General features: G+C 47.2%; 1 protein-coding gene and 1 long non-coding RNA gene across 3 annotated transcripts; one reads left to right on the top strand and one right to left on the bottom strand.

Moving 5' to 3' along the window:
* Positions 1-90,561: 90,561 nt before the first annotated feature.
* MDGA1 (MAM domain containing glycosylphosphatidylinositol anchor 1) lies at positions 90,562-233,845 on the bottom strand. 2 transcript variants are annotated; one of them, XM_082048129.1, is made up of 18 exons: positions 233,336-233,845; positions 232,377-232,621; positions 186,026-186,165; positions 183,049-183,223; positions 178,360-178,556; positions 175,392-175,524; positions 169,603-169,872; positions 168,873-169,202; positions 165,363-165,656; positions 140,549-140,818; positions 136,787-136,938; positions 119,429-119,606; positions 118,359-118,382; positions 111,148-111,300; positions 109,807-109,941; positions 92,732-92,862; positions 91,641-91,749; positions 90,562-91,124 (listed from the first exon to the last, which is right to left on the bottom strand). In XM_082048129.1, exons 2-18 carry the CDS (start codon positions 232,501-232,503, stop codon positions 91,033-91,035), a joined length of 2,910 nt encoding a protein of 969 aa, XP_081904255.1. In that variant the 5' UTR covers positions 232,504-232,621; positions 233,336-233,845; the 3' UTR covers positions 90,562-91,032. The 2 variants fall into 2 exon arrangements, with proteins under 2 accessions (XP_081904255.1, XP_081904254.1); XM_082048128.1 differs by lacking the exon at positions 233,336-233,845 and having other exon boundaries at positions 232,377-233,255.
* Positions 233,846-233,940: 95 nt separating this feature from the next.
* On the top strand, positions 233,941-238,097 carry LOC309437923. Its single transcript, XR_014183681.1, has 3 exons — positions 233,941-234,100; positions 237,038-237,265; positions 237,976-238,097. It is a non-coding gene; the product is annotated as an uncharacterized lncRNA (long non-coding RNA).
* Positions 238,098-279,804: the final 41,707 nt, after the last annotated feature.

The following is a 279,804-nucleotide window of genomic DNA, read 5'->3' as shown; positions in this document are numbered from 1 at the left end:
CCTGGTTAGGTGGTCTGCAGCAGCCCCCTCTATAATGTCATCTGTCACATATACTCTGTCCTTCTGGCACAAGATAAGCTGTGGTGGCTGATCACACATCTAAAGCACACTGTGATCATCAGCAGTGTCACAGCTACCTACTTCTGTGCCCAAACCTATCTGGAGATGGGGAAAACATAGTTTAATACTATCATCTGCAGTGCTCCATAGGAGACAAACAGCTCATCCAGCTTGGTTAGGAGTGGAACGGAGAAGGCACTGAATGTTTGGTGCCAAACAAGGGCTCAGTGCTCCCACTTCATTCAGTAGAGATGGGGTCAAGGCAGCCAGCACAGTCTGGAGGGCAATGCAGCTCCCCGGAGGGAAATACCACAGAGTGAGCCATGAAGCTCTGCAGGCTGCATTGCCAAAGGTGGGATCTAGTTGCTGAAATACAGATGTCTCATGTTGTTTGAGACACCTTGGGGCATCCAGGAGGTTCTCACTGTACCCACAGCCCCCAAGGAGCAGTCCAGGGAGGCTGGAAGTCCACAGAGCCTTCATATTAGAGTGGTGAATGGCTTATCTATGTGGGAAACATGTTACCTTGAACTCTCCTGCTGAGTTCAGTCTGATTTTGAGATGGGAAAATGATTATTAACATCAAGTATTAAGTAAGTGTTAAGTGGTCATAGTCATTGATATAATGACAGAAAACATTGATATAATCTCAGGCTTTGAACTCAGACAACAGTATCTGAGCATCTTCACCCTGCTGCATGATGTTAAATTGGTTTGGATGTGGAGGGGAAAAGATTCAAAAGAATTGTAGAGAGATGTCAAACTCAAAAATGAGAATCCTTATGAATGGCATTAGAAATGCCCATTTTTGTAGGCATGGAACAAGCATTAGAATCTGCTTCTTTGCTCAACAGGATTTCTAGTACAGAGCAAGGAAAAAGGCATAAAATAAAGGCATCTTCTGATGATATCCCTAACAGAGTGCCAGATACCTCTTTTATACCCATCCACCTAGTGCCTGCACACAGTGTCCTGAGGAAATATGCTGATGGCACAGCTTCTGGAGAGCTGCATTATTGCAGATACTTTCTGGACTCTCTATGTGTGCATAGAAAATAACCTGGCAGCAACATGTAAGAAACCTGCCTGGATGGCTAAGGGACAAATGAGAATAGTGTGTTTAATTTTAACTGTCAGTGCTACATGCTGTCCTCATTTGTTGCATAGCCAAGCTACTAGCACGTTTTTCTCTTAATTTGATCTGCTTCTCCTAACCTACTTTATTTCTAGCACAACCTTTCACCACAACAGTTACCCATCTGCCAGCTGAACAACTTTTCTTAATGCAAGGAATAAAATAAAACATATCTTTCTGTGCTTGAGTTCCTGAAAGCCCTAGACCAAAGCAGTGGGTGATGCCTGTAGGAAAAGCAGTCCTGGTGCCACCTGGGAATGTCCCTGAGCATCCCTCACCCACCAGACATGAGCCACTGATGGCTGCTGCCTTCTCGTTCCCACCCTGGCCCTTCTCAGTTTGCTTTCCGACTAGAGGCAGCTGTATTAAACTGTCAGCACATTCTCTGTCTTTTGATAGCTAGCTGACAGCACCAGAACCAGACAGCCGAGCAATCACATCAGAATGGAAGCTGACTTCAAATGCTGGATGTGGTCAGTTTGGGAAGCATGGGTAATTTGCATTTCCAAATTCTGAAAGACTTGCATGCAAATGACAAGCAGCTGGCATGGAGCTTTGATAAATCCTTCAAACTGTGAATAACACCTGATTAGAGATTAACAAAGGTAGTATCTCTAGTTAATAAGGGCAATAAATGTGCTCTGGGCATGTACATGGCCATGTCTAACCTCAGCAATATTTAAAGCTTTTGAGCAACTTGTAAAGGATGGACAAATTAGCAGAGGTAAATGGAAAAGGTCATACAATGAAACATGAGTTTTGCCCTGGGCAGATCATGGCAGAGCAATCTGATATCTTTCTTTGAGAAGGCAGCTGATTGTCTAGACAAAAGAGATGTGGGAGATCTATTTGTGCTTCAAATACATTTTTGATAGGGGTGCCACTGAGAAACCAGTGGAGGTCAAGTATTTGGGGACCAGTGGAGCTGACAATTAGGGTAAAAAACTGGCTCAGGAAGAGATGACAACAGTGTATTTCACAGGAGTGTACATACCAGGCTTAAGGGCCTAGCGGTACTTAGGAATGAATCTTAGGATTGAGCTAATGTTTTCGTTAATGGAAACATAGGTGTCCTTCGGTAGAATTTTATATTCCCACAAAGACAGAAGACATCAGCAGGACAAAAGAGGATCAGAATATCATGTAGCAGAAATTGAGTCACTCTGACGACTGGACTGAAACACAGGAGGTTCTTGAACATCAGGGAACACTTTTTCACTGTGAGGGTGACCAAGCTGTGGCACAGGTTGCCCAAACAGGTGGTCGTCTCCATCCTTGGAGATATTCAGAAGCCATCTGGACACAGTGCAGGGCCACTGGCTCTGGATGGGCCTGCTTGAGTAAGGGGGTTGGACAAGATGACCTCCAGAAGTCCCTTCCAACCTCAGTCTTTCTGTGATTGTGTGAATGATAGAGAAGGCACATGCTAGCCCTCTCAAATGAGGTATTTCTGGCAAAGACCGGGAATGACTACTGCCGTAAGAAGGGCTGCTTACAAATGAAAGTAGGCTGGAAAAAGGCTTTGTAAGCATTAGAAAGCAGCAAGGTTCTGCAATAGTTTCTCAGCAGATGTAATGGGGAGAAAGAGCTCCACTGGGATTTAAGAAGGAGCTTGTCAACATATAAGAGGAATACGGTCATTTGGTTGCCAGAGGGAGCAGGGGATTGGGCTCAGGTATTTCAATTGTAAGCCTGTATTTCTAAACTGCCAAGAACGACAAATCAACCTTTTAGGGTATTTCTCCAGACCTGAAGCTTCAGAGAGGGCTCCTTGGCATCAGCAGGTCAGTGTTATGTTTTATATTCTTTCCTTTTCTAGATAATCATTTTTAAGCCCTTGCTGAAAGTTCACATCTTCCTGATTGCTTCCTAAATTGGGAAAAATTACAGACATAGCAGACTTATAATGTGATCTCCTGTGCTTTTCTAGGTTGTTTTAAGTCTAGGTTTCGGAAAATCAAAGCTGTCAAGATAATTGGCCAGGGCTGCCTCCCTGATACTCCCTGCCAGAGATTTGTGCAGTGTTTCCTGTTACTGGAGGGTTATCTTTTCCCATAATATACCAAAGATCTTTAAGGGTCATCTCTGGAAAAATGTCTCCATTCAGCAGTTTCATGCCTCTGGGCAACCTACCTGCTACAATGAAATGTAGCACTCTGATGTCATGAGCAGCGAGCTAAAGCCCCCCATTCTGCACATCATGGCAGAAAATGTTTGTATTCCCACTTTGAATTTTCCTGCTCATGGACAGTGGCTCACACTCTTTGTGGGTTGCTCTGCTTTGACCGTTGTTCTCCTAGAGCTGTCACTAGCCTGCATGGGTGCATGGGGGTGTGCTGACAGGGAGAGAGGAAGAGGTGTGCAGCACCTGTGTCACTTGGAAGTGACAGGAGCTGGGGGAGAGGAGGGTCAGGGACATCTCTGCTGACTCCCAGGTGTGGGCTCTGTTGTCCCTCCCTCTGCTTGCTGTGCCTCTGTGTACACCTGGCATGGACCTCGGCATGTGCCTTGCAGTGCAAAGCTGCCTGAGCACCAGCCCGCTCGCTGCAGGACTCAAAGCATTACGGAGTGAGGTTTCCAAGAGAGAAGCTGATTCCAGGCGGGTCTGGACATACCCACCTCAGCCTCTGCCATGAGCCCTAAGTCAGCCACTGCAGCCGAGCTCTTGTTGCTGGAAGCTCATAAACACAGGAGGGAGAGACGGGAAATTCAGGTACCTTCACCCAGGCAAGGATGTCATCAGTGTGTCCTAGTGTCCAGACCTGCACTCCAGTGCTGGTCAGTGTTACATCTTATTTTGGGCTAATGGAGGAGCTGTGGGGTAAAATTAACTGCAAGCCAGAGGGAACAAACAGTGATGTATCTGCCAGCTGAGAAGGGTAGTTTTTTTTTTTTTTTTTTCTGTACAGAGGTGTGTATTTTACTGACAGCTGAAGCTGTACAAGAACAACAGAAAGATGTTTGTGCTGTGAGACAATAATCCGTGACACGTTGGGGACCTGTGCTATTCTGCTCTCTGCGTCATAGTTAATGACAGTATCACAGTGCATCTCCCTATACGAACAAAAAAACCACCACAGCAGCAACCCAAATGCTGCAACTCAGAGTAATGATGTCATAGAATGCACAGCTATTACTAAGAGATATTCTCCTTTATGTGAATATGCTGCATGCATTCAGCTTTCCCAGCTGTGGTACACGGTCTGGTCAGCTGGTGAGGCAGGCTTCGAGAGGCTGAGGTGGCAGCTTTTTGTTCAGTTTTCTGGTGCTGCTGGGAACACTCAGAATCTGAAAAACCAGAAAGGATCCTGTTCACACCCCTGCTGCCACTAATGGCATTTTGTGGCTATGGCCAGAGTTCCATCTGGCCAGGCTCACACTGGGGAGCTGGGGAGCGCCCCCTGTAGCCAGTGCTCAGAGCCTTCTCCAGCCTCGCCTTTCCTGGGATCCCAATCGAAACTGGGGGAGGAGGCAGAGGGGGTCTCAGAGCTGCCAGCCCTCCTTGTGCACCACACTAGTGAAGAGGGAGCAACCCATGAGCCTGGCAGTGTCTGCTGTCTGGAAAAGCCTGGAGGAACTTCTGACGTCTTGTGTTCCTGGGCTAACTTCTTTTCCTTGACCAAGGACTGACAGCCACACTTGTGCCAGTCCTCCAGTCACTAAAAAGGGGAAAATGAGTCCACTAGCAAATATTTTATTCACCTCCTGTTTCCCCCTGCTGTTTGAAATTTGCAGAGCTCACTCCTGGCTGTGTTGCTGGCTGACTTGTTCAAAATGCTAGCCTAATGCAAGCGACAGTGACAGGTAAAGGGTCAGCCAGCAGATCCATCCAGTAATCTGCAGAATTCTCAATGGGCTGTAACTTGAACACCCCTGGCTGGATTTCATCCACCCAAGAAGGCTATGAAGGCAGCATGGCATCCAGCTTGGAGGTGACAGGGGTATTACTCTGGTGGGGTGCTCCTGATGCCTCCTCAGAAGACAGGTGCTCAGCAGGGTCCTGGCCACGAACCCAGCACTTCTCTGCAAGCTGACTGAATGCTTGGTTGCCTAGGAGTGCACAAACACTTTCCAGGTGAGGAGGACCGTGGGATCAGCTTGGGATGCTGCTGCATCTTCTACCTTAGCCCAAAAGGGACTTAACTGGAGAACAAAGGTTCACCCATGTGCCCTGAGGCTCAATGGTGTCTGCTAGAGCAACACCAACAGCAGTGCCTGAGCTTCTCTTGTGCAAGTAAATAATGTTTAAATGGTCCAAGTCTGGTGCTTGTCTCTGCCCTCACTTAGATGTAGCTCAAACCCTGACTGAAGTGGGAGAAACATCCTCAGGAATAGGTTATACCTTCAGGTTTATATCTGTTGCCCTTGGAAGAGTCCAGCACTGACAAATGCCAAAGACTGGTGACATTAAGCCCATTGGTTTCTCTTTTCTCTTGTAAGCAGGCTAAGCTGCTGCTTCTTAAGACTCATGAGATTATAAAGAATATTTCTATACTCATTGCACCAAAACCTCCCTCGCTTCAGAGCTCTGATATGCAAAATATGGAAACAAATCCGAGTTTCGTCTTTTCTAATTACTGCTCAGTGCTTGAGATGTGTCTCTCACATTTCTGGCTGTCATGGGAAGGTGATGATGTGGAAAGCTGATGTATATTAAAAGAGCGTGGATTTGGCTCCCTGTTGCTGCTGGCTCTGGTTCTCTCTGTAGAGCCTGCAGTACACCCTGAGTTTCTGTAGATGTTGCTGCATGCCTGCAGTCTCCTAGCAAGGCTTTTCACAGAGGGGAAGCCCACAAGGCCCGATCATCTGGAGGAGTTTGCACTCTCAGAGGGACTTTTCTTTCCTGCTAGAGCACCACAAAGCAAAGATGCAGGCACGGAGGCTGACCTCTGCTGTCTGGCAGCGAGTCTTGTGGAACCAGCTATCTAAGATGGATTGGGATGGGTGCTGAAAGGTCACAGTGACTAAACCTGGTGGAGTTAAGAGTTTGTTGAAAATCATCGCTGACCTTGCATGCCAGCAGTGTGTCCATGTTGCATTGCCTGTGCCACTGTGTTCCTCAGCACTGGCCCCGCATTGTTGGGTGGTGCCTGGTCTGAAAACATGACCATTCTTAAAGTCACACTTTCGTCTTGGAGAATCAAAGGGTTTGCAGGTATTGCAGTCCCCAGTGTGTCACAGAGCATCACCCAAGTCTGAGTGTGCCCTCCCTCCTCATTGCATATACGCACCCTCTTGGGTCCCAGGAGCCCACTAGCTCTGAAGCACAAGGTCTGGGGGCAGAGGCGACACCTTTCATGACCTTAGACTACTGTGGCCTCTGCAAAATAATCTGCAGAGTTACCAGCTGAAACTCCTGGTGTGCAAGCCCACGTGTTCCCTGTGACAGGTCCTGCCCTGGGGATGTAAGTTGAAGCCAGGTTGGAGATTGATGTGACTGCTCTTGATTGAGGGAGGGCAGACAGGAATCAGCTGGGTCCAGGGAACCTGGTATAAATCCCAGCAGATGGAAAATACTCCTTGTGACAGATGCAAGACCTTAGAAGCAAGGAACCTTCAGAGATGATTACCCTGAGATGTGCTCTGTACCAGGCACACACAGAGTGACTGGAAAGACTCTTGCATCAGTGCTCTCAGTGCCATGTATCATTGGGCTTCTCAGCCCCATGGGAGGGACAGAGTTGGAGGTGGGGAGAGGGTAGAGAGAGGGGCAGCAGGCTGCAGCCAGGGAGGGAGTTTGGCTGCTGCACAGCTGTTCTCCCCCAATACCACCTGCAGCAAGCAAATTACAGGGTAATGGTGATGGCAGGGCTCTTTCCTTCTCCGTGCCCCTCCCAAGTAAGTCCACCTTGTTTAATTAATACAAGTCTCTGATGTGCAAACACACAAGAAATTTCTCATTGGAGAAATTACTTACTCTGGCTTAAGAAACCAGACAAAGAAAGAAGGTGATGGCTTTGAAGAAACATCCCTGACTGAAAAGCACACAGCAAAAGCTGGAACAGAGGACTAATGTTCTCACATCAGACCTGACCAGGATCTTCTGGGGCTGATCAACAATGTATGGTAGGCTCAGCAAGAGTGTTTGGCCTCTTTGTTTAGAGGTATTTTTCTTTTCAATGCTTATGTCCTGAAATGAAGGGTACAGTGTTTTGGAGAAGCTGCAAGTCATGGATTGTCACTGTCCTGGGGCAGAGACAGAGCTGTGAGCCCTGAACTGAGGCTGATAGTGCAAGAGCAATGATGATGCTGTTATAAAACTATGGCCCTGTCCTAAAATGATGGTACCCAAAGGTCTTAGCACTAAATGAAGTATCTGACAAAGGTCAGGATGGAGGGGTTATGACTCCTCACCCTTACCTCTATGTGTCAAAGCAGCTGAGCCTGACTGCAGGGCGGAGAATATCAATATGCTGAAGGGAGTGCAAATAGTTACAAAGCCAGAAGAGCTGACGGTGCCACCCGCAGCAAGCAGGGTACAGAAGTGCACTCTTCTGCCTGCCTCCATGCAGCTGTCTCAGCCCTCTGCTCCCTGCTCATGGTGTAAGTCATGGATGTCCTGAAGAGTACAGTGGGCACCACAGGGCTGTCAGACCAGGCTGCCCAACAAAACCTGTCTGGTTTGATAAACTTGCCTATTCTTCCTCAACTCAAATCCTGGAGCCAAGGGATCTTTTTTCATCCTGCCCACCCCAGGCTTGTGAGGATGTATGTCTCCCATGGAGACTGAAGTGCAGGAGCAACCAGCAGAGCAGACCTGATGGTGTGCACTCAACCAGCAGCTGCTGGGGAGGAGGCAAAACAGGGTGTTCAGGCCGTGCAAGTTCATCAGTTCACATCACTTGCAGGGGTATGGGATCCAGCCAAATGCCTGTCAGGCTCAGCATCCCAGCAGCTCGTAGTGTGTGCTTGGGAGGAGCATGAGAGGAGGCTGCAGTGCAGCCTCTCCAAAGGACTCTCCCAGCAATCTGCAGCTCAGGGGCTCCTTGACCAGAGCTGCTTGGTTAAACCATCAGTGCATTTGTCTTCCTTGAGTTTGGTCCACCATCTTCTGAACCCATGTTAATGTTGAGCATGCCCAACACACTGTGGCCAGGAGTCCTACAGCTTAACAAAGCATTGTATGAAGAATGACCATTTCTTGTTTGGTTTGGACCAGTCACTTCCTACGTTCATTTCATGCTCCTACACCTAGTTCTGATATCAGAAGAGGCAGCAAATATCTCTGGCTTTGGCAAACACACTGGAACCTGCCCAGTCCAATCTAGAGCCTGGCAAATCTAAGGGCAGGCTTAGGCTACATTCAGCTCGCTGGCTGTGGATTGCCCTTTACTTTTAGGATTTGCAGCGAGCTGAGACCTCACCAGATACATCTCATCTCCTGAAATGCCAGGCCAGTGTCAAGTCACAAGGTGCTCAGGAGGTCCTTGCTCTGCAGGCAGAGCTTGAAGTGGGGCTGGGCGAGACCCTGGTTGTGCTGAGTTCCTGGGATCACAGCCCCCCACGTCACCATGGGCTCCCTCTCCAGCTAGCACCTGGAGAGCAGATAGGATCCCTGTCTGGCCGTGCCACTCATGGGGCTTCAATACCTTGTCCCAGACTGGGTTTGAGGCAGAAATAAGCCTGTTCTTCCTTGCATGTGCATCAGGGGAGAGATAAGTTGGTCAGCCAACAGGACTGATCCACTTTCTGAAGGGCTGCAGTGGGTGGAAAGCACGGTCACCCCGTTCACCAAGCAGCAGTGGCAGAAGCTCATCTCCCCAGGGTCTCCTGTCCTTTCAGGGTTAGCCCTGAGCACAAAGGGAGGCAGCTTTGCATGCCAGCAGGAGCTAGCCTGGCCTTCAAGAAGCTCAGTCACCCCTTTCACTCCTTTCAGCTGCCTTGTTCCCCTCTGCACCCCCGCTGGGGGCTGGGAGCAGAGCCTGGGGTGCCAGAAGCCCAGGGATGGGGATCCTTTGGCTGGGACATCTACCGCCTTGGTTATTTGAAGTGGCTGCTTGGCTCCTTTTGCATCAGCACTTCTCCTTCCCACCAAGAGCTGCAGCACTGAAATGGTGACACAGCTACCATAGCAGCTGGGGGATAAACCTTGGTCCCATGCAAGGGTGTGTTTTCAGGTGGCTTATCGCATGTCCTTGCCAGCACCTCCCTGTGGCGGGACCCAGAAGGTACTCAGCAGCATGTGCTTGGCGGCCCTGCCAAGCCGGGTACTTGGACCTGGCTACCCCTGTGTCAGTTTGGGTGCCCAGGTCTTGCACCCCTCGTTGGGACTGGTGCTCTGGTGTGCCCATTCACCCCTCAGGGACACGGAAAGGTGACCCAGGCCCTCTCCCTGCCCAGTCTGTGAGGTGGCAGCTCCTCTCAGGGACCACTGCTGCTCAGGACACTGGGTCATTCACCTCCTTCTTTCCTCTTCCCTGTCTCATATTTTGAGGCCTCCATTCACTACCTATGGTCATTCATCCCCCTGCCCTGACATGTTGTTTTAGAAGTTGCCCCTTATTTTGGATAGTCCCCTGAATCACTTCTGCTTCAGAGGGGTGCACCAGGGAGTAAAAGCAGTGGGGGAGCAGCTGTGGAAGGCAGGGGTATCAGCATCAGTCAGGCTGCAGGGTAAGCGGGTCTTGGGAGGAAAAATGTTGGAATTTGACTTCTTTTTTTTTTTTCCTTTTTTAAAGAATACCTTAGGACCTCTAAATCCTGCTCAGAAATCTGCTTTTTCAAAGGCCAGCCCTGCCTCCCAGAGACTGCTCCCTTTTATTTTTCTTGTGCTTCTGAGCAATCTGCTCCTACACATGTTAAGAAGCACTTAGTGAGTGACTAAAACAAAGCCTCGGAAAAGGAATAACCTAAGGATTTAATAAACTGCAAACAAAATTATAAAAAAAAAAAATTCCCAGGCAGTTGAGTTTTCAGTGATTAAGAAAATACAATTTCCTGTAATTAAATCTTAACAAGAAATGATATTAAAAACACTCTGTCCCAGCTTTTGTAATAATTGCCCGTTCCCCCAGAACAGTAAACAGAATTAGAGTCTGCAACACACACTGTAATCCATGTGTCATTTTGATCAAATTTGCCTTAATAACTTTATCCGGAGAGAAAAGTTGAATCACAGTGTCTGAAATGGAAACCTCCCCATGGCAAATGTGACATGTGGCTGCTGCTGGGGCAGGGGACAGTCAAGGGTGGAGGGGGTGCTGGCACCGGCTGGAGGTGGGTGACCCTGACAGGGCTGCCCTGTCCTTGCATGGGCTCCCTCCACAGCTGCTGCTGCACTCTCAGCACTGGGGATTAACACGCTTGGTGCTCATCTCCATGTCGTGGGGCATGTACACCACCTGTGGCTCTGCTGCTCAGTATCTCCATCCCAAACTCCTCCGACACCCCAGCTTCCCCTGTGGTGCCATAATCCTCCCTCCTGGGAAGTCCTGCTTCACAAGGGTCATTTGCTCACATCTGTGGTTTCAGTCCCTTCCCATATGCTCATTTGTGCCAGGTGAAGCCCTCTTGGTGCTCCTTTCCACATGGTGTTTGATGGCACCAGGGCTGGTGCTGGGCTTTGTGCCCACAAGTCTCTGTTGCCTGCTCCCGAGGTGCGGCTGCCAGGGGGCTCTGGCTGTGTGGGTGCTGCAGCCTTGCCTGTGCTGCTCTGCCCTCCTTCCATCTGTCTGCCTGTGCCTGCAGCCCGCTGTGCCATTTCTGCCATGCCCCCTTCCAGCAGCAGCTCCCTTTTGCCAGCCCTTGCCTCCTCTCCCCCTTCCAGACTCTACATCACTCGCCCAGCACCGGCTGGCCCTGGCTGCATGCAGAAGGGAGGTTTTTCTCCCTGCCCAGTTGCTCTCTCTGGTGTGGTGCAGGCTCCCCACCTCTCCCCAGTGCGGCTTGAAAGGCATTGTGTATTTTTCCTCCAATCCCCCCTCCCCCAAAACCTCCTCCTGAACACCAGAGCTGGGAATAAAAGTTGAGCAGAGCACAGCGTGGGGAGCACTGGCACATCCTTCCCAGGGCAGCAGAGACTAACCAGGGACAACCGGTTGACAATTTCCAGCTTAACCTGAAATCAGTCTGACAGCAGCTGGGCAGCCCACTCACCTGGGGGGTAATTTTTAAAGATGGTAATTGGCTGTCATTGCTATTGTGTCAAGCTACGCCACTTGCCTTCTGGCAAAGCCTGGGAAACGGATGGGGAGCCTGCTTGTACAGAAGATGAAGGTTTCTCATGTGTGCCAGAATGGCCACAGGTAGAAATGGGGCAGTGGCTGCACACACTGGGCAGGGCTGTCTTGGATGCTCCTGCTCTTCATCTTGCAGCACTGGGGAAAAATAAAGCCCCTGCTATGAACAGAAGCTGTTTGCAGCCAATGTGAAAGAGGAAGGGATCCTGTGAGCAGAGAGCAGCAGAGAGCTGGTGGCAGATGTTTCTAGGAAAGGCAGAGATACTTGGAAAGCAATGGTCTGGTACCAAAAGGAGGGGTGTGGGCTTGGAATCAGGATGGTCTTGTTTCAGATGCTGTTCCCACCCACAGGAAGGGGCTGGTTTCTCTTGGAAATGTTGTCCATATGTGCTACAAGGCTGCAGAGTCTCTGTCAGCAGTGGCAGGGAGTGGCACTGAGGAAAACCTGCATCTACTATCTGCAGGTGGAAATTGTGACATTTCAGTGGTTGCTTTCATTCCCAGGTGGAGGTAACTGGGAAGATTTGAGGGGAGCAGAGAAGAAGCTTTTGAACTAGTATGCCATTTTTCATCAAAGGGCAGATACCTGGACATGCTGTACAATTCTGTTCAGCATGACATTGCATCTTCCCACCCAGCTTTGTTGCCCTTTTGAGCTATCATTTAAGAATCTCCTGTTCTTGTTCTCCTCTAGCGATCCAGCTGCCCAGCTAAATGTACCCCAACTCTTGTGCCTCCCATGAGACCCTATAACCCATGGAGGCTGTCTTCATTGCATTGCAGGAGATAAAGGTGATGTAGGTAGAGGGGACTCAGCTTCTCAAGGAGAATCTGAAGCCCGAACTATGAACCCCACAAAGCTCTGTACTTATAAGGAAGCATGAGTTCACGACAGAAAGCCCTAATGAACAAGTTGCACTCCGTCTCCTGGCCCTGTTGGTAGGTATCTGGCTATGAGAAGACAAATGCTGTCAAGATGATGCTGGCCAGCCAGCATGGCAAATAGGAAAAAAATAGATGGGGGAACACCTCTGTCTCTCTGTCTCTTTGTCTCTCTGTCCTCTCATTCCAACCTTCCTTTTTCTACTGTTATACCAATCCACCCATTTCTCTCTAGCAGAGGAATGCCCCATTACACTGTTTGATGGTAGCACCTCCCTCTGTGAGTAGTGTTTCTGTAGGGCCAATTGTCACAGTATCAAGGCATCACCTGCCTACACAAGAAAAGGCTCAGAAAGTGCTCTCTACCTGTGAAATACAGTGATGAACAGTTTTCTAGCTCTGAAAATCCCCAGACAAACATACAGCAGATGCTGTCTCTCTAAACAATGGCTTCTTGCAGAAACTCAGTTATTTGCTGTACAGGATCCAGCGATCCTGCTACCCTGCAAAACTGCACATTCCCTCTGGACTCAGTCCTGCATTATTTCAGGGAGGTGGCAGGGCAGACTCCGCAGCCCACATACTCCATCAATGCATTTTGCTGGCCGATTTCTTATCTGTCGGAGTCTAAAATGCCTGCTGCTGTCAGAGTGTTTGAACAAACTGCCAAATCCTCGCTCCATGTCACACTGCTGGCATCTGTTGCTTGTTCTGGCAATAAACCAGTTTATACTGTCACGATCCAACCCAACGGTTCTCCTGAGCCTGTGCGGGATGGCTGGTGAAGGCAGTTTCCTTTTTTGTAGAGTTTTTATTAAAAACAACATTGGAGAGAGGAATTTCTGTGCTGAGATGATGGAAGCAGTTGGGGGATTGTTTTTTTATAGCACATCATGCAGCCAGTATTTTATGTGCGTTCTTCCTGCAGGGGATGGCCTTGATTCTTCTCTTCCTTCCGCAGGTGTAAATTAGGAGTCTTTTTAGCAGAGTTACCCTGCTGTGAAGCAGGTGTAAGCGAGAGGAAAATCAAGCCCCATCTAAAAAGAATTGGCAAAGATAAGGTCTTGGGAGCATGTCGGAGATTGCTGCTTCAGTAGATACTTGAGGAATATTCTCTGTCAAATCAGACAGCAGGGCCATTGGCAATAGAACCCAAGTTTAAATAAAAACTTCCTCAGCTATTCAGTGGAAAGCAAAGTTATGGCAGGGCTGGGCTTCAAATGCCAAGGCAGCCTCCATGGGAATCTGCTTACCTCTCAGGGGAGGGCTTGGTGTGACCAAGCAACTCTGATGAGAAACCAGGGGATCCCGAGTCTGGTTTGAGTACCAAATGGCATTTGAAAACAGGCAGCTCCAGCAAAGGGGAAATTATGTTGAAAGAAATAGTGTCATGAGTGAATCAGACATGCTGCTTTGAAACTGAGCTTCTTGTGACATCTCAGCAGCTGAAATCTGCTAGGGGTTGAGTTGTTTTGTGTTTGTTGTGTCCGCAGCAGCGTTTTCAGCTGTAAACCCTCAAGTGTATGGAGGGGTGTTGCAGACCCTTGTCTGGAATTTGGGGCCCGGGGGTCTGGCAAAAGCTTGTTAGGGTCAAAGTCAGTGTGGGGTCCTCCCAACTATTGCCTGCTGCAAGTCCAGCTCAGGGGGACGAGGTGCTCCTGGTATTTCATGTTGTGCTTCTGTCTTTTGGAAGTCTGGCCTTATTGCCCACTGGGAAGAGAAGTGATTGGAAGCCCATCTAGCTCCAGCCACTGGAGTAGAGGGGTTTATCTGAGCAAAGGGAGGAGAAGGCATACAGCTGGGCCACACAGGCAGTGCTCCAGGAAAACCCTGGATGGGTTATGAAAGCTTGAAGGGTAACACTGAGACAGGAAGGCAGCTACTACACCTTGTGCACCCTCTGCCTTTGCTGGAGAACCCTAATGCTCATCTGAGCCCTGGGCTACCAACCGCAGCACCCCTGCTATTATTAAATAGGACAGTGACCAACTAGAGACTGATCCTAAAATCTTGCTCATCTAGTGAACCTACTCTTGGAGATACACCACTAGGAGACCAGAGCTATGCTGATACCAAGCTGTAGCATCAGAGGTGCTTATTCGCCGGAAGCCTGTCATGCTGATTTCTGCACTCAGGGTGTTTAACAGCACTGCTGTGGTCCTGCCCAGCAGTGTGCAGGCTTCCCACCTCACCTCTTCCCCTGGTCCCCCAAACAACCAGTGCCTCAGCCAACTTGGCTTCTGCCTCACCTCCAAACTTCAGCATCCTTGGCTTCTCGTTCTTCTAAGAGGCACAATCCCCCCTCTCCTCCACCTCCTCTAGGGAGGCAGTAGGATGACCTGATTAAAAGTAGAAGTCTGGAAGGAAAGGTAGCTTTTCTGTAGCAGCGGATACAAACAAGAAAACCTAAAGAGATCGTGTGCCTGGCTCAGCTTCATTAAAGTTTTTAGCTTTCAGCTGATGACAGGTGTTGAGTTAAATCACTCAGATCATTTTTTATAGTCATAAAAAAAAAAAAAGGAAAAGTGAGAAATCATAAGCCTCTTTCAGGAATTCCCCTCCCTTTGTGTTACTGCAAAATTTTAATTATCTCACTCTGCACTTTGCACTGATCTCTGGACATTAAATCTGAGACCTTAAGCTAAGGATCATGCTCTAATTTGGCATCGCTGTTGCATAGTATTACAGCTCCCTTGGCACTTTTGCAATCCTTGAGTTCTCCTTCTAATCCTGCACTGGCTCTAGGGGCAGCAGAGCTCTTTGCTTTGGATGTGGCTCTTTTGAACACCATCCACTGGATCCTTCCCTGTCCTAGGAGGCTGTGCAATCAAAGTGACATTCTTCAAAGTCAGCGTACCCTGCGTATGTATGCATGCAATTAGTAACCTTCCTACCGTCCTGAATTTTTGGTATAAACCTTTCCTTCCCTTTGAAAATGACTCAAGAATGATCCCCCTGTGGTCTTTATCATCCATCAGAGGCACGGAGATCCTATAGAATCAGAAAGAATGTGAAAATATCTGTTTTCTGTTTTTCTCTAAGTGGACCCAAATCAGTGAAGATCTGTGGGACTTTGAAGGTGAGGAACTCCTCGCCAGAGGATTTTAAGCTGACGAAGTTTATATGGATCCTAAAAGAGACAGACTCAGGGGCAGCTCCCAGCACGTATCTGTGCTTGTCCTTGTCACTGACACCCCTTATTTCTGGGTGAGCTGGGCTGATGTACAGGCCTGCAAACACACAAAGTCCTTGTGTGCTCCCGTGTCCTGCTTCTTTACCCAGCTGGGTGGCAGGTACGTTCCTGCAGAGGGATGGGGAGAACAGGCAGTCACACAAATATATAAAGTTTCTGCAGGTCAATGTTGCAGCACACATTTTCTGGAAGCCACAGACAGCCTTTAAAGCACAAATGTGCCTGTCTGTTTCTGTTCATTTGGATTTTGCCAGGCTGTTTTTTGAAGGCTTTGAAAGGGCTCTAAGTTTGTACTGCGTTATGCATGTTCAATAATGCATTTCCTGCTCACAATGTTTAAATTGTTATCTTCATTGTTATTTATTAAAACATCTCTGAGAATGTCTGGACATTCATGGTTCTGCATCTCAAGTGATTCATTAAAACACCCACTTTCCCTGCCAGAAACTCCACTTTTGCATTATATTCTGATCTCCACCACTGAGTGGGTGAGAGGCCCCATGTAAGGTGGGATAAAATCTTTATCCCACTGCACATCCACAGGACAGAGGTGTCTGCACAGTCTCTTGCGGAAGGGTGTGAGCATTTACTTTCAGTTCTCCCCTTTTGGTGACCCATGAGTGAGCCCTCCCCTGGCATTAATCCCTGCTAGCAGGATGCTGAGCTTCAGCTGTCCTGACCCTGTCCCCTCAGTGTGTCTTAGGAATTCTTCAGATATCAAAATTGCAAATAGGATGGAGCCAAGTTGTTCTCAGAGATGCACAGGTTGAGGGGCACAAATTGCTCTAAGGGAAATTCTGATCAGGCATAAAGGAAAAAATAGTCCCCATGGGAGTGGTCAAGCATTGGAACAGGTTCCTGAAGAGTGTAGGGTGGTCTCCATTCTGGAGATGTCCACAGGAGTCTGGACTGGGTGACTTCCAGAGGTCTCCATCCTGAATGCTTACCTGGTTGTAGCTGTCTTAAGATTGCTGCTTATTGGAGGTAACATTTCATAACCAGCCTTTCAGCCCCAACAGTCCCCCTCTTGATCTCCAGAGAGAGCTTGCTCCTCAAGCTCTACCTTTTGCCTCCTGCTGTCCTTACACAAAACACGAATGGCCAAGGGAGACATTTCTTCCTTCCTAGTGCCCAGCCTTGCTGGCAGGCTTGCCTGCCTAAATTTTGGTCTCCTGAATGCACAGTCCACCTTGCTCTGTTGCAGGTAAGACCTCCCTCACCCCAGACAGGTGTCCCAGAAGGAGCTTTGAAGGTCTGGGAATCGGGTCGCAGAGTTTCCCCCAAATCCCTGAAGGAATGGCAGCACTACTAGATTTTGGCTTGTTCCCTCTGTCCTCCAATTAGAGAGTGAGGAGCATCAAATAAAACCAGTGGGAGCTGCGCTTGAAAGAAGCAGAAAGAGGCATCTCTTCCTTCTTCCCAAAAGAGGTAATTACTCTGCCTCACTCTTAGCTGCAGGATGTTATGCTAAAGTTTCCATTAAGTCCAAAAGAAGAAAACCCATGGGTAGTTACTATGCACAAGGAAACTGCCTCTGTTTCAGAAAGTCCCTGTAATGAAAATGAGTGGAGAGGAAAGGGATTGAGAGCAAGTTTTGTATATGCCTGCCCCATTCTGCCATGGCCACTGTCAGGGGCAGAACCCTGGTATCCTGTACAGATGTTCTTACAGAGGGACTGGCATCGTCCTCACCACAAAACTCACCTCATTGCAAAACTGCTGACAAAAAGCCAACTGACCATCTTCTGTCAGGCAATTAACTAAAACAAAGAGCAGCCTGGGTTTCTGTGGTTCTTGGGAGAGCTTGAAACTGAGGCTGTGCAGCCTCTTGCTCTTAGGTGGTCAATAGAGATTTTTGAGGAAAGTGAGATTTGACGATAGCCGTGCAAATAAGCACTGCTTTGGTTTGCTACAGGAAGGGAAGCATTAAAAAAAAAACAACCCACAAGCGGAGGTCATTGTGAAATTCATTATTTTTCAGCGTCCTGCTGTAATGAAAAGCAGAAAAATCATATTGTGTTGAGTAAATGACTCAGTTTGAAAGCAAATGTTCTGCTTAGAGATCCAAAAAAAAAGGTCTAATGGGCTATTAGAAATCTGTAAAAATAAATGGTTATTTCAACAAAAAACCTGAAACAGCTAATTCAGAAAATATTGAAACGGAGTCCTTGAACTTCTCAGTTTTCTTACTTTTGGTTGAAAAAATTCACTGATTTTTGCAGTGATGTATGACTTCTCTTGATCAACCCAACAATATATCTTGGTGAGAAACAGTGACCCTGAAAACTGATTCCTTCTCCTCCTCAGGACCACTCTTAAAATGCACCCCTGCTCCTGCCACACTCATTTCCAATTGCTGCAGCTGCACTGCTGTCTTTGCCACTAATCAGCTCTCTGGCTCATCCCTGAGACACTGCTTCCCTGGTGAAGGTCTTCTAAAAAAAGCTCATGCAGGGTTGTTTGCCTCATTTCAGCCTCCTCAAGGGTCTCTCTCACTTTGCTTCTGAATCTGACTGGGTGGCTCTTGATATGTTCTCAGCTGTCTGGCACACGGCGCTCAACACAGTCCCTGCCTTGCTGCCTGGCGTGTAAAGTGGCACTGCAAAAAAGCAAGAGCAGCAAGGACTGGAAAACTCTTGTGAAGGCCTGTGTTGCTTAGGAGGGATTTTGGCACGTGCCTCGCCTGGCAGGTGGTCCTTGGACCCCATGGTGCTCACACAGACCACCAGAACAGCTCCACATAGGTGGTATCAGCTGCTTTAAGAGAGGACAGGGTGGATGCTGAGCATTTGTTTTTAGTCTTGCACTGCGGGATGGCTACTAAGTTGGGACCAGTGGGGTGCTGTGGATTTGCAGGTTGTGGCAGTTGCATACTCCCCATGAGATCTGGAGCTATCAATGGGGCAGGCTGATGGCTCTTTAGCACCTTTTGTGCCCCACTGTGCCTGTCCCCAGGTATGGTGCCAAGGTGCAGACAGTCACATCCCCCTGCCCCAGGGCATGGTGACTCTTCATGTTCACCTGCCCACAGCTGGGGGAGCAGGAGGCATGGGACCCTCTGTCAACAGACAGGTTCTCAGCTAAGGAGGTACCCAGGCCCAGAGAAGCATCCGGACCATGCTCATAATGACCACAGCCAGATCTGCCCAGGCTATAAAACAAGGCCCTGCTGAATACCACCTGGGAGTGGTTTTCTGGGAGCAGTGGATCTGTGATTGGAGCCCTCCCATTAGATCAGGGGCACCATCTAGGAGACTTCCTGGGACACAGTGCCCACACCTTCTCCTTGGTGAGTGATTTTCTTCTGGATATATCCTTGAGTGAGCCCTTGCCCACCTCAGGCAAGTGATTATTTCTTCTGTGTACCCTTGAGTGAAAGAGGCTTCTTGTTTTTGTAAGTACCTGCATGCTGTGGATCCTTATTATTCTTATATGGTCACACAGTAATAACATTCTCAACTGGTATCCGAACTTGTGTATTATAATGTCGTCGGAGTGCTGAATAATTTTGGATAAACCCCATTTCTTGCTGGTTTTCTAGCTAGAATAAAGTCTGTTCGGAGCTTCTTGCTGGCCTAAATTGACTTTTGGGGTGCCTTGGTGACAGAGGGTCACTCAACAGCGGCACATTTCAAACACAGGCAAGTATGCTGAGTATGTCCATCCTGTCCTGGTAGCTTAGGGCTTAACTCCACACGCCAACTCAAGCTCCCTTGTACATGCACTGTGTGTTCTGCACCTTTCAGCTTGGACCCTGCCTGTGGGCAGCATGGGCACAGCCAGCTCAAGCCTGTGACAAGGTGAAGGTGAGTCCCACTCGGTGAGCATGGGGAGATGAGCCAGGGCAGAGCAAGATTCTGTGTGCTCTGCTGTGCATGGATAGCATATCCTTGGGAGAATAATTTCCTCCATCTGTGTTTTGGCTCCATCTCCTGCAAAGAATGCCTGGGGAGGAAATCCCACTTCCCTGGGGGCTGCAAGGCTGAATTAATTAGTGTCCCTGTTGGTGTCTGCAGGGAAGGCTCTGGGGAGGGCAGGGTGGTGATTAGTCACTTGTAAACACTTCCCCCATGCTCACAGGGATCCGGGCACTCACTAAACCAGGTTCCAGGCAAACAAAAAGAGTCGCTTCTCTCAGCTGCACTTCCTCTCAGCCCCCTCTCGCCTCTCAGAGCTGAATAGAAAATTAACACATTTATCACACGCTGTCTGAAAAAAAAAGGAGAGAGATCAATTTAGAACAGGCTGTATTTGCAAACATCTGAGCTCAAAATAATGCAAACAAACAGTTGCATGATATCGCCATTGCTTTTCATCTGCAGCCCTTCGCTTGGATGGAGCATGCTGCCCCACTGCCTTGCTTTTCACTGTCCTTTGGCAGGTGATGCAAAACACTTTCACACTGGAGTCTCCAGTTTTTCCAGCAAAAGCTTTTTAAGGGGCACCAAATAGGATGTCAGCCAATGACCCATAGACATCACCAACTGCCCCAGTGCCCTTGCCTGCTGCATGGTGCTTCCTATGATGGGTTTCTCTGCATAGCATGGCTGGAGTGTCTTTGGTGCTCTGGTCCTCAGGAGAAGACAGTATCTTCCACAGCAGACTCCCAGTTCCAAACAGCTGGAAGAAGATGTGAGTGGATGCATTACCAGGCTGGGAGAAACACTTTCTCTCCTGTAGGAAAAAGCAGCGCCTAATTTGACCCATATTTCCTAATAACAGTCAGAAAAATTGGTGGCTCTGGAGATGAATGCCCCACCTCTGTGAAGCACATACAGTGCAACAAGAACAAGCTCCTCTTCCAAAGTGGCACTGCCAGTGCATCTAGCTGTACCCTCTGGAGGTCCTGGGGGGGATGAGGAGCAACCTGAGCTGCCATGGCCCTCAGAGCTCTCAGCTGACGTGATCAAGAGGCTTTGCTTCTCAGGGCATGTTGTGGCAGGGTTTGTTTTGCTGTGGTGTGGGTCTGCCCCACAGGACTGAGTGCTGGTGTGAAGATCTCAGGGGATCTGAGCCTGTGCGAGGGAAAGCGATACCTTAGGATGGGAGAAGACCCATGAGGTGACTCGGTGGACGGTCTGTTAGACCCATTCCCCTCCTGTAACTCACCCACATAGAGACATGACACTGGAAGGGTCACTCTCAGCCAGGTTATTTGTACAGCCAGGAGTGGATGTTAATGTTCAGAGGCAAGCGGGAAGAGCTGTTTATTTTTAATCTATGCCAAGCCTTCAGAGCCAACTCCCTTCACCATGCTTCTTTCTCAGTTCTCTCTCCGTGCCACCCTCCCTCTTGTTGTCACTGTCACAGGCTCACAAGGATGATGGATGAAAGGCCTTAAAAGCAACTGGTTTCACATTTCATCATTGTCACATAACTCGCTTTCCTCTTTGCCTGAAACTGCTCCTGCTGCCAGAAATGCCCTTGCCATCCCAAGGTGTGCTCTTCCCTTGCCGTCACCCAGCCAGGGACAGCCCATTGGAGTCAGGTGCCTCTGTAGTTTTGCAGAGGCCCCAAGACACCTTGAGAGGAGGGATCCATCACAGCCCTGTGCTTCTGACAGCTGGAGATGACAGTATTGACTTTCATCATGGGACAAAGGGGTGATCTGAATGTGGCAGGGACATCTGTGTGGAGGTGACTGAACAGCTCTGGTGTGAGAGGGAAGAGAGCCAGGCTGGGAGACCTTGGTGGCCTAGGGACATGTGGGAACGCCTTTCAGAGCTCTGTGTGCTTGCGCAGCTCAGCCTCCTGCTAGCTGGGTGGCTCTGCTCTGCTCATGCGGAGGGGTGGCAGCTCTGCTGCTGATGCAGGAGGCAGGAAGGTGACGCCTCTGGGGGTTGGAAATGGGTGTCTTGGGTCCCCTGTGGTACCAGGGAACGTTCCTGTCATGGGCAGTGGCTCCCTTGATGTGGGGGGCAGAGGAAAGCACATCCCAGAGGGACTGCAGCGCTGGCAGCCCTAATGACCATGGATAACCACACCTCACCTCTTTGTCACCTCTGTGTGCCCAGGCATGGTCAGATCTCATCCTGTGTCCCCCTGTGCTGGCAGGCTCAGGTCCAAACCATGCCTCCGAGACAAGTCCTGATCCTCAGGAGGGATCTGGGCAGGGACTATCTAGAAAATATTTCTGCTGTTGCTTCTTAGGTTTCCTCTGCTTGCAGTGCAAGCAGGTGAAGAGCTGGATTGCAACCCCCCTCGCAGGCAGCTGTGATTGAGTGCCTAACGAGGGGAAGGGGGAGAAAGGAGGAGAAGAAAAGAAATGATTGAATAAAAAAAAAAACCCTAAAGTAAAATAAGAATCAGTGTGAAGCAAGAGAAGACATTGTAAATCAAATCCTGCAAAAGGAGGCAGAGACTGAACACTTCAGCCAGGTCTGAGCCACCATCAGTTATTTATTCAGATAACATATTATTAGTGAGGAGAGACACTCACATCTGATATATATCTCCCAGTCCCAGAGAGATATGAAAAGGCAGCTGGCTCTGCTCCTATCAGAACCATTCCAGATGTTTTCATCTGGTGTCAGGCGTGCTGCTTGGCATGACAAAGCAAAGGAAAAAAAAAAAAGAGAGAATGAAGGGAAGAGAAATGTCATCATCTTATTTTTAAAACACAAAAGGAAAAAAAATCATGGCTTCCTATATTAAATGTTTCCCCTGGCAGCCCATGGTGTAGCTGTCATTAATAGCTGAAACAGCAAGAGAGATAGCAGAACACAAGGCTCCTATTTACCATTGTTAATCAAGCACTAATTGGTAGTTTAGACATTCTTAAATTATTGTGGGGAACATTTCAAAAGTGTCAAGAGCCCAAGATCCATTCTCAGAAGTGCCTCCCAAATCCGATTTCAACGACTGAGTCATTTAGATGCTTTTGAAAATTTTTACCTGAATGGTCACAGCTGAGATTGGAGCATAAATTTTGGTGCCAGGCACTGCAACGTGGAGCAGTCATGCCCCGAAGGTTTGATGAATGTGATGGAAGGTGCAGGAGGAAGCTGTTCTACAGCTGGGGGATGAAATTATGCAGGTATTAAGGGTGGCACCTATCTATTAGATAATTCTGGGAACAGCCTAGGCTGGTGTGTGTCCAGACACTAGCTGCCAGTGTGCCGCCCCACCATCTCTTGCAGCGTGCCTCTCTACTGGTGCTTCCTGATGTCTGCTGGCTCCAGCCAGGCCACAGCTGCTCATTTTGTGCTTTGGAGAGCCCCATGGGGGCTCCCAGGTGATGGGTGATGAGAGGTGAGCAGGGCCGGTGTTTAGACAGGCAGTGCCTTACCAGCGGAGATCAGCTAGGCTGTGGTTAACTCTGTCTGCAGGGAGGGGAGGCTGGAAGTTGTTGCAACACTGCACTTTCTGCCTTTCATTGGGAGAAAGAAGGAGTAAGCTGCAAAGGCGCATCGAAGATAAACACAAGCAGTATTGAGGAGAGGCAAACATGGAGCTGGGATAGAGCCGGAGACAGTTACCATAGTTACTCCCCATCCCTGCAAGGAGGGAAGCTCAGGCAGCTGCCCACTGCTTTGGCAGAGCAGAGGTGTCTCCTAGAGCCTGGGGGTGCTGCTGGCAGTGGGAGACAACTGGGCTTAACTCCTTAGCTGTGTTGGCCCAGCCAAGGAAATGTCCCTGCCACCCTAAAGCTAGCAGCCTTGAGTGTAATGGGATGCAGTCAGGCATACTGGACCAAGGGGTTTTGCTAAGGGATAGGCAAAGCTGCAGGAGTACAAAGAGCATCCAGAGGCTGGTTGCAGATGTAACTGGGCTGCTTGTGCTGTGGATGTGGGTCTGGGAAGCTCAGGGGAAGAGAGAACTTCCCTCAAGATTCCTGGTTTGGCATCAGGTCAAGATTTTAAGGATACCTGGAATCCCTAGTTGAGGATTTGATTTCAGATCTCTTTAGGGCCTCTGAAGGAGGTGCATGGAGGATCACATAAACAGTTCACCCATCTTGATTAGGAAGATTTTTCTCTCTGCTTTTGGGGTCCCTTGTCCTAAAGAAAACAGCCAAATTCAGGCTATGCTTTGAGCGCAGAGCTAAGCCATCACTGGGATGACACAGAGCACACCTTACCTGCACTCAGTATGAGCCTGAGCCCCTAAAAAGCCAGCTGGATACTTGAGCCATGCTATGGGATGACTATGAAGAAAAGGCAGTAACTTTTCCTGGCAAGTAAAGGCTTTCAGTTCATGTTCGGCCACTGAATGGCTTTTCCTCTCAGGATTAAGGAGAGAGACATTTACATACCAGCAAGAGATAAGCAGGTTACAAAATGAACCACAAGGCCCTGGAAGTTGCCTGTTGAGCTTCAGCCCACCAAGGACCACCTGCAGCACGCCAGCTTGGGGCTTGTGTCCTGATGGGCAACTCCAGCATCAACCAGACCCGCTGATGCTGGCTGCCCACAGTGCCACTGCTGCTTCCCTTGAGTGCCTCAGTGCAACAGGGCTGTGTTGAGCTCAAAGCCAGAAAGTTTGCAGATACAGAGATCCAACACAGGGGTGGCTAGAGAAGCTGTTGGCTGGGGACAGTGCCATGCAGCCCTGTCCCCCAGGAAGGGGTCAACGTGGCACACAGGCTCCCAGGGCTCAGCGCCTTCCACAGGCTGTAGCTGAGAGCCAGGTATTGGCTGGCTGGGATCGTAACCATGGCAGCAACAGCTTCTGCATTGCAACATGGCTTGGGGACACACACACACACACACACATACACAAAAGACCGAAAAAAAAAAAAAAAGACAAAAAAAAATAAATTAGAAATTCTAATGATTATATATGCTTGCTGGAAGATTGGGTTTGCTGAATGCCTTTCACCTAGGTAGGGCCTACCCCTAGGCACCAGCTGAAGATGTGATTTCTAGAGGAAGCCAAGCGTGTGCTATGGGAAATCAGGTCGTGAGCGTTCAGCTGGATCCGTGGAAGGGGCTCCGCCGGCTCCTGCGCTCCGGCACTCCTGTAAGCTCTCATTACACTAATAGGGAGCATGGGGCAGAGACATGGGTGCCAGCACCCTTGCTGTGCACTTAATAAAGTGCCTGAAGCTCCTCTACGTATTTTTATTAAAAAAGTGTCAGTGCCTCAGTGAAAGGCAGGGGGGGATGACTAAATTGCTGTTAAGCAACATGTTGAGACATGAAATCAAGCAGAGCGCTACATTTTTAAATTAGTTTTTGACAGTCCTTTCCCCAGTGCCTCACCAGGCTGCAGCTCCTGGGAGGACGCAGCTCCCTCGCCTGTCCCCACCGCAGCCCCTGCAGCTGGGATCTGCTGTGCCAGTGTCTCCTGCTGTGGAGGTGGGATGTCCATGCTGCCTGATGGGTCCTGTGATTCTGGAAGATTTGGTAGCTGGTGAGACTTGGGAAAAGCATGGCAAGTGCACAAATGCATGTGGAGGCTTCTCTCATCCTTGCCAGCTCACATGGGTACAGAAGCTGCTGTGTGAGTGACCCATGCCTCTGCACCCTGGGCAATGGGCTCTCTCTGGGACTGTCTCCTAGGGTCTGGGTGTGATGATGATGCCGATCTCCTGCTTGACCTGAGTAAATGGCTTGATGACAATCCCAGGTTTCACGGCTCTCCAGGATGCAGTGGTCCCTTTGCCAAAATCAACTCTCAGACCACAGTTACAGACCAGACCTGTTCCCAGATGCCCATCCCTTGCCCCATCCACACTTTGGCATGCCCCTGCTCGCCCTCAGCAGAGGCTGGGGCAAGGGATGGGGTGTAGCTGGTGGGGTAGTGTAGGTGTGTGGGACTCTTTCAGTAGAGCTGTAAGCAGAGTGAAGCTGTATGTCTGGAGAGGTGAACTTGTTCTTCTTGCCTAGTACTTGCTTGAGGACACCCCCTTACCACTCACCCCCTGGCAGAGATGAAGTGAGGAGTGAGGGATTCAGCCCAGAATCCCAGGACTTTATTTGCTTCAGCTTGTCTGGGATTTTCAAGTAGGGGGTTTATTGTGGAAAAAGTGGCTTCACAGGTTGAATCAGGGCTAGGGGCCTCATTAGCTATTGGGGGAAGACAGCAACAATGGAGTGCGGAAGAGTAGGGGAACAATGAGAAGTTCAGAGAGAAGCTGGGAACCTGCGCAAAGCACTGGACATCTTCAGGGTCACTCTGTCCCTCCTTCCCCAGCTTGACACACTGCAAGTGGCTCTGGCGATGTCTCTGCAGGGCTTGCATGTGAGGGGTACAGGTTGTCAGCACAGGGCTGTGCTGCTCTAATGCTATAAATGCTTGCAGGGTGATGTGCTGGTGCTCAGGGTGCAGGACAGCGTCTGCCAGCAGAGCTGCTAGCTCATGGAGGGGCAGAATGGGGCAAGGCCAGCAAAAGGAGGGAGCCATTTGCAGAGAGGTCTCAGAAGTGCACAAAGGCCCTGGGACAGAGCGGGAAGCCTGCATGGCTGTCCCTCGCTGCCGTATAATCCTGACGGCAGCGAGCTGTATGTGCACAGGTGTGCTTGGGGGATGAAGTGGGCAGCGGCTCCCCAAGGGGCAGGTGTGCAGCAAAGGTGGTTGTCAGTGCAGCAGCACCCTGGGCTCTTGCTAATCCGTCCAAGTGATGTTAACACATCCCGCCCTGCTTGCACTGTCAGGGCTGATCTCTGCTGGTGTTTCTACTAGCTGCAAACACAGGCAAGACCGTTTCCATCACAGAGTGACCGCACATCCCTTTCCCCATCCGTTTGGCCTTGATGCCCTATTTGCCCTCCTTCATCCTGTGTTTCTGTATTGGCAAGACAGTATTCTTGATTTTCACATGGTCACAGAGGGCAGGGGGAAGAAAGACTGGAGGCTACCTGAAAATATCTGATGTGAACTAAGGGATATGCACCTCCATGACCAGCTAGGAGACAGGGTGCACACTGCTGGCTTTGTTACCTCAGCACAGACATGACTATGGTACTTTTCCTGCAGGGAGGCAGCTGGGCAAGGGGCCCAAGTAAGCTCCATGGCATGCACACCTTCATCCCTGGCCAAACAGCAATGTCTTTGAGCTTAAACTTGTTGAAAGCATGATGAGCTGAGATCCTCCTGCTCTCTGCCAGACTTTCTTAGGGCTCTTGTGCTGCACTTCTGGGTGCAGGGAGCTCATACATGGAACTTAAAACCCCATCTGCATTGCATCCCTTGGAAGCTGCTTGAGTCAGAGACAGTCTTCGGTGGGAAGGGAGGGGGCAGGCTGTCATCTCCGATGAGGAGGGTGCCGCAAAGAAAGGGTGTCCTGCCTGACACCCACTTGCTTCTCCCATCCATCGCTTCTGTTATGGACTATTAAAAATTAACCAAACCATGTTCGTCATTAACACGCATTGCCTTTGTTCTTCAGGCTCCCAGTACCCATTTGCAGGGCTTTTGCTATGTATTTTTTAGCACTCTGTCTGTTTAATTGCTCACTTGTCTCTGATGTGCCGGGCTGTGGTTTGCAAGTCAGCTGCAGGGAACAGAGGAGAATTTTTGTTGCTCCGGACTGGAAGTCAGTGAAAGAAAAGGCTCTGCAAGTCCCAGCTACTGCAGCCAAGCACACCCTGCAGTCTCTGGTGCCTGTGATCGATGCTCTTTTCCCACTGGCAGGCAGACAGCTCTGGAGTCTTTAATCCATTGGGCAGGGGAGGGAAGGTGTCTTTCCTGAAATTTTGGCTGCCTTTGTTTCTTTTTACCCCTTCCCTCCCACACACGATCCTGCTGCTTTTCTCACTCTTGAGCAATGTAGCTGTTTTTGGCACCCTGATGTGCAGCATGGGGCTTGGCTGTAGGTGCTGCTGTGCGGGGGGCCCTGGCTTCGCTGCTGGTGTTGCATGGGAAAAAGCAGCAGGAACCGGCTGGAGGTGTCCCCACAGCCCTTTCCTGGTATTAGTCCCTTCCGTGAAACCTAAGTGCTGCCTTTGCTGGAGTTTAGCTGGGTCAGGCAGGCCTCCTAAACAGCTTGTGAGGTCTGGTTCCCCATAAAAAATGGATGCAGCATGGTAGTGCCAGCAGGTGGGCTGGGACTGAGCAAATGCCAACAGCTGTGAGCAGCTGCCCCACATTTGAGGTTGTGATGTAGGTGTTGCTGTTGCTAAGTGGAGGTGGGCATGCAGGACTGTGGTGGTTGTAGGCCCTGAGATGCTTCCTCCTGCTGAGTGCTCCAGAGGGACAAGGTGAAACTGGAGAGCAGGCTTAGCAGGAGACACATAGGCTGCTCCTGTGGCCAGGAAATATTTTTCTCTCGCTGACCCTGAAGGATGCCAGGAAAAGAGATTGTAGGACGGGGTACCATTGCTGAGTCTCCTGGGGCAGCCTGTCACTTGAAGGTACCAGTCACTCTGGCAGTCAGCTGGCGAGCGTGCAGAGGTGGGTCAGCTGTTCTGGTGCTGATGCATAGTGACTCAGGCCTCTGCCCACAGCTCCCCAGCAGGATGCTGAGCAGAGGTGACAGGCAAAAGCAAAACATCTGCTTCAAATCCTCGTTCTTTGCAAGCTCAGCAAGTCACCAGCCAAGAGCTCACTTCTTGGAAAAGAGGTACCCAAGGGAGGGGTACCAGGAGCTGGGGTGTCTGTTTTGGGACTGAATCCTTCCCTTTGGCAGCTCCAGCAAAGAATATTTCCCTTTGGGTATGGACAATTAGTAGAACTAAGCTTGGGACTCGGCTCCTCAATCAATAAAGAAAGCCTAGACATCAGTTTCTGGGCTTAATTCAAGAGCTGCTGACTGCAGTTCAACAAGCTGGGATATTAGGAAGGGCAAAGATCAACAGCTGTTTCTTCTGCACTGAACCTCTGTGAACCAGCCTGGTGGAGGAGGATCTTTGGTCTCAACTACTCTGGTTAGTCTCCTAGTATTTCTTATCAGAAAGGTGGTAGGTTCCCAATCACCCATGTCTTAACAGCACATCAGTCTTTGGGAAAAACTCAAGTCCCTCTGAAGATGGTGTAAATATTCTCCCTGACTTCAGCTGGCTTTGGATCAGGGCTAGATTCATCACGGTCTGCTCCTGTCAAGGTGTGGTGCCACCATGAGTAAAACAGCCAGGCAGGGACCCAGCAGCGATGGTGATGGGAGGAAGTTTTAGGAGGGGAAAAGCTGGTGTCAGCGTTCCCTCTAAGAGATTTAATGCCCAACATGTTGAAATTTAATAATTAAGGAGGTGCTTTCACATGTTTGTGTGTGTGTGTTTTTTTTTTTTTTAATAGTCTAACAGCGTGAAATAAGCCATTCAATAATTAATTGACAAAGTCAAACCACACATGCTAGCACCCGAGCTGAGGGTGTGGGCTCAGCCTTTGCAGACAAATGAAGTGAAAAGTAATTGCTTGATGAAGAGAAGGAAGATATTAACATAAGATTTGTCAGGTCCCTCATAGGAATTCATCGCAGTGGGTCTGGGGCTTCATATGGGATTTGTGCTGCTAATTCATCACTAATTAACACTCTAAACTGGCCCAGGCACGAGAGGAGGGAGGGAGCTGGGGCAATTCTGTACTTCAATGAGAGCAAGAGGACTGTGAGAGAGAAAAATGTTTGTAGGGTATGATTCAGAGGGAGGAAGGAAGAGACAGAAATGGACTGCTCATGCTGGACAGCATCTACACATGCGTGTGTGTCACTGGGGAAGCCTCTAGCAACATTGGCACCCATAGAGATCATCCCAGTGATTCTGAATGGGGACTTGGTTCCACTGAAAGGAGTCCCAGCTCTGCTCACGGCTGTCTCCAGTCCCCTTCCTTCTCATCGTTCTCAGGATGTCTCTGCTGCTGTAGATGTTATGACTGCTCTGGCTGTGTGAGATTAGCAATTCAGCTAATTCACTCTGGTCCTCTGCTGCCTGAGCCGCCCTTCACATACAGTCTGTAGAAAGGAATACATGCCATGGCGAGGGTGGGTGCCTCTCATACACAGGCTGGATATGGCTCTGAAGTGCTGCTGTAATAAGTTAAATAACAAATCCTCCCAGCTGCCACCTAGAAGTGGCAGCTCTATGTACAATAAGAGGAGGGACATTGAAGTTGCACCAATAATTAAAGTCTGTCTCGCCAGGTTATTTGTTTTTCTGTCTCTATATGTGTGTTACATGACTTAAATCTCTCTCAATTACTTGTTACCATGTGGGACATCTCCATCGGGACAGCTAGTGAGGGCTAAGTCAGTGTGCCCTAGCCTGGCAGTTAGAGTGCTAACTAAACCTGGAGTGTGCTGTTCCCCTCCACAGACTCTGATTTCCTGGGTATTAGAGGAATGTCACCTTTTCTGCAATTTTTTTCTTTTTTTTTTTAAAAAAAAATATTTTATGAGAAAGCTCAGAAGCCTATTTCAGTGTGATAAAAACACTAAAACCTTGAAAAATGTTCCTGAGAGGGCAACTTATTCCTTCCCAGCTCCAACTTTATTCCCAGGGCAACAGATTAGTACTGTTTAGAGCTGGAAAGGATCACTAGTTTAATCAATAGATTAAAAAAGATCACAGCCATTAGTGCCAGACTTTGATTTTTACACTGCCACTACATTTTATGTGGCTGCCTCCCCATCTGTGGCATTTTATAGCACTCAGGTTACATCTGTGTTTATGCTTTAATCTTATACTATTCACCTTACTCTTTGCTATCCCTTATCTCCTCGATTGTTCCTGGATCTGTGTCTTGCCATGTTTCCATAATTTGCAGGATGTACCAGATGGAAAGCAGTCCCATGGGAGGCTGGCGGTGTTTGTGTGACACCTCCAAGGCAATGTAAGGGCAGCCTGTGTGCTGTGTGCTCTTTACTTCAGGACCAGCTACTCCTAATTTTGGCTGGAGGTTGATCAGGAGGGGATGATTTGTCTCCCTAGACACTACAGCAGGATTCAGCGTGGAATCCTGAGCTAAGCCTCTCCACCTTGAACATGTGGACAGAGCATGGGCCAGGCTCAAAGCACCTGAGCCGGCTGCCAGAGTCTTTCTGAATGGGACTGCTGGGAAAGGGGTCATTGCTGGTGAAGAAAAGGTGTTTCTCTGCTTTCTCCCTTTCCCTGTCTTAGAGCAGCTGAGCTGCTTCTCTCTCCCCACCCAACCTATTTTTGATCTTTGGCTTGCCCAATGGTGACACCTCTTAAGCACTCGGACAAAGGACAAAGTCGCCGACATCAGGTGAAACGTGCTGCTGTCAGCTGCTGCTCAGAGGAAGGGAGCCCTGCAGAAAGGATAGTGGCAAGAAGGATCTCTGTGTCTCTTGTTTGCAAAGAAAAACAAATGGATGTAAAGAACAAAGTCATTTTCTCAGAAAGTCAGCTCCAAAGGTCCACTGGACTTGTGTAATCTTTTTGCTGCCTCGATGTGACTACATATCTGGGTGGATGGATTGGGATGCTGCAGCAGGACTGGCTACAGACACAAATGAAGGCACTGATGAATTACAGTGTTTCTTTGATGGAGTTTATTCCAGAGACCTTGCTGCAGCTTCTGGGAAAGGTGTTGCCCTTAAGGGAACGGAGTGAGTTTTTAAAGCCTCAGGAGGCAAAAACCTTCCATAAAAATGCAATTGGCTTCAAGCCAGGACTCCTCTAAAGAGCATCTCGGTATGCTCTGGGCTTTGGGTTATCTGTGGATTGTATGCACAAACATACTCCTTCCTCATGTCTCATGCACTGAAAAGGAAAATTTAGGTGGCAGCTGTTTTTGCGACTTATGTATTGTTTGAGAGATAGCAAAGTACAGGCAAACTTCACTTGAGAGAGCTACAAGTCTGTTCTCTGTCTTGCTCTGGGTGACTTTTCTCTAGTTGTGCTACAGATGGCTGGCAATTTCTGTCCCAGCTTCAAATTAATTGGCATTGAGGACCTCTAATATTTTGTTGTGTTTCCAGATGGGAAAATGAAAAATCCCCAAATGAGGTCTCCAGCTCCATATTTCTGTCTCTGGAGAATCAGTCTTCATGAGGTTCCCTCGGGCATTGCTGATCTAGCAGGAAGCCTTCACAAGACTTTGTTTTCTGCTGATCAACAAAGCTTCTTCCTGTTAGTTTTTCTCTTTGGGTGTCATGGTGAGTTGGGAGTCTTAATAGGCTTTGGGTATCATCTGTAAGCCCAGAGCCATTGTGCCATCTGATAGGTAACTTTTTATAAATCTTCTGCCTTAGCTACAGTGTGATTTCTGTGTCGGCTTGCGTTTGCTCTTCTAGTGATATAATTGATACCCCATTTCACATGAATGAATAATCATACACTGATTTGAGGGGGGATTCCAGAAAACACTGCACCATGAGGTCAACAGCCACATGCAGCTTGATGAGAGCACTGAAGCTCTTCTTCCAGAAAGCGCCAGGACATCCTGGATGGTTATCAATGATCAGTGCTATAACTTCACAATAGTGCAAAAGAGGGCTCTCTCTAAAGCTGATGTGTGTTGCACAAATCAGTGCTGATCCAGAGAGGAGCCTCACAGCATGCTAGAAATACCTGCTACTGAATCCTGAAGGCTACGTCTTGCTGATCCTGGGTTCTCCTAGCAGGTTTCCTGTTCCGGAGCCAACTGAGAACCCAGCCAAGGATGTGGGCACAGATAACCCAGAGGATAGTGCAAGCTTCCTTCTTCAGTGGGAACAACAGGTAGATGCAGCCTGGAGAAAAAAAAACAAAAACAAAACCAAAAATATCTCCAGCTACTCTGCAGTGGGATTTTTAAGACAGCAGAGCCAGAGAACAGGCTCTGCTCTGTGAAACTCCTTGGGAGCTGCACCTTGCCAAAGTAATGAAGGTGGTTGCAATCTGGGAAGAAATAACTGAATAAAATGTCTATGCTTTTGGTGTGTGCTGGGTACATGGCAACTGGTGGGGAAGAGAGTGTCATGACTGCAGATATTCCTGTCTGTCTGGGATTTCTGCTGTTTGTGACGTGCTGTGTCCTGCAGTGTTTGGGTAAGATGTATGAAGGTGAAGGTCCCCGGAAGGCAGAAGATGTCCAGTGAATACCCAGATCAAACTAGACTGAGACAAACTGTGGCCCATTGCACTAGAGGAGACTCCAGATTAGGAGGTGGGACTCTGCTGGCTGACAGGGATGTTACCATGTCTGTCACGCCCCACAAATGCTTCCCTGGTCTCACAGACAAGAGCCCAAAGATATATCTCAGAGTGCTAAAAGTTCTGAATCTCACCCATTTTAAATGATATAAGTCAGATTCCCACTTTCCTAGCAACATGGAGGCTGGAAAGTCTTGGTTTTATTATTGCTTTACTGCGCCAACAACTCTGCATCGAGCCTATTTCATTTACATTCCTAGTTTCTGAATAAGGGAAGCGAGAAACAGTACAGTGTACCTGGAAAATGCATTTGCAACAGTAGTTTAGGCTTGTGGCTCCCTGGAAAGACCTAGTGAACTGCAAGCAAAAGCAATATATTGGAGTATTGCAAGAAAAAGCAATACATTAGCTTAGTACAAGCGATAATGTTTCCCTGCAATAGCCAGCTCAAACAGCTCTAACAGCTTTCTACTGACTTTCTGCTGAAAGAATGACTTGTAGCTTGAAAAACAGATGTATTTTTGGGTAGGGGAGGTTCCCTCCTACCAGAGGCTGCTGTGAGCTCCGTCAGGGACACTCCAACACTTCCAAACTGGAAAATCTGCAATCAAAATGGTCTTGAAATATCCACTTTGGTGACGTTGAAAGGAAACCTTACACTTTGATTAATACATCAAACTGTGATGAGGAAAGGAAGGTTGTGAAGCCTGAAACTGGAGGGTTTATCCAATGGAAGGAGCACCTTGGGCCATAATGCTCAGAGTCAGCTTCATCAGACTTTTAGGAGTAAGCGATGGAGTCCTCGCTGTGTCTGATAGTAAGAGGATGGATGGTCTAGTGAAATCCGGGGCAGGCAGATCTACAGCTGAGCAAATATGACTGAACGTGTAATACATATCAGGCAATTCAGCCTCTTTTTCTCCTTGGAGGGAATGCCAACCATCTGCTGTTTCACTGAATTCAGTTAGCTTTCAAAATAATGGGAGTGACTTGCAGACCAGGGAGATAAATGTATTTTTTATAATTGACAGCAAAAGGATCAACTGCAAGGATCTGATCTACCGTGGCTTGTGGAAAGGCTCTGGCATTACCCACCAAATTTCTCATGCCGTGCCCAGGATGTGGCATTGAAGGGAGCCCTCCCTTAGACACATATGGTACTGGCTTTGCTTCTGTCAGCTGATTAGAAAACTGCCTGTCATGAATAACCTGTCCAGGAGCGCTCCCAATCTATGCCCCTGAAGGACTAGTGCCTTCTCCTTCCTCCTAGTGATGGGGATGGGGCAGGGACGCTGCTGGTACCTCACAGAGAGAAATGGCAGGAAGGGGTGGAGGAACATCCCATGGGTGGCACCACAGAGCTGACACTGATGGGCAGAGTCAACAGAGCAAGACCAGCGGGGAGAGCAGAAAGGTGTCACCCATGCTCAGGTTGAAAGCTGTTGTGCACCCCCGTCCCTTCTGCAGCCTCTTCTGGGCCACAGCTCGGGAGGACCATGGTGTGCAGTAAGACACAAAGGGCAGGAGCCACCTGAATCTCTTTGGTCCCATCCCCTCGTCTCCATCAGCAAACCATGCCCTGGCCAAGGTGTAGTGGGATGGGGGTGTGGGCTGGGGAAGGGATGACCCCACACTCAGACGTCAGTGAAGTTTGCTGGCGGTGGCAGCAGGGCTGTAACTCTCCCCCTTGTAAACACTTAGTGGTTCCTTCGTTCAGGCAGATTTTAAAGGAAATCCAATGCACGTTTACAGGCTCCCAGCCCATTAACGAACGGATTCATAAAGCAGCGAACAAAGGCTGATCAATATGCTGAGTGCAGGGGAGAGGGAGCCTGAAAGCATTCGCTAATCAGGGGGATGCTGCTGGCCTTATAAATAAGAAGGGTCTCTCTCTGATGAGGGGTGGGCCCAGGGAGCAATTCAGCACCTTTCATCTCCAGTCGCCCCTAAAAGCCTCTCTCCAGTAATGAGCCCTCTGCTCCCCATCCTCCCAGCACAGAGAGGAGCGAGGAGGAGGTGGAGGCAGGCGGAGCTGCCGCTAATGGTGACTTGCCACAGGGATCAATAGACGGGAAGCAAATTAACTGGGCTCCCATGGGAAGGGATTTGTTGATATGCAGGGTGGTGGGGAGTGACACCGGATCGGATGGCTGTGCCGCTTTGCAAATACCAGCCTGTAATGAACCCCCGAGGGAGCGGGAGGAAGGGGACCCTCCTGCCTGCCTGGGATGCTGCCTTCCTTCACCTCCTCCTCCTCCCATTAGCATACACACCACTTTGATTTTTCCCCCTAACAAGTTCTCTCACTGCCTCCCTTGCTCTGTGAGGTGCTACTCCCTCCCTCCAACAAAACCTCTTCTGTAGATGCCCCTGGGAAGAGGAGATTGATCCCAGCCAACTGCTCCACAGAGCAACCTCACAGACACGGGGCTGCCACGAGGCTGGGCTTACAGAGCAAGGATCTTCAGCAGAAACTGATGCAGGAGTCTGGACTGTTGCTTGATCCCAAGCTGCTCCAGCTACAAAATTAGGGGAACTACCTTAGTATTAGGGGGACTCTCCTGCCTTCACTCCTCATCTGCACATGGGGAGCCCGTCACTGCAAGTGTTAGTCCTGGGGTTCTGCACCTTAACTGGAGCCAGCAGAGCAGGCAGGAGAGAGGTAAGGACCCTGGTGGACCAAGCCTGGCTGGGAAAGGGCAGGAGCTGCAAGTTGTGGTACCTGCTGGAGGTCTTTCAAACAGCAAATTTGTGCACAAGCAGTATTTTTAACAACTGGAACAGGTTTCATTATCTTCATGGTCATTTTAAGCAGCCCTGGCAGGAGGGTGGGTGGATAGGAAAGACAGAAGCAGGGGAAATCTGTGGGCTAAGAAAAACAAGTCCTAAGCATATACAGAGAGCTGGATGACCCTACCGGATTGTGAGTCATGTCTGCAGAGCAGATCCATATTTAGCACCTCTCCTTTGCTGCAGACTTCAGGGTGCAGTGTAGCAAGGCACCAGTCGGCTGCTGAGACAGCCAGGGACTGAATTTCCCATGGCAGTCGGCCAAGAGGAGGGAGCCTGGGACTCCTGGAAGCCACCACCAGCCTCTTTGCAAAGCGAATCTTGTGTTTGGACAAACCCAAGAATTTCTCCTGGATCTGAGCGAGGAGTCCCTCATGGTCCTGAAGCTAGCCCAAAGCAGGCGTCATGAGAGAGTCCTGAGTCCAACAAGTTTCATGGGGGATGCCCAAGTTCCCTTGGGAGGCTGGGCAGCGGGTGGGCGCGTGTGTGCTGGAGGTGCATCCCTGAGCACGCAGAGGTGAGTATCCTGTGGTGGAAGAGGAAGCGGGACGGAGGCCACCAGCCTTTTCTGTGGCAGGCAGCCCAGGCAGCCTTCTGGCAGCAAGCAATCTGAAGAAGCAGGGGTGATCTCCGAGCTGTGCTGCCTGTGCTGCTCCATCGGGGAAAGTTCTCACTGTGCTGGGGAGGGCTGCACCTCCTTGACTGCCTGACAGCTCATGCCCTGGGGGACTCATTTGGTGCAGATCGAGCTGCGAGTTCAAATCACACTTAATTTTGCCCACATGCACAAAGGAGAAAATCCCATTGTTCCTGCTGTTAGCTGCTTGACTGGCTGCCCAAACAAACAGGCAAGATAAAGTGACCCTGGGCATCTCTGCTGAGCCGTGGACAAGGCTTTATTGAGCAAATGAACCTGCAGACAGAGAACAGAAAAGGCCAGAGATTTGCACTGCTATGGGCATCCTCCCCCCAAATGCTGCTGGCACCCGAAGGAGCAGGGTCTCCTAGACACCGTTATTGCCAGGGGATGGAGGGGCAGTAACAGGACCAGCTTTGTGGTGTGGGGAGAACGGAAGGAAGTCCTGATTTCACAGAATCACAGAATTTGGGAGACCAAAGCACCAAGTGGTCAGCATCTTGCTTGCAGGAATGAGAACAGCATTTCTTTGGGAGGCACCCTTTGTCCAGCTGCAGGGACTACAGGTTTTCAGTCTGCCTCCCTTCTCTGCTTCCCCTTCTGCTCATGGTCAAAGATCCTGGCATCTGTGGGCATGCGTAGGAAGGTATGCTCAGGACCATGCTGTTAACATCTGGAAAATGATCCTTCCTGCCCTCCTCCTGTCTGTCCCTCACTGCCTTCTGCTGCACTCTGCCTTCTCATCCCTCCATATCTCCTTCCCATCTCATTGCTGGTCCCTGCCTGCTTTCCTCATCCTCCCTTCTGTCTCTCCCTCCCATTTAATCTCATCCTACCCCTGCCGTGGAGCTGTGTCTTTCAAGCAGCCTATTGAAGGGACTTGCCAAAGGAGCCGTTAGTTGGAAGCAAAGCGGAGGCCTGTGATGCTGAAAACAAAAGGTGTGGTGGTGGAGAGCCGGTCTGTATTATGCAGCTCTTCTCTGCTGCCAGGTTCAGACTGACCCCCTCGCTATGCATCCATCAGCCACACTGTGACAGCCATTTGTGAAATGAGTTCAAGCAGTCACATTTGCATTCCCTAATGAAGACAGTGACTCACAGAGCCCTAGCTGAGTTTCTCCACCCCCTTCAGCCCCAGCAGGAGAAGCAGGAGCATCTGCTGAGGTTTCTGCTCCTTTAGAGGAAAGCAGCTCTCACGGGGAGCGAGGAGAGAGAGAGGAAGGTGTGTGAACATGAGGAGAAGGGACTCAAGAGAAATGTAAAGGTGACATCAGAGGCTAGCGAGCTCCTGACTCTTTCAGGCTGTTAGGAAAGAGATGAGAATGTGCATATTGTCCCAGCAAAAAACACATTGCATTGTTGCCATAGCAGAAACTGAGTGTGAGGCCATCTCAACTCTTGGTCACTGTTAGGAGTGAGGAAAAAGTCTGTGTACAAGAATGGAAAATAAGATTAGATTGGACTCCCTGCCTCTCTGTGCCAAAGCACTTTGAGGTTAAAATTATGTCAGGATTTTGAGACAAATTCTACTGGGACAGTTTGGCAGGATGATCAGGACATTATTGCTTTTGGTCTGGTAGCAGTGAAGCCTGGCTCCTTCCTCAGCACCATCAGAGCAGTTTCCCTGCACAAAACTCTGCCTAGCAAAGAGCCAGCGTGTGCCCTCAGGTCTGCTTGCTCTTTCTGTGGCATTTGTGGCCATGATGTGCCTTTGCTTGTGCAGAAGGAGGGTGCCTGCTGGATAGCTGGAGTTCTGTATTCAGGGCCTATCTACTGCAGCTAGTAAAATACTGTCATGCTATAGGTATAAGACCATATAAGCAAGTGCTTAAGATTAAAAAAGGGCAGCATTGTATCACTCTTCACCTGTTAAGTGCTTTGAGATCCCTGAATATAACATTTGATATAAATGCAAAATAATAATTATTTCGCAAAAAATTATTAATTTTCTTCCTGCACTCACATGCATCAAGGAGTACATTCCCATTACCAAGCATCTGTGCATAATCTCCAGAGAGGGGCTTGTCTGATGTGTTTATTCAGTGTAAATAAGTTAAATGCTGGGGAAGGAATGGTTCTACTAATTGAATTTATTCTTGTAAATTTAATGCCATTCTAGCCAAATGTGCCATCAAAAATGTGCATTATTTTGTTCATCTGCATGGTTACCATTGAAATTCAGAGAACACATCTGAAATCCTAGTGCATGGTTGGAGGAAACGGTCTTTCCAGCAATCCAGGGAAATACTGTGTGGAATTTCAATATTTGTATATCCAGAATGACTATTTGTATTCTTATAGCAGAAGGATCAGTGATTGCAGTTGTAATGCTGAAATGTGCCCACTGTGAGACAAAGTACAGTTTCTTAGTTTTTCTTACTTCTTGCATATGGATTCCTTTGAGGTTTAGAGTCCCCATGCTTCTTCTCTGCCCAGAGAGGATTTTAAAGTGAAGAGGAAAGGCCCAAGCAAAATCTATAGTTTTTTCTATAACTCTGCTTTATGTACATTGTAAGAATTATATCCGGGCATAACTCACCACCAGTCAGGCTTATTTCGCTCTAATTCAAGCTGTTTTATAGCTCTTACAGAGAACTGACAGCAACGACTGAACTGTTTGTGAGGACACTATTAATTGATTTGAAAACCTTCAGAGCAGGAGTTTCTTTTTATATCTGAGCGCTGGGAGGGTCTGTTATGTTTCTTGAAGCTCTTCCTCCACATCTTACACCACGGTGGGTCATACATCTGCTGCAAACCCAGTGTGATCCTTCTGAGCCTGTTGCGTGGCAGTTCAATGAGATGGTTCGGGGGTGGAGGAAGCTCCTGCTAGTCCTGCCATAGGAGGGAAAATAAAAGAAAGCAGAGAGCAGCATCATGCCATTGCCTACACGTTCGGTAGGGTATACAGCTCTGGCTTCTCCAGCTCAAATGTGTTTTATGTAGTAGAGCTAAAAAAGGCTCAGAGAATGGCAGCGGCAAAGGTAGGGAATGTGAAAAATAATTAACTGGGCTAGGACTCTCCTGCCTGCAAGAGACAGGTGAGGAGCTAAAGTTTATGAAATCGTGAGTACCATGGAGAAGGAGAACTAGGGACAGTTGTGTCAGGACTTGGGGGGTCAGAGGGACCTGGCAGGTGTCAGTTTCGGAAGAAAACAGAAGAGGCGGCTTTGTGGCAGGGGCATTGCTGAGCTGTGAAGCATCTGGAGCATCCCGAGTGGGACTGGACAACTTTGTGGAGGAAAAATCCATCGTGAAGTATTAAACACAGGAATGCTACGTGTGACCCAGGACATCCCTAAGGCAGAGGTGGCTGGGAGAGTAATCTGGGGAGATCCTGAAGTGTTGTTTGCCCTTTTCTCATCTGCTACAGGTTGGAGACAGGCTGTTGAGTGAGATGGGTCTCTGGTCTCACGTGATATGACCGTTATTGCTCTTTCATGTCCATTGCTCAAAAAATACCCCATGGCCATCAGCTGAGCTTTAAGAACACTAAACATTACAGAGGTATGTAACTATTAACCACTTTATCTTCATGCCCTTAAGTATCATTAGGTCCCTACTACAGGTTTAGTAAAACCTTGATGAGCCAGGAGGGAGAAATAATTGCAGCCCGTATGCCTGAAATCATCCATCCCACTAAGGGCTGCAATTCAGCTCATGAGCCATAATCACATCAATTAACCTTTGTTCCATTTAGCATCAGGAGTGCCATAGAATTACAGTTTTCATAATTAAACTCCTAAATAGGGATGCATCCAAAACAAAGAGAGATCCTTCTGTCTCCCAGGCCCATGCAAAGTCAGGGAGAGAGAGAGGTGTGGGTTATTAAACAAAAGGAAAGAGGGATTAATGTCCACAGAGCTCAGTTGTTGCTTTGCAAGGGGAAGGGTTGGTCTGAGCCTCCTGGTCTCAGGAACCTCTAGCATGGGCAGCAGTGCTGCACCGAGGGTGTTGGGTTCAATGCCAGGGAAAGGAGGGACCTGAGATTGAGAATGGGGAAAAGGGGGAGCTCCCAGGGCCTAAGTAAGGGTGAATAAAGGCAGCTCCCTCCCCAGAAAGGTGGCCTGTGCTGTACCCCAGCCCCTCCTGGAGTAAGTGCCTAGCTGAAGACCCCATGGACTGCTTAGGACCTGGTGTCTGCTGCTCTGTCAGAGGGTCAGACCACGGAGCTGGCCTTGGGGAGGAAAACATGGAGCAGCTGTTTAAAGGGAAAAAATAAAGAAGATTCACTGAGCAGCAATGGGAAAGTAATTGAGCTAAACTGAAATGTAATTGGAAAATAATCATGGTGAGCAGCAGTTTAACACATTTTATTGTAATTTGAACAGAAGTTGCTGTATGAGTTTGTGTTCAGCACCATCTCGGGGCTTGTGGTGTGCTGTCTATAGTGTAGACAAAAGGCTTTTTCTGTGGCTTGGGACTGAAGCCAGAAAAAGACTCTGCTCTCTCATCCTCACTGCCACCTCTGTATCCATGTGCAGTGCCAGGGCAGAGCGGGAAGAGGAACCTGGTGTCTCCAGCAGTGTGGGAGGAGGATGGTCGTACCACCCACAGCAGGAGGTGGTGGCTTCTGGCTAGGAAGATGATGCCAGGAGACCCCACTTGCTTGCTCTGGGGTTAGTCAAGAGCATTTTCTGTCCATGCTTTCTGTGTGCTGTTCTGCTCCAGAGCTGCTTATGCAAAGCGTTCAATAAATACCCCCTGAAACGTGGAGGAGATGAACAAGGTAATAGAAGAATAATGAAATGTCCCTCAGCCTCCGGGGAAGCAGTATTGACCAGCCATGGAGAGAGCTTGTAATGAGGCCCACTTTACCCAGAGAGAACAGTAATAGCCTTCCCTTCCGCAGCCCCCCCTCACCATCCCCGTAAATTGTGTTTGCTCAAGAAAATTATTTGTGCAGGAAAGGAGCCAGGCAGCAAGTGCGGACTGGAGGAGCTGGTGTGGGGGGCAGGAGAAAGGTTGGAGGGAGAGTCATGGGCCAGATGCAGCTCCCCAAGGTCAGTCACTGTTGCAGAAAATGTCTGCTGTGTAAAATGCCCCTCTGGACCCTGCCAGCCCAGGATCCCAGGGACAGGAAACTTTGGGAGTGTGTCAGCCAGAGCTGGAAGCAGGGGCTGGATCCTGTGTTCAGGGAGCACAACCCTTGTCCAAATAGTGTTTTCCCCTTTTCTCTCTGTTTCTCTGTTCTCTGCGCAGGTGCCATGATCTCTGCAGCAGTCCCGCTCCGACCCAACGACTACCCCACCTCCTGTGCGATGCCCCTGTCCCAGCCCCTGCTCTGCTGCAGGAGGCTCGCAGGGTGCCGCTGGCTTCAGCCCACTTGTGCTTGGTGGCTTCACTGGCCACTCTCTGCTGGCCCATTGGCCCACCACTGCTGTGGAGGTCCCCTGAGCTGTTGCAGTGCATCCAGCAGAGACTGCGCTCCTGAGCAAATGATCAGCCCCAGTTGGAGTGTAACCCAGATAAACTGCGTGCTCAGTGACAGAGCTGCAGTTTCCCACCTGCAGAGGCTCTTCTTTCCCAGTCCATGACCCAGGGGTCCCAACAGCTTCTCCTGCACCACAGTGTCTCTCATTTCAGCAGTCGTAGAGATTTCTAGAGTGCACCAGATGCTTGCCTGGTTTTAATTGTGCTATCTGTTCAGGGCAGCATCCTGTCTACACCAGCCTTTATTGGATTATCCCTGTGCCTCTACTCCTCATTTCCATTCCTTGCTCCCTTGTTATCTGGGAAGGCAACAGGTGTCTGTCACTTTGCCTTGCTCTTCTCCCTATTCATTTCTCGGCCTCCTACTGTCAGAGCTTCCTTTGTCTGCTCCCTCCTTCAGCAGCATCCCAGTTGGGACCGGCATCTCATTAGACTGCAATTCCCTTTGCCTTGGTCCAGCGTACAAAATGCCAAAACATTTCAAATCAAGCTGGGACTCTTTTCTCACAGGCATCAAGGTCCCTGCAATCCAAGGAGCTCCTAAGCCTTTGTATATATGATGTGGCCCGCATTCACACAGTGAAAAAGTTAGCTCTGCAAATTTTAGAGCTATCTCATTCCTTAAGTTGGTGCATGTGAGCACCCACATGTTTGTTTGGCAGATGGAGGGGCTGTAAGGGTTAATTTTTGTTGTAATTATTATTACATCATTTATTTCCTCAGTGATGTCTAGAGGAGAGAACACTTAATTCCTGCTTCCACAGCAGGGGTTAGGAAGCTCTATGCCTATGCCATAGGATCACAGTCAGTAGCAGCGATTTGTGCGAGGTATTCAACAGCATTCCCAAACAGTAACAGTGAGTGTTAAACTCAGCTCTTTGGAGACCAGGTATTTACCAGACTGCCATTATCCATTTAAGTCCCCTATGTTTGTTTGTTTGTTTTCCAGCAAAAAAACAAGGAAACAAACAAACAACCCATCAGAAGTAATTTTCTGCAGTCTCAACAGTTAGGATAAAATCTTTGGTTTTAAACCTCCTTCCCCATGCTTCAAATTGAACTTGTTACTTTCCCCAGCTAATTAGCATGCAGCCTGCAGGTTCCACAGCATCAGCTAAATATAAACCATCCTTTTATTTTTGCCTTTTGTTTGAGGGCTGTTGACAGAGCTTTTTGTTCACTTGAAAGGTAGAGGATTAGTCATGTGAGGTTCATTCCTCATGCCTGTCTCCTGTCATCAGAGGACGGTGGGCCCCATCCGTTATCCAGGCATACATTCAAGGAAATGTGTTGGGCAAGGCTTCAGAGAGGACAATGTCACAGCCAAGCTCAAAGGAGTGAGATCCTGGGCTCTGACTTGGCCACAGTCTAGTGCTGAGGACAGGAGCTCAGGTCTTGTCAGTCCTGGCTATTCTTCCTTGCCTCTTCACTGTACAGAGAAGTTACCTCCCTTCAATGTGCTCTGTGCTCTCCACGGGGTGTTTTGGGAATAATCCTGCTTGGGAAGAAGAGTGGCTGAGGTCTATGAATAGGACAGTTGCAGGAGAGTTGATCCCTGTCATCAACTGTTATGTTTAACCAGCTGGTACCTGTAAAATGTTATGAGATTTCCTGAGAAATGAGCTTCTAGCAGACATGGGGCAATGATACGTGTCCTCTCCATGTGTTTTGCAGGCTTCTAGTAACAGAGTTGGCCCCTGTATCTAGCTTGTCTGCCAGTTTGTAATGCTTTAGGAGCAATGACATTCCAGACCGAGGAAAGATGAACACAGCCTCTGATGTTAATTTCTCATCATTTGGTGCCTCCTGTGTCCTTTTTATACCCATTAGGAGGACAGGGTGACATTAAGGAAGCCACAGACTGTATTTCAAAGCCTAAGGGATCCCATCTTGGCTGAACTGTAGCTGACATTTCACCCACCCTGGGCTTTAATGTGCAGCAAAGACCCTCTGGGCATGATACACAACTGTTTTATAGAGCAGTGAAACAGAGCATTCTCCAGCTGGGATAATAAAGGAGTTTTTTTTTTTAATGGCTCCTGTTGGAACATGTTATGAAACCCTTTGTGGGAGCCTTTAAAGAGTGCCTTTAAAATTAATTCAAATGGGGTGAGACTTGGCAGAGATTGATGTGGAAGAAGAAGGTGGGGAATGGAGAACCTCCAAATCAAGGGAAATAATTTGTGGAACATGAAGAAAGCTGTCTGCAGCTTTAGACCTCTTTCCTCCTCCCAACCCACAAAGCAGGCAGCGAGACTCAAATTTCTCTCCCTGAAGCTGGCATGCAGTTGGCCAGTTTAGCACTGAGTCATTGGCCTGGCTCGGTCAGGCTGTGGTCATCACACACTCACTGCTCTCCAGCCACAAAAAGCTTGGTGTGGACCCTCAGGGTGACCAGGTGATTTGTCTCTAATGCGATCCCAAATGGATGTCTCCCTTTGGGCTTATACTGTCTTTGCAGCCAAAGGGTTCTCACTCACAGACATCCCACTCCAATGACGAAGCTCCTACTTATTTCTTTGCTTCCTCTGGGAGGTAGAAGCAAACACTGCTCACCCTTATAACATCTGTCCTCCTCCTCCCTAGGGTTGTCTTTGTGACATCTCTCCTTTTCTACCCAGTTCCACTTATCTTCTGTCTGTGTCCAGCATCACCGGTGATTTCAGTATGGAGAAGGAAGTTAAATAATTGAAAAGACCCCCCTTCCCAGTGCATACTCTTTTGTAGGAATTTATAAAACCAGGAATTCTGAATTTGTTGATTCAAGAGGAAAGACCTTTACCCTGTTGAGCCTACCTCACCTTGCCTGCTTGCTGGTGCTTCATCCCGGCAAGGCCAGAAAGCTGGGCTTTCCACTTTGCATGCCAGTCCCTGCTGCTGACCCAGGGCTGTGCTGCTCTCTCGTGAGGACAGCAAGGGATGACGGACAAGCCATCTGCTGAGGGGACAGCATCAACAGCAAGCTCGAGACAGGGACTTCTGTCCCAGATGTTCATCTGACTAGCAACCAGGGCTGTCCAGAAATTGGTAGGTCATTCCTCAAATTGTTAAGACTGGGAGAGCCAGGGCTGATGTGTTAGAGGGTTTCTGGTGCCTTGTAGTTCTGCTGAGGAGCCTGGTGAGAGAAAGCAGGTGATTTCTGACAAAGGCTTGTTTTCTGAGTCAGATTAAAGGGTTAGTATAAGGAGTGAGGTGATGAAATTTGGAGATAGGGATGAGCATGGGAGTCTGGTAAAGTCTCTCCTACATGTTGAAATCTTCTTCAGAGGGAAGAAATGAAAATGAGTCTAGAACTGAAGCTCAGGAGAGCTGGAGCCTGCTTGGGAGAGAGGGGGAGCAAGGGAATAGTGTTTGAGGATCTCCATGCTCTGCTAACGAAGTCTTCTGATGCTCTTGTGTCATCTCTGGACTTTCCAATAGCAGCACAATGGCACATCCATAGCACTTAAAACAAAAAGAGAAGCTAGGAATTCTATAGCTTGATCGTTTGCCTGGCTGCCATCGTTTCCTTAAATCCAGCCTCATTGCTACACTGGAGCCACTATTTTCAAAACCTCAGTTCCTCTGTGCCTGCTCCAAAGTTGATCCATATGTTAACTGTGCAAGATAGGGTTTTCAAAGCTGGAAATATGCCTTGGGCTGTTTTAATGTTTCATCTAAAGTGGGTCATTTATTTCTGAGGAGAAGATTAGGAGAAAAACAAACACTGCTGCTTTGACCACACTGAACAAAACTCTGACAGATGGGTGGTTGGAAAGTGCAAGCTTATATGTTGGGGAAGGGAATCAATGTTTGTAAAATACCACTCAGCCTAACTAGAGCTGCCCCAGTGAAAAGCCATGTATCTTTGAAATCTCCCCGGCACATCTATTTTCTGTAGAGACCGGTTGCAGCTGGACCTCTCTGTCCTGTGAAGCAGCTCTGTATGCTGAGCTTGCTCTGCCTTCCCATGGCTCCTGCAGTCCTGTTTGACAGCGCTTACAACATCTACCAGCTGATTTTTTTTTTCTTGGTGCAGCTGTTACTCTGTTGTATTGTGGTGAATTTTTCAGTCCCCAAAGCATCCTATAGCACCACAGCTAAAAGATGTCTCACCACCTCCTGGTGCTCAGGAGGAGTCTCCCTTGGGAGTGTGAGTGGGTGAGGAAAGGCAGGAGGCAGCTCCCTCCCTGAGAGGGGAATGTCAGGAAGGAGTAAATCAGAGGAACGCAAAATGCAGAAGGGTGATCTCACACTGCCCAGCCCAAGGGACCGGCTTTCTTTCTTCCTCTGTCAATGAGTTCGTTGCTGCCAGGGGAGAGGTTGCATAAGGTGAGATGTTCATTGGGAGCAACTTGGTCCTTCTTTTCTGAGTAATGAGCCCGATTTGTGCTGTTCATTACAACCAGATGGACTCATGCTTCGGACACATCCCATGTAAACCCTGAAAAATCAGACTGTAAGATCTTTGCAAATCTAGCATCCCAAATTAATGACAATTTTGAATGAGTTTGGTTTTGTTTCTGTCCCTCAGTTCATCAAGTATGAAGATAATAGAACCACTTGATGCAACAGGGAAACTGCTGTTGCATGCAAACACTACAACAAGTAGAGATTAGAAAAGGCTTTGAGGAAGGGCTTTGTCCACAACGAAGGCTGTGAATGAGCCAGAGCTAGAGAGGCTGAGGCAAAACTGGGGGGATTGGAGCCAATGTGAGCAGAGGGAAAAGACTACCTGCCATTGTGGTCCCTCAGTCTGGAAACCTTCTCCCTGCACCCTCTGAGGAGAGAAGACATGGGGGTACTCATCTTGGGGTGCTTGGTGATAGGACTGGGAGGAGTCTGAGGAACAACCATGCCCTGGTACCCAGGAGTAGACCAGACAAGGCTAAATAATTCATCTCCATCACACCCCGACCAGAAAGCAGCACAGGCCTGGAGAGAAGAGAAGAGAAAAATCCTGGGAGGGAATGTGGTGTTAAAAAAGGAACTCCACCGAGCCCTGGCTCTGCTCTGTGTGCTGAGGTGCAAGGCAGCACAGGGTCAGGTAAGTCACCCATTGCCATGCTGCTGCCCTCCTTCCATCCTCCTGCTCCCTGCCCATCCCACCCCCAGGCGTTAGACTGTGAGCAGTCTACTCGTACTGTCAGCCCAAAGGCAACTAGCCTGTGAGGGAAATAAGAGCATGTGGTAAGTATTAAGTAGTGTATAGCCATTAAGCGCTTTTGAGAAATTTCAGCTTGGGTGTGAAAACTTAGTGAACCGCTAATCAGTGGATTATCTGACAAATGGTAGTTTACATCAACAGAGTGGATTATACGCTTGTGCGCAGTGTGAGGCAAAATCATCCTCAGAGCTCTGTTCCTCAGATAAGCTCCCTCCCTCTGTTTCTGATCCCCCTATTGACAGTTTTTTCAACTCCCAACACTCTCTGTTTATTCCTTTGGTGCCTTGAGATGGTAAGTTATTGAAGGCTTTAATTTCAAATACTGACACTGCAAAAGGGTGGGAATTTTCTGAGAGGTGGCTCACGTACAGAAAAAAAGAAGTTGTTGGTGGTTTGGTTATAATGGGGACAGAAGCCCACTACTTATCAAAGACATTGAAGTGATAAAAATGATTGGAATAACCCATCTGGAGTGTTGGATGGAGGTAACGCACATCCTCAGGTGATCCAAATGTCTGAACCCAGGTGATTCTGACTGCTTCCGCGATGTATCACCAGAAAAATCAGGATGTGGATCTGCAAGTGTCTCTTGACTGTGTCAGCTCTTGGTGGGCAGCCTTGATCAGGTCAGGCTGTGACCTAATTCTTTGCAGCAGGTCAGAATGTACCTGCTTGGGAAAGAAATGTGCTTTGCAATAACCTGAGCAGTTTGAGCTAAAATTTCATCAAGCAAGTGCCACAGTGATGGGGTTTTCCACCAGAAAGCTCCAATTTATTGAAACTCAGAGTGTGTAGCAATAAGAGCTGACTTCAGTGAATGGGAAAAAATATATATGTGCAAGAGTATACATTTACAGGGAAAGAAAAGTTCCCAGAATGTCAAAAACACAATGAAATATTCGGGGCTTTTGGTTTACCACAGCTTTCCATTCTTGAAATGTTAGTTAATTCATACATAGAAGAAGAAGAAAAAATGCCACGAAAGCTCTAGAGGTTGAAGAGGCTGTATGAATAAAGGTCTGCAGCCTCAGAGCTGTTGGAGAGGCACGCTTGCTGCACAAGAGCCAGGCTGTCTGGTGTCTCCCATCTCCTCGGAGGAGCACCGGACTGGGGTCTCAGCCCTGGAACAGCAGCCAGCTGCTGGCCGAGGGCTTCTCCTGGACCCCTCCTTCCAAAGGGCCATTTGGCAGGGAAGGGACGTGTTACCCTTGGACAAAGAGTAAGATGCTGCGGCTTCTGTCCCTGCTGCTTCCCCTCCTGGGTCACAGCTGGATCTGTCCCTCTCAGGCTGAGGAGAGAGGGGCAGACGTGTGAGCGGGGAGAGCCAGGCGACAACAGTCTGTTTGTAACCCTCGATAAATGCCATGGTGCAGCCAGCGTGAAATGAAGAAATATTGCTTCTGGTAAATATTTATTTTATATCAGAAATTAGCATACCAAATGTAATTAAAAACAGCTTTATGTTCACATCTCCCCCCCCCCGCCATGTCTGTCAAATGACATCTTAGAATAACTAGTCATAAAGAATGTGGCCTAATTAGCAAGCATCCCAGCCTACTGTTCCTGTTTGATAATTACCCTACAATGAGTTTCTGAAATGAGGATTTCGTTCCCCCTCCCTGCCCTCTTCCAGCCGAAGCCAGTGCTGGCTGATTTTCCTCCTCTCCACTCTTATTTTACCTTTCTTCTGGTGAACACCTGAGTGCTTACGTGACAGAGCCAGCCTCAGTATTCCTTGCTTTGCTGAGCTGGGAATCTGTGAGTGACATCCGTCAGCAGAGGCACCCCTGGTGCATGGGGTGGTTTTTGGAAGGAAGGTGCTGGGGTTTCACCTGTACTCCTCATCCAGGTGCCTAGAAGCTTGGCTGAGGCAAGAAGAGTGAGGAGATGGGGGCACTAGGATGGGGGAGAGGCAGGAGGGAGGCTCAGGGAGGAGCAATTAGAAAGGTTTTAAGACGAACGGGAGATTGGTTAATCCTGATCTGGTGTGCAGCTGCTTAATTGCTCATCCTGGGGCTGCTCCGGGAGCGCTGGTATGCAGTGAGCCCGCTGCCTCTGTACACCAGAGCGTGTGTGAGATAAAAACTGGTTTTAAAGAGGGCTTACAAGTCTTAAATCCATCAGGAATGACCCATCAGTGGCAGGAAAAAAAAAAAAAAAAGAAAAAGAACCAGATGGTGTCTTGTGAAAACCTTTCTCCTTTTGTTGCTAGAACAAAACCAAGGCTGCTTTCCCCAGGCTGCACAGGCTCTCACTGAGCCCAGGCAGAGGGACTGCTGGCTGTCAGGAGCCTGCGGTTCAGGGCATGAGTGACTTATTTTCTCTTCCTAATATTGTGAACTGTTCCCTTGTGATCCCTGTTGCTCGTGCTCACGTGCAGCCGTGTCTCACCTTGGCCCTTTCCTTGCAGATACATCTTCCCCCCAGGAAGCATCCATGGGTTCACAGGGGCAGGGTGGGTGAAGGACAGTCCCTGGGGCAGGTCCTCAGAAGACATAGTGGGGACCCACCGCCTGCCTCAGACATCTCCAGTCTGCCTGTCTCTGCCCAAATGAGCCCCTTGCCCCCCTTCTCCCTAGGGGAGAGGACAAGGTGCTTTTAGGACCTGATTCATATGACTTATTTTAGACATTGACTTTAGCATGAGGCAAATTACGTCATGGAAGAGTCTATTTTCTTCACTGACTAAGCAGAGACCTCAGGGTGACTTGCTCAGATTAAAAAAAAAAAAAAAAAAAGTGAAATGAATACTGTTCCGAGATCTTGTTTTCCCACAAATAGAGGCTAACTAAGACAAAGCAGAGGACAGGGGCAGCCAGTATTAAAGAACAACAGAATTAACTATAATGGGAAGCATTTCCCAAGAGGCTTTTCAAAAGAGGCTTTTCATCAGCACACGAGAGAGGCATTTGCTTTGTCTGGCTTTGTCTGGGATGCTTTAGCAAGAGGAATGAGGGCACAAAGAGACAAGATTTTGGAGAAAGAAGCAGCTGAAAGGGGCATGCTGGAGCTGAGTTCCCTGGAAATTCAGAAATGATGCTGAGGCACCCTCAGGTCCATTGTCACAGTGCTTGTTTTGATAGCGCTTGGTCAGGAGGGAGAGGTGTAAGAGAACCAGGGATTTTGGGGAGTAACCTTCACTGAATCACAGAATGTTAGGGATTGGAAGGGACCTGGAAAGATCACCTCGTCCAATCCCCCTGCCGGAGCAGGAACACCCAGATGAGGTTACACAGGAATGTGTCCAGGCGGGTTTTGAATGTCTCCAGAGAAGGGGATTCCACAACCCCCCTGGGCAGCCTGTTCCAGTGCTCTGTCACCCTCACTGAGAAGAAGTTTCTTCTCAAATTTAAGTGGAACCTCTTGTGTTCCAGTTTGAACCCATTACCCCTTGTCCTACCATTGGTTGTCACCAAGAAGAGCCTGGCTCCATGCTCGTGACACTCACCCTTTATATACTTACAAACATTAATAAGGTCACCCCTTAGTCTCCTCTTCTCCAAGCTAAAGAGCCCCAGCTCCCTCAGCTTTTCCTCACACGGGAGATGCTCCACTCCCTTCAGCATCTTTGTTGCCCTGCGCTGGACTCTCTCCAGCAGTTCCCTGTCCTTCCTGAACTGGGAGGCCCAGAACTGGACACAATATTCCAGGTGCGGTCTCACCAGGGCAGAGTAGAGGGGAAGGAGAACCTCTCTCGACCTACTAACCACCCCCCTTCTAATACACCCCAGGATGCCATAGGCCTTCCTGGCCACAAGGGCACAGTGCTGGCTCATGGTCATCCTGCTGTCCACCAGGACTCCCAGGTCCCTTTCCCCTACACTGCTCTCTAACAGGTTGTTCCCCAACTTATACTGGAACCTGGGGTTGTTCCTGTGTGTGTTTGTGCGTGTCTGGAAAGACCAGGTCTATCCAAGCGATCCTGCTGTCTCTAAGGGCTGAATAAAAGCTTTGTCCTACCCACGCCTTCCATCCCACATGGAACCAGAGACCTCAGATCCTAGCATTGGTCACTTGCCAGTGGTGAGCCTTGGGTGCTGTGATTGGCACACTGGGAGGGCAGCCCTGTGAGAGCTGGGGTGAGGGAGGCTGTGATGAGTTTGCTGACTCTGCAGCTGAGGAGGGGCTTTGCGCAGATACGCTGCAGCAGGGGCTGTGACCCTCCTCATCGCCTGCCAGTGCTGAGGCTCATTTTGTATGAAGTTTGAAACCAGGTTGGGTGTGCACAGAGATGGTTCTCCAGCCGGACCTTGCCCTGCCTGGGGCACACTGAGGCTGTTGTATATTTCTAGCCCTGGGGCTGGCTCTGAGACTGGGCTCTGGTGGGCTGTAGGTGCCATGAAAAACATGAAAAGCATCATGCTGCTGGGGAGCTGGGATGTGCTGGCAGCCAGAAGGAGGGTGGAGAGCAGGAAGAGAGGGGAAGGGACCTGGTTGGCTTAGAAAAGCCTTCCTGAGATTCTGCAGTAACCTCTGACCCTGTGTTGGTGGTGCTCGTAACTTTACAGAGACCTCCTCCTCTTTTGGAGACGGCAGAGAAAATCTCCATGCTGACATTGCAAATGCAGCAGCCCCAGGCACTCGTTTCCTAATTGCTGTGTGTGGCTGGGTCCTCTTGGGGATCCAGCAAGGAGGGCTACTGATGATAAAGAAGGCTGGTGTTTCATTTAAATCATTAGAGAGCTCCTCAGGGAGTTGGGAGACAAAGTGAGAGGGATGGAGGTGGAGAGGGAGGAAGAAGCAGCAGCAGGAGAGGAGGGGATCCAGGAGAAAAGGAGGGAGTGAAGGAAGGTGTGGGTGAAACAGGATGGAAACATGGTGAAAGTATTTGGAAGAAAAAGGGAAATGGAGAGGAAAGAGAAAGGGAGATGGTAGGGGGTGATGAAAGAGGGATGTCCCCATGTCAGAGAATGAGAAGAAAAGACCTGGTGCTTGTCAAAAGCAAGTAGCAGGAGCACTGCAAGCCCCTTTCCTGGGGTGTGCTGTGCTGGGGCTCTGCAGCCTCCTGCTTCATCTACTCCCTTTCCCCCCTTTCACCCTGCTCTTGGTGCCACCTCCCCAGTTGTTCTTCTCCCCACACTTCTTCCCTCTGCAGCCATCTGCCTCCTCTGGCTTGGGCAACATCAGGTAGATTTTTAATCTGGAAGATTCTTATTTCAATTTCTTACAGCAGTGAGAGCAGCACTTATTCTCCTTCACTCACTCTTTATTTTCATTTTTTCCTTTTTTTTTTTTTAATTTTAAAATTTTTCCTTTGTTTTTCTTTCTTTCTCTTCCTTCCTTTCTGCCTTCTTTCCTTCTCTCTCTGTGTCTGTCCCTGCCTTTGGACTACTAAGCCCTTCTCCATCACCTGCCTCCCCCTCCCTGATGGAGAGAAGCAGGCAGCTGCTTGCTGACCAGCAGTGGGGTGAGCTCAGCAATGCAGGCTTTACTCTCAGGAACTTCTAATTGGAAATGGTTGGCTTGTTTTCTTTGGAAATATTTTCTGCTTTAAAAAAAAATGACCCTTTTCTATAGACATGTTTTGTTTTGTTTTTTTTTTTTTTTTTTTTTTTTTGGTAGCAGATTGTTGTTTCTGTCAAACATTATGTTTTGTAGATGGAAAAAAAATAACAAATATGTATAACAAATATGTACTCGCTGTTCTTCCCCTTTTGCCACATGGGGAAAAAGAGAGAAAGCTCAACAAAATGACACATCTGAAAAAGTGAAATATTTTCATGGATTATTTTGAAGAAAGTGATTTTTTTGTGGTGGTTGCAGAGCAAAATCATAATAAAACTACAGTTTTGATTAATTCTGCTGGCATTCAGAGTAGACAAAGAAAAATATCTTTGCTATAGCTATTTCACTGCTGTCTTGCAGCAGGGGAAACTGAGGCACGGATGGCTTCATGGGTTGGCACAAAGGCAAGCCGAGTCTGTAGGAGAGCGAGGCATTGATCCTGGCTGCAGGTAGTGCTGTACCTGAACGTGCTTCCCTGCTGGCCACGAATCCCACCAGCTCTGCAAGGGCTGGCCCAGCGGGCAGAGGGGAACATGGTTCTTGCTTCCCCCAAGGAAGGGGAACAGGAGAGGGGCTTTATTAACCCTGGCAGCTGTGGCCAGTTGCCTTACAGACAACTATCTCCTTCCAGTATAAATTGCACCGTGCTTTTTCCCTGCTACGCACAGTGTATTTGCATGTCGCCACTCTGGCTGTGTTCCACCCTGGTGCCGGCTGCACCCTTGTGCCCAGGGCAGGGACCACACTGGGTAAGAGCTGTGCACCAAGGACGTTTTCAAATGAGGAGGCTGGGGAAGAATGAGAAGATTTAATTGCCGGTGCTCAGGATGTTTTCCAGAACCTGCGACACAGACTTTCTCAAACACGGATGCATCAAACCTAATTGCTCTCCAGGCTGGCCGGCTCCTTAATTAGAAAGTGCTTTAAAGCGCCGTGTCAACTCCCTGCTGATAAAACTGCCTGGCGGTATGAAACGAGACCCAGCTGCCCCAGCACCTTGCAGCACTGCCCGGACTGAGGCAGCAGTGCGAGATGCTTTGTCTTCTGCCTGCAGAGAAACCTCACAGGGCTGTAGCATTGTGGAGTTCAAAGGTGTCCTCTGCTTCTGGCCACCCCACCTTCCCTCAGCCTGTTTCTAAACAGTACTGTCCCTCGGGATGTGTTTGCTTCCCCAGGAACAAAACCTCCTGAATAGAGATCCTAGTTCAGTGAGGACATAAGGGTTTATCGTGGTTTCAGTCCTGAGGCGGGACAAAATGAGAGCAGCAAGGGGCAAGCAGGGGAGATGCTCCCTGGCAGGGAGATTGCTGCTGCATCAGTCCTCCTGTCTGAGCTGCTCCATCCATGGGAGCGAGAGGAAGCAAATAGTCCCCAGCACAGCCTCCTGGCTCTGAATGTGTCCCCCTGCCCTGCTTTTCCCAGCTCTCCTGTTGTCATTTCCCACTTGGCCGGCTCCACAAACATCTTAATTTCACGCCTGCTTGTCAGTGCTGCTTTGTGAAACATCTGAATGACATTAGCACAGTTTAAGAGTGTGACAGACTGAGGAGCAGCAGCCTCCTGTGATAGCCTATTCCAGATGGTTAAGTGACAAATTTCACTCCTGACATCTTAACTAGAGAGGTGCGGGAGGAAAACGTCCCCAGGGAATGCTGAACCCACCTCCACCCTTCTGCCACTCTGGGACCAGGCAGTGGTTAATCCAGACGGAGGGAGAGAAGCAGCAGATGCCATGTTCCTCGGGGACCCTGGGAAGATCTTTCCATCCCTCTGACTTGTTGTCTTCTCATCTCAATTATGTGCACAGCCATAAACAGCTCAAGCAGACCCAGTGCCTTGTTCCTGCAAGCATCTTTTGCCCAGCAACTCTTCTCATTAGGGTGACACTTGGTCACATTACCTTCAAATGGTATTTGCAGGTATCTTGCAGGCATGCTTCAAGCCCCAAACCATCGCAGGACCTCTTGGGGAATAAACTCTGCATTGACACCAATGGTGAGAGACAAGCATTGCTGGGGGAAAGTTTAAAGTCAAAATTTGATGTGTGTGTATGTTTATGGATTGCTATTCTACCTCTTGAAATGCAGCTGACTCCAGCTTGGAGCACAGCAGCTGGTTGGAAGGACAGGAGAGGAGGTGGTAGGGCTGGAAATGAAGTGAAATACTGTAAACCTGGGGAGGGTTATTTAATGATCCCCTACCGCTGGAGTTTTGTGCTTCCTTTGCAGTATAGCAGGGTTACAAGTATTTGGTATAAACTGCTATACAAAATGCTTGCTTTTGTCCATGCAATTTTATGTGAGTTTCCCATCCTAGCTTGGGATCTGGATCCTGAGATGATGGTGTCCTTCCTCATGCTGTGGTGGCAAATGTGTTCTGTGTATGAGGACCACAGAAAATACGTTGTGGAAGGTAATTATCAACAGGCTATGTCCTTCTATGCTCCCAGTGCTGTTCCCATTGTTATAGCTACAGCCGTGTGGGTGTTTGGTAAATGCCCTCTCCTCCCCTAACCCTCCCCTACCTAGCATTTGTTCTCAAGCTCAGACACCCCAGGGGCAGAGGTTCACAGAGCCTTTGCTGCCTGCTCACCTGGCTTGCTTGTGCCTGTGACCCGGACAGGGAGTAGAGCAGCTTTACTAGTGCTCAAACAGGGACAATTGTTCATCCTTCCTGACGCAGCCTCACAGCCCTGAAGCAAGGGCTCCTTGCCTCCCAGAGCAAGAAGCTGAAGGCATTGGCAATAGCTCTGGGAGGTGGGAATGAAAGACAACAGAAGATCAGAAAAGGAAACCAGAGAGTCTGGGAAGAGAAAGTAAATCCAGCTTTTGCTCATCGTACGTAAAATAGGAGCAGCCTGGTAGTTAGATAATTGTTTTTGTGAAATGCTTGGATTTCAGTGTAATGGTTGGAGGTTTCCTGGTGATGCAACATGAATAAATTTGGAGTCTGTGCAGATACTGCTTTCCTCTCAGTGAGACATCTGCTTTTGGTGGCAGGTGACTCACAGTTGCAAACAATGCTCTGGTCTACACTTGTACTCAGCTACTGCAGTCTGGGGTTAAGTCTGACTTGCTGACTCCTGAGAAATGTTCACAGGAGGCATCCATCAGCGTCTTGGTCCCTACCTGCCTTCCCCCTGTTGTGTTGGAATGCATCTGTTACTTCAGAAATATTCCTTGAGCCTCCTTGAAATAGAAATATATGGGAATTAGTGCATGCTGTTGAAAACCTATCTTCTGCCCTCTGTAAATGGGAGGCAGAAATGGGGTTGGATCCAGCTAGGATTACTCTGGATGGCTAAACTGATTCCCAGGCTGGTCCCAGAAGAATGATAGGCAGAATGATTGCAGGGGGAATAGACCTCTAAAACCAACCTTGCCAGTGGAGAAATGTTTAAAGTTACAGCCTACAAAGAAGAAATGAGATGTTCAAGGGCCCAAGGAAGGTGACCTGTCCTGGTCTAGTTCCTCTGAGAGACTCTGTGTATGAGGAATCACCTGCCCCAGCCTCTTCTGGGCACAGTGTTGCCCATCACCCCCTCCCACTGTCTCCCTTGCCAGGGATCCTGGAGGAAAGTGCCAGGCAGAGCAAAGTGGAACCAGCAGGACTCGGGAAGACAGCATCAAAGTCCCCAGCCATGAGTAAACTGTGCATTTCTCAGCGCTTTTAATCTCCTTATTATGGTAATGAGCTGATAACTGATTGTGTAGTTAAAATGGAATTTGACACCAGGGCTGCAGTTTCTCTGACTTCAGAGAGATGCTGCAGTAAACAACCTGGTAAAGAGCTATAAGAGCTGATGTTCTGCTTCAAACCTTGGCTAATGGGAATCTGGAGAAGTGCAGGAGAATAAAGGGGAGCTGAATTTATGTGGATAGATGCACCAAAAGGCTCTGAATAAATAAAGCATTTTTGGCCTAGAAAGGGGATGGTAAGAGAGGTCACCCTGTGTGTGGAGGAGGCACAGAAGATACAGGTGCAATGTGAATAGAAGACTCTGGGGCCATTGTCTGCAATGTACAGCATCTGCACAGTCCTGCTGCAGTGGCTGCACATGGAGCCTGGACAGGCGGCCGGCCTGGCTGGCACTGGTGGTCCCATCGTCGGCTCACCCCTACAACAGCACGTCACCTTCTCCTGGCATGGTTCCTCTCTGCTGGGCCCAGCTCATCAGCCAGTGTTTTAGCTGCACTTCAGCCTTTTCCTTCTGCTGCTTTGTTAATTCCTGGCTGCTGGTTTTGTTTTGTCTGCTGTATTGCCTGCTATGGAGCCCAGAGTGGCCTGGTGTGTTGGCTGAGCATTTGCCCTTCATGGATTTCCTTTGAATTTTCCAAATGTTTAGGAACTTGGCTCTATTGCTTCACCTGATCTGACAGCCCCTCTCCTTGCTCCTCTTGCATCCCATTGCAGATGCCCCTGTTTAGTGTCAGGCTTTTTGGCAAAGCACAGTGTAACAACTGATGTCCGTGGCCTGTGATTCATTCTTATATTTTCACTCTTGCCAGTGGTTTGGCATCAAGGAGAAAAGGGATCCCTATCAGGTTGCTAGTAATTAAGTTGCAGAGGTTAAGAAACATGAAGGTGACAGGGCTGTGAATCTATCTTCTCCCTCCCTGTAAGCACATTTCTCCCACACTATAGAAAAAGAAGGGGAAGAACCTCTTTCCTTCACCCTTCTGAGACAAGTAACAACAAATGAGGCAACTTGCAAACCCTTCCAAACTTCTGAGCTCCCAGTATTTTTCCAGGATCCTGAAATCTGAGAGATTGAAGGTTGGTTGCCTGAGGGATTCAGGGAAAATCCTTGTGTGGTCTTGCTGGATTTGGCCTGATGAAGATCCCTATTCATACTCTACCAGCCACTTAGATCACTCCGTTCTGCATTTGGAAAACAAAAAGATAGTCATTGTGAGGCACTTTTTTTTTTTTTTTTTAATTCACGGTCAAGTACATTTGCATGGGGGAAAAAAGACTCATTGAATTTCAAGGTCTTGTGCAGCAGATATTTCCTCCATTAAGCAGATGGACACGGTGAAATGATTTTACCAAGGTCCATTAAAAGTCGCGTGGATATTGAAATATGAATCTGGCTTTGACATTAGGTGGAGAGGAAGCTGGACTCCGGAGAGGGTGCTATAATGAAAAGGCGCAGGCTCAGTTTGTTGGTGGGCTCAGCAAGGGGGGGATGAGCAGCATCCTCAGGTGGTGCCACATTTGAAGGGACATTCAGATGCTGCAGACAGTCCCTGAGTTGCTCATGATCAGCGTCTTGGCCCATCCTTCTCCTTCTGAGGACTACAGGCTCTGATGTGGTGCAGGTATCTGTGAAGCCTTGGACCCCATGGTGAGCAGCTACAGATGGGGTTGCTCTCACTCCCCAGGGACCTTCCACCCATGTGCAGCACTGGGAATGATGTTAATACAGCCCCTTTGCAGGACAAGATCGGACACTGTGCTCAGCCTGTCCCTAAGTACTGGATGGCTCAGGTGCTTGATGAAAAAGCAGTATTTATAGAGGAATCTGCTGGAATCTAAAGCTTGAATGGTGCTTTTTAGGGGAAATACTGGCTGTCTGGTGTGATTAGTCAAGAATATTATATTTAATGTGGAGGCTTTAATCTATCTGCACGTAGCACCCTCAGGTAACGAGAGATGAATCTGCAGGCCTGCAGAAACCCCTTGCTGGTTGTTCTCCGCAAGAGCTGGGAAGCAAGCAGCTCCAAGGGGATTAAACTATAATGCCCAACAAGGTTTGTGGACTAATGGATGTCTCACACCCACCTTTATTCTCAGCATGTTGAGAGCAAGGAGAATTCACCGTGCAAATAGGAGCAAGTTCAGCTCCTTTAGGCAAAGTCAAACTGCAAATCAAGCCGTGCTGATGCACACAGCATGTGCTAAGCTGTGGAACTCCTTGCCACCAGAAATTGTCCTGATAATGGTGAGAATAACTTAACAAAGCTTGATGACACACGTAACTAGGCAAGCCAACATGTCTAGTAATGCAATCTTGTGATCCATAGCACAAAAAGGAGTTTCTTTTCTAGCTGTGACGTCTGAGGGGCTTTCCCAGCTTTTTTCTTCAGCCTGCCGAACAAATACATCTTTGCTGTAGGCATATTTGTGTTTGCACCCTTTTCTTTTAGAAGGGGATTAGAGAGAGGTGACAAGTGTTTTTCGTCTGTGGGATGCTGGTTGACTGATGTACCTTGAGTCAGAGAAGTGTCTTTATGTAAATGTAGCTAACAGGAGTCTATGCACTTCTCTGCCCTCCCCAGAGGTATCAGTAAATCCAACAACACCATCTTACAGTTCAAGCCCCTTAACTAGCCTGGCTGTTGTTTGGGAGAACTTGTGACTTTCTTCAGTCCTGACCGTCAAGAGCATGTCCTTTTCTGTCTACATCCCAGCTCCCTCATCCCAAACTTTGCACTTGTCAGACACTGCCCATCAACTCTGAACAAACGGACGCTGTTTGCTGCCCGCTCGGCTGCTTCCTTCATATCCCTGTCACTGTGGTTGCACACCAGATTCAAGGCAGTGTTCCCTGCTGTGAGCTGGGCTCTTTTCCTCCCCCTCCAATGCACATCATTTGTGTCCTTGTCACCTCTCTGGTGCCACGGCGCCTTTTCTCCTTGCCTTCTCCCTGGCCTCTCCTTATTAGATGCCACTTCCAGAGGTTGCATTGGTCCCTCTCCCTTTACACAGTCCCAGGAGCACCCATTAGCATTAGACTTCCCCTCCTTGCAAGGCACTGCCAGCCCCAATCCTTTTGGACTTAGCCTCTAATTTTAGCATCATTTTTTCCTATAGCTACTCTTCCTATAAGGTCAGAAGAGTCCTTGCCCTGTCAGAGACGTATTTTTCTTGGCAGCAAGCAGATATTTTGCAGTCATGCAAGCCAGCCTTCTCAGAACAAAACAATCTTTGTTGGGCAATGGGGATGTAGTGATTCAGGCAAGGCTGGCATGGAAAATCTCACATGCACCTCTGTGTCACCAGCACAGGTGACAGCTACACCAGGGAGTGTAGCTCCAGCCCTGCACTGGGCAGCAGAAGGGTGTCCTGTCCCTGGCTGGCACTGCTCTATGGCCGTGCTGCCAGAGTAACTCCCTGCGTGCACAGACCTGCATCGTGTCTCTGGGGAGCAAACCCCTTTTTCTCCTCCCAGTTCCCACAGTGTATGGAATCCTTGCAGACCCTGCAAGGGTCTGTGCCTGGGGATGGCCCTAATCTTGGTCCTTACCCAAAGATTATTGCTCTGGTTTTGCATTTCAGAAAGCTACTGAATTGCTTGGGAGAACAGAGGTACAGCAGAGCCCTCCTCCAGTTCTTCTGGCACAAAGATGTGCTTCCCTAAGCAGGAATTCCTTGTGTCGCTCCACACCTCCTTGGGTATGGCTTTTCATAGAAATGGTTTCTGTCGTCTCGGAGTTGACTGACACCCGCTCTGAAGTGAACTGCCTTTCGGTAGCACAGCATTGGTGGTATGACAGGGCTGTGTATTCAGGTTCTTTGGGAAGAAAGGCAGCCTATGAATTATTTAAGCACCTCTGTTTCTGATTAGCTTATGACTAACGTTCATTGCACTCACCCCTGAGAGGCTGAATGATAAAACTACTGGAGAAAGTCTAATGGGTTGAATTGCTTTCTAGGTAGCAAGGCACACACAGAGCTTTTGTAAACTTTTGTGTGTTTGTTTTGCTTTTAGTTTTAAATAGCCACACTGAAAGAGAACTCAGAAAGTCTGCTCAGGGACAGGGAGTCCACAATGGGCCTGAATCATTTTTCAAGGGCAATAGGGAACAGTGGGGAGTGAATACCACAGAAGACAAGGGAATTAAAAAGAAATCTTCTTTCTGATGTTGCATTAAGGTTTAAAAACCTTAAGACTGGGAGATTAAGCAGGGAGTAGAGATCGCCTTGAGATAGCTTGTGGGATGAAAGGTCCATAAGCAACACCAGCAAATTTAACATCATGTTGAAAAGAACCACAAAAAGTAGTGTTGGTGGATCAGAGAAGCCAGAGGCCAATGTTAGAGTGAGTTAATAAATGTCTGGTGTATACTGACCTCTTTGTGGTCTATGGCTGCAGTTGGAAACCCTTTCTTGCTGGAGTAGATCTATGACAATCCCAACCACCTGTCTCTTAACAGGGAATGCATCTTATGTAAGAGTTCAGCTACTGAACTGCTTTTATATTGAAGAGATCAGCCCAGAATCTGACAATGCAGTGATCTAATTAGTGGTTTGATGTAGGATTTGGATACTCAACATTACAGTTTCCCAAATGATTTCTGTACTTATTAGCAGCTCCCCTTGCCAGGTGGCAGGTCTGTCTTTGGGTCACTGGGGACTACAGATATCTTTTTGTCTTCTTCCCTTCTTGCTGTGGGTCAAATGAGTTGGAAACTCTCAGCTTGTGCCTCTTTATTCACATGCACTATTAGCTACATGACCCTCCGGATATCTGCGTGCTGGCTTATTAATCACCTGAGTTATATTTGCTAAATAAGAATGTGGTTCTTGATCACAAAACCCAAGCAGTGACAAAAAAGGAAACTTCACTACTCGTTGCATTATTCCACAATATCAGAGCCAGCTGCACACTGTTCCCAACAGTGCGAGTTTCCTGCAGACTTTTTCATCCGCTGAGCTCCTTTCGGGTAAGACTGCTAGAACAAAAGCCACTTAGGACAAAAGTTGGAGGTCCAGAAGAAACACAAGGATATTCCCTCCTTAGGATCCCATACCAACTCCTGCAGCCTCCTTCAAAACTTGCATCCAGTTCCCAGACTTCTTTTTCTCTGCATGTATGTCTTTGTATAGGTTCCTTCCCTCTGAAGGAACAGAATGTCTTGGTCCTGTCAGGATTGTCTGAGATTCCACTAAGCATCAGGAAAAAAATTAAGAAGAAAAGAAATGTATAACAACAAAGCCAAGGGTTAAGGTCTCAGTAACAGACTGTGCAATTCATTGCACTGATAAGCATTCTAAGAGGGTACTTCATCTGCTATGTTCATCTGGAATAGATGAGATTTCTTTTGTCCTTAAAATGGTTATTCTGCTGTAAGAGGAGTCTGGGTGATTATTTCACATGGAGGCATTTGCACAGCAGACATCTAAAGGATGGGCAGGAGGGGGCAGGTTTTGCCCCTGGTTACAGAAGCAAATCATAAAGATGAGAGCTCTCATCCAACACTTCTCCTTGCTCCCTTGTAAACTTTTAAGGAGGAATATTTTTGCTGTGGGAACCAAAATGCTGTTTTCTAGAAGAGACCCAAACAGGGGGTTTCTGATTTCCATTTAGACTTGGGAGCTTCCAGCTTCTACTGGAAGCAAAGAGAGCTTCAAAGCATCTCCCAAGAGTTCCTCAATGGCCTTACTCATTTGAGGGATCCTACTGCACAGTAGCTGTGCCTGTCTGTTGGTGGGGGTGAGGAAGCCAAGGGAACATCTGGTGCACAGCTGGTTTTCCTACCACGTGCACAGAGGGCGCTGGAGCACAGGCTCTCCCCTCCTGCTTCACTCGCCTCTGAGGAAGCCAGCTGAACCACACCTCTGGATTTACGTGGGTGTCTGTTGCCAATCCCAGCTTATCAAGGCATCTCCTCACCGTGCGGTGAGCCCCGGGCTTCCCAGCAGTTTACAGAGACTACATGTCTCAGATTAATGCAATAGGTGTGGGATTCACTTCTGCCTGCTCCCTTCATTAGGTTTGAGGGGCTAACTAGGTCTTTTAAAACATTTGAAGTCTCCAGATGGTCTCCCCATAGAAATTATTGTACCCAGTCTCCTAAAATATGAGAAGTGCTAAAGCAAACAGCAGTGGCTTTCTGTGTCACTGGCATGGTCTGATACAAAGAGAATCTTTGCCATGGGACTAGCAATCTTGTAGTTAAATCCTGAAACACAGACTTCAGTGATGCCTTGACAATTTTTAGCCCTGCTTTTGTGACAATACCACAAAGCCTGTCACCCTGCTTTGTGTGCCAGGTTTCCGTTTGGGGCTGATATTCTCCATCCCCTGCCCAATTTCTGCAAATGCTACAAATGCTGCAAGTCAGCTGCCTTGGCTTACCCCAGGGGCAGCTGCACGGAGGGACTCCATGCATTACCTGTGGGAATCGCTTGTGGGGAAGGTGCCATAGAAGTGCCTCGATGGAGGCCCTTGCTGGGGACCAGCTGCTCTCCCTCCCTGCCATACGTCTGTTTCTGTATGCGGCCTGAGTGCAAATGCACTTTATTAAATAAAAACATATTTAATTGAATGAAACTCACAAAGCTGGTTGGACTCCAAAAGCAACGTCAGCTCCAGGCACTGCTTTCCTTCTCTCTTTCTACTTCTGGCTTCGATAACCCAAACGTCCCTCAGATATTATCTCTTCTGCATTTTTAATTGGCAGGGCTCACCGGGTTAAAACACTTCTGCGCTCAGTTCAAGGAACAGCATGGCCTCAGGACTGTTGCCAGCAGGATGTACGGGTGAGGCCATCCTGCTTCAGGAGGAGAGTTTAGCTGCCTGGATGTCAGCACCACACCATGCTGCTTACTTTGCTCGCCAGAGAACACCCCTGGCCTCTGAGACCAGGAGAAAGGGTGTCTTGCCCTAGTCCAGCACTTCTGCACTCCGAATGCTCCCTGTCACTGCTCCAGAGTGTTGAGGCCAGGCTGGCTGTGGAGAAAGATCCTTCATCTCCACAGCTGCCCCAGGAAAACCATGGACAGAGCAATTTTTCTGTAGTCCTGGAGCTTTTCTACTTGCACATATCCCTCCCCAGCCACCATACCTAGGCTTGACTTGAGAAAGGTAAATGTGCTGGACTGGTACAGTACTTTCTTGCTCTTGGTTTTCTCTCTAAGAACTTTTTTTCTCAGGCCAGCCAGCATTTTCCATCCTGCCTCATGTCAGACAGCCCTTCCTCAGAGCTGGGCTAGCCCTGGGGGTTGTAAAATGGAGCCCCCCAAGGGAGAGACCAGTTCTGCCCTGGGCAGTCAGGTGTTTTTCTGTGATAATAACATTGCCTGATGTGTCTGTCACTCTCTGGGGCAAACCACCAGCTATGCTAAGTAATCTCTGACTCAACCACAGCCCCATAGCTCCTCGTCTAGCAGGGACGATCATTGCCCACCCTGTGAGCAGCCTGCACTGTGCTTGCAGCCCCTCTGTCCTCACAAGGTGCTGAGGGCAGGAGGTGGTAGGACCGAGAAAGGGCTGTGAGCTGATGAAAGTGTGCAGCAAGCTAAAGCACCCTGCATAACATCTTGAGGCACGGCATCAGAGTGTGAAAGAAAGTCTCCTTCTCCCAGTATAGCTACAGGCACTGTTTTCTACTCCGTTTTGTTATGGCAACTTGTAGCAAGGTCTTTCTTAAGTCTTGGTGTTGCTGTGAGGTTCTTTTCCATAGTGACTCTGCTATAAAACATGCTACTGAACTTGTCCTCTTCTTGATACTGTCAGTGTCACCTGCTAAGAGAGGGGACCTGTCTCTTTGTCACTTACAGCCTACTAAGAAATTTCTCTCCCTGGAGATCCTTGTCCCCACACTGCCCATTCTCTGCTGAACTAGCTGAAGCATGGTGAGCTGCCTACTGCCCCAGCAGCTGCAAGGGACACCAGGAGGGCTGGTACAGACCTGAGCCATGCACAGGGTGCAGTGCAGAGCAGCCTGTGTGCAGTCTTTAGCAGGTAACCAGCCTCTGGAAGGACATTTTCTCCATTCATGTATCAGTCTAAGGCCGCCACACAAAACTCCTGGCACTTCCCACAGACATGCAGGGTTGGAGGGCTACAGAGCGATATGCTCTGGCACTGTGCATTAGGCATCCTTGATGTACAATTAACTGTGTTTTTTTAAACAAAGAAAGACAAAGGCAGTCATTAGTGCACAGACATTATCTCATCCGTCCTAGCAGTATCCACTCCAGCATCCTCAGCATTTCTGGTGGCTCCCCCTCAGCAGTGCACAAGAGGATGGCTTGACTGCCTGATTCCTCTTCATTGCACTTAACTGCTGCTGCCTGCAGTCAGCACCAGAAGCAACCTGTTTTCTCCCAACAGCACTTTCCGGCTTGGGATTAAAGCAGTGAGAAGCCAGAAATAGATCCCTTGTCTGCAGTCAGGCTGTTGCTGTTATGAGCCTTCATTTGCCTGGGTTGAAACTTGAAAGCGGAGCGCAGGGATCTGCAATCAGAACCAATCGCTTCTATCACCTGATGCTTTCAGCACTCACCTGGATACAGTTCCCAGACATTCCTGCTAGAACTGGCAACACTTTCATAGTGGCATCCTTTCTTGCAGTGAAAGCACTTTACTTTTGACAGTTGTCCACACTATGCTTTTTTGCAAGTCTCTTGGTTAACGTGTTGCACAGATCATATGATGCTGGCATCTCTAGGAGTTCTTTCTGGTGATACTCCAATTTTTTCAGCGGGTTTGGGGTCAAATCAGCCACACTATAATCACTGGTTTGGGCTTGTTTTATTTCCCTGAGCACAGAGTACCCAGTTCTTTCATGCATCATTTATATTCCCTGCACCCTGGCAAAGCTCTGGCCATTTCTCTATTCCAGCCACGTTTTCAGAAATGTTCATTTTCTTTCAGATTCTGTTTATAAAAACAGAAATGATCTATCATCTCCAGTGACTCTGGGAATAGGTGATTTTGTAGATTTTCCACAATTTCACCAAATGCTTTATCTGCAGATTTAATAGACACTGCTAGGCTATGCAGCAGATTATAAATGTTAGCCCCTATTATGATCAGTAAACTGCCAGGCTTTTTTTTAGATGTTATACATTGTTCATGCTCATAACATAGGGGGAGCAGTTTTCTCCCAAGAGAGTGGAAAAGCCCGTTTTCCCCAGACAGCCAGACATGTTCAATCCTTTTGTCTTTCCCACTGCATGAGTAGATTACTCACGGCCCCACGCCTGCACCGCACAGCTCCCCATGCCATGCGAGCAGGTCTCATGTCTCTCCTCATTCACCAGCAGCCCAGGAACAGAGCACAGCTGAGCCACAAAAACTGGTGGGGAAGAAGTGGCTGCTGAGTCCTTGGGGCTGATCTGTGCTGACAGCTTTGCAAAGGGATGTTTTTGTGCACCCTTACTGGTGGAAGAGCTGTACTGTCACCTCGTGTGATGCTACCTAGGCCTCCCCCCACCTTTTCTGTCTTGTAAGGTCATAGCAGGAGCTCTGCTCTTTCCTGCTGCTGGTTTGCACGGCATGGACCAACACCCTCATCTTGGCTGGGACCCCAGTTACTGCCATGCCTAAAACACCATTAAGCTGCCTGCAGGTTGCTAGGAAGCTGCTGCCACTTCCATGATGGAAAAGTGACAGCCATGTGGGCTCTGTGCAGGTTTTTGCTGTAGCTGGAGCATCTTCAAGAGGAGGGTGGCTGCAAACTGAGCAGGCAGGGCACTACATGTATTTTCTTACTCCTTCCCCATGCCTAGGTTTCTTACTGATGGCTGGGTGCTGCCCAGCTGTTCTGTGTGCCCAGACATCTCTAGCCAGGAGGAAGCTTCCCACCTCTTTACATCATGCAGGCTGACTGCTGAGGACCTGCAAATACTCAGCCAAGTAGTACAACTCCAGGAAAGCTGTTAAGTCCTTTCACCACCTCTCCACCTCAAACCTTCTGGCCCCATTGTGTTCACCTTACATTTCCTCTGACATCTGATTTCACTCCTGGTCAGCTCTCCTCCTTCTTCTGCCTTCCACAGCTTGCAGTCATTTCACTGGATGGAGACATGGGGAGATGAGCAGGAGCTGGATGGACAAAGCAGGCTGTGGATGTGAGATGCATAGCCCTCAACATCTTGCTTTTGCAGATTGTGAGACCTATGTGTTACGGCATTGCTTGGTATCAAGAAGCTTGGCAGAAAATGCCTTCATTCCTGTGTTGTAAGATGGAGGCACTGAGCTGGCCAAGTGATCTCCAAGGCAGAAGCAACTGAAGCAGGAGGAAGGACTTTTCCGAGGTCCTTCAGACTCTGGTCTCTGAGTGGAGGAGATGAGGGAGGTCACACTGCACAGCCCAGGCCAGTGTCCCTCTGGAGAGCTCTCTGCTCTGGGTTGATGTGCTCTCTGCTGAGCCATCCTGACCTTCAGAGGCCTGGGAGAGATCAGTTAAGGCAGAGCCCTGAGGCCCTGAGGCTGGGATGCAGCTGAGCAGAAAAGCAGCTATTGAGTCTGCTGAATGTTTTATAGTGCATTCAAGTACTGAGACCACTATCAAAGCTGGGCATTATCCATTTAGAGCCTTGTCTTTAAAATAAATGATGACTCTTCGACGATGAGTTGCTGCCAAGTGAAGGAGAGGGGTTGTGTGTTTGATATGGGAAGAGAAACTGTACCAAGAAGGCTGAATACTCTCACCTGAAGGGCAACAGATATAGGAAGTCAGCTTACAGAGCCTAGGTATCTCTCCTGATCATGGCATCATCCAAAGCAAACTTCTCAACCAATGATACTTTTGCATTAAATTGGAGGCTTTTGAAGACAACATTCTCCCCAGAAAGAGAGGGTTTGCTCATTTTTTTTTTAAACTGCAGAGGCAGGTGAAGCCTGAGTCAGTACAAATGGCTGGAGGAGGAAAGGGGAAATAAAAGGACTGTGCTGGGTGGGGAATGAGGTGCCACAGATGCTGGCATGTAAGGGGAGGGAGCGTGGGTCTGGGGAGGGAGCTGTGTTGTCAGGGAATTAACTCTGAGATTAAGATGTTGTGGGTAAAAAGGAGCTGTAGTTATTTACAGATGTGAGGGACAGGTGAGCAGTAGGGATATAGGAAGGCTTGCACAGATGTGCAGGGAGCTGTGGGGATTGTGAACCTCAGGGTGGGCAACGGTGGGTGGGAGTTGTGTTTCTTAAGGAAAGAGGTGCACAGAGCAGGTGACCGGCATTTATATGACAATAATACCCACTGTGTGCCCAGCTTTGACCAGATATACAGAAAGACACAACTGCTGCCTGGAAAAACACGACACATGAAGCCAAGTGGTAAACAAAAGGCGTGAGGGAAGGGAGAAAAGGCGGCCACTGTGAACACGGGAGATGCCACACCAAACAAGACGAATGTCCCTTCAGGCCCTTATCTCAACCCTGACAGTGGCTGATATCAGATGCTCTAGAGAAAACTGCAAAACTAATCTTCACAATGCATCTGGGCATCAGTGTGATAGTATCCCCACGAGGCCTCTTCCTGCCAGACCTTATCATCCTACACATGGAAATCAGGAGGCTGAGAGCTCTTGTCAGCTTTGCTCTGGCTGATCTTGCAGCCAGAAGGACTTTCACTCATGTAACCTGCTAGCCCAGCTGATTTCACTCCCCAGTTGCTCTATTCTGGGTATGCTATGGGCTCCTCAACCTTTCTGGCAAGCGTAGACCCATGAGCTAAGTCCCTACCCCCATGCTCCTGCAGTCAAGCACAGCCCAAGGTGGGGCTGAACTATACCCTTTCTAGCTACATCTAATTGCCAGGAATTCAGGGCTCATCCATTCTTTATCCCACAGTTTTGAGCACTTACTTTCAAGTGTGGGTAGACAGTTGGAGCAATGTGCCACAACTCTTTTCCTCTGTGAGGGACCATTCCCAGAAGATGGGCTAGCGGGAGTGTGAAGAACAAACCAGGCAATCCACATACCACTGTCATGAATAGTCATGGAAGGTCCAACAATCCTACCTGGCCCAGCTGGAGGGTCTAGACCAGCATTTGCAGGTGCTCTAGACATTCGAACACACTGTCTTCATTCTGTGAGCAGTAGGATTAACGAACTGGAGAAATAAATCTGAGGAAGGATCCCAGGAGTAGATGACAAGCATCTAGGATTGACTGACAATGGCTGAGAAAGTTGCGGTGTTATCCCGAAGAGACCTTTGATAGTCCCTAAGATGACAGTCTGTAAGATACTAGAGTGTAATGTACAGAGCAATTGTGCATATAACTCTTCATGGAAAACCCACACTATCTGTTCATACTCAAAGCACAAGGAAACCAGAGAAAAATGAAAAGGAATAAAAGAACTTTCAAAGTTTTATTTGGCTGTAAATGAGAGTTGCTCTGGGCTCTCTGCATGGAATGCTCTTCAGGAAGATTTCTCAGCAGCTTACGTGGCCACCTACAAAAAAAGAGGTGGTGAAATTCTGATCTGATAGGTTTTCTGGGCAAAGTCCCCGTGGGTCTAATTAGATGTGAGCTTGGGACTGCCCTGAGAAAGACCTTCCGTCTCCTCAGCGCTGCATGGGAAGTGGCAGCATAAACCACGGGGGACCTCCTGGCTCATGGCTAGTTCAGTTCCTCTCATAGACACTGCTGAACACACTGAGGGGTGTGGGGCTTTGTTTTGGGACCTCCTGTCCCCTTGCATGCACACATGCACTTTCATGTGCACAAGAACCAGGGGTTTCCAAGTGTCGCTTCTGTGATTTCCCCAGCTGCAGGATTACACATCCAACAAGCAGGAGTGCTTTTGTTCTGTCCCTCTGTGGAGTCCCTCAAAGAAATTATTTTGGTGAACACACCATGCCAGTTCATTGCTATTCTTTTATGTCCCTACCGTAAAAGCACTGACTGTGGATCACAGCTCCACTGGCCTGTTTAATGTGCTGGGTTTGCAGCACTACCATCCCCAGGCAGCAGCTAGAGCCTGCCCACCTCGTTGTCCCCTCGATGGAGGTGCCCCAGGGAGGTGAGCACTTGGTTGCTCAGCTACTGTCAGCCTTCCGGATGCCTGTTTATGTCTTCCTGCTGCTAGTGCTGGGGCTGTACCCCACGTGGCACATCATGAGAGGCAGAGGGCCATGGGGCTAGGTTGGGACACATGTGAGGTCTGTTCCAATCTGTCTACCCTCTGTGCCCTGCTGTAGTCCCCAGAGGAGGTGACTTTCACTCCTTGACCGCCTGCATCATGGGGTCAGTGCCACATTGGCTTTGGATTGTCCCCACGTGGCGTGTGAGCTCTGTGGAGGAGAGCAGGTCATTCATAGGACTCTTAATCCATGAGACTTGGCTGGGTACTCCAGCTGCACTAAAATCCCTGGGAAGATAAATCACTGGCTCTCCAGGGATGAATTCTCCTTGCACCAGCCCTTTCCCTCTTCTTTCTTCTGGCCTTTGGTGTGAACCTTCTGGCTCCCAGGGACGTAAGCAGGGACACTTGAAAGCTATAATTCACAGGTTTAAGTTTATGCCTGATTTTTCAGGGCTCAGAATTATTTGTTGCTGGGACACCACACTCATGCTCCAGCAGCCGCTTCAGTTCCATTATGTGCAACAGTGCTCATGCAAGAGACAGCGCCCAAAGCAATGCCTCAGCAAGAGCCCAGCTCTCTGTTGGTTATCACAGCCCTTCCCTGGGAAAATGGGGCAGTGGCAGGTTGGCACACTGCTGTTGTACGTGCAAAGTGAGGGCAATGGGTTGTATTCCTCCTTGGCTGCTGGTGCGTTCTGGCTTGGTTTCTGTGAGCTTTGTGGTTTCTGGTACTTGGTTTGGAGTGACTGGCTCAGAATGCCTAATACAGAGCAGTGAGCAAAGCCTTTTCACAGACCACATGAATGCTTGCACTGTCTTTCCCTTTAAATTAACAGTTTCAGGTTGTCAGCGTGGAGATTAGCAGCCTGCAGACATCTTTTTTTTTTTTTTTTTTTTTTCTTTTTTATCCCAAATTTAGTGTAATTGTTCTTCAATAAACCTTGCTTGTTGGTTGTGGTTTCGTTTGTTTGTTTGTTTTTTACCAGGCTGGGAAAACCTACAAATAGTGCAAAGGCAGCTATGTCCAGACCCAGGTCATTGAAGAACGCTATACTTCACTGCCCCCACTTGCAAGAGCAAAGTCTATAGTTAATCACAGAATCACAGAATGTTAGGGATTGGAAGGGACCTCAAAAGATCATCTAGTCCAATCCCCCTGCCGGAGCAGGAACACCCAGATGAGGCTACACAGGAATGTGTCCAGGCGGGTTTTGAATGTCTCCAGAGAAGGAGACTCCACAACCCCCCTGGGCAGCCTGGTCCAGCGGCTGTCACCCTCACCATGAAGAAGTTTCTTCTCAAATTTAAGTGGAACCTCCTGTGTTCCAGTTTGAACCCATTACCCCTTATCATTGGTTGTCAGTGAGAAGAGCCTGGCTCCATCCTCGTGACACTCACCCTTTATATATCTGTAAACATTAATGAGGTCACCCCTCAGTCTCCTCTTCTCCAAGCTAAAGAGACCCAGCTCCCTCAGCCTTTCCTCATATGGGAGATGCTCCACTCCCTTAATAATTTTTGTTGCCCTGCACTGGACTCTCTCCAGCAGTTCCCTGTCCTTCTTGAACCTACAAAACCAGCCGCCTGGGGCTAGGGCAGTCCCACTATCAATGGAGTATGGATACACAGTGCAAGGACTACACAAGCCACCTCTACACCGCTGCTCTCCCAGGCTTGCCACAGGGCAGGGGTGCCAGAGGAGTGAAGGTTGTTTCTGTGCAAAGAGTTTGAAACAAAGCTCAGGTCTCAGGAAGCTGAGATTAAGTGTTCTATTAGCTTTTTGAGGCCATCTGAGGATTTTGAGCTCAGTTGCTCTGGAAGTCAGAAAATGCATTTGGGAGGGATGGGAGAAAGGTAGGATCATGCCTCTGGCAATAAAACAGTGTAGAAATGTGTTTAACTGGATAAATTGAATAAGATCATCTCAGCCTCACAGAACAAGTGTCCATGTTGTAAAAACTTGCCTTTGCTGTTGGTGACGCACATGCTGAGACGGAGGACTGAGTGGTGGATTCGTAGCTCCTCAATTGCTCCTAACAAAGATCCCAGTACTGACCCATGCAGCGCCTGTTATCTGTTCTGTGCATAAACAAGGGAATTCATCCTCCAGGGACTCTCAGTCTAGTTTCTTTCATTAAGAATAAATTAAACATGAAAAAAAAATGTAGGAGGAAATTAAAAAAAGTGGTTTCTTTGATTGGAACACATTTCTATAAAGCTCTGACTGGAATAAGCAACACGTAGTGCAACATATTTCAAATAGATAGAAATAATGCCCTAAATATACCAGGCTAATTAGATGTACTTTCTCTACAAAACCACAATTCTAATGTTCCTGTCTTACAGTAATTGAAGAAGCATTTACCATGCATTGGAACTTTTAATTAGGTCTAACATCTAATAAGCTTGGAGTAAACTAGCAAATATTTTCTCTGTCAATGGGTAGTTTTTAATCAGTGTTTAGAGGTTTAAAATTTCAGATAGTAGACATCAGGCAGTGCCTAAAGAGCTTGAAGAGACATCTGAGCATAACCTGGCAATTGTTATGCTTACCCTCATAAGGATGTGTTGAGGAAACCAATTCCCAGCCTTTCCTCTTTGGTATTTTAATTCTTCTGGAGGGAAATTACTTTGCAGGCTGTATTTGCACAAGGTTTGCTGGGCTGTGGAGTGAGCTGTGGCCCTTGAAGGGTGCTGAGTGTGGGCTGCACCCGCTTTGTCATCCAGAAGCCAGACTGGCTCCTTGCACTCCTGATGTAGTCAATGGAGGAAAAGGGGGTTAATTCCCCCTCCAATAGGTGCTTACAAGAGGTGAGGCCAACCCCTTGCCCAAGATTCTGCTCTGTCTCTGTCAAGACAGCACCTTGGTGGTCATCCTAGGTTAAATATCTAAATTATAGACAGCCCAAAAGAGGTGAGATTACTCTCCCCAGCCTGTACCCTGAGAAAGCCCTGCTAGTAAGACATGGAGATCTGTGTGAGTTTGCTGATGTGTCCCTCAGTCCTTTTGGGACTGTGCTGCCCTTCTGAAGACAGACATCTGGCGACTTTTCTAAGGAGAAGTCCCACAACATTGCTATTCCATGACAGGGTAACCTGGTGATACTTTCCCACAGTGGCTCTTTCAGTGGGATCAGACTAGCAAGGACCCTTCAGGACTTGCCCTCACAGTAAGTTTGCTGTGTGACAGGACAGCCCTTCTGAATCATATCCTCCTTTCTCTGTTCATCTGGAGGGCAAGGGCGTGATGCCAGAGTGTCAAAGTGTAATCAGCATACTGTGTATCTGCTTACAGCGCTTTCCCCGAGAGTCCTAGACGGCCTCCAGGCACCAGTCATGCTACCTCTCCATGTCCTGCATCTTCCACCTCTTTCTGGCAGTTATTTGAAGTTCATGGTCCAGATGATGGTGTTCTATTACAGCTCTAAGTTAACTTTATTCCTGAGAGACATTCTAACTACTCATTGTTTTGGGAAAGAAATCTGTCCTCATCATGCCCACAAGGGTGGTGGGACACAGAGGGTGGAGAAACTGAGTAATGAAATAACTCAGAGATTTCCACTTTCCCCACAGAAAAAGTAGGGGTGGGGGCATAGGGTATATGAATATATGTTAAAGGAGCTATTGAGGAAGCAGAGAAGGCAGAAGACACATGCACAGGGCAAAGGCTGAGGGAACACTGGCTGGAGAAAGAGGCTGTAATGCAGGACTGGATGCAGTGGAGAAATCTCGGAGGATGGGGAAGGGGTAAAGGCTTTCAGATTTGGTCATGGAAATGGGGTTAGTACCCTTCTGAGTAGCAGCATAAAACCAAGGTGCTGCTGAAAAATGGAGACACAGGACAGTGTCTGTGAAGGAGTCTGGAGAAAGGAAGACAGTAGTATTTGCTTTGGTACAACTGGCAGGTGCCTGTGTTTTTGGAACAGAAGGTCATATATTTTGTGTGAAGCCTCCTGCATCTAGGGAATGACTTTAATGTAGCTTGAAGTGCCAATAAGTGGAATAAGTATGTGCCATTACCAATAACAAGAACAGCCCTGGAATACTTCCTACCCAAGGATCTCAAAGCATTCCTTTTTATGACTTATTCATTGACTCTTTACGTCCCCAGTGAAGTTGGGGATTATAATGACCACCCACTTTACACGTGGTGAATGGGAGGGTAAGTGGCCGAGCTGTGAACAGAGATGTGACTGTTCTCTTCTCACAGCATCAGTTTGCCAAGTAATCGTTTGGGATGGAAAAAGCTGCAGCAGCTGCCAGGAGAAGCCTCTGGCATCACAAGGAGTGCTGAAGGGGTATTTGTCACACGTTCCTGATGTGACTGGGGGGAAGACAGACACTCGGGCACCTTGAGGGCAGACCCAGCAGGCTCAGCCTTGTGACAGTCAACATGGTCCCAGGTCCTCTGGGTCCTATGGTGTGGATCCCAGCACCATTTGGAGGTGCCCTGGCTGCAGACCTGCTTTGAGAAACAGATTTATATGGATGGATTGCAGCTCTCTACTCTCACTCTTGGGCGCACAGGCTGTTTTTTTGCCTACTCAGAGTGGGCAATCCATGAGCCAGACAAGGGTCATTGGTCTGACCTGAGAGTGTGAAGCATATATGGGGTGTGCTGCCTCCATCTGGCTATAACTGATGTCCATGTTGGCTCTCATGCTACCAGACAAAAGATTAAATGCTTATGGCACAGGTCCACATGGTTATGGGTTACAGTGCCAACTATATACTACAGCGTGCACAAAACACACAAAATATACAGCTTTAAAGGGAAATTGATAGGGAAACCTATGTCTACTTACATCTTTAAGAAGCCTATTGAGAACTTACCTGGGCACCTTCCTAAAAGGCAGCTATCCACATTGTGGAGGTGGTTGTTTCCAGATGGAAAGCAAAAGCTTGAAATATTTCTGTTGCACTGGGAAAGGGTTCAGGCCCTAGTTGGACAGGATCCAGTTAAGTAGTTTGGCCAAAGCCATTGAGGAAAACTTTGGCAGTGACAATGAAGCCTCTCTCTCATCTCTGTACCCTTTCAACCATCATTACTCCCTCTTACCCCACTTGCTGCCCTTACTGGGCCTGACTGACAACACCACGAGAAATGTGGTCAGTCAGAGCCAAGCTCCTGGAGATGTTTGTCCAGTGCCAACCAGATGTCTCAGACCCACCCTGGGGGCATAAGATGGCCTTGTCCATGCCTACACTCCATCTCTCAAACATGTACAGGCTAGAGGAAAAAGCCTGAACTTGCTTTCTGCAGCTGAGGAGAGGCCGTAGAAGCTGCATGGCAGTGCTGAGAATTATTGCTATGGCATTTATGGACCATGTTGCTATGAATCAATATCTCACCATAATTACCTCATTTGCCCATTTTTCAAATTAGATAACAAGGGTGAATGCTTGACCAGACCATCCCTCATCCATTTACATTTCCTCCTCTCCTTGGCAGGGGAGGGGAGCCCCTCTCCTATTAATTAGCAAGCCTTGGGGTAACTGGGGTTACAGCCTGAAAACTCACAGCTCCTTTTGTTTCTCATGCCTGGACATCATCATCAAAAGGTGGGAGGCCAGGCCAGACTGCCAGCTCAGTGAGGACAGGGATGTCTGTCCCGGCTGGCTGTGTCCTGAGATCAGAAGCGGAGGGGAATGAGCTCACGCTCTGCTCAGACAGTGACATTTCCATGGGGCAGAGCTCATCCATCATGATGCGGTGGCTGAGGAGACCTGTTAACTGTTTCGAGCTGGCTGGCTGCCTCCTGTGCTGCAGCCAGAGCTCGGTCCCTGGGGATCCCAGGACTTGCAGTGTCCCTGGGGACCCCAGGACTTGCAGCATCCCTGGGGGAGTGGTTTGTGGGGCAGTATTGGGGAGAGCCCAGACCCCCAAGCAGGGCATGGTAGGGAGGACAGGAGACCCCCACTACAACTCAGCATTTGGGGAACACAGCATCCATTTGAAGAGGCAGTGCTCCTGTTTTAACCCCATGGCCAGCACTGGGGAGAGTTTTTTTCCCCTTCGTACCTGCTATTTTCTTCACAGAGGACAAGCTGACTCCCCGCGACGTGTTCCCTGACGGCTTGTGGGTGCTCATGGTCTGCACCACAGACTGCCATGCATCCACCTCTTGCCTCAGGGGTCAGTTCCTGACTGGACTCCTCACCCACCATTCACGCTGTGCCTGGGGCTTTTTTGTTTCTGTTGCTCAGCAAAGCACTCATGGTCATCTGCGTGGCCAAACGGCTTTTGTGAAAATGATACTTGCTCAAAATCAGAAGCTCTTTTAGCTCCTGATTGTATCCTCACCCCTCTCTCTGCCCTGTCCTCCTGAGCCAGCCTCCAGGGCAACACCTATTACCAGGTATTACAAACAAAGTGAATGCTTGTAAGTCAGACGGCTCATTAGTTCCTGCTTCTCTGGGGATGCCCCTGTGCCTTTCCTCTGCTCCGTGTCCCCTGTGACAAGCAAAGGACCCCACCTTTGTCAGTGCTAGATAAAGAGCAATTAGAGACTCATTAATGCACAGAAGGGAGGGCAGGAGGGGCACCAGCTGCTGAGCTGCTGTTGCAAGGCAGAAATGTGATGTTTCAGGGCAAATGGGAGTGCAGCTTGGATCAGAGATGAGGGAACAGTCTTGTGCCTGTCCCTTGCTGTCAATTAGTCTAAGAGGTCAGCCTTACCTCCAAGGAGCCAGAAGACCTTGGAGCAGCTCTCAAAACTGCAGGCAGGCTCTTTGGAGAATAACTGGGATCTTTTACCTCCTTTTAGCTGCTTCTGAGTGACAGAGTCCCAGCAGGAGAGGAGGTGCTCAGTTTGCCAGACACTGGGAGTCAGCAGGGCTTTGCCAGTGCCCTGGAACCCAAAGGGTAATAGAAAAAGAGACCTGGGAGACATGGCCCTGAGGTCACCAAGCCACTTTCAATCATTTATCAGCAGTCCTGGCTAACTAAGGAGGGTGTTGGTCTCTTTGCCCAAGTGACAAGTAATAGGACAAGAGGAAATGGCCTCAAGTTGCACTAGAAGTTTAGATTGGATATTAGGAGGTTTTTTTTCACTGACAGGGTTATTAAGCATTGGAACAGGCCAGGGAAGTGGTTGAGTCACCATCCCTGGAGATATTTAAAAGATGTGTGGTTGTGGTGCTTAGGGCCATGGTTTAGCAGTGGACTTGGCAGTGTTAGTTTAATGGTTGGACTCAATGATCTTACAGGTCTTTTCCAACCTAAATGATTCTATGATTCTATGAGGTGCTCTGCAGCTGGGAAGAGACCCTCACATGGCAGGGTGGTGCCTGCAAAGTCATTCAGCATTTGGGCGTCCTCACCCCCAGCTTTCAGACCCTGCATGGTCACCTCCAGAGCCTCCCTGCTCATGTCCTCGTCTGTGCCCAGGTCCTTCAGTTGCCACTTGTTCAACAACAGCCTGTAAGGGACCACCTGACATCTTCTGTATTTTCTCCTCTGGTGGGAACATGTATGGTGAGGCATTTACGCACGTAGGGTGAGCTGGTGTTTTGCCAATGTACTGCAAAGGAGGAACATGTACATCCATGTGGAGAAGCAATCTTTGTCCCTGCTACTGCAGAAGGCTGATGATGACTGCCATCAAAAGGTAATGAGAGGTGTTCTATGAAAAAGGAAGGGAAGGCCTGTTCACACGTCTCCTCCAGGAAAGGCGTCTCTTCCCAAGCAGAGGAGCAAGGGATGGGGTTGTTCTGAAGAGGCACTGTGGATTGCACCAGAATACACTGCATGGTGAGTTTGAATGGTGGCTGGTTATGAGCCCCAGGGGTGGGCAGCAGGATTCAGGCTCAGTTATTAAGACCATAAATCATGGAGACAGTCATGGGGAAGGCTGATGAGGTGGGTGCACACAGCCACGAATGCCGGGAGGGAGAGGCGGTGGGCAGCTGAGCCACATGGTTTCTCCTCATTGCATGTTATTTTAAGAATTTTTCATTTTTATGGTGGTGCTGTCAGTTTTCTCAGAAGAAGGGATCAAATGATTTCAGGCTCCCTCATTTCCTGATGAACCAGGCATGAATTCCAAGTTGCTCTTGATCAAGAATGAGGAATGGTGAGTGGGGGTGAAATGGCATTGGCAAGGATTGCAGGGTAAGAGCCGGGGGCAGGGACAGGGGTGGGTGAGGCACCGAAATACCAAGGCAGAGCCCATGTTTGAGGCAGAGAATGACCAGAATTGGGGACAGCAACATTTTCACTGCCTAAAACAGGAGGCAGTTTTTGGTGAGGGGCAACATCATTCCATAACACTGCGGGCAGTTGAAGATTGAGCTGTCGGAGGTGGCTGGGAGGGAGGCTGTGCAAAGCTAGGTGAGATGCAGCCCTTCCCCTTGGGCAGAACACATGGTGCTGTTGGCTCCTCTGCTAAGTCTGCTCCAGTGCCCAAGCCCTGCAGTTTGTGGTCATTTTTGGTATCCATGTAGATGAAATGCCTGAATATCTGGAGAGAATGACGGGCACGTCCCTGCCCACTTGCAGCTGTCCAAGCCTCCTCCACCTCCTTATGAGGCTTCAGCTCTTTCTGATTAGATGCTGAGGTCTCACTGAACTATCTGGGGTATGGAGAGGTGACCAGTCCCTCAGAGCTGTGCAGCCAGCGTGCCTGGCTACTGCACTTTGGTCAGGGAGAGCCACTGTCAGGCTCAAGACAACAGCCTGACTCTGGCTTTGGTTTTGGCTCTGGCTTGGAGCATCAGGCACTGCTGGAGCTACATGGGCACAGCTGGGCTGCGTAGGAGACATGCAGTGACCTTGAGACACAGCTCAGGTGCTGGCAGCAGGATGCAGGGCTCAGGTTTTCTGCAAAGCCTGTTCAGGACACAAGATCAGCAGAGGCTGAGTCTTGTGAGTATAAACATATTGGAAAAAAAACACCCCAGTAATTTCCCTCCATAGTCCAGCTCTTTTCAGAGGCAAAGATGAGTGCAGCTGGGCCAGCCCATGAGAACATAAAAACTCCCTGGCATTTTGGGACAGTGAGCTAACACCCAGCTTACCTTCACAGCAGTGAGAAGCATTTTCTGATGCTCATGCAGGCAGGAGGTGATACCTTGATCCATTTTATGGTCTTCTGCCAAACTTGACTTGCAGCCCTGCACCCTGCAGCGTTATGGGTGGAAGGGGTTGACACTGAGGAAGGAAAAGAAATGCTCTGGGAAGCTGCAGGCTGCCCTCCCATCAGAGGTGCTGGCAGCTCTGTGGTTTGCTGCAGAGAAACCCAGGACAACAGAAAGATTGTGTGGTTTCCTCCAGGCCAGAACCAGTACCGTCTGCAGGATGGTGGGACAGTGCTGGTGGCAGGCCACTGAGGGAGGAGGGTTTCCCAGAGATCAAAGTTCCAATGGGAGCAAAAAGCCAAGAGTGGATCTATATCTGGCATCAGCACAGGGCTATGGCTGACAGAAAAGGGCGGGGGAGGAGACTCAGGGACAGCCAGAGCCCCATGTGGTGGGTGTAAGGGATCACACAATAGAAGAGCATGACAGTGTGTGTGGAGAAAAGCAACTGGAGGGAGGTGGCCCCTCCATCACCAAATGCCCAAGCATAACCTAATATGTCTTCCCCTTCCCCTGCACACCGAGCTAACGGGCAAGGCCTTCCAGTCAGACTCATGACCCTGCTCTGGGGCTCACACGGGCTGGTGGGATGCTGCTGTGGGGTGCTGTAGATATCGCCTGTATCTCTGAATCTTCTCTGCTTTTTAGGTCATTTTGTTCTGCTTATAAATCCTGGCCTTGTCGTACAAGCCATAAATCTTCCTCTCCAGTCAGCACCATTTATTTTTTTCTCTGGTCTTGTTAAAATAACAGGGTCAGAATTTTTAAAATCCAGATTGTTGCATTTTCTGCAGTTTTGTCTCACAACAAGTATTCTCTTCCTCTCCCAGAAATGGCCACAGACTCATGGCCAGACAGAACTGCCTGAGAACTTGAGGGGAGAGAGGAAGGGGGAAAAAGGGATTCAAGGGATGTGCTGAAATGATCTGTCACTCACACAGCCCTCCCATGTACACACAATCCCATGCACATGTGTAGCACACCCAGTGCACCCAGGTGCGTGCAGCCTTGCCTTCCCTGCTTTCACACACCAACCGCCTTGTTGATATCTTGCACCTGCCTTTTCTGAGGCACAGCATTGCACAGATCAGAGCTGCATCTCCTCCTTCCATCCCTGACCTCCATATCGACCCCCAGATACCTGGCAGGGAACCACATAGATGGTTCCTGTCTTCCTTGCCAAGCAGGGCTGTTCGCACAAGCTTGGTACCTGTCATCCTGGCTCAGTGCTCTATGGCTTTCCACCCTCCCCAGTGCCAGAAGCACCTTCTCAGCTACATCTTTACCCAGCTGTGCTCCTCATCCCTTCCTGCGAGATGCCACTGGGTCCCCATCTGGGAGGTAAATGGCCTCTGCTAAGCACCAGGTACCAGGGTAGCCCTGCACTGGGTCATGAGGCTGCCAACAAGTTGTGTGAGATGGTGCAAAGCCAATGCTCCTATGCTCAGCCAGCCTGGAGCCCACTGAAGTGCAGTGAAGCATCCCTGTGTATCTGCGTTACGGTCCTCGTCTTAATGACCAAACAACTAGTGTTTCTGCAGGTTTCCTGTGAAGGGTTGTACTCACTTGAGCACACAGTCAATACTCTTTTCGATCTTCATCACTCACTGTCTGGCTCCAGGCTTTATTTATTGCACAGCATCAAGTCAGTGAGCCAAAGACAAAAACAGCTCACTCCCTTGTGGCCTCTCTGGTGGGCATTCCCAGCGATCAAGCTTTAACAAAATTAGCATTGCTTCTGCCGTTGGAGGTGATCTTGCTGTCTGCAGTGCATGCAGGAGGGGCTGAGCCATAGCAGTTGTACAATCAATGGTACAGAGCACCTTGCAGGAACAGCCTGTACCTCAATCTAGTTTCTAATCTGCCAGCACATCCTCTTCTCCCTCAGGGAAGAATCGCAACATGAAGTCCAGGAATATATTAGTGTGTCGGCTGTGAGAATGACTACGGATGGGGTTTAAGGCATGGGCACAAACTAAAGAGTAAAATCTGAGTTATCAGAAGTCATTCTCAATGGTGGTGCCCTGTTTGAGAGAGCCAGAGCCCATACTTTTATAGTATGCATCATTTTATAGCCAACAACACATTGAAAGATGTGAATGATTCTGCAAAGCAGACACTAGTGTTGGGACACCTAGAACAGGTGGAATTAACAATTAATGACAAAAATACAAAGTGAGAGGACAAAAGATCAGTGGCTGGAGCAGACTCCAGCTCTCTGGGTGATATTTAACAACCTTACCTGTTCCTTCTCTGGATGATCCCCTCCCACATTTCCCTCCCAGCCTGTGCAAGAAATGAAGCCAGATTCCTGCAAACCACAGCCTGCTGTCCTGCCCAGCCCTGCCCACCCCCAGAGCTGTTCTGCTTGGGGTGCTAAAGGAGGGGGCCCTGAGGAGAAGTCATGGCAGAGTTAGACCCTGCATCTCAACATGTGCATAACAAGGGTGAGCTGAGCTTGTACAGTGGTGACAGAGATGAACTCTTCATGCATGCCTGTATATGCATGTATATATGTATGTTGTATATATACATATATCCATTTAATAGTGCTTTCCATCTTTGAGACCTTAAGCTCCACAGTAATTCCAGTATCCAGCTCCCTCCAGACTCCCATCTGGAGCAGTTATTTTTCATTATGAGAGCGGAAAAAAATAAGCATTTACAGGCATGCTTACTTTCCCCTGAAGGAACGAGCCATCCAGTTTGCCAGTGGGTTTCACGACTGCTTGCTGTGAGGAAAGCGTAGGAGGCAGAAATGCTGGGCTGGCTTGGAGGAACCTTTCGTTTTGAGCCCTGTCCCAAACTTTCTCCAGGCAGCCTGAGGTGCCACTGTCTCAGCACCGTTGTCACCAGTAGAAGCAGAGGGTATGCCTGTAGCTTATGTGATCCACTGGCCACAGTCAGGGCAGGTCCTAGGTGCTGTTCTAATGTTTTAACATCTGTGGAGCTTCAGCCAACAGTTGCAGCTTGTGACATGTAAAGGAGAAGGATGTTTGGCTCTCACATTCAGTTCTCTTAAATGTTGCTCTAACCATGGTGCTGGGATGAGGCAAGTTTTACTTAGGCTCTAGCTGAGTAGCCCTGCAGATCTCACGGCACAGAGAAGACACAATAACCTAAGAACATTTTAGCCATCACATGGGTCATGGCTGGCAGCACCCACTCCCTGAAGGGGCTGTGGAGTAGCTGGACCCACGGTGGGGACCACAGGGTGGAGGGACACATTGGGACAAGGGGACCTGGTGCCACACTGACATCCTATGGTTGACGGCTTGTTTCACATCTACTAGTTTTGGAGCTGCTGCTGGTTAAGAGCAAGGGACAGCAGACGACCATCTTTGCTTAGTGGCAGCAGGAGCCAGCAGCCTCAACAGCTGCAGGCCTGCAGAGGGGGGAAGGGGAAGTTTGGGAAAGGTGGCAGCAGTGCTGGGTAAGGGCACATCAGGGGCCGGCTTTGCGCCGCCCATCCCATGCTCCTTTCACAAGGCTCCCCCAGCACTAAGTGCCCCAAACCTGCCCATGCCATGTCCTGTGCCAAACCTTTCCCACGGAGCTAAGCAGGTGTTTTGGAAAGATCAAAGGTTCAAGGACTGTCATGAACCTCAGTGTCAGGCAGCAATACCATCTCCTCCCTGCCCCAGGCACTGTGAGCACACATTGCAGGCTGCACCTCGCCATCCCAACCCAGCACAGAGGGACACGCAGGCTCACCCACTCGAGTACTGCAGCTTTATTTGAATTAAACAATCCACGTTGAGAGTCTATAGGTTACATGGCGGGGCATCAGGGTTGGGAGGGGATGGATGAGGTGATGCTTATAAAACATCTCACCCTGTTTAAAAGGTTTTCAGTTCCTTTGTGTTTTGTGCTTTTAACATTGTGGACAGCATGGTATGATGGCGGCGAGAGGGTGCCAGCTCCGCTTGATGACAGTGATGGCACCCTACGAGAGGTGGAGTGGGGACAGGACAAGACGCAGTGGCAATGAAGGAGGCCAGCAGAGAATGGGGCTCAGTCTCAGGGTCCCCATCCAGGATTCTGATAGGAAAAGAAATAGGAGACACCGACCTCCATCATCCTCCATGGTATCCCCAAATACACAGAGTCGATGTGTAGCTCCTTTTGGGAGGGTTTTTCTAAACACTTCCGTCAGGTCAACATGTATTTTCTACTGGCCTTGGTGACCTGGAAGCATGAGGGTGGCGTGGTCCCACTGGCACTGGATCCCATTGAAGTGGCTCACCGTTGGGCCTGAGCTGGTTCTCCCTGCCCTTTGCAAGCTGAGGACGGGGTTTTGGTGTGATCCCCTTCTGTGGGATCCAGGGATGAAGTCTGCTGCTGATCTCTCCAGGCTGAAAATGAAACACTTGAAGATAAGGATGGAGCCGGGGGATGGAGTGAGGAAGAGTGTGGGAAACATTGTCTGACACTTCTGGCCAAAGGCAGGAGGTGCCACAATTGCTTCCCCATGAGACAGTCATATATTGGATGACAGCCGCTTTCCTCCACTATGTGCATTGTCATACATGCAGGATGGTTCTGGCTGGGAAAAAAGACCCAAGCAAAACCATGGTGGCACCAAATTTTCCATCCCATCTAGAGATTAGAGATTGTCTCTGTGCTGTCAGACAAGGGCTGCAACCAAAACCACAAAGTAGAGCCACATATCTGTAGCATCCACAGCTTTTGGGGAATGTCCTGAGAGATGAATGCATGCTGTGGAGTCCTCTGGGGTGGAACAGTATATCTAGAAGGTCCCAAGAACTGGGAAAACAAGCCAAGCTCATCTATTTGAAAGCACTGACACTAAGCCACTCTACCTGGTGCTGATGCCACCAGTTACATCAATGCACTAAGAAGCTGTGGAAAGGCAGCAGAGACAGATAAATATCAAGGTTTGGTGAGAGGAAATGGTCATCTTCAGCAACTTCTGAGAGAGTCTTCTTGTCCCAGGATGCTACATACCAGGGCCTCCGGGAAAAAAAAAAAATGCACAGGAAAGCTCTTTTCTCCCAGTCTGTAAATACTTTCCCCTGTTGGCATCTGAATTTTCCCAGGGAAACCTCCAGTGCTCACAAGTCCCTTGCTCTCAGCTTCTGTGAAGTACGTGCTGCCACCTATACAAAAAACCTAAATACTGCCCCCAGGCAATGCTTGTGGCATTTCAAAGAACAAAATCGATTTTCTCCTCTCACCACAATTTAGGTGCTGTTTGAGCTGACCATGCTGCTATGGCCTCTCCTGGGTGCTGCTCTGCTTCTTAATACCGATAGCTGGTTCTTGAGAACAAGGCACAGTGAGACAAGATAAACCAAATGCCCCCACCTGGGAGGGTGGTCAGGGTTGGAGTGTGGAAAGTGGGAGAAGGGAAAGGAGGGGACTGGATGGAGATGTTGCTGCCTCCAAAAGAGGCCTTCCCGTCCTGTCTCCTCCCTGCTGCTTTCCTGGCAGCTGCAGCACACCCACACCTCATTTTTTCAGCCCTGATCCCTTTACATGCTGCTCAGATAAACACCTCACCGGTGCTGGACCTACACAGTGCAAGCAACACCTGGTGACAGCTTCATCTCAGCGCTGCATTATGTACCACAGTCACAAGAAGAAAACCAGTTGGTGCCTGCCCACAGGGGCTGCAATGCAGCCAGGGAAGTGGGGCTGCACTCGCACTTAGCTGGTTTGGGCTCAGCCTGGGCCCTGAGCAGCTGTAATGCTGAGGGCAAAGGAGTCACAGTGGCTGAGCAGGACTGCTAATGTCTGGCATGTTCCAGCTCCTACCTAGGGCCTGCCTTTGCTGATGATTTGAGGTACACCATAGTTACACAAGTTTTGAACAACTAGGAGTAACTCTCCATTATAACAGCTGGGTTTTAAGCAATGGAAAGCCACTTTGCTGCCTGAATAGACAGACCAGAGCACAGCTCCCCCAGTAGACCTCCACTGGCTAGCAGCAGCAGCAGCAGCAGCAGCAGAAGCAGCAGCAGCAGCAGCAGCGGGTTTTTCATGTTCCTACAGACCTGGCTGGTAGACAGGATGTATGGATGTGCAGCCAGGTACCCATCACTTGGCTCACACTTCAGGCAAGGACCTGGCAGTCATATCATAAAGCACAGCCAGTGCTGTGAGCTTTGCGCACCAGCACTGCATGAGGGCTGTCCAGCTGTCCCTGTATGATGCTGGGTTGAGGCTACCCTGGGGGTGAAAAATCCCACTGTAAGCCGAGCATTCATAGCCAAACCTCCTTTATGACAACAGTTAATGGACGCACAAAATTTTGCCTCCTTCCACTGGAGCAAACGGTTTATAGGCTGTGTCAAAGCCATGCAACACCTGAATTTACCACAGACCTTCACAGCTTTCCACAAAAACCTCTGTTAACCCAGCTCTCTCTTTGCAACAGCTGCCAGCAAAGACAGCATCTCTCCCCTTCCCTCATTTTCTGCCCCGTGCTGGAAAACCCTCACCATGACAGGCAGCAGAAGGAAAGGCAGTGCTCGTGTGCTGGGACCCAAGTGCTACCTCTCTCTGCATATTCCTCGAGGCATGACCCATGGGGGCAGAGCAGATTGCTTGGCTTCTTCATACACAGATGCGCTGAGGATCTGGAGCTGGCATGGGTCTAGATAGGAAATCTGGTCTAAGGGCTTTTCTTTAGTGTTCATCGCCTGGCATGTGAGTAGCTGCAGGCCAGAACCCTCTGTTTGCCACCAGTGAAATGAAGGGCCATGCAGTGTGGAGCTTGGCTCTCCTCTCTCCTTTTCAAGAACAACATGAATATGCCCTGCCCCATCCCCTCAGCCACCCACGGGGCTGTTGTGAGACCTCTTTTGCCTCTGAGGAAGCCAGGATGTGACCCACACTAGGTCCCTGATGGAGCCAGCATATGCCCTGAAGTGCTCCTGTCTTCCTGCTCCACCACTACCAGCATCTCAGGCTGTTCCAGGGCTGCAGAGAGCAGGATGGAGGAGATGCCAAACCACATCTATGTGGTGCAGAGCCTTACAGGTGCCAGAGGCAGCTATCAGTGGGACTGAAGCCCCCATCCCCTGCAGCCCCACAGCACAGGGACACAGTGAGTCCTGCAAACCTGACGTCAGTCCCTGGAGCTCTCCTTTTGAGGAAGGATGCTTGGTGGCAAAGCAACAGAGTATGTACCTTATACCCAACCCAGGTTCTAGATGTCAGGCACATACCTCACTCAGCTAAAACAGAGCAGGGTGACACTGTTCTTCTGTGGGCAAGAGGTGTGCAGGTGCCCACAGCTCCCTGCAAGCTGCATTCCCACCTTCTCTGGAAAAGTGAGTGGAGTGAAGGTGGCCCTGGGCTGTCTTTCAGTACCCCTTGGGATGCTTCCAGTGCACAAGTGGCTGTCTCTGGTTTGATGTGACTGTACCAGGCTGTAAGTAGCCATCAGAAGACCCCTGAAGCCCTCTAGGTGGTGGCAGAAGGTGAGCCAAACTAGCATGTGTTTTACTCCCAAAGAAAGTACTGAAAAACACATATTTACCCCAACTATCGTTCGGGATGCTGAGTGCACCTGGGTTTTTCAGCTACCTGCTGGAAACCCCCAGCCGCCAGTTATTACCATGGAGTGCAAATTGAGTCCTGTTAAAATGCACTTTGCAGAGCTTTCCAGCACTTTTTTTCTGCAAATGCCTTTTGTCTGCATTAAACACCTTACCCAGGCTGAGCGGGATGAGCAGTTAACATGGGGCCAAAGTGAATACAAATGGCAGCAACACCTGGCTTGCCCTGCAGCCTGCACAGGGTCCTGCTGCTGTATGCTTGGTGCCCCTGCAAATAGGGGTGCACCTGCTTTAAGGGCAGCCTGGAAAAGTCAAGACACCCGGGGTAGTTCAGTGGAGAAAGGGCGAGGGTGCAAAACTGGTCTCTGCCAAAGCCAGGAGTGTGAGAGGACCTCCGTTTTGCACAGGAGACACTCATAATGCAACTTCTTGTCCCCATCAAAAAAAGCAGGGTCCCAATGCACCCAGCTTAAAGCTCAGAGCCAGCAGCGATGTGTCCCTTCATGCTGTTGCTGGGCCATCCAAAGGCACCCGGGAGACAAAGGGGTGCTGCAGAACTTCCAGGGAAAGATGGATATCTGCATGGCTGTGACAGACTAAGGGGACTGAAACAGCACCACCCTGAAGGAACAACTCCCTGAGCTCTCTGCTTGAAGGCAAAAGTTTGTCTCTTTGATTGGGGTGAGATGACACCATTGACCCCATCTAGGAAGGAAAATGCCTTAGTTCCATTATCTGTCACTGCCTGAGGCAGCTGGGGTCCCTCAGGGCAGCATGAAGGACCCTCTGGCTATTCCCACAGGTAAAAGTCCCAGCCTCAGCCTCGCTGAGAGCTGCGGGAGAGCAGGGGTTGCTCCCACCAGCGTCTCACAGAGGGACCACTTCATGCTGGAGACGGGGCTCAGGGCAGTGATGGTGGGATGGAGGATGGATGCTTCTGCCACCAGCGCTGCTGGCTGCTCCTGGTGACTGTCCATCTCAGGCTGGGAAGTGCAGGACACCAACCCAAAAGCAGGGTGCTTTTTGTGGTTACAGAGTGACCGGGATGGGCTGAGGAGGAAGAATCCAGACCCGCTCTCCCTTTGGTACTGCAGCATTTCTGTGTCGTTCTGGAGTAGTGCACCCACAGGATTTCATATAGAAAAAAATTAAATTTCCTTACTTTGAGTGGCATTAGGGAATAGAATACAATTTGTATCACATTTACTACACTCATTCATACATTCATAAATGATTCTGCAAGAAATTTACCAGCCTAAACATCTGAACCCCCTCCCTACTTTTTCCCTGCTTGCTGCCCTATTTCCTTCCAGAATAAAACTACTTCCCAGAAGGAGGGCTCCACATCGCTGTTGCTAGAGCTGCTCTTCAGGCAGCACACTGCCCGGCTCTGCTGGGGCAGCTCTGCATGCGTGCCAGTCACAACACTTCAGGAGTTTCCAAACTGTTTGTGCACTATGCAAAGTTTTTCATATAGATGAAGCATTTTTTTCACTCCCATACGGCTGAGAAGAGTTGTGCTCAGGCATTCCAAATTACTTAACTCCACGTCAAATAAAACATATTAGCTCCATTGTTTCCAGTGGCTGATCTACGTGGAAGAAAAATAGTCTATTACTATTACCAGCCAGGAGTTGCTTTTCAGAGCAAGTGGTAGGAACTGAAGTTCATATTGTTAAAAGCCATGGATTAAAGTCCTGTTGATGACCAGTTATTGGGACTTGCACGGAACTGTGGAAAATTATAATAAAAAAGTATATTTTTCAGAATACAATAAACTACAAAAAGAGGTTTCAAATGGAAGTTTCTTTGTAAGCCTCACTTGTAAGTACACAGTAGCATTCACTACTTCTAATATCTACAACTTATACCCAGGAGCCTGCACATTCACATATTCTCTGTTTTATACCCTGAAAAAAAAAGAAATTGAGTATATATTGGCTAACACCCACACAGCATTCTTCATAATGTATTTCTACAACTACCAAGCAGAGGTCTCCTTGTAAATAAAAGCAGTCTCTTAAATTTATATTGCACTTTTCTTCTGCAAGGACTTTCATACTATGTACAGGAATAATCTCCACCATCGCTGAAATGCAGCCACTTCTGGAGTGGAATAAAGCAGCTACTCGATAGGCATAGAGCAAAATAAAACACTGGGAAGAGAAACATAATGTACCCAGTTGGGACTGGAACAGATATTTAAGAAGACAGTCTGTAATTAAGTTTAAGGACTGTAATTTAGCGAGAACACTGTGAAAAGAGTGAGGGGATGTTTAATTGCAAGGGGTAAGGAGCATGGCTTTATATCTCACCTGGGATGCATTACCACTGCAAGGAGAATTGCCCCCTCAAGCATGGGGCTGGGGTAGTAAAACACAAATACCATTGCCCTCAGAGAGGAGGGGGACGGCCTTCCCCCCGCCCCTCCACCATTGCACAGCTTCTCATTGTTGCTGCTGAAGTGCCTCTTTCCTCTGCTACACTCTCTCAGCGCATCTGCCAGGGAAATGAGGTCCTTCCTTCCATCCTTGGTACTTCTGACAAGCTGAGGCACTTGGGTTAATGACTTTCCCCCAAACTCACCACCAGCTGCTTTCTAGCTGGAGGTAAAGGAGCAGAGGTCTAAGTGGAAAGGGACTCCCTGAGACTTTTACTGAAGCTGATGGGCCCATGCCTGAGATCAAGAGAAGGCTTCACCTCTGGCTGGGGCAATGCATTTGCTCTGCCCTGGTCTCACTGTCACCAACAGGCTTCTTACCCCCTGTGCCATAGGTTGTCTTGGTGAGGCACTGACATCCTCCCTCGCAGGAGCTGGCAGCAGGACACAGACACTCCCCCTGAAGGTGTCCCTTTCTAAAAATGTGGTGCTCCTTCACTGGCACTTGCCTCCTAGTAAAGGCTTTGTCTGTGCTTCTGATCCTTTAGGCTGCACTTCTCCAACGCCATGGCACCTCTACTGGCCACCAAGCATCAGCAAAACACATTTGTGCAACCCTTGGCTAAGTAACCCGTGGAAGCAAGGCCACAACTCTCTCTGGCTCAGAGCCTAGGAGGTGAGATAGTTGCCCTGGGCTATCTCTTACTGAAGTGGAAATGCTCCTGTCTTCAACTTCTGCCCAGAAGAAGCCATATGGAACCAGCAGTGTAACACAGATGTTTTGCTGCTGAGATCAGGAGCCATCATCATGCATTCAAGGGCCCCTGGAAAATATTGTCTCTCTCCTAGGAACGAAAGTGGGCTCTTATCAGGAGTGGGGTGAGGACTTCTGGCCTCCAACAAGCATGGAGGAAATGAAGAGCATCAGAGTGAAAGAGCTTAGCTAAAAGATGATGGTGGCATTGGATGCCCAGGAAAATGGCAACAGACAGCGAGAAGTAGAATTGCTGTCAGCATTCACAGCATCCCACAATACTGCCTGGCCCTGAGAGACAGCCACAGGTCTCCTGGTCAAATATGTGGTGTGGTCAAGGATTGGGCTCTAGAGGGAGGAGTGGAGACAGAAAAGACAGAGTCCCCATTTTTAGAAGTGGAGAAAAGCAACAGGAACAAGGGAGACCCATACCATCCCCTCTCACATTCTGATGAGGTCCCCTGGTCCCTCAGAGCTGACGTCCTCTCCAGTAATGACCAGCATTAGTGCAGATGAATGGCCTTGCAGGAGCTAGAGAGAGCTGGGTTTCAAGACTTCAAACTGGATCTCCATCACTGGAGGAAAAGAGGTACCAGCTGTTGCTGGAAGCTGAGCAATGCATGAGGCAACTAATACATTCAGGTGATTGTAGACAAACACAATTGTCTTAGAGAAGCTGATATATTGATCAGAAATGGGGAAGGAGCTGTGGGTACTGTGGAGTCTGGTGAGAGAGCTCATCATACATCTGTGGTGCCCTAGATACAGAGTTCAGATGGGGTGTCCCTTAGGGGCAAGAATCCCACTTAACTGAGCTGCCAGAATGTGGGCTAGTAAACCCCACTCCACAGTCCTGTGGGGCTAACTCTGCCCTGTGCAGGAAGGTAAGTCATACCCAGAGCTGCTGCCAGTTGTAACAAGGCAATCACAGCTCCCACTTGGCCGGCGCAGGGCAGACCCATCTTCTGGGGGCTCATCTGGATCAGCATGTGTCTCCATACTGAGGAGATCAGGCCAGACCTGCTGCAGGAAATTCATCATGCCAGCAGGAAAAAGGTGAATTTCCCCCATACCTGTTTGTTCCCCTGTTCTTCAGTGGCAAACAGGGCCACAGTTCAGCACCAGTCCCTCTTTTGGGTCAAGCTTTGTGCCTCCATCCTTCTTGAAGCACTTTCTTGCCTGTTCCACCTTTCAGCTCCCCTGCCCACTGCTTTGGCAATGGAAGCTGAGTGCCTGCGAGGCTGCCAAAGTTCAGCCACCTCTCCCCTGAGCAGTGATGCTGTTGCTGCACTTCACCCACTCTGCTGCTAATGCACTTCACATGCTGAAAGGCCTCAGAAGGTGAGAGTACAACACTGGAGCTGCCTGAAGTGCTGGCCCAGGGCTGGTCATGGGCACGGGACCTACTGCTTGGCTGAAGAAGGGTGAAATTCCTGACTCTTCCATAATCGAAAAAGCTTGAAGTAGGGGAAGTTAAGCAATGGAATAAAAGAGTAAAATAAATAGGTAACAGAAGAGAGGCAGAGAAGCAATCCTGGGCTTAGGGTTGAGGTGACTGTCATCGCAGCATTCACAGGGGGAAGCCAATGTGCAAGTGCTCCCCGCTTCCCATCCCATCCAACCCTGCCCCATCCCTCAGCCCCACAGAGACACTTTTCTGTCTGCAGCTCAGACCTGCTCTCATAGTTTCTCCACCCAGCAAGAGTGCTGAGAGAGAGAAAGAGGCGCTCAGAGGCCAACACTGCAGCTGGATCCAGCCGGGACTTCTCCACCACTCAGCGTGGTCCATGTGATGGGTCCATTCCTGCTCCATCTTCTTCAGGCTGGCGGGTGAGAAGCACAGAGCGGCGGGGAAAGGCCAAAGCAAAACACACAGCGGGCAATTAAATACATGAGAACCTGGAAGGTGCGGATGGATGGAGACACTGAAGCACATGCGGTGCGAGGCATGGTGCTCCGGCCACTGGCGCATGGGGTGGCTGCTGCCCCACGGTCGAGGCCGGTGTTACTGCGGGGAGCTGCAGCCAGAGCGGGGCAGCCCCAGCCAGCGGGAAAGCATGGGGAGACAGGGGACTACTGCGGTAAATCATCCACTAAGCTGTAGGCTCTGCAGTAAAGAAGGTAACTGTTCTGGTAGAAATTTGTGCTTTAATATATTTTTGTTTCTTTGTTTAAAACAAGTTCCCACTTCCCTGAGGAAGCCCTGTCCGACATTCCCAAGGAAACATGGGGGTGGTTTTCTCCTCTTTCATTTGCTCTTCACATTTCTTCATTCCTATTTTTTGTCTTGCATTCCTCCTTTTTTGTGTGTTTCTGTTTCCTTCCTTCCTTCCTTCCTTCCTCTCTCACTGTCTCGTGCACGTGCTTTTAAAAAAATTTTGTCTTTATTTTTAATTTATGTTCTAGACATTATGACTTTCTCAAGGAGTGCTCCAGTTCTGAACCAGATCCCTTTGCGTGGTCATGCCTGTCAGTCTTTGGTAACATATGGACACTTTGGTGTGCCAGTGAGGAGGGGAGGAAGAGGAGCAGAGGTGGCTGAGTAAGAAGGAGCAGGAATGTCTCGGTCCGAAGACAGGAGTGCTCGCTTGCCATCATCTGAGCAGCACGTAAAGGAAGAAAGTCAATGGGCCACAGAGACGAGGGCTGTACAGGGCCGGGACACCGCTTCCTGGAAGAGCAACCGCTGCCAGCCAAGAAGAGAGAAAAATAATTAGTGATGGGATGGATCCAGACCTCATCAAACAAGCTAGTGCACATCAGTGTCTCAGCCTCTCCTCCCACCTTGAACGATGAAGCACCTCCCAGATCTATTGGAAGAACCTTCTAGCCTTCTCTGGACATTCTCAAGGCTTCCCAAAATTAATTTTCCAACTCAAGAGAAAAGGTTGAATCTTAGTTACTTTTGCAATCCAACCCTCCTTTCTTCCCCAGAAGATTCAACTTGAGTCAAATAAAAGGTTCTACTTGTGTTCTGATTATAGCTGGGCCATCATAGGCTGAAATGGACCTTTAACTGCACCTGAAATTTTGAAATTTTTAGAGTGTTCTGACTATTTTGAGGTTTTGTTTCCCTCTTCACCTTTGGAGTTAAACAAATTGCTGAAAGAGACTCTTCCTCAACAAGTGCGTCCCTATAGCATGTGCATTTGTGTATGCACTCCCACCGACTCGTTTTCCTCTGAGGCACACACACTCTCACCCTTATTTGGTCCCAGTGGCTTCCTCGGACAATCCCCCTTTTTCAGAGTGACGTCATCGATGGCGATGTCCCCTTCATAGCTCGTGCCCCGGACACCTTCGAAGATGATCTGCAAACAGAGCACAGGATGGAGCCCAGCATGAGGCTGCAGCTGCGGAGGACGCACTCCCTTCCTGCGCCGTGGGGCTCTGAAGAGGTGAGCAGGGCACCGACCAGATCTGATCAGGTCCCCAGTGAAGGATTCCTCCATTTCTCCAGTACTCATTGGATCTGGAGAACCAGACCCCACCACTTACCAGACCAACCCCTGTGCGCTCAGCATCCGTAGAGCAATAAATGAGCACGTAGAGCTCTGCTTTATTAAGTGTGCTGCACTAACAAACAAACCGATACTGAACAGTGCTTGCAAGAGTAATTAAAGTCTTATTTATTATTTTAAAGTACCCAAAATCATGCTGGGCATTTTGTCACAGTGCCACAAGTTACCAGCCTGCACAGACCCAGCTCTCACAAACCCTACAACAGTAAAGCAGCATATTGGGCAAAAGCATCAGTAGTAAAACATCCAGTAATGAAGCATCCTACTTCCCAGATACACAGAAAATTCTTGATGAGCAGATACAGGGTACCCACTTCATACTCACAGGATGTCCTACGCTCCTAAACTGGACCCCAGTGGGGGTGAGCTCTTATAGCACATGCTGGAAGAAACCTCCATCCCTCAAAGTCAGTTTACACCAACACAGCAACATCCCCCAGCTGCTCAGCACCAAGAGACCTGTCACATAGCTCTGGTACCAGAAGGGGCTCTTTGACAAGCAGTTTCCACATCAGCATTAATCAGAACATTTATAGTGCCACGCTGATGCTTGCACATACCAATGTTGGATGGCTTCAAAGTGAAGTGGAATTGATTTCTGTGTATCCACCAAGCTCTTGCCTTTCCCCAGTGACCCTGGGTGTGGAGAGTTCCCTGTGCCTCACCAGCCCCTGTGCCATGGAGGCAGATGTCTGCTGAGATGTCTCCTACAGCCCAAGGCACACGGACAGGACAGGCAGCAGGCAGCTCCTTGGCTGTAGACTTGACTTACCTGGAAGGGTCCAGGGGGGTTGATGGGCACGTGTGCTTGCTGCCACATGTTTCCCCGGTTCCCACTGAGCGACCAGACCTGCGTGTCAATGGCTCGCTTGTTCCGCACACGAACCAGCAGGTTCAAGGAGCCTGTAAGAGAGAAAGCAGGCGCTGGCGTGCTGGGGCAGCCAGCCAGCCCTGCCTGCTGGGTTGGCCCCTGGTGCAGCTCTGGGGCTCAGCTGTATGTCCCAGCCAGCCCAGGGACAGCCTGCAGAGCTCCAGTGGGGAGGGAGCCCCAGCTCTGGAGGGAACCAGCTTTCTCCTGGGTTGACGGGCAAGTGCTGCTGACAATGTTTTATCCATCTGGGCTATCCATGGTTGGACACAGACTCAGATGAAGACAGAGAGGATAGAAGCAGTCTGTCACATGGCTGGGGTGGCACAAGAAGGGGGTGGCAGAAATGCTAGCTGCAAGGGACCTCCAGAGGCATCCTATCCAACCTCCTGCTTGAAGCTGTCTCAAGCTCTACATGAGGTGGCTTCACCACATCTTGAAATCCTCTGAGGAAATAAACTTTTTGTAATGTCCAATATGAACCTCCAGCACTACCAGTTGTGGCTGTTGTTCCCTATTATATTGTCCAATAAGATTTTGGCTCTGTTATCTTTGAAAGTGCCCTTCAAACAGATGAGGGGCATGGACTGATAGCAGCCTCCTCTTTGCCAGACTGAGCAAGTCCATCTAGCTCCCTCAGCCTCTCTTCCCCAGGACTTCTGCTCCAGGCTCTTGACCACCTTGGTGCCCCTCTGTTGGACCCAGACCAGATTCTTTACATCCTGCTTGAACTGGGGAGCCCAGGACAAGTTTGCCCATTCACCCTGAACATCTGACATTTGCTATGCAGCTTCCAGCCCTCTCCCTGCCCTGGTCCTGGCCATCAGCTGCAGAAATATGACCTGTGTCCTCAGTTGCCGCTTGCCCTGGAAGCACCCTTGGAGCGAGCAGCTGTTCTCTCCCAGTGCTGGGTGGCAACGCCTGTACCACACTGCCTGTATTGACTCAGCCCCACGTTTTCAGAGGGGCACAAAGACCCTGTGAATCAACACTGACTTCAGGTTCTTTCAAACAAAGCCATTCCCAAAAGGTTTTCTCTGTCATTAAGCCACAACCAAAGCCAAAAAATCTCAAAGCATTTCCTGTTCTCACTTTGAAAACAGTGTCACAGCCCCCTACCCTCCACTCACAAATGAAACCATCTCTGTTACAAATGAAACCATCTCTGTTGGTCTTCCTGCAGCATCTTTTTAGTAACCCCCTCAGCTGACATTTTTCCTTTTTTTGTGTTTGTGAAAAAACATTTTTTAAACATTCACTCAGGGTTGACCTGATTCACATTCTCTCTCTTTTTTTTTTTTTTTTTTTTTTAATTCAGCTAATGAACCAAAAAAACAATCACAACTCTAGTCACGCTGCTGCTGTTTCTGGTCTCCATACACAGACATATTACACCTGAGAGTAGAGACTCAATAACAACTCTCACTTACACATCCACAGTGTGTCTGTGCTTGGGATGCTGCATTCCCGCCTGGGTACACCCTTCTGAGAAGTAGCAGTGAGAGGTCACGGGAAGAGACAGGGAAAGAGACTTTCCTATGTAACCTCCCTCCTACATAATCCCCTGAAATTCTTCATTCTTGGCACATCAGCCTTGGGAGCACTGTGTGAAGGACAGGGACCTGGAAGTACCCCCATGAAGCGACTGTCTGGCAGAAAGCAAGAGATACATCACAGGGAGTTCAGAGATGCATAATAAAGATGATAAAATGTTTAGATTCTGAGTGGCTGACTTACAAGAAAAGGTTAAAAGAATGAAATATGTGCATAATTTAGTGAACTGAGAAAAGAGGGGCATGTTATTGCCTGGAAGTACTCAGAAGCATTAGCACTAAGGCTGGCTGAGAAAACTAGATGAAGGCCAGACTGGACAGGGAGAGCATATCCAATTCTCTTCCTCAATGATACCCAGTTTGGGATGCACACCACGACCCAGGAAGAGGAGTGGAACAACTTGTTTCTCTCTCTCTCTTGAGACCAGCTGGCACTGCATGACCCTGGGGCGACGAGGGTGAGCAAATGGGATCTCCCTCCTGGAAACATGATGCCAAGGAGAAGGCACTACGGTAGCCTCTGGTAAAACCAGCATTGAGCCGCTGGTTTCTGGGTGTCCTCCCCACCCTCAGGAGCTTCCTAGAAGGGGAAGTCTCTCTAAGAAGGATACCTAGTCCTCATGGGGGCCCTTGCCCAAACTGATGGCCCATGCAGGAACTACAAAACCCCACAGATCAATGTCAACAGGAGCATGTTCAGAGCATCTAATTACAGACACCAGAGCTGGTGAGGTAAGGGCTTGAGAGTGTATGAAGAATTAACAGGAAACTGCTAGCAAGCAAAGATTAAAAACAACCGTTTTCTATTCCACCCTCATCTGGGGACTTGTAGCTAGGATCTGCCATGCAAGAGCCTGTCTGAGTAGCCAGTACTGGGACAAATTAGGCAGCAAATGAACTTTGATGCCCTAGGAAAGAAGTGAAGGCGAGATAGAAGAAGATCCAGGGAAGCATCTGGAATGCAAATTAGTGCCCCCAAAGCACTGGCTGTGAATGCCTGGCCTACACCCAAAGCAAACCTGAGCACATCCTGGCTGACAGCTCCATGTCTTTGCAGCATCAGGAAAAAAGTTTTAACCTTTTGTCTCCCAAATTCCCTAACAGAACAATACTGAATATGAGCAGGCATTCTTCAAATGGTTTGCAATTGGAAAGGATGCTCCCTTATCTGCCCACAACATGCAGTGTTTCACCACCCCTCTGTACACATGGAACACTGAAGGTCAAAACAAATTAACAGCATGCCCATGACTCTCTAACAAATTAGTCAGAGGTGTGAAGAGGGTCAGATCTTACAGACCTACCTGCAATCCTGGCTAAGTTACAGAGCCTCCCTGAGGCTGGGAAAGAACCACAACACCTCCCTCTCCCAGTAATGCTGTCACTGGGAATGGGCTTCTGGGAAGCATGGCAGAGACACCGGGACTTCAAACTGAACATGGATGAAGCTGCTACCCCAGCTGAACTGGGTCTATAGTGTTGCAGATGTTCATAATTTTGCAAGTCTTCTCCTTTATTCCATTCTACCACGTGTCAGTCTGCCACAGGCTGACAGTCAAGTTTAAGGGCATTGTAGCCTGTGATGGAGGGTACTTGGAAATGAACCTTCAGATCTGAGCTCCAGGCAGAGCCATGAAACTTTGTCATCCTGGACTGCTCAGGGCTGTTTTATCTCCATTTTTCAGTCTGGCCCCAAGAGCCAACTGTGCAACGGAACAAGTGCTGCAGGACTTTGTGTTTTCCAAGGGTTCAGCCCACTGCCGTAAAACCAAATGTTGTTCCAAGATCCCATTCACAGTCATGAAAATCCATAGCTTAAGTCTCAGGCTAAAAAGGGAGGTGAAGCCTATGTTGACATTGACATCTGTAGCTCCTGACCTCTGGTAAATTCACACCTGCATACATCCACCTCCACACACCGTAGCAATACCCATCTCATGCCTGACTAATTATCTTCACTCCCTGTGTAGCTTTCAGCGTGTCACATGAGCTCAGATCAAACGAGCCACGTGATGCTTATAAGGTGCTCTCCTAAAGCATAGACTATTTATCCAAATCCCATTTTGCAGGAGGTGGCCAATGCAAGATACACATATGTGTGGTGTGTGAGAAGCCGATTCACAGCTGTGAACTGACTTCCCACATGCTCCTTAGCAAACTGCTTTTACCTGCTTTTATCTGCGGACATGATATGATGATGATACTCAAGGAGGATAATATTCATTTAGAGGGGGAGCCAGATACATAACAAACATTTTACAAGACCTGAGCAAAAAGACACTAGGGAACAGAAATGCCTGAGCTCTTCTGCCTTTCCAGCGGCCACAAACTGAAGAAGAACCAAAGTGGAACTTGCTCTCCAACCCCCATGCCTCCATTGGTGGAGATGTGAAAGGCCCATCTGGGATGTCCTCCAGTCCCAGCTGTTGCAGAAACCCTTTTTGCTTGGTTTTATACTACAATATGCCTAGTTTTGTGTATCAGAGTCCAAATACAGCTGGCTACTTTTGTTACTTATTTCTGTCATTGTTACCCCTTCCCCACCTACCCCATCAGATGTGTCTGGCATTTCCCAAGGTCACCTGCTGGTGAGGCACACACAAAGACAGGCCATCTATCTGCTGCTAAATCTCTCCAGCTGACCAGAGATGGACAAACACAAGGGAAATCCCAGGACACCAGCAATCTCATTGTTACTTCTCCCCATACAAGGCAATCTTCACATTTGTCTTGTAATCTCTATTGTTCCTTCTTCCCAATCAAAAGGGAAGATAAAGGCCAGTGACGAGTGATGAGGAATCAATTACAGGGAGAGTGAGCCGTACCTTCTGCTGGCTGCTTTTAAGACTAGAGCTGGCATTTCAAAAGAGTGGCACTCACACAAAAGAGCACCAGCTGGGCTGACAGATAGAGTAGCCCAAGGGATGCCTTTAAATGTTACCTTCTCACAACAAGAAAAGGTCTCCTCTCAGTTTCCATGGGATGGTGACTTCACTGTCGCATTGAACAGCAGTGTAGATCCAGAAGAGCCAGAGCAGACCACACTGGGAGGGAGGCAGGGTCTGTAAGGGCAAGGCCATGGGCACAGTCCATGGGGGATGGCAGGGAAGGTAGAGGTTTCCTCAAGAGCTCTCTGGGGCAGCTGGGGGGGGCGGTTAATGTGGGGTGATGGGGAAGGGCTGAAGCGCAGCTCATTTTACATGGCTTGGATGGAAGGCAGGCAGCCAGAGGGGTAGGAAGTGAATGGAGGATAATGCTGCATAATAATCCATGAGATACCCTGGCTGTAGCCCTGTTTTAGTTTTGGCACCCCACTGGGAATCTGGGGCTGAAATCCTCTGTGGAAATCCCCATGGCATTGCAACTGCAGCCAAGACAGATTGAAATAATAAGAAACTGATTCATGGCAAGAGATGTCCAGTGAATGAAAAGAGATACACAGTGCGGATAGGACTCCGATCTTGTATAGCCTGGCAGAGTCACTTGCAGACACAACATGAGGGCTAAAACCAAGCCAGGGAGAAAAGAGCTCTCAACCCTCCAAAAAGGGCTCTGAGTGCTTCCTTAAGTGTAGTTTAATGTTAATACCACTGACCACAAACTAAAAGCCCAAAGCTTAGTGCAGGCAAATCCCAGGAGTGAAATGACAGTCCTCAGAAAGAACCTATTACTGTTCATAATCCCTGCAACAAACACAGGTTTCTCTCCCTTTCTCTTTTAAATGTATGTTAATGAACAGCAGCCAGTGTCAGGCTGCTGTTCTCAGTTACAGTGCTGTGGGGACAAGTTGCTGCTCTGAGAGAAGAGGGTGGAAAATAATTCTAGCACAGATAGAGAAATAATGTCAGCTTGTACTGACTCATTATTTCTAGGAATGTAAGTTGTTTTCGTGCCATGATAGGATGTATTTACTCTTTCACAGCCTCTCATGATGCCTCCTACATTAACATACACAGAGTAAGACAATTAAAGCCTCTCGGCTGCTTTCCACTCCTGTTTACATAGAACTTTGTCTCTACATGTCTTTAACTCATCTCAGCTTGGTGTTCAGGGTGTCCTGTGTCCAGTCACAGGGTCACTTCACAGACCCCTTCCTGCAGCCACCACTTCGGTGACTTCAAAGTGGGAAAGTTCAGAGAGTTCATCAATAGTGAAAAAACAGAGTCTTGGTTAGAGTTTGGAAAGCACCGTTATCCCACCTCTGCTAACAAGGCATCCCCATCTGCTTTAGAGAGGCACTGAGCATGTTGAGTGCTGCACCACAGGCCAGCTAATTGCTATGGGACACTCCTTAGGACGGGGAGCCTATACTGAAAGTGATCAGGGGAATCAAAGCTTCCAGTTCCCTGCTGTGGCTGGGACCTTCTAGAAATACAAACGGCAATATGGTAAATTTTGATTGGCAACGTTTCCCCTACAGGAAACCTGTGAAAATTACTTATATCTGGCTATAGGGAATTTTCTTTGCATTTTACTGTGGATTTAAAAAATCAAGGAAACAAACACATTTCCACCCCTGAACTCTTAAACCATCATCAAATGCGGATGGGCTTGAAGCAATATCCCCTGACAAGGCAAAGCCAGTTGCACAGATTGATCTATGATCCATCACTATCTGACCTATCTGGCATGCACATGAATTTTGGGATGGAGGGAACGGACCATCAGAGAAGCAACAACACTGCGCTGTAAAGGGCCAAACTGGACACGTGGCTGCACCCCTGGTGGGGACATGCTGGGCAGGGGGACCTGGGGCATGCGGGCAGAGGGGTAAATGCAACACTATGGTCATGTCTGCCTTGCGATGAGGAATGCGAGTGCTAATGGGAGGAAGGCAGGCAAACTACAGCTACAGCTCGTTCTCTCCAGCATATTCCCACCTGTCTGTGTACACAGAGAGCAGATGGTGATGTGGTGGGAGCAGACTTGCAATGGAGCTATGCTTGAGCTCCTTTGCTCATTTCATCCACAGCCTAATTAGAGAAAGTGTTGGCACAGAAAGATGAATGATACAAGACTTCCATCTTTGATGCTGTGCGTATGGAACAAAATCCTGTCACCCTTTTCATGGAAAATTCCCTCAGAGGTTGTTTGTGACCAGTAACAGGCTTTCTATGCATGGACAACAGGATGTGGTTTAAGGAATTCAAAACAGGGAGAAACAAATCTCCATGCTCCATAACATCAAATTTATGCTGTCTCAGAAGAACAAAGGCCCACCCCATATGCAGCCAGAACAGAGTAGAGGGAGGGTACAGAGTCTGGCATTTAAAAGACAAGACTAAGGAGTCCTCGGGCTTTTCTCTAATTTCACATCCAATTCATTATACCATCTTGCTTAATCAAATCCCTTTCCCGTACTTAAACATTTTGCAGGGGATGATGTGGACAGACTATGTCCTTCCTCCCAGGACAGACAGGGTGTGTGACTCTCAGCCCGCAGCCCAGCTGTGTTTTGTCAGCCCCTGAATGCCGCTGTGGGCAGCAGCTCTGCTCCCGTCTGCCAGCTCACCCACTACTGTGCTGCTCAGCACCTGCCCGTGGCCAGTGCAGGAGGCGTCATGGCACCTCACAGCAGGTCTGGCCACGGGATCAGGCTTCCCTCTGCCCGTCACCTGCCAAGCCATGGTCCTGCTTGTCTTCATCCTAGACACTTAGCCTAATAGTGTCCTCAGTTTCCCCACACCTCCTGGAGACCTCCTGCCCTCTGAAGGCAGAGGGAGGCAAGCAGGCAGGATGGTGCCTACTGCTCTCCCAGCTGGATGTGTGCTTGTTTACAGCCCAGCAAAGCAGAAGACAAACGGCATCAAGAGCTGAGCGAGTCTCCAAACACCTGCGCTCCAGCACATGTCCCCTTCCCGCGCCAGGCCCAGTGGGTGGAGCATGCATTCGGTCCATGGGGACCAGACAGCCTCTCCAGAGCTTGCTCTTCCCAGCCTCAGCTCAGGGACACAAACGCTTTCCCAGAGAGGTGGTCACTGACCCACACCAACAGCACTGGGAAGCACCCAGTAATCTCAGGATCAATGATGGGAAGGACCTTGCTGTGTGTTCCCCGCTTGCTTACTGAGCAGGATGGTGCTTGAGCTGCCTTGCTGGTCTCTTTGCCCTCCAGCAGTCCCAAATGTGCTGTCAAGCCCCATTCCTGCATGGTGATGCTCTGTCATGAGATGGGGATCCCTCCTGGGGTTCATCCGGCCTCGCTGTACCCACTTTCTGTGCTGGCACATGCAGCACACTGTCAGGAAGCATTGTCTGGATGCAGAGAAGCTCCCATTTGCTTCATGTTCTCTGTGTCACGATAATTCATGCTAATGCTCCAGGGTCCTTGTGTGAATCCCTCCACAACCAGTATATGTGATAATTTACAACATCTGTCTGTCCGTACACCTCTTTACACCGAGATTCTTTCTCATGGGTTTTCTCACTCTTCAGGAAATACCACCACTCCCAGAAGGGAGGAATCTGCACTACAAGAAAAAAACATAAGTTTGTCAGAAATATCTCCTGTTGTTTTATACTCCAGACCTGCCTCAACAGCTTGTTTTTATCCAGAGATCCTTGTAAAGGCTAAGAATGTGCACCCTTAGAGACGTCCCCACGTAAGGAGAGGATGTAGGTGTGGAAAGAGTTCTCCTGGATATTTTGAGCAGAATTCCATCTCTAGAGATTGAGAATAATCTGTACCACCCCTTATCTAGGACTTGGCCTTTTGCTCCTAGCAAGGAATCCCCCCCAAAACACACAAGATGTAGCCTGCCTGAAGTCACAGAGCAGGATGAGATATATCCTGGTCTAAATGCAGTTGTGCAGCTCCTTTCTTACCCATTCAGCCCTAAGAAAGGAGTTACTAGCTCTCCATAGCCATTGCCTCTATCTCTGTAGCCAGAGAGTTTGTCCTTGCCTTTTGGGAGCTCCCCAAGCAAGCCTGCAACAATATGATCTCCCTAAATGAAGAGCAGGCAGAAACAGACCCTTCCCAGACAGCAGTGTTGCATTCCTTGCTGAGCTTGAATAGATAAACTAAACAGTTGGATCAAATCCTTGTTTTCATCTGTTTAACAGAAAAACAAAATCAAAACCCAAACAACTCTTCAGTGAAATTCTGTTGGGGGAGAAGATGTACTAAAGGTACAAAGTACCTTGTCAGAGAAAGCTGTCTGTAGTAGCACAAGGACCATGATTTCAGCAGAGCAAGGGGAAAGGGTGATTCAGGGGTAGAGTTCTGAGCTGATCACTCATCAAGTCCATGGCTGTAGAGGAGCCCAGTGCAGCCTCTGCCTCAGCCCCAGGCAGCGCAGGGGGAGCCTCAGGTGCTCAGCACTGGAATGGACACCACTGCCTTCATTTCTCTGTTCAGCTTCTGGAGAGCAGGATGGGACATGCCAGTGGAGCTGCACCTGCAAAGCCCTCACTCCCCCAGTGCAAGGCAGGCAGCTTCTGTGGGCAGCAAAACAGCCCAGCCCTGCTGCCTTTATTGTGACCCTGATCCTCCCAAACAAGGCATCATCTTGCCCTTAATTTAATGAGCAACTGTGGGATTATTTCTGCACCAGTTTTGGTGGGCATGTGGGGCATGTGAGTTAGCCTTTATGGGGCATGTGATGGGGAAGCTTCAGCTGCCGGCAACACCAGCCGCACAGGGGCTTGGTATGTCCAGACAGGGCTCCAAACAAGGCCCAGAGGGTGATCTGGTGGGGTCAGGCTCCTGTTTGTCCTCAGTAGGAAGACAGCCAGTGCTGGTCTTTGTCAGATACACCAACCTCTCCTCACCTAGCAGCTTGCATCACTCACCACTCTCCTCGAGGTGAGTGCAGTAGATTAGAGCATCTAAATTAATCCCAAACCCCAGAATGGACTGTCTGGATTATGGTCCTAAGGCTCTACAGAACATAGATGCCAGACTATGATTTCTCATTACAAGGCTTGAGACCTACCCTGGTGAAGCAGCTGTGTAGAAGAGCCTCCACAGGCAGTGCTGACCAGCCCAGGGAAAGGATCCTTACACTTGCTCTGTGCCTCAGCTGAGGGAGCTGCAGCAGCCCATCTTTCTTCCCCACTGATGTTTTCTGGGACCAAGCTGTCTGAAAGCAGCCAAAGAGTTCCTTCCCCCTTACTGTTGCTGTACCTGGTGGTCCACAGAAGTGCTGGGTATTACCTTAGGGAGGAAAGGTCAGCCTGGGGGAAAATGCGAGTACAAGGAACACAGCAAGAAGACCGTGTGTAGGCAGCTTTTCCCAACAATTTTGCAGAGTCAAGATGTGGAGTGAACCACAGTTGCTGTAAGGCCTGCTTGCTCCTTGTTCACCCTCTGTTTCGTGACATGCCCAGATGCCTTCAGGCAAATGCTCCCTCTACTCCCAGCTTTGAAAACGGACCCTTTCACCTTTTCCACCAGAGACAGCTGGGTCCTTTGCGCGATTCATTTGCTCAGCTCTCAGGCTGAGAGCACGCACTGTGCTCAGCTCTCTCAGATGAGCTGAAACAGAAGTCTGCTTCATAGACACTGCCAGGTTTAAAAGTGCACAACAGCCAGACAGAGGGACCCTGCCTGCCTCCATTCTGTGGGCAGGCTTTGCAGAAACCTCAGCCAGAAAGAAGGGAGCCTCACAGAGCCCCCAAAATACAAGTGGTGTGTGTGGGAGGGTTCCTGACAAAAACCCTACAGAAACAGATGTACTTATGCTGAGGAAGACTTTGCCTGTCTCTTCTCTATCCCTATTAACAACCTGTTTCCACATAATCACCCCGTCTGTGGTCTCAGTCCTGGAAGCCAAGCACAGGGCAGCTGCATGGCTGCGGGGCTTGGAGCAGATGGGCTGTTTCAGCACGATGCTGAAGCCAGCAAGACAGCAGGAATGAGCAGCTGAGATCCCATGTCTTTCCTGTTGAACTGAAGACACCACTCAAAACTTATTTTCTGGCCTCCTCCTCTGCCTGACCCAAGGAGACATGCGAGGTGAAAGTTTCAGGCCTTGGAAGTGGTCTGCTGCAGGAAGACTCTTAGAATGGGCTGTGTTCCCAGCTTTGAGGCAGGATGCCTCAAAGAGTCAGAGACTCCTTTCCCATTTCATGCCTGGCTGTACTCTCACCAAGAAAACTTCCAGGAGACTGTCTGAGACAGTAAGACTCCCAACCTGGATCTGCAAACTCCTTCAGTTCAAGTGCTGGGATGCCTGTCACCCCTGCAGAGCTCTCTTTGGGAGAGGCAGTCACTCCTGGAAGTAATGGTGATGACTTTTACACGTGTTGAGCATTTTTTGATTTTCTGGGAAGCATTTCAATGCACTTTACAAATCACATCTTGTTGAATTTCAAGAGCAGATTGGGATGGTTGTACAAGATAGTTGTGCACTCTGCCCCCCAGCTCCTGTCAGAGCACCCAGGGCAGTCTCCAGATATGCACTCAGGATGACCAACTTCATTCTCCACTCGTACAATTATGGCACTCTTCAAATAGTTACTGGTCCATGGAGAGAACAGAAGAGTGACCTGGGAGTGCTTAAAGAAGTAGCTGGATATGCACTGAGAGATCCCGTTTCCTCTTAAGTGTCTGTTAAGTTTTGTATCTAGCTATTTCAGAGTCTGAATAATTGATGTAACACCTGATGTCTTGGGAGATGATCAGGTTGCAGTATATCTGTACAGCTACTCAACTTTGTGCAAGGCTGCTGCTGTGAGCCCAGTCTGAATGGAAAGATGCTTTACTGAGAGCCTGGAGGAAGGGAGGGGGGATCACAGCAGTTCCCCATCAGACAAGTAACAGTGACTTAAATCAGGTGAGCAGGAGAAAAGATGATCTGTGGGGATTCAGGGCATCTGCAGATTAAATGGTGACAGCAATCTGTGCCCCTGACAACCTTCCCAACAAATTCTGCAGCAGGAATATGGTCAGGTCACGACTGGTAAGACAGAAGAAGAGGACTTTTGAAGAAGGTGGCTTTTCAGTAGCTACCTCTCCTGAGAATTTGATTCAGTGATGCACTTTTAGTGAGGGGCAAGGAAAGGCGGGGATCAGTGCACCCAGATTCAAGGTACTAAGCAGAACACCTGCATCAACACGATGACATGTTATTAGTGAAATAAAATGACATCTAGCCAATCCACATGGGAATGTCTTTCCCTCCTCTCCATGTCTTCTTCAGCTTTACGTGCCAAGCTCTTTGGCTTAGGGATGATTTAGTCCTGCATCTACAAACCGTGTCAAGAATGCTGTTGGTGTTCTTTGTAAATAAACATCCAGTGAAGGCGTAGACACCCAGTATTTACTGGGCTCCAGAAAGAAGAACTGAAGGGAGTTCTCTACCCTTTGTTATGCAAGAAGTTTGATTAGATGATATATTGGTCCCATCTGGTCTTAATAATCTTTAAATCTATGGCTCTAATCCAAAGTTCACTGAAGTCTTTAGAAAAGCAACAACTTCAACAGTCTTTGGTTCAGAGCCACTTTATTGAACCTACAGAGCTTGAATGACACTTTACAAATATGTGGTTATCTTGTCAGGTATTTATAAACCTTGGTCATGATCACTGTATTTGACTAACTCCCCCCAAAAAACAAGCAGATACTACCAGAAGAGACCACAGTCTATCCAAAGGGTCCATACATAGCCCTCTGGAAAGCTGCTGAATGTCTGCACAAAACATTAGTCAAATACTAATCTATTGACAGAGGAACGAATAAAGCCAAGAACCCAGCTGAGTAAGTGGGAAGAGAATAAGTATTTAAAAAATTGAATACATTTTTTCATTACTAACTGTTCACTTAACTCTGACTGCAACTTGTTTTCAAGAGCCTAGAGGGAAGTGAATCAGACTCATTAGGAAAATCAGTCTCCCCTCAATCAATCCAGTGATGTAATCTCTACTGTGTACAGAGTTATTGCACTGGAGATAATGGCATGGATTTCATAAATGATGCATTTGTATGTAAGGCAAACTTTATATATCCAATAGAATGCAGCTACCTGCAGGCTGCCACCTGTGTAACTGTGTGCAGTACCAGGGTGCTGTGTTCATAAACAAGGTTTGGGTAAGAACGAGGGAGCCACAATGTTAAATCTTACAAAAAGGAAATCTTCATGGTTCAAATTGCTTTTACATTGACATAGCTAGTACCTATCAATCTGCGTGACCTGGGAGCTCTGACTACTGTCACTTGTCAGAAACAAGATGCAGCCAGATGGCATCTGTGCTGACACTGGCTTCTATGTGTGATCATCCACCATGACCGCTCAAACACACCTTTGCACTGGTTGCATTATCTGAACTGAAGAAGTAAAGAAGCAATTCAGTTTGGCAGGCCTTGCAGATCTCTGTTTCCTACTCAGCAGGAGGCCGTCAGGGGCATCCTTCCTCCTGACCACAAAGGCATCTCTTGCTGCTGGGTCTGTGAGAGTATCCAGCAGCAGGCAGGAGGCCATGCAGATCATAACGTGTCTACCACTGAGCTAGGAGATGTGAGAGAGAGGTGGCAGGGGACACCGGTGGAAGCAGTCCGTTGGGGACACTGTGCCCTCAAACGTCCCCTCCCAGGCAGCCGCTGGGAAGGGAGGAAGAGGAGTCTGATGGCTGAAGCAAGGACCTGAGGATCTGCTCCCAAGTGCAACGCTGACTCACCAAGACAACTCGACAAGGAGGCTTTTTGAACTTGGTGACTGGTCACTTGCCTGCCATGGCCAGCTTCCTCTCCTGGAGAAGGCGAGCAATTCCATGTTTGATATATCAGTGCCTGCCGCAAGCATGACACCCTCATTCTTGAATGCCTCTTGGAAACGGGATGTCTTTCCTTCCCTTCCCCTCCCCCTGATTTTTGTGTTTGGGCTGGCAGGATCACAGGGCAATGTGAATGCTTGCTCCGGAGGCGGGCAGAGGAAGGAAAACCGATGACCAAATAACTCCAGAAGAACGGGAATCGCCTCCAGGGAGCTCCCCTTCACCCTCCTCTCTCATCAGCTGAGAGATATTCAACATCACCCTGCTCTGCTAGTCACTGAATATTTTATGCCATGGCTACGAACGCTCCATTTGTATTCTGTTTCTCTCTTTCGTCATATCTATTATAAACGAGAAGTGTCTGGGAACTCTCCCAGGGAAGATTTGCCTGGATGGCTATGGATATTTTATAGTCAAATTGTGAGAGTAAACCAGCTTTCAAGTTCTGTAGAGGGTGGGAAAAAGGTAATAAAAGGGTTATTAAAAAAATAAATAAATGTCAGGATTTTATATGGCTTCTTCTCATGGTGACAGAGCTTTGGTTTTCTCCACGATGGAGCTGGAGCTGCTAGAAGAGGCTTGGGCTAGGAGATGTCCTCTTGCTGGCACCATCTGCCAACAGGAGCAATCTGATATGCCCTTGCTAAGCGCTATGGCTGGCTCAGCAGGGCTGGCGTCTGGCGTAGCAGGACTGGGCTGGCACTAGGTGAGCCAGGGGTTGGGGCTGTGTCTGCAGGCATCAGGGAGAGCTGGCTATAGGGGAAGCAAGACATAGCCCACTGTTGTAGCCACCCCATCTTTACCTTTGTATCATTGAATATGTGATAGAGGTAAGAGGCCAGGGTCTGTCTCCTCATCTGACAGAAGTCCTAGCGAGAAGCCCTATACTTGACAGGGGGCACCCTCCTCCAACCCAGGGCTAAAGAAGGAGAGCTGAAGAAACTTGTTTTGCCCGCAGGCAGGCTGCTGCTTCCCCAGCCGACTCTGAGAGGCTTCCAGCACACCAAGGGCATCGAGCCTGGCACCATCTGAACAAGCTAAAGCTTTCTGGCACAGTTTCACAGACTCTGTGCAAGCCAAACCAGCCAAGGAGTAACCAACGCACATTAGAAATGTAGATGGAGCCACAAGAGCTGGTGGTGAAACAGAGCGTGTCCCAAAGGTGGGCTCGTTTGTGCATGCGCAGGGATGAGGTCAGCGATGCCAGAGTGCTGCCAGGGCGGCAGTCAAGAAAAAGACCAAGTAGTGTATCAGTTAGTAAGCAGCATAGCAGGAATTATGAAAACCAGACAATTTTACGATTACTAGGCATTGTTATTTTTCCTGGAGAGGTCTCAGTTTCACCCTGGTGCCCCGATAGGTAGAAGAGCAGCCAAAATGATTACAGAACATCATGACAGGCCCTGAAAGAAACTCCAGAGTAGAGAGCAGATACATGGTACGGAATTTCAATTTGCAGACAGATATACTGTGGGTTTGCTACACCAAGCCACATATTCCACATGCCAAGAGAAAAAGAACATTTTTTCATTTCTTTCTCTTTCATTCTCTGAGTCTATCTAGTCAGTGTAATTTTAAAATAATTTATTCGCTCTCAGCTCAGCAGCACCCACCCTGGAAATCACCATATGGCATTAAAGAGTCTATCCACCTCGCACAAATTTATCAGCCCCTTTGTGCAACAAGGGGATAATGGGGAGCAGGCAGGGGCAGCAACATTGATTATGATGGGAAAAATCAGCAGATATAAGGCATCTGAAGTCAAGGAATAAAAAATGGCACTCTGCGGCTTTCTTAGGTCTTGGGAGTCACTGTATCTTTTGCTCTGGGCAATTTGTAGGTAGAACAAATGAATAAAGAGTTAAAATGGTAAAAGCCAAAAATCTATAATTGATTCCCTGGCATGTCCAGGCCACCCCATCTTCAGACAAACTACCACTTGAGAGCTGTAAAACAGAGCTCTATTCCAATAGCAAGCAAAAACTGACAGGCTTTTATTTTCCCCATGAAAATAAGTTGGAAATATGACACATAGCTGTATTCCTAAAAGAAACAAAGCAAGAGGGGCCTCCTCCCTCCACATCTTCTTTCCTTGCTAGTCTCCCACTGGTTTGGGCCACCCCTCATTGCAATCACAAAGAATAAGATCCCTTTTGAAGCCTCCAGGAGAAGACATGCAGGAATTAGGCAGCAAGGGGCTGACTGACCACAATGGACAACTGCAGGGAACAAGCCCACATTAACAGCTGGGCTCTGTCAGCTGAGCAAGACCAGCAGGTCCAGGAGAACCTGGTGTGAACCAACAGTGACAGTGTTGCTGGAGCAACCTTTCACTGCCGGTGTGAAGACAGCATGGAGCAGCCTGTCTGTGGGGGGAATACAGGTGCGTGCAAATACCTCCGACCTAGCTTGACTCTGAGCAGAGACAGCAAATATGAGCCCTCAGAGCAAAGACAGAGATGGAGACCTGCTCAGTGAAACCACAGACCAGCCCTCACCCGCCGGCACCCATGGGTTCAGGGTTTCAGCCTCGCCCCCACTGAGAGAAGGAGATCCCAGATTTTGCAGCTTAACCTCTCTGCTGTGCCACACGCTCAAGGAGACGTAGTGGCTGGACTCGGGAGCATGCTCCCTCCCAATGACATCAATGGTGCCAAGGCAGAGAGCTGTTAATTAACCCCGTTTATTGAAGGGCGGACACATTCCTGTCTGGGCCCTGATTTTTCAGTCAGGCTCCAGTCCAGCGGGTGATTAATAACCCAGCATGCTGTGGGAAGAGTGCATCTATTATTCAAATTAATGAAATTATAATCAAGAGGTGACGAATTAGCAATTGCTCCTTGACTGGATATGGAAACTCATTAGTGTGGCAGGCGCTTCTGGGGTGCTTGCTGCACTCGTAGGCTTGTGGTTAGAGAGGAGGGAGTTGGGCAGAGCAGACAGCCCCTCGGCACAGCTGAGGGAACACGCATCCTGCCCACCCCAAAATAGCTGCAGCCACTAAAGAGTTCTTTGGTCCCACAAAGCCCCTCCACCTTCATCTCCTATCAACAGACAGACTGTTCACCTGTTGTCCTGCTGTCTGGAGCAAGGTCGCTGTGACTGTGAGCAGGGGAAACGAGTGCACATGGGTACAATGCTCTTTTTTGTGGAGGGTAGGCAGCCTTATGCTAGAGGAGGAGCAAGCCAGAGGGGAAGGGGTGATGGCTGACTAGAAGATGCTGCCCCGAGGATGGGCTGCAACAGCCTCACAACCCTGACACTGCTGAGGTGTGGGTAAGGGGCAAATATCTGAAAGCAACAGCTCACCCTAGTGCTTTGAGTACTGGAGTAGGACTCATGACTCATTTACTCAAAGGAATGGCAGGAAGACGTGCCAGGGGAGGTTGAGGTTGGATATTAGGAAAAGGTTCTTCCCCCAGAGGGTGGTGGAGCACTGGAACAGGCTCCCCAGGGAGGTGTCACAGCCCCAAGCCTGACAGTGTTCAAGAAGAGACTGGACAACACCCTCAGACACATGGTGTGAATGTTGGTGTTGTCCTGTGCAGGGCCAGGGGTTGGACTCGATGATCCTTGGAGGGTCTTTTCCAGCTCAGGACACTCTATGATTCTACATTTCTACCAGTCACTGGCTGCAGACTTGGGGGGTGGAGCAGAGGCTAGAGGTCATCCCTGACAACCTGTACTTAGTCTTCCCTGGAGGGTACTCACCGATGTGCTTCCCATACATGTGGTAGTAGAAGGAGACACAGTAATACTTGGCAGTGATGTTGTAGAGGGGGCTGATGAGCCGGGCTTTGTCTCCCGTCACCCGGGGCCGGGATGCCTCGATGAACATGTAATAACCTACAGAATGAGAGGGAAAGGTGGGGAAAGGCAGCGTGCACCGGGTCTCCTTTCCTGCAAGCAATGGGATGCCAGAGGCTGGGAGACAACTCCTCTGAGAGACACAGCCTTGCTCTTCTTCTGTGGTCTGCACCCACTGTGACCCTGACTAGAGACACTTGCAGGGTATCTGCAGTGCCTTCCACCTCTGCAGTACTTAGGGGACAACAGGAGGGGCAGGCATCAGCAGATATGCTGTGAGTGCAGACAGCAGATGAGTCCCTGAACATGCACAAACACATCTCTCTGGGTGCAAAATGAGCCTTTCTTCTGCAGCATGAAGAGCACCAGAATTGGCTGCACTGTGCAAAGAGAAAACCAGAAAGAGGAGGGAGAAACCATTCCAGACTAATTTAACTGCCTCAAGCAGAGGGAGAGAGGATTCAGTATTTCTGGCCTAAACAATATTGTTATCTAAAGAGAACAATACCAAAGTAGTTGTTAACAACCCGGGGAGGAACAGATTAGCTATTTAATTTGTTGGCATCATTTTCAATGCTCAATCAGGCTGGTGTACTGAACACTAATGTGAAAAGCCATTTCCTTAGCTGGCCATTGGATGTTTCCCCTTTTTCCTGAGTTCAAAGATTTGTGCTTGCATACAAATTTACTTACCTCATTAGAGAAACGGGAAAGTAATATCCAGCTAAAATGGGAGCATGTACTCCATGCACAGCTAGCATGAGCAATACATAACACCAATCTCCTAAAGCCAGAGGTGAGGCACTTGCTTCCACCCTGCAGGCAGCTCCTGCCTGGTCTCTCATGCTTCTGCTTCATACTAAGGAGATCTATTTGCCTCTCTGAGACCTTCTTTGAGCAAACAGCTGGCTAAAACCAGGAGGGCTCTTTCTAGGTGTTAGAGATGTTCTCCTACTTGTTTATCCTTTTTTGACTTCAAAACAAGCATCAAATGCGACAAGGGCATTAGGCAGCGGGCAATTAGCTGGTAACAAGAACTAATGCTCACACTATTCCCTTAAACAAAGCCGTGGGCGTTTTAATTGTGTGTTTAATGCCAATCAGTAACATGCAAATCAACTGCCTGCTCCCTGCACCCTGTGCAGAGAAGTGTATTGTGTGGAAAGCAGATCAGCAGACTCCACCAGCTCCCAGAGCCGTGGTGGGACTCCTGATAAGCCAAAAGAAACCCAGAAGTGTGCCTACCCTCTGGAGTACCGCTGATGTCCGTGGGTGGCCCCGTGTTGACGGTGCGCTTTGGGTTCTGGGTCAGGGCGTTCTGCCGGGTCCAGTCGAAGTTGTCCATCTTATCTTGCACGAAGCCGCAGATCTTCTCGTCCTCAAAGCGACAGGTGTTATCTGTGGGGAAGGGAAGAGGCTGCTGAGCCGATGCTTTTTCAAATCTCCTTCCCAAGGCTGCCTGGGTGTTTGCAGCAAGTTGCACAGCATTGCTGTGCCACCACTGTGGGGCAGCCCCCGACCACAGGAGGAGGCCAAAAAGGAATATATTTGTGATTAGTATGATTATGGAAGGGTTAATCCAGGTTGATGTATGTGATGGTCTGATGAAATGGAAGAAGGCTATAAGGGCTAAAGAGAAACACAGATTCTGTTGGGAGGTCTGAGGGGGCAAATGAGGAGGGTAAAAAGAGCACTGAAGGCAAACAGGCCACAAGGGCTTTTAAACCAGAACAACTTGATGGTAGAATAATTTCCCCAGGAGAGAGGAAAAAGCACTAGCAGATGACCCCCCTTTGGGCTATATATTAAACTAAACTATGGCACACATGAAAAAAAATCAGCTGTGGAGAAGAGGTCAGCTCAGTGCTGCAAATGTGTCATTTAGCTTGAGTACATCCAATTTATACCAGCTAAAAGGCACATTTGATATTGCAGCTTATGCTGGTTCCCCTAACAAAATAAGTCACGTAGGTAAAAGATTTTTATGTAGGATCAACCACATGTGCAATAGGGCTTGGTTTTATTGCTATCACAAGTCAGTCACACCCTACAGCAATATTGTAAGACAGGTGAAAAATCTTTTGCATAGACATAACCCAATATGGACTTGCAGAGACTGGAAGGAATTGGACTTGACAATGCTGAAGATAGGAACCTTTGTGGTAAAAAAGGTAGTTCCTGAGCCACAAAAACAAGGGCAAGAACCAGCTTTGCACTGCTGACACAGTAGAAGTGGGATTGAGGCAACAGGCAAAAGAGAAAGAGAAAACGGGTCCAAGACCCTATATGAAAATTGCTCTGTGTTCTGAAAGGTCCCTGGGCAGAAAGCAGATCTAGAGAATGGGCTGAGAGTGGGATCTCAGACCTTGTGAGTGGTGCAGATGCAGAAAGCACAGGTCAATTTACCTTCTGTCTTTATATAAGAGCAAGGAGGTGTGCTATGCAATTGAAAGATAAAGGTCTTAAAAGTCATGAAAGAACATATACAGAAGGGAAAATAAAGCTCTTGCTAAGGGCTTGGGATGTACTACAAAGCTCATCCATGATATGCTGGCACAAGACTCAACTTTTTGGGGTTTATGTCCCACACTATTCCTGTTATCATGGCCAGATGAAGAGAAGCGCAAATGCCTACTTGGGCTCTTGCATTGCTGTATCTTCAGTGGTGGTTTGCTCCTCTTCCTGGCCAGGAGGCTCTCTGTAGCATGGGTGGCTCTGGCAGGATATGTAGGCCACAGCAGGGTCAGCAAGCTATGGGCTGAGTGGCAAAGATGGGATGGGAAGGGAAGCTTTCTGCCATGCCAAGTCCAAAAGTTCCAGACATGGTACATTGTGACAGTAGGAGCTTCACACACCTACCATGCACACCAAAATCTGCCATCTTGCACCAGAGGAGACTACCCACGAAATTAACAGCATCTTGACTCTGAGATGCTGAACCACCTAGTTCCTATCCTGCAGGTAAGGCCCTCCCCATTCTCTCCCATTTGGAAAGGAAAACGACCATCATCCAAACAGATATCAAAAGCCTGCAGACTCCTGTGGTAGGGGAATAGGGTCTCCACAGTGTTGTTCCCCTTCTTGTCTCTCTCTAGCATCCCACCAAAGCAGTGAGAAAAGAGGAGGCAGCCTCCTGCTGTGGCCCACAAAAGGGTCTTGGCCCCCACAGGTTGAGCACTGTGCTGCAAACCATGGGCTTGGTTCATGGACCAGGGCAGCTGGGTTTTCTGTAACCTCAGCAGAAAACTGAGAGGTTACACTCCTGTGAGCTGAACACAGCCATCGGGAGCTGGGCTGGGCTGGCCACTTAACTGCTGATTAACCCTGGCTAAGTGCTTTGCATTCAATCTGCTCATTTCTAATTAGCATCCTAATCCAAATTAGCCACTGCTCCAAAGCGCAGAGCAGAGAGGGCCACATGGCAGCTGGAGCTGAAAGAGGAGGAGGAGCGGGCAGCAAACAACCAACAATAGGGCAAATGCCTGTAGGGTGTAAAGCAGGGCAATTGTGTGGGCTGGGGTTCCATCTCATCTCCAGCAAAACGATATGGAGGGAGAAAAGAGTGAGAAAGCAGCTTTGAATAGTCCTTCCCCAGCCCTCATCGCTGAGAGGAGCAAGTTCATGTCTGCACCAGACATTCACTGATCCTCAGAGCTGGAGCCCACAAGGTTTCTGATATTGCTGGCTTGGTCTAACACTGCAGATTCTCTCCATGTGACTGAAGACAAACATTTGCATGGCTCCAGCTCACAGGTTGCCAGCTACAGTTAGAAGACGCAAGTTTTCTTTTACAACGGCATTACACTACATGACTGGATCCACCGTGATTGTCCTTTTGCAATCAAAGGAAGTGGGATGGTTTGCACCTCTGACCCTGTTGTGCACATGGACCTTCAGGGAGAAAGGTGACATCTTTCTCCAGCACAAAATTTCCTTAACAGACAGTATCAGGAAGAAATCAGAGCTGAAAGCCATAACACAGAGGCCTTTCAGGCAACTGAGAGGGAGCAAACCCACAAAGGACGAGACACAGAAACCAAAGGAGAGGCAGATTAAGGAGAAAACCCAAGCTCAGGTGGAGATCAGAGAGAGCTGTGCAAGACAAGAGGACTGAGGACAGTATTCTCAGCTTAGTGCTAAGGACTCGTTGTGCCAGCGGATGGACTACTGTGCCTCATCTGTAAGAAGCCCCCCCCACCTGTGGGATGAGACTGCTCAGAGAAGACAACTCAAAAGCTTGAAGAGAGCTCTTTTAATGTGAAAACAGGGACCTGACGCCATCCTCTCCTCTCACTCAGGTGCAGCTATTTCCAGAAGGCAATGCTTCTAGCAGGGAGCATAAAATAAGACAGGGCCTTATGCACCACTTACACCATAACATGACCAGGCTTATGTGCAACACCATTTGCTGTGCAGGAGTTTGTAACCACAGAGTGGTGCCTCTGTGTAGCTTGGGATATAAAGGCACTTCGCGACAACTGATGAACAGGGCTTTTTAACATCTCTACGAGGTAGCAATGCTTGTTTCTATATATCTCCTGCATTACACGTGGGGAAGCAGATGCACAAAAGTACAGAGAGACACGTTTAAGATCACAGCAAAAGAGAAAGAGAATCCAAGTACTCTGACTCCTAGTTCTTTGGTTTAAAGTAAACCACAGGAAGGTAAAGCTCTGGCATTTCTTGGAGCTAGAAGTGGAGGTGCCCAGAATAATTAGATGTCCAGTGTGGTTTGGGACACTGCCAGCTTGTCACTTCTGGATGGTTTATCAGCAAGGTTTATCAGGAGATCCAGCCGTAAAGAAACCTTTAAATGACCTGCCGTGTCTCAGAGGCCACAGCAGTGATCTAACTGTTGACCTCGGCTGTGTGCAACAACTCTTCTTGCAGACCCACACCATCTGCCAGGGATCCTGGCTCAGCACTGTGGTGCAAAGGAAGCTTCCTGTTTAAAAATTAAACAGTGGATTTAAATATTGAACACAGAAGTTGTTCTCTGGATTGTTAGAGGCGAGGTGGAGGTGGCAGGGGAGCTGGTTCCTCAAAGGCTGGAGTCAGTGCCGTCTTCACCAAGCAGATTTCCTTGGCAGGCTTTGCAGTGGCAGCAGCTTGAAGTGCAGAGATGTTTGCTCCTGGTTACAGACACTTCCCTGCATTCCCAGGGGAGAGACCCTCTGCCGTGGCTATTAGCATTTCTTGTTGCTTTGCCTTCTTGAGAAACATAATAGAGGTTTTCATTTCAAGTCCTTAGGGGGAAGCCATCCCTGGTCCTGAACTTCTGTCTGCCAGATGAATGCAAAAAATAAGAATCCTATTCTAGCTGCAGACTATGGATGAATAGCAGATGGAGCGCCTTTGAATAAAACCGCCTTTGTCATTTAGCTGTGGTCTGATGAATTAAACTGGCTTGGAGCATAAGGGACCATGCTCCAAGCCTCAGCTCTGTTGCAGACCTGTTGCGTGACCCACAGGCTCTCACTTTCTCTCTGGAGATAAACTTCCCCATCTAGAAGACGAAGACAATAAAAACTGTATTGCCACCTCAAAGTATGCTGGGATCTAAGAAGCAGCAATTAACTGCCTTTTCCAAGGTAAGTTTCTAAAGCATTTATAACCAGCAATGGAAGAAAGCTTCATAATACCATAACTGGTTGGGTCATACTGGATTGCCATTTGCTTTAATATCTCCATCTGCGACAAGGGGATAATATGGCCCAGAAAATCCTATTTGCCATCACGATACAAGGGATTGGTGGCAGTCACCTTTTTTAACCTTTGCATTACACACATTTCTGAGGAATGGGTATAGATTTGAGGAATCCAACTCTAAGCACTGGGCTTACATCTCATTCTCACATGTTCATATCAGGGCAACAAACTCAGATTCCTCTGGATTAGGAGGTGTTACCAGGGATAGGACACACAGGCACTAGACAGTAAGCAATGAGCCAGGCTAATCTGTAACGACCAGCATCTGGTACTGATCACCGCCCAGCGTATTTCTCCACAATCCCACAAAATTTTAGCACCACACACAGCTGGACTGCAGGTATATAAGAAACAGTGTTGCTTCTCTAGAAGAATATGACACTCTGGCCAAGAGAAAGTGAAGGCTATACCCAAATGAAATTGCAGGGGGCAGGTAAGAAGGACAGGGCAAATTCCCCAACACTGGAATTTAGTCATGACATTAAAACGATCAGCTATTCTAAGAAACCTTGAAGGTAATACCTTATAATTAATATAATTCTATAACAGTCTTTTAAAGATAAGTGCCGTTTTTTAGAACCAGATCAACTGATTTTTAAAAGTTACAGTCACTCTTACTGCTAACCTCTAAATATTTGAAATCCCCAATGTCTTCTGTTCAGCTCCTCTGCTTTTACTTTGCTTTTGCTTTATAACCCTAGTACCTGGCTCTGTAACCATGCCACACGCATGCCTGCCCCAATGTCGTTAACATCTTATTAGGCTGGGAAAAAAATGCATGAAGAAATAATTGTATTAAGTGACTCTCAGAGTTTGTAAATTAATCACCATTGTGCATGCCCTTGGATCGGGCTGCCAGAAGCATTAATCATCTAATCTTTGCCTTTCACTAGAGAGCTCTCAATGTTTGCTCCCAGAATTTGGCTGGGCAGCCTAGCGTGAGGATACCTTTACAATCCTGTCCCAGCCCTTTTCCCTGGGGGTGGCGGTAGCAGCGGAAGTTGAAAAATAAGAGGTAGTAGCAAGGATTTCCATGCTACTGAGATGAGAGTTTGTGAACTGAGCTGTGGCCCAGAGACAGATCTAAGAACCTTTGGGTTCCTATTTCAACTGGCAGCAGGTCTGAAAGGAAAGGGCATCTCCAAAAGCAAGTGTGGTGGGTGGAGCTTTAGGCAGTCAGTCTCGAGGTGTGAACTCACAGCCAAGACCCTGATGACTGGCCCAGAGGTCCCAATATCCAGCACAGGCTGGGTAGTTTTTATCAAGGAGAAACCCAAAGCATTGGGTTTACTGCATGAAAATACAAGCGTGGTTGAGTTATCCTCTACCACAGGCAAATTTCATGCAGTCATTCTGGACTCAACCAAGATGCCAAAGCAACCCCAGCTGAGCAGTTTGAAGGCTCAGTTTACAAAGACTCCAAGAAATCAACACAATTAGGGCCAAAGTTGCTCTTGCTTTACCAGTGAGGCATGTAGCATAAAAGCAATTGGCAAAAGGCCAGCTTTTGTAACTTCCTCCTGCGGGCTGGGATACTTGTCTCCTCCAGCAAGTACCGAGGTACACATTCTGGAGAGGTCCCTGGCAATATGCTCAATGTTTCCCAGTAAGTCTTCTATGGAGAAAGTTTAAAGACTATCAGAAAGTGGAAAAAGTAAAGCAAAGGCAATCAGGAATTAGAGCCACAAAATCCCTCTGACTCCATACGGAGCTCCTGCTCTCAGGCAGAGTATGGTTCATTAAACCATCCTCAAAGTCTGAACTTGCAAGACTGAATGCCTCATGGTTGCCTTAACAAGATAGCCCTATAATAACCTGACTCCTGGCTGCCATTGCCTAACCCTGGCTTTTCCTTCCCACTCCTACCCTGCAGCACAGCAGCAGCACTTATCTACACATATAGAGAGTAAGAGATAAAAAGATTAAACACTGACTCAGCAGCTGGAAACAGAGAAAGAAACAGCTACATGGAACCACCTGCTCCCCATGGACCACCAGCAAGTAGTCTGCCCACAAGCTTTGCCTGGGCTTATATGCAACAATCAAAGCAAAGGGACTTTGTTTCATCCCCTGAAGATCATTTCACTACTACTTACAGCATGCTATAAATCCTCTTTTATGTTTGATGGGCACCATCATGTTCTTGGCCAACATTCTTAGATGTGTTGTATTCTGCTCTCAAAATCAATGGTAACTCTGGGTGCTCAATAAAGATGGACCTGCACCTTGGCAGGAATGACCAGAAGGTAAATAAACAAGTAAACAGTGACAACACTGGAGGGGGAGAAGAAAGGAACTGTGCTTAAGGAGTCTGCAAGAAGAGCCAGGTCTGAGCTGGAAATTTCTCCATACCAGCCTGCAGAGGTGTCAAGCAGTATCCTTCCAGGTCTGAGGATGATGGGGGATATACATTACTTAAACACAGTTATTTTGGGGAACATTTAATAACCTGCTTACTGGATGCAGACAGCTAATGTTAAGGGGAGGGTGGGTTCAAGATCACAGCCTATCCAGTCAAGGATATCAGGGAGGGATATCTCTGGTGTATATCTCCTGTCAATAACTCAAGGCAGAACAAGTGGCATTACTTATTGGAAGCATTAGTGTATGCAATCTCATCCTCTTTTTGGGAAAAAGATTTGGCAAAGTCAACTGTGTATTCCAGCTGTTTGGCTTTTCTGATCTGCTGGAGACTTGACTAACATGCATTACATTCAAAACATAAAGACAAAGGTCTTGTTGCTTACCTGTTGGGTTGGGATTGTTGATTGCTGGAAGAGGAAACAGAAAAACAAGTCAGAACAGCTAGTACTCCCTCAAATCACAAATCACAATCAAAGTCTGAAAATAAAACAAGCACATCAAGAAAGGTCATAGATACATCAATCTTCTAGCAGCATCCCTGTGAAAGAGCAGCGCTCTGTGTTTGCCTTGGTGATGGAACAAGATGCTGACTCTCTGATCCAAACAGCAACCAATCTTAAGAAAACCCCACCTAAGGGCTGATCCCAGAACTGCACAAGGGAACCCTTCCAGCAATTCAAGAAGTTTCTTTCTGGAGCACCCACTAGAAGCTAAAGCTTGGGTATCTGAGAGGGACATCAAAACGAGACACTGGAGATCTGAGACAACAGGTATTCTGGGGTATATACTGGTGACACTTGTCACTCCATGGGACACGAGGGTTGCACGAAATCATGCAAACATAAGATGAGGGAGATCTGTACTTTCTGCTGAAATACAGGATCCAGACTCCTGAGGAGAGTAAATAAATCAGAGGGTTGTGAGAATGGGGAGAGTTATGGGTGGCTGGGATGCTGGACAGAGAAGCATGGTCAATGGATATCAATGGGGTGATCTGGGATTCAGGGTATTAGACACAGCTACAGGTTTACTAGTGACTAGTTAAGAAAGGAACTGAGCATTCTCTGGAAAGAATGGAAGCCCCTTGAAATCCTCTTACTTCTATGCACATGTGGCTAACGCTCAGTGTCCAGTGGTTGTCCTCTAAAATAAGCCACTGTGCCTCCTGAGGCTGCAGCATGGCCTGACCAGGCACTGGGGCTTTGGTTCTCTCCGGCTCATAGAGTGTGAGTCAGAGCTGCTGTGTGAAGGATGAGTGGAGACTGGCTCTCAGAGGTCTCTATCTAGTGCTCTGTGTTGATGGCAACAGCCAAATAGTACCATGCCACCAAAACTCCATAGAGCAGAGAGATCCACCCAACGGTCACAGAAGAGAATGCCTACACATGCCCACGTCCCTAGGCCTGAGGCTCAGACCTGCTCTTGTAGCCAGGACCGAGGAGGAGACACCTACGTTCCATGTACCGGATGATGCGAGCAGCCATATCCCCAGCCCCAAAGCTGGTGATGGGTGTCAGGCGAACTTCATAGCTCTGAGGCACTTTCAGGTTGGGCAAGATGTGCTCCAGCAACAGGCCTTTCTCCATTTTCTGCACAGGAATGAAGGTTTGGATGGTGTTTCTCTGAGCCAGCTGCATAGGAAAAGAACCCACAGTGTTACAAAAATCTTGAAACTTGAGGGATCCTATTCACCATCTAACGCCCTATTCCTCCTCTTCCTATACAGACAAGTACACCTGGTTTATGAAGAAGATCTTCATGCAGAACTGGTTTGAAAATTCCCAGCTGTGACACAGAACAGTGATCAAGAGCCTGAGCTGTCCCTGAAGAAAAGCCTTCAGGTCCTCCTGATCCAGGGGAGAACCAACGCCTCCAAGAGGGGAGGAATGAACCCAACTCACCTCCATGAGTGCACCAAGGCCCTGTGCACACACTGCATGGCATTTTGCCAAATACGCTTCAGGTCATAATTGCTGCTGCAGAATTCATTCATTTACTGCCTGAGTTCTGTGGCATATCCTTGGGACCTGTCTACTGCCATGCTTCCTCAGCACCCTTCCATAGGATTCACCCTCGAGCCCTAGCCCATGCTGCCTCTGCAGACCAGAGCAAGGGGGCTAGTTCAAGTCAGCGGTCCTCTGGAGTCACCCACAGGCTCCCTCTTCCTCTGGTGCCCACTGAGGAAGGAGCTGAACAATGCTAGCTGAACCATACCAGCTGAACACTGTTCAGTCTGCTAAGGCAGCAGGGAAGTTTCAAGAAAGCAGTGGGAAAAATATCATCGTCAAAATCACCACCACTAAAAATGATGAATTACGTGTCAGTGAAACTTCCCTGCCACAGTCATGCTCACTTGCCAGAGGAAGGACAAGAGCAAGGATTGCATTGTAAAGATGATACAATTTCCTGTCTGTTGCTGTGCAGTGCCTGGATCGCTGTGGCAAGATATGTTATTGGGGATGCTGGTCCTGGTAAAAAGGCCTTCGGCAGGGCTTTCCATGTCCCAGTGTCCACTGTCCCAGACACTAAGCTTCCCCCTGCCTTTAATATATCTTCTAGGTTGACAGGTGTCATTGTAAAGGCAATTCTCCTGACAGGCAGGCTCCGTGTTCATCATTAACTCTGAAGTTACAGGATGTCTGGAAGAGGGATGGAGGTTTACAGCAAATCTGTCAGCATGGAGAGTGTGGGGCAAGCAGATGGAGCGAGGTCACCGCAGGAGCGAAGACCATCAGCAAGGCATGGCAGGGGAGTAATGCAAATGTGGTGCTTCTTAAGGTCAAGCACAAGCAACCCCTCCTCTGCCTGCCTCCAGCCCTAAGGTGTAAGTTCTAACTCAGAAGCAATGGCTAACACTGGAGAGCTTCCTGTGTCAGAGCCGTGTTCATTTCTAAGATGGCCAGGACCCACCTCCTCACATGAGTTGATCTGCCCACAGTTTGGATGGTGCTTCCAAGGAAAGGGGCAGGGCTGGACGAGATCCTGCCATGGTACCATGTCAGGGCAGGGACTGGCCCCTGGGTATCCACGGCTGCATGTGGTTCTCACAGTGAACAACAAATTTGTACCTGCCCTTAACAGATCAAGGTGCAAATTGCTTGAGGAACTGCTTCCTGCACCCTTCTGCTCTTCCAGGCAAGATGGGTCAGAGGGATGGGAACTGCTCCTGTGCCTTCCCCCCAGCTCGATGCCTTCCTGTGAGGCACCTGGGAGCAGTCCCAGTGGGCAGGACCAGGGCAGTGACTCTGAGAACCAAGCACAAACTTGGCACTGGGATGCTGCCAGGATCCATTCATATCAACAATGTTCTGCACACACGCAAGCAAGCTGGGTGCTGATCCAGCTGGACTGCTCAGCCCTGCCATCTGCCAGACCTCCACACCACCACGCTGCCAAGTGATCGGGAGCTTGCTCCCAGCGTCATCCACCTCACCTGGGATCATTAGCACCAGACCCCCAGTTCTGTGGGAGGAGAGGAGGGGTCACAACCCAGAAGCAGGAGGCTGTGGAGCAGAACAGCTCCTGTCATGGGGCTTTTTGGGGAGTGGAGCCTGACTGCAGAGGGATGGCCACAGCTCCTCCCTGCAGGCTGCCATGAGCCCAGGCGGTGGGAAGGCAGCCAGCAAACATGAGGAGGTCAGGAGCCATTTCCCTCATCTAGACATAACCTTTAGAAGAGAAACAAAATGGAGTGGGAGAGAAGTCTGAGGGTGAGATTCAGACAGTGCAAATTCCACCTCAGCTGGGAGTTAGGTGGAATTTGGGTATCTAAAGCCTCTGAGAGCAATGTCAAATCACTTACTCTCTCACATCACCTAATCCAGGACAAACTGAGAAATCAGCCTCCAGTCTGGACTGCAAAGCTTTAGATCCTTCAGTTGAGTATACCATCAAGGGCATGTGGGTTTAACCAAATAAACACCTAGCTGCCACTCAGGTTTCACTGTGAAACAGGAATCTGTAAAGGGACATATGCCCCCCATGGGTTGCAAATGCCCTGCTTCCTAGGAGAATCCTGGATCACTAAGTAAAGGGAAAGGCACAGTTGGGGCCCGGCATGTACCTTCTCTTGGAGCATAAGGGAAAAGTTTTGCAAGGGTCTTTTCCCTGCACCAAATAATTTGGACCCAGCTCTTCTCTCAGCCTGTGTCCTGTTCCTATGAAACCAGCAGCTTGGACAGACACAACAACTGTCTGCCAGTGAGGCTGCACTCCACGCATCCTTACTATAATCCCTACAGCCCTGGCATCCCGACAGAACTGGCCCGGGATGTCTTCAGAAAGACTGGCTCTTCTGGGCAAAAAGCTGCATGGGCCAAATGTCTCCCCTGGACTAGCTGCAGCCGTCAGGAGAAAGGGCCAGGTGCACTGCCAGCACAGTTTAAAGGGCATGAAATTAGTGCAAAGGAGAAAAAGGGGACAGGTCCAACCAGCCACTTGCTCTTTGCACATAAAGCAGGTGCTGGCTCGCAATCACTAGCACAGATCCAGCAGACAGACATTAAGGCCAAGGTCTGGCTCTGCCTCTCCCTCCCTAAACATCCTTTGCCTCCCTGATTACCAGCAGTGGGTCTGTACAGAGCTGCATGCATCAGTCTAGCAGGAACTTATTTTTTAATCCTCTGCTTCACTCACCCACTGCTGCCCTCATTCTCCTGCTCCGTGCGTGCTCTTCTCCCATGCTACCCTGATATCTTCTTCCCTCCACCCCCTCCTCAGCCTCTTTCCTCCTGATCATGCTGGCCCAGTGCTCCAGCTTAATATTGCTGTGGTGCAGTTAATAAAGCAGAGGCAGGCACAGACGACAGTGAAACACTGGCCACCTTAATAGAAATGCCGAAGCCTCAGTGGAGGATCTCATGCAACAAGCTCATTCATCACCAGGCTCGGGATGCTGCCAGTGGGGCCAGAACAAGAGCACAGCGCAATGCACAGCCTCATATCTGCCTTCACCTCCTTTCATTTCCAGTAATGACAGAAAGGGTATGGGAAGGGAAAAAAAACAAACAAACCCACAATTTCTACCAGCTGGCTGTGGATATCACACAGGCTGCAGAGCAGAGAACGTTCTTGCAGAATGGGCTCACTAAAAACACCTTACAAAGGGGAAAACCATTCTTGCGTGGGACTTACGTATTCACATGCCCAGTGTGCAACCTGCCTCTTTCCCCTGTCACTTATAAGAAGTGTTAGCAACCAAGGGAGAGCACACTCACGTGTCCATATCTACTTAGCCATCAAGCCTCCGGGACCTGCAAACTAGGTCTGCCCTTTCTCGCTCCTCACCATCACATCCTGTTGGTAGGTAGTGAGCTGGCTCGTGATACTTAGAGATGCTTGTCCCATTGTGACCAGCCAAGTCAGCTTATGATCCAGCAACACACACCAAGAGCCTCAGAGAGTAAAGCAGGAGGCCACACAATCCCTGCCCCTTCCACCCCAGCTGGAATGCTGTCACAGCAAAGGGATCCAAAGTATGACACTGCCACATCTACGTTTTCTGTTTATGTAGGCTATTAAAGGAAAAAAGGATGTTGTTTTCAGACCAAATGATGTTTAAGCCAGGTATGTATCTGCTAACAGGCATAATAAAGCCAAAGGATGTTAATAAACACATCTGTCAATAGTTAATGTTGCAGTCCTGCTCAACAAACCATATCACGGATTCACAGGACCACAATAACCTACCTGTGCTGGGACTTGGTGTGACCTGCGTAACCATGCACGTGGTCTCACAACCAGCTGCACATTAAGCAACTGCATGCTTGTTTGAGGGAGAAATGAGAAAGAAAACCTGTTTGTTTCATCAGCAAAACCCAGGGAATTGTTTCAAACACAAACTAAGAGAATGACTAGATGATCTTTTGAGGTCCCTTCCAATCCCAAACATACTGTGATACGGTGATACTGTGAACATTAAAATAATGCGGATTACCCAACAGGCTGATCGGAGCAAAGGAACTGCTCTCTGAGCATCCAGCTTCCCAGCATTGCTATTCACTCCTGCCACTCACTCCTTACTTGTACCACTTCTTCAGCAACTTCTCAGCTCAGGGCAGGAGCCCTGGCTCTGCTTTCCAGTATCTCCCCTCCAAATCCTTTCCACACACGCTCCCTCTCTCTCCCTTTTTCCTCAGCCTCATTCAGATTCCCTGGCTGTTCCTGCAGCACAAATGAGATGGGGCTGGCTGCCCTGCCTCCCACTCCATCCTCATTAGCTAACTGCAGCTAACTGCAGATGTGGGGCACTGGGAAAGCTCCCAGCTCCCATCTCGGCTGGCCTCTCCAAAGGGAGAGCAGATGGGGGATGAAGTCAGGCTGGGGTGGTACAGGAGCCTTGCTCCCTCTGACAGTCTCCTCTCTGTACCCTCCATGTCCTGCAGAGGAGCACAACAGAAAAATGTCACCTCGGGCACACACACAGATGGTGCGTTAGGGTGAGTTCACCCACGCCAGCCCTCCTCTCACATCTATGAGTGTCAGGACATTCTGGAGGGCAGCCATGCACAGGACCAGGAGCTGTGGGGAGCCTGGTAGCACAGAAAGCACAGGTATGTCAAATAGGTTCGAAAAAAGCATGGGGCAATAATATGGATAAAATAATCTCCACCTGCCTTCAAGCAAGCAGCAATTAAAACAGTTTTCAAAGCACCCTGGCAGCAGTAGTTGCAAGGGCATCCACGTCTCTTGTGCCCAGGAGAACAGACAGCCTCAGCAAAGCTGCCCAGTTTCTCATCAGGCACAGACATCCCAATTCAGCATGGTCCAGGAGCATGAAGAAGGTGACAGCAGCAGAAATGCACTTCTCCTCTGACAGGCAATACCACTCAGGATGTGAAAGAGCCTCACATTTTTACCAGTTCAGCCTGTTTGCCAACAGTATTGGACACATTATAGAGCTCTGTCCTAGGGGGCTGCAGCCACCATCTCACATCAGATTTCCCCTGTGGCTGTGACTGCCATGAACTCATCCCAACAAAATCCAGCTAAGACACAGCCGCTCCCTTCCAAAGTGAGTGTTGTTCACAAAGACCAGAAACAACCACACCATCGCCCTCAACACAACTGGCAGTGTCGTCTGTGGCCATAAACTGGTGACAGCCAGGAAAGATACTCCCAAGCACCTCATCCTAGGGACTGAAAGGGGCTGAGCTTTGTTATGGTGCCACTGACAACTCCTGGGATGAACAGGGGGCTCTGGAATGCAAAATGCCATGCTACCTCAGCAGACATGTCTTGCCCTCAATTTCTGCCCCAACTGCACCTCCAAAGCTACAGGATACCTTGCAGAGAGGTAACTTCAAAGAGTTTAGATGACATGGACTTCTTAAAAAAAATATAAAAAAAGAAGGAAAAGATGATGACAAGGTTTATGTGTGTCAGAGTTTACAGTGTCAAAGACTGAGAGCAAATTATCCAAGGGCCAGACCCATTCTCCATTGCTGGAAAATGAGAGCCCAGAAGATGAGTTCCACAGGTAAAAATAAGATCCTTGCAAATTCCTTGGGAAAAGAGGAATGAAAAATGCTCAGAAACAGGGGCAGGTGTGACATGGAAACAGGGAACTTTAGGAACTTCTCCTGAATATGAGGCTCCAATATTTCCCACAATGATTGTGGGAATATGCCATAAATCTGACCCTTCTCTCCCACTTCTTCTCATAGACTTTCTGACGTGCAGTAATGGATTGAGATTCTGGTCCTTGATGTCTCCTTGGCACCACAGGACAGAGTAGAGGAAGATGGTTTGTCTTTGACACTGCAGTTGAACACCACAGATTTGATTCTTGCCCTGTGTATTTTGGCAGAGGGACACAACCTCTCTGTACTGGCAGCTCCCTCTTACTCTTCTGGTGTTCACAGAAGGGAAAAGCATGGCGACATTCAGGGACACAGCAGGAAAAGTCCACTCCTGGCTGACAGAGGCCAGTCCCCTGTGACCACAGGGTTTACCACTGCTTATTAATTTTATGAATATTCCACATCCCATCTTAAAAGCCGTTCCTGTTTGGCTTGCTCCTCCCACTGGGTGGATGTTCTGGAGCCTGACCGCCCTAATGTTCTCATTTCCAGCCTGAATTTATTCACAGTCAGCTTTCACCCACTTGATCTTGTGCCAATATCGTCCTTTAGCTTAAACAGCTCTGTTCCCTCCCTGATGCTTGACCCCCTGATGTTTTTACAGACAGCAATCACACCCCCTCTCAGCCCCTCTTTGCTTTGCTAGGCTGAACAAGCTGAGCACTCTGTGCCTCCTCTTGTAACACAGACTCTCACTTTCCCTGATCTACTCTATAATCCTTTTCTGCATCATCCCACTTGCTGCAGGTGGGTATCCCAGCCTTGTGTATAGGATGCAGTAGCACTTCTCCACCTTGTCTGGAAGCACCTCAGGCTTCAACTAGAAGTATATTTGCCCTTTCTCACACCTGCATCTTACCAGCAGCTCCCTGATGTAAATTCACATGGTTCCTCCACTTCAGTCATTTCCCACTGATGCATCACAGCAGATTTCTCTGATAGCAGTCTCCACATGCATGACCTTGCATTTGTACTGCTGCACTTCATCCCACCTGAACCACTGAAGTAGTTCTCCGTCTTTCAGATCTTCCGTATGATACCCTGATCCTTCACTAAGGTGTCATTGTCTCCCAACCTGGTGTCAGCTGCACAAAATTTAAGCAGCGCAATCTTAAATGGAGTTGCTGATCTGACTGGCTGGTATCAGCCATGGGGAAGATGCTTGCCCCCTCCGCTGGGTAGCTGCCACCTGGAAAAGCCATATGTGTAAGTTTTGGGTAGTGGAGAAATGTGGATATGAAAACAGTCACTGTGATATTTCTCTATAATCTCTCATCAAACTTCCTGTCATATTGGATTAAAACATTTTCCTGGGTCAGCACTTCATCATCACCTTGAATGGAAATGATGTCAAGCATTAACAGCATCAATTAAAGGGCTAGGATAAATTTAAACTTGGATTTATTTCATTTTCCTTGCTTGATGACCATTACTCATTAGGGCTTTCCAGAGCAAGTAATCACATCGCAAATATAAAGCTGGCATTTGCCAGACAAGCATATCAGTGAAATGAAATTCATTTCTGTGTTGTTCATCAGTCAAGCACAGGGATTCAGATCTGGGGGGTTAAGCAAGCATGGATGGCCAAAGCAAATCCATTATTCAGTCTAAATGAGGAGTCCTGGTAGCTTTTTCTCCTAAATCATCTTTAACGGAAGGCTTCCTTTGTGGCCTGAAACATTCCCAGCTCCAAAGAGGGAAGCGACTGCGACCTTCAGTAGCTACCGAGGACAGCTGGAGCCACCTAAGCCAGGAGACAGCCTCCCTCTCTTCCTCTCACACACACAATCAGCTGCCCATCCTCATTATGTGCCGAGAGCAGCAGTTTACAGCTTCCCAGAGAAACCAAATTGGTCCTGTCATGAATTACTGTAAGTGCTTGTTCCACACTCTTCAATAATGTCTCTCATTAGGGGTTGATATGCAATATGTGTTTTATTAGCATATGTTCCCCAGTCTAAGAAGAACAGACCTAATCTTCAGTCTGTCAGGGAAACAGTCAAGTAAAAGCCTTAACTGAGGCACAGCATGACTGGCAACCTCATAGGCCATGGGCCTATTGGGGCATCGCAGGGCTGCATGTCCTGAGGAGCGGGAGCCCAGGAGTTGGAGAGGAAAAGGGCAAACTAGCACCTGTATTTGGTGATGGGTGAGAAGGGAAGGAGAGCCATGCACTCTCCATTATGTGCAAGGAGCCTGTGTTGGAGTCACTGTGGTTAGTACTGAGCTAGACAGGTTACGTGTATGCCCAGCTATGCTTGTTATCTCCCTCCTACCGTCTCACAGACATATCTTTGATCCTGAAGGCACATCTGGTCCTTCTGTTCAGGCTGGAAGCTCTATACCTCTGATGCAAGATCCCACCTGTTCTTCACTATGCACTGCAGAGCCTGAAATCACCTCTCTGTCTACAGCATGGGTACAGGCTGAATAAAGGACAATATCCCTCATGTTGCTTCACAGCCCCCTCCTGCCCAGAGCAATGGTTACCATCTCTTTTGAGGTTCACATCTGAAAATCAGCACTGTTCGGTGCCTTACTGGATCCAACTTTATACCCATTTCTAATCTCAGTGAGTACAATATCCTCTTCCACACATTTACTTGCAGTGGACATGACTGCCCGCAGCCAGACCCACATACGTGTTTATGTACCATGCTGTCAGCACTTCTGGCTCCAAGAAAAATCACGCAGGCTCTGCGTAGTCCAGGTATGCTCAGCTGCAGCTAGGTTGAGTTCTGAGATATTTTGTCTGTAATATGGTTGTGACTTACCAGGGGAGACAAACTCCATCATCTCCCAGGCCTCTTTTTCTGGGTTCTCTACAGACGCTGGCAGAGCGCACTGTCAGGGTACCTTTATCCTTAAAAACAACAATTAATAAAGGATGAGGCTATTGTTTACCAAAGCAGACACAGCCTTTTTAGTGGGACTCTGGGCTTCCCAGCCTCATGCATGTAATGAAGGCATATGTCATTTTGGAGCCTATGTCCACCTTTAACTCCACTGCATTTGCAGTCCTGTCTCTAGGAAAGATGAGGCACGCAGCACAGTATATGCAGGGAGAGCCATAAAGCCCTTCACATTATTCCATGCTGCCTGCACTGGTAGCATGGCTGCATAACTTTCATTTATTTATGAAACACAGTCAAAACCTCTATCTAGTGCCTACTCCTGCGTGTTTGTCACTAGCTACGGGAGAGACTACATCGCCCTTCCAAAACCTCACCCTTCACACAATCTCTCCTCTTATCTCCAACATGTTATAGGAAGCAAGAGCCAGGAAAAAAAGAACTCAAAACAATAACAAAACAAAAAAAAAAAAAAAAACCAAAACCCCAACATAAATAAAAGAGAGAAGAAGTGGAAAATAGGAGGGGGAACAGGGTAGGGGAAGAACGTGCACAAAGAAAAGACTGAAGCAGTACGAGGAACATGGGCTCACTACTGAAAACAAGAGATGAGCAGAGTAAGCTGGAGGAAGCTGCATTACAGCTTATCGATAGGGACTCTCAGAAAGACTCAATAACTAGCATGTACCCCTTGAAGCCACTGAAGGAGTGTGGATAAGAGATGCACACAAATGACTCACTTTTATCTTTGATACCTGGCAAGCATTTTTTATCCTGTGTTCAGCTTTGTAAAAGACAAGCCAACAGCCTGCTGGATAGGAACAAGCACAATGGTGTGAAAACAACATCTCAAGCCTGCAAGGCTGATATGAGGGGTATATTGGTTGGGGGAATGTGATTATCTCTTCTGTCACATTCTTACCCTGAGTGAGCACTGAACAGTAGCATTAGGAGCTGGAGATAGATGAGATTTTGCTACTAGATGTGTTTTAAGATCATATGAGCCTTTTCAGCAAGATTATTTGTACTGTTCTTTTCAGACACTGTTACTATTCCAAACAGAGCTAAGAATGGGAAAACTGTAAGTATTCTCTTGTACTAGGCAAGCTGAACGATATCCTGCTTTCACTCTTGCACAGTCAAGTACTTGAGTTGTATTAGGAGCAGTACTTATGAAAAATGGAAGTTAAGACAAAATCTCTTTTGCAAGGCACCTTACAAGTAGCAAGCCACCTTGTAAAACTTTCAGCTACCTTGTCTTGGGCAGGTTACCTTACTCAGTTTGGATAATCAGAGAAGAGAATTGGTACCATGAGACTGAGGCATAATTAACCTGCCACCACTCATACTACCAATTTTCCCAACTAACCGATTATAAATGATCTATGAACTAGGGATAACCAGCTCAGAAAAACCATGAATCATACTGAAGAACAATTTATGAATGCAAAAAAAACAGAATTAGTCAGACTAATTCATTAGTTAGGCATTAGTTTGCTAAGCTCTGGTGGGCAAAGGAAAGTCTCAGGAGTGACACTGGAAGGTCAGGCAGACCTAAAGGGAAAAACCTCATCCCACAGCTCCCAGACATTTCCACTGAACCCACCTGACCTCTCAGTGCTGGTCAGGCCTGTGTCCAGCTTTCCCTGGCCAGCCTAATAGAAATCACTCCTGTCCTCTGAATGACAGGGCTCACAACAACTGTGGCCAGGCAGACGCCTCTGCCTGCAGTGAGCAATGGCCAGGAGGCCTTCCTTTGTTCTGCTGTTGCCAACTTAGTCAATAAAGCACACATACATGAAATGTGAAAAAAGCTCCTTGTTTCCCACCCCCATCAAACATCCAGCTGTCCTGGAGTCTTCCCTGACAGCACAGGTAGAGAGAACCTTGTTCTAACAGCTGGTCTCATTGACACATCATCCCCCGTGACAGATTGCTAGGGACAAAAGGAAAGATGGCTCAACGTGCTGTCAACTGCAGTGATTGACATTGTGTCCCATTTTCAGGCAGCAGAGAGCACAGCTGAGGCAGGATCCTGCCCTCTCTGCTCCCAAATGCCTGTGGCAAAGTTGCTGCTTTACCCCCAGGTCCCACACAGCAACCTCATTAAGCTTCAAGCACGGCTTTGTCCATCAAATGCTATTGATCAGCCAGCTCTCCTTCTACCTGTGCATGGCTGCCACTCAATCCCACTGCACGTCCCAAACTTCTCCTCCTCTTGCAGCCTAAAAAGGCAGTGTCACCTCTCCCTTCTCTTGCTTTCCCTGGCTTTGTATCATGATGGCTGTTCAAACCATCCACCAACCACACCTCCTCTTGACACACTGGCTTCTTTCTGCATCCCTTCTGCCTCCCTCAGGGCTGCGTTCTGCACAGCATCACGTATGCCACTAGCACAACTGAAGGCAATTGACTTGAGAGCACAAATATAATCTGCCTATTCTCACTGCATGAACAGAAGTTGAAATAAAAAAATTAAAAAAAAAAAAATCAGTGGGAGAGATGGGAGATTTAAAGCTGAAAAAACACCTTTTCCTGCTACAGGGGACGACTCAGCAGGTAGGTAGAATTGTGTTGATTTGACATTGTCCCATACGACAGCAGCCTGTGATCAGACATCAAACTGGCAGGCAAAAAGGAAGACAGGACTACAGCAGCTTCCTGGCAGGCGTGACTTATAAGCCATTCTACAACAGAAGGTCTGCTCTGAGATTCAGTCCTGGGCAAACATGGAGAGGCGAAGTCCCTGCAGTCACCAGTCCTAATGCCAGCAAGACAGGACAAGCACAACCTGTACCAAGTGAAATGATGAACAGTAAAGGGATGTGCCATTTGTCACACACTCCATAAGTGTTTTGATCCATGCAGCATCGCACATGCAGCCATGACCACCATCTGCTGCTTCATGGGAAGTCACACTCCCTTCCTCACCGGCTGGGACTGCGATGCTCTAGCAGGGAGGAAGAAAGGAAAAGTCCCTTTGCCATGATGCCTCACACTGGGACATCAAACTGGGACGTCTAGTTAAGTAGTTTCTCAGCAAGAGGATTTCTCAGCGGATGCAGCAGCACAAGCCCCTTCCCTTTTTTCTTTTTCACCTCCTCAGCTCCTGCAGTGTCCCCCAGCTGAAAACCCCACTGCAGCACTAGTGGGGGTTGCACAGGATGGGGCCACTGGGACAGGGTGCCCCAGTGAACCTCGGGATGAGGGCTATGGAGCCTGGCCTGTCGGCAGCCCCATGTCAGGCTGTTACCTTGGTAATGATAGCATTGCCCAGACAGCATGTAATCCCCCAGAGCAGCAAAATGTTAGACCCTTGGTTTGTGAAGCGAGTTTGGTCACCCCAGACTGCCCTGAACAGAGCTGCTTTCTTTGCTAGGCCTTCATGTTCCCCTGGCCCCAAGGTGCAGCCCTCAGGCCACCCCCAAGGCACCGGCTGCTCAGTTTCCTAAGAAGCTTCACCTGAAGACATCATTGTGTCTGCAGAAGAAAAAGGATTTCATTCACCTCCGAGAGCACAGAGCTGGGCTGCTGCAAGGGCCACCACACGCTGAAGTACACCACTACCCCCTTCAGTACACTGCCTTTCTGTGTTCATAGCCTTTCCTAACCTGGGGCCCAATAAACATGTGGATTTATAATATCTAGAAGCAGAGAAAGCAATACTGCATGTGTCTGCCTTGGGTTTATGCTCTTTTTCAGACACTGGTTACTGTTGAAGATGGAGGAGACAAACTTTTGGTGTGGATGTTCTTGCTCCTGATTAATACAGGGCTGGGTAGATTAGCTTGCTCTGGAAGCTTGTTCTAGCCTGGTTGCACAAACTAGCTGTTTATTTTACAGGGTTGCTTACAAGCACTGAAAGATACATCCAGCTTCACTAGGCTGGTTACTCATGTGCCAAGGGCCACGCAAGTGGATTCATCAAACCATGGTGCTGCATGAATGGGGAAAGCACAGTGGTATGAGTTAACAGTGTTCTCAAACATATATGTAAAAGACTATGGGCCGGTGCACTGCTTGCTCATCCTCCCTTTCAAGAAATACCATCCCTGCTTGGCACGTGAAGAGAATGAGAGATGTCCCTGCCCTGGTCTGTGTGCCCTTGGAGAGGTGTCCGGCTCCATGCGCTAATGGAGCCAAAGACAGACAGCAGCTGACAGCCACTGCTGAAGTGGGCTCAGAGAAGGGTAAAAGAATACCTCAGAGCCAGAAATGAAGCTATACAGATCCACAGCCCGTGGGCCTTGGCGTAAAACCTCTCCCACTGTGTTGTGATGGCTATCAGTGGAGTTAACCTTCCGCTCTAATCACAGTCATTAAATTCCTGCTAACGCCCCTGTCCTATGTCTGTCCAAACAGCTCTGTTATCTGTCACCTCCCCACACGGTGAGCCCGGCTCCCCACTGCCGCAGCTCTCATTAACACTGCTCTGGCTGGCTGATGAGGCAAGTGGCAGCCAGTGCCAGAGCCCAGATGAGTTTTGTAGACAGCAGGGGATGTTTATCCAACATGGAGGGGATGAAAGTACAAACAAAGACAGACCATACAATTATTCAGCCATCGCACAGGGCCAGTCTCATTAAAGACAGTCTCCCTGACAGGAATTAATCTGAAGTGACAACCCACTGAGCTAATTTAGCAAATGGGGCCGGGGCTTGGCCTGGTGCAAATTACAGGGGTCTGTCTGGCCGGTAGAGCTGAGCCTGCTCTGAGGAGGGGAAAGGCAGGAATGTGTTAAGCTGGCTCGAGCCTGCATATCAGAAGGTCTGGAGGAGACAGCAGCCTCAGGTCTCCTTGAGGGGCACAATGAAGATTAAACTACCCTACTGCACCAATACCTTCTCCTTCCTCTTTCTCCTGCAGCCTCAGGTCACAGATGGGTTCCAGCTCATTAAGTGCACAGTAATTCTGCCACTATCCCCTGTAAATGTAACCACCAGCCCAGCTCAGATCTTTCCTCCAGGATGCAACCTGCTTGCAATTTTAGATGGCTTTTCATTTCTCTTTAATGTTAGAGCAGAGCTCTGGGAGGGGATAAAATACACAGAGTGAAACAAGCAACTTAAAAGGCTTTTTATTTTTTAAGCAAAGATCTGGTTTGGGGAGGTTGCTTTGAATCCCCAAGCAATGAAAAACATTTTCAGTTAGAGTGCAATGCCTCAGTGCCTTTCTATGCTACAAGAATAAACAGAATTTAAAAAAAAGCTGACCAAACAAATACCCCAAGAGCCTCACGGCATCTGCCCACAACCAAACCACCCAAGGCTGCAAGCTTATGAAGTTCACTGGCTAAGGTGAATGTGGTTGGCATTTGGATCAGTTGCCTTAGATCAAGAAAGGAAAAATCTCCCAAATCACAGGACAGAGGTCTGTGAGGCCCCTGCAGTTCCTCGGTGGGGATGTTTTCCCCTCTGAATCACTACTCAACACACAAAGCTACTGCCTAGCCCACCTGACGGATGCACTCCAGGAAATAACAGCCTATTTGCCAAGACATACAACACAAGCTTTACAAGAATCTTGCTTCACGTTGCTATTGTATGTGCTTTGCGCCTGGGTCAGCAGCTCCAAGCTGTCAAGGCTGTTTATTTGGTTTTAATCAAAGGTTAATTTTTATTCTACTGGAACAGGTACGTTCGCTGTGCTGCTCAGCCTGCTTCGGAGCGCCGGGAACAATCAGCTCCTGTAGAAATGCACCTGCCCGTCTTGCTGGGAGACCCCATGCATCACTTAGGAAACCAAATTCCTCCAGACTGCTTGCAATCCCCCCAGGAATGCCCAACCAGCCCTCGGAAGCTGTTGAACTGGAAGAGCTGGAGGAGCCAGAGCACCAGCCAATTAATAAGCAGCACTTGGAGGCTCACCCAGCCCCATTTTCAGCATCTGCAGCAAGAAAATTTAATTCAAGGGTTCCCAGGTGCCTTGCAAAGCATCCTGCTACTTAGGGATCTTCATATTACATATGCCAAGAGCTCTTCAAGCAAACTGGGGAGAACAAAATGAAAACCAGTAAAGCATTTTGCAACCAGTGCACATCCCAGCTGGCTGCCCTTTGGATTCCAGCTAAGCAAGGGTTAGTATCTCCCAGAAAGCACCTCTACCACCCTGAGACTGCATGCTGCTGCTGTTCCATTCATCCTTAAGATGCTGAAGAGCACCAGCCACTGACCACTGAGGCTGGGGATGTCCCAGAGCTGGAGGAGAACATAAGCTGGTTGCCTTGTTAAATTTTCATCAGCTTGACCCTGGCGATAAATCAGTCATGACTGGCTACATGTAAGGCCCATTTTATCTGAAGAGGATATTCGACTTCAATCCTAGCTCTCTAGGAGAATTTCTGTGCCACCACAGCTAGTGCCTGGAAGCCAGTGTATCCACTGAGGAGGGTGCACAGGCAAACAGTGGCTTTTCATTCAGGTACACACAAATCCCCTTTCCTAAGAGCTCTCCAGTCAGCAATGCTTTTAAGCTTTTGAGCTTTTCACAGTTATATTCAGCAATGACACCATGTTCTGCAGTCCAGCAATGGAACAGCAGGACAAAAAGCTCAGCCCAGGTGCCCCAGCATGGAGAGGAAGGTGCAATGAAGCAGCAAAGCCTGCAAGATGTGGAAGAGGGCGACGGTGCAAAGGAAAGCATGAAAGGTCAGGAGGTGTCACGAGGCTGCTTGGAGCCCAAGTGAGACATTGTGAGGAAAACACCAGGAAGGCAGAACAGGAGCACAGAGGAAGTGGCAGGTTGGAGACGAGAGGGAATGTGATCCCTCGGGACAAGGAAATGAAAAGGGCTCAGCGAGATCTCACCATGAAATGCAAGTGTCTTCATTGGAGAAGGGCCAGGAGGAGGCAATACCATGAAAGCCTTTTCCAGAGTGTTTCCTGCTTGCACTTGATAAAAGCGGGAATAAAAGTCCTCTGCTTCATCCTCTCTCTGACCTCCTTTATTCAGACCCAGATCAGCACAATGGCACCTGTAGCCTTTTCTAAGACATTTGCCATACATGAGACTGGGCTACAGCAGGTATAACACTCCTCTAGAACACACCACTAAATCGTCACAACTATGTAGTGATGCTGCAAAAGAAATATTAACAGCAGTAACTGATGGGGTATGAAGAAAACGAGGCAGGATGTAAATTTGCACGGGCACTGAGCTTCCTTTGTGTCATAATTTAAAGCAGAAATGCGATTTTCCCTTCTCTTGATGCCTTTCAGTAGGAGCTTAATGAGGAACAGATCCAAGATTACTTTTAGGTACTATGTAAAAGAAAAAGAATCTCAACATCACTGGAGAAGAATAAAAGTCACAAATTACCTCATGGAATTGCAGTGCTGATAATAGCAAAACTCAGCTAAGAGGGAAAGGGTACTATGACAAACTGCCTTCATTATTAGAGGCTCCCCTGTGTCCTGTATTATTATTAAGCACTGACAATGTGCTCGGCATGGTTTGAGTAACAAACAAAGGCTGTCCCACTCCAGAGAGCTCACAATCAAAAGGAGATATAAAACTGGAGCCTACTGTGCAGAACTAGAGGAAAGACACACTTGGATCTTTTTAATTATTTTGTTTTCTATCTACAGTAAACAAACTTTCCTTGCAAAATGCATCTGCTTCCAAGCTACCCCTGAACGGAAAGAATCACCAATTTTAAATGTCCCTGTTTTTAAAAAATGTTTAAGGCAGGCACTTTGCTGCTTGTGAATGAAAGTACCTGGCAATCCTGCTAGGTTGATGTGCTCTTTGAAAAACATCAAGCTCTTTTCCCTGTCCTTCTCCAACCCATGATCTCTTCAGATTTCTCTCAGTTCTTCCCTCGCCACCTCTGGTATGATTTCCCTTCAGACTCAGAAACCTTGAAACCCACTTCTCTTCCCCTGCAGAGTTTATATACTCCAAATAGCTTCATTACTGTGACAGTATGAAAGTCCTTCTGCAACACAAACAAACAATGACTTTTTCCTGCAGTTTCTACCTGGAAAGCTCTTCAACTTATTCCCTTTATTTCATATGAGTGTGGAGGACGGAATCCCACTTGCTTGAGTCTTTGGCCTATAAAATCTACAACACCTACTAATGACTCTGGGGTTTTGTTCACATTAAAAGCCCCTTCAAAACACCGAGCACGAACAGTTCAATGGGAAGTAGCAAGACTCTGAAAGTCCTCGATTGTACCCGACACCAGACGTGAAAATGAACACCAAGCTGTGCACTTGGTCTATCTCTTCCATTTGGTGGGGAAGGTGTAAGACCATCAGGGTCTGGCAGTTCCACCACCTTCAGCTCTCAATCGGCAAGGAGACACTGATGTAACTGCCTCCTGAGAGGTTCTCTTCCCAAGGGCATGTGCCGAGGCTCCAGAAGAGCAGACCTTACCTGTCGGACTTCCAAACGGTACTTGAGGATGGGATCCACAGCATTGGGTTCCTTCTGTGTCCACTGCAAGACGTAAGAGTAATTCTTGGATTGCTTCTGGCTCAAGGTGGGGTTCGGAGTGTCATAGTAAAACTCTGGACTATAAGCTTTTGCTGGAGAGAGGAAAAAAAAAGAAGAGGGAGGAAAATAAAAGAGCAGGATAAAGGTGAACATAAATTACAAAGTGATGTGGTCAGAGTGGAACAGCTCCCCTCACCCAGCTCATCCACTTGCCTTTGACATGACGGAAACCTTTACTGTTGTAGCTGATGTTGCACTGATGTGCCATCATTTTCTGTGAATCTCTACTGCTTTCACAGCCTAAACTACTGGGAAGGTTATCAGCCCTGCAACACCAGTGGGGCATGACCGACACTAGAGAAGGTGGGAACAGCTTCAGTTCTCCAGCTGCAACCAGCTCCAATCTTTCCTCTCTTGCTTTGTAGTTAAGATTGAGGTAACAGCTTTAAACTGGCACTTCTGTTTCATCTGCTGCTTTACAGTCTCCTGCTAACAAACCCCGAGGAAAGATCATTTGGCTGGTAGGTCGTAGGAAAAGAGTTATTTATCACACAGGGACCACAGCATTAAAAAGGAGACCTTGCTCCTTCTGTATCTCTCCTGCCTTGGCAACACAGTGCTCCAGCCTCTTTGTAACATGACAGTCAACTCAGCAGCAAAGGGGATGCTGACCTCAGCCTGGGTACAAACAGCGGGAGCTTTTGCAGGGGTGGAGATGTCTTTTCTAAACCCACATCTCCCCTTAAAAACAGAAGGCAGCAGGAGAATGGCAAACAGAAGAGAAACAAGATACCAGAAACTGGATGGTTCAGAGAAGGGATTTCCCAACCTTTTCCCAGCCGCTACTGTCCTGAACCACTAACAAACAGGATTTGAAGGCTACTACCTGGAGCCCAGCAGCTGGTGGACTAATGCACAGGGCCCAGAAGCAACTCAAGGTCTTACCCACAAACTGGTTTTGCCCTATTTGAAATTACCTTCGTTTCACCCTGTGCAATTCAATTTTTGGTTCAGGTCCTGCCCTGGGCCAGGCAGGAACTGGACCTGAACCAAACCTCTCCTTTCGAGTTCAAGTCCAATCTGGACCTGCACAGACCAGAAAGATGCCTGGGCTGATGCTGGAGAGCAGAACAGCATGAACAGCATCTCCCCAGGCAGTCTGCTGCACCTTCCACTTGAATCACAGGTCCTGCCACTCTGTGGGGTTATAATTAGGCTCAAAAGGATTCAAAGTTTATTTTTTATGAACTCAGATGGATAATATTGATGTTTATTTCCAAGTTATTTTTTTCTTATTATTTTTATTGACTAGAATTTTTGCACAAGCAAGAAGTACAGAACCACCTCAGAGACTAATTGCTGCTTATTTGACTTGTATTGACTGTGGAAGTCAAGCTTCATAATGGATTCAGAAATAAAATCAGAACTGATGATAATCATCATCTTGCATGATATTAGTTCCTTATTAATTGACTCCAAGATGGAAACAGATGCTAAAAAAAAAAAGTTTTCTAATAAAAATGCAGCACATCAAGATACTTTTAGAACTCACTTCCGGAAACTTTTACTATTGCTAGAAAGTTTTGCCTTTTGCTTACAGATAATTGGAAGAGCTGAAGGTTATTCACTCCATCTTTCAGGACTTTTTGGTGCTTGTGGCTAGTGGGAGTGCAGGCAGTGACCAGTATGGGCTGTCCTGATAAACTACTCAAGGGGAGTGGGTTGGATGTCTCACTATCCTTCCAAAACATCTAAGAAAGCTAATCTCCTATCCACAGAAGAAACCAATTCCATCCTGGGCAGGTTTATACACTCTGTTTCCAGTGCACTGAACACCTCAGAGTCAGAAATGAGTCACTGCCTCCCTGTCAGATAGGAAGGTTTATGGTAAAGCCATAAATCCAGGAGAACCTTCTTCAGCAGGGGGCTGGACTAGATCAGAGGTGTCAAACTCATTTTCACTGGGGGCCACACCAGCCTTGCGGTTGCCTTCTAAAGGCCAAATGTAGGAGTAGCTACATTTACACAGTCCTAAAATTACACTTGGCTATTTGAAGGCAACTGCGAGGCTGACGTGGCCCCTGGTGAAAATGAGTCTGACAACCCTGGACTAGATGATCTCCAGAGGTCCCTTCCAACCCTAACCATTCTGTGATTCTGTGATGTTCCTTCTTTCAAAGAAAAGAAACAAAAAGAGACCATGCCATTCCCCATGCTCACACAGGGAGGCTGTGACTGATGCGAATTAACACTCCAGCAGCCCTGAGCCCAAGCAGAGCAGTCTAGCCACTAGGTTAATTTTCAGGTTGCTGTATAGGCTCAGAAAGTCTGTCCAGGACACAGGTGGAGATGTCTGGAGCTGAAAAGCCACCACCAGTTATCAATGCCTTGGAAACGGAGAAGGGATGCAGGAAAATAAATGCATGCTGCTTTCCTGATGAGTGCTCTCTAGGGATGCACGCTGCTTTCTACTGAGGGGATCTTATCTTGTGGGGTACAGCATGCCACACCAGGTGGCAATATGTATTTTTTTCCTACTTCCAGCAAGACACCCAGATCATGGGAGCACTCCCAAGCTCGCTAGGGACAGAGTTTGCTGTGGTGGCTCATAGCAGGATATGGCTTGCCATCACTTAGTGACATGAGAGTTGCAAGCATATGAAGAAAGAGTAGAGAGGACCAAAGCTCTCATGCAAAATCCACTGCCAGATAGATTCCATGAAATCTCAGGAGATGAGAACAAGGTCATGAAAAGGGGTCCAAACAGTAGAAGCAGTTTGCGCTTCCCCATTTCTGAGAGCATCTCAGAGTTATAGCATACCTGAGCTTTTCCAAACCCTGGGAAAGATCTGCTTCAAAATCAGGCCTCTCTGGATGTTATTTATTCTCATTTGTTCAGCCCTGACTTGAAAAGTATTATAAATTGGCTCTGGGCTGAAAACCTGGTATTTTGGCTGAATTTACTGCTTATTAAGGCAACTTCATCAGAGAGCTTGTCTAGAAACTGGTGACCAAGTCAATTCAGGGGTCATGGGAAAAGCAGATTTAATGATCAGCTGGAGGCTAGGTCAGATGTGTGGTTTCAGATGCTATAACTCTTCCATCCCTCTTTGCAGTTGCAGGTGCTGGAGAGGAGTCCTGTCACGGTGCCTGCCGGATTCACAGAAAACCATGAGCAGCAAATCTGCTGGGTATTGGTATCCCAGCTCATGCTTGTCCTAGCAGGCATTGTGAGACATGGACAGACAGGAGACATAGGGAAAGTACACGAATAAATAATGCAGTGTTTGTTTGATTGTTTCTAAAGGGAAAACTAGATGGTTTGAAGCCTACTGGGGGGATGTAGAGAGCCTTTCACTCCCCTTGGTCAGTACTTGTCTATGATACAGGTTGTCCAAGCTTGAAAGCTAACGGCAGCCTTGAGTTGAAGTCCTGTATCTTTCAGGCAAATGGTCAAACACTGCTAAAATGTACCAGTGGCTGTCACTAACTGCCCTAGGTCCATGTCAGACTTGAAGGACTTCCTGAAGGATGGAAGCAGATCTCCCTGTTGGCTTCCTGAAAGTCAACCCTTCTAACCACAGCGCCATGCATGAAGGAGGCAGTAGAGGTTGCTTGTACTGGCATCAGTTTATTGGGAGCAAGCTTCCCATGTTCATGACCCCATCCAACATCTCACTCTCATATGAACCTCCAACTTACCAGACACTTGGAAGAGGCAGGTGGAAACCCCCACGTCATTGGAAATGCTGCACTCGTAGCTACCGCTGGTCTCCCGGCTGACGGTGTCCACCTTCAGCTCCGAGTAGTCCTGCTGCTCTGCCAGGGGCTGTGCCAGGAGCGTTCCATTGAGGCGCCAGACGGAGGTGGCCACCTTCATGGGGCTGCCCTTCAGCATGGTGCAGCGCAGGGTGACGCTGCGCCCCATGCCCTGGCGCACGTCCAGGAAGGCTGGCTCCACCACAGGGGGGACTGGAGACCAAACAGAGCAACAGATGTGGATGCTGTCAGGGAACAGCCGTCTAGCTCAGCATGTCACCCCAGTGGTGCCTCTGAGGAGACAGGCATCTATGATTTCCAAGAGTATATTTATTTTTCTAGTGGAAACCAGGCTTCATCAAACCAAAAGCATCAACAGTCGTCTGACATCCCCTTCTGACTGAGCTGGAGCCACCTCCCACCTTCCTCCCATTTATTAGGTAGTGGTGGCCTTTAGCAAGTACTCATCCCACAGTGAGACACTGCTTGGACGAGCTGCCAAGCCCTGTTCTTTCATGTGAGAAGTGCAATTCAAGCAGCTGAGCATCATAGCTTGGATTCAGTCCTCAGATCCTAACCCAAATAACCATAGTCCTCACACCCACCATAAACTGCATTCCCTGAGCAGGCAGGTGTGTTCCCAAGCAGTTACATTAATGTTCTTATGGTCAACATCCAACAGGGTTATCAGGGACAAATGGGACCAAATCTTAGAGGGCCTCTCCCAAATACATCAATACAACACATCAGGGACTGGCTGCAGGGACCCTGGGTCCTATTTTTATCTCTGGAAACAATTCCCCAACATTGGGAGTCAAGTGGCATCTTTCCATATCAGCTTCTCTGCCAGCAGTATGAGAATGGTGATGTGTGGCCACCTCTATAGCAAAGGGAGGAGTCGTCTTGTTCTTTAGCCTTGTAATAATTTACATGAACCTCACAATTTGGACATGGTCAAGGCAGAGCAAGGAGAAAGTCTGGACTGGTATTGCCTGGGTTACTCCTTATTTAATGCAATGGCAGAGTACTTCAATCTCCACAGGCATCTGATGGACACGTTTCACTTTCAATAAACTGTTAATTAAAACACTACAGCATGGGGAAAAAACAGTAGCTCTCCCTCTAGAAAGACTTCCTGAACACAAACCAGCTGTTAGCCCAAATGTGACAGAGGGAGAACAGATTTGTAGCAGCTCCAGCACAATAACAGCTCACCTTGTCCAGGTTTAAAGCACCTGCTCTTCCACAGCCAACTTCTATACACCACAGATCTACAAAGCACCTGCCTCCTCTAAAGGTCCAGAGAGCTGCCAAGCGTAGCCAGGTCCAAAACCAGCAACATACAGCATCTGCAGAGCCACAGACACAGCTCCACTGGGAACCATGGGTCACACAGCATCCCTGAACACAGCCGTGCCCAGAGGGCTCCAGCGCACCAGCCTCTGTTCTCCCATAGCCTGACTCCAGCAAGACCCACCTACAGCCCTGTAACACTAGTGACATCTCCATCTTCACCACAGGTGAAGGTGGTACGTGCACCACCCCACAGGTCTGCATGCACAGTGTCCCCTCTCCCAGGGACACAGAAGCATCTGTGGGTATGCAGCATTACAAGCATTCCCTCCAGCGGGCAGCCCTTATTGGGCAGTGGCTGATTGTTTTCCAGGTCTCCATTCTCAACTCTCAGCCTCTGGACCCTTTGCTGCACTTAAATGGATTAAAAGCAGCCCTTGACTGAGCTCACATCACCGTGCTGAGTGGCATGGTCAGCTCATTACAGCTGGCTTTGCTAGCAATGTGTCTCTGCGGGTGCTCCAAGCGCTGGCTTGCCTTCGGCTCACACGTCTCCCACCTCACGGTGAGAATAATGTGAGAAGTTGTTTGATTAGACCTAGTGCCACAAATGTGTCGTCTCCATCCCTCGCTGCTATCCCATTTCTTGGGTCACATCTGCTCCTTAATTGAAGCCGGTGGGGTCTCACATTATAATCAAGGCCAGCTGGTGATGTAGAGGAGGAAAAAAAAAAAAAAAGTAGAAAAAGGAAGGAAGATTTAAAAAACCGGCACAAAAGCTCCAGATGTAGTCAAAGCAATCTAGCTCATGAGGAGGAGAGAGAGGGGTGGGAGAGCAGCTTCCCCCACTGCACCAGGTGGTGCCAGTGTATGGAGCTGGGGCAGAGGAAAAGGTCTGAAATCAGACAAAGTGTCCCGACAAGAACACACGTTACAAGGAAAGTGCCCCCCCGGACCTCCCTGAGGGAGCGTCTGAGGCTGGTAAAGGGCCACAGAGGAGCAGGGCTGGGACAATTCAGATGCTTCCTTAGGTCACAGGAACAGCAGGACAACCAAGGATGCAGAAGATATTTAATCTTCTTCAGCTGGGAAATGGGATTTACTTGATTTGCACTGGGACAGGCTCCGGGTCTATTGTGAAGGGAATATCTGAAAATGCCTATATAGTAAAAACTGATTACATTTTCTCCTCCTGTCTCTGGCACTAGGAAACACCCAGCGAGCATTAACTCTGCAGGTAGTCCTGGAGCCCCTGGGTTTTCTGGAGAGAGCACTGAGGCAGGTCATCTCATCACTGCAAGGGATGCACACAGTCCTACAGCAAGGGGTAGCTGCTGCTGAAAGCTGCCAGTGGATATGAAAGCAAAGAAAGGTCAACAGCAATTACAGAGCTAGACATCAGCTCTGGCCTCCAACGACTACTGGGGAGCCCACACTTGTTCACGTAGGTTATACACAAAAGGGAGAGCCAGAATCAAGGCAGGGATTCAGACTGCAAATCCTAGAAGATGACAATATAGCATTTTCTCTTCTTTGGCTTAAATGCAAAAGAAAGCTTATTTACATGAGCTGGTGCTCATGCTCCCCAGAACTGGGAACTGAACAGCTCTGTTACACCTGAGATGGTGACTGTCTCCGAGCAGGGACCCCCAACATGACCCCTGCACAGGCACCTTCAGGGAGCTGCAGGAAATGATAAAGATTTTCCAGGTGCCTCTCACACCCCCAGGGAAGCAGCATCCCCACTTGCTGTAAGGGAGCTGTTCTGCTCAGTACAGCAGTATCTGGCTGTTCTGCCTCGCTAAGCTGCCACGATGCTTTTTGAGGAACTTGGGTATCGGTCCCAGTTTTTAACCCGGTTCCAAAGGAGGGTCCTTGTCCAGAAGCTCTTCAAACACCTTTTCCTGTCTCCCCTGAACTCCAGTGAACACAGCTGAAGTGCTCTGTTAAGCAGCAGACACGTTGCAAGCAGGAGGCTGCTATGCTTCAAGAGGGAGGTAAGAAACCTCTCTGCATATAAAACGCTTTGGGATCTCCTGGTAAGAAACACAGCAAACAAATATAGACAATTACCATTTTCTCTTGGCACACAGCTTAGCTCTAGAAGAGCTAGCCGGCAGGAGAAGCAACGAAAGGGGTGAATAGGGCAGTGCATTACCGTTCAAGGCAATGTTGAAGGAGCAAGGCTCCTCCAGAAACCTTGTTAAGATGTGCCTCCTGTGAAACACAAGGCAGGGCAGTCTGCCTTCACAGCAGAATTATTGTGCAACAGGAGAAAACATAATTACTCACCTGCTCGTTAGGAGCAAATCAAATCAGAGGAACACAGGCAACCTATGCTAGTTTGCCAGGCACCCTAAAGCAAAGATGAGCTGTAGGCAGCTCCCTTGCTGTGAAGCAGAGCAGATGCTCAGCACTGGAGGGTTCTAAGCTAGCACAGTGTTCATGATGATGAAGGGCAAGAGCGAGGGAAGAACAACAGAGAAATGTGAAATGTCAAAGGGTGTTGCTTTCTGCCCCCAAATCCTCTTATTTTCTTGGTCTTACTGGAAATAACCAGGACTGAAATGTTCATTGTGCTAGATAAGCCAAAAGTGCACTGGCTGTTGAGCTGTGGTCTGCAAGTATTTGTTTTAAGTCTATTTTTATTTTAGCCTTGAGGAAGGGAAGAGTGTTCTTCCTTACGAGAGCCAAAGTGCTTGCAGGAGAGACCACAGTCTCCTTGCACTGTTACTGTGCTGTCCAGCTTGGGCACAGTTTGTGATTCCTGCAATGCAAGGATCCAAGTCAAGAATCCAAGTCTGATCACTGCAGGTTCCCATCAAACTGAGATGCCTCCAGAAGGCAGAGATGCTTCTTTCACCAACAATGAAGTTAGAGCATCCCAGGATGGCAATGATGCACTATAGAAAAAAAAAAAAAAAAGTGAAAATTGTCTTTTCCACTTAAAAATATGGGGATGTTTTCATGAGGCTGCTCAGTCTGATATGGATGAAAGGCAAAGAAAGGCTCATATTTGAGTAGACTGATGCACAGAAATCAGTGACAAGCTTAAACAAACCAGCATCTGCAGAACAGTGGAACACTGAGTGAACAGACCTCAGATTAAGAGCTCAGGCAAGAACTGAGGTCAAAAATCCTAGACACCACAGTACAACACTACTATGCAAGACACATGCGAACTCTACTTCTCCCACTGTAGTGTGAGGACTGTGAATAGCATATCCTGCTCAATCCCCAAATGCTGACTTGTTTTGAAAGGGCTGTCAGAGCTGAGGAGCTCACTCATAACCTGTTTTCTGACTCACAGGCAGCACTTTCCCCCCTGTAGCCACCCTGACCAGCAGCTGATCTCTACAGATGGGCAGCTGCCTGCATTGTACCTCTGCTCCATGCAGCTGCCACAGGCTGTTGTGCTCTCACTTTTCTACAGTGATTTACTTCCCACAGCGTTTCCTCTGCTGCAAAGAGCACCACAGCACAGCAATGTCCAGGCAGAAGAAGAGAGGCACAAGCAGAGAGATGGCCTGCCTGATGTCACACAAATGAGTCCTGTATCCTGAGCCATGCTTCAGCCCTTAGCTCAGGCTTCCTCCCTTCTGAAACACACCCTCTACCTTCCAGAATCAGTCATAATTTACATTTTTATTTAAATCTAGAAAGTGAAACACATAACACAAGTGATGAAAACAGCAAGCCTTGCTAGGTTAGCAGCTTTATTTTCAGCAGTTCTCAACCCACTCTGCTGAATGACTCCCTCCAAGCTTAGCCATGCAATCACAGCGCTGGTGGGACGCCTGCTTGCAGTCTTCACCTTATCCCATGTGTGAGAGATAACTGACCACTCGCTTGCAGGATTAACATTGCAAAGGACACACAGGTAACGCGGTATGAAAGACTGCACTTTGTGGTATGTTACAGTTATTAGCTGTGTTTTGTTACCCAAAGTGGCTACTGACACCAGGCAGTAATTTCTCTCGCTGGAAAGGAAATCATCACAGGCTGCCTCATCACAGGGCCTCATGAGAGCTACATGACCCCATCCAGCATCCATTTAAATTCCAATAGATACCCTTCTGCAGTCACACTGGAGGCAGGCTTCCCTAATCTTCTCTAGACAACCAAAGTGATCCCAGCAAAAGGTGTCTTCCTCATCCAGCCCCCGGTCCCATAATCCAGGGTAATAAAGATATCACAAACACACCCCATGAACGCACATTAGGCACCAGCAGTTTTCCACGCAAAGACAAATATCCAACTAATACTTACAAGCCCAGTCTCATCTGCTTGTTTCTGAGAGATAATATAATTGAGTAGTTAGAAGATGGAGGAAGGCTTGCTCAACCTATTTCAGCTAAAAGCCAGAATCTCTTTCATCTTCTACGCCTTTTGCCTTTGCACTTCAGTCTCCCCATGTATAAAGAGATAAAACGTGTATTTTCTGCAAAGTGCTTGAAAGCTGAGTTGCAAGTATTGTTATTTCAAACAAAACAAATTTGTTTGAGTACATTTTCTGCTAGACAAGTGGGTGGAGGGACCAGAGAAGCAGGGCTCAGAGCAGAGAAAGCTTAGTTCTGAGATAGTTGACTGCTTTTAAAAGAAGAGCAAATGAAATGTACTCACTACCAGCTTTTCTGCTTTCCTCTTCTCTGAACGTTCCAAGCCAATTAGCTCAACTAGTTGTTGTTATAATAAAGAAGGGTTTACTAAAGGATTTCCTCTTCTGCATGATGAGTTGTGCTGATTAATACACGAGACCCCTAGCTCACTTTGCAGAGTGCTTTGAAGAAAGTCCACCCTAGGTGCAAATTTCTAGACCTTCTGCCTCACAGATATGCCTCCTCAAAAAAGATCTGTCCCAGACATACCAGAACTCCACTCAGACTCCCTGCCCAATTAATTCATGCTAACAAGACACTACAAAGACAAGTATTCTTCTGCAGTGTAAAGCCACCTTGTTCCCATGCCTCACTTACCTTCAAGTGCCTGGTTTCAAAACAGTACACTCCCCTAATTGAAAAGGTAAGTGGGAAAAGATGGTGTATCTACAGAAGACACATACAAATTTGTATGTGAAATGCATGCTGATGATACTCCCCCCACTCACATACAATCCAATTAGCAAAGTTATGCTCAAGAGAAATAAATAGGGTGAGAGACCGGGCATTTCAGAACTAACACCTTCAATTGCTGCCAGACCAATGCCATAACCTAAACCTAGATATCTTTTTTTCCCCACAAACTACATGAAAATACTGCCTCTAACTCACAGCCAATTTTGCTAGTTACAGCATCATGAAGCAAGATGACAACTACGGTGGATCTGCGATTCTCCTGCCCACCCACATACCCACTGTCCATGTGTAGCAGCGCTAGATCACCAACTTACTGCTCAGGTTCTGCCTCTGTCTTCTAGAAGATAACGAGATGTCAGCATACACCCATGCATCCATTATTACATGCTTCTGTTTAACAAATCGGGCTGGCAGTGACATGCAGCTCCCAATAGCATATGAATAGTTTAGATCCAAACATTCACTAACAGTCAGCCAATGATACTCTTTCCCCAAAAGCACCTTATATGCATTAACTTTTGGCAGAGAACCAGTTATCTTACTACTCAATAATTCATAGGTGAGCTACTCAGCTGGGTAGTTCTGGGAATAAAACAACTCAGTGCCAGTGCAAACTAAGGAAACCTTAAAAAAAAAAATAATCAGCCCACAAAAAAGAACCAAATTAGATTCTTCTTCCAAAACAGAAAATCCACACCTTTCCTCTTACTTCAGAGTTTATCACTGTTTTTTCTTTCCATCTAACCCAATTCCCTTGCTCCCCATAGGCGTTTTATGTCCTTGTAATCAACTGTCCTATCACCAGTAGCCCACAATCTCAACAAACACTGGAAGGAGAGAATTCTTAGTCCTCTTCTCCTCTCCCAAAGTCCTTGACAAGATGATGCTGACATTTTATATGTGTGTATGTATATATATTGTATATATATCTTTACAATTCCGCTTTATCTCTTTCCTCTGCTCTTCAAGTGGCAGAAGCGCAGCTTTAGTTCCTACTTAGATTTTGTTTTCTCTGAGCAGAAACACTGTCCTAGAGCTTTAAATGCCAGAGTAATCACACGTAAAAAGTTTGGGAAAGGAGAAAATAAAAGAAAAACCTGAATCTACAGCTCTGACTCTCCTCATGTGCCTAGCAGAGCAGGTCTCTGCCTATAACAAAGAAGAGATCAACAGGTATCATTTGCAACCTTGTGAGCAGAAACAGATCTGCTTGGCCCATCACAGCAGAATGCATTCCCTATACTTACATATACAGTGTGAAGAAGGAAAAATAAGAGGGGAAACATCCAATCTGTGATGTTCATCCTCCTAGGACAGGCCGTCCACCTCCCTAAGAAGGATTTTAAACAACTGAGAAAGGACTGATCATGTCCCCAGGTTTGACAGCGAACCTGGAAGCCACCTGGAACAGGACTTTAAAGCCCAAATTTAACCCATTTAATTTCAGGCTTTTCATTGAGGCACCCATTTTAGGAATGCCATCTCCCTCCAAAGCCATCAAGTGAGAGGGACATTTCCAGAGGACAATTCAGATGGTACAAATCCCTGGATGGCATTACCTTCCTCCGTCCTGTGTCTGAACAAAGAGCCTAAGGTGATCCCAGACCTCATGTCTCTGCTAGGTGGGATGAATGCAGACCAAAGTAAACACTCGTGCGACACCTCCACAGAAGTGGCCAGTGCCACCCCTCTGTATGAGCCTCTATACGAACTCTCAGTGCCTTGTTTAATGGCTTCATCAGTAAGCCAGGTCATGACACACATCTGAAACCTGGGCAGCATGTCCGGCTCTTGGACAGGAGACACCTCCTGCATTCGAGCTGCTGTGTGCCACAACAGAGCTACCCCGGGAAGGAAAACAGACACCAGCCTGTGCATTCTCCATAGCAAATATATATAGTGTTAAATCTTTGGATTCCAGACAGCATCCATTTAGTGCCACTGCTATGGCTCATGTCCAGAGTATGCAGCTGCCACCTACAAGGAATCAACTTAGTTTCCCATGGAGGATCTCACCCCCAACAAGAGGAGCTACTAGGCAGAGGTGGCTGCTGAGTCCAAGTAGCAGTTCAATAGCAACAGGGTACTATTCCATCAGTAGCTGCCTGACCAATTCAATCATCTCCATATGTTTAGACCCTTTTAATGAGAGAACTGTAAGTTAAGAGCAGAGAGACTGCAGGAGAAAGTGCCTCTGACAACTGCAATCCTGTCAAAATGGAGAAGAGTCCCTGCTTTAGAAACACAATGATTGTCATGGCCACAGGTAAGCAGAGCCTTCTGCTCACAGCTGGGCTGCAGCATTACCTCACCTTCTGTTTTCTAGTTTGAAAGCTAAATTGGGAGCACTAAATGATCTGTCCACAGCTGCTTTCCAAACAGGCAGGCAAAGCAAGAGGCAGCATAGCCAAAAGCATAAATGTTGATTAAAAAAATCAGACCTGCTTTAATGATGGGTTGGTGGGGTCAGAGCTGGAAAGAGGAGAGATCCAAGCCAGAAAGAGACTGGTAGGGGAAAGAGGGCCATCCAAGAAAATTAAGATAATCAAATATTAACCAGTACTCCTTCATGTGTTTACTTTGAATTTCTGTCCATACTAGTTAGCAAAAGGGACACATGGGGCAAAGCTAGACCATGAAGAATTAATGCAGTGGGGCTCTACTTACCTGCAGAGTGGAAAGAGAACAAGCTTCCCCATACAAACCAGGCTCTTCCTCAGCCTCTCCTTCAGGCCTAGTAGGGAATTTGGAGTAAGGAGGAAGAACTCAGCATAGAGAAACACCACTCCATCACTTTTTTATCTGCTGCCTTGGAATTCTGCTGCCAACCATTTAATATCCTGCTCTGCTAACTGTCATCATTACCCCATTTTTCCATCCTTCACCTTTGATTGATCTTGATTCATCTGAGGAAGATGATAACAATGAAAACGTAACTGTTCACAAAGAGGCTGAAAGGATGCTCCAACTAAAAGATTTATGGCAGATGTTCAGTCTCATAGATGAAGCAGCTGACGTCAACAGATATCGAAGCAATTTTTTCCCAAATGAATTAATGTAACAAGGGAGGTGGTATATACAGGAACTTAAGAAATGCATGCAATTTAAAAACACAGGATCAGTTGATGTAGCATAGAGAAAGGAGAGACAATAACATTTTTTACTGTAAGCATTTTTGCTGTCACTCTGGATGGTTACCTCTTCATCACTGTCATCATCATCTTCAGATGAATCAAGATAGATTAAATCACTCAAGGGCGAAGGATGGAAAAATGAGGATAGGTTGAGGTGGTCCATCAGATGAAATAGCTGAGGTCTTTCAGAATAGTGACCAGCTCCAAAAAGCCAGCTGCCAAGTAGCCACCATCTCTTCTCTTCCCTCTCCATCCTTCACACTATTGCTTGCATGCACTTAAAATGTGTGAATTTTGTAAGTGTCTGTGTCCAACTACCCCCCTAATTAACTGAAAAAAAAAAAAGCTTTATCTGTCATATCAGTAACTGTCATAGCTTTTCACGAATGATGAATGTATCTTCAGTGGTTTGCTGTTTAGAGAGATTCATCTCCCTACATCTTATTCCCAAAACTGGTAACCACCTATGGAGAGAGCAGAGCATTTGGAAGCCCCATTTCTTCAGGGCTGGATGATACCACTTGTCTCGGAGAACTGCGTGGAGTCAAGCTACGGACAGCCTGCTCCCCCACTGGGTGCCTCATGTCTTCTCTCTGCATTGACACCATGTTTCCAGAGAAGCAACACACCAGCCCCGCTGCTGAAGCAGAGGCTGCCCCACAGCTCACATCTTTCCCTGTGTTAGGAAAAGCACTGTCACTTCTGACAGCCGCAGGTGTTGTGGGCTTCCAGAAATCACGGTCTGGGGCTGGGGGTCTGCTTTGCAGCAGAGGGCATGGGAAGGAGGCCAATGACCGAACTGGCAACCAGTCAAGGACAGCAGCCTGCTCCCTCAACCTCCCCATCTGGCTATGAGCTCTGTCCCATCTCCTCTGGACTTGGACCAGGAGAGGGAAATTTATTAACAGTCCCGCTCACTGGATAAATCTGCTCTGACATCCTATTTTCCAGGCTGCTTCTGTGGGTGACCTCAAACCGGGCCAGCACTACAGGAACCATTTGAAGGAGCAGCATCCTCATAACATGGGCACATGCCTATCTCACACGGCCACTTTTTCATGTTGACTGAGGAGCACTTAGGTTGCAGGAAAAGCCCAATGCAGGACAAGTGAGAAGTACACACTCCATTTCTTCTCCTGATGCCTAGATTTCAGGCGAATGCCTGAAGCTGTTTCCATAAAATTTTTGTTGTTCATGTACATTCCTGACTCTTGTGGGACACAGGAAATAAGGCCACTACCTTTCTCATTCTCACTCCTTGCATCAAGATCTGAAAGTGGATCCTGGTCTGAGTCAGTCCATCAGCAATTATCAGCCCGAGGGGTTGCGGCAGCACACACTGTAATGTGGCATCCTGCTCCTTTTGGCCTCTCCATGATAGATAATAACACCTGCCAGAATCAGATACTCCAGGTGAAAAGGACATTTTAAACAAGTTTCAGCAATGTTTGCTGAGCCATGCCACTGTGATGGGCAGAGAGAATTATAATTCTGTGTACTACTCTGGAAAGAACCTATGTGGACCTAAATCTGGCAATACCTGTGATATCCGTGGCTAAATCTGTGATAAAAATCAGAGACAATGGAAGGACAGGCTTCTCTATGTCCTGTTTGTGAGACTCTAGCTGGATTTGTGTACCTTGAGCTGAATTAATCAGTGCAAAAATGGTAGAATAAGAGACTAACAACAGATCATAAAAACCTTTAAAATGCCATAGAAAGTAAGAGGAGATGGGGGAAAATTTCATCTAGCCAGGTTTTTGAGGGGAAGTTTATTATAGCATCCTGCAAACACCAGAGAAGATAAAATTATTGTGTACCCTCCATGCATGTATTGCCTATGGGAGTACAAACATGAACCAGTTCGGTCAATGTAAGCAGAGGAGACCTCAGAACAGATGGCAATCAACCTTTTTATTCCTTACTGTTTCCATAGGGGGAAAAAAAAAAAAACAAAAACCAAAAAAAAACCAACCTCATGGAAGATGAATGTGGGATGCAACTTTACAAGTTAAAAAATGAATGATGATTAATATAGTTTTATGGGTCCTTGGCAGACAAACTGGGTAGTGTTTGAGAAAGCAACAAGAAAAGTAACTATCTTGTCATAACATCCTCAGGCATTGGAAAGATCCTGGCTTGCTTCCACACGACAGACTAATTGAAGATGTAATGCTATTCAAATGTAGCCCACATTAAACAGATTAAAAACACATTAACTAAAAGAGTTCAAAAAGAAATTTTAAATGGGTGCACGCACCATTGAGATCTCTCTAGTGAGAGGGAAGACTTTTTCTAGGAAGACTTCTCTAGTGAGTTCCCATACAAACCTCTTAAATTGATGCTATTTCATATCTTCTTCAAGGTCAAAGACCCAGCCGGCAGGCTGGCACAGCTAAAGCGTATAAATTATAAAGTCCACGGTTCAGGCTGTGTAGCCAACATCACAAAGAACCACCTTCGGTTCCTGAATGACCCTGCATCCTTTTGCAGCTGGGGATGGGGCTTGTGCTTTGCTTCCTCCCCTCCCACACAAAGGGAGAGCACTTTAATATGCAGTAACTGACAGTCACCATCCTTAAGTGTCTCTGTCAGGATAAGATACTAACATCTGCAGAGGACACAAAATAGGCAGCAGTAAATAACATACTAGAGGGAGAACTTGTTCTGCATAATGGAATGGGCTTATGGTAACAGCATTCAATTTACCTCAGATAATGTAAAGAACTGGAAAAAAAAATGTCAAGGAAAGAATGGGTCACTCTTGTTAGGAAAGAGACCATGACTCCAAGAGGACCCCGAGTTGAGGTAACACAGCAAACATCAGCTTTCAGCTTAATTCTGTGGTCCAAAGATGTCTAAATCCTTGAATGATTAAGCCAAAGCTTACTACATGTAGAGTGAGATGGACATCACCTCTGCATCTGCATTGGTGAGATAATTTTTGAAACTTTTTAAATACAGGTGATCACACTGCCAGAACGATGTAAAAAAACAAAAACAAAAAACATCCAACCAACCACAACAAAAAAACCAGCCAAACAAAAAAAACCAAAAACAAACAAACAAACAAAACCAGAACAAACAAAAAAAATACACAAACCTGAGAAAAGGGCTATAAAAATGAATCAAGGGCTGGAAAACATGCCTTGCAGTGAATGGCTAAAGAGACTCTTTCTGGATTGCATACTGAAAAAAAAACCTAAGAGATTACTTGTTCCAGTGCCTGATACTACACAAGGAAGAGACTGCTGATAACAAATAGCTCTTTATGTGAGAAGACAAAAGCATAAACAGTGCTTGTATTTGGAAACTGAAATGAGACAGGCTTAGATTAAGTCATGACAACTGAACCACAAAAGAAAAAAAAAATGCTGGTACAACTTACTGATGCGCACACTGAATTCTCTGTCACTTTGGTCTGTGGCTAGATGCTGCATTGAGGATGTACAAATAATCCAAGTTTATACCCACAAAGGTAAACTCACCTTGTTCCTCAGCTCCACTGGTAAGAGAGACTATGCTTGGTATATAACTAACTCTCCGATCTAGACAAACAGCACAAAATGGCTAGAAAGAGATTCAAAGAGCTTTTGCTTTCTCACAATGATGAGGAAGCTGAAGTCCCAGCATTTTGGGTGGGTGGACTAAAGCACATAAGCGTTTCCAAATGGTTAAAAATAAAAGCCAAACAGCACCACAAAACCCAACCATCTTTCGTCCTCTCTTTAAAACTTTTAGGTGGTTTCATTTGCATCTTTTCATTTATACATGTGAGTTGGTTCCTAGAAAGCTAATCAGAATGAAAACTCACCCATTTCCATGCATAAACTTGGACTTTTGCAAGGCCTTATTACAAGCAGCCCAAGGGAAAGAGAAAAATCTCCAAACCACACAAACCCATTTTGAGTGTTGCTCTGTTTTCCTCCAACCAAGCCATCTGCCATCATCTTCTCATCCCTTTAGACCCATTATGCTCTTTCCAGCAAACCACCTTAGATGGAGGGCTGTTGCTTCTCCCTCAAGCCCCAGCTCCCCATTTTACAGCATAGCAAGATGTCAGCTAAAGGGCCTGTATTATGCATAAGCTATGAAATGCTCAGAAATGCTCAGAAAACCCCAGCAGGCCTAGCACTATTAAGCCCATCTATATTGCATTAAGTTGTTACTAGCTACTGCATTCTAGCTTATGATTAGGACAGTAAAATATCTCTTTGCAATCAGCACTTGATAAGGAAAATCCCTGTTCCATGCAAATGCCACTACTGTTTATTGTTCTGTTGACCTCAATCACAGCCACTGTCGGGAACCCCTGTTAACTTTGGCACTCAGCTGATTCCTCCCATCAAAGGCTTGGCTGAGTTGGGCTCAGAGTTGTTGCATATTTGCAACAGAGATTTACAGCATTCAGTTCTTCAGACATGAGAGCAGGTCACAACAGATCAAGAGCCTACAAAGGCTCAGCTGGAATGGCCTTCAGTTACCATTCTTTCTTTAGCCAGCAGGGATTTATCCCAGACGCTTCTTACCCACAGAAATTGAGTCATTTTCAGTCTGCTACATCCCATTCATCCCCTTGCAGCTTGGCAAACAAGCAAACAGTCTCAGAAGTCAGCTTCCTCCCAGTCAACAGTAATGAAAAATTTCCATGGTTGCCTGTGATCACAAACGACCCTAGAAACAAGGACTCCAAAATCATACAAAATGCAACAGGTCTGCATGCAACTAGGAAATTTAAGCACGTCTGTCAATTCCTAGGACCAATGAGAGTTTTGCAAGTTCATCACTGGGTTCATAAAAGAAAACCGACTGTTTTATCTCAAGTCCTGGAGGCCAATTAAATTTGAATCAGAAGGAAAAGCTGAGATAAGGTAGGAGTGTGTGCACACACATGCTTATTTTTGTTTGCAATAGAGAGGCAAAGAGAAATGGAAATCAGGAACTATATGAAGCAGAACAGGGTGAGAGGTGTGCATGTTGGAAATGTGATCTCTGCTCATTGAGAAAACACTGTTTCCTGGCTTCAAAGAAAAAATAGTTTCTTTCTCAGAGACTGCCCCAAATATAAAAGCACAAACTAGTAACTGAACAGTTGTTTTCCCACAGAAAGCTCCAAAAGGCCCATATGCCCTTCCTGAAAACTAAATGCTCAGCCTCCCAGTACAGTCTCCCAGAATGGAAATGGCAGCAGGAAGACCTGCTGGGATGTAGAGAAGCCTGAGCACCTCTGAAATTTAATTCCCTTTCAAACAGTTTCCCTGTACAAGTGAACATAATCGATGCTGTTTCAGAGCTTAGGGTCAGGATGATCACATCTAATTAAAATTCAGAAGCCTCCCCAGATGCTCAGTTTCCTACTAGGGCATTGTCCTGGTTTTGTTAAAAAACCAAGTTTCTCTTTTAGTGCATTTGCCTGTCAGCTAAAGCCTTCATCTTAGCTGCATTTTCCTGGAGAACCAGATACATGTTTTGGTAAACATAGCAATGGAATGCAAAGCTATTGATAAGCATGGATGGACATCTCGAGAAAGGGGCAACGAGCAACAGGTGACCAGGAAACTGACCAACTGTGTATAACATTCCATTCACTTGAATACTTCATATAAAAGTGGGAGATCACAAGGATCTCGTCCCTTTTCCCTTTCCTCTTCCTTTTTGCTTATGGCCGACATTAGGAGAGGATCTTGCTAGTCGTCCCTGCGAACTGAGGCCTAGTGACAGACAGAATCCAGCTCCGGTTGGCTGCAGAATCCAATCCAGGACTTTGGGTGCCGGCTCCGCAGTTGCTGAGACTTTCAAGATTGGTTTTGTATATTTTGTATTATTTTCTCTATTCTTATTAGTAGCACTAGTAAAACATTTTTAATTTTTCCAACTCTCTTCTCTCTGTCCTCCTTTTCCTCCTGATCGCCTGTCCTTAGTGGGAAGGGGGGAGAAGCAGGGGCAAAAGTGGGGAAGCGGGGGGAGAGGGGGTTAACAATACATCCGCCAGGGTTTTATTGTCACTCCGCAATCAAAACCCTCGACAGGCTTCTGTTCATATCAGGAGTGACTCAGGGTCTTCCCTGCATGAGCCGCCTCCTCAAAAGCAGGATCGCTATTCTGTGAGTTGCCTCCACGTGCCTGCCACAGTCCTCCAGTGGGGCAGGAGAAAATAGCCCTGCTCCAGTCCCAAGGCACAGGGAGTAGGTGCAGGATAGCAGAGGACCCTGCTCCTGCACCTTCATAGGTGCTGCTTGACATGGTTTATGGCCCAGAAATCATGAGAGAAAAGCAAAGGCACAGGCACAATGCCATGGCACCACGGAACCCTTTCTCGGAAAGAGGCTGGGGGAAAAGAGCCCCTGCTTCCCTGGCACAGGTCCTGTGTCAGGTCTGATGTCTGATGCCCTCCTGCAGGTATGGGCAGATGTTTGCATCTCTCTGTGCCTCAGGCTATTGTGCAGAGTCTGAGAGTTAATAATGAGAAAATTGACTGGTTTTTTTTTTTGCCAGCTTGGTGTCTTCCCAGTTCCTCCAGTGAGTCCTGGTCCACAGCATCTCTCTCCCCACAGCTGGGCACTAGCATGCCCATTTCCTGGTCACTAAGAGGCAAAATTTTATAGGGACAGGGCATTTCCTCTTTTCCTGTCTTGAGACCCCAGCCTTAAAACATGAGAACTGACAGCAGTTTTCTAATTCCCTCCATCTACCACCTCCCTTGCCTCATGTCTCCCGATGCCAGTGTTACCACATATAGCACAATCCTTCCCAAATCTACTCTGCTCACGTGTCAGCGGCAGACTTTTGCTAGAACACATATACAAACCTTCCCCTTCTCTTAGCTCTCTTCTGTCTTCTCCAGTCTAGAGGCCCAAAATCAAGACTTTTCTTTTTCAAATATGACCACTGCATTGAACTCATACAAGCAGGTACCATCTCCTCCTCTCCCTCCTGCATTCCCTATAAACTCACATTCTCGTGCTGTCCCTCACCTCTGGCAGGGAATATCCCACCCCCTCACACTCCAGGATCTGTAGCAATTTCTCTGCCTTGGCCCAGTTGCCACGTCCTCTGGACATGTACCAGTGCTGCACAGAACAAGAGAGAAAGCTTGGAGACAGCTGCTGTGCCAAGCTCACCATCTCTGACCTGCTGACTGGAGGTAAGTACATGGCAGAAGTACTCACAGTGTATGCTAGATGGAAACCTGTGCAGGAATCCCTATGCAGATGGAATCCCTATGCAAACAGCAGCAGAGCCAGGACAACCTTTCCCTCCAGCCAAGCTGCCTCAATGGAGTCTGGGTACGACCAGCTGTACCACAGTTCAGAGATCTTTGATACAGGTGATTTACCTCTGGCCTTAAACTCAGACAACAACAACAGGGCTCAAAAACAAAGCAGTTTCTTCAGAATGGGAAGATGGGAAGCAACGGGAAAGTGTCTGACAGTACTTCAGCAGCAGTATGCCCCTGTGGCTTAAAGACAAGGGCATGCTTGGGCGAGACCCAAACATGCACAGCCTTGTGGGATGCCCAGCCTTGAGAGGACTCTGGAGTTGTTTTTTATCCCAACGAGTTGATATATAGCTAGGTCCTACAGGGAAAATAGCTGCCATGGCAGGAAAACCTTAAAAGGAATGTCTGAATTAGAACAGTGCACGATGTGGTGTTCAGCCGTGAACGGGGTCACGGTAGGTGAGCAGCTGTCCACAGCGAGATGACTAAGACTGTCTGCTATCCACTGGGTGTATACAGCTCCTGTCCCTCCTGACAAAACTGGATAGCTTCGATCTCTCTCTCTCCTGATAAAATTAAGTTGCTCTTCCTGAAGAGTCTGGCCAAAAACCAGGATAATGGCAGCTTATGCAAAGTGTATTTGTTTCTCTTAGCAATATCTGAAAAATGGATTAGCTGATTTAAACTAGTTCTCTTCTGAACAAAAAAATTCATCTCTCTAGGTGAGGAGCTCTCACAGAAGCTTTTACTCAGTCTATCATTACAACCACAGAGGTGTTTAGAGATGAGTAAGGAGCTGCACAAAGGCTGAACAGCAGCACAGGCAGGCTGCCATCTCATGTAGCAGACCCAGGTCCCCTCTTTAAGGTGGGCTCCCATCTTTCTGATGCATATATCTGGGTATCATCCTCTCTTTTGTGGTCATTTACCCAGGGCACAGCGAGGAGGCTTCCTGGTACTTTGCATCTGACGTGTGGTGCACAAACACGCCAGCTTTGCAAAATCTGCTCCCAGCCTCCACTGCTCCGGTGAATTCTCCCTGCCATCTGGACCTTTTGCTTTATGTCTCAAGTCTCCTATGTCTCCTGGCCACCACAGTGTGCAGACATGCTCTGTCAGGCCAATTTCAATCAAAGAGGTAAATCAGAAAAGCGGTCAGGATGTGAGAGAGACTTCCCAAGAAAATCTCAGTGAGTGGCAGTATGTGGGAACCTTTCATACAACACAGCAAACAGAGAAGAAAACAGGGTCCTGCAGAGCAAGTCTTAACTGCTACGCACTGAGGAGAAAAATTAAGGGCAGCCCAAACTGATACAATTACATTACCCCATGAAAGACATTTTTGTTCAAATCTGTATATGCCAAATGCTACAAAAAAGGCAGCACGGGGAGTCCGCGGGCTTTGCTTCGCAAACAAGAAGTTCGTTACAAAGAATGTGGTTTTAACTAAGCACCCTTAGCATGTCAGACTACCTGCCCCTCAATGCCATGAGATTGGCAGGAGGCTATGGCAAACAAGTCCTAGACAAACAGGAGCCATCCTCTTTTTCAGCTACATTTGGTGCAACCTCATCTTAAGACCAAATTCAAACCCGATGTTAAGTGCTGTCACAGCCTCCATCTGCCAGGACCGAGTTACGTTAATTGTTAAAACAAATCTGAGGCCAGCTAAGCCTCCGTGGTTGTTATTGTGCTCAGAACTGTGGCCATTTGGGTTTACAGCCATGATGGAGTAAAACTGATTCCTCCTTCAGCTTGTCCTTAGACTGACAACTCTAATTAGCTGTTAGCAGCCCAGGCACTGGGAAATGGAGTGAGCAATCCTGACGCCGTATCGCTGAGGACAGGGCTACGTGCACAAATACAAGCTCTAAGCAACTTAATCCCAGCCACAATACTGCTAGCGGAAAGTCTGTTGACAATCAGAAACAAAACGCTCTGCTCTTTTCAGGGGGAGCGAGGGGGTTATGTGTATTGATAAAAACACAGAAATAACCTGTATACTTTCAGCTTAGTCACACAAACCTCCATATAACAAATTAGGGGATAAACAGGGAGGATTTCCATCAAAGTGAGATTGGGTCAGCCTTTGTTCACACAGGTTGTTCGAGGTCATGACCATGACTACAAACGGTTTTCTTCTTTTTGCTAATGAAAGTCTCCAGGTTTGCAAACACTGAACTTGCAGAAGGCACAGTTTTCCCATGGCTTTGAATACTGACACACCTTCCCCAGAATATCTGCTCATTCTTAAGCCTCTGATGGTTTAAAATGAACCAGAGCATCCCAGAGCTCTGGTTGGTATGAGAACCTGGGGTTTCACTCTCTTGGGAACAAGACCTGTACCATGTAGAACTGGGATCCTGAAGCACAAATGAAAGGGTGGGAAAGTCCCAGCCACTGCAAGGGTAGGAAAAAAAAAAAAAGGTCACGTTCTGCCCCCAAGTTAGCTCCTGAACTGCACTCCCCAGCTTGAAGGGGGTGTCAGGGTGGACTACACTGATGAAAACTAAAAAAAACAATAAATAAAACAGTCACTATTAATAAATACACTCAGAAATGAAATCAGCCAAGTCTAAAATTCTTAGCAGATGGCTCCATACTCCTGCTCACATGGCCAAGCAGCAAGACAGATAAGCCAGCTCAGTCACAGACATGGGTCAGCTCTGGCCACAGTCTCATTTCTCTTAGACTCCCTGCACATAGGCAAGGAGAGCCACAGGGAGCTCTCAGGAGCCAAAACCCAGTCCTAGCCACTCTGAAGAACCATCTCCATGCCAGGAGAATGTCTCAAGAATGCTTTTAATGGAGTAGTTAATATCCAAGCTTATGTTTCAGAGGTGACAGAGAATCCAAAGAGAGGACCGACACTGAGCGATGGCTTCAACAGTTGATTGAAACAGTTTAATGCATTTCCATTTCCAGTTGTGCGGATCCAGCAATGCTTCTTACTTATTTACAGGATCACCCCCTTCCCCGCCTCCCTGCTCTTCTGTTTGCTACATACCCTGTTTCCTTGAAAATAAGCCCTACCCTGAAAATGAGCCCTAGCATGATTTTTCAGGGTTTTTGCGGATGCTCGAAATATAAGCCCTATTCCAAAAATAAGCCTTAGTTACAGTCCATAAAAAAAGGCAATTTAAATAGTGTCCAGGTAGCTATCCATGTAAAAAAGTAATACGTTTTGGAGCAAAAACTGATATAAGACCCTGTCTTATTTTTGGGAAAAAGGGTAGATAATGGGAGAAATTGATGCTGACTGTTGCTTACCTGATGTACAGCACTGCCAGTGGGTTCAGCAGGATTTTAAGGAGGAATGAGTCAATAGTTTGTGACCAGCAATAACATTTGCCAGCATGTGAGCTTGAATGGGAAAACATAACTGTGCCCACTTGAACATTAGTTTAAATGACAAGGGCAACAGATGCCCCAGCAGGACATATTCTGGTTGCCTTCCAGGTCTGGGCAGAGCCAGACCTGCTGGTCACTGGCCCTAGAGCAATACCTATGTCTAAGAATATGCAATGTCTCCTGCAGTCTTGTTCACCGCAGTAACTACTCCTCCAAAGTGACTGTCAGTCTGCTTTCCTGATTACACCTCATATTCACTATACTTAGAAGATAAAAAAACCACAATAATCCACCTGCTGCTTAATGTGGCAAAATGCTACCTAAGGGCAATAAGCCTAATCCTTTGGAGGCAAATCCCTGACAATTGTGGACTACTATTTTGGATCCAGAAGGGGACAAATTTGCAGGCTATGTTATTCCAGAGAAGGAGACATTAAGGCTAATTCCTTTTCTAGTCTTTCGTCTTGCCAAGATCTCACTAGCTTTGTGACCCAAAGATGAGAAACAGGATCATCTTTCAGAACTGACTCTCCAAAACAAGGGCAACTCTACATAAATATCTCCTCTTTCTTCTTCGTTCCTTTCTTTGGGCACTTAGAGATGTCAAGACTTCTGCCAAAGACAAAAATGGCACCAGCAAAAGCCTGCTTATCCAATTATCAGAATTTGGTGAAGTAATTAACAACTCTCAATAGAGGAGACAGGGATGCTCTGCTACCAGGCTTTGGTGGTTATCCAGAGAGGGAGAACTCATTCAGGTGATTGAGCAAGGGCCAGAGACAGCAAGTAGTGAGTGCTGTGAGTGAGGATAAACATGTCTGTGGGAAAATACTGGAGTAGATGTATCAAGGATTAGGTGGGATGTGGAGGGCAGGGTTGAGCTGGACTTCGAGTTGTCCAGTAGTTTTTGACATGCTGTTCAGGATTGACAAGGCATCAGAGCTGACAACCATATCATTCAAACAGGACAATGTACCAGGATTGCAATTTACACCACACTGTTATACAGGGCTCTAACAGAGTAAATGTAATATTAACCATGATAAGACAGTTATCTCAAAGTTCAGTTACAGCAACAGCTATAGTTTAGAGTCACTACTAATCTTTGTAATTCACAGAAATCGTATTTCATTCAGGCTTTTAGGATACACAGCTAATACATTTTTGCAATGAGTTATGTACTTGCTAAATTTGTATCTGGGTAGCATCCGGCTCACTGATCCACACACATATACTTACTTTCCTCCTTTCACACATTTTGACTCAAAGGACAATTTGTATTCCAAAATCCAGAGTGCTGCATATTTTCAAGCCCAGTGTGTGTTCTACAGCCTTACGCTATTTCACCTACACAGTGTGACCCAGCCTTGATTTTTAAACCCACCTCTACAGAGGATTCATTTTTCTGCTGGGATTTTTCTTGAGCAAATACCTGGTTCTGAAAAACCCCTTGACAACAGCATTAGCAATAACACTGATATCATTAACAACAGCACTCTGACCTTCCACTACTATTTTTATTTCGAGATTTCAAAGTGCTGTGTTCATTATACCTCACAAATCCTTGAAGAGATGGGTCAGTTTTACTCCTATTTTGAAGTTACAAGAAAAGACAACAAGAAACTGTCACTCCAAGTGGGACCCAGATTCCCAGCGGTTCTGACAAGCCCAGTTTTTCACTCTAACCAGTATATAACCAATATAACCTAACCACAGAGCTATAAGGCTGCAGTGACTTTCATGAACTTATTCATCTTCCAGAGCTCTACAGTTCAGACCAAGAAGTCCAGGGAACAGACCATCCGGCCTGTCACAGAGCTGACGATAGGCAATTACAGCTCAGAAGATAAAAGAAGAGCAACTTTTTCTGCTTGCAAAATACACACAAAAAAAAGCCCAAACACATTTTTTTCCTTTTTTCTTTTTTTTTTTTTCTTTTTTTTTGACAGCGGATTTGTTCTTTTTTTCCTTCTCATTCTCTTTCCACAACTGCAGTCCAGTTGGCAAAGCCTATTTCTGTGTTAGTTTGTCACAATACAGCACTATATGCATAAGGGTGAGGGGAGAAAAAGAAAAGAGAAACACAGAAACAGCTTCTGACATCCAATCAGATCTGCTGTATTGATTTTGCAACTTTAGCTTTGGAGCAAACCAGAGAAACAACCACATTATCACCCAGAATTTGCTCTTCCCTCCAGTGAGCCCGTTCAAAAGGAGCTCACACCGACACATGACCAGGCACGCCTGCCCGCACACACACCCCTGCGCGCACGCCAGTGCGGACACACACCCCCACCTAAAAAGCAGGGGCTGGGCGATGCGGGGGAAGCATTCATCACAGAGGCTGCAGAAGCCACACGATCCCCATTTCTGACAAGATGAGAATTCCAGAGCATGCCACCAGACTAATGAGCTGGCCACGCAGGAGAGCAACGTTTCAATTAACCACAGCGGGCCCCGCTGTGGCACCCACCTCCTTCCAGATGTGCAGACAAGGAGGAGAGAGACAAACAGGGACTGGGTGTTTGCTGGGTTTTCGTGTGTGTGTGAGGGGAAAACAGGGAGCCTATAAAGGGAACAAGGGCAACTCTTGCCCTACTTTCTTGGTTTGCAGCTTGCTTTTCATGCCGGTGGAAGGAGCAAATTGACAGCCCCAAAACCAAAGCTGTCTGCTCAGGCACAGAACAGGCAGTGCCACCGTAAGCTCCTTCCACAGCGTCCCCGGAGGAGGCAGCAGCGCAGGTGCACAAACATTCAGTATGCTCCCAGCTCCAACTAAGGGTGCACAGAACTGATGGAAAACAGAAGAGGGCCATTTGGGTGGGTTGCTGCATGGACCATGCCAACGTCACTTGGGCAAGATCACAATAAAGTATTGCTTGGCCTTGGGAAGAGCTGTAGGAAGAGTATCTTTACACAAGATCTCACCACATCCTTGCCTTCTTGCAGGTCACATCAAAGGCTCTGCCCCAGAACAGATTCTGCTCATACCTACCATCTTTCTTGTGAGGGGAATCATGTCCTGCCCACGATTCAGTGATGCGATCAACCTACAGACCACCTAGTAAACCTGAATTCATCAGGTTTGGCACTGCTGCTCTCTCTGCAGGGGTATAGAGGGTCAGTGAGGACCACACAGCTTTCAAACACCAACAACAAATGGGACACCAGCAGGTCTGATGGTTCTTTGCTGCAGAGTGACATATTGCTGCATCTCACATCAGTTCCTGGGGTGACCAGGAGTCACCCCTCCTGCCATGTCCTGCCATGCCCCATACACCTGACACAGCCCTCCTTCCAAAGCAGCTTAAACTAAGATGCACATTTCTACCCTGCTTAAGGGAAGCTTCTCCACATACTTACCTACATGGAAATCTGCACACATTTCTCTGTCCCTGTACTGTAATTTAATTCCTGCCATGCTCCTGAATGGACAGACATAATTTTAGAAGAGGATCTTTGAATACTCAAAGTGCCTGCAAGATTTTGCACACCTTCATTACCGCTGCATTCACAGCAGCTCACATCTGTGAGCATAGTGTCTGGTCAGCTTCAACCAGGTTTTCCGCTCCCATCCCACTCCTCTTCTTCCCAGGAAGCCATCCCGGGAAGCGCATTGCAAAATGTCTAACGAGCACTGCTGTGCTGTGCTTGGAGGCTCGTCAGTCACAGCCCAGAGGCAGTGTGCCAAGGTGAATATTAACCTGCTCCATACCTATCCCATGCCTGCCAGATCCACACTGCTCAGAAGACTCTGCAGGAGTTCAGCCATTGTGCTGTCCCAATGGGACGAGGTCTGCGGGAAGGGCTATTCCTACAGCCACAGCTCCTTCCAGACCATGGCATTTAACTCAGCTGCCTTCTCCATGTCTGAGTCAAAGTCTTGAAGGAGAGAGCACAGACCCCCATGCATCAAAACACACCTCAACAGCATGGGAGCTGAGCAGGCACTCACTCCTCTGGCGGGAGAACCACTAAAGGGAAAGGATGGAGACAGTCACCCAATGCAGACACCAGCAGCATCCCTCCCTCTATATTCACTATATTCAAGTGGGGCTGGGAGCATCACCCATCGCTGAAATCATTCGATACACCACATGCTAAGAATCAGTTTTCCATTACTCACAGCTGTACTGCATGGAAACCATTTGGGATTACGCAGTCCATATGAGGGTCTGCATAACGCTGCTTTTCAGGAAAAATGGTTCAGGCATGTTGAGAAATAACAGCTAGGGTAACTAAGTTGAAGAAAAGGTTGTGGGGTGGAAACGATCTAATTAACATTCATTCACTACCTTTTGAGCTTACAATCCTACTAACGTACCCTGAAGGTATTTTACATATATGTAATGCACACAAACACACACCTGTAAAACTGTTGTTCTGCACTCATCCACTGGTAGGGGAAAGGAAAGCATTACGTACAAACACACACAACACCTCTCCTTTCCACTTGCAACACGCTGGCCATACGGTATATCCTGCCCTCAGCCTTGTGTAGCCAAGGCAATTAAACACAAGCTGTTCAAAGGTCTCCAGACAAAAGAGATGTGTCTGTTCAGCCCAGTAAGAAAGGTCAACTCTGCGTGAAAGCAGTACTAAGCGTGTCAACCCCGCTCAGCCCACAGGCTTTTGTGCACACAGGCACTCAGACAGGTGCTCCAGTACTGTATGATTGTACTCACACTGCACGTTGAGCTGCACCAAGGCTTCTCGGGGTCTGATGTTAAAGCCATTGTACCTGGCTGTCTGACACTTATAGGTCCCGCTCATTTCTCGGCTCACACTCTCCAGGCGCAGCTTCCCATCATATGTCTCCATTGTCATCATTCCTGAAGGCATGGGGGTTTCCTTATCTACCCGGGACCAGATGATGGGTGGCTTGGGCTTCCCTCGAACCTCACACTGCAGCTCAGCCCTGGAGCCCTCCCGGACGGTGATGGTGGACTGACCCTTAGGGACACTGATGGTTGGTGGCACTAAAAGGGAGACAAGAAAGGAATAATTTTACACTTAGTATCCAGCAAGCAAGGAACATTCTCAAGATACTTATGTTCAGGTCACACCAGCCATAAAGCCCAAAGGTTTCCATTTGACACAGTGCAACTCCTATGGGAACATACTGCTCATGTAAGTCATCCTACATGATGTCTGGAGCTGTGGGGTACCAAGGAAGATTTAGCAATGTTATCTCAATGCCAACAGCAAGTACCAGCTGTACTGAGACATTCTCTCAGCTCCTACCCCTCTGTTTGCAAAATGCTTTCCAGCAGCAGAGCTAGCACAGATGAACCCACAGGTAAAAGCTTATTTGATCCATTTCTCCACTTCTGGTCAGCAAATTTCAAAATGGCACTGCAGTCTTTTCACCAAGAAATAGAAATTGTATCTGCCAAGGTATCTAGCTCCCTTACACAGGTCAGACTGAAACCAAGGTATATAGGATTAGTGCTTGTAGATCACATCTCCAGCCTTATCAGACATTCAGGATCTCTGTTCACTCCTAACCCACAGCAAGGAGCCAGCTCTGTTAAGTGTCTTTGCTTACTTTACACTGAGATTTACAGTGCACTGGTTATGTCTGGCCTCCTTTCCAGGCCAGGCTGGGAACAGCTCACCCAGTAGAACTGCTGGTGAACCAGGGCTAGAGCATGAGGCACAGTAACACTCAAAAAATAGCCACCTATACACTGACAAAGCTTTACTGATTAACAAAGCTCACAAGAAACCCAATGGCTGCAGCTAAAGGGAGTAAAGGTGTCAGTGGGGAGAGGTTTGTTTTTCACATCCCCAACTCCACCAAGAAGCCAGGAAGGGGATGTTTGTGCTAAAACCTGTGTAATATTGGCATTTGTATTAGGCTTCAGAGTTAACAGTTCTATGGAGGTAAATATGGCCACAATCATTTTCTGAAAGCTCCTTTTTCAGCCCTTACTGATGACAGTGGTGACACTTGGATTGACACTTCCATAACCGCAAGGGCCATGTAGTTTGTTTCCATTTAAATCAAAGTTTAGAACTACGGAGGCTATAACAAGCTGGTCTGACCAATGTTAGCTCAATTCAGCTCCAGTAAAGGAGAGTGTGCTACAGTAATTGCACACTTTACAACCCACAGCTGCTTTAAGAGCAAATTTAGGATGCCTCCAGCACAGTCTGCCTCTACAGTAACCTCCCTGTGTAAGAGGGAGGCCACATTTTCAATTTACAGGTCTCCTGTGGGCTGGGGAATCTCATTGCACCCTGTCCCTGTGTAAAGGGATGAGAGCACTCTTGGCACCCAGCACTGCTGGCAGCCTCTCACCTGGTGAGAGGCAATCTTCTCCATGGGGAAAAGCTCTAAATTGCATTTGAAGATTTTTCTTCTAATTAAAGGTATCTCCCCAGAGCCTCTCATTGGAGGCAGACACTTCGGTGAGCTCAGGCTTTGCGCAGTGGGGAAACATGGACCCACTGCTGCTGCCCTCCTGCTCTGACCCTGTGCTCTGGGGAAGCCCACTGAGATTTCACGTTGGAACCACCCGTTGGGGGTGGCTCGTGTCTGTTTATGGGGATGCCGCATGTTAGATGGTCTCAGCTGCCGTATGGAGAGCAGCCCCATTGGAGACGCCTGGTTTCACTCCCTGGGTCACAAAGCAATTCTGCTGGCCCAGGTTGCCAAAGAGAGGCATCAAAACACGCTGGGCTGCCCTCCTGCCCTTCCCAAGCATCCACATAGGCATGTGGGGCTCATCCTCCACCAACTGGGCCAGAACACAGAGCAACCTGCCACCACAGAAATCTCCTTTGAAGCAGTGGCCAGCTGGCTCTTGGACCGACACCTCCGTCAACAGACACTGCCCAGCCTTTTGATGGCGGCTCTTGGACCGACACCTCCGTCAACAGACACTGCCCAGCCTTTTGATGGCGTCTCCCAGGCCTTGGCCACCTCCTATCCTTGCAGTCTTAAACACAACTGCACTCTGCCATCTAGTGATCTTGGGCAAAAAGGATTGTTCCTGGAGGCAGCAGCCACACAGGGCCAGGAGAGCTGGCTTTGCACCAGGATTAAGGGGTTCCCCAGGTTTTGTTCCCTGTTGGTACAACAGGGATGATGCCTGCTGGCACAGAAAGAGAGCGCTACTTGCAGGGCTGCCAGCAGAAGGGATGCACCATCCTTTGGTGTTTTGTGGGTCCACGGCACAGTCCGTGTTCAGTCTCCAGGCTGCTAATGAGCACTGGGCATGGTCCCATTGGGAGCAGGCCGGCCCCAGTGTTTCTGTTGGGGGACAAGGGCTTCCCAAAGCATCAAAAGCAGTCACAGCACCTTCTGCTTTGGGGGGGGGCGGTGAAGTGAGCAATGTCCAGAGTCAAGACTGGGACCAGCCTGATCAATGGATCCAACACAACCAGGGACTAAGAAAAAATGTTCGGTGAAGGTTCAGGACAAAATCTGTGACCAGCTGGCCCCCTCAGGAATCCTCACCAGATTACTGGCCCAAAGCTGCTTTGTGCTGAACTGTCAAGGTCCTGGAAAGGCAGCAAGATGACATGATGTAATGGAGAGCAGAGCTGGACCCACCACTTCCCCAGAAGCAAAAAGACAACCCTGGAGACCCTGCATTTCAGTCCCCAAGGTGACAAATTAGTCCTCTCTTCAGCAAGCCATGGGGTGAAGCTTTGACTCTGATTTTAAAGGGGGGGGCATTTATAATACCTGGACTCCTACAGAGAGTGCCTAAGACAGACTGCAATTGCAATCCAGTAAACATTGAAGCTCTTCACACAATTTGCTGTGACAAATGATACCAATCTCCAAGTAGCTTTCTTTCTCTTTTTTTCCCTTCTGAGCAAAAGGACATTTGAAATTTGGTGAAATACCAGACCCTCTCACTTCCTTCTCAATTTGGAGCCTTCTTTGAGCCATCACACTCTAGACTTGCCTCTGTAGCTTTGACTGGACTGCACTTGAGACTTTTCATAGGGAGAAAACATAAAGGAAGATGTGCTTGCTGCACACACCTGGCAGAGGATCTGTAACTATTACTTATCTCCAGTCTCAGCCCAATGCTTGTCTGAGGATGTGATACTTTTTCCCACTGGGATTCAAGACACTCATGTGAGGCCCTTCAAAAAAGCCAGAGGGATGGTGGTGAGGGGCAGCTAGTGATGTCAACCACTCCCCTGAGGTCCCGAACTGCCACAGAGAGGCTCACCTGTCTCTGAGGAGATGTTCACCTCCACACTGAGGTCAGGAATGGGTGCTCCCTGGAAGGTAGCCACGCACAGGTAGGTGCCATAGTCACTGAATCTCAGGTCAATAATCTCCAAGCTGCAGGTCACAGGTGGAAGCTCGGGGTCATTCCGGGTGATGAGCAACCGGTCTGAGAACCTGGCTGGTTTCCCATTCTTGTACCAGGAATAGACAACCTTCTCCTGGGGGACAGCATCTACATGGCATGAGAGCTTCAAGTCCTGCCCTAACTGGATGGTCTCACTCTCTTTGATCACATCAGGGGTGATTTGAAACGTGGCATTCTTCATGGCTGGGATGAACACAAGTGCAAAACCAGTTAGGGACAGCCAAGTGTCTTGCATGGGACAGGACAACAGCTCTTTGCTCCTCAGGAAGGCAATATGTCCATGCAAAATCTGTCCGAAGACCTCCCACAGTTAGGTTCCCACAAAATATTCCCAGGGGTTCACATCTAGCAGTCTGGGACCATTCTCCAGCCCAGGACAGTGCTACAGCCCAGAACAAGGGTGCAAGCAGTGCTAGCACAGCTGTTAGTCTGGGAGCACAGAAGCTTGCAGTGCCACTTCTGAAGAATAGTAATTGCTGTTAAGTATCACATTCACCCTCAGCTGTGCAAGAGAAGCCAGGAGAAATACAATTCTACCCCCTCCACTCTGAAAACCCATGCTCTGAGAAAAAGAGCAACTTACACCGCACCAGCAGGTTCACTGTCTTCTTTGCTGGGTTCCCCACGTTGTTGATGGCTGTGCAGTTGTAGTAGCCTGAGTCCTCCACACGGATCCTCCAGATGGTGAGGTTGCCTCCTTGCACAAGGCTATTGGGAGGCATTGGGCCAGGAGAGTGAGACCAAACCACCTCTGGCTGTGGATCTCCACCCGTAAGAGAGCACTGCATAGTGATGTTGTCACCAGGGTTGACCACCAGTGTCTCATTGACAGACAGCTTCAGAGCAGGTGGGGCTGGAAGGGGACAAAGAGGGACACTGCTGAGCTTGAAAATTACCCATCCACTTGCCTGTACACAGCTTCATACTTGCTAGGTTTTGTTCTTGGAGATGGCTGGTTTGAGTAGGGACAGCTGGAACAATCCATGAATTCATTACAAATACAAGGTGTTTGTGAACCTAAAGCATGATCATTACCATTTCTTTGAGTTAGAGCATTCTGCTCTGTTATGGTTCAGAAACACTGCAAGCAGGACCTCACACCATCCCAGAATGGAGGTCATACCTAAACCACTCCATCACTAATGCTTAGAATTGGGGCACAAGCTAGGTATGATATTTTAGCAGTGTTCAGTGCAGGTTCTCAAGGGCTTAGGACTCAGGTCAGAAGAAAAACCTGAACAGCCCCCTTTGCAACGGAAGAAGGGGTAATCAGAGAAAATCTGGCAACAGAAAACCCAAGGCTAGAGGCTTCTTGACTCCTGATGCAAGCAACTGCATCATGGCAGAAGTGCAATGGAAAGCCGCTCTAGTCGTGCCCTGCTTACCTGCGCTGCATCCAGCCCACTCCTCTGCAGACACCTCAGTGCCTCCTGCTCTCCCTGTGTGTAACTCCCCTGACTCTAGGCAGGCCCTGCAGAAGCAGCCCCGCAGAGAAGGCTTGACTGGTAGCTCCTGCTACAGCACCTGTTTTCCCCTTGCTGCAACACTATTGTATGAGTCCCAGTTAGTCTGCTTATGCCTTGGACAGAAATAGCAGAATGGACTGAGCCCTGAGAAAGAAAAGGAAAAAAAAAAAGCAGGAGAACAGAAGATTCAGTGTCACAAGGCACAGGAAGCTGCAGCCATGGATTGAATTTAGCATCTCAGGACCTGAAACAAAGCAGGTTGGGAAGCTCCCTGGGATGTCTGTGTTTGCTGGATGGTTCTCACAGTCCCAAGGGAAGGTCAGGCAGAGCACCAGGTCCATGCCCAGAGACAGCCTGCTCCTTCTGCCTGACCACCAGAGCTCCACCCTGATGGAGAGGTGAAGGAGAAAGGACAGGCTCAAAGAAGCCTGCTTGAACCCAACAGCTGTTTGTGTTCAAGGACAGCTGAGATTAAACCACTCCTCCCACAGAGTTGTCACTTCAAGAAGGAGTTTTGGGGAAGGTCTACCATTAAAAAAAGGACCTCAGCTATCATACAATATGCCTCTCCACTTCTCACACTCAACCAGACATCTTTGAGAGGCAAAGCCTTTGCCATGCAGCTGGCCCTTGCAGCTCAGAGCCTGACACAGAGGACCAGGACCTGTCTGCACCACAACAGATCATGACCAGCAGCTCCGCACCTGCTCCTAACCTACTTCACCTCCTTCGCCTCCAGAGGTGTCAAATAGACTTTTCTATAGACCAAGTAACAGGGATTGTCTCTCATGTACATCTGAACAACTAGGACTGATTCAAAATGTCTAAACAACATCTCCTTTGAACACCCTAGTACCTGTTTTTTTGTTTATTTTACTTCTGTGCCCTTCTCACTACATGCCACACCAACAACTGATCCAAAAACCCTCCCTTTCCATTCTCTATTTCATCCCATGAAAAGCCTTTTAAAGCCCTTGTCAGCATCATCACTGGTTCCATCCAGATGGAGCTGAGAAAGTAGCAATCCCCAGCACAAAGGCAGGGAGTATGTTTTAAGTAACAGCCATAATAATGCAAAATAAGACATTGTTCCATATTCATGAAGCCTGATTTAACAGCATCATTATTTCTGCCTCTTCTCTCCCTGGACCTCACGTTAATGAGCTGTGCTGGATTTGTGTTGGATCTCTGAATTACAGCCCATACAAACAAGGCGAGGAGGACTACTCGCTCCTCAGAACCAGCACCATAATTTAACAGCGCAACTACTGCTATGCTGAGATATTGCTTTGATGCACTAAGTCAAATGTCCTCTCCCTGGCCACAGTGCATGCTATTTGTTGATCTCTTCTCCCAAGTAGCAAGTAATAGGACAAGAGGAAATGGCCTCAAGTTGTGCTGGGGAGGTTTAGATTGGATATTAGGAAAAAATTCTTCATGGAAAGGGTTGTTAGGCACTGGAACAGGCTGCCCAGGGAAGTGGTGGAGTCACCATCCCTGGAGGTGTTTAAAAGGTGTTTAGACGAGGTTCTTAGGGACATGGTTTAGTGACAGTGTTAGGTTATGTTTGGACTCGATGATCCTGAGAGTCTCTTCCAATTGAAATGATTCTATGATTCTATTTGTGCCAGAGGTGGCCAGCTGTGCCTAAGGAAGAAAGTGAGTGCTCTGCCATCTGCACTGGCCATTTTGAGGACAGTGGCTGAAGTTCTTGAATTTCAGGAGACCACAGCTCACGCTCAGAGCTTTTGACAGATCTCTTTGCTGGAGTCTTACAAACAGTGTGCAAGCGTTAATGCACACTAATCAGCGAAGGAAGGATTTGCACATCCTCTCCAAGCTCCAGGTGATTTCATGAGATGCCCAGGAATGCAATATCCCAACTCACCATGGTCAGGCAGGACACATTTCTGTCACTAACAGTCTGTCAGCTGAGTGTAGCTGACATCAAACAGCTGTTCCTGCCCTCTGACACTGAGCTGGTCTCAGGTTCACAGGGCACAGGCAAACTGACAGATGCAAAGCTTGCTTGGGACTCTCCATCCATCCCTGTCAGAGTCACAGAAAGGCTGAGACCAGCCTATGTCCAGAAAGTAGATGTCAGAGTTGGGGAGCACAAACCAGAGGTCCTGCAGGCTCTGGGTAAGATTCGAGGCTGTGGCAGCATTTGATGTGCATATGGCTGATCAACGCTCACCTTGCCCAGTTCTGGGCAAGGCAACATGGAAGAAAAGTGACATGCTGGTGCAAGCACTGCCTCCAGGTAGGCTGTATGTGCATATAAGAGGGAGGCAGGGAAATAGCAAAGCTGTCAGCCACACAGCTCCAGGCAGCAAACTCCCATGATGTGCCCCAAAATGGAGCCCTGGCTGTGGCAGCCTTCATGGGCTCCCATTCCCACTCCTGTCAGCAGACAGAGGTTAACAGTCTGCAGACATTGTTATGCAGGAGATGAATCTCATTTATTTGTAACCTGTGGCAATTCCTTTTGTTCTTGGCTCAGAAAACCTGCTGGCGGAGTCTGCCGAGCAGCACGGGGACCATTAAAAACAAAGAGTCGCTTTCAATTCCCTTTGAAGTCCAATTTGCTGCAGTAAAACTGCAGGAGAATTAACCAGCTGGGCTGCTTAATTTCACAGAAATCAAGAAAAGAGGAAAGCGTCAGCCTGACCCTGCTGGAGCAGGTGACGATAACCCAGCGCTGAGCTGGTCCTGTGGCTCTGCGGACCAAAGCTGCTGCTCTAGAGCCACACAACAGCAGCAGGACAGAGGAGGAGCAGGGGAAACCTCCTTCTCATTACGGCTGCAGACCAAGAACGCATCCCATCCTGCAAGGGCCAAGCTGCTGACACACAGCTCGGGAGAAGCACAGCTCCTTGCCCGAGGCTACAATTTGCCCAAAGGCAAATCCTGCCAGAGAAGCCAAAGTGAGCCAGATGAGGAACAGCACACAAACTGGGAAGAGAAGATTCCCCTGGCCCGACGTGACCTCACCCACCAATTCCCCTCTAGGTCTGTAGTTCTTTGGTCTATAAATATTTAAGGGACTGATTTCCATGCGCCTCAGCACCCTTTGGGCGAAGCTGCTCAGGATTCTGGGGACAGCCAAGGCTACAGAGGCTGCTAAAGCACGAGCACAAAAGAGAAAGAAAAGACCTCTCCAAAAAAGGAGAGAATTAAAAATTTTTCTTTAAATGTTTTCACTTCTATGTACAATACTACCTACAGGGCAAGTAAGCCAGATAATATTTCATGTTAAATACACTTGTGTTATTCAACACAAACACTGCTCACACCGCAATGCCAGCTTCACTTTCACTGCCAGTTTCTAATGTAATTTGCCCAGGACACATTTTCCATGACCCCTTTGAGCTTTCAGTGTCAGGGTCCACTGTTAACTAGGTATAAATAGGCATCTATAACTAAAAAACAGGAAAACCCCCCTAGATATATGTGTTATGTGGTTCAGGTTCAGAGCTTAGGTAAGTACCTAAGAAATTGGTGTAAATTCACCCATATGACTGTTTTCTGGTCTGGCTAAAACCTGAAAATATGTCTTTCTCACTCAAGTAATGGGGCTGGCCTGAAAAGAAGAATAGTTTCCCTGTGCTTGGGCTGGCAGGGGGGAGTGGACATGAAGAGAAATTTGGTTTTCTAACTCTTCAAAGGTAAAGACACAACAGGGAGGAAGAGCTGTATGAGATCACTTTCTTCATCATGAGCACAAGATAAGTTTATAAAGGGAATATTCCAGCATTCGCTACAGTCTCATCCTGAGAGAAATTCAGGCAGCGGTGTGAGATGCTCAAGACATGTTCAGAGTTCTTACTACGTAGAGAATATTTTTTTTCTGACATTAGCTATAGTTCACTTTCTTAATCTCATTATTTTTCTTCTTTCTATATAAAATGAAGTAACCACTGTTCGGCACCTTGGGCTCACGTCAGATCAATAAACATAATTTATACGGTATCAACAATAGCCCATCAACAGTTGGCAACATCAAAAGAGTTCTGTTTCCATTACGCAAAGATGACACAAGGGATGCAGACTGCTTTGTGTTACATTAGAGAGGTGAATAATTCAAACAACTACAATGCCTTTCTTTCTGATCATGGAATACCCCAGGGCTGGAAGCGATTTCTTGGCATTTACTTATTGTTTGAAACTATTCAATACATGTAGGGGCTTTGTGGGTGGGTTTGTTTTTGTGGGTGTGGTTTTGGGTTTGTTTGTTTGTTTGTTTTTTCCCATGGACAGGTTGAAATCAGGTCCTTGCAAGTATTTGCTACGTGATAGTTACCAGTCAGTTAGCGCAGGTCAAAGCAAGAGGCACCAAACTGATTCTGTTCGCAACTGGAGGCACACTCAAGTACTGCCAGTATAAATAGCAGTGTAAAATTTATTTATTGGGAAAGCACTGGAGGTATTTGCTTTCCATAAATGTCGGCACCAGCGGAGCCCATTAGCGGGTAGGTGCTGAGAGCGCATCCTGGCAAACCAGGCCAGAGTCACACAGGAATGAATTATTTGTAAGAACTCCCGAGCATCTGCCCCACTCTGGACTGTATCGAATCTATTTTTAAAGTCACTTAGAATGATAAATAAATAAAACAGTGTCTGGATTAAAAACTACATAGTGCCTCAACACCTACACGTAGTTTGTTTTAATGATCTCATGGCAGGGCTGGCCAAGGCACTGGCTGTATGCAGAGCTACAAGAAACTAGAGCATCCCCGGCCACAAAACTTCTGCATGAAGTATTTGTAATCCCAGCAGCCATGTACATGAATGTGAGGTGCTCCAGGCCCTGGACAGGGTGCTGTGTTCCCCTCCTGCAGGGGTAATGGCTGTTGAGCAGACAAGGAGGCAGAGGGCTGTGGGGACCCTCTGTGTCCCCTCTTACCTGTGGTGTTTGTGAGCTGGAAGGTGATGGATTTGTCAGGGATGCTGCACACATTGCGGACGGACACCTGGCACGTGTAGCTGGCGTAATCCTGGGGCCGCAGGTTCTTCAGCTTCAGGACTTTGGTTTCACCCTGGGAGTTGTGGAAAAAAAGGAAGGAAAAAAAAGACACAGGTGTACAAAAGCACATCTCATCATTGCAAGTCCATAATCTGCCAGCAGCTCCCATCAAAACCTCAAGGAACTGTGCAGACTCTAAGCCCCCCTAGCTATATATAAAGGTGACATAAAATGTTTGCAGAGGTAACTCTACCTCCAGGATTTCTCAAAACACCCAGCAACTGACTGACATTTAACCTGAAAGCACTGCCAAACAGGTCTAGGCATAATTTTTCATCAACTGTCATCAGAGTCATCTTGCTGAACTTGAAAAATCTCAAATGTCCCAGAACAGACCCCGAGATCTCACACTGAGAGGTTGGTAGGAATCCAAGGGATGTCACTGAGGTCTCAACATTGCAAAACCAACGTAAATCAGAGAAGATTAATATGGCTTAAATATGCCAAGTTCAACAGTTACGCTGTAAAAATTTGCAGTACAAGGGGAAAAAAGATAATTCAGATAACTACTCAAAGAACTCCCCAAAACTTTCTGATCTCTGTTCTCCAAATTTTAATCTCATTTATGCTGGTGTAAATCCAGAGTGACTGTACAGACTTTGATAGCCTTTTCTCATACTATGGTAATAAACAAATGACAAAATCATTCCATGGCACTCCATTAGTTACTGGCTTGTTATAGAAACAGAATCAAGTTGCTAAATTAGCAATAGATGCGTTCCGTAGATTTTTATTTATGGAATGCAGAAAGCTCTGAGATGCATCCTGTGGTTTGCACACCCTGCAACTCATATGTCTTTCACGACAGCTTATTGCTGTTGTTCTCCTTGTGTTTCCCTAAATCTCTTTTGGAGAAACTATTCCATAATTGCCTGCAAATGTGAGAAGGTGTCAGCACAACAAATCCTCTTGAGGACATCCTCAAGGGACTGGACGATAAGCTCAGGCATGCTAATATACAGAGAACAAGAATCTGAACTGAGTAAATGAGAAATATAAATACCTAGGAGACCAATAACCTTATGAAAATCCTGTCCCCTGAGATTTGTTGCTATGCCACACAAATGATGGCATTTACAATGTGCACGTCAACTACTTACAGAGTCATATGTATCCTGTTTATTGATTAGTAAATGTTGGGTAAATGTGTATAAATCTTCAGTGTAAATAAGTTTTAGAAAGGTTAAACAGTAAAGTCTTAACCTCCTTTTTAATGTAAAAGCCTACCCAAACCTGACACTGATACCAGTTCATCTCTAAAACAATATTATGAACCTCTGCAAAGGGTGCTTTGTTAAATGTAGTGCACTCGAGCTCCAGCAAGTTTTTCCCCTCTCAATAGTGTTGAAGAGGTGTGTTTTTGTTAACTTCAGTTCTTACCAACCCAAATGCACAGGTTTATGCTGGTGTGCAGAAGAGGACCATAAGGGCATACCTGTGTGAGCACAGCAGTCCTAACACCCTCTCTCAGAGCTTGGAATGACCCATCATGTTGGGAACATTGCCTGACGGGAGCTGCAGGATGCTGGATCATTCACACGTTACTGCTGCAACACGGTGACTTTTTGCCAGATGCTGAAGAAAATATCCCAAGTCTTAAGACATCCTCTCATTAAGCAATGTCTCCTGTTAATTACACTGAGCTTAGTGAAAGCTGGAAGAGCCCATGGTGGCTTTCTCTAAGGCCAGGAATGTTCTAGTTGGATGCCACATAGCACTGGACTAGACAAAGCTCTCTTCAGGGCCAAACAGCAGCACTGACTGACAGTATTTCGTCAAATCTGCCGCTAACCTGCAGCTCTTGTCTCTCTCCTCGTCCCCCTGAACGTTTCCATTTGGCTGCCCATTTCCACGACCTACAGAGATGGCGTTTTTCAATAAAATATGAACACGACTACATTAACTGAAAGGTTGCCTGGGGCATCGCTCAGAAATCAAACTCGGCCAGCGTGTGCTCAGGGCCCAGCTTTGGGAGTGTGGGAAGGCGCGTGGGATGAAACAGGTGCCCTCGGGAGCTGCCATTTCAGCCCCCCCTTCCCACCCATCGCTGCCTCCTGCTGCCTGATGGCCTTGCTGGGAGTGCTGGGGCTGCTTAGTGTCTGAAGGATGTTCAGAGCCAGAGCTCAGCTTAGGATAACATGCCCAAGAGTGCATTGGATAAAGAAAGATTCCCTTCAGTCTCTCACTGCATTGGCAGGCTAATTACTGTGAAGAAAGTGGTGTTCAGAAGGGTAATGTGGTTGTGCAGGGGCAGGTCCAATGTAGGCAAGCAGGAGAAGCAGATAGGATGTGGACACCTTGTCACAGGACGACAATCAGAAAGTGCCCAGCCAGCTGGGGATCTCTCTGTTGCTTGTGGCCATTAGGAAAGGCTCTTCATCATTTGCCTCATGGATCCCACAGCAATGCCTGCCATTCACTCGCACTGCTAAACAGCAAGCACTTCCCCTGATATATGGAGCTTAGGCACTCAACTGAAGAAATAAATAGTAATGGGAGATAGGGACTAAATCTTGGGATTGTTTGCCTGGGTTTTAGTCTGAGCCATCCAACAGCCCATGTAACATCACTAGGGAAGCTGTGATCTGCTCTCAGGGACAGTGCCAAAAATGGGAAGGTAATTCCAGGGTGTCACACTCCCTCCTGCTGCTCTGCTCCTCTTGTACCCTGGGAACCCCCGTAAAGAAGTAGGCTCTACCAGCACTTTTGGAGATGGTGCTCCTTGCAGTGCCCCCCACACTCTCCCCAGCATTGTAATCCATGCAGAGAAGGAAACACCATCTACTACAGAGTGCCCTGCATCAGCAAGAGACTCAACACAAGCTGGTGGAGGTTTGCTTTTTTTCACCTGTGTGTAGAGGGGTTCATAGATGTCCACACCATTGTCCTGACTGTGGGAAAGTGTCTCAGCTCCCCGTTTCCAGATGAAGCGAGCTGGTGGGTTGGAGTTGACAGTGCAGCGGAGGAAGACAGTCTTCTCCTGGTAAAAGCTGCCACGTACATCGCTGATGGTCTGGTGAACGGTGAGAACAGGTTCATCTAGATCTGGAAGGAAGGTAAGGAGGGCCGCAGCAGTTGTTAGTGAAGCTTGATCTACACACACAGCCTGCAGAACAGATATGATGCTCCAGGTGCCATAGGGAAGAGGGGAAGTTCCCACATGTTTAGCTGATGATGACTGCTGAATTAAGAGCTTATCTGAGGGCAGGTAACACAAACAATAGCTAAAGGGAACAGAGAGAAGAAGCCAAAACTCTCCCGCTAACCACACAACCTTCAGAGAATAGAAACCACACGCTGGTTTACAGATCCCCATGTAGTCCTCAAGCATATCGCCTGCTTGCCACATGCCTCTCAGACCAGTGGGATGCCTCACCTTCCCCAGTGGCACCCCAGACCCCAAATCACTGCTCCCTACTTTAGCGAGAGGTCAGAAGAACCCTAGGAAACTCCGCTCCATCATAATCTCTTCTGCTCCCATTTTCCACTTCCCAAACCCCTCCTGAAATCACAGGGCTAAGCCCATGGCTGTGAGATGCTCACACAAAGGACATGACAAACCTTCAAGTCAAGGGGTGAGAACAGAAATCAGGACAAGATCAAGGAGCTGAGACTGAGAGTCATCTCCTAGAAAGGAACAAATCTTGTGGGGTGCCATGGGAACACAAGATGCAAAATACTGTGAAAGGTTCGTACACTTTCTCTTCCTTTTAAAATATCCTCTATTTTTTTCCAATATTTTCTTCAAGGTCTGTACTGACTTTGCCAGCAAATTCTACTCACTACATCCCTATCACCCACCTCTAAACTGATCAGATTCTTCTCTGTTTTCTCCCCTTGCAGAAAATGCTCCTTTCAATTCCTTCACAACACCTGCACCAGACAAGCAGCTGTCACAATTGGATCAATCACTATCACGCACTTCTCTTGCAAGGACACAAGCAATAGCCCTGCAGAGATCATACATTCTTCATCCACCCAGGGTACATTGCTCCCCAAGGGCTACCCTCCTGCTAAAAAGGGATCATATTCTTGGGCTTTTGCACCAGACATCTATGTTTGGACATCAAGGAAGTATAAGGAAAGCCTCAGAGGGGGCGGATCTTTCTCCTCCCAGAAACACTTTGAGGCTGATTTGGGTTAAGGATCCCATTTGACAAGATAGGACCAATTGGCCCCCTAAAACTGAAATCTGTCCCTGTGCCCTTAGGCATGTCTTATAAGACATCTGTTGAGCTCAGCTGAAGAAATTCTCCATTCTCAGGAGCTTTATGACCCCACACTCAACTGTGGAAACTGATGCACACACAGCCAGTATCTCCTTGTGCTTCCAGCACTGTCTTCTGCACATGTTAGCAGAGAGCAAGAGGACACATGCTCATCACCCCCTGCTCTCCTATGCTACTGAATTTTCATGATATTTTATTTGAGAGATCTGTAAGTTTGGAAAACTGACTCCCAGAAATGAAGGGAGAAGCAGGGCTGAGTTTCTGCTAAAGTGTCATCCAAATAACATAAGTTCTCTGCTGAATCACAAGTGTCAACTTGTGGATTTGCATATTTTAATGAGCTGTATGCTTGGTAGACAGGAACTGTAATGGGACCTGAGATTTGTCAGCTTGACCATACCACAGCTCAGAGATATAAGTAGAGCCATTAGCAGAACACTGACATGGAAAAAAAACCAAAAACCAACCAAACAAACAAAAAAACACCCCAGCACACACAGAAAACAAAAAAAACCAAACCACCAAGCAAAAAAAAAATCTAAACACACACAAAAAAAACCCAAAACAAACCCAAACAAACAAAAATGGAAAAACAAACAATCCCCCCCAAAAAAGAAAAAACAACACAAAACAAACAAACAAAACCACCACCAACAACAACAAGGAAACAAAACAAGATGAGGCTGTAGACAAACAGACATAGGTAGAGAAGAAAAGGCTCCCCTCCATACAGTGCTCTCTTTGCGTGATTGGAAGGTGACTTAATTTTACACCAAATTCTCTCGGACCAGGACCTTGGGCACAGCCTCTCCTCTTCCCTCCTTCTTTGTCCTTAACCCTCCTTTAATTTTTTTATACTTTACACGAGTAACTCTGTGGCTACCATCCTTTGGAGGCTCCATTTCTCATCAGGATGCATGGCAAAACACTTCCCTTGATGATCAAAGAAGATACCTCATTCAGGTCTCCTGGCTCCCAGGTACTCCCCACTCACAAAACACCTTTCTTTTGGTTGCTGAATCTTTCAGCCTTCTTTTGTAGCAGTCAGCTCTAAGTCTAGCCCTCCTAAGAAAAGCTAAAATAAGACCCACGATGATATGTATGTCCTTGATGTACGAGTAACACCACTGATGTCAGTGAGCTGCACAAATGACAAATCTGGCCCAAGGCTGCTCAAGAAGATGATCACAAGGGATGTTTCATCCACAGTATAAGGTTACAAACATCCATTCTTTCTTTTTCTTTACTTTCCCCCTCTCACACATGGAAATACTCAAAACAGCAGCTGCCTCTCTGCCAGTATCTAACCAATACTTTAAAGCCTCACTTGATGTCTACTTGGGGCAAAGGAATAACTCGTTACACAGGTTTAATATCCTCTTGGCACCAATGGTGGTCTCTGCACAATCTTTCTGTCTAATACTGAAAGTATGAGTGAGGACTAGCACTAGTTGTCAAGGACACCAAGGTTCACATGAGGGTGATTACTTACCTCTAACTACAAATTGGGATTTGGGGAAACAAGGGTTTTTTGTTTTCAAAACCTGGTTCATTCAGCTGAAGGTTGCCTGGGTGAGCGTTCAATAAAAAACATGGCTTCTCCTATGTGTTCCCTTGTACCTACTGCAAATACTAGCAGAAAATAGTCCCTCCTCCCCAAAAAACAAGCGAGCAGATCAGAGGCGCAATACCAAGTCCATCTGCAGAGTAGATGTTAGTATGAGAAAGCCCTTGGCCACCCCATTAGCCCCATAGTTCTACAGGCCACAGCTGCATGAGGGACCCTGGGACACTACATCACTCTAGCTCCAGCCTGCACCCGAGAAGTAAAGGGAGTGCCCTTAGGGCATAACGAGATTCATGCCACAGTCTTCTTCCTAGAGACACAGGCCCTGGCAAGGTGTCATATTGAGGCTTGGAAAAGCAAGTCCCCTTTGCAATGGAAAGTTTTCATATGTGCCCACCAGATGTAGGAGAAGACATGGGCAGAGAAGACAAGCAGATCTACATGGTTGTCAGGACTCCAAACAAAGCTATGAAATGCCCATGAAGAAATGCTCATACTATCCAAAGTGGCTGCTGATGAAGCAATCTATTTTTCCAGCGTAGATGTCAAGGAAGGAACAGAGGTGGGAGCTGTTCCAACCCAATAGTAAAACTGCAGATTATGAACCTGCCAAAGCCTAAGGATGTTCAAGTCTACAGCATACTTTCTGAGGGTCACATAATTGCAGGGCTGGACAGTAGGACTAAGAGGAAGCAGTCAGGAAGGAGTTGCTGGCAGCAAAGTTCTGCTCAGACTCCAGGCAGGTACTTGGGTTTTGAAGCCTGGAAGTTGCTCCGCTGACAAATAACCACAGTGCACCTCAAAAGACCGTCTTGCTAGAAGGAGTGTGGGAACAGGTGATGACAGGCTTGGGAAGAGTTCCAGCTGCTTCATCACACTTTACATCTTTTTAGCATCAACTTCTTTCTGGCTAGGCCTTCTCAGAAGATATGAGTGAGGAGAGGAATTTGGTGTTACTCAAGCTGGAGAAAACTGGAATAGTGAATAGCCAAGGACAATGAGCAGAACTGTAATCTTTCCAAAGAGAGCAAATCTCTTCCAAAGTTGCCTAGACCTTAAATCTTGGATTCCTTCCATATGGGGGCTGTGAGATAAGTTTAACTTCCCTGCCTTTTGGCTACAGCAGCCCAAGAATAAACAACATTAACCAGCATGAGAAACTTTCAAAACTTGGGGCCCAAGGTGGAGAACTGCTAACAGCATCTCCAGGACACAAGAAGGATGGGCACGGTAACCAGCCAGAGAAATGTTGAGTCACCGAAACCACAGGGTCCTCCAGATTTCTTTACATTCACCCCTTAACAGTTCAGCCTCCTCAGGTACACCCCAGGCTCTTTTGCTCTCTTTTCACCATGCTACAGAGGTAGCAATGCTGGGAGCAGGGCACTGGTTTCAGGAATGCCCCAAGCATCTGAGACACTACTAATTTCAAGAAGCACTGATCTGCTTCAAGCATTGTCAGCTTCAAAATGAAGACAAAGGAAGCCAAAGCCATCTACAGTTCTACATCCCAGACAAGTGCTAGGGACCCCTGGCAGTGATAGATATCATGGCACATAGATAAGAATGGATGGATCTAATCTCCTAGGGGAAATGGACGCACGGCCACCACACCAGTCCCTTCGCTCCAGAATCAGGTGCGTGTGGTCCTAGGGCGATGCAGCTCCCCACCGGCCCCGCAGCAAGGCAGAGACATGCAGTAGAACTGTGGGAAGGTCTGGGTTGCCGCTAAACGACTTACACTGCACATCTACTCGAATGGACTTGATGGCAGGGACCCCAACCCCATTTTCTGCTTTACAGTAATAGCGGCCCCCCTGCAGCCTTTGGATCTTCTCAATCCGAAGGGTCTCGTTAAGCACTGACGTCTCTTGGAATTTGTCCGACGCGCTGCCAGCAGTTTTGGTCCATCTCACCTGCATGAGAAAAAAAACAAGAGAAATGCAATGAATGACACAAACTAGAGATCCCAAGGGACAGCAGTGCTTCCTTTGCTCCTCTTCCCCCTCCTCGCTAGTCACTATCAAAAATGGGCCCTACAGCACCAGCAGACCTTACCAAAGTTCAACAATTGATCTCAGTATGTGTCAGTAGACCAGCTGCTAATTCTCATCCATCCCCAGTCCCCACACTCAAGTGTCCAGGATAACCCCCTTGGTTCACCCAGACACACATTGCATGTTTACTGCTCCTGCTCTGGTCCTGTAAACCCAGCAGCTTGGTTAGTTTTATACCACTATCTGCACAGCACAGGAATTTCACTATTAAGCCTCAGGACCCCATGTGGCTGATATGCCACAAAACTACAGCAGACATCAGCTCACAGCTACAGAGCTTTTATTGCAGTCAACACACTTTCATCTTTCTCTGGACAGCAACGCTGTTTCTGTTGTTTGCTTTTCCAAGTAAGAGTGAGAAAATGCAATTGCTATCTGTCTCTTGCCCCTTTCCCACAGGGAACCTCTGTGTATGTTATTTTTATAAGTTATCCTTTTGCAGCACACAAGCTTTTGCTTTGATTTTAAAGACAGAGAAAAAGAAAAGAAAAAAATCCCTTCAGATTTCAAGCTATCTTGCATTTTTTGCCCTTATGCTACATGTCTTAAAATCCTGGCTTACGGAGACAAGAGAGCTGCATGATATTTCATGGTGAATGGTGGCAAGACTACAGTAGTCCCAAAGACTGAATGGTTATTCTTATGTCTGGAATGAGGTGCAGTCCTAGCAGTGGCAGTACAAGCTTCCCCCTTGTTTTCTACAGTCCAAATGATGAAGGAGAGAGATGGCGTTTTTGAGCCCACTGCTTTCCTATATCTGCCACCTCCCTTCTAAAGGTTGGTGACTGGTGGTCTCCCACACTAGCACCCATTTAGAGACTGGGACTGAGGTCCAGTAAGATCAGCCAACAGAAAGAAGATCAACTTTCATTCAACATTGGCCACAGACAAGATGGACCAGAGACCTTAACCACTCCACCAGACTTTGCCTAAAGCTCACTGCCATGACTTGATTGATGTTGATGCTCTAGAAAGAGCGGAGGTATCTACATCTCAGAGCACTAAGCTGAACAGATTGTCAGAGCTAATGACCATGGATTTATTTAGCCTTTGTAGGCTTATGTGGAATTGTCCGAGGGCCCCAAGACTCTCAGGGTCTCCTGTTGCAAGGGCACTTCAGCCAGCTCTTTAATCTTTTCAATTTCAATCTCCTTTAATAATTTGGCCACATCTTCATGCTTTAATGACTGACTGATAGAAGGGAAAAGAGAAGATTAAACAAAGGTTAGGGTAAGAGCTTAGCTGGGAAAGAAATCCATCCGTGTGGAGGGAGGGCAGAGATAGGATGCATGCCACATTTTATGTGCGGGGGTTCCAGCCTTCCCGGTTTCGCCTGGTTCCACGCTCTGGTGTCCCCTGTGCATGTCTGGGCAATGATAAGCCACGGTGTTTTGCACCAGCATGCTGTCTGCATCAGACTCTGCTCCAGCAATTTCTCTGGCTAGCCAGGCTCAAATCCCTGCAACCTGCCAGCCCTTTCCCGCACATTCAACATCCTTAGGCAGGGCCAGCCCTACCATCTTCCCAATTTCTGACGTACACAGCTATTATCTGCCCATATCTGTCACAAGCCTAGGCTGGTCATTTTTGCTGGCTTGGCTCAGATAATTTCATTTCTATTGCTCCCAGGATATGCTGTGATGGATAAACCACTTCAAATCGTGCTGGCTGAATCTCTCTCCCTTCTCCTTTGTCATCATCTCATAGCCAAGTAGCTCCTCACAAAGCAGTCCACAGAAGTGTCGATTGGTGCGTGTAGATGCATGGTTTCTCAGCACAAATTTCTCTGGCAGGATTGCAGAAGGGAGCTAAGAAGGCACATGCAGCATACTTGGCTCCCTTGACTGTATTCTGGCACATCCAGTTCATAGTGTGCACCAGCTTTCACCCCTAGAAGACTCTGTCCCAGAGCAGGCAGACCCACACTGTGGTCCAGCACCTCTGTAGACACATCCACACTAACATCAAACCAGCCTGCTTATGTATCTGAAGGGTGAGGAGGTGGCTGCATGGGGTTTGAGGCGATGCAATCCTCTAGAGACCCTGGGGCAGGACAACAGCAATTAGCCAAACTCAGCTCTGTACCTCTCCAATGAACTGTGACTTTGACCGTAGTGTGGATATAACCAGCACTGCAAGTCTGAATCTGCCTCTGGTTGGGGGCCATAAAGCAATGAGCAGCAGGTTTTGCATGGGGCTCAGTGGAGTGCACCACAAATAACTTCCCAAATTCCTCCAAGCAGGGTCCCCTTGGCTGTACGTTCAGAAAAGCTGAGACTGAGGGACCATGAAGGACCAACTCCTATGGCCAGCACAGCCTTTTCAGGCTGTTCCTGCTTTGTAGCAAGAGGGTTAAAGACATGAGGGTAGTTTGTGCAAAGGATTCAGTTTAGGCTTTCAGTTTTGGGGGGGATTTCACACACTGAAGACCACTAGAAAGTCTGTGTAGGCTCCTGCAAAGCTTTTTGGACTGTTTTCCATGAAAGCAAGGCTAGATGATTCATAGCTTAACAAGCTAGTGCTTGGACTATGGGGCATCCCTCCCTGACTTCAACATGTAGGAGAAAGCTAGGCACCCCACTGCCCACAATTCTCTTCTACATGGACACTACAAAGAAATGCCATGGAGAACACAGGTGAGAGGCAAAACCAATAGCTTACCTGTGGCCGGGGGTGTCCTGTGACCAGACACTGCAGGACCAGTGTGTCCCCCTCCCGAATTGTGTAAACGCGTTCACTGATGTTGTCTTCCTTCACCACGCATGCCTGCCCGGCATGGATGATTTGGGCCTGAGCAGGAGCTGTGGAGAGCAGAGAAAAGGAAAGGTAAAGAGGGAAATGAGCAGCACCCCAGCCCCTGACGCCCACTGCCCAGGGTGGCGGCTGCTCCCACAGCAGGGTGACAGAGCCATCTCTTAAGCCACAGAGGGGAAGAGCCGGATAGTGCTGCGTGTGAGACACAAAAGTCTCAGGAGATACAAAATAGAGCGATTTTCCCCATCTCCTGGGCAGCTGGTATCAGCTGCTTTTCAATACCTTTGGTCCTATTGGAATAAGCAGGTCTAGGCACTGAACAGCAGAATATGGAGCTTTTTGGGGGGACCCTCCTGCAGAAGCTGAGGACTAAGAATTCCCTGCTCTCATCTTTCCCAGAGAGGAGTATGTGCAAGTGGTTAAAAACAGAGACCTGGTCAAATCACAACTGCTCTACGCCTGTCTGAAACAGGCCTGATTATTATGATTTACCTTGTAGGAGGCCAGGATAACTACCGAGCAGAGTCAGAAAGGGCCTTGAAGCTCTGCAGCTTTTAGCACACATCCCTAGAACAGGCATACCACATGCTGTGGGAAAAACAAGTCTTTCCCAAATTATACAGCAACCTATCTCAGCCCTGAACCAGAGGGAACAACCTCTGTGGGATCAGGGTACTCTTAATCCCCAGGGATTTCTCCAGCCAGGGCTCCAAGCAGAGACCAGTTACTGCCAGTCCAGGCAGGAAAATGAGTGAAGATCAGTGCAGTGGAAAAATACATGGGAAAAAAAGCTCCCAGACCAAAATTTAAAAACTTTATGACCCCAAACAGCAACTATGTCCCACTGCATCCCTGACAAGCTCAGGAGAACAGGATTTTATAACAAAAAAAGCCTCAGCTCCAGAGTCCTGTGCAAATAGCCCTTGGCTCCCTACTCCAAAAAGCATTTGTGTGATCACCAAAGCAGCTGAGATGTATTGAAGGTGACTGTGCAGCCCAACAGGACACCTGTGATTGTTCGAGGGGAAAACTCCAGGAACAGAGAAACCCACAAATGTGTTTATGAATCAGTGCCTCAGTGAGAGCCTCCCTGTGATACCTCCCCATCTCACTACAACTCTTCCAGGTGACCATGGAGCCTCAGCTCGAGCTCCCATTAGTGACATACAATGCAAATGAACAAATCACTGAGATGATCAAAGGCTTTAAAGCAATGAGCCTTAGTAAGACTTCTGAAACAAGCACAGATTTTGCACAACCTGTTAAAACTGAACTGGGCACCCACTTTTTCATCAAGGTTAGTTGAGCTTCAAATTACCTTTTTTCTTTTTTTTTTTTTTTTCTTCTCTTTCATTCTTTTGGCATGACTAAAACACTCTAAAAACCAATGACCTGGGCAAGGGAAATGCTCAGCTGGTTTAAACTGCCAGCAGCACAGACCTAGGGCAGGCTGGGCTCAGGCAGTGGAGAGGATCTGCCTTTGAGGCCAGGCTTTATACACTGGTGTCACCACAATGCACTGATCAAGCAGCAGTGACATGAGAGTGGCTACAGGACTAGTGGGCAGCAAGCTACTCTTGCTGCTGGGGCTTCACAGGCTGCCACGGCTACCCAGCACCCAGGCAGCAGCACTGCACATGCAGCAAGCTACTCCCTCCTTTTGCACCTCTTCTGCCCTTACAGTGTGGTGGCACTTTGTTAAAATTATTACTGTCCAAACTGCTGACTCACAGAAGCAACATGTGTATTGGAATAATATGATGGCACAAACACAGACAAATCGCTCAGCTTCTCCTGCCTTCCCCTTCTGCAGGGCTTCCAGGAACATGCCTGCCATCGTTCAAGCATCATGGAATGCTGAAACCGGCTGTCAAAGCTTCACTGATACAACTGAGCAGATGAGTGACCATCCCCTGCCCCAGAGTCTTGTTGAACTCAGGAGAAAGCAGTAACCTATATATGTGCTCACATACATCTGTGGATATACATACCAGCATGTAAATACATCAAGTAAAAGAGTGACTTATAAGGAAAAAGACATCATGAATGGTTGTCAAGCCAACAGTGGCAGAGGAGTAATACTGAAGCCTATATAACCTTTGCCAATACACCTTAATCCAAATGAGAGCCTCTTATGCTGTTTCAGCCCTCAGATCAATCCTCTGCAAACCTACCATCACATCTTTAGCCCCACGTGCACTGCAGAGCATCACTCACAGTGCCCAGACCCAGGCTGTGATGCTGAAGAATCCATGCCCTATGATTAGAAGAGACATGCTGCCCCATTCCATCCTGCACCATATTCCACCCTCCCCATCCCCGACTTCTGTTGCCTGCATTTCAGTGGGGTCCTGGCACCCTGCAGCAGCAAAGCTCTCATAAACTCTCTTCAAAGTCTCTGGGCTGCATTTGCCGGCTGGTGGCTCTATTCTCCTTTTGCAAACATGATGTTGCTGCAAAAACTAATTTTCAGCCACCCCATGGAGAATCAGTATATTTACCTGCAGCTCTAGCTCCCAGTTAAGTGTTTCCTTAAGTTGCTCTGCTGTACTCCACATGGTATAGATTACAAGTCTTTCAACTTACACTCTTTTTTCCTTTGCCCATCCCACTTTCATAATTTCACCTGTCTTGTGTAACCCTTTCCTGCCACCTGCCTAAAGGCCATCCTACATGGGGAATTTCCACAGCAAAATCATTAGGTACAGTGGCACAGGATCAGCAAAACAGCAACCCTAGAGATAAGCCCTGTGTCACAGTTTTGTCCTCTTCTCCCAAAATCTCCCTGGATCCACTGAGCTGTAATGAAGCTCAGAAGCAAGGGTGTGCACATCCAGCTTTCACAGCACCACATCCTTAGCAGAACAACCACCATTTTCCCATGTCTTAAACCCCATATGAACCCAGATCTTTCAAAAAAGAGCTCAGAAAGCCTCAGGTTGTCTTGGAAAGAAAAGCACTCAGGTAAATGGCATAGAAGTCTGAGAAACTCTGCCTTTGGTTACAACTTGACGTTACTGAAGTGGTGCGGGCTGAGCAATGAACCAACCCAGCTCTTAATGGGATTGGATTAAATCACAATATGAGACTCAAGAAGGTCTCTATTGCAAGCTCAGCCTGCCACAGCACACAAAGGCTGGGGAAAATCACCTCATCCCGTGCTACAGATGAGCAGAGAGATTTTGAGGATTAATTGCACTTTTAATGTGCTTGAACAGAAAGAACACATTATTGTTTGTCATCATCCCAGGTCTCCTAGAGGATTTCAGCATGCGGACAGTTTGTGCATTGCCACAGCACGACAGGAGGGCTGGACCATGCCTGTCAGAGTAAACGCTTCCACAGAACACCCTCAGGAGGGTGAAGAAAGGCAGGAGCATGAAGCCAAGTGCTGGAGATGAAGAAGTAATCTCACACACTCTCCACGAAGAACAAGGCTTGCTGTTTTGCTAAATCCTGCTGGTGCAGAAACCCTCTCCTCAGGCTGGCAAACCCCAAAGCAGAGGTCCAAAGAAAACCTCTGAGGACCTCTATGGAGGAAGAGAGGACAGGTTGTTCCCCAACCTTTTTTCCCCCAACATTTTGAAGGACAGATGCGTCATCACTTCCAAGCAAGAGATCAGCTTAGGGAAAGGTCCCAATACAAAGTCCTCCAGAGAAACTAGGCCAGCCAAGTATTGAGTGCCAGATGCTTTACAAAGGAAAAAATTCAAGCTCTGAACCTGCGGCATTAGTCCCTTCCTCGGGAAAGGGCTGGCTTGCAGTGCATTTGGCCTTTACACTGAGATTTCCTACTGTGCTTTCACTTGACATATTTATACATTAAAACAAAAGGAAATTGGAGTGGATAAAATAACTTTATTCCCAGTGCAGTATACTGTACAATGTTATTATTACCACAATCTGGAAAGTTTATGAGACTGTTGGTGCTTAGAGGTTGCCAATATCATTAAAATGCAGAAAAGCAGAGAGAAATGGTCTTTTGGAGAGGACCGAATAATCTGTATTTGGTTCACTGGCCAGCAGCCACAAGGGCAGGCTGCTCACCCCTATTGCAGCACAGCACTTCTCAGCAGGCTAACAATAGCCATTGCTGTGAGGCTCTGCCCCACCACCACCTCTGCCACCTGCACATGTTCTGCAAACAGCCTCAGGGATGAGTAACATTCATCTCCAAAGAAGCTGGCCCAGCGCTTGCAGCTACACACAGAGTGACACTAAATCCACTCAGCCCCACTACCAGCCTCCTGCAGGCTGGGGACGGAGAGAAGCTGCACCTGGAGCTTTCCCTCTTCCTCAGGCTTAATCAACCACCCCGCTTTACAAGGAAACTGGTGCCCTTCCATACACCTGGTGTAATTACAATTCAGCCTCTTCTGTACAGAAGCTAAGCAAAGAAGCCAGGATCCTTCCCCATCCCTGTTCACAGGCTCCTTGGACTCACATTACTTGGTCACATAGGAGCGGGGCACTGGCTGCTGATGTGCTGCTTAAACCCCTTAAGAACCTGCCTTTCTCCTTCCCTCACCTCTCTCATCCTGAGCAAGCAGCATGTAAGGGATGCACTTCGAAGGGGGCTCACAGAAAGAAAAAAATGAACAGTGTTTATGGAGCATGTGGGGTTGAATAAGCATTTCATTAAGGAAATACAAACGTGGCATTTCTTGCTGAACAGCCACTCTCAGTAACTATCTTTCCATGGGTGGAATTGCCCTGCAGCACCATTAGCTAGAGATCCTGCCACAGCAAAGCACCCAGGTGGCATCTCTGGCCTTGAAGTCACTGCTTTAGTTAGCATTTTATCCTGTCTGTTCATGCAATGCACAAGTCTGCTTGAAGAGCAGGGGCATATAAACATGGAGACCTTTGAGGAAGGGGTCATGTCCCCTTAGCAGAGCACAGAGAGAAGCCAGCACACAAGTAAAGGGAAGAGATGTGCTAGCAACACTCAGCAGGAGCAAGGAAGGTCTAGTAGGATGGGAAAGGTCTGAAGGGGCAGCGTCCTGACTGTCAAACAAAACACTCTGCTCATGCCTGCTCTGGGAGGGGATAGCAGCCGCCTTGTTGTGTGCTCCATCACTATTCAGCTGGTCTCATTGATTGCTCCACTGTGGATGAAGATCACAGGCTTTGCTGAAACTTTCAACAAAACAAATTAACCAGGCCAGCTCCAGCCCACAATGCAGGGGACGATATCGATGGGCTATTTGAAAAGGAAAATTCACTCCAGCTTGAGGACAATTATGGAAATAATAATACACAATCAGTGTCCATTAACACTGTCAGCAGGGCTGTGGATCAATAGCATATTAATGGCTGAAGAAAGACCGCCTGTACCTACCAGCAGTTAAGACCAGCACAATAGCAACGGGAAAAGAGATGGCAGTGGGTTGGTGTAATCAAGCCCAGGCATTGGATACCTCTACCCAGCCTGCCCAGGGGAACCTCTGTCACCGCCACTTTGTGAACATGCTCCTGGCTGCTTGCTTGGGGGGGTTCTCCTCCACACCTCAGCCCCCCAGCATCTTTGCCCAGCACAATGGCCAAGAGTGCACAGCCCATGCAGGGAACTTCCACAGCTGAAGCTGCCCGGTACATCTCAGCCTGGTTAGGCTCCAGCTTTAACACAAGGCCAGGCTAGTCCCATAGCAGAGCGAGAGGCAATGTAGAAGCCACCAGTGACAGCTGAGGAGCAAAAGGCATCCACAGTCCCAAGTCTCTTCTTACTCCTTGGACTTCTCTCTTGTCCAGGCTCCTCCTGTTAACCCTTCCAACACAGTGTGCTGCCTGGGCAGCTCTGTACTACCACAAGGCTGTCCTGAAGTAAAAGCCATCAAGAAGCCCATCCTACATGCTGATGCTAAGGGTTACAAGCCAAAGCAAGACAGATCTGCATCGAGGCTGTTTGGCTCCCATGCATCAGTATTCTCACTGCAGCCCAAAACATGTACACACATACAAATACCTGCTTACTGTACTCCTGGCCTAAATTTGCAGCAGGGAACATGTCATATTTCAGCAGCGAAATTTCTCTGACTCCTTTGCTTTGTGTACACTGATCATGATTGAAACATAAACATCAATCCACCCACAAAAGAAACACTGCCACTTCAGAGATATGCAAAGCAAGCATGTCTAACCCCACACAACACTCCGTAGCACTCTTGAGCAAGAAAAGAAGAATATAATTTTCAATGAGAAGTGCACAGAGAAATGACAGAGTTGTGGAAAGTAATCACAGAGCATGAAACTTGGCTACTTAAAATAGCACAGGAATTTTTTTTTTTTAACTTGGACGAGACCAAGACTATGTCTTTACATGTCTGGCTGATTGCATCTCCAGAAACAGAGTTTCCTTTTTCAAAGCTCAGCCAGTTGATTTGCACAGTCTTAAAATAACTTTTTGCTTAATCAATGTCACTTACTTGAAGCATCTCTATAATTTTATTTCTTTTAGAAAAATGCCAGCAACAAAATCATGTGAGATGTCATGAATTGCAGGTACACCGCCCAGTGACTGCAACACCTGCTCCTGAGACCTTCATTCAATTTAAAACTAAAGAGGTATTGTGTGTTTTACTAAAGTAACAGTCACCAGATCATCACTGACCCCCCCCTCAATCCCACTGCCTGCAGCAGCTCTCTGGTTTTCCCAGGTGTTCCCCAAATTTTCTTACATAGGTCCACCTCAATGCAGAGTATCAAGCAGCAAAGCAAAATCAATTGGCAGCTTTGTTTGACAGGAATCAAGTGACAGATGTTACATACACAACACTACGGTGGCAGAAACTCTGCATCACTGCCTAAGTCATATGGCTGGGTGGAATTTGTACAGATGACTCAATGCCAGCAAATATGAAGTAGGTTGTCTTCAAATCTATAGGGGCTCCAGATATGGTGGTAGTCGGAGCCTGCACCTCAGTGATACTGCCCTGGAAGCCTCCAGCTTTCAGTCAGAAATTAAAAAAGCATATCCATCTCATCATGGCCATAAAAGAGATTTTACCATCTTGCCCACCTCACTTCCCAGTGTGCCAGTTTCGGTGCCTGAGCTGTTATCTCTAAACCTTGTTGCAAAACACAATGAGCCACAGAGCCACATATAGGCAAGGTGATCCTGCCAAGCTAAGTGCTCGCTCAAAGCATTACACTTAAAACCTCATTTCTTGTCTGGTGGTTACTTAAAGCTCCTATGCACTTTAGGGGAAATCATGAATGAGGCAAGAAGCTTGCGGGAGAAATCCAACATCCTCTATTCTAGAGACCACTGACAGACTGACTTGTTTGTCAGCTGGTAAAACACCTGAAAATGAAACAGTCAAGTCAGAGAAAAGAGGGCTACAAATAGAAGAACTCAACCGAGCATGGGCAGCACAGACACTCACTCATCCTGCCCACTTGATGCAGAAACAGTACTCAGTGAACGGGTCAGCACCAGGCTCTACGGCAGGTTTGATCCATTGTCTTCTTATGGAAAGGCTCACCACGTCTCCAGTCCCCTGAGTCAATCTCCAGCTGCTCCAGGCACCCGCCACCCTCTGAAGGGGAATGAACGGTTACAGGCACCCAGAAAGCCATCTGACCCTCTGGCCCTTGTCAGCCCTGTGCTCTCGGCTTCCAGTGTGCCCATCACCAGCAGCTTCTGAGCAGCCAGTCTGCAGGAGAGCCAAGGCTGGCTCAGGTGGAGATGCAAATGAACTGCTCTTTATGCATCTCCCACATCTACTCTCCCTTTTCGCTCCTCCATCACGACACAGAGAAGCCACTGAAGCCGCACATCCCCACTCAGCCAGGAAATCTGCCTTTCACAGATGTGCTGCAGCTTGTCAGCACAGGTAGCGAAGCCCAACAGACAACATCCCCAGGATCTGCTGATTTTAATAACTTTTGCAGACAAATGGGCTGTGTACAAGCAATCCCAATAGTTTTACGTCTCTCTTTCCCCTGAATTCAAGATCAGCTCATTCCCAAAGTCACTGTTGGTGCTGCTTGTTCCACTTCTTTTCACTTTTTACACTTGAAGCCACTTTGGTACAACAGCATCTCTTCAACAAAGAGGTCCATGCGCACAGATCTATAAACCAGCGTACTTTGAAACTCAGCTGCTGTTCCATTGCTGGAGCATTTAACACAGGAGATGAAAGGAGAGCACAACACAGACACATCATTCCTTCAAAAGGGAGAAAAAAATGTCAATTTGCTAATCATCTGTCGACTAGATTAGCAACAAAGGTGCACAAACTCTAATCAATGAATAAACGCAGGCTCCCTTTCATATCAAAAGGAAAAAAAAAATATCAGGCAACAGCTGTGGTTCCCGAATCATGAAAAAACAAGGAAAAGCAGAGGTAGTGGTTTCAAACTGGGTTCCCCAGCTGGCAGGACACACAGGGAATGCTCCAGGACTTTGCTGGTGAAGACTCCACCAAAGTCACACACACATGCTAAAGCCCATCCTGGAAATACAGCAAGAGAGACAGATGCAAGCTCAAAGTATACTAAAAACAATCAATAAGAGCAAAAATCAAGCCAGCTTGTAATCAGAGTACACTAACACGAACTGGGTCAGAACAGAAGTATTTCCACGAAGTCCAGATGTTGGTGTTCAAAACGCTAAACCCCGAGGCTCAAATTCTTCAATGCCAAGGTGAAAACTGGGGGCTGGTGAGCAGGAGAAAGATAGGTAGAGAGGAGCTGTCGTATGAGAGGAATTCTCTCTACATGGAGACCCAAAGGGCAGGTGCACGGCCATGGGGTTAGCGAAGCATGGCACTTGGGGCTTTGGCTGGCTGGTGCCCCAGGTCTCCTGCAGACCTCCCTGTCCACATGACCGAAGCGGCTCCACCATTGTCAGAAGAGCTTCTGCAGAGGCACAGAGCTCACTGCAGACCACAAAGCCCATCTGAGAAGCTAAGTAAATACTCAGGCACTAAATCTATGCTAAATTCTCACCTGTCACAGCTCCGCTGCTTCTAGGGCCCCAGCCAGCCAGCTTGGAGGAAGCTGGCGATGCAAGGGCAATCATGCCGTGATGACAGTGCAAATATTCCCTCTATGCAGGAGAGGAAAGATTCAACAAATGGCCATGTTTACCTGCTGCTATACCCAGCTTCCATAGAAAGCAAAAGGCTATTTCAATTGGGAAAGGGAGTGGGGGGGGCAAGGGGGAAATCACTGCAGGAGAGGGTGATAAGAGCCACAAGAAAGAGACCAAAATAAAATTTCACTGAAAGCCTGTTTTGTTCTCACCATGGTTAGAAAGAGCTGGAAGTACAAATGCTGCCCTTAATTCAAGTATCTAAAACGCAATTTTGCTACTGAAAAGTGGCAGGCAGCAGGGACTTGCCTCTGTCCAAAGCTCTGTGCACAGTGGTATCCATCCCACAGGCACCTTTGGTCCCCTGCAGCAAAGTCACATTCCAGGGGATGGAAGCGTGGTGGCTGCACTGGTGGGAACCCTGGCAGAGAAGCCAAGGACTCAGAGGACAGCAGAGAATGGGCACTCCTCTGCTGGGTGCGCACCTGCTCCCGGCATGAGCGGGATAGAGACAGGGATGCTGCTGGTGATACAGCCCCTCAGTGGAAAGAAGCCTTTGGGTGCAAATGGGTTCCCATACAGGCCCTCACAAAACACTAATGCTTTTATCCCCCAACCAGTGTTGTTAGGTGGGGAAATGCTGCTATTGCATGCTGCCAGCTGGGGATGATAAAAGAAATTAAATGGCTTGTCCATAGTCAGGAGCCTGAAGCACAGCCAGGAATCAATCCGTACCTAATTCCAGTCTAGTGCCTTATAATGCAAAGGCCAAACTTTAGCGGCTGATGCTGCCTAACACAGCACTAAAAATTCACCATAAGCAGGGGAAGAAAACTTCTTGTGCAACACAGAAGGCTTTACTCAAGAAAAACTGTTTGCCTCTGGATTTTCTCCCATATTTCTTTTCGCCAGCACAAGGAAATCGAGCCTGAAAACTACTGCCAGCAAGCAAAATGACCTAAAGAGGGAAAAGCAAATATGACAGCTCAACTCCACTCCAAAGGAAGAGAGAGAGCACCGAAAGGAAACACCAGCAAATTGTCAGCAAAACTGAGGCCACAGGGGCTGGATGACATCCCTGGAAATCAAGCCAAGTAATGTTTTATCTTGACAGCATCCTTTACATCCCTGCAGTGCCTTTGGTGTGCAAAGTCCTAGAAAGTCCCCAGTTCTTTCCCTCTTGAGGACCAATAATTAATAATCACAACCTGGCAGACAAGTGAGCAATTCCCTCTGGTTCCGATAAGAGGAGCTGACATCTCTCTAACCCCAGCCACCTCCATTGTTTTATTCTCTTTGTTTATTGATCCTTTTATGCACATAATGCAAATTGACATTTAATAATTCAGTCAAGTTAATGGTGCTTAAATATTAAAAGGCTTTTCTCTTTTAATTAGCTGTAGCAAAACAGACAACAAAGGAGTGCCAGATAGATGCCATTTTAAATGCTCTTGTCCAAGTTCTCTGGCATTTTTCTATGGACAGGAAAGAACAGTTCATGGGAAATTTTGTACAAGTCTCTGACTCTCGCTAGGAAGGTAACTAACCCATAGAAGCGTTTCCAGAGGCTTTGATTCATAGAGCATATTCATCTCTGTCAGTTCTTTGTTTTCTCTCCCTTCTGCTTTTCTCCTAATAAAGACAGAGGGGAGGGGAAGGAGAGGCAGAGGGTAGAAGAAAAATCCTTCTCCATAAGAATTACAGCCACTGGTGGCCGCGTAACACAATGCAGATGTGGATGCAGAAGCCTTCTGATATGTCATTGCAAGACCTGCCACCAGGTGAAAACAGAGCTAAAAGGAAAAAGTACATGTAGCTAATTGGAGAGTTACAAACAGCACGGAAATCTTGCAATTGCTCCCTGGAGCAAGAATAACTAATCCAGGAAATTAATTTAAAGATTATACTGGGAAAAAAATATTCCAGATGTAGCAGGGTAAGGGAACACACCTTTATTTCTTTCCTGTTCATTACGCCAAGAGTTGAGAATAAGACAGAAAATACACATTATTTTTAAATCCCAGTCTCAGCTGGAGCCAAACGCAGTAATACATCTTGGTCATAATGTCGCTAGTGTATGGCATCACAAGGGCAAAGAGTTGGTACTATTTGGGCTGTTTTAACTGTGCATACCTCCTCTTTTAATTAGCTCTCATTTTAAGTCCTGGATTCGTCTGAGTTTGGGATAATGATCTCCCACCTGACCCAGAGCAGAACCATGTAGTCGCAATAATTAGGTATAGTAACTGTTAATTACTTAGTTTAATTACAACCTATTTTCTGCAAATTTAGCCTAGACATAAGATTTCAATGAATTTTAATTACATGCCACATTTGAAGAGCCTGTGCTACTGCATTATTAAGTTAATTCCAGGCAAAAGAAAGAGACTGTCAAACACTAAATTCCTTACTGAGGACACTTAAAAAAAATTAATCTTAATTCAAGCCAATTAATAGATTGACTTGCAAATTCTCTGCTAATTCATTCTTCCAGTGAGGGCTAAGTACTGTAAATCTATAGAGGGTAAGCTGCATTTTTCACACATAACAAAGAGATCAAATTCCCAGTTTACACGCAAAGTTGAGCTCCTCCTTACCAGCAGAGCTGCTGGTTGCATTTCCAGAGAACACTGAAGTCACCCCTCCGAACCTGCCAGGCAGGGCATAACAGAAATGAGTGTCCCCATGTGCAATGGCACCCGAGGACTTCAGGATCATGGAAGGGGTAGAGCACTGGTCCTTCTGCCCAGAAGTGACAGGGGTGTGCAACACAGCCTTGCTCACAACCAGCATCCCCCCATGCACACAGGAGAGGGCAGTGGTGCACATGCCAGAGCCAACCCATTATACTTTTATGACCAATTTTAAGGTGGGAAAATTGGGATGCAGGAACTGCTACTTAATCTCCCCTTGCATGCAAATGCTAGAGGAAGGGCTTTCACAACCCTCTCAGACTCGGGGTAGCCCTGCCTGTTGCTTTGGCTGAACATGGACAACCCCTCCTTGTCTCTGTAAGGCTCTGCACACAGGGAACTTTTTCTGTCACTCCACATCTGCCACATGCTGCTCATGCAGTGAAATATTCTTGACACCGTAACAGTTTGCATTGTTTCCCTTTAATAGATTATCTATCTACTCCTCTCCAGCTGTGCTGCACATCTGGCCACATTGCCTCTCCTAAGCAGGCACTCCTCAGCCCAATATTCTGCTTATGGTTGCTCAGGAGACTTAGGAGGTGATGGGGGAGTAAATGCCAAGTGGACAGGTTGCATCTCCAGGAGCTTCCAAAAGCGATAAAACACAAGCCTGTTTCAAGCCTCTTCAGCACCGAGTCACCAGCTTTGGCCTTCTGTAGTCTCCCTTCCACCTGCAGCTGTTCTCAGTAAGACAGGGTCACTCTCGGGGTGTACGTGTGATTGACTAACACAGTACTGCAAGGCTGTTCCCGTAAATGAGATGGGCTTTGGGCCACTACTACAAAGAGGCCTTCTCAACCATGAGAGCCAGGTGTTGGGCTCAGGAGTACCCTCCAACCCCTGCAAAACCAGAGCAGATCCAGCGTTGCCACAACCTGGCTATGTTGATGGAGTCCCTTCTGACAAACAACTAGAGCAGCTCAAGCAACTAATCTGTTTGGGGAAAGAAAGGAAAAAAATAATAGTGAAAAAGGAAAACGGACTAGTAAAGAATCTTGCAAACAAAACTGATTACAAGTGAAAGACAGGCAAGAAGAAGCAAGGCAAGCTGATGCTGGCTTAGCCGTTCCCTGGTGAGAGACTGACAGCAATGAACTAGGGAGCAAAAGTTCCACAAAGCAAGGTTATGAATTTATTACTCTGCATCTGTGCAGAGTCAAAAGATCGTCTGAAACACCAGAGACCTGCAGAGGAAATTGGGGAAGCGCGAATGCACATGGGATGGTGTTTAAAATAATAATTTCTCAGCTGGCTGACTGCACAGGAGGTAGGGACAGAGATTAATTCTCTACCCGAGATCATGCATTTGTGCAAACATTGTTGAGCAGCTTGTTCAACAAGGGATTCAGGGACTAACACAGCCCCATCAAAGCAGCCAGGGTCTAACTGACAGCCTTGCAAAGGAAGCAAGATGATCTTTGACACTGAGGAAATAAAGCTCTGAGAGACTGAAATGCAGACAGGCACTGACTTCAAAGCCAAACCATGTCTGAAGAGGAAAGCTCTTTAAAGACTTTTGTTCTCAAACTCTCTTTTGCAAGAGAAAAGGCTTTGGCCTACTTAGGCAAGGTCAAGGGCAGGCTAAGACCTCAGCATATCCTCAACCCCATTTGATTTTCTCTTGGTACTGGTAAGAAATTTCATTTTATTTAAAACACTCTTGGGTCTTTGGCTGTTTGTAGAATGACACAGAGCAGTCCATCCCATGGAGAACAAAACAGTCCCTTAGTTTCTGAAGGGGATGGGAGGAAAGCATACTCCCAAGGAGAGCAAAGTCTCAAGCCAGCCTCCTTTCTTAAAGACCTCTACCAGCCCGGCCTGCTGCAGGACACCCTTGGATGAATTAACACAAAACTTGACAGTAGGCTTCCCATTTAAAAGAAAAAAAAATTGTTTGAAAAAGGAAGAGGTACAGGTTTCAAAACCACACGCTTACTTGAACCTCCATAGTGTGCAAACTTGAACTGCCATCCCCTAGATGAGCAAGTCCCTTGTGCTGCCCATCCGGCAAGGAACTGGTTTACCTTCTGAAAGCTAGTTTTGCCCTCATTTTCAGCCTGCTCCAGTTTTGCACAAAGGGTAAAGACTCCAGACCTGGTTATGCCTCAGAGGAGTGTAGCTTTCCAGTAGCCCACCAGACTGATGGCTGACAGGGACTGTGGAAATATTTCCCTATGTCTGTCCCACAAGACACATCATCAGTTACCAAGGCACCACCAGTTTGTTTCACTGAGATAGGCAGCACATATATCTTGAAGCATTTTACAGCCCAATGTGACAAAATATAGCTTCTGTTATAAAATAAATTGGGGAAACAATTAAGAACCATTTGAGACTTGCAAATCACTTCTGTGAATCCTCATCTGGAGGGACACAAGTTGGCTTGTACAAGCTTATAAAATTGGCTGGGGAAAAAAGAAGTCATGACTTGCTCCAGCAATGAGTGCAACCAGGGCTGCTCCTCCTTCCACAGGCCAACAAACACGTGTACTACTGAACACCCAAAAATGAGCCTCTCTGTCATGTATTACAGTCATGACACCTTCAAACTTCTCCGTTTGATCATGTCCTAGAAGAGGCAGGGAACAAGTTCATTTATCAGCCATGTGCTTTCCCTGTTGCTGTCTGCCAAGGAATGGAGCAGGGAGCCAACTGAAGTAGCTGGGGAGCTACTCATTAAACACTGAAGGATTTCACTTGCAGCAGCAGAAATGCTCCAAACCACCAGCCTGCATTGAGCACTGACAGCAAATAGCTCTTTGCGATCCTGTTAACCACAAAGGTTTTCAGTCAAACTACCCCAACACCACCCAGGAGACATGGCATCCTGTATTTTTGCTCAGTTACATGAACCTAATGGTCTTCAGTTCATGGCCATCCCTCCCTAATGCTACCGTCTACCACTGCACAATTATGACACCATGGAAGACGGAGAGTGGGAGAGAAATCCAGAAACTTAGAATAATCTTCAATGAGCACTAGTCAGTAATTGACTTGATGTGTGACCTTGGACAAGCATATTCTTCCCTTGGTAAATCTTTGTCTCCCCATGTGTCATTTGAATAATTACACTACCATGTCACACAGGGTACTTTAAAGCTTATTGTTTATACAACTTTTTGAAGATGCAAAACACCATGTAAGTGCTAAGTACTATTGTGGTTATTACTTTCCTCAGGGGGGGCTATGAAGCTTCCTAATTAATGTTTCTAAAACAAACCTCTGTCATTGGATGAAATGTGCTAGAGAAATGAAAAGGATTAATATCCTTAGTAATCTGATGTGGGTTTTACTGTTCTGCACAACACTACTTAATAAAAAATAATTAAAAACAAACCTAAGCTGATACTGATAGGAAGGATGAGGAGGCAGGACCGGATGCATCTGGGGACAGACTGCTCTCCATTAATTAAGCCCAATACCATCAGTTTCCAAGACAGTGCCAAGTATTTTCTTGCTCCTGGTGATAATCACACATTACACTTAAAACTGATTTTGGGTAACCAGAACACTTGAACACCCCAGAAAGACTTGCACTGCAGTCAGGAATACAAACTGTGGCTGAAGCAGCCCAGCCCTGACCCCATAACCTTTACCCAGCAACTGCTGCCTGGGGAACTGGATGGACAGAGAGCAAAGAGGTGCAGGTATACTCAGGGACTCCACCAGCACAAGAAGGGAGCCAGAAAAGAGCTGGAAACCGACCCACAGGGCCCCATTCTCATACATCCCAAGTCCTGGTCACTAGAGTAGACAAATATAACTCCCTTGGCGGTGGAAGATTCAAGTCCCCTGAAGCACAGGCAGCTACCAGTCCTACACATTGAGAGCCACTAGCTCTGTGGCTCTGTAAAAATACAGCTTTATACTTCTTCAGTATAAGAAATGTAGTTGCTGAAGTAGTTTGCAGTGCAGCTACTTCCAAGCGCAACAAAGATGAAGAAGCCTTTGGAGAGTTTCTTGGCGAACAATTACCACCAGAGAAGGAAAATTGCTCACAATTGCTTTAGCTCCTTGAGTGCCAGCTTTCTCCTCAGCACAGCAGGTGCAGAGTTCTCCCCTCCCAACAACCCCCTACATGCACTGAACAAAACAGCCCTCCAGATGCTTCATGTGACTGAGTTCTCACCATAGGTGCCCTTGTATTGGTAAGTCATGCTATGGGCCATCCTGCCTCTAGCCACACAGGTTGCACCAGTAGCTCCCTGGCAGACTCCAAAATCAACAGGAATGCCCAGCCCCTGCAGATTTTTTGTGCAACTGTTAATTAGGCTCCACTCTTACTTACTGCATTTGCCCACATGGTCTCTTCTGGTGCCAATTCTCTTCAGATAACACTGAAGTAGTGTAAGTGATACTGTTTTTTCCCTGTATGTTTGCATAGACATAGGTCAACACTTCCCATAGGCAAATAGACCAACAGCAAAACTCAGATATGCTACAGAAAGAGCTCAAGGAACCACACATATTACAGACAGAAGAGTCCCGTGGTACTTGCCAGGTCATCTGCAAGCCTTCCCTACAGCCTGCTCCACAGTGATGAGCTTGATCAAGCTTTAAAATGTCCCCAGAGAAGCATTCTACAGCTGCTTTCATGTTTGCGTCAGGCAACTTGTTCTGGCATTCAGCCCAAGTTGTCCCCACAGACAGTTTAAAACAGGGTGGAAAAACAGCACCCAAAGCACCTGTCTTGTAGCAGGCTTGTCATCTGTTTGTTCATCACTTGAAGGCACACAGCAAGGGGATCCGAGCTCACATCAGGTATTACAGCAATAGGTGTGATTATCAACAATCTTGTTTGGGCCTGATACACCACCTCAGTAAGGAACATACACATCCTCTCACTTTAGAAGGATTCAAATGATGATGGGAAGCAGACTACACCACCACAAGAAAGACAACAGCCACTCGAGGATTCCACAGGATGGGGTGGGAGCACGAGAAGCTAAACAAAAACCCTTCTTCACAAAAGAGGCTCCACTCAATACTCACTTTTAAATCTTAAGAAACCACTTCCCCTCTACACCCGAGACTCAAAAGGAATAGGAAATATGGGTGGCACTACATAACAGTGTAACATTTCTTCTTTCTCTGCCTAGTGCAACAGATCAAGCCAAATGTCCCCTCACCATGTTCAGTTTTACAGGGGAGGAGTTGGAGGGGGAGTGCTTCATTGGAGGATGCTCTGCTAATCCCTGCTATACGTGACCTATAAGGGCGAAGGATTACCATCACCAGCTGCTCTGCTAAGAAGTGCAACATGGAAAACTGGATGCATATATGCAGTGTGGAGCCATTAGGAATAACTGCCTCAAACACTTCCCCTCCCCATATTGCAGTTCATAATTCCCCATGTCAAGCCCGCTGCGCTCCCCTTCAACACAGCCTTCATCTCTTGTCTCTGCAGCCTGTTACTCCAAGTGCCATTTTCACCGCTGAAACACAAGTGACACCCCTTTCCCATCTGCACAGCTGTAGAGCATGTTACTCTCATTAAAACCACCCAGGGCAGCTGGCACATGCTGCAGAACGAGAGAATTCGGCACCTTCTACAGCTTGCCCTTAGCAGAATAGAGATGCCAGACACCCAGGCTGCGAGAAGACACCTTACCTCAGATTTTGCTATTTTTGTCACATCAGAAAGACTTTATAAGTACACAGGTGGGGGGAAGGGGGCTGCTTCTATGAGCAATAAAACACAGCTTCCTCTGAGGTGGAACATAGCTGGTTAACAGGGCTCAGGGACATTATCTAATTGCTCAGGCTAGAAAGGGAAAAGCAATCTAAACTGATTTGAAGCTTCAGAGGGAATTAGGAAAGCAGAATATAATTACCTAAGTTGGAATTCAGCCAGAACTTGTGGAAAAAAAAATAGCAGCTCTGGTATTTAATGACCACAAACAAGCAGCAACTTGGTTTTTCATTCCTTTCCACAGTGGTACAGACATGCATTTGAACTCATTCACACTTACACTGCTCTTTAAGAAGCAGCTTTGAGGTAAAGAAAAATGCACCAGATTTGCACCAGCATAGCTGTCAATTACATCACAGCACCATGCTGGAGACACCACTGTCTCACATCACTCAGGTGACCTCACACTTGGGAATATGCAGGTTTTCAGTCCTTGAACTTCACCATTTTAAAAATTTCCCAGCAAATATTTGATAAAGTAAATACAGACTAACAACTAACTGCAGCCACCTACTTTTCAGAATATTCCATATCTGTCACCTCAAGACTTTTCACAAGTACCCATGGAAGAACAGCAGGTTTTCTATGGCCAGTTGTTGGCTGTACAGCACCAGGTCCATGAAGCAGGACAGCAGAACTGTCCTGGGCTTCTGCCCCAGCAGAAGATCTTGATGGTCAAGGGCTTGATCAAACTCTACATCTCCAAAGCATGTGTTTGTACAGTGCTTATCAGACCTGGTGTCACAGTGAAAAGAGACCAGAAAAGCATGTGTTATCAAGGCAGGAAAGCCCTCAATCTCATTAGCTCTGGCATGCTGTTACTTTGAAGCTTCCCTGGTATTTTGCAAGCTGTGAAAAGCAGCCAAGCTAAATCTGGTCTGTTTTAAAGGACAGCCAGACTGTCACTCAGGTCTGAAAGACTACACAGCTGCCTGCAGCTCACGGAAAGTCCATATGTGGGACAGGTCATGGGTATAATAATGCTCATAAAAAGCTGCCAGCCGTGCCAGACTGGCCCTTTTCCATCTACAACATCACAAGCACCTGCAAACAAGTAAAAACAAGGTTGGTGCCCTTCAGCTCCAGCCTACCCAGCAAGAGAAACAAAACTTGGCTCTGACATGGTCTGAGCCTTGACTATGTCTGTTGTAGGTGTGGCAGGAGCAGGCTGGAGTGCAGATAAGATCCTGGACATCAAAGCCTGTTTCTGCTCTTCCCCTGGGAAGAGCGCTTGCCCCATGGCAGCCATCACCGGCCCAAACTTTCAGAGCTTCAACATGTAGTGTTCACAAAAAGAAAAATGTCACAAACTTAAAAAACGTGTACAAAATAAAGGAAACCTTTGGCAGTAGGCTTTGCTTTCCACCCTCTGTCACACTTCAGCTCTTCATGGTAAATCAGGGTGGTGGGAGGTACTGGTATCTCCAGTCCACTGTAGACTGAATGAAGTGCTGGTCACAAACATTTGGACAGTGTCTTGCACTGACCTTGGGAAAAGGTGCGGAGGAAGCCAATGATGCATTTTCTGTCTCTAATATGTATGGATCCAATTCCACCTTCCGCTGCAAAATTGTAACTTTCACTGCAGTCGATGGGAATTACACCTATTTAATAGACGGCAGAATTGATTTTGTGATCTCAGGTGTCTGGGCCTGCAAGATTTCCAGCCCACATAACTTTAGATAAAAATCCAGCAAACCCCAAGATAATGAAGACTTGGAGATTCCACAAACACTGCCTCATTGAGCGAAGCTCAGAGATGGCTGGAGCTCAATCCAATCACAAGCTTCTGCTAAATTACCTCAGGCCGGAAACATCGCAGAACAGGACATTTCCAGCCAGGCTAGGGACTAAAGCCATAAGAATTGCTACCTAAGGGATATTTTTATTGCTACTCCATAGCTCCTGGGCAAAATGCAATGGGGATGATGTGTACACAGAACTACAATTCCCATCTAAGAGTTAAGCCTAAGCTTCACATCAAGCTGTTTGACTTTACTCTGCAAGCTTTGCTTGTCACAGTGTAAATGTAACGATGTGCTTAAGGAGATCCTGTTACCAGACAGAAAGAGTGAGAAAGACAGCAGGAGCAGCTGTCACCTGCTGAGACGTGGCTTTACAACTTTGTCAGTGTCATGTTGAGGACTGTGAAGAGCCTGACAGTAGCAACGAAAGGTCACAGATATATATTTCTCTAGTGGGTCTTAGCACCTTGATCTAAGCACCCCTGGGAAATGGGAAGACTCCTCAGCTTTGCTCCCCTTTGTGCTCTCCTCACGGAGCTTCTGAGCACAAGCCGAGGGCAAGAGGCTGCTGCCAGAGCCAGCGGGTGCCTGGCACCTGGGAGATTCTGATGGAGAGGGCAGGACAAAGACCTGAGGACAAGTGTCTACACCTTTTCTCCCAAAATATTTAATTTTTTCTCCAGCACAGGAACCCTCACCACGCTGGAAAATCACAAGGCACCACCCGACCCACAGCAGCAGTGGGGAGGAGAAACGGGAGCCACGCTGAGCAACAGGCTGGGAGCTCAGCAGGGCTCACCTCGCAGTGCCAGCCCACAGCAATGCCTCCTCCAGACCTAAAGGCTGCCCCTGAGTCCTAAAGATGAATTAAGAGCTTTCAAACAAGATATTGGCAACCCCTGTTCCCCTCGCAGGACTCAGCCTCTGCTTTCTTCCTCCCTTGGGAGCACTCAGGGAATGTTACTGCATTAAACTCAATATCCCTTCTCCATAACTCAGTACCAGTGGACCCTGCAGACCCGGGTGATGCAGGGAGGTGGGAGAAGAAGGAAACAGGTCATCTCTCCTCTGTGGAGGGCAAGTGGTTAGATTGAAGGGATCTGGTTCCTTGTTCTTCCTCTGAGCCTTACACAGGCCTCTCATTTGATCATGTCCTCCCGGCAGGCTGGTCAGCGGCTGCACAGACAGGGGAACTGGGCACAGAGAGATTAAGGACCTTGACCAGGATGCTCAGGGAGTTGGCAGTTCAGTCCAGGAGCTCATTGTACTCATTTTCTCCCACAGGTGTAGCAGTCTTCAGCAAGGTTATTGTGAGCAACAGCCTCTTTGGTGCTCATCTTTGCAATTTCCAGTCCAATGGCCCAGTCGCATGTCTACCAGCCTCCCACAAAGGGAATCACAGTACAAAAAACACCATGGCCCTCAGGGCCTGTTTTCTGTACTATACCCAGCATACGTTAGCATGGGTTGCCTGGTGCATCCCACACTATGGTAACTGCTCACTACAACAGCTCATGACACACAAACCCCAAGAGCCTAGAAAAAGAGATGCTATGAGATGGAGGGTTTTCTTCCACTCACAAGCAACGTGTTTGTTGCTGGAGAAATACAGCCACTGAGCAATAACACAAGGGAAAGAAGTGATGAGCAGGCAGCCAGAGATGGAGACAGAAAACCTTCTTTATTAAAACAGTGTCCCCTAGTCACCTCCTCAGCAGTGGTGGCATTCGTGTTGGAAAGCAGTGCCTTGAGGCACAAACCAACACTCCTGGAGTAACATCAGCACCCCTTTGCGATGCAGAGTGCGAATGCCTTCTCCCCACAGGAGAGAGCCAGCAAACTTTTGCCACTTGCCTCCTCAATCGCAGGTTTTTCACTTCCAAGCTGCCACAACACAATGATCCCCTCAGCCTCCTGGAGCCCTGTCTCGCCCCAACAGCTCTGCAGGCTGTGCTGCCTGCCAGGTGGGGCTGCAGGTTTGCACTGTCTGAAACACCCAGCTGCACCAAGGAAGGAAACAAGGGGAAGGGGCAGGTTGAGATGCAGGGTATGGCTGCTAGATATGTGGCCAGCACAGCTATGAAAACCAGCCCCACAGTGACTGCCAGCACTGTCCTCCCATTATCCCAATAGTGCACATCCAGTAGGCTGGATCCTGCAGCGAGGAAGGCACAATGTCTCCCACATCACTTCAACAACAGGTTTCAGGCTCCTAAACACACAACAAGCAAGAGACTCCTGTGCATTGCTTGAACCAGATTCCTCAAAGTGGAGGTCGCTACTTGCACGTCACCACTTACTGCTTCTCCCTTTGTGCTCCCTCCTTCCTCATAAAACTAAACACATGTAGGCTGTTTCATGGTCTGTCTCACCCAAATCAGTCCACTCATCACAGAAATGCATCCATGTGGGGGCAGAGCCCAGCAGCAGTTTAATGGTGTGTTGCAGTACCAAACACCACTTGAGTAGGGCAAGAGAAGGAGGAACATTAAATATGATCTCACATCAGACATTAAAATCCTTCTGAAGTCATACAATTTTTTTAAAGCCCAGAACATAAACCCACAGTGGTTTGTTTGGTTTTTGGGGCTGATTTTTTCTGCATTTTGTTTGTTTTCTTTTGTTGTTGTTGTTTTTTAAATCTCTAGGTAACCAAGCAAGCCAAAAAAATAGCAAATTTTGGATATTCACACCAGCACAGTGAGCAAGTCAGTATTTTGCCATTCACCTCCCACTGATGCTACCCAAGCACTGAGAGATGCTTCTGTTCCCAAACCAAGGATTTCCTGCTATATTCCCTGCAGCACTGCATAGGATGCTCACAGCTCTGCTTCATGAAGCTGAGGAAAGACAGGGTAAAAAATAAATAAATAATAAAAATATACCAGCACCTAATGGCAAAGAGCTCAGACTGCCCTTGCATTTGCACTGATGACAATAGTGCTGCTGGGCAGACACTGTTACACCAGTTTCCAGATAAGAGGCATGAGTTAGAGATCCAGAAAAGGCAGCTTTCCAGTAGCTGTAAAGTACAACTGGTGTGTCAGGGGTTGAGAAGGGTGGGAAGCAGTGGGGACTTTCAGCCCAGATGCAGCCCTGTCCCTGAGCTGTTAGCACTCTCATGGGTGTGAGAGTGTTCTGGAGACCACCAGTTCCAGCCAAGTCTCTAAATGGGTTTTCCAGGGCACCATGACAAGAAGAAACTCCAGGTTTATCTGGCTGGAGAGATGCATGCTGCTTTCTTTGCTCCAACACCTTCCTGCCTAATGCTGCTGGCTGTCAAGCCCAAATGAGGCGGGAAAATGAGGGGGTTTGTTCTGGTGAAGAGCTGTAAAAAAAGGAATAACCTGCTCAAATTGTTTGGAGAGAGTTAAGGTTACTCTCAGAGAGGAAACATCAGGGAGTATCATCATACCTGCCTGGGGAAAAGCAAGTCTCCGCTCACTTGGGGGATGGTGTTTTGTTCAAAGACCAAAGAGCAGTTAAATACAGAGCACAGAACTGAGTTTTAAGACAGGAACAGATGTGGTATATGGAGCAAGTTTCATCCTGTAGTGTGAGAATTGTCTTTGTTTTCTCTGGATTGCATTTCTCAACCTTTTTCTTTTCTTCCCCGCATCGCCCCAGTCCCTTCCAGAACGTAATCATGCCTTTTCTGCAGATACAAGGCTAATAAAGAAGCAGAAAGCATCTGATCTGGGAGCCCAAAAACTTCAGTTCCTTGCAACACGCAGCAGCCAGAGAGACAGCACTGAATCCACTGCAGCTATGTGGGCTCGGGCACATCTGCCTTGCAAAGCTGGTCTCCTCAGCCCCCTCCTCTTCTCCCACAAACTCACATTTAACTCACAGGGAGAGAATGAGTTCCCATCACCACCCTTCCCTGGCTTGCAGGAAGCCAGCAGTTCAGCCACAGTCCACTACACAGATGACCCCAACAGTGACCATCCATCCTCACACTCACTCCGATTTAACACTACACTTGATGAGAAACTGTGGCCTAGGGCCCAAAATGTAAAGTGCTGCTCATGCCAAGGAGCTGCCAGGGCCAGCAACACGGGCCAGTGGTGGAAGCTGATCCCTGTGGTGTGGTGGCATCAGCCCCAGATGGGGAGGAGACAAAGCCCCTGGAGCCCACACATGCAGAGAGGCTTGTACAGCATGAGATTCAGCGCTGGAAGAGAGTGAGCTGAGCAATGCTCTCCCTTCCTGAGTCACACCAAGCCCTCAGAAGCGTGGGCAGGCAAGCGTGTAAATAGGCAGATGTGAGTGAAGCCTGCAAGGAAGGCTTCCTCTAGCATTTCAGGGGAACTAACCCTGACAGTGGTGTTACCTCATAAGAAAATAAAATACATCGTACAAGACGTTAAAAGGAACATGAGAATACACATCTACAGAGATGGTGGAGGGAAGCAGGTGCTCTTTTCTATAGCCCTGAACCAGACAGAGCCTGATACACTTTCTAGGAGAAATATGATGAATCAGTCTTCCATCACAGTAGGGACACCAGGATGCTGTTATTTTGGGGACCTGTCACAAACTCTGCTGTGCACCCCAAGAACACACTAGGTTTCCATAGATATCTCACATACTATCACAACAGACATTTCCAAGTCACAGTCCACAATATATGCTAGAAAACTTCGAATGTCAACTGGAGGAAACAGCTTGCCTCAGTCCTTACGATAACTCATGATTACTATGTATTCCTCCCTAACCTCCCTTCTCTGAGCAGAGTGAGTCAGAGCATTTTCTCCCCACAACCAACACAAAGCAGCCCCAAGAACCTGCCCTGCACGGTCCTAATCCAGTAATGTGACATGTTGCTGCTGGGTGCTGTGCACAGGATCCCCCAGAGCAGCAAGCACACAACTCGATACCAGCTTAGCTCCATCTCCTCAGCACAGTAGCTTGCTTGATTTGCTGCAGGAACTAACACTGCAGAGGACACACACAAAATGTTAAAGACAACAGAAACAGTTCAGTTCCCTCGTATGGTCTGTGCCACAGCCCAGGAGGAGGGAGACAGTGGAATAAAAGGACAACACATCCAAAGCAATGCAAAGGACTTGCAGCTTGTCAGCTCTGTTCCATGAGTCATTCTGTTTCTGCTAAAGCCCTGGGAACTGGTCACACTTTGGGCAGGGGTTGGACAATTAGCTGGCCTGAGAAGCTTAAAATCCTGCACCTGATGGGAGCCAATCACCAGTGCATATCAAGCAAGTGGCACCTTGGATCTTAATTGTGCTCCCTCTAGCCCGCTTTGCTCAGAAAGCCTGCACAGCACTTGCTCTGCCTGTTTTCCAGAAGCTGGAGTACATGGTACATGGAGCTCTCCTTCTCCTCCCACAGCAGCCAGCACACTTGCCAGCTGGGTAGAGGCACCTGCCCTCCCTCCAGCACCCAGACAATCCCTATACTGCCTATAAAAAGCAGCAACAGCCAACTCCACAGGCCTAGTACTGTTAAGTACTCTCCTAAATATTACAAAACACTGCTGTCGTCGTCCCCATACAGCCTCCCCTCATGCCATCGACTGCAGGGACCTCTGCTTGACTGCTTTAAAAATCCCATAAACTTTCCTACTGTTTCTCAAAGCTGGAGTTACTGTTCTCCCCAGGACCCGTACTGGTTCCCTAGAAGTTATGGCCAAGTCAGAAATAAACCTGTGGTTTAAAAATTGCACAGACTTGAGATTTAAGATGCTTATTTATTTCTGCCTTCCTACTGCTTTCCTCCTTGTAAGTGTTTCTGTGACCATCAATAAAATAAAGTAAGTATAACAAGGCTGAGGAGAATTCCAGACAGTTTCAAAGGCTAAAAAACAGCATAGGAAGAATAAACCGGTTCTATTAGTCCCCCCTACGGGCTTTGTATAAAGGAAGGTTTTCCTCTCTTCTCCTCTTTACTAAAAGGTTTTGTTCACCTTAAACTCCCATATTTGGACAAGTAATGGAAAACAGACAGTGTGGTGTCACTGGTTAATATGGAAGTCCAATATGGCCAGCTGAAATTTAGAGTCTGCCTCCAGTTCTTACATTTTTCAAGGCGATGTTTTTCACAACACTGACTTTTCTGGCCTTCTCAGAGGCAGAGTGCACACTCCTATGTGTTAACAAAGGCTCTCCATATCACCTCCCCATCTCTCCAACCACAACTTGACAACTGCCTTGTTACCAAGGCAGATGTGCTAGATGCCAAACCTGGAGGTCTCAAGGATATCATGTGGACCAGCAGGAAGCAGCTGCCATCAGATCTGCTGGTGGCCCAATAGACACTGGAAACCACAAGCCTTGCTAACGTTGTCCAGTTTTTCACTGTTAGTGAGACTTCTGTTGGTTCTTCATAGCTGCAGGAACTGGATTTAAGGGCTGCTGAGACTGTATCCTCACCTGGATTACTTCTGAAGCAATACCATAACAGGCAGCCAGCTGAGAGGAGTGAGAAGGGGAGCTCCATGTCCCTATGTCACCCTCAATGCAGCTTTGGGTGGAAGCTTCTTGTTATCAGCCAAGTTCTGGCAGACCCCAAGAAAGCATTGAGATCCAGCAACCCCTGTAGCAGGCTCTTAATGCAAGAAGCAGTACCCCCACTGGCCCTTTACAGCAGGAACAATCAGGGTCAAACCAGTTGTGAGCCCAGATGGACCAGACTGAAGCCCACCAGCAGACAGAGCCAGCCAGCCATCCTCAAAAGGAAATCAGATAGTACTGGTAGCACATGGATGAAGGTGTAGACAGGAGACAGAGACCACTTTTGCCCTCTCTCCCCAGCGTTTACAACATTGCAGGGAGGGCAGCTTTCTCCTCACTTTGACAAATGTGCCAGGGGAGGTTTAGGTTGGATGTGAGGAAAAGGTTCTTCACCCAGAGGGTGCTGGAGTACTGGAACAGGCTCCCCAGGGAGGTGTCACAGCCCCAAGCCTGACAGTGTTCAAGAAGAGACTGGACAACACCCTCAGACACAGGGTGTGAACTGTGGAGTTGTCCTGTGCAGGGACAGGAGTTGGACTTGATGATCCTTGTGGGTCCTTTCAAACTCAAGACATTCTAGGATTCTATGGCAGGGCTGCGCCTTCTCCCACCAAAGCGATGCAAAGACTGCCATGCTCCCCCTGGCAAGTGGGTCTGCTGCAGTGCCCAGATAACCAAGAGACAGAGAGAGGGTGCCCAGCTCAGACTTTGACCAGGCATTTTTTCAGCTAGTTACCTGGTCCAAGCTTGATTCCTGCTTGAGAAGCACCACCCCGCAAACCCGCACGACAGGGCCCCCCTCTGTATACTGTGCAAATTGGAATACAAATCAGAGGAAAAAGCTTTCCTCTGTTTGAACAAATTGCTATAGATTCACCCCCGTCTCAGGTCAGAGCCCCCGATGGGAAATATTTTCACTGGCTGACTGCTAATAGACTCTGGAACAGCCATTGGATCAATACCTGAATAAGAAAATTAGCCAAAGCACACAATCTGATTTTGCCTTGTTTTGAATTACAGCAGGTTTGTGTTTATTTCGCTCCCTTTCCCCCCCTTACCTCTGTAGCACGCTTCTCCCGTCCTTGCTCCCTGGTTACCTATCTATCAAATCTAGTCAGATTTGTGGGAATATAATAAAGTACGTGCAGGAAGATGTAATGCCTTTTGAAAAATGTTTACATGCATTAATATTTTCTAGTGAAACTGCAGCACTGCCACTCCCTCAGAGGAGATGGTTCAGGAGCAACAGCAAGATTTTCACACACACTCCTCAAAAAAGCCATATGCAAACAAATAAAAAAAATCTGCAAAGCAGGAGGGGGGACTGGCTACACACTCCTTCTCAGAAAACCCAAGAGGTCAGCACCGAGGTTTCAAAATTAGGAATTAAATAATAATAAAAAAAGCAGCTCAGTCCTTCCATTTGATATTAGTACCAATGGGGATGTGTAGCTACACCTGGGCTAGATTTCAGATGCACAGAGGGTAAGACAGACACTAGAAGCCATCCCTGTTCTGTGATAGACTTTGCCAACAAGGGAACAAGCAAAGTTGATGCCTTTCACATCAATTCAGCGCTGTGTTTCTGACAACTGAACACATGTACCTTCCCAGCTTCCCAATCCCTTCTTGCTAGTTTAGAGCCTATTCCATTTTAATGTGGAAATGGCCCTACAAAAGGGGGATAGAGAGAAAAAGAACACAGATACTAAGCACATTAAAAAAAAAAAAAAAACCAACAACTATCAAACCAACTGTTTAGATAGGGCACATTGCCCAGATAAAATTCAGTGGGAGTAAAATAATTCCTTCTGCTTCCTACCACAGCATCCCACTCTCCATGCCACCTACAATTGTGTCAAATGAAGAGAGAAAGCAAGACTCAATCTTCAGCTTCCTGCTCCAGCACGTCATGCTGTGCAGCAAAGCCACCAACCGGGCACCTATGGAGAACTCAAAGTGGAAAGAAACCCCAGAGCATTCAACGTGAGACGAGGTCCCCCTGGCACATTAGCACACTGCAAGCAGCTTCGAGCTAAACAGGCTGAGCGGGACCTGACATCCCCTTTACCAAGCTTCCCTGAGAAACTGCACATCTTTCTTCCTACCCTGTCATTTACTGCTATGCACCAGGGACACGATCCTCTTGTTTTGCGGTGGTGCACAGCGCAGGGCATGTGCTGGGCACTCCCTGCTTCTGAATCAGGCACATTGACTGGGTATTGCAAGCGAGACCCTGCAAAATGCATTTGCGTGTGTAATAAATATATATATTATATATGCACACACATACACATGTGTGTACATATACATATATGCATATACACACAGATTTCATTCCCTGTGGTTTGTGGTAAATGGGTTTATTACCTTTTCCCACCCTCTGTAACTCCGTGTTAGTTTAATCTTTATGTTACGCTTACAGAAGAATACTAAGCATAACTATTAACAGAGATTATGCTGCACGTAATGGAAAACGTACAAATGTCTACCAGTGCATTTTCAGTTTCTCTGCTTGTCTGTGGCAGGCTATGCCAGGAGCGTGCTAATTACAGCAGTGTTAATCAGACAACTTTAAAGAGGAAGACAGACCATAAAGAAATTCTTTCAATAAACATCATATAGCAAGGACCATCCCATTGGAAGAAACCAGGAAAGACATTTTCTTCAGAAAGCAGCACTTACATACCGGATCAAGTCCAGTGCGGCACCACCAAAATGGTCAGGCAGGTGGAGCATATGGTGTATTAAGAAAAGCTGAGAAAAGCTTGGGTGGGTTTCTTGGTTGGTTGGTTTTGTTTGTTTTTTCCCCAAGCTTAAAAAAAAAAATATATATATATATATATATATATGTAAAATCTTACTGCTATTACCTAACTAGGATTGGGTGAAGGAGGGACTGCATGGTGAAAGGAAGAAGGGCAAAAGCATACCAGATGCAACACAGGAAATCTATTTCACCATGAAGGTGGTCAAACAACAGTAGAGGGAGCCCAGAGAGCTGATGGATGCTCCATCCTTGGAGATGTCTAAACTTCAACTGGATGAGGTCCTTAACACCCTGCCCTAGCTTCAAAGTTAAGTTCTAATGTCAAACTACCCTTGGTTTGAGCACAGGGCTGTACCAGGTGACCTTCAGAGGTCCCTTTCAACTTCAGTTATTCCATGAAGTAACCAAGGCAAGAAACTGCTAGATTGGCACCACCTAGACAAGAGGGTTTGCTCTGTGCCCTTGCCCCCTCCAGTGGGGAAGAGAGGCCATATCACCTTAGAAAATACACACACGCACCTGGACTTAACAAATTTCAACTGTGAGATAGAGAAACAAGGTAAAATACCAAAACCATCAAGAAGGACTGTCATGGACATTAGACTTAAGAATAATGTATTTTTCTTTTGCTTATTTGTGGGGGGTTTTTTTGTTGTTTTAGTTTTGTTTGGTTTTGGTTTGGGTTTTTTTTGTTGTTTTTGTTTGGTTGGTTGGTTGGTTGTTTTTTTTTAAGATTTGTTACATTGTTGCAGATGTTGACAGAGATGAACAAGGGTTTCTATGGTTTAGGGCTTCTAAACCAGGCTGCAGTCCAGGCAGCAGGAACTTCTGTCAGTCCTTTCACTGAGATTCAGATTGAATCCTCAATTACAATTATTTTGGTGTAGGTTTAAATTTCTGGGCCTTGCAGTCTCCCAGAAGAAGGTAAGAGGAATGGAAAGATACCACAAATTAGATGCAAGCTCAGTCCCAAGGAAACAGAAATGTAGGGTTGTTTTTTTTTTTTTCCTTTAAAAACAAACATGGATTTCCCTCTCCCTTCCATATACAGTGTTGATTTTCACCATTATGAAGTTACTGTACTGTTTCCCCCCTTGAGGACCATAAAACACAGAAAGAATTTCTGGAAAGGTGGCCACAGAGCTCCCAAAACAATGCAATATGTCACAGCTTTCCCCAGGCAGGGGCTCCAGGGGAATCTAGCGGATGGATTATCAGAGAGACAAAAGCAGTCTTCCCCAAATGGATGAATGATGCCTTCACTGCAATGCCTACAACCATACTGCTCACCTAAGGCACCTCACTGCTGCTGTCTGTGAGCATGTATGCTCCTGGGAGAGAGACACCAAATAAACACCAGAGAGGATGAACAGACCAGCTATGAAATGGCAGGAGTTACTCTCCTGAGAGACTGGAAGTAAAGAAAGGTCACTCTACAATTAAAGAAGATGAGGGCTTCATGTAATTCTTTTCTTCAGTAAAAAGGACTGCACTTATCTCTGTCCAACCTAAACATCCCCAGATGCTGCAGAAGTACTCCAGTTTTGCACTTATTACTCATGAGTTCCTTGAGAAACAACAAAACAGTGACTTGGCACCAATGCACATTATGAGCCCTCAAGTATCATGAGGAAACAGCTTCCTCTCTCCACCCTGGGAGGTTTAGTATCCAGAGGGTTTTTTTTGTCCTGGAAGACAGAGAAGTTGAGTTTTGGCTTCATTTCAGTGTCAGCACTGAGCTGACAGGTAGCCTGGCCCAACTGTCCTCTCCCCCAGGAAGAGACATGCTCCAGGAGAAACACCAGCTCCAGAGGCACTCCAGCACTGATGCACCTAGAGCCAGCACTTCTTCCTGGAGGGTGATGAGAAGATGGACAAGTAATCCTGTGGTAGGAATAACACGGACTGAATTCATATGTGTAAATGTCAAATGTCAAGAGAGTAAGGTTGGCAAGATGTCTCTAAATAGAATCATAGAATAGTTTGGGTTGGAAGGGACCTTCAAAGATCACCTAGACCAATCCCCCTGCAATGAGCAGGGACATCTTCAACTAGATCAGGTTGCTCAGAGCCCCATCCAGCCTGGCCTGGAATGTTTCCAGGGATGGGGCATCTACCACCTCTCTGGGCAACATGCTCCAGTGTTTTAGAAAGGAAGGCGGAGTGAGGGAGCACTGGGAATCTGAAAAGCTACTTGACAGGAGAAAAAACAAAACAAAAACACACCACACACACAACTGAAAGTAATTTTGCTCTCTCACTCTTGCTCTAAAATGGAAGTGATGACAGTTCACATTGTTTACGCCAGCAGAGTAAATGCAAGAGCAGAGATTGTTAGCGTGGCCACAGAAGCAGCCCTGCCTCGGTTCACATGTGGTCTCATACACAGTCCCCAAGATACCCAGGAGCTGACCCTTGAGCCCAAACTCCCAGCTCCCTGATGAACCAGGCTAGGTTCTCATCCCAGTGAGATGACACCTTTAAAGTGCATGAATAATTACAAAAATATTAACAGGAAGGGAAGGAAAGAGACTGACACAGCAGAAAAGTCCATCTGCTCTAAAGCAGCTAGCAGGGCAATCAAAACGCATTATGCCTATGTCCTTCTCAGATATTTCTCCAAGAGTAACAAATATAATTTGGATACATTTGACAGAAAGAGCCGAGATTAATAGCAATTTTGGAGCCCTGTAGGCACCCATACAGCTTCCACAGCATATGAGGTATTTGGAAAATTAAGTCCAAAGCAGCAAAGGCAGGGTGAGGACCTGCAGCACCGCTCAGACCTCTCACACAAAGAAAGCCACCACAAACCACCCATAAACCCAGGAGGCAGAGACGGGCAGAAAGTTGCCATGTAAGGGAAGTTCCCCAGCCTCACCCAGCTGCCATGTGCCACCAAGCTGTAACTCACTAGAAGTCAACCATTTGGGTTGAAATCAGGAGAGTCAAGTTGCAAGTATCAACTCTCCCAAATGGAGACCAGTTACAAGCACAGCTGGTCACGCCACACACATGAACACCACAAGGTGGACAGATGCCCCACTAAGGGACAGGGACACAAGCAGAGCACTCCGTGGTGCCGAGGTCCCTGCTCATGGTTCCTTCACTGGGTGCTGAAGATACTTAGAACTTCTCCGGAAGTGTTCAAAAGCTTTGGGGAAGAGGGTCAGGAAAACACCCTTCACCAGCACCATGCCTGCTACTTAGTCTTACCCATACAAAAAGATCAAACCAAGCTTTTGGCTGCTGTTTGCCTTCAGTGCTATAACTCAATATATAGGTATTGCTGGCAGCATTTCAATGCCATTTGGTTTTCCCTTGCTGCCATTGCATTTGGATATTTGCATGCGGGGAAGCAGGGGAAAAGGGCTTTCTTCAGTTGCAGACCTCTTGCAGGATTTTGTTTGCATACTCATTTTATGTGCAAAAGCACACAGACTTCCTTTGCAAAGCCCTGTCTTGCAGAGCCAATATGTACATTTAAACTAAGTGATAATGTATCCCTTTAATACAGCTTTTATCGTTCAAACAAATATTGTTCTAAGCAAAGTGAATTCAGCAAGGATTCTAAAGGTGAAACAACAGGAACCAATGAAAGAGAAGGCAGAGAGAAGACGGTGGGGGAAATGGAATAAAGACTCCCCACTACCAGGCCCTTATCTCCAAAGCCAAGTGAGATCCTGAACACTAGCTTTATTTATGTCCCTTCCTTCTAGCTGTACTTTTTAAGGCACCAGAAAAGTTATGGGACAGATGTAGGTGACAAAGGCAAGAAGAAAATATTTCAACCAGTATAATGCAATTAAGCAGCAGAAAGAAAAATTCCATTTGACCCATCACAAGAATCCTGCAGGAAAGCAAAGGATGGGAAATGAACACATTAAACAACTCTTGCCAGCTATCTCAAATTCAATTTAAGACAGCAGGTCAGGAGAGCAACAGGCCTGCTGTCGCTAGCAAAGGGTACTCAACCACCATCACTTATCAGATAAAACAGTCAAAAACTTTTGAGGTAGGAAAATTTGTTTTTCACATTATTCCAGACTGACCAATGAAAGCAGAGGCATGACTTGATGAGAGTTGAGCTACAGTTCAAGTATAATAAGAAATATCCCATTCTGAAATAATCACAAGCATAATCCAAGTACTCCAGAGTAGTGAGGTTTGAAACCAGAGCCCCTAGATGCTTTTCAAGCCTGGAGGGATGAGGTATGTCCCTATAGAAACCACTGTCTCAGAGAATAGATCCAGGAAGTCCTGACTACAGAGCTTGGCCTCTCTGGAAGGACATAACATGCCAGCCTGAGCCCTAAGACACTACACTCTGGTTGTACAAAGCAAGCATCCCACTGCTTTATGAAACAGGTTCACACTCAATTTTCTGTGCTTTGATGACAGATTTGCTGTTGGGTTCTCCAAAGGCAGCTCAGGGGCTGCACAAGAGAGGGGCAGCAGCTCAGAGGCCACCACAAGCAGCCCTCAATGAAGAGATGCTCATCAATGCATCAAAGTGAAAACTGCCACAAAACTGAAAATGTCTCAAGACAAGATTTAAAAACAAACAAAAAACAGATGTCAATAAAAACCTATAAACTACTAAGACAGGACACCACACGAATAAAAAGTTTGCCTGTCTATGCTCTCCCTTCACATCCAGATGGAAACACCTCCCTGAAGTCACCAGCTGCTTCTTCAAAACATCTGTCCAAGGCAGACAAATGACACCGCCTTCCATTCACACAAGCAGAAGGCCAGAAGAAACCAGCAGACCCAGCCTTCTTGTGGTTTGTTTTAAGGCACTTTTTTTTTTTTTAAAGAAATATACTTGGCTTACACCACAGTCCTAAAAAAAGAAGTCATAAAAGAAGACTGACAGCAACAGGATCCAAGCCATTACATGCAGCATTTCAGGCCAGCATTTTTATGAGAGCAACAGCTCATCTGGATTTAACTCCCTTGCCTTAGAATTAAAATGCTATCTACACAAGTAGCACAGCAGAGCCAAAAATTGTAGCGAGGGAAGCGAATCCTCTAAAATTTCCCCCCACCCTGCTTCTAACTTCTGTTTTCACGGAGGATCTAAAGAAACACAAGCATTCCTCCCAGCCAGGCAGCAGCAAAGGCTGGAGTCAGAGTCTGGCCAGCAGCTTTTGCTGGCGGATTACAGGCACAACGCTGCTGCTGCACCCCCGGAGCTGCATCGCTTCCTTCTGGGCTAATGAGGAAACAGTCATCTGTGTCAGCGAGGTGAGCAGGTGTGACAAAGCACATGCAAGGAATAAGACCTTATATCAACAAAAAAAAACCCCGATCAGCCAAATATGCCTGAAAAACTAACTACAATGGCTTTAACTGGATGCGACAAAAAGGGAGAAATAAAATACAGGAAAACTCGGAAGAGTTAGTTCAGCAAATGCACCTCTTAATTACAAGCTATCATCCATTTTATACCACCTTGGGATTCGGGCTTCAGCTTTGGTATTACCTACAGCTGTTTCCCCACAGGCAACAGCAACGCTCACAGAGCATCCAGGGCCTTAAAAAAAAAAAAATGTGTGAGGGAATACATATGCAAAAGCTACATTAAGTCCTCCTGTTTCTTGCAAGGGGGGTGCTAAGACTAGCTCCCTTTTACGTGACCCTGGATGCAATCCTGTTCAGGCAAGGATTCCACCCGGCAGGGAGCTCGGTTCTCACTTGCTCTTCCAATCCCTCATTTTCAATAGCAACAATGTCACGGGTGTTATCCTGAGGCCAATGAAATAGAGAAACATTCTCACTCCTAGAATTTACACATCATCAACAGCATCCATTTCTTTTCTCTCTCTTTTTTTTTTTAATCTAGCAATAGCTAGACACATTTCTTTCTCATTTCCCTGTCTACCTCACCAAGCATATCACAAATCCTAGTACTTTTTAGCACCTTCCCCTGCTTCCTCTTTCTGCAAAGCTTTTATTTAGGCCTAAGAAGCAAAGAGCTTTCCTTCCACCACCCTCCTCACTTACTACTTCCTCTAGACTTGCTTTGAGACAACCAAAAGCAATTCTTAAATTAAAATCTGTTTCTTAAGAATTAGCTCTGCTGGAGCTTTTCTGCATGCCGCTCTATGCAAGGAAAGAAAGTTTGCAACGCCTTGATGCAGGACTCACTCCTCATTTTTCTTTACTGCTCTTTTAAGTGTCTGTACCAAATGCCCTGCTGACCCATCTGAAGCTGAGTGATAAGCAGCTGATCTACTGTGTTTTACCAAATGTCTCTTATCTAAACCGATCTCCTTAAGCAAGCCATATGCTGCAAACATACTTGAAATGTCTCCATAATAATGCGAGAAGCAGAACTGTTTGTCAAATAGCACACACACTACTGCTGGCCACTTGGAATAACCATCAGCCACAAGTAGGTGCATATGCTCATTGTGATCTGCAAAAATCAGCATGGCATCTTTGCCAAGGCTTCCAAATGCCAGAGTGGTTTCTAGTGTCGATAACTACCATTCACTTTTACATGGAGTTTTAAGCCTGATTACCAACCACGAATATGTAACAAACTGTTCCTTTCAATTTGTTGTAGTGATATTCATGCCTTTCACATAACATCCCAACATGAAAGATTTATGGTATTAATCATGCACATCATAGTAAACACTCATTCTCTACTGTCGACTGCATTTTTCTGCTGGAACAAGGATGAAAGTCTTGAGCTGCTTATCATTTGACCAGCCAGAAAACAAACTATTATTGTGCTATTTTAACCAAAACTGGAGCTCAGTTTCTATGGGTAACATCTTCAGATGCAGCTACATGGTTCGGGAGCTTGACTATCCCATTTTGAAAAACAATTTAGAAACTTAATCACAGCTAAATGCAGGGCTTGTCTACACAAAGAGCTATTCTGGAATAGCTTTTCAAAATTAAAGATTAATGCTAGACCTGTTGTCTAGAGGCTCTCTTTCACAACAGCAAGCTGTTTTAAGCCAGCTTGCATTCCCATACTGCAAGCTATGCTTGTTTGAAAGATACCACAGAGCAAGATCAGCCCCAGCATTTGTCTTGGTAGAGGTAGGAGCTGCTGTATTGCAGGAGCTAAGCCACTTCAAACTGCACCCCACAATAAACCAGCTAGTTAGGTTTATGGGATCACTACCTGGTTGCACAACCAGGAGATGAGCGTATTTGTTTGCGCTGCAATCCAAAAGCAAGCATGAACCTGGTGTAGGTGCCCCACAATTTATTTATCAAGGAGCCAAGTGCAGTATGTTGCTGCCAGGTGACTCCCGGTGCAGGCGGCTCAGCACACGCTGCAAAGCCCACTCAGGACTCCGCACTGTTACAACTGCACTGTGATCAGCAGCTGGAACAGCTCATTTAAAGCTATCGCAAGAGTGAAGCCACGAGTTACAGCCCTACTTTTGTGTAGGTGTAGAATCATAGAGTCAAAGCTCATCCAGTCCACCCCCCCTGCAATGAGCAGGGACATCTTCAACTACATCAGGTTGCTCAGGGCCCCGTCCAGCCTGGCCTTGAATGTCTCTAGAAATGGGCCATCTACCACCTCTCTGGGCAACCTGTGTCAGTATTTTACCACCCTCAGTGTAAAAAAGTTCTCCCTCATATCTAGACTACATGCACTTTAAGTTGATTTGTTTGCAAAAACGTTTCCCTAATCCCACTGTCTCATAGCATAGTAAAGCTCCTGTATTCTTACAGAGTTTCCAAGTATTTTTCATTTGTAGAGGTACACAGAACAGCAAAGCACCGTCTCTCACTACACCTTAAAATGGGGATCTTCACAACACACAGCTAACACCACTGCCCACTTCTGAGTCCCAGTTTCCAGAGATAAGAGGGTCATTTTATTCAGCAATTATTTGATAACTGATAAAGATAATCCTCTTCTCAAACACATACTTGTGAATTTTAATTGCTCTAAATATAAAAGACAAATTTATTAAAAAAAAAAAATCACTGACATGGATTCCTTTCAGTCTTCCTTAGCATTTGAGAAACAAACACTAGAGACTTTTTCTTCCTATCTTCATACTTGTAAGAAAAATAGGAATACAGCTTAGCACATACTTAACAAAACGTGTTGGAATATTCAGACTTTCCTTTTGCTTCTTTAAAAGCTGTGCACTCCTCTGGCATCCACCCTCATTTTAGAGCCACAACTCCACCCTTATTATCTTAACTTCTCTGTCCCAGACACTGTCCCTCGTCATGCATCTACAATATAGCACTCTGCTTTTTTTTCACCTGTCCCAAATCTCTGCCTCTTCATGGCAAATGCACACTTTTTATCCTTCCCTCAGGTACCAGCAATAGTAATTTAATCTCCGTTATTCATGACAACAGCTTTTCATGGTAATATTTCTTCTTTGATCAAGTGCAAAATAATTTAAATTGCTGCAGAATAAGTCAACGCATTACAGAATTAATCTGGTCCTGCACCTCCTTCAGAACAATTTTTCAAGCCACCTGCAGATTTACACAGAAAAATCATGTATGTACGTACCCATGTTTGAAAGATTTCTCTTTCTCCCCCAGTGTCGTACAGATCTGGAAGATCTCCAAAAGGTGTTCTAAAATAAATCCTAACTTTTGAACAAAGATGAGCTAAATTGGTACTGAAAGACAAACATGTTTTTGTTTTTTTCTTTAAAAAAGCTTGATTCTGAGATAACTAGATCAGAGTCTTTTCTCAATGGCTTATTCCTCCTTATCGAGGATGTATTTACCTCGGATCTATCAGCCACAGGGATTGCACTTAATACCAGCTGCACTTTACCAGAGAGAAAAGGATGGTTAAAACTTTGCTGATGTTCGATTCTCAATTCTGCCACGGGCAAATCACTTAATCTCCATCTCATTTCCCCAAATGCACAGTGGAATAACTGTAGGCAAAGGGGCCTTGTAACGGTGGAAGTTCATAGATATTACAGTGATGGGAAACACATAAACACACAAGAAATCCCACTTGTGCACTCTGAGAGGGATTTTCAGGGTCTAACAACTGCAGTGGAATGCCCCAGACCAGTTAAGTTTCCTTAACACCTCATCTGGACTCACTTGCCTGGCAGGGAAGTTCAGTCTCCCATCCTCAGCTGGCTCATGCTGCTCAGGTTACTTTTACGAGACTCAATTTCTCATATTTCCACTATTTCGAGGGATGTTCTGAATCAGATTAATCCATTTATTAAACTTAGAGAGAGACAGTCATTCTTCACTCTAATTCTACAAATGCCTTATTTCCACCGTGCAAGGCACAGAATGAGCACCAGAAGGTGAAATGGCATTTGTAAGCAAAAGCCTTTTTGCTACATTTCTCAAGCATCTGTCTGAATCACATCTTTGTTTTTCCTTTTTATTTCATCACAACAGCACACAAGAGATTCCCATCCACATTTATCTTAAAACAGTTTATGCCAATTAGTGAAGGACCATTTCCTTCTGAAACAGGAGCAGCAATGGCAAGCAGCTACTCTTGTATTAAATGTCCACCTGCAGATATCCTAAAGCCTTTCTCACAGTTTGACTTCAGCTTTCAATGTTATGTCAGTTCTTTAGGCAACACTTGCTAATTTTTCTTCAGAAACTGCCGTTCTTACTGCATCTTTGTCAATTGCTATCCTCACCCTGCCATCATTTCCATTTACACAAACCCAGCAAAAGTATCTGCACACCATTTGTCCTACACTGCAGCTCACAGCGGAGAGAAACCACAAGCCAGCACATCACAGCCAGATAGATTTTTAGTTACATCAGTGATTTCTCCCCTATGAAAGCTTAAAGCAAAGGGATAGCAGCCAACACCACCATCCATGGGCGATTTGCAGCACGAGTGAAAGGAGCAACAGGAAAGCGAGAGGCTGGCCAGGCTGGTCAAAGCTGCTCGAGATCCTTGCTCACCACTGTGCTGCACCCTCTCCCTGGGGGTCTGCAGCCCAGCACAGAGCCGTGACAGAGCAGCGCTGGTGACTCCGAATCACCGGGCCCCTCTGGCACCACAGCTGTCCCCAGTGGACTGTTCTGCCTTATTTGCAAGCCCTGAAATATATAACTGTGTCTATGCTGTTGTTCATTACTAGCAGGATACTAGGAACGCAGAGTGCTTTACGGAATTGTACGAAGGGATCATCCTTCTCAGAGGAGCTCAGACATTACTAGACCATAAAGCTCTCTGTAGATTTTGGGAATACTGTCAGACAAGCATACACTGGGGTAATCATATCACCGAGTCTAGAAAAACAAGTAGAAAACATAAAGAACTAATAATTTATATACTGCTGTCTCTCTCGCTAGTTCCCTAGTTAACTTCAGGCATCAGCCTTTGCCAGCCACGGACCAGAGTATTTCGGCATTAAAAGTTAAGGTATCAGTAGTCAGAATCTGACCGGCCAATGTCCTGGTGCAGAGAGCTCGCTTTAGGCATCCAGGATGCTCCAAAGACAATGTTGCACTGAGCCAAATGTTTTCAAGAGCTAAAGCAGGAGCATCAGTGAAATACTTCTGCTGTGGCACCCTCAGCTCTGCTGCCTCATGGGGCCAAGGAGATACATCACAGCAGAGCAAGGCCCTGCATGAGAATACCTCTTCCCTCCTCTCTGTTCAGATTCCTTCAGCTCATTTAATCTTTTCTTTTTGAGAACCAAACCAAACCAAATAAATCCCCAAAACGCAACCACACAGAATGTGAAGAAAAAAAGAAATGGAGACTACAGTTGAAAAGCTAATTAAGGATCTCGGAGTCCTATACTCACTTGATTATATTATCTTTTATGGGAAATGGAGAATAAGATGCTGCTGGAAGGAAAGAATAGTACTCTCCCATTCCATGAGAGTATTACAAAGGAGAGAGAGGGAGGGAAAAAAAAAAAAGAAATCATTAACTGCTTGGGTACAACGTGACAGAGCTTTGGAACCCCAAACAAACCAGAGAGCGATGCAAAGCCCCACGCATGCAGTCAGCACCAAAAACCTGGAAGCAGCAGCTCCGTCCCGGCCGCTCCCTCTGCGAACTTTGGCCTCGCTCCCACCCTCGGGAAGACGCCGAGAAGACGTACAGGCGTGCTTTCCCCAGGCCCACCACGGTGGCAACAGAGAGGACGAGCTGCCTCCGGGCGCCGCTTGGGCACCCAGCCGAGGGCAGCCAGCCCAGCACCCCGGGGACACACGATTTCCCCCGCCCCACGCGTGTCCGGCCGCGCCGCACCGCTTTTCTCTCCGCCGGGAGACGGGCGCTCCCAAATCGGCGTTCCCGCCTGCACGGGGTTTGCCCTGAGCAAGTCCCGGCAAGCCCCGGGCACACCTCCCGCCTCCCTTGGCCGGGCCGCGGCACAGCCACGCAGCCCAGATGTGCCCCACACCCGCCCAGATGTGATCCCCAGCCACAGCTGGAGAGGACCCCGCAGGCAGGACGGAGAAGGAGGCGTGGCTTCCTTCCCCTGTCCCTTGGGCAGGAGGGAAAGCTGGAGTCGCCAGCAGCCGGCGCATTGCACCTGGGCAGCAGTCGGGAAAAGCAGCAGGGAGTCGAAGCCTTTGGTAACAGCCCTTCCCTGACTTAACTGTTGAGCCAAGACAGCTGATGCCTGGGATCTCCCTTTCCTGGCTCCACTTGTCCAGTTCTTTCCTTGTGCTTTAATTCAGCGCTTTTGATCATCAACTCAATGGGTTATCACACATTTAATTTCTTCTTTTAAATGCTAAGCAAGTGCTTGGCTATAAAAAACAAACGTGTGTTGTTCCTTTTTTCTTTTCAAAGCAAGTACTTCGGATCCCAACAGAGATACCACAAGTTAAACATAAGCACAGAGACATGAAACATGCACACTCTCCTCTCCCACTTCTTTGCAGCACGTCACTCTCCAATGGATACTGGAGGCCCTGCCAGATCGGCATTCTGCAGTCCTTGCCCCTTCTTCCACAAGCCTGGGAGACCTTAACCTATTTCCTCATCCTGAATTTAAACCTATGCAACACCAGCAGCTGATAACTGGCAAAAGGTGGCTGGGACATGGGCACTTACTGCTTGAGAATAGAAATGGTCTCAAAGCTTTAATACTTTCATCCTACATAAGACCTGGGCTATCAAGTATAGCCTAAAGAAACCCACATTGTATTATCAGATGCAGGTACCCACAGCATCTCTGAGAGCAAACCAACATTTTCCACTGCCTGTTGTCACCAGCTGAATGCTCATCTTTGCCCCCAGCGAAATGTCGTCCACTCTAAGGACACAAAACAGGAATCTCTCTGCACAAAAAAAATAACAACCTCTCACCTATCCTGATAAGAGCTTCACCAGTAAACAGTCTCTCCAGAGCTACACAGGCAAACTAGTTGACTGCAGGCTTACCTTATGCTGACTAAAGATGCCTTTTGCAGGTAGGGTTCAGAGCATTTCCACATATGGAGTGAAAAAACACCCTCCACACCAGCCATCTTTCACTAATAGAAATGCATCTCTTAGACGTTGGGAAGACTGCAATTTTTCCCCACCTCTCAACTCTGCCCTCCTCATAACATGCCATAGCCACATGCTGGCAAGATTCTTAGGCATAGACTGTGCTTAATGAACCAAGAGAGCATGGTACATGTGGAGAGAGAGATTAGAAGCCTGAAACCACGCTATTCAAGAAAGCAGAATAGCAGTGACTCTTGTCAAAACACAGGCAAAACAGTAGGGCTTCTGGTTGATGGGAAGTGTCACAAGATCTCTGAATTTCCAGTATGGAAGTCACTTAGTCTTCCTCTTTAAAAATAACAACATCAGTCCCAGCAGCACAGCATCCCTTATAGCCACTGCTGAATTGCTGTCTGATAACTGAACCTCCAAGGCCATCTTCTGCTGCATCTTCCACTTATCAGGAGCCACTTACTATATTTCCCTCTCCCCTCTCTTAAACTCATCTGAAATACATATATATATTAAAAAAAAAAAAAAAAATAAAAATCCAGTCAAGACCTGACACAGTGATAATTTTAAAAGCTATGCTGCTCATGTCAAATTATTCAACATCTGTCTTCATGTTCCCACAAAATTAGCATAGGATGGTGGTTTCTGATGACACCTATAGTGAAATATTTTGACTTCTACCAGCAAGTTGCAAACAACCTGTCAAGAAGATAATGTCAGTTTTCTAGTACTGCATATTAAAGCCAATTGAGGGCTTATCTGGTGTGTGAAGCAAGTGACCTGACCTAAAAACAGAGGCACTGGTGTCACAGGAGGGTGAATCTGACACACTACAGCTGGAGAACAGCGAGGCACAGTGAAGCACAGGGCCGGACAGATTTAATGCCTTGACCTTAAAGAGCTGCTAAAAAACTATGCAAATTTTGGACCCAGCCAGTCCTTATGTGAGACTATTTCTATAGCCCTCCAGTTATAAAAATCATTCCTGTAACTAAGAGGCTACAGCCTAAGCCACCACAGATTTCAGGATCTGACAAAAAGAAGAAATGGTTGAGCACAAAGGATGTGTGTACATGTGCGTATATATACATATATGTATATATACACATATATAAAGATCTATATCTATAGTTTGGAGCACCACTGTGCTTATACATTGCATTTTCCAAATAGAATCAGTCAAGAAGTGAAGCTCACGGGAGCCAGCTCCACTGCTGCTTTAGCCAGCGATCTGCTCACCCATTTCTGAGGGCACAAGGTTTGGCACAGGGTGCACTGGGATAACAGCAAGACAGCTATAGGCAGGGGCAGGGGAGAGGGACTGATCCAGGTCACCAGGCTCCAGGTTAGAGTGCATCTGTGCTGCCAGAAACTGGCAACAAAAGACAAGCACACACAGAGGTCACAAGAGGGTGTGAGGCATCCTGCATTGAAAACTCTAGGAAAAGAGGCTTTTACTTTACAGGTAAAAGGAGCAGGAAACAAATCATGTCATACATACATGAAATGAAAAAGTGTGGATGTTTATGGTCTAAAGCCAGCATATGTTTTACCATGACACTCCTCCACTGCAGACACAAGAAAACAGTCTTCCACTAGATTTTTTGGCTGCCCTTAGTGGCATCTCATGGGTGATTCAGTGGGATGGTGTCTCTTTTAAGAGGTTTACTAAGTAATTTATTCCCCATGTCAGAGGCCAGGCCTAGACTACTCCACACTGCAAGTGCTTCACCCCCACCAGTTTGAAGTGCTGAAGTAATGCAGCCCATCCAACCTCTCTGATCATGGTGCCAGGCAGCTTTCCCTGCTGCCCAGCCAAAACCTTCCTTTTATTCCCTTGCCACCACCTTGCTGTAGCCTCTCATCACACGCCATGATGACCATTCCTGAAATGCCTTTTCTGCAGGAGAGTTATGAGAGGCAGAGGATAAAACATCCTACTCTCCTTTTCAGCCTGAAAGGCTGCTGCTGATCAGCTGGACTGTGTTAGTCGCAAGACAACTCGGAAATGTTAATTATATTCTGCACATAGAGTAAGCAGAGCAGGAGTGCTGTGCATGTTCTCAACCAGTGCTATTCAAGTCCCAAAGTCTGCCAGGCTGACTAGGAAGCAAGAGGTGTACTCCTCCTTTAGGAAACACTCCCTATTCTCCCCTATCAATCTAGTTTATAGTCTTTTAGCATTCATAACTCCAAGTCTGGAAGAGCAAGTCCACTTTCTCCTTATCTCTTCCTCCCTCCCCCCAAATTCTGACATTTCGTAGAGATCTATTACAGCTTGCCCCTCATCTTGACCAGCAGCATTAATGCACTAGGATTGAAAGGCATGTGCAGTGTGGGAAATGGGGTGCTTACAAAAGGCTAATAAAAGTTGCCTCTTGGCAGTCTGCTGAACTGCCTTCCATACCAGGCCAGCCTTGTCTTATTGCAACAAACAAGGCTGAAAGGATGGGATCAGCTAAAAAGAGGAGCATTTCAGACACACTTCAGTCATTACAACAAATGCCAATTTATACAACAAGGCTCTTCAGGTAGAGGGCTAAAAGTACCTTGACTCCTAATTAAATTGCACCTCCATTGCAAATGCTCCTTTCCCAGAAACCCCTTTACACACATTTTATTTATACCATTCATCTCAATAAACCTCTCCAACAATTCCACTCTCCTAGACAGAGGTCTTTTGTGCACATCCATGTGGGTGTATTATTTAAAGGGTACATCACATGGATACTTTATCTCATTTAATCTGATTTAATCTCAGCAGATTTACTAAAGTAAAATATATTTATAGAGCCATATAGATGCCTCTCCCCATTTCCCTTGCCATAAATAAATATTTAAAAGCAGAAAAACAGATCTGAAACACGATACCTGAGTTCCCATAATTTCTACGTTAAGTGCCACATGAGACTGACATTCAAAACACAGAACACTCAAGTATGGATTGGTGAAAGACTAACATTTAGGACAAACTGAAGCGGAGACCTGCAGTAGGACTAGTTTCTAATCTTGCTTTATTTATCCTTGCAAATGTAACAGTATCAATCCAGCTCTGCTTGAGCCATCAATAGCTGCAATCTCGCTTCCAAACAAACAGTGCTGGCTGCACAAGGCATGAAATCAGTGCAGGGTAGTGAACTGACAGCAGGATTGGGAAAGACAATATGAAAACTATTAGTCACTGTAGAAGTTTGCTGGGTGCTGATTCCACAAGACTCCGCTCTGGGCGGCACTTAGAGACAGCTGCCTATTAAGGCTCCTGATGGTCTCAACAGATAGTTTGAGGAGCAAGGGGAGGGGAGAGGAGGTAAGAGACTGGATTTCTCCTTTTTGTAGTTAAGTAAGAAAATAGATAGAAGCAGTGTACCATTTTGGCTTACAAGGATGCTTTCATCTTAGTGCATGTCTATATCTGTGTTTTCTTTTGTACACAGCTTCTCCAATCTCTCTCTGAGAGAAAAAGACAAAAACATCAGTAAGTTATTCTGAAGATCTAATTCAGCAGCAATGCTATCAAATACAAGTTCACTGAAGTGAATGAAAAAATACAACAGGCAACCTTTTAATGCACATTTAAAGTAAAACCAGTTTTAAGCGCTGTCCCTCTTGCTGTGATCCTGAGCAGAGGGGCCATTCTACAGCAAGTGACAGCTACTCAGCAGCAAGCACACTAAAACAAAAACACATTAAAAAAAAAAGTTCAGCTAGAAGCAGATAACTTATTTGAAAGGATTAAATAACTTGCCCTGACTAGGTTTCTGTACTACAAACTCATTCTACTCCTCATCTTATAGCCTTTGGAGGGTCCTACGATTTTTCTCTGGACATGCAGATGAGGAGAAAACATAATACTGGCAGGAAGAAAGAAAAAATAAAGGAAGCTACACACCCTCTGTTTAAAATGGTTATTTTACAAAACAGACCCAAACTCAAATTAACATCTCAGCCCTCAAGGAGAAAGGAGGAATTGTTTTCATTAAAGAAATACATCATTAAAAAGTGACCTACAAAGACTCACCCATAGTCAGTGAGACTGAACTGATCTTTGCCAGAGCTCACACAAGAGACTGGCTGCATGCTGCTAAAAAGGGGGGGAAATGGGGGGGCTGGATTCTCTCACTGGGATCTCTCTTCAGAGCTCAGAGAGCCTGGCTTGTTAGACGCAGAGGCATGCCTTCCAGAAGGACTTTACAGCAACGCACAACTGAGTTGTAAGCCAAGATAAAGCCGGCTTGTTATGAGAGGCAAGTCTTGTGGGTTGCTTTTATTTATTTTTTCCCAGTGTATTGGAAATGCAGATCTTGTAAAGCAAGAATTAAGAGACGTCTGGGAGAGGGAAAGGGGGGCTGCACGGCTGGCTAAAGCAAATCTCCGCTGTTCTCTCAACCCAGGACTTGTGCTCAGCGGGGACGTGGGGTGCCATCCCCAGCCTCTGCCACCTGCACTCAGAAGCTGAGGGGCTGGGGGAGCCGGACCTCTCGAGGGGATACCCGAGCTTGCCATCTGCCACCAAACGAGGACAGGAAGTAAGCATCATAACTGTAAAAATAATAATAATAATAGTAATATAATAATAAAGAGGGGAAAAAAATCAAGCAGCTCGACATCATCTCTGCCACAGACCTCTATCCACCTGCCCTCACGATCTTAAGAAGAAAATCGGCAGCAAAGTTCAATGGTGTGCAAAAGCAGCCTCACCCCTCGCCCCTCAGGTAGGGGACGGAGCCCGGCGGGGCTCGCCGTAGATTGTGTGGGGCAAGCCGGCGCAGGGCGAGGAGCCGGCCCCGCCGGGCCGGGCAGATCCGCAGAGCACCGCCCCGCACGCCGGCGGCGGGGAGCAGGCTGCCCCCGGCAGCAAGGGGGAACCCCGACACGGAGCCCCGGAGAGGCAGCGGCCGCTCTCCTGTGGCCTCCCCGTGCCGGCGCTCCTGCAAGGCAACAAACCCGCAAGGGCAGCGCGGGGAGGAGATCCTCCGTCCTCCCGCTGCCCAAAGAAACTGCAACTCGGAGGTGCTCCCAGAGCCGCGCCGCCGCCTTTCGCACGCCGGCACCAGCGTGGCGTCCCCACGCGAGGCGGGTGGGGGAGAGGGGAGGCAGGGCCGGGCCCGGGGTCGCTCCCCGCGGCAGCTGTCGCTCCTCCCGGCTCCAGGCGCAGCCAGCCCGGCGGCAGCCTCGCCAGCGCTCCCTGTGTACCATCTCGGAGGACTCGTAAATCGGAGGCGGCCAGGGGTTACGGCGAGGAATTACGAAGTAGCTACAGGCGCTGGAAGCCCGATTGGTGCATAAATCTCTCCCTTCAGGCTGCGACGAGCTTCGCCGGCATCATTTACTTCCTCCTGCAGGTGCTTTTTAACTTTGATCCCATCGCCGCCGTCCGCGCCCTCGCCTCCCCCCTCCCTCCCAAACAACGACCGCGACAGTATCTCTTACCGTAAACCCCTTGTCCCCTGCTGTACACCGGCACCAGAGACAGGAATAAAAAACAGATCATCTCCATCTTCAAGGCAGAGCCTTCATCGCCGGCGAAGAAAAGCAGCCAAAACAGCCCAGGCAGCATCCGGCTTGGGAGCGAGGAGCAGGCGAAAGCCTCCCGAAACGCCGCCCCATACGCCCCGCTCCGCGCCGGGCACCAGCGCCCCTGGGGCGGAGGAAGGGACCCTCCACAGCGGGGCCGCCTGAGGACAAAATTTTAAAAGAAGAAAAATATATTAAAAAAAAAAAAAAAAAGGAGAGGGGGAGGAAGAGAGAGAGAGCGAGGGAAGGAGGCAGGGAGGGCAAGAAAGCGGAGCGCCGCTTCCCGCTTCCCCTCGCCAGGTTGCTCGAGGATCTCCAGGCAAACGGGCAGCTGCGCCCGCACTCGGGGTACGGGGAAAGGCCAGCCCGGGGGCACCGTGCCGCCAAGGGGCAGGAGCAGGGCCTGGGCCAGTCCAGCCCTGCCCCCCGGCCCCTACGGGAATGGGGGTTTCTTTGTTCAACGGGAGTCGCCGAGCGCTGCCTGAAGTCCCCGCGCTGCGCGAAGTGCTGTCAACTGGGGCCAACTTGAGAGAGTCCTAGTCCTCCCTCCTCCCGATGAGTCTCTGGCCGCAGCCCCAGGAGCGAATGGGGGAAAGGAGAAGGAGGTGGAGAAAAAGGGGGGGAAAGCGAGGGTGGGGGATAGAAGCCAGCTGCTGAAAGGCGGAGGAAGGGATAGGTGATTCTCTCTCCTCTTTTCCAGATCTTTTGGGGAGGGGATTGTTGTAATTAATCAAATCCAGGAAGGATTTTTTTTTTTTTTTTTTTTTTTTTTTTTTTTTTTTTTTTAAAGCGGCTCCCGAGAGCTCCCCCAGCTGCACTGCATCGCCCCAGCCAGCCTGAAGGGAGAAGCAAACGAGGAGCAGAAGACCACGCACCCTCGTTCCACCCGCAGCTCAGTCCGGCTCTCTTCGCCTCCTCCCCGGCCTGCCAGGTCCTTCTCCCTTCAAAACTTTCCCTGATGTTGTATGCCGGGCTCGGGCGAGTGCTTCATCTCTGCTTGCCTGCTCCGCCTGCTTGGCAGATGATTTACAGCTGTGGAGAGGTCTGTGTCGCTCTCCCTCGACGGCTGCGGGAGCTGACAGGGGCTGCGGCTGGAAGGGAGCCGACGAGGAGGGACAAGAAGCTGGAAGAAGTTAGGTTACTCCTGCCACGCGCCGGCTGGAAACCGCTTGGCAGGTCCCTGCCTCACTGCTTTTTCCTGAAGCGCCAAAATCTCCTGCAAAAGTTGCCGAGAGCGTCACCGCTCCCCAGCCGGCCGCGGCACCGCACCGACCCCCGCTGGCCGGCTGGCCTGGGACCGTCTCACCCCTCCCTGCCTGCCGGCTCTGCCGAGCGCGCCGTATTTTCTTTCCCTTTGGCTTTCTAGGTTTTTCCCCTCCCCTCTTCACCATTTCATTCCCCTTCTGTTTAAAAAAAAAAAAAAAAAAAAAAAAAAAAAAAAAAAAAAAAAAAAAAAAAAGAGCCAATTAAAGCGGCCGTGCTCGGAAGAGCCCAGCCTCCTGCCCAATTCTGCGGGCCTCCCCTCGCCCCGGCCCCATTAAGACAACACCGCAGGGCTGAGGAGAAAAAGGGACTTGCTTCGGGCAGAGAGATCAGCCCTCAGCCCGGGGTCCCTCCATCCTCAGGACACTCGCGGCAAGGTCGGCTTCTCCCGGGTGGGACTTGCGATGCGAAAAGCCCAGAGGCGAGGGGGGGCTGGGTGGGGTGGGCCCCTCCCGGCTTGCACAGGCAGCCAGGCAGCGCAAGCTGCCCAGAGGGGGTCTCCTGTGCCGGCTCTAGCAGGTGCCAGCAAAGTTTTTTGCCCCCCTCCACGGTAGGTTGTTGGCTGGCGGGGCTGCCTTGTGCATGCTGCTCGGGAGCGACGGGGTGGGGGGGGGGGCACCGGTGGGACGGGGGTGCTGTGCGAGCCCCCCGCCCGGTGCGTGGTTGCGGGTGGTCGGTCGTACCCGTGAGAGTGCTGTCCCCGAACTGTGTTGATGCGCATACACAAAAAGCGGAGCGGGGGAGCTGTGCGTTCCCCCCTCGCGCAGGGCCCGGGGCAAGATCTCCGGCCGGGAGGAGGAAGGGGATGCTCCGCGGCTGCCCTAGGCATCACCACCGGCACCGGCGGGCTGCGCCAACGCCCCGGGAGCGTCGGTGCGGAGCCTTGCTTTGCTAACTCCAGCTGCTTTGCGAGGTGGTCAAAACGCTGCTTCGGAGGAGCCCAAACCCGCTCGCCCCACGAGGCTCCAGAGCCGACGAGCCCACCCGTGGCTGGCCCGGGACTGTAGCAGTGAGCTCAGAGCGTAAAGCGGAGCCAGCACCGTGGAAGCCCCACTTAGCGGGACGCGCTGCTTCTCGGCGCTGGTCCCCCCGCCCCGAGGCTCCCGGGGACGGGCTGATGCGCCCCGACCCGCAGCGACACCGGGTCCCCTCCGCGTCTTCCCCGAGGCTGGTCCCTGCGTGCCCTCCCGCCTCGGCCACGCGTGATCTCGGGGCCGCTCATGGTGCTTCTCTGCTGTCCCCGGGGGCTCCCGGACCTCTCTCGCCGCTCTGCAGCGAGGTCCGCTGGTCACGGTCGCTGGCGAGAGATGCTGTACCCGAAGGGAAAGCGGATGGAAAGACGTGCCCCAGCAGGCACCGAATCGCAGTGTGAACATTCGTGGATGAAAATGTAACTAAAAAAAAAACCAAACAAACCTGATATGGCCCAAAGAGCGGCAGGCTGCTCAACCATGCTCTAACAAACAAGTAATTAATAGATATAGCCGCTAATTAGTATACAGTTATTCCTATTGTAAGCGGTGCTCAGCGGGAGAAAAAAGCAACACCGTGCACCAGGAGGAGAGCGGTGTTAAGGACAGGGCACCTTCACCCCATGACCAGCATCCCTGCACGCAGGAGGCGAGGCAGGTGGATTTCCCTCTGGAGCCTATTCTCTCACTCTTCAGGATGTCCCCGGAATAAAACAGCTTTTTGTTTGTTTGTTTGTTTTGTTTTGTTTTTGGGTTTTTTTTGTCTTTTTTTCCCTTTTTTTCTTGTTTTTCTTTTTTTTTTCTTTTTTTTTTTTCCTTCTCTCTCTCCTGTAACCAAGCGAAGGTAACATTAGCCAAGAGTCTGTGGGCTTTGCACTCTGGGGTGTTCTTTCCAAAGATAATGACATGGAGTGGGGCACTTATGAAAGCACTTCATGTAAGCAAGTTTATTTTTTAATACAATAACCCCTTATCCGAGAAGGAGTTAGTCCTTCCTGCGGTGTGTGGTGGCAACATTAATAAAGAGTGTATAGGTAGAAGGAGGCAGCCAGCACTAGGAGGACAGGCGGAGCTGCCCCTTTGCTGGGGCAGGGCGGGAAGCAAGAGCTGCTGATGAGACAAAATAAAATTCTCTGTATCTGCATCAAACAGGCTGAAAGCAACACAAGGAAACGAGATGAAGAGATGTTTGCAGATTCAGGAAGCTTCATGGTGATAAAACCATGGAGACACGAGTATTGTTTTTTCTACTAATAATTTCAAAATAAGGATATTTATGGGGCATTTTGTAGCCTTTCCTCTATTTTTTCCCAGGACTTCTCATTGGATGGTGGAATAGTGCCTTGGAGTTTTGGTTATGTATCTGGATAATGAGTCTAAAAAAGTAAATCCCCTTCGCACCCCTTTTTTGTGTTAACATTCAGTGCACATGCTCATGTTTCACTGACACAAATGCTTATGAAAAATGAATTTCAAAATAAACTGCCAAAGTATGTGAAACAACCCAGCTTTCTCTTAGCAAATAAAAGTATTTGTGCCAAAAGTACCTTTGAACTCATCCAATTAGGGAACAGTGAAAAAACATAAAGTGAGACTGTGAGAAGTCCATTGAATTAAAGGGAAAAATAATTGGATAATAAATAATTAGAAAGAGCTGTCATCTGTCCATTGATATTCTGAGTGGAAAAAAAATACTGCCAAAACCTAAGTACATAACTGCATTTGCTAAATAAGATAATTAATAATTATTGGTTGAGGCCTAATAAATCACAGCATTCATAACTATGGTGTATCCAATGGGTGACAGCAAGCCAGCACTCCTGTGCACACTTGCTAAGCAATCTGCTTGTCATAAGGAAACCACACTTTGTAGTGATTCTACTTGCCAAAAAGCTAAGATGAGGGATGTCCTTCCTCCCCCCCAGGCTGTTTCTGCAGAACATATTTGTCCTGTCTTTCAGCTGGGAGTCAGTGTGTCCAGTCCCTTCTCAAGACCCCCGCTTGTCAAATGAGTCCTGTCTATTTGAAATATTTATGCATACTACATCAACTATATTTCACAGCTACGTTAAGAGGTAGACAGTCTCTGGGACAGATGTAGTGTTCAAAGAGAGCAAATCTTATATAGCACGATGTCACCAAGCAAGAGACAATTGAAGAACTGCATGAGGCCAAGGTCCAGTTGCAAGAACATTAATTCTCTTTGTGTCAATGTTTTCACGCTATTGTCTGGTGCAGTCTGTCATTTATTTATTTTCTGGGATGATCTGTGGGCCCCAGTGATCTCTTGAGCTCGTTGCCTGACATTTCTGTCACCTCTTCCCTGTTCTATTTTCTTCTCAGCACTACATCCAAGAAGGTCTCCAGGATTCCTGAAGTATGATCTCTTCCTCCCCTCCCTCCCCACCACATATGGAAAAGAGTACAGCCCAGCTGGAAGCTTTGCTGCAGCATTTCCCTTCCTTTGTCTCACTAAAAGGGGATAGAAACAGAAAGTAAGGAAAAAGGAACACAACAGGGCACCGAAAGGCAATGGGCAAAGCCAGGGTGACTCCAAATGCTGCAGGAGAGGTGAGAGTTGAGAAGGGGAAAGCCAGGGGACTCTCTAGCGCTGCAGCAGAGATGTTAGCAGGGAGATGGGAAAACAAGGGAATTCTAACTGCAGCACAGGTCTGCATCAAGGAGCTGAGCACACAGGGTTGCTCCGGCAGTGCTGCTATGCAGGGCTGAGCTGGGGCAGGCTCTGTAACAGCGCAGCGCAGGGGCAAAGGTCTGACCCAAGCGAGCAAGATAGGGCAGCAAGAGACCCAGGCAAGGGGAACTAGAGAAGGCAGAGAAATCCAGTGTGTGTGGTGAGGGGCAGCCCTGTCAGACTGCTATAAACAAACTAGGGGCTTCAGCACCAAGTATTCTGCAAAGCACAAAAGCATTGGTGAAGCCGCAATTGACAGGGTGGAGTTAAACTGTTCACTGTCTGTTTTCCTTCTGTTTAATTGGTCTTCACAGGAAAACTTAAAAATTAAAAATGCAGTGCTTCCCACCATCCTTAACACTAGACTGGTGCTTTTACTGTCCCAGATCCTCCTAGGTATCTCGTGCTTCCAGTATGAAGCATGCCAAGATAGGGCTATGAATCCCAAGGGTTGGGCTTTGCTGTCCTCGGTTTTCCTCATCTCCACTCCAAGGAACACACCTATGCTATGCTTGCTTTTTTCCCAGATGCATATTACAACACTAATAGTACCTCTGAGCCTCTTGTGTATTCTGCTTTTTTTGATTAGCTCTCCTCATCACAGAGACTGCAAGGAGTGATGAAGAGGGCTTCCATCTCTATTCCTCACCCAATATATTAATCCTGCCTGGGCTTTACCAACCTTCCTCCCTGCACTTCCCTGATGGAGCCAGTCCCAGGGCCATGCTGGGACTTCTGCCAGCTGGTTACTATTGTATTGGATTTTGCTATTCCTGTCTTTACCCAATTATACTTTGACAAACTTCTGCTTCCTGGTTAAGGCTTTTGTAAAAGCCATTGCAATCCCTTCCCTGTGATCTCAATGTGTGGCTACTCTTCTTTACTCAGCTCAAGTGCTCACACACACACACACTCCATCCCACTTCTTGTGCACTCAACCCACAGGCTTTTAACTCAACATTTTCTACCAATCTCTATGCTTTTTAGCCTATATATGTAGTTTCCCAGAGAACCTGCTGTTTTTTTTGCTCTTGTGCTTTAGGGCAGATTGGGGCTCTTATAGGGGCACAGACAAGTGTCTCAGCATCACTGGGAGCATCTTTCCTGTTTCACCCTTTCTTTGATCTTTTTTGCTCTCTGCCTCCTTCTTCTCCTGCATTCATACTTTCTTCTCCTTTCCCACCCTCCCTTTCATGAGTAAAAAGTGAGCTGAAAAAATGTCAAGCTGGTGCTGGTCAAAGGAACTTGTTCTCTCTTTCTTCCAATTCCTTTCATTGCCTCAGCCCCCTCTCCTAGCACACGTCTCCCAGAGTGCAGTGAAGAGGGATGCTTTTTCACAGCAAGCAGATACAAAGAGTTTGGGCATGATTCTCCCCTGTTCATGCTTTTTGCCACTTCCAGCAAAGTGCATCGATCACAGATTTTGTCAGTGCCGGGCAGATGATCTGAAATGTGTGATCTCTGCCCTGTGGTGGAGGTGGTGGTGCTGGGGAGACCAAAGGAGCTACTCCTGAAGCAGACGCCTTCAGCCAGAAGGTTGTGTTTGAGCAAGTTGTCAGCACTCTCAGGAGACTGTGCTACTTGAACTTTCCATTAGAGGTTTTAAACACAATTCACAGCATGGGGGTGATTGATTGAAAAATTAAAATCTACATAGGACAACTATCAGATGGGACCTTGCTGTTTAGACCTTGGTGGAGACAGCCTTTGTCCACAGACAGCACATAGAAGCAAAGAATCATAGAATGTCCTGAGTTGGAAGGGACTCATAAGGATCGTTGAGTCCAACTCCTGTCCCTGCATATGACAACCCCAAAATTCACACCATGTGTCTGAAGGTGTTGTCCAGTTGCTTCTTCAATACTGTCAGGCTTGGGGCTGTGACACCTCCCTGGGGAGCCTCTTCCAGTGCTGCACCACCCTCTGGGTGAAGAACATTTTCTTGATGTTCAACCTAAACCTCCCCAGGCGCATCTTCCTGCTATTCCCTCAGGTTCTGTCATTGGTCGCTAAAGAGGAGAGTTCCCCTTGTGAGGAAGCTGTAGACTGTGATGAGGACATTATGTCTCCCATAGCCTGGCATGAGGAGGAAGCCATCCTGCAGAGTCACTTTTGTGGGAGCACTCAGGGAAGGCTGTGAGCTCATATGCCCCGAGACCCCTTGTTGGCGAGAAAACACCCCAGCTGGTACCTCCTCACTTCAGTTGCCCAGTGGCCACACTTTTTTGTTGGGAAGCTGATCTATTATCAATACATTGACTTAAAATTGTACACAAGAAGTTTCTCAGTCCCTGTTGGTCCCCAGACAGTGACACCCTCACTTCAGGAAGGTAAGCATCTGTGTTTTGGATGTAAAAAGGAAGTTGCAGAGAAAAACATTTTTTTTCTATGAGAATCTCCCCTTGCTACTGATCCAGGATCACAAGAGCTGGGAGAGGTGGTTACAGAAAGATTCAATAGTGCCAAACAGGCTGCAAACAAGAACACGCAATTCAATGCCTAAAACAGCCCCATTGTTTTCTGGGGAACCATACATTGTTCCTCAGTGGTGCAGCTCTCAACCAGCCTCTTACTGTAGCCTGACAACAACAAAAAAATTAAATCCAAAGCTGTCAGGAGCTTATGTGCACTGACACCGTCCAAACAGCTTGGGCAGTCAGACCTTCACAGGTACGGGCTTCGTTCTGTTCAGGAAAAGGGTCACACAGTCCCCAGCTCACCTGGGCATCGCCGGCTGTCTTGGCTGGAGATACCTGAGTCAGCCCAGTTCCCAGCGGAGGCTTCCTTCTGCTCTCTTCCTGGCAGCTCTCCAACTGTTTGCTATTTGCCTTCCTTACACTACCACAAATCCACTCTGTGGGCCTGACCCATCATTCCTCTGCCCAGACTTCTTGCAGAAGATTTATAAATTAGCACAGCTTTGACCTGAGTTTTGGAAAACCTGGAACCAGAGCTCTTGTTGGAAATGTAGTGGCCCCAGTGCACCTATCTCCTCCAGAACTTCTCAAACCTGGATGTGGACACTAGTGTTTTAGTTCAAAATAACTTTTGTGGCCTGTTTCACTGTCACACCTTGCTCTGCTCATACCTAGAGCCTAGAGTGGCAGGTGAATACATCAGAGGGTTTCCAGGCTTAAAGAGAGAATCAAGGAGCTGCCTCACTGGGCAATGCATATCTTTGTGGCACTTAGCTTCCCTGCTCTGGGTCTGTAAGCTCGTGAGTTCTGAAGGGATAGAGTGCTGCAAGTCTTACCCTTGTGACGTGGGGACTCTGTGAGCTCATCTGCTAGAAATCTGGGTCTCTCAGAACTCATTTTCATTCCCCAGCAGTCTCTGCACAGATACCACTTGCATACACGCTATTTCATCTCAGTGTTTTGACCCTGTATGACTTTAAGGAAACCTGATGCCTGAAGTCCAAATGTCAGGAGAAATGTGGAATGCAAAAACCCAAGGGTAGTTGGCCCTTCTGCCTTAATCCAAAAGACGCTGTCTTCTAGTGCCCCAAATCTAGCCCATGGTGCACAATTAGTCCACAAGGCTCAGCTTCTCTAAGTGAGTTTGAGAATGAGGCCTCTATCGCTAACTTGCACAGAAGTAGTTCCCTTGTTGGATGCTATATATAGTCCATGAGCTATCCTTACAACTTACTATTGCCTCTTCAGTTTCAGGTGTTGTTGACCACTGCTGGAGCACTCTTGACTCAAGAATCCAGTGATTTTTATCTTTGCATGAACCTGTATGTACACACACACACACATATCCATTCCTCTCCTGTCCAGTGACACACTACAGCTACATTTTTAACAAACCACCTCTTCAAGTAAAAATATCTTAAACAATTCTTTGCACAAATCCAGAAGTTACAAAAGAAATGTGCAAAGAAGAGAAATCCTTTGGAACTGTGCCTGCTGAAAAGATGATTGAAATCACAACATCCCCCCAAGGGTTGCTGCTCCTTCCTTACCTTTGGGGTGGGTCCAAAACACAATTCCATGTTGCCTCTGCACTTAAATATCCTCACATTCTTAAGCCACACTGGCATGCTTGTCTTTCCTCTGTAACTTGACCGACTGTTCCATTTCAGGAAACCCATGGTGAAAGACACTGTTTCAATTTACCGTGACTATTTATAACACAATTCTCTGGCACACCAGAGTTAAAAGGGCTATTACTGTAAAACTAAGTAACATGAGATGGTGCATACAAGAAATTAACAGAAAAACCCTATTGGGAGGAAATTATAGAAACACCAGATGCATTTACCAACATGTTTTGTCATTTGGGCTGCTCTAAGCATTTTAGAAAAGCCATGGCTGGGGCTACCTGGGGACACGATGCAGGTGTGTGGGTGCTGTGCGGCACTGAAGTGCTGCGGCTGCAGAGACACGGTTTACCAGCAGAACTATTCCTGCCAGGATCACCCATCTCCCCGCTGCTCCCAAGCAAAGCAACAAATGAATCTGCACTCACACAGATGGGTTTTTCTGGCATAGCGCTCTCAGTCATGAATTGCACCCCTGATCAAAAGTGAGCACTGGTGAGCACTCCCCTGGGTGAGATGGGGGGATGAAACACAAAGTTGAGGTGTGACTCACCCAAATTCAGACAGAGAGGCAGAGACATGAGCAGGGCTGGAACAGAGCACTTTCTTCCCTCATTGCTTTGTGCGGCTGCAGACAGACAGCATTGCCACTGAACTGTGTATTCCGATGTATAATTACTTGCTTATTAGCCAGCTAGCTCATCATGCCAAGAAAGTTAACAGGAATGTGGAGCAAAGACATTTCTCCTCTCCCTGTCTTTCAGACCAGAGAAGAAACGACAGATCATATAACCTGCTGGGAACCTCCACCTCCTCCATCCTCTATAGGCTGGCAGAGGTTGAAGTTTGATTGACTTCTCAGTTACATCTAGTCCTCAGAAGAAAGAGAAAAAGGGCTAATCATGCTAGCTGATACTAGAGCCAGGGACTCTGATGGCTGTGGCTATTACCGCTTCCAGAGTGACGTGCTGGGCACACATGCTTGACAGGTGACCTCGCACTGAGCCGTGGAGGTGTTGAGAGCAACCAGCTCTACCACACACCAGTGTTCAGTACCTCACAGAGGGGTGAGACATGGCTAAAGCCCAATACAGGGCCACCAGAGTCTAGATAGGGCTTGGTTTAATGATTTTATAGGCAGCTCTTTTTTTAAAGCTTGAAAAGGTAACCCCCTCTGTTGCAACTTCCCATGAGGGGCTCATCAGTATTTTCATGCACGTCTCCTTGTGTCTCGAGTGTGTCTCAGGTGTTGCACACTCACCCTGTGGGTTGCCACAAAAGTTTCTCCATGCAACTCCCCAGGTCACTGTGCTCTGGTGAAGGGTGAAGTGATTTTCCTTGCTAAACCAATCCCTGCATCCACACTTCCCTGGGAAAATGAGATGATGGTTTTGAGCAACAGCAGCAGACTTCCCTATCAGAGAAGTCAAACAGGAAAAATTAGTGGAAAATAGCATAATTTTTATAGGGATCAAATCATTCATAGATTGCGGAGATAGAAGGAAACACTGCTGGTCTGACCTCACATTCTAATCAGAGTGCATTGTGAGGAACAACCTCCAGCCCTGATTTCTGACAAGCCAATAACAAACCATTCATTTGTATTTCACACAGAGCAGTGCCATATTCCATCAGGATGCACAAACTGGTATTCTGAAGGAACAATACACATTTGGGATTGGATTTACAGCTGTTTGTTAGCCCTCAGGTTTGCAGGTAAACCACAATATCTGACTTAGTGGAACTTATCATGGCATGTGACACCAACACTGAGGAATAAATGCCGCTGATTTCCCCTCTCTGATTTTTCCTGGTCTCTGGCATCAGGCCTGTGGAACCCCCCTTGCAGGGAACTGGAAGGGTTAGAGGGGCTGATAGGAAGGTGGGGGAGGAAGAAGGTGAAATTTGCCTCCCTCTGCCTGAGGAGCTGGTCCAGCTGCCCTGGGCATTCGTGGTCTTGGGGATAATATGGAGTCTGAGCACCTCAGCTGACAAGAGGTGAGCTCATCCCTGCTCCAAACACCCTGTGTGAGGTGTCTTGTGTTAAATTCTCTTCTTCCTTCACCATGTCTGGAGAAAAGTACCTCTGAGCCCCCTAAAACTGTGGACATTTTGATGGAAGATGCCTGAGAAAGAATATTTCATAGGAACCAAGAAATGCCTGTTTCTCTGGACAATGAGCATTGGTCGATAAAGAAATTACCAATAGAAATTTTACATATTAGCACTTTTCTTTTCCATGTTTGTTTTGGTGGAGAATCACATTTTATTTTCAAACCGCAGTCCTACATTTATCATCCCTGATTTAGTAAATTGCCTCTTGCAGAAGCAGCGTCTAACCTACCTTTATTTAAGAATTTGCAGGAAAATGTGTTTATGTTGGACTCAGAGAGGGTCACCAAAAAAGTGGCAGATGCTGCAAACATATTGAAATGGAGGTAATGTAAATGGTTATAGATTCAAACCATTCCTCCTCAAGTGACTTAACACTTCCAGAAAATATTGTGTTGTCAGTGAGACTTAAATCTAAAATCTTGAAGCAAGGGGAATTTTATTGTTTTTCTCCTTTATTTTTTCTTAACACAGATCAAAATCAACCTTTCAATAAGCCTCTCTTTATAGTCAAAATAGAAGGAGGTGAAGATACCTCTATAATCAGAGCTGTCTCAAGGCTTATCAGCAGGGTAGGCAAAATTTAATTTTGCAGCCCAAGGATTTTCTCTTCATCCTGGGGCAGGCAAAATTCAGCTGTGTGGCAGCAGCAGACTGGGTCCCTCTTGGGATGTATTTCTCCTTTTCTACACCCTAGATAGTGCACAGCTTGCAGGGAAAGGCTGGACGGTTGGCTTGTCCCTGCTGCAGCTACGGCCATCCCCATTTCTTCCAGCCCAAGCAAGCCGGGCTGCTGGTCGTCCCTGGCAGGCTCCCAACTTTGGCAACCGACAGCTATACCCACGTCTGAAACCAGCCCTGCCTGTAATAAGGTAGAGAAACTTGCATCTGCAAAGCCGAGCCTGGAATCATTATCTTACAGCTGTAAATGTAGCCTCCCACTTAAATGAAAGGATGCAGATAATTGGGTTATCTTGCCTGAAACAAATTTTTCTGCCCTATAAACTCTAGACAGTACATGATACAAACTCACTGTGCCAGGCTGAAAAGGGGGGTGTTGGGAACGGGGGTGGCTTACTCACCCCAAGCAGGAAAGGACTTCTGTGCCCTTGCCACACACAGCTAAACTTCAGGGGATCGTGACCTTCACACATCTGTCCCCTCCCCATTTGAGCTCCATGGGAGTACAATCAAGCTGATGATTTCCAGTGAAATCAACAAGAAAGGTAGAGGGCATCAAGAAAATCATTAATAATTCCTCTCAGTTATAATCTAGTTTCTTCAAATACAGCTGTTGCTGGAGCCTCCAGCCAGAATTAATGATACGGAAAATCTGGAGGACAATAAACAGTACATTTGCGAGCTAGAGGGATGTGAACAAACAGTAAACAAAAAGGAAAATGTCAAAGGGGTTAAATCTTTAATAAACTACTGCTCCAATGTAGTTTGATAAGCTCTCCTTCAGATGTTTCACAAACATTCTCCCCTGCTTTCAGAGTCAGCCTGGTCTTTTTCAAGACAAATGCATTTCACGAGACAAAATTGTAGAGGAATCAAAATGGGCCTTTAAAAGAGAAATAGATTGTAACCTTATTCTTGCATTTTAGTAGCAAAAACATGAATGCAAGATTACACATTCCTCATATCTGGGATTCCTCATTCCTGACAGGCACACAGCCTGTCCTATGTTCAGCATGGAGCTCATCAGTGCTCAGTAATTTCTGCTGTTTATAAAGTGATTTAAGCAGGTACATTTTGCTACTGTTAATACTAAGGGTAATAATGAACACACCCACATGTATCCACCCACATAGGTACAGAGAGGTTAATACCGATCTAAAAATATTTTGTATGGCAGAAAGAACCCAAAAACATTGCCAGCAGAGTTGTTGGAAGGCGGTAGCAGGTAATGGGAGGTTTGTAGTCTCGGGCACAAGTGCAGGATTTAATCTGTGTTCATCTGTCCAGCCTGGGCAAACACTGTATTCACCTTTTTTAAAGTACTGTATCAAGTGCTTTGGGATGGAAAAGGTCACAATCCTTGTATGTCTTAAATAAAGTAGCCAGCAATGCAGATGAAGGCACATTTATGAAGCCAAGGAAGGAAAACATAAATTTTCTTAGGCCTGATTTCATGTCACAGGTGCATTTCTGTTACTTTTGGACTTGCAGAGAGTGCCTCAAAATGCATAATTCTAATTCCCCCGAGACACAGAGAAAATCAATCACTGATGAAGTGGAAATGCTGAATTCCCAGTATCTAGCCTTCTCCAAGAAAGCCTGTTGGCTGTGTAATGCAAACTGATCTGTTCCAAGCATCAGCTTTTTTGTTTCTTGCCCTGGTTCACATATATACACACATCCATTGTGAGAGAGAGACAGAGAAAAAGAGAGAGAGGGGGAGAGAGAGAGAGAGAGGTTACATCCACACATATCAATGACTGTTGGAAGAAAACAGCTAATACATGGAGCTGGAGTTGGAGGAAGGTGGGACTACTTTGCAATTCTCTCGGTGAACGGCAGCCGAGATTGGTCCAGAACTGTCAGAAATAAAATATTACACAGAAGACAAAAATCAGGGCATGTTTTTAACCGTCTGGGGTGTGGAAAATAGCTATAGATTAAGGCTGGGGGAAGCAGATGGCAGTGAATTTTGAGAGCAGGACACTGCTGCTGTTGCAGCTGCTGCTGCAACTGCCAGAGTTCAGCTCTTTTCCATCTGACAGAAGGGCCTCTGGGCAGCCAGGGATGAGTCACACTCGTGTGTGTTGTACAGGCGTCTCTGGAGAACCCCAGTTTTTCCCTTTCATTTGTGTCACACTGCTTCAGGGTTTGAAATGAATCACGCAGCCCCTACATCCTACAAGCACCCTTTCCCCTCTCACTCTCTTCCCCGGTGTCTGAGCTGCAGCCAGCCCCAATGAGCACAGCATGGCTGGATCGCATCATGCAGGAGGGATCTCTACAGTTTCGAAGCAAGGGTGCCACTAGCATCCTCCAAGTGTTGTACCAAAAGTCCAGAGCTAATGCCAAGCTGAGGAGAAGCAACTAATGAGGAGATTCACATGGAAGCCACCTTCCTTGCACTCCTTAGGAAGACGTGCAGGCTCCACCTGCAAACCCAAGGATGTGCAGCAGCCACATTGCACAGCTTCAGGATTTGACAAACTCACCTAAACCTCTAGGTTATCCATTAGCACTGGTGAATAGTTCCCTTTGGCTCTGGGAGACATCTCAGCCCCTGACCAGCACTGTCTCCAACCCCAACAGACACTGGAAGAAGGACAGCATTGTGAACTGGAGACTTCCCAAAGCAAATATCAAGAGTGTCCCACCACACAAGAAACTGCTGGTTGCTTGCAAAAGGGAAACTATGCCAGCAATGGCACTCTGAGTTGCTCTTTCTACACAAGACATATCTGTTGATTTGAAGGTGGTGAGCAGTTTTCTGTCCTCTATTTTGAGCTCCACAGAGAGCAGTTGTTGAACAAGCTCTGTTAATACAGAAGAGTAGCAGCAAATCCATCTCACTGTCTTAGCTAATGGCTTCCTCTCCTGGAAAAGAGATTCTCGAGGAAAGAAACCAACAGTGTCATCTCTGTCACCAAGCCTGGCCTGATCCTCCTCTAAGCAGGCTGCTCTTCCCAGCATGTGAGAGGGGAAGGGGCACCTCTCTGGTGAACTGGTCTGCCCTCAAAATGCAGGGCTGCAGGCTGAGGGCTGTGCTAGAGGAGGGGAGATGAGCTAGGTGAGGAGCTCTCTGTGCTTTCATGCCTTCTGGGAAAAAATTAGGGATACTTGGCTGCTGTCATACAAATATTTTATGCAAATCTTACCTTTGTCTTCTGCATACTGGTACATAATTTGCATCTGATTATCAACTTTGGGTATATTGTTTTATTCTAAACAGAATTCCTACTGCTGAAAGGTGTTGGATTGACAGCCCCGGTGAATAAAGTCATCACTCTAACAAAGGGGTAGGAGAAGAATGGCTCCTCACAGAAGTCTCTGCCATTATTCCCTAGCAAGGGCCAACAATGAGGATGCCAGCCCTTGGACTCTTCTGAGCCTGCCAGCTGATGCAGAGCAGGGCTGTGAATGTGGATCCCTGTGTACTTTCTACAAAGGCAACCCAAAATCCTTTAAAAAGGAGCAGCTAGTCTGTTGCGTTGGATTCACATTTGTGTACACAGACAAAGGGTCCCCATACCTAGCTGGCTCTGAAGTCACACCCAGGGATTGTGAGAAACTCTACATGGTGGGATCTTCACACCCAAAACGAAAGTCTTTACACTCTTGACCTAAAGGAGAGGAATCTTTTGCTGTTTCTGGCACATTCACAAATATTGCCAACTGGATATAGCCCTGTCTCCAGTAGCAGCAACATGCTGAGTCCTTTTCCTGACTGTAGTAGAGTGTCTTGCCTTGTGTCTCAAGGCAAAAATAGTTGCCTGGGGTTAAGGTGGCTCAAGTCCACTGGAGTCAATGTCTTGACTTCAGTTTACCCTGGCTGAGAATTTGGCTCAGTTACACCACATTAGCAGTAATTTTATGGGAAGCCTCATGTAGAAATCAGTGCTAACTGGAGATCATGGTCTTCTAGCTCTGCAAGACATGGATCTTATCAGTTACCTGCTCTGTATCTGGAAAGATACTGTTCTTTCATCCTGAGTGGGGGCACAGGGCACTCCCCATTGCTAGGGAAGCACAGGGAACTATTTGTGTTAGCTACAGGATGAGATGGAGACTGAACTATCAACCTACCCTGCAATACAAGGCTGCTTCAGTGAAGCCAAAGGATGAGGACAAATGTATGTTAAACCTGATCCTTAGGCTTCAGCAGTCACAGCACTGAGCAATATGAGCCTGTCCACTTGACTTGGGGATGGATGGCTGTTCTAGCTGTGTTTGTCCTGTCGATAAAGTATTCAGCCCCAGTAACAGCTGCTTCTGTAAGAGTGCCAGATTAAGACAAATAATGCAGACTTAGTGCTCTTTACATGGATTGCATGGGCTGACCCTGCTGCAATATGCACGCCCACAAATCTTCTCAGCTCATTACCTCATTGAACACGACTGCTTCTCTGTAAGGACAGGAGCTGGGTGATACCTCAACAGAATTTGAACATGACATGCTAAGTCAGAGCTGGAAATAGCAGACTGAGAGCTCTGGGCCTGGCCTGGCTGGGAAGGGGACCCTGTTAGAAAACAGCAGCCTCAAGAAGGACACGTGGCAGCCCTGCTGGACAGGACCCTAGGCTTTGAGGAGGAGGGGGGATTATCTATCATTAAGACTTGCACATTATTTTTGCACTTGTTCTTTACTAACACCCCCTTAATATTTCAGTTCTTTCCTTTTCTGCACTGCCAGCTCAGGGTTAAAAAGGCAGGAGCATGCATTGTGTAAATAAAGTTTGTTGTTTTCCCTTAAAGTATGTGAGAAGGCTTTTAAAACCCAAATGTAGCTGTTCCAAATAATCTCAAATTTCTGTTCTGTTTCTCTGGTTAACCTTGCTGACTCAAAACAACAGAAAACATAGCCTGAAGGAAATAATGCTCACTGCTTTCTTAACTTTCCAATGGCATTTTACCGGAAATATTTTCTTTTTGTTAAGATCTTTGAAGTCCGATCCTCTCTTTCTGTGTGGATTCCTGTTGAGACCAAACATCTCTTACCAGCCTGCTTCTCCAGGCATGGGGTAGGAAGCCTGACTGCCTTCCCCAGGTCGTAACAAGAAGGAAGAGTCAGTGAGGGGGCTGCTAAGACACCAACAGTAAACAAGTCAATACAGAGAAGTGTTTCATTTTCTTCCCAGAGGATGGTGGGAGTGAGAACTTCCCTCACACGTGTGTCCCAATTAGAGAGCCAAGATGTGATCTGTCAGGTCACCACTCTGCCTGCCTAGTAAGACTGAACAAGTCTCTCCTGTTGCTTTGCAGTCAGCTCAAGAGGTCACTCTTGACTCAAGCAAACTTTCTTCCCCCACACACACTTGCTTCCCCCCACCTGTAGCTGTATTTACAAACCAATTGCCTGGAGAAGGAAGCAATGGGAACATCACATCAAGGCAGGCTCCTGCCAAGCTTTGCTAAGACACCTGCCTGGCTGAAGAGGATGAAATCTGCCAAAAACATCACTTGAGGGAAAGTCCACACTCTGCCTTATTCCCCTCATGCTACAGTACTTCTGGGCAAGAGTCCATCTGCTCCCTTATCTGGGCCTAAAGGACTGTGCTTTGCTTGCCAGACTCAGAAACTTTTCTCAGGAGGGTTTTCCACATGCTGGTCAGTGGCTTGTGGGACAACCATCCCATGCCTGCAAGGCATAGATAGTGCTTCTGCTGAGGTGCAAATCCTTGATGAGAAGAACGTGATGGAGAAGGCCATTTGTCACACTGTGAAATGTGTATCACACCATATAGCAGACTGAAAATACAAAAGACCAAGAGCTGGGAGAAGTTGCTGCCAAGATTTTGTTGAAATCCTGTTGGAGAATGGCCAAGAGAGAAAGGGCATGAGACCCTCTCTACGAAGAGGATCTCTTCTAGTTAGCATGAGTAGGCCTCAGTTAGCATGAGCTGAGCAAGGGTAAGTGAGAAGGTATTGCCTGAGAGAGGCCTGGATAAACAAGTCTCAGGAGGCAGCTCCAAGATAACGAGGGAATTCACATACCAGAGAAACCACAGAGGGGGATGGACTCATTATGTATGTTGGGATGGGCTCATTACGTATGCTATCAAATCGGTGTTTGACGAGTAGGCATAATTAATAGAACCGCTATAAAAGTCTGTGCTCTGTATCAATAAATTGAAGTATGCTTATCATTCGCACCAGATGGCCGCATTTCTTCCTCCGTCACCGCAGGCCAGAACCCATGCCGGGGTCTCGACCCCCGACAAAATCCTATCCCATGGAGAGAGCAACAGGGTTCATCCTGACCAAGTGAGCAGAATTTAATATCACCACCCCCTGCCTCTGTCTCATCTTTAAAGAAATCTCTATCTCTTCATGGCAAGATGAAGAAAAAAACATGTTCTGCCTCCATAGACCCCAGACCTTCCATCATAGACATGGCAAATAAAAGACGGGAGAAAGAACCGTAAAAGCAGGCCCCTTGAACATAATTGAAGAATCAGACTAATTTGGCTTGTCTTTATAACAGGCCAGAGCTGGGCACTAGGCTTACCCACAACAGATAAAGATGAGTAACTACATAATGAGGTTAAAATATTCATTAAGCTAATTGCATGTTAATTAAGTAAAGGATGCTATTAGGGATCCATTGAGCTCCATCTGTGTGTGCAGACAGGAGTGAGAATAACCACACTAGCAAGCAGGAGAAGAGATGGTGACAGCTCTGGGGCTCCCGGCACACAGGAATCGGGGCTAGAAGGGACAACCAGTGGGGCAGCTCCAGGTCCTGAGGAATCTAGCAGCTGGGAAGAGGAGGCTGGTCTCATGAGAAGAGGGGGTCTGGTAGTGAGGAACTCTGGGTGATGTTGCCAGCAGTCCCGTTGTGAATGGGCATGCCATTTCCCCACACTCTACCTCTATTTCCAGACAGGTAAAACAGGAACTATAGCTGTCTCCCAAGTTAGAAAATTCATAAGAAAACTCAGGAAAGGATCTAGCCAGCTCTACCTTCACTATTGTATTTGTTGATCTTATTAGAATTGCTTGCAGGGACAGAGATCAATCACCCCAGCAAGCCTGTAGGACTCAAGTGAGTAGGCGGTAAGGCACTGGAAAGGTCCATTTTTGAAAATGGCCTACAAGAAGGCTAAAAATAAGGAGTCAGAAGTTACTCTTCCATTTAAACTTCCTCTGTCAGCACCACAGAGGACAGTTTCTAATAAATACTTCTTAAAAAAAGGAGAAGAAATTCCATCTGACATAATTATGGCCAATGCTCCATAAGGCAGAATAGGGAAAATGCCTACATATTTCATGTTAAAATTCATTAATAATGGAAGGCAAGGATTAAATTATATAACTGCCACCTTTAAGTTAAATAATATTTTCAGCAGAAGGAAAGGGAGATGGGACAACTTCATAACCAACAGGTTTATTTCAGCACATTAATAATTTAGGCAAATAATACAACAGCTTTTTAGAGGGGAGAAGATTTGGTGAGGAGGTTGGGTTAGAAAGGACTTGCGCTACATTTGGAAATTTGAAGGACTGGAAGAATAATTCATATACAATCATTCGTTTGATTGATTTATCCTTTCTTTCAGGCCATTAATGGGCAGATTGTTCTTTTTGCAAATGCACTTATAGTTTGAAGTAACTGGAATAAATCTGGTCCATGGTTACCCTTCAGTGGCCTGTTTCTTGCAAGTAACCATTGCATGAAACAGAAACAGATTTGGATGGGGAGGTCATCTCCAAAGGGTTTCTGATCTTGGACCAGCTCCTCAAGTTCCTTTTGCTATGAATCTGAATTTAGGCTTTCCTCATTCTCCTGAAATAATTGCTTAAAATTTCTGCTTCCCCAGGTAGACCTATCAGCTCATCCTGCTCATCATGTGTGTGTACAAAGCAGAGGGCAAAACTGGAGTAAACATGAATGAAGCAGATTCATTAAAAATTTCAGACCGTTATTCATGAAAAATTAGTTTATTGTGTTAGCTTGTCCCTGGTGAGGCTGGCATTGATCCAAACTACCCTTCTGATGAGTGGGAAGGAGAAGAACTGCCTAAGTCATTCATATTTCTGTGGTGAAACCTGACAGATGATGTTCTATCCAGGGCCTGATTATTGTCATGGGTAAAACAAAAAAATCTCTGTAGATTCTACTAAGTGTCCAAACATATGTGCTCCATAGCCCCAGAGCCTCCCAGACAGAGTCTGGCTCATGAAAGATGCCCAGGAGAACTGACACAGCCCTCAACAGGCTCCCAGATAAAACCAGCTGCAGAAGTTAACCAGATTTCTCCGAGCGTCTGGAGCTGCTGGTGAGAGCTCGGCACGGGTCTTGGGATGCTGATCCCACTGGAACAGCAGGCTCTGGCGCCCAGAAACCATCCCTGTGACTGACTCATCAGGAAGCCTTAATCCTGGTGGTGTTACGGCTCTTAGAGGCCTGTGCCTAATGATTTTTGTCTGGGGTGCCTGCCCGTTTCCAGGTAGATAAACATCTGCATAGTGAAAACAGAAGCCCTGTTTGGCACTAAGGTGCCTGTCAAGCGAGGGATCTCAGCGGCAGCCACAGGGCTCAGTTCAGTCTCTGTTCCACATCTAGAGATGACTGTTTTGCAGCAAAAGGAACAGACAGCAAAGGAAACACAAATGCACATTGCCTCTGCTCCGTCTGTAGTAAGAACAAGCAAACACCACCCCTCTCCAAGGACACTAATTAATTCTGTGCTATATTAGAAAAATTAGAAATAATAAAAACTTCTGAAAATATTTGCTGTAGGTTTGAGATGCAAGTGAAATCCAGGGAGTTCATATGTATATGCAAAAGGGAGATGGAGCAAGAATGAATGAGAGTGGGGGTGTGAGTGAGCAGGAAAGACTGTTATTTTATCTGAACTGCTTTATGGACTAGATGACCTAATAAGTCTTTTCCATCTCTAATTTCTCTGCTTCACCTATCCCTAGTTTATCATTAAGGAATCACTTATGCAAATTCAATTAAGTATTTAACATTTTCCTTTCTGTAGCTCCCTGCTTCACTGACTCTTCATCCCATTTCAAATCTCAGCTGACAACATCTCTTACCTCTCTGGATCCCATTTCTGTGCTCTTAGACTATTAACTCAGTAACTATGTGATTTAATCCACTGAAATACTTGGGGGTTTTGCTTTCTTGCAAAGGAGAGACAAAATGAGGCTGTACTGTACTGAGTTAGCAAAGCCCAGCCCACAGCTGCTGGGTGCACAATCGTACCCTGCAGGAACTTAGCACGCTGGCCTGGCAGCTCTGGTGACCCCAATCCAACACTGCATTAAGTCAGGAATGAAAACGAGGTTTTCCTTTCCATTCTTTGTGTTCACTTACTAGGTAGGACATTTGGGGCTGAGTTTAGCAGAATGCATTTGTGAGCTTAGGGTGGGAAGAAGCAGGCCATGGTGTGGGCCAAAGGAGGGGAAGAGACATACATGAGGAGTTCAGGGCTCAAATAGCAAAAGGTGAAAGGGTTGTGTGATGTACAGCAGTGATGTGTAAGTGCTGCACAGTCTCAGCAAAGAGTTATGACTCTTGGGTTTTGAGAAGGAAATTTTAACTGTTTAGCACCTTGGGTTTTATCCTTCTGTTCTTTCTGCCATTAGTCTTCTGCATTTTTGCTCTCTCTGGCATATGCTACCCTCCCTTCCCACATACACACTAATACAATTGTATGTAAACTTGCTCAAGTTGAAAAGCAATGTTCTAGAAAAGCTCAGGAGCAAGTCCCAGCTAAGTGCATAATTACATAGTACTTGGGGTAATTTTCCTTTTCCTCTGAAAATGCACGTTGGCTCTGATTTTCCTATCTGCAGATTGTAAGCTCGTAATTAGCAGTAAATTACTCACACAAGTGACAAATTTTGTACTTTCAAGTAAACAGACAAAATACCCACAGTTTACAAATTGCCTTTTGGTGCTGCAGACACCTGGCTTTTCCTGCTCTCATCTATCCCACTTGCAAGAGGGATAGATGGATCAGAAAAAGTCTCTTCAAGAATCTTGGATGATGACATCAATTACTGAGTTACCATAAAAAGCTATAAAAAGCAACTGCTGAGCTAATGCTGGCCAGTCCCTGAGGGCTGAGTGGCTTGGCTGGGTGTGAGCAGGAGAGCAAGTGGCAGAGGCACCTTGGGAGTAGAGGGTCTCCCTGCAGCCGTGCCCCCTGCCTGCTGACCCAGAGCATTTAAGGACATTAATAAACCCTTGATGCCAGAACTGGAGAGAATATACCCACCTTTCTCAAGCAAGGGGGAGCAGTAAGAAATAACACATGGTCTGGGAAACTGCTGCAAAGCACTAGAGGAATATGGAGTTGCTGAGCTATTGTGGAGCAAGGGCTAGGGTAAGCACCGAGGGTGGAACAAGTTTCTTAAAATCCAGTCTGGTATTGGGCAATGCTGTATGATGAAGCAATTCCGATCCAGTTTGTTAATTCCAGTTAAACACATATTTAAATTGCACTGATAGCTGGATGTCTTGCTGAGGGTGATAGCCCAGACAGAGTAGGTGGACTTCAGGGCAAACGAGCCTATGATATTCCAGTTTTAAGAGCCATCAGCTGAGAAATGGCTCCTGGAAGAAGCCTCAGGGGTGGGTGTAGCTGGATGGAAAATCATCTCTCCTGACTGGGCATCTGTCTGAGGCTTATAGGATGGCAACAGGCCCATTCATCTGGCTAATGAGCAATATGTTTTCAGAGATCTGACGTGACTGTCATCAGTATCTCTACCACATAGCAAGAATGTGCCTCAGAAAAAATTGCCACGGCAATTATCAGAGAGGTAGAGATGACAACAGAAAAGAAATGACTTCTGGGGTCAAAAGGTAGCTGTTTGGCAATGCATAAATACAAAAGAGGGATTATTGGAATATGCAGTTGGGAGCAGAGGAACAGAAGGAAAATGTGAGGAGAAGATGCTGGGTGAGGGAGGTTGTTTGGGTCTAGAGTAACTTCCAAGAACCAGTGTGTTCGGTAGGAGGGTAAGCCCTGCTCCCTGAGCTGGAACACTGTTATGGATGCTGCTGTGACAATGTAGCCATAAGCAAAGGCAAAAATCATATCCTAGTTTCAGCTTCATTAGAAATTCGGGAGGGAAACCACATAATCTACTCAGCAAGCAGAAAAGAACAAAAGAGGGAAGGAAAGGCACTAAAAATGGAATTGTTAAAAAAAGGGGGGGGGGGCAGGAAATTACATTAAAAAAAATGAAACTAGAGGTTGCAGTTGGCCTGGGTATCATAATCCTTTCGTTATTACATATTAATATGTAAGGGATGTTTGCAGGCAAAAGATAGGATAAAACAATTAATCTAGAGCATCCATCCAAATAGAGGCAATTCATTGCTATGTGTAGTATCATGTGAACACATTAGAAGCAGGGCTGATCACGGAAGTATTCAGTCACATTTTTAAAGGTGGACTGAAATTTTCTAATATATGTATTTAGGAACATTTCTTAAGTCCTTGAATAATAGTACTTTGTGCTTTTGTAGCAACTTCCTTCTGAAGGACTCAAAGGACTTTACAAAAATGAATGAATTAAGTTTCTCTAACCCGCTGTGAGGGAGATAACTGCTTTTACCTTATTACACAAAGAGGAGGAGGGAAAACAGCAACACAGAACTGTTAAGCAATTTGACAGAAGTCGCACAGTACATCTGATGATCTGAATGAATTTAAGAATAAAGTCGCTGGCTTGCTAGAGAAGGTGCACAGCCTGGCTGATATCAGCTCTAAGGAGAATCAGGGGTTGGCAGATGTTGCAGCACCCTCTGAAATAGGTGTTTGGGAAAGCAGAGCAGGGACCATTGGCTACCTGTGATGAAAACAAGACTGGAATGACAAAATATCTGAAAGCTGCCGATATAACAGGGACTCTGGAAGGGCATTTGCAAAACCACTTCGATCTATTAGCACTCTTTGAGCATGTCAGCAAATATGGGACAAATGAAAATTATCTGCCTGTTTTCACTTGGATTTTCAAAACATTCTAGACAGGACCCAAAGAAGAGGGTAGGCAATCAAGTACTCTATTAATGAGAACATCATGCCATGGCAAGCAGACAAGCTAAGCGTCTGAAAAAATAAATACATAATTTAGCATCAAGTTTGCCATTTCCAACATAGCAAAATATTAGTAGCAGCATGCATCTAGCTCATAGAAAGATCTGTAGATTAATGGACAATGTGGTAAAGGCAAATAGTCAGTAAGGTGGTGATATTAGCCATTGGTAAATACTCCTTGTCAAACCTAGAGAAAGATGTGATGAATCAACTATGTAATGCTGTAAAGTTTCTTGCTAAAAAATGCACATTGGAAGGATGAAGTATCCATGTGTGTTGCCAGGTTCAAAATGAGAAAGATTTTATGTCCTCCTAGGCTGCAGTCTGCATCCTTGTAGCACCATGCTCCTCTGAGGTAAAACAGTGTTCTTCATTAGTTGGGGCATACATAGAAAATAGGGTGAATTTTCTTACTAAAAATGGTGTGAGATCAGTAGGTAAGTGCATTATGTCTGGAGCGTTGTGTTCAGTTCTGTATTGAAAGAAAATTAGAGCAGAAATCAAAGGGGTCCAGAAATAGTCAACACAATTGTTTCAAGGCATAGCATGGCTTCCATGTAGGAAGTGAATTAAATGGCAGGTGTATTTATTTTAGAAATCATATGAATAAAATAGGCATTCAAAATAGTTAGAATAAATTATGTAGAAAACCCAATTCAATGTTCCTGTTTACCTTGACTTTCACACTCCAGTACCAAAGGCACATCTCATTAAACTGAGCGATAGGGAAAGTATTCCATCAAAGGGAATACTTTTCCTCAGGCAGCTTCATCCACCTGTGGAAAGATATCTCTGAGATGCAGGGTATGGAAGGATTCAAATAAGAAGGAGATGCTTGTGGATATTGAAATTTTCCAAATTTTCAATAGAAGAAGTTAAGATACAAATGATGAATATGAAAGCTTCACACTGTAGCATGTAAGCCAGCCACTCATGAGGGTGCTAGGGATGTTATTTCCCTAAGCAATGGTTATCCTTAACTCTCCAGGATGAGATCCTGTGAGCCTTCCTTTGTAGCTTCTGGTACCAGCCAGTATCAAAGGCAAAATACCAAACAAATGGATAATTGGCCAGATCAGACGTGGCATTTCCTGTGTTCTTGAACCTTCTTCTCCTCTGTTTCTTTCTGTCCTCCAGGCCACTCTTCCTGTCACCTAAAGTGCATGGAGGTACCACTGAATCGTTTAACATTTCTACCAGTGATTTTTTGGCTCTTTTAAGCAATTGAACTCATGATGCCTAGCATCAGGCTCACTGCCAATTTTAACTTGACCTGGTCACAATTTTGCAAGCACTGTCAATGCCAGAGCGACAGCTGAAATGGAAATTTTAATGATGTTAATGAATAAAAGCTTAAGCTCTGCTTCCTGCACCTGGGCAGCAAAAGTGCATTTATAATTACTTGCCAAACAAGCCTCCTGGCTGCATCCTATCTGCCCCAGGCAAGCAGTTAACTGAGGTTTTCTCCTTTCACCAAGATTATTTCTGAGTGAATACTTCTGTCAGTGAAAGTTGTTGGATTGACAGCTCTGGAGACTGAAGTCCTCTATTATGTGACAGAAGTGAAAAAATCTGTAACAACAGTTTTTATTAGGTCATCCTAGTTCATCCTTCTGTCAACACAAAACTGTTCTCTATAATATATTCTTGAGTTATTTTTTTTTTCCCCATTTCTACCACCACCACTCCCCAGACCCCGCTCTGCCCCCACCCCACCCTTAAAAACAAATCTCTGGGTCTCTTCCATTTTGCTGCACAGCTCTGATCCTTGTAGACTCTTCCTTACTGACATTGTAGGAAAAAAATGCTGTGTGTGAAGACACATATGTGCTCCAACAGTGCATCAGAGAATGGGCAACGAGAGAGTTTGGAACCAGCAAGGAAGATACTGAGAAAACGTCAGATGACAGCAATTTCTGTGGGCCAATGTTTTTCCTCATAGGTGCCTCCTGAAAGTAGACTTAAAATCAATCAAAGTTACTTTCCTTGCCATAATGCTCATACACTACTGGTATTTTTTTGGATGACCACCAACTTTTTACCAGAGGAGCACCCTGAGAACACATCGTGACAATGTTGCCTTTGTTTAAAGAAAGAAAATTGAGGCACAGAGGGATTAAGTGATTTGTCCAAGATCCCAGCAGGTGAAATGAGTCTGGATTCCTCCCTACCTTCTAGCCTAATCCCTCAAAGCCTCCTTGGGGGCTGGTTCAGTATAACTCAACTTCCAGTGAATCTTTCTTTGCATAACAGGGTGGTGGTCCCATATGAATGCAGTAAGAACAGAGGAGCTCTAGGCTCAAAGAGTTAATCCAAGGAACATAAAATCCTAATCAAATCCTGCACTGCATAGATTTCTAGGCATTCCGAAGTCCCCTTAGCCCCTTCTCCCCTTGTGTATTGCCAGAGTACTGGAATGTTTGCTCTAGTGTTGCAATATGATGGTATTTCTTCCAGGATAGGTCCTTCCCTTGTGTCAAAGTTAAATCAACAAGCAGATGAAAGCTGGAGCCTGCTTACCCTCATGAGAAGAGCTCTGACAGCTGTTGCTATTTAGTACATGAATGAGAATGGGAGCAGAAACTACACTGGGGATGACCAGTTTACAGAGATGCATTTTATCTCCATTCTGAAATCTTGTATTTACAAATCATTCCAACAGCCAGAAGCAATTAACAGACACTCTTTCTTATCAGACTCCCTTCCTGCTACCAGTTCTCGTGCTAGAACAGACCTGGGCTAGACAGCTTCCTCCAGATAGGTACCCTGAAACACCTTAGCTTCAAAGAAGCATTATATTGGTATATAAAGTGGACAGGACTACTGTCCCAGGCATAATCCAGTTAGATTAGTACTTGGATTCCTGCCATTTAATTCTATACATTCAGTTTAGAAAAGAACCTTAGCTGGCCAGTGTCAAAGAGTAACCGGGTATACTCAGTAGAGGAATTACAAGTGACTTATTCATTGCTGTAATAGTGCATTCGGATGGATCCTGGATTCAAAAACACAGAGCATCTTCTGCTCTCACTTAGCGAGCACATGTCCACCATGCATTGCAGCTCATGCAGAAATTTCCAGGCTTGCACGTCATGACTTAGCTGTGGTTTTAATGCACAGCAGCTTCACTGTGTGGTGCCGGCTCCAGGGAACTGGTCCTTCTGGGACCAGTCTGCTGGCATCGCTGTGCCACTTCCATGACCCAGCTAATGTTTCCATGCAACACCCTGCTGTTGGGCTCCCCCGGTGCTCCAGCACAGCAGTGCACTGTGCCGTGTGGATGTGTCCTCGGGTCACTTGCGAAAATCATTTTATTCCTCCCAGCTCACACCATGGCAACTGTGCAATATCCAGCTGCGGTTATTGAAAAAGAGGGCCATTACAAGAGGATGAAACTGACAGTCTTGAGGAGCCTGTACAGGAGAAGGGCTGATTCATGCAAGTTAGAGCATGAACTGAGCTTAGAAAGGGTCTGAGACTGGAGGCTGCCTCTATGGAGATTTCGTTGTGCATGGAAAAGGTACGTGCATGGGCCAGATTCAACAAAGAAACAAAGGGTAGTGGAAATGCGCCTATGCTGAAAAATAATCGTCAGGGCACTTAAAAGAAGGTGAGAATTTGGGATGTAAGCACTGGTTGTGTCAGATGTCTGGACCAAGCCTGGCCACCTGGCCTCCTTCTGTCTGATATCATTACTTTGCACTCAGCAGAACAAGGGCTGGCTGGCTCTGCAAAGACACCTGGAGCCTGCCCGTCCTGGAAGAAAGACACCTGGCTCCCAGCCACCCTCACGCACCACAGAGCAGCCAAGGACAGGAGCTGCGAGGACCACCCTGGGGTCTCGTCCACACCATACCCACGGCACTCATCCAGGATCACACAATCTTCTGCCCTGGCACAATTCATGCCCTCTTTAAGTGAACAATTTCCAACAGAGTAACACAAGTGATTCATTCTGTCTGACAGTCTTTCACATGTAAATATTTTATATTCCTATTGAATACTTTTGGATGATTATGAATTCTTGATGTGATGAGGACCTTGCTATGTATGAGATGCAGGCAGCAGCAAGGACTCGGCAAGGAGGAAAAGCATCTAAGAATAAAAAATAAGATATCGTTACAAACTACTAATTAGAAAGAGCTGGGATAAAAACACAGGCACATATCACTCTTCCTTCCTCATCTGTCTGGACACTTTCAGGAACTGTCTGGAGCTCACATAAGGAGCTTTGAACATGGATAGATGTGGAGTTGGCTGCCCCTCTTTCCCTTTCTTTCTCTCTCTTCTTCTGATTTAGTTTTAGTTTCTTCACTTCTGTTGAAAGATGCAACACCAACAGCCCAAGGGGACCAAGACTGAAGTCACTCTAGAGTTTTTGCTCTGTCTTCAGTTTAACTCTTTCTGCAGTGCACCCAGAAAGCCAGACTGCGCCTCTGAATCCACACAGTGAGTCCAGACTGAAAGTAGAGAACTTCTACAAAATGTGAAAAGATCTGGACAGGGCAATGATTACTTTTTTACCCCTGGTATTGATAGTGGCAGTACGAGCTTCATGTATGAGTACTGAAATGTCTGAGTTGACAGGAGGGACCTTTGCTAGGTTGCAATGACCTGTCTCTAGGTGTCAATGATCCAGTTAATCAGAAGAACTTGCACACATGCAGAAGTGAAGGGATTGAACATGTTAAGTCTTAGTCATGTTAGGACGGAGTCTGTCAGTAGAAGCATATCGTCTTGATTTGGTCTGAAATAGCTAAAGGTATGAAGTAGAATTAATGTTGTTTGTCTCTATGTATCCATACATAAGCTTGGCTTCTCTTCTAACAGTTATCTACATGAGCTAAGAAACTGCCAATTGTTTTCATAGTGTCCTGACTGGCAATGCAACATCGATGTCTGTGGGTCACCACAAGCCAGCTAACGCCTCACCTGCTGGGCCAGATCTAAAAGTATGTGGGCCTAAGCCTATACAAAGGGCACACAGTTTATGTTGTTGGTATATCTATCAAGAATAATACTCTTTCTAAGATTTCTACAGGATCCTGGTTTTCCCTTGTCCCTGGTCTCAGCAATTGCATCTTCACAGAAATCCTGTGACAAAGAACCACACTGCTATCTGCAGAAGAAACATTTCTCAGAATCCTTTAGGGAATGGCAAAGATATCTTTGCCTTGTTTACGTGGTGACAGAGAGAAGCTAGTATTGCCTTTGCAAAAGTAGAAGCTAATTTGGACAGGCCTAAACGAAGAAGTTGACACAGAAAATGCTTAGCTTTCCCATGACCCATCTTCCAGACCCGTCCACTTCTGCTCATGCATCCCTAAATAGTTGTCTGCAAGAACACACACCTATGACTGTCTGCTTAGCATGTTGGCTGCAAAGACGAATCATCCCGCAGTGCACCAGGGAAATGTGACTGACCAGCACAGCAAGGGGAGCCCTCAGCTGAACAAGCCCAGATAAGGACTGCACAAAAGACCCTGGTTATCCAGTCCCTGTCCTGCTGGCATCAAAGTCGAGCATTAGGGTTTCCATGTGTCCCCAAGGTGCAGTACACTGACTTTGCATGAAGTGTAATTTAAGATTGATGAATTCACAGGTTTTAAATCAACTGCAAGCATCAGGGCTGGCCCCTTGATGGAGGCTATTAACTTAATGAAACCGAAAAGCTGTGAAGTCAGATAACAGACATTAGAGTATTTATTTACCTAGAGATTTAAGGAGACCTTTCTGAGGTAGCACACGACTTATTTTTTGAGAAGTGTAAGCTACCATCTAACAGCACTTCCCAGGCACATGTACACACACATTCGAGCTGCCAGGAAGGTGCTGCCCTGCTGACAAGTGCTCCTTCTCTCTCATGTTGGCTGACAAAGTGGTGCATTGTGGCACAAGGAGAAAGGCTTCTCTTAAAAGCTCAGGTTCTGCTTCAGAGGCTGCCCAGTACCAAAGGAAGGACACTCAGCAAGCATTGGGGTACTGCATAGCTAGCCCCCCAAAAATGATGCAGCCAGATGATTAATGGATGCTCTTGACCGGGTATATACAAAGTCACTCAGCAAATCAGCAGCAGGGTGGAGGGCAGAGCCTGGCTCTCTTGACTGCTGTCTGGCTGGGCTGGGCTCCGGGCACAGCAGCTTTCCATCACAGACTTCAAAGGGACGAGCCAGAACAGCTCTCCAGCTGAATGAGCTGAGATTTAGTAGCAACTGGGGTCCCCCTGCTCCCCAGCTCATGGTTAATGCATACAGTGTAGCACGTGTGTGCTCATTCTGTGAACAAATGTTGCCCATTTCAACTGCGATCTGAAGGAGTCTCTCTGATAAGCTCAAACGCTATGTTTCCTGTCTTTCCCCTGCTTTCACACACAGCTACAGTGACAGGGTGCATGGTTCAAATGCTCTGGTGGCTGCGCACAAGGCGGGAGAGGCTCAGCCATCTGGCTCACCGCTTTCAGGAGGGAGCGGGGAGCAGCAGAGCAAGTGCCCAGAACGTACAGCAATCCCCAGGCCCCCACTCATGCAGAGGCAGTGCTGCAGCACACCCCGCACGGCAACCCAGCATCACTGCCAGCACCAGGGGAAGAGCAAGAAGGACCGGAGTAGAGGATGGAGGGCAAACAAGTCTAGCGACCCCAACCCAGGCCCTCGCTTTCTCGGCAGTCAGCTCAAGGAGGAGAGAGGGTGTTTGGGAAAAAAAAAAAAAAATGCATCTCAAAGTCCCTAATCTCCCTTCATTTGGGATTCCACATGTCTTCGTGGAAGACTTCACCACAGACAGCTTATAAAGGGCTGAAATCCCACCAGACCTCGTGAACCACACAGGTTTGTGATGAGAGCTGTTAGGGCTACGGAGTAGCCTCCTACAGGTCATAAGAGCTGTCCTGCTACTGAGATAATTTGGAATACCATTCTTAAGTGACCCACTGGTGTTTGGATGCATTCATAGTCATGCCTCCTTTGTTCAAAAATACCCTCTTGCTCACTCACGGAGGTGCAACAAGGCAAATTCTTTATAGGTCGCTCCTATCCTGGAAACGCCACTGCAGAGGCTGGCATATATTCCTCAAATGTACTTGGACTCCTCCCAGCACCAGACAGAAGGACTCTCAGAAGCATGTGATAGAGGATTTAAGTGTCAAAATAACTAAGGAGTATTAGGGAATTTATCTCAGCTAAATGACATATGTTTCAATTTGCATGTGGCTGAGGACTATTCCATTTAAGCTCTTATGCAGACGATTTTGCTCCTGTTCACCTAGATATCAGAGAAAGTACAGAGGTCACTTTCTGAAAGTCTTTCTATTCAGTCCTTGTGAGGGACAAAAAAAAAAAGCATCAGCTAAAGTTTACATTTTAAATAATTTCCAGTTTCCTGTTTTCTTCTTTTAGTTCTAACACCTCTTTGGATATTCCTGTGGGCTGAACGCATTAGTTAGTCTGTAGCAAAAGGACTGCTTTTAAATTCTGGAAAAATCTTCCATCTGCAGGAAGCTGAAATCAAATATTACATCCAAGTTCTTTTTTATGGGCACAGCGGAAACATGTACATATATATATATAAAGCAAAGAGTTTGTTGTTAGTATAACTGAAATCTTAGAAGTACAATCAAGGAATAATACTCCAGATTTGACTATAACAGAAAAAGGAAGTGTACTTCTGTACAGAAGAAGAATTAAAAAAAAAAAGAAACCAAAACCAAACTCAATGAGAGTAATAATACATTTGAAATTTCTCAGTTTGCATCCCTTTTCCTGGTGTCATGCTCACCCTTCCACTGCTCTTTTGGGTCTTGATGGCTGTGTTTTCCCTCTGATGGGGGGGATGGGGGTTGTCAAGTTGTGTCATCAGCCTCTGGAGTCCTTCACCAGGAAGACTATGATGTTGATGTTGATGGTTTCTTCTTCCTCACTCTAGGGTCCTTTTGGGGTATTTTTTATATGTCTGCTTTTACATCTTGCTCTTTCTTCATCAGTCTGCAACTCCACATTACATCCAAATTTATTGTGTATGGTGCATTTTACATACAGTAGATCCTTGTTCCTTGTTCTCTTTGTTGCCCAGAATAACTGGTTTTGTCCAGCTCCAGGACATTTGTCCAGCTGCACTTCTTTAACTGGCTGTTGTTGGATTGTTTGTAGACCTGTGGCTTCCAGTGACAGCCTGTGCCCCATCTCTTGCCATCTCATACCTGTGCTTTCCTGAACCGCACCCCGTGCCCTCACTTGCTAAGATCTGTTGCCACACCAGACTTACATTTCTCCGTGCTACATCATGACATTAAAGTCAGAAATGCAGTTGTACCATGGAAAGATAAAAAGACGCAAAACAAACTTGCTGTAGCTTGCTGGTCAGTTAGCAAAGCTGTTGTTACAGCTAAATGAAGTAAAACAAATCTGTAGGCAGGTCAAGAAGCGCTCAGGCAGAGCTTAAGCCTGACAAACCTCAGCCCTGAGGTTGCACAGACTCAGTACAAAGCCTGTGACTTGTTACCAGTAATAGTAGCATCGCATTACAGGGCTATAGGTTTGCCCAAGATCTTTGTGGAACTGCTCATATAAAGTAACTGGATTTTTAACCGAAAGTGCGGACCGTCATGCCTATGAAGGTGACAGAGATCCACCTGCTGCACAGCCGCACTGGTGCCATCCGGGCATTTTTGCCTTAGTATTGTTCTTTACTGTCACAGAAATATTGAAGACTGAACACGATAACAGGGAGCTTTTTCTTTTAAATCTCTTTGGCTTTCATTCCTCCTACCCACAGTCTGCCACCTCTAATTAAAGTGCAAGGATCATGTCATGAGGATAGCAAAGTTGTATCCGGACTGCAAAATTTGTTTCCAAACCCTGTCACCAACTTACTGACTGACATCAGACCAAAATACAGTCTGTGCCCTTTGTTTTTATCTTTGTAAGGAAAGGATGACATAGCTTATATATCTGTAGAATTTTTGGAGCAAGGACAGATAATGCATTCACCAAGATTTGCGGATGTGCTCAGACAACTCAGACAGTGAAGGAAGTGGCTAAAATAGAGTCATTCTCTGATGAGTTTTTTGCTGTTTGTGGTCCTGGTGTGGAGAAGAGAAATCCTGGGGATCACCACATGGCAAGCTTATGCAGTCCTTGAGGGATTATCCCCCTGCAGGGGGTGGTGAAAGCACAGTGATCCCCACTTTTCCCATGTCCCTCACATGCACAGTGCCAGGGGTGGGCTGGGTGTGATGACCTAATCCACGAGACCTGTGACAATCAAATATGTGGAACTCCTCAGCAGCAAGATACCCATCCCCTCTGGCAGGGCACTGGAATGGAGAAGGTCTGATAACCTTTCAGAGAAGCAGCAATAACAGCAATAAGAGGAGCTGTCTGTCTTGCAGCCAGCCTCCCAAAGCAAGAATTTTTTGCTTAGGCTCTCATCCTAATTCACTGCTTCATGCCTCCTGGGCTGCAACTACAGAAGCACACCATTGTGCTCAGAAACATTTCTGTTGCACAGCTGCTGGGTCCATCATTAGAAAATGGTGCATTATCCACTGGTGAGTGACTTGAGTGTTAAAAGTCACCCACGGGGCCCTGTCCCCTGTGAACAAAGGATGGTGCAGCCTTTGGTTACTAAGATCCAGCACTTTACTTCAAGCCACTGCAGACCACATTTCCTGCCATCACTGTGTCACGCTGCCCACAATGCCATGCACTGGAGGGCTACTTCTGCTCACACTTGTGCTGGTGCAAATGGAGAGTGATGGATATATTCTAGGGTGAGTGCAGGCAGAATTTGGCCTTCTCGTTCTCAGCCACATATCCTGCAGCAAACACAAAATATACCATAATACAAGTAATTATCTCTCATACATCTTACCTTTCCTAGTTAGAGACATGGATGTAGTCCATATCCTAAGTCAGGATTGTAAATGTTACCTTTTCAGCACAGCTGATAACAGACACCAGAGAAATAAACAACAAAAGCGGAACAAAATGATGACCCTTCCTGCCCCTATTGCCTGTTGGAGGCTTTCTGCCCTTTGTTTGTTGCAGCGTCACAGAAATAGCAGTTTCACTGACTGCCACATTTCTTCTTTGGCAACTGGCCCTCCAAAAGCAGCACCCTTTCCCTTTACCTTTCTGGCCTGGGAGATCGCTCCTTCTCTTGCCCTCAACGTGGGTTTCACCCTGCTTGGCAGAAGCAGCCAATTCCCTGTGTGGCCCAGTCTATCTGAAGTGGTATCACCACCGGGTGAGGGAATGGGACCCCCTTAGCTTGAAGGCACTCTGAGGAATTGAAGGGGAACTCTGTAAAAGATAATTAGCAAACCAAGCTCATTATCATTCGTGAGAACAATAATTATGAAATCCACTGTCAACTACTCTAACGTACCCCTCCTTTCCCCAGCCTGCTTGGTTACATGTCCCTGGGGCACAAATGCAGCGTTAGAGGAGCAGCCACCCCAAACCAAGATCAGCTGGAGTTACCTGAGCACATGCCAGGTCTGTAGGAGCAGCTGGGGCACAGCCTAGCACATGGGCAGCCCTTTGGGGACTACCTCCAGCTACTGCAGAGACTCAAGATCTCTGCCAGCTGCCCTACCCAGATACATTGGCCAAGTTCAGCATTTACTCCATAATACCCAAGGTGGATTTTATGAAGTGTTACTTCTGTTGTGCCCAAGAACAACCCCAGAAAGCTAGCTACAAGTGAGCCCCAGGAGGGCTGTCTTCTCCCAGCTGTGAAGGAAAGGTCTGCATTGCCTGCTGCTCAGGCAGGGAGGGCTATAACCACATAGGGACCGTGCAGCCATGTGTTCCTCAGAGAGCAGGGGAAGCCCCACAGCTCCTGGCTCTTTGAGCCATCCACAGCCCTGCCTCAGCCCTGCCTTCCCCACCGTCTTCACCCCCATGTGTTTAGTCTTTTCACTCTGTCATAGCTGGATTAACCCTGCTGCTCAGCTGGACAAGCTGATTAGTTAAAGAACTTGTTTCATCCTTCTCTAGGGCTTTATTTTTCATCTGTCATTTTCCTCTGTATTACCACGGTAAGCCTCTGCCACTTCAGCTCTTTCCATGCTCCCCACTCACTGCCCTCTTAATTTCCTCTGTCACCAGCCCTTCCCAGCAGGGTTGAGGGAGCAGGGCCTCCTTCCCAGAGGCTCCAGGACCTTGCAGTCCATCAGAACAAGGGGGACTGACCCCAGCAGCCTTCCTCAGACTTTTGCAGGCCCAGAAACACCAACCCCTCAGCTTTCTTACTCATCTCAGCAGCTTGAACATGGACTTGTTTCTCCTTCTTAGCTCTGTCTAGGCTGTTGGTTACCTGATCCTGACCATTGCTCCCTCCTCCTGCCATCTCCTCTCTTTGCTATTGTCTCTCTGAGTGCTCCTGCCTGTCTTTCTCCATATCTGAGTAATAAAAACAAACCCTCCAAATGGGCAAGTGAAATGTGTCTTTAGGGAAATAAATTAAAAAAAAGAAAAAAGAGCCTATAATTATGCTGCCCCTGTGGCTGCCAGCAACAGCCCTGATCGCTTTGATTGTACATCGTGACCCCTTTTGCCATGCTCCATCTGTTTGTTTTTATAGTCTGTGAACTTGCAGCAGCAAAAGGACTGTGTCTTCTTATTTGTATCTACTAGGTCCCCTGTGCAATCTGCCCCAGCTCTGACCAAGGCCTTGCTCTACAGGAGAGATAACTAAGAATAACAATGAAGAGCAGGAGCCACAGCCAGCAGCACAGCCCTACTTTGGGAGCAGAACAAGACAATTAAGGAAAGGATTTTCAAATAATCCCAATGAAGAATACAAGGGAATAAATATTTAATACTCAGTCATGCAGCTTCATCCTCTCTAATAATCCCTGATGTTTCTACAGTGTCTTTCAGAAGGGAATAGTGCATAAAGGACAGATGCAAAATGTGGCTCCAACAAGCAAAGATCCCCCTTCTCTCCCAGTGGGAAAGCGAGTGTGCAGCTACACCTGAGACACAAAGGAGTCCTTTCTGTGGCAGCCATACCCGTAACCCCATGGAGCCCTGTCAGAAGGATATATTGTGTTTAAGCAGTAGCTATGGCTATTGTTCCTATTCTTACTCCACATGACTCCATAGGCAGGATCATGCAGAGATAGATTATGGATATGTAATACAGTAATACTCTGTTTAAAATTAAATAAAGCCAATTCACACTTTTTGCAGCACAATCCATATTCCCCCATTCCTGGGGGCTCAGCAAGTATTGTGAGGGGCAGAAGAAAATATTCTGCACATGGAGACAGGATGCACTGACCACAGCTCTCCTGCAAAACCCTCCATCCCCCAGACAATCTCTGCCCTCCTCTTTCCCAGGCCCTTTCAGCTGCCAGGCTCCACCTCGGAATTCCCAGCACAGACTGGTGACAGTATGATGAATAGTGGTGACCAGGCTGGCTCAAAGGGAACTGAGGACAGTGGGAAGGGACAGACAGATTGCCAGTGGGCTGGAATGGCCAGGGAGAGATGGACGGGCAAAGAGGCTGTGTGTGCACCTTGGAGGTCTCGGGAGCCAGCACCTGGGATATGTGCAGGTGGGAGCATTTTGCCTGGGCATGTGGACAAAGGGGAGGATTTCAACAAGAGTTTTTAACTCTTTTTTCCCCTTATTATCAGTTGCAATTATAAACTAAAATTAACAAGCCACGCTCATGCTGGGTAGGTGATATCTGTGCACAAAAGGAGACATCTATACAGTAGGGAATTGGCAACCTGCAGGGTGTGTCCAGCTCTCTTCCCTCTCTAAGTCCGAGCTTGGTCTAGATTTTTCTTAGTAGTCTAGGGCTAACTTCAAGTGACTGGAGGGAGAGGGAGAACTTTACCAACAGGGTGCATCCTTGTATCTGATACTACATGAGTGTATTTGGGTGAAAAGTCCCCAATACAAAGAATGGATGAAATCTCACTCTGGAACCTGAAAGGTTAATCATGGGATGGTTTTAGCTTCCTGAGGCTTGAACAAAGGTGCTGCTCTACCACATTCCCTTCACAAGCTCTCTGCATTCTATAACCCACTGCAATTTTCTGCAAAATCAAATGTGCCTATGGAGAAAGCACACATTTTGCAAGGTGTTCTTAAGGTGTTTTTCCACAACTCAGTTTCAGGTACTGCATCTCAAGACACACTGGCAATTCAAAAAGGCATTTTCCCTCAGCAGTTTCTGTGTGCCCATGAATACAACACTATGTAGTAGCAGCCTTGGAAGGAGAAAGGAGCAAAATAAAGAATTGCTGAATAATCCAGGTTGGAAGTGACCTTCCACCTCCTCCTCATAGGATGGCTAACTTCAAAGCTGAGTTGGGTTACTCAAGGCCTTGGGCAGCTGAGGTTTGAATATCTTCAAGGAAGGACAGCCCACAACCTCTCTGGGCACCTCTCTCATGACCAGCCTCATGGTGAAAAACGTCTTCTTTATGTACAACTGGAATTTCTCATGCTGCAACTTGTCATGACTGCCTCATGCCTTTTCACATCTGTGAAGAGCATCTTCACTATCAGCTCTTTATGTAGTAGAAAATAGCAAAGAGGTCTCCCCTTTGCCTTCCCTACTTGAGACTAAACAAGCCGAGTTCCCTCAGGCTCTCTGCACAGTGTGCTGCAGTTCCCAACCACCCTGGTGGTCCTGCACTGGACTCCCTCCACTTTGCCAAGCTCTTTCTTTTACTGAGAAGTCCCACACTGGACCCTGGGCACCAGATATGGCTTTATTAGTGCCAAGTAGAGGGGAGTAACCCCTTCCCTCAGTCTGATGGTCAGCTCAGCTTTCCAGCTTTCTGCACAGTGTGCTGCAGTTCCCAACCACCCTGGTGGTCCTGCACTGGACTCCCTCCACTTTGCCAAGCTCTTTCTTTTACTGAGAAGTCCCACACTGGACCCTGGGCACCAGATATGGCTTTATTAGTGCCAAGTAGAGGGGAGTAACCCCTTCCCTCAGTCTGATGGTCAGCTCAGCTTTCCAGATCTGCCCCTGATAAATCCACATCCTGGATGTGTCTTCTGCAGTTTTGTTCTATGCATTGTATATATGTCAGAAAAGGGAGAGTTTACTGATGTCAGGCAAAATTTCTTTTTGTATTAAATAATGAAAACATTTGAAATAATTAATGTTTGAAAATTACTGAGAGGGAAGAGATTTCAAATGTTCAGTAACATTTAAGGGCAAATTGTGTATGTGTGTGCACGTGGGATGTGAGTAGGTGGCTGAGTGTGTGTCAGTGGCACTAGAAAGGAATACTTCATGATTTTTAAAATAAAAAAACATTAAGGACCTAACAGTATGAAATAGCAATTATTATGAGACGTGATCTCATTTCTGAATCTGGTATGAATTTCAGGCTCCGCAGTTATTCCATTTTGAATAAATAGCAATTAACATCTAAGGCCTTTCTATTTATTTTTTCTTTTCTTTTTTTTTTTTTTTTGAGACTCGTGGCTGCAGACACTTAAGCTATTCTAAAATTCAAATTCCTCCAAAGAGAATGTCAAGTCCCCTGCATCACCACTAATAGCAAAAAACAAAACAAAACAAAACAAAAACAAAGCATGTTGTCCAACTTCAAGAATTTTTTGTATGTTCCTGGACTGAGAGGCACTGACTACTCATGGGTTGTCATTTATTGCAGTGCAAAATGCCTGCAAATCTGATAATAACTTTGCAGTTGGTTTGTACATTTTCTCATTCCATTTTCTCATTGCCAAGTTTAGAGTTCTTTTCCCTCCCTTGTACAATAAGACCCATAACAAAGTTTTGCAGATCATGTTCTACTGTCAGTGGCATCTGAGCAACTCCATGTTCTGCAATTCACTGATAGTGATACAAATGCATATGCTAAGTCTCTAAAATGTGCCTGAAGCTGTGGGATGTCCCCAGCACCATTGGAACTCACAAAAAAGCAGTGTGGAGATGAAACATGGAGGAACTTCAGGTCACCCTCCCAGAGCTGTGTTGGTGCTGTATGAGATGCAACATTGAAAACCAATTAAAATGTGGTTACCAGAGAAAACAAACCTAATTCTCAGAGGCTAACAATTCCTTTAACTAGAAAACCCTTTCTGACCCACCTTCTTCCCCTAATGTCTCCAGTCAGGATGTCTGACATTTACAATTAGAAAAAAGCCTTGAAGACAAGACAAAATGTCCATACCAATAAATGATATCATTTTTCCAGTTTATGAGCTCCTTGAAAAAATTCCAGTGTAAGTGTTTTTTATTTCCTGTAGAACAAATGCAAGACAACTGACCACACTCATGTTTCTTTGTTATCATCTGCAAGTCCTTTGGGAACAGACTGTGGATCCTCAGGAATCCGCAGAGCTCAGATGGAAAATCACTGCAGATATGTATACCGAACAGATACATCGGCTGCAGAGCAGCAGTTGGACTGGTACTCAGCTTCTAAACACACAAAATATTTCAGTATTAACCTCTGTTTAATAGAAAGTGCTGTTGCTGGAGGTCTCATATGAGTTTCACTCCTGAAGAAGCAGTACTACTACAGGCCATTCGATCCTGAAACATATTAACCTTACTAAGAGAGGTGTAAATAGACTGAGGCTGTATACTGCCTGGTTTAAAATAACCCCAAAGATCTTCCACCCCTTTCCTCAGCAGAGTGTTCCACAGCCAGATAGATGCTCCGTCAAGATTTGCCTTTAGACTGAATGATGCAGTTTGCTGCCCCTGTCTCACAGTTCCCCTGCCCCTGTCTCACAGATTGCCTTCATATATACTTCTGAAACCTCCTCTGAAACAAGCTGGGGTGCTTGCAATACCCTCAGAGTGGGACTCTAAGGCTCCAGTTGTCCTTCTCCCTTTATTCCCTCTTGACTTCACATTACCCTCTGCTGGGCACAGTATGGGATCTGGATGGAGGAAGTTTCCTGGAAAGTTTCCTCTGTAAGTGCAGGATTTTCCTCCGCAACTGCAGGGATGCACCTTCTGCTGTGGTGGGAGCCGAGTGGCATTGCTGAATCTCTAATTCGCTGCCATTAGCAGGGGTCACTTTCAAACGCTTCTCCCTTAATGAAGCGCTGGCTGTTCCTGGCATTGCATTAAATCGCAAGCTGGAGCAAGCAAAGATGCACTGGAGTGAAAACAGGGAGAGAGGGGCCCCAGCTGGAGCCCTCTGCCCTCCCGCAGCCCCTTCGGCCTCCTGCAGCCCTCCCCCAGCTCATAAAGGATTAAAGCAACTATTTTTTGTTTGGAGGGTTTTTGTTGTTGTTGTTGTTGTCATCACTTTTTTTTTTCTCAGTGCCGTGCCCATCGTTCCAAAGAGAGGAGTGAATATTTGATTGCAGTAATTAGTTAATCAGCAACTGGAATAATTTTTTTCCCTGATTAATGCTTTGAATAATCATTGCAGCCCTATCTGTAGGCAGTCCCGTTATCAGAGTCACTTTGCAAACAGCTTTGAAAAGATAGATCTGCATCCTTACAGATAAAATTAGACAGGTCAGATGCTCCACCCTCCGAAAACTGCTCCTTCATTGAAGTTGGTCAGGGAAAAAAGGAGATCAAAAATGCATTCTCTTCTCCCAGCTCATTTGTTTGTACTTCCCTGTAGGTACCATGCTGGAAGGACCTGGAGAATGAGTCCACATGGAAAATTTAAAGCTCACAGGGCAGATGGAGGCACAGGATGAGCCTTCCTGGAAACAAGGACCAGAAAAAACATTCATACAAAGACTAATCTGTCTCTGTCCCTAGAGCTTTTTTCGTTGCTTCAGGGGAATGCTGAAACAGAGAGACCACATACCAGTCCCAGGAAAGATTCAGCTCAGCACAGACTTTGTGTGTTTATACATATATATGTATATAGTATACCTACATATATGGAAATATTACTTCATAGAAAGAAAAGGATCTGATCCGCTCCTCCCTGCAGGAGTAAGATGGTGTTGAAGTTCAAAGTCAGCCTTGCTTTGGAGCTATGAATAGTACTCACTGGGGATCCCTACAACCAGGCCTAGGTCAGAATTTTTCAACTTAGAAAAATTGTTGTAACAAATCATTAATTCTGAAAAATTTAACCTCTCCAGAAGAATGTTCCAGCCTCAGGAATAATCTCTCTGGCTCCTGGGTGGGATTTCTAAGGGAAATGTGGGAGAGACAGTAAAAGCGAAAAAGTATGCAACGCTCAGAATGCTCAATACAAGGCAGTGTGCAAGGGGAAGGGACCAACTTTCAAAACCACGGCCTCTCCAATTGAGTCTGGAAACTCCAACCCCTGTTTTACTCATCCCTAGACAATGCTGTAATCTCCTGCACATGAGCTATTCTGAGTGTCCACTCCCAGACTGTCATCTCTCATCAAAAAACATGAAAGACTGACAGTTTTCCCCTCTTTTTCCCCACTGTGAAGCAGGGATATTTCTGAAATCCTGAAGATGCTGGGAGGATGAAATACCATTTCCTGACAGCTCCACCTGGTCCACCTGATCCCAGAAATTTGAACATCTGCAATGAGCACATGAGTAGCTGTGTGATGCGCCCATCAGCATCTGTGACTTGATCATCAAGTCACAAAATCCAGATCAAGAAGACAGAGGGTATTTTTCTAAGGTACATTTCTGTTTATTTGACAAAATGGTATTGGTTTTATATCAGCCACTGTAAGCTATCAACAACAGTCATGGGAGACTAGTGATCCTTGCTGTGCTTGTTACCAGTGGCTGGGAAAACAGATCATGACCTGCTGCCATTTTTGCAAGAGGAGTGAGAAGATACATATAGCAGGTGGAGAAAATGCCCCCTCTGTAACTGGGGATATCACTGCGAGGATGATCTGCATAGGGTAAAATGGAGACATACCAAACCATCGTTTCCCAGACACAAGCTGAATCCCCTCTCCTTGAGCTAGTTCTCAGGAAACCACAACACTGATGTGTATCAGGTGGAAATCAAAGGGAATTTTAGATTAGAGGAGAAGTGAGAAGCAGCAGATTTGTGTGTGAGGACTGACACTACAACATTCAAAAGAGCTGGACCCAGCTACACTGTGTGGCATTAGCAGAAAAGGGTTGAAGGAACGTCTTCTATGAGACTAGGATTTCCTGTAATATGTACAAAGAAATATATTTAGCAATCTTATAATGTGATACCACAAGTAAATCAGGAACAATGCAATAGAGTTATGATCAGACCACCTTATCTTTATCTAAACTATCTCCTCAGTTATAACTTAAGTAAAAAATTATATCTATTGGCTTCTTGGCAATGAGGCTATTTCTTCTGACCTTTTGCCCGTGGAAAGCCCCAAGTCATTTGTCTCACACCTCCAATATTTCCTGGACATTTAACTTCCACTTAGCCTACCTAATGCTGAGCTGACAAAAGCTATCTCGGTAATGGGTACTCATATGTGCAAAACTACTACCTATACTCCTATCGTATTCTGCCTCTAATGATTATTGTATAATATTTCCTACTTTCTCTTATGCTTAATACTATACTTAGACCTACTAAAAGAGTCAGGATTAAATGACATGTGAACAGCTATCAAAATGGATAATACCATTCCCCTTGCGTCAGGAAGACTCTGGGAGTGATACGGTCTGGCTGGCCAGTGCATTTGTAGTCATGAGAAGCTGAGCAGGTAGATACCTCCTCATTTCTGTCTCCAGAGAAAAGAGAGTTGCTTAGAGCTGCTTTCTGGCTGCTTAGCATGCACTGGCCATTTATAAGGGTGGAAAAAGTAGGACCCAGACACTGACTGGAGAGGACCCTTGGACAACTTTGTCTCACTCCTGGACTTGGAAGAGTCACATTGCTTACTAGTAAAGCCAGTAAAAGTGGTGAGATTCATCCTTGCTTATATGATTTCACAAATAGATGTAATCTTCAAAGACTGTTTCTGCCTTTATAATTGACCTGATCCTGCCAATATAGAGATATCTGCAGACGGGAAAAGATGATAATTTACTGATGTTACTCGCTCTCCTCCCAGCGGGGATGGACCAAAGACAGAGGGTCATGGACTCCCTTGTCCATTTATTTAACTAAGGGAATTTGTGCCTGGAGCTGCCCAGCAAACCCAGAGCTCTGAGACTGGGGAGAGCTTGAGCTGCTGTCCCATCCCTGCTGGTGGCAACTCCACAGCCCCTGGAGACCCAGACTTCACTGCAAATGCAGGGAGTAGAAGCGGTGTTAAATTTAGACCATGTTCATTTCTGCTGTCTGAGGGAAGAGAAAGCAGCTGCCTGTGCCCTGGATCCCACATCTGAGCTGTCTCTCCCTCACGCTTGGATTCTTGGGCATGCACAAAGTCTGGGAAAGGACTAGTGCTGGGGGCAGAGGCAGGAAAACTAGAGGACCTCTACCCACTCTCATCCTCAGGGAGAATCTCTCCAGGCTTGGATGTATTTTTAATCTATTCCATCAGCAATAACAAACACAGGCAGAAGAAGTAATAATAGAGATTTTTCTGTGTATGAACTTGTTATCTTGAAATGTAATCACTCCATCAAATTAGAGCTGTATTCAGATGTTCTCTTCACTGATCTTGGGCTCATCAAGAGAAAAATACTTCCTTCCAAAGGTGGCTGGTTCTTCACTCAGCCAACTAAACAGTTTCCCCTTGAGACTACCTCTTGAATCTGTCAATGCTTAACCACATCTAGCTAACTTTGGCTGAATCAACAAGTAAGGTCAAAGGAGCCTGAGATGTTTCATAAAAACCACAGCTGAGTCTGTTCAGTATCAGTGCTTTTGTTTCCTCTGTGCCTGGACCAAATTCCAAGCCAGAAGAGTTACAGTCCACCCTGGATTTATCCTATTGTCTCAGATGGTCAGGAGTACCTCTTCCCTTCATATTCTTAACTGATGTGTAGCTATGAACTGAAAAGCCACTGCTACAGTTCACAGCAGGGCTAATTGAATTTCAGGGCTGGGCAGAGTGCTGCCAACATGTATGAGATGTAGTAAGTTGGTGAAGTTTGGTAGATATCTTGAGTGGAAGACACACACTCATAACTTACCTGGGCGTAACTCCTCAGGCAATCAGTTCAGGACATCAGACATTCTCCATCCCAGAGTGCCAGTGCTTAACAGCTCACAAGGAGATAACAGCTACTGCACCTGCTTGCTTGGCCAGTGCTCCATGTGATGAATGTTTGGGAAGATTCCCTTCTGACCCCTGAGGCTGACCAGACACTTCCCTGATGCAAGCAGGCTGAGCCTTTGTCCAGTGCTCCAGCAGACTCATCCAAACCCACCCAGCAGAAGTTACAGGGCAGAGATACCAAATGACCCTGCCATGTCCTTAATGTGCTGGGGCAAATAATGCATCATCCCCAGATAACCTGCAGTCCTTCCATCCTTCTGGTGACTCTATCAGCATTTGCAATGCAGAGCACTCCTTTAATTTTATTTATTGAGGGACTTATTTGCACAGCAGGGCATCACTTTGTTTATTCTCCACTATCATTGTTACCTTTAATGAAGACAATGAAGAATTTAAAATAATAATTTAAAAAATATATCCCCCTCAGTTACCATGGCAACAAGCTGGAGCTTTTTAACACTGCCACATATTCCATCTGTTTCTTTCTTTTAAATGACAAAACAGCTTCTTCCCATACCAGCATTGCATGGAGGAGAGCAGGTTCTCAGGTGAAGGAAAACAGAAATTCCAGATAACAAACAACTCATGTTACTACTGTGAAGGAAATCCCCTTTCTAGTCAAGAGTGGTTTCCTCTCACCAATGCTGTCTAACAAGGGTTTTTTTTACACAAAAAAAGGGCACAGGTCTGTTAGCAGCCAAGCCTCCGGGACTTCTCTCACTCCTCCATTGCCAGGCAATAGGTACATAGTGAAGGTCTCCTGTCCTTATCTCCATCTCAAGCTAAATCAGACTCCATCAACTGAATGTTCTTCAGCTTGGTGCATGTCTAGACCTGGATATGACTCAGCCCAGCTTGGAAGGCAAAGAGCAAGAGCATTCCTGTGATACTGCACAAGAGATGTCACAACAAGGTGCTTTCCAATATATTTGTGGGAATGTGGACCATGGGTAAATAAAATATAATAAAATTATTATTTTCTAGCCTCAAAGTTTCCCTTACTACTGTCTCTCCCAGATTTCCTGGTGGACCTTTTTATCTTCTTCCTCTTTCTCAGACTCTGTTTTGCGCTTACTACAGCCCATCCCTGTTCCCAGAAATCTCTTAGCTCTCTAAAATGGACTTTGGTCTTCTTTCTTCCCTTGGGCTCTTAGTTTTTTGGCAGATAAACCACTCTCCCTAAAGACTGGCTGTCTGCCACTGCTCAGATGTATGTTGCACCTGCCTTCTGTTTAGCATCTGACTCACAGTTTAATCTGGAACCATTTGCTATACAAAGTCTCTGTCTGCAAGATTTTGCTCTTGTATAGATGTAAAATGAGAGCAATTCTCCTAGATTTGGTGGAGATACTGCACCTTTTATGCTTGCATTAACAATACCAGGACTATGCTCAAATGTTGTCCTTGATCTTGCAAGTCATGGTCCACAGAGGAACACCAGTGGACAAAACTGGTTGCTTAGAAAGAAAGCTGGGAAGTGACCTTACATGCACGGTAAGAGCAAGCCTTTTCTTCAGAAGTATCTTCAAAACCAAAGAGTTTGTGGTCTCTCTCCCTTTCTCTCCAGCTTTCAGAGTTGTTGTTGTTGGCTGGTTTTTTTCTGTTGTGTTTGGTTTGGGTTTTCTTTGTTTGTTGTTGTTGCTGGGTTTTTGTTGTTGTTTTGGTTTGGTTTGGGTTGGGTTTTTTCCCCTATTATCTAAATGTCTCCTGTACTCTTCCACCTTCCTTGGCAGCAGATTTTGCTTTTTCCATCTTGTGCCCCAGGGTTTCTCTCAGAGTCCAGTTAAATCACACAGAATTTTAATTTCAGGCAGGCTGTGTAACATTTGGGAGTTTTGCCTCTTCTCATACAGTGAGTATATTAGTTCCTTCTGTCCTTCCAAATAATCAGCAAATTGCAGCTGGGGGGCAGGGAGCTGTTTTGCTCTGGAAAGCAATCTGAGAGTCCACCCAGTGATGGAGCAGCAACTCTAACCAAGACTGAAAGGAGAACCAGCACCTGGCTGGGACAGGTTAATTCCTTCACCTCTGCATTATTGGATCCTGGCTGGAACCAGGTCTCATCTTGACCACTACTAAAGGACACCAGAATCCCATCATGATGGCAGTCTTTGTTTTGGAAAGATTCAAGGCTGAACAGCGGGGAAATGGGGCAGTCAATAACAGGGATCTACCTGCAGGAAAGCCCAGAGGTCATAGACTAGAGTAGAAGGTACTGTACCACTGACTGAGGTTGCCCCAGGACATAAATAACAGGACAGGCACCTGGTGGAGTTGGAGGGACAGCTGCAGAGTGGTTGCAATGTAGAGCACTGTAACAGAAGCAGCAAGACTACCGTGAGTGGAGGACAAATAGGAAGGTCTGGGTATGGACACAGATGAAAGAACAACAGAAGAACTATAACACATGAAAGAACAGCAGAAGAATTATAACAACAACAGATGTTGATGGCACCAAAATGAGGAGGATCCACCATGAGGATCATGGCATATTGAAAGGTAGTTTCTCAGGAAACCCAGAAAAAACACTGGAGAAATAAAGGACAAACTAAATACGGGGATGTGACTTTTTGTTTAGATTAGCTCTGGTATTCTACCCCTGAAAGATGTCACTGCGGAGGCAGAAATACCACTAGCCTTTCTGTGTCACACAGAGGCTGAGATGCTCCTTCTGTCCTTCTTGTCTTCTCATCTTCCCCCACAAAAAGGAAGTTCCCAAGAATGCTCTTGTTTTCATGGAGAAAACAGAGTTATGAGAGCAGCAGGGAGGTTTGCCTGTAACCTTGACGAGCCACGGGGCCGCGGCTGGGGAGTGGTGAAGCTTGTCTACCGACCAGCCAGGTGTGGGAATAGTGGAAGAGAGCTCCTCAGTGAAGCAAGGATTGGACACTGCTGGAGAAAAAACAGAAGGGCTGAGTGGCCTTTTAACAAGTGGGATGGAAGAACCACTTGATGAGTAGTAGAAGACGGAAAAACTGTGCTGTTTTTTTGATACCTTGCCTTGGGATTTCTAAGGCAAATGTACAGCCACTGAATGATAAACTACCAGCACCGTGGTTGATATCAACCTTTAGAGATGCTGTGATGAGGAGCAGAAGGGGAAAACAGATCTGTAACATCTTCTGTAACATCACATGTATGAGCCAGGGGTGCTTGGGGTGGAAATGCCACCAATCTGCCTTGGGCCTGTTGTTCCACAGTTGTCCATTACGGATTATTTTACCCTTCATGCTGAGGTGTCCATTTGTGTCCACTGCAACAAACAGGGCCCTGGAGCCAGATGGTCTCATTAGCAGTTCTGATGCTGGCAGGACAAGAGCACAGCACTTGGTGCTTTATTACCTCCTCCTTTACATTGTGTATAACTGATGGTTATGCTGCTAAAGAAGGACAAATATGATAAATAACCATGAAAAAGAAATCTATGG

The sequence above is a fragment of the Streptopelia decaocto genome (assembly GCF_964273445.1).
Source record: "Streptopelia decaocto genome assembly, chromosome: 3".
In the NCBI taxonomy this organism is placed as follows: Eukaryota; Metazoa; Chordata; class Aves; order Columbiformes; family Columbidae; genus Streptopelia; species Streptopelia decaocto.
The sequence above is the reverse complement of the archived record's forward strand: the minus strand, read 5'-3'. Positions and strand labels throughout refer to the sequence as shown.

What these genes read in the sequence shown, in the direction of transcription:
- MDGA1 (XM_082048129.1), bottom strand. Translation starts at nt 232,503, where the DNA reads ATGCTGCCTGGGCTGTTTTGGCTGCTTTTCTTCGCCGGCGATGAAGGC. An exon ending in CATGTATGGGAAGCACATCG is followed by an intron (nt 92,863 to 109,806) that starts GTGAGTACCCTC and finishes TCTCTCTTACAG; the next exon opens with GCTCCTTGAACCTGCTGGTT. An exon ending in GCCACTGGGACCAAATAAGG is followed by an intron (nt 91,125 to 91,640) that starts GTGAGAGTGTGT and finishes CTTGGCTGGCAG; the next exon opens with CGGTTGCTCTTCCAGGAAGC.